This window comes from Cyclopterus lumpus, chromosome 22, assembly GCF_009769545.1.
Source record: "Cyclopterus lumpus isolate fCycLum1 chromosome 22, fCycLum1.pri, whole genome shotgun sequence".
Classification (NCBI taxonomy): domain Eukaryota; kingdom Metazoa; phylum Chordata; class Actinopteri; order Perciformes; family Cyclopteridae; genus Cyclopterus; species Cyclopterus lumpus.
This window is the reverse complement of record NC_046987.1, coordinates 318,209-562,001: the sequence shown is the minus strand read 5'-3', so window position 1 is coordinate 562,001 and position 243,793 is coordinate 318,209. Positions and strand designations below refer to the sequence as shown.

At 40.7% G+C, this 243,793-nt stretch overlaps 6 protein-coding genes and 44 non-coding genes across 55 annotated transcripts; 45 read left to right on the top strand and 5 right to left on the bottom strand.

Annotated features, from left to right (window-relative positions):
- Positions 1 to 13,904: 13,904 nt before the first annotated feature.
- Positions 13,905 to 106,923, bottom strand: adck1 (aarF domain containing kinase 1). Of its 2 annotated transcripts, none has more exons than XM_034562937.1 (11): positions 106,621 to 106,923; positions 104,147 to 104,286; positions 102,809 to 102,892; positions 67,342 to 67,545; positions 46,998 to 47,156; positions 43,224 to 43,382; positions 41,616 to 41,732; positions 38,565 to 38,714; positions 33,647 to 33,844; positions 19,009 to 19,202; positions 13,905 to 14,664 (listed from the first exon to the last, which is right to left on the bottom strand). In XM_034562937.1, exons 2-11 carry the CDS (start codon positions 104,276 to 104,278, stop codon positions 14,496 to 14,498), a joined length of 1,566 nt encoding a protein of 521 aa, XP_034418828.1. In that variant the 5' UTR covers positions 104,279 to 104,286; positions 106,621 to 106,923; the 3' UTR covers positions 13,905 to 14,495. The 2 variants fall into 2 exon arrangements, with proteins under 2 accessions (XP_034418828.1, XP_034418829.1); XM_034562938.1 differs by lacking the exon at positions 106,621 to 106,923 and adding an exon at positions 106,407 to 106,548.
- A 5,351-nt stretch (positions 106,924 to 112,274) lies between these two features.
- On the bottom strand, positions 112,275 to 115,178 carry slirp (SRA stem-loop interacting RNA binding protein). Its single transcript, XM_034563293.1, has 4 exons — positions 115,020 to 115,178; positions 114,500 to 114,558; positions 114,301 to 114,408; positions 112,275 to 112,738 (listed from the first exon to the last, which is right to left on the bottom strand). Exons 1-4 carry the CDS (start codon positions 115,084 to 115,086, stop codon positions 112,670 to 112,672), a joined length of 303 nt encoding a protein of 100 aa, XP_034419184.1. The 5' UTR covers positions 115,087 to 115,178; the 3' UTR covers positions 112,275 to 112,669.
- A 2,013-nt stretch (positions 115,179 to 117,191) lies between these two features.
- On the top strand, positions 117,192 to 123,835 carry alkbh1 (alkB homolog 1, histone H2A dioxygenase). The gene is made up of 6 exons (XM_034563292.1): positions 117,192 to 117,329; positions 117,684 to 117,792; positions 118,156 to 118,318; positions 119,210 to 119,300; positions 120,051 to 120,244; positions 120,447 to 123,835. Exons 1-6 carry the CDS (start codon positions 117,192 to 117,194, stop codon positions 120,889 to 120,891), a joined length of 1,140 nt encoding a protein of 379 aa, XP_034419183.1. The 3' UTR covers positions 120,892 to 123,835.
- Positions 123,836 to 125,000: 1,165 nt separating this feature from the next.
- Positions 125,001 to 136,012, bottom strand: ldah (lipid droplet associated hydrolase). 5 transcript variants are annotated; one of them, XM_034563568.1, is made up of 8 exons: positions 135,857 to 136,012; positions 132,504 to 132,553; positions 132,246 to 132,392; positions 131,692 to 131,826; positions 131,342 to 131,511; positions 130,961 to 131,201; positions 130,146 to 130,228; positions 129,146 to 129,904 (listed from the first exon to the last, which is right to left on the bottom strand). In XM_034563568.1, the coding sequence occupies exons 3-8, from the start codon at positions 132,382 to 132,384 to the stop codon at positions 129,716 to 129,718; spliced, it is 957 nt and encodes a 318-aa protein (XP_034419459.1). In that variant the 5' UTR covers positions 132,385 to 132,392; positions 132,504 to 132,553; positions 135,857 to 136,012; the 3' UTR covers positions 129,146 to 129,715. The 5 variants fall into 5 exon arrangements, with proteins under 5 accessions (XP_034419461.1, XP_034419462.1, XP_034419459.1 ...); XM_034563570.1 differs by lacking the exons at positions 129,146 to 129,904; positions 135,857 to 136,012 and adding an exon at positions 125,001 to 125,475 and having other exon boundaries at positions 132,504 to 133,198; XM_034563571.1 differs by lacking the exons at positions 129,146 to 129,904; positions 135,857 to 136,012 and adding an exon at positions 125,001 to 125,472 and having other exon boundaries at positions 132,504 to 133,198.
- A 9,365-nt stretch (positions 136,013 to 145,377) lies between these two features.
- On the bottom strand, positions 145,378 to 179,870 carry apoba (apolipoprotein Ba). Its single transcript, XM_034563691.1, has 29 exons — positions 179,816 to 179,870; positions 178,825 to 178,866; positions 178,097 to 178,209; positions 177,856 to 178,001; positions 166,710 to 166,857; positions 166,218 to 166,370; positions 164,902 to 165,026; positions 164,750 to 164,826; positions 164,195 to 164,651; positions 163,760 to 163,904; positions 163,510 to 163,656; positions 163,174 to 163,385; positions 162,403 to 162,610; positions 162,134 to 162,304; positions 161,764 to 161,967; positions 161,297 to 161,470; positions 160,978 to 161,183; positions 160,714 to 160,893; positions 158,174 to 158,304; positions 157,554 to 157,764; positions 157,213 to 157,385; positions 156,951 to 157,126; positions 156,232 to 156,353; positions 155,684 to 156,057; positions 148,017 to 155,381; positions 147,824 to 147,935; positions 147,762 to 147,784; positions 146,625 to 146,818; positions 145,378 to 146,535 (listed from the first exon to the last, which is right to left on the bottom strand). Exons 1-29 carry the CDS (start codon positions 179,868 to 179,870, stop codon positions 145,378 to 145,380), a joined length of 13,002 nt encoding a protein of 4,333 aa, XP_034419582.1.
- Positions 179,871 to 214,237: 34,367 nt separating this feature from the next.
- Positions 214,238 to 214,310, top strand: trnav-cac. Its single transcript has one exon. It is a non-coding gene; the product is annotated as a tRNA-Val (tRNA).
- Positions 214,311 to 214,490: 180 nt separating this feature from the next.
- On the bottom strand, positions 214,491 to 214,562 carry trnad-guc. The gene has a single exon. It is a non-coding gene; the product is annotated as a tRNA-Asp (tRNA).
- A 289-nt stretch (positions 214,563 to 214,851) lies between these two features.
- On the top strand, positions 214,852 to 214,924 carry trnav-cac. The gene has a single exon. It is a non-coding gene; the product is annotated as a tRNA-Val (tRNA).
- A 357-nt stretch (positions 214,925 to 215,281) lies between these two features.
- Positions 215,282 to 219,286, top strand: LOC117751511. The gene is made up of 8 exons (XM_034563425.1): positions 215,282 to 215,361; positions 216,317 to 217,012; positions 217,158 to 217,229; positions 217,345 to 217,588; positions 217,958 to 218,011; positions 218,127 to 218,237; positions 218,473 to 218,547; positions 218,665 to 219,286. Exons 2-4 carry the CDS (start codon positions 216,322 to 216,324, stop codon positions 217,416 to 217,418), a joined length of 837 nt encoding a protein of 278 aa, XP_034419316.1. The 5' UTR covers positions 215,282 to 215,361; positions 216,317 to 216,321; the 3' UTR covers positions 217,419 to 217,588; positions 217,958 to 218,011; positions 218,127 to 218,237; positions 218,473 to 218,547; positions 218,665 to 219,286.
- Positions 219,287 to 221,553: 2,267 nt separating this feature from the next.
- Positions 221,554 to 221,636, top strand: trnal-cag. The gene has a single exon. It is a non-coding gene; the product is annotated as a tRNA-Leu (tRNA).
- Positions 221,637 to 222,401: 765 nt separating this feature from the next.
- Positions 222,402 to 222,484, top strand: trnal-cag. Its single transcript has one exon. It is a non-coding gene; the product is annotated as a tRNA-Leu (tRNA).
- Positions 222,485 to 222,624: 140 nt separating this feature from the next.
- trnal-cag lies at positions 222,625 to 222,707 on the top strand. Its single transcript has one exon. It is a non-coding gene; the product is annotated as a tRNA-Leu (tRNA).
- A 140-nt stretch (positions 222,708 to 222,847) lies between these two features.
- Positions 222,848 to 222,930, top strand: trnal-cag. The gene has a single exon. It is a non-coding gene; the product is annotated as a tRNA-Leu (tRNA).
- Positions 222,931 to 224,330: 1,400 nt separating this feature from the next.
- trnal-cag lies at positions 224,331 to 224,413 on the top strand. Its single transcript has one exon. It is a non-coding gene; the product is annotated as a tRNA-Leu (tRNA).
- A 140-nt stretch (positions 224,414 to 224,553) lies between these two features.
- trnal-cag lies at positions 224,554 to 224,636 on the top strand. Its single transcript has one exon. It is a non-coding gene; the product is annotated as a tRNA-Leu (tRNA).
- Positions 224,637 to 224,776: 140 nt separating this feature from the next.
- On the top strand, positions 224,777 to 224,859 carry trnal-cag. Its single transcript has one exon. It is a non-coding gene; the product is annotated as a tRNA-Leu (tRNA).
- Positions 224,860 to 226,259: 1,400 nt separating this feature from the next.
- On the top strand, positions 226,260 to 226,342 carry trnal-cag. Its single transcript has one exon. It is a non-coding gene; the product is annotated as a tRNA-Leu (tRNA).
- Positions 226,343 to 226,482: 140 nt separating this feature from the next.
- trnal-cag lies at positions 226,483 to 226,565 on the top strand. The gene has a single exon. It is a non-coding gene; the product is annotated as a tRNA-Leu (tRNA).
- Positions 226,566 to 227,965: 1,400 nt separating this feature from the next.
- On the top strand, positions 227,966 to 228,048 carry trnal-cag. Its single transcript has one exon. It is a non-coding gene; the product is annotated as a tRNA-Leu (tRNA).
- A 140-nt stretch (positions 228,049 to 228,188) lies between these two features.
- trnal-cag lies at positions 228,189 to 228,271 on the top strand. Its single transcript has one exon. It is a non-coding gene; the product is annotated as a tRNA-Leu (tRNA).
- Positions 228,272 to 228,411: 140 nt separating this feature from the next.
- On the top strand, positions 228,412 to 228,494 carry trnal-cag. The gene has a single exon. It is a non-coding gene; the product is annotated as a tRNA-Leu (tRNA).
- A 1,400-nt stretch (positions 228,495 to 229,894) lies between these two features.
- On the top strand, positions 229,895 to 229,977 carry trnal-cag. The gene has a single exon. It is a non-coding gene; the product is annotated as a tRNA-Leu (tRNA).
- A 140-nt stretch (positions 229,978 to 230,117) lies between these two features.
- Positions 230,118 to 230,200, top strand: trnal-cag. Its single transcript has one exon. It is a non-coding gene; the product is annotated as a tRNA-Leu (tRNA).
- Positions 230,201 to 230,340: 140 nt separating this feature from the next.
- trnal-cag lies at positions 230,341 to 230,423 on the top strand. The gene has a single exon. It is a non-coding gene; the product is annotated as a tRNA-Leu (tRNA).
- Positions 230,424 to 231,798: 1,375 nt separating this feature from the next.
- trnal-cag lies at positions 231,799 to 231,881 on the top strand. Its single transcript has one exon. It is a non-coding gene; the product is annotated as a tRNA-Leu (tRNA).
- A 140-nt stretch (positions 231,882 to 232,021) lies between these two features.
- Positions 232,022 to 232,104, top strand: trnal-cag. Its single transcript has one exon. It is a non-coding gene; the product is annotated as a tRNA-Leu (tRNA).
- A 140-nt stretch (positions 232,105 to 232,244) lies between these two features.
- On the top strand, positions 232,245 to 232,327 carry trnal-cag. Its single transcript has one exon. It is a non-coding gene; the product is annotated as a tRNA-Leu (tRNA).
- A 140-nt stretch (positions 232,328 to 232,467) lies between these two features.
- Positions 232,468 to 232,550, top strand: trnal-cag. Its single transcript has one exon. It is a non-coding gene; the product is annotated as a tRNA-Leu (tRNA).
- A 219-nt stretch (positions 232,551 to 232,769) lies between these two features.
- On the top strand, positions 232,770 to 232,852 carry trnal-cag. The gene has a single exon. It is a non-coding gene; the product is annotated as a tRNA-Leu (tRNA).
- Positions 232,853 to 233,920: 1,068 nt separating this feature from the next.
- On the top strand, positions 233,921 to 234,003 carry trnal-cag. The gene has a single exon. It is a non-coding gene; the product is annotated as a tRNA-Leu (tRNA).
- Positions 234,004 to 234,143: 140 nt separating this feature from the next.
- trnal-cag lies at positions 234,144 to 234,226 on the top strand. Its single transcript has one exon. It is a non-coding gene; the product is annotated as a tRNA-Leu (tRNA).
- Positions 234,227 to 234,366: 140 nt separating this feature from the next.
- On the top strand, positions 234,367 to 234,449 carry trnal-cag. The gene has a single exon. It is a non-coding gene; the product is annotated as a tRNA-Leu (tRNA).
- Positions 234,450 to 235,186: 737 nt separating this feature from the next.
- Positions 235,187 to 235,269, top strand: trnal-cag. Its single transcript has one exon. It is a non-coding gene; the product is annotated as a tRNA-Leu (tRNA).
- A 222-nt stretch (positions 235,270 to 235,491) lies between these two features.
- trnal-cag lies at positions 235,492 to 235,574 on the top strand. The gene has a single exon. It is a non-coding gene; the product is annotated as a tRNA-Leu (tRNA).
- A 1,068-nt stretch (positions 235,575 to 236,642) lies between these two features.
- Positions 236,643 to 236,725, top strand: trnal-cag. Its single transcript has one exon. It is a non-coding gene; the product is annotated as a tRNA-Leu (tRNA).
- Positions 236,726 to 236,865: 140 nt separating this feature from the next.
- On the top strand, positions 236,866 to 236,948 carry trnal-cag. Its single transcript has one exon. It is a non-coding gene; the product is annotated as a tRNA-Leu (tRNA).
- Positions 236,949 to 237,088: 140 nt separating this feature from the next.
- trnal-cag lies at positions 237,089 to 237,171 on the top strand. The gene has a single exon. It is a non-coding gene; the product is annotated as a tRNA-Leu (tRNA).
- A 1,374-nt stretch (positions 237,172 to 238,545) lies between these two features.
- trnal-cag lies at positions 238,546 to 238,628 on the top strand. The gene has a single exon. It is a non-coding gene; the product is annotated as a tRNA-Leu (tRNA).
- A 140-nt stretch (positions 238,629 to 238,768) lies between these two features.
- On the top strand, positions 238,769 to 238,851 carry trnal-cag. Its single transcript has one exon. It is a non-coding gene; the product is annotated as a tRNA-Leu (tRNA).
- Positions 238,852 to 238,991: 140 nt separating this feature from the next.
- On the top strand, positions 238,992 to 239,074 carry trnal-cag. Its single transcript has one exon. It is a non-coding gene; the product is annotated as a tRNA-Leu (tRNA).
- Positions 239,075 to 239,785: 711 nt separating this feature from the next.
- trnal-cag lies at positions 239,786 to 239,868 on the top strand. Its single transcript has one exon. It is a non-coding gene; the product is annotated as a tRNA-Leu (tRNA).
- Positions 239,869 to 240,008: 140 nt separating this feature from the next.
- On the top strand, positions 240,009 to 240,091 carry trnal-cag. Its single transcript has one exon. It is a non-coding gene; the product is annotated as a tRNA-Leu (tRNA).
- A 140-nt stretch (positions 240,092 to 240,231) lies between these two features.
- trnal-cag lies at positions 240,232 to 240,314 on the top strand. The gene has a single exon. It is a non-coding gene; the product is annotated as a tRNA-Leu (tRNA).
- Positions 240,315 to 240,454: 140 nt separating this feature from the next.
- Positions 240,455 to 240,537, top strand: trnal-cag. The gene has a single exon. It is a non-coding gene; the product is annotated as a tRNA-Leu (tRNA).
- A 140-nt stretch (positions 240,538 to 240,677) lies between these two features.
- Positions 240,678 to 240,760, top strand: trnal-cag. The gene has a single exon. It is a non-coding gene; the product is annotated as a tRNA-Leu (tRNA).
- A 140-nt stretch (positions 240,761 to 240,900) lies between these two features.
- trnal-cag lies at positions 240,901 to 240,983 on the top strand. The gene has a single exon. It is a non-coding gene; the product is annotated as a tRNA-Leu (tRNA).
- A 1,016-nt stretch (positions 240,984 to 241,999) lies between these two features.
- trnal-cag lies at positions 242,000 to 242,082 on the top strand. Its single transcript has one exon. It is a non-coding gene; the product is annotated as a tRNA-Leu (tRNA).
- A 140-nt stretch (positions 242,083 to 242,222) lies between these two features.
- Positions 242,223 to 242,305, top strand: trnal-cag. The gene has a single exon. It is a non-coding gene; the product is annotated as a tRNA-Leu (tRNA).
- Positions 242,306 to 242,445: 140 nt separating this feature from the next.
- Positions 242,446 to 242,528, top strand: trnal-cag. The gene has a single exon. It is a non-coding gene; the product is annotated as a tRNA-Leu (tRNA).
- A 750-nt stretch (positions 242,529 to 243,278) lies between these two features.
- trnal-cag lies at positions 243,279 to 243,361 on the top strand. Its single transcript has one exon. It is a non-coding gene; the product is annotated as a tRNA-Leu (tRNA).
- The last annotated feature ends 432 nt before the right edge of the window (positions 243,362 to 243,793 follow it).

Genomic DNA, 243,793 nt, shown 5'->3' with positions numbered 1-243,793 from the left:
CAACTCGGGGTTCAGTGTTTTGCTTCGGCATGCAAACTCTGTGGAGGACAGGTATCAAACCTACCTTGTAGTTACAGGACGACCATTCTACCCCATGAGCAACAAATATGGGGAGTGGTCAAGACTTGCATAGTTGGGTGTTTAATTGACCTCAATGTAGGACTACACATGACAGTGTATTTTTTTTCTCTTCATAAGAGTTTGATATTGTTATAACAGGTAAAATAGCAATACAATGTCAAGAAGTGTCTTTATTCTTGGTCAATAATTTCCTAAATTGAACAAACTATTGTTTTTGTATATAATATGACTATATATAAAACTTTATAAGCTGTGATATCAAATAGCTTTTGCGGGTCCAGACACATTTTATTTGGTGGGAAATAGGTGCAAAATGGTTCTTTGGATAGGAAAGGTTGCCGACCCCTGGTCTAACCACATGCTGCACATATACATATACTGTTAACTCAAGCTGTTCACATAAACTCAGAGCTTTGAGTGGATGTTTTTGGAGGATGGAAACATCTTTATTATTATCGCTGTACCTCAATGATCCATCCCTTGCTGTAAGATGAAAGAAAGAGAAAGAAAGAGAGACAGGGTGGATCCATTAGGATTTTTACTGGCCTCAAACAGATCCTAAAGGCACAGGGGTAGGGAGTGGACACCACCAAAGTGCCATTGATCCCATCAATGTATTATCTTCTCCACTTCAGAGTGTATAAGTCATGCCTGCCTGCAGGAAGTATCCGTGTGTGTCTGCCGGTGTGTGTGTGTGTTATAATGGATAACAGCTGCATGCACATGTGCGTGAAGCACTTATCGACAAAAGCACTTATCGACAAAAGCAGCTTGACATGCCAGTGACCTGTAGTGTGAAGCTATTGAGCTGGTCCAACATGCAGAGTGATTACACAGCAATGTTAATTCACTCCTTCACAAGTTTTGTTTCCCAATTAGCTCACTCAAGTCAAACACCAAACCCTGATAAGAATAAGGACTTCTTTATACATGAGAAAATCAGTGAGTTGAAATAAGCAGTACATCAGATATGTTACAAATCGTTGATCACCATTCTCCATCACAAGAGATCTGTTGGCAATCTGTAGGGCCCTATGATTCCTGTGATGTGGAAAACAGAATATTGTGAATTTGACAAAATATGGACGAAATTCATGATAATCAGGTATTTTGCTAGCAAAATCGAAAAGGATATGCATTTTATGTTTCAGGTTTTTTTTACGGGCATGATGCTTCTCTCTTCTGCTGTCAATGTTGAAATGTTAAGTAATTGTTGTGCTGTACTTGCTGACACACCCATGGCATACCTGTATGCCACACATCAAACTCAAGACCCGCCACGACAAGACATATGATCACCAAAAAGTGGGTCGAGGACCCGTTTTCAGTGGGTTGCTAGAAGCGCCGGAGAGGAGGCGTGGCTTATCGCCATAAAAACAGTTAATTACCGCCGTTCACCATGGAAGCAATAACCACTATTTCTGCTTACATGTTGTGGAAGTCCCACAAATGTTGGAACATCAAACGCCCTGGTGTCTGGGTTCATAACATTAATATTATATAATCCGTAGCCGCACACAGCTTCTCCAGCAACGGCGTCTGGATGACGGCCGCTTCCAGACTATCAACCTATCCTCCATAGTTTCTTTCTGGATCAACAACTGCATGACGTCAGTGATGTCAAGCGGAGCATCTCAACACTGATTGGCTTTAACGACACAGCCTCACTAACATTTTTCGCCCAAGTTAAACAGTTCTGCTTGCGTGAATGAGGCGAATTGTTTGCGTCATTCACGCGCCAGACGGAAATGCGCGTTAATCGCAACCAATACACGTCTGTGTATTGACTTTGTATGCAAAAACATCCACATAAACATTATTAATTCCTCCAGACTCAGGTCTATGTCAGTAAGGTTGTAGTGAGTGCTGCTTAATGTGTTTCACTATTTACCTACTTATAAGGTAATCAGAAGAAAAGTACATTTTGTATTTCTATCTTTTTGAATTGTACTAGTAATGTTGGTTGTCATAGATTCAGTGAGTGAGTATTCTAAACTAAACTTACAGAATGTCTGTCTTTTTTAAACTACTTCTCAATAGTTTGACTTTTTTATTTCATGTTTGTGCATGAAAGTACTGTTGAGTATTTAAAAAAAGGCTGAAGTTACTGAATTGTTATGTATGTTGCATTACCTCTTTCCCCTAAGATTCAGGGGTGATGGTGGGTCCTGCAGCCAGACCCATGTCATCTGGCTTCAATTGTCTGATTGATATACATTTTGTCTGATTGATATACATTTTGTCTGATTGATATACATTTTTTATGATTTATGAGCTGGAGCAGAAGATGAAGTGCTGAATCTTTGAAGATGAAGATGAAAGGAACTAAAAATGTTATCAATGAGGACTTTACGGAGGCTGTCCGCCAGAAGAGGAGGGATCTCATGCCAGCCATGAGGGCAGCGCGTGAGAGAGGAGACATTGCCTGTCTCCGGCATGACAGACTGATAACACATCCTTCTACAAGACAACGACGTAATGAGAATACCACCAATCTTGTGAGTGAGTTGGGTACCTACTCTTGCCATCTAACTTTTTACTACTTGGTGTTATTTTTACTATGGGCTCAAAAACTCTTAATATCCCAGACAAAGGCCTGCTGACAGCTCATGTAAACATTTGTAGCTTAAGAAATAAGATCCATGAATTAAGTTGTATGATGCAACCAAACAACATCCATATACCAGTGGTGGGCCGTGCATTTCGGACCCAGGCCTTCTGTGCCGTCTCGACTAGAGCTGAACACCCTAATCACCTCATTATGACGCCACAGCTACAGGTTATTATTTGTTTTGTGTAAACACCTCATATTTGACAAGTGAAATAAAATATTACATGAAGGGCCACACCTACAAATAACCGCAGAGTGCAGACCCATAAATACGCGCATGGTCACATCAACGTAATTAACACAAGGACAATAACAAATTCTTAAAAGAACCAGTCACATTTATTTATAATAAAACATGACGAAAAAAATCAACAAAACGGGGGGACTAAAACACTGTATACTGAAAATAACGAGGCATTCAAATATTATTAACATCAGAAGTAACGATATTAATTAATTATATAATAAAAACAACACCAAAGACACATTAACGCTACTGCAGATGTAAAAAAATTAATTTAAAAAAGCTGTGAACTCACCAGATGCTCACTTAAAAACAAACTCCATTCTGCTCTCTTTCAGAGTTCCCACGGTACCTGGAAACCATGGAATTTATTTTTGGATTTTCCAGGTTTGAAAAAGTCATGGAAACTGAGCAAAAGTGAACACTTACATGGAAATTGAAACAGTTGTCCTGGAAAATTGTATTGGATGATGTGTAGAATAGTAATAAAATGAAACTATTGAGCACAGAATTAAGATGAGTTTATAAAAACCCTTTACATGTGAACAGCTTTTACTGTAGATAGAAATGGATGTTGTTGTAGAGCATGCTCTTAGCATCCTATCTGGTATTTTGGATGTTGGAATTTGATTCAGGCAACCTGGTGATATGGACTTTAAAAGAATAGTTTCGGATTGGTGGACTTCGGGAATAATAACCGAGAAACGTTACTCGCGATCTCAATTGAAGGGTCAAATACATGTCTTTGCGAAGAAAGAGTTCGATGACGCGGTTGTAAAGTGTCGGTGCGCCGCAGCTCCACCAGCAGGTCCCTCTGGACAGCCGAGCCTCCCCAGTTGCGTTTCTGGAGTCAGTTTTGATGCGTTTTAAGGCTGAGAATATCCGCTCCACAGTGGCTCCAAGACGCTCAGTCACAAATAAAAGGCATTCAATACAGTTTGCAACTCTTCTCTGATGCTGTCATCCAGGAATATCGTTCGTAGTTGGCGAACTGAAAGTGACGCATAAATGTTTTTTCTTGCTGGGTCAAGGCTGTTAGCTGTGGGGTAGGGCGGCCATTTGCTACAATTTCCTGCTTTTCCTCAAACGTCCTCCTTGAGAATGGCGTTGGAAGTAAATCTGCCACCAAGTCCGGTTCTAGTACTCCTCCTTCAGCCATAGATGAAATAACTAAAATACTATAAATTCAATTACTTCTCAAAACAACAGTTTCAATAACATGAACCGTGCTATAGTTTCCTGTTAGACGACGAGTCACGGTAGCTGATTGACCAATCACAGCGCATGTTAATGGCCACGCGGGCCATGAATATGTCATGCTTAGACTCAATTTGTGAAATGTTCGATAGATCTAGTGATGAAAACCGAGAAGTGTTTTTTGTGGGTGATTTAAATATTGATTAATTACTGTATCTACCTGTCCGTTAAAGAAGAAGCTTCTTGCAGTAGCCAGTGCTTGTAACCTAACACAAATTATTACACTACCAACAAGAACTAGTACAAATGGAGCTCTAGCGCAAGTTCAGACAGGAAGACCATACCTCTCAGCCCGCCATCTATTCCTCACATTCCTGCCAATCATTCCTCACGCATGCTCACTCATTGTTTACTTGCTGTCATTGTTCTGCGCCGTCAATCATGACACCAGCTGCGCAGATCAGCTGATCCCCTCTATCCAATAAGCACACGGAAACAATGACACAGTTAGCCAGTCATCTTGGTGCTGTCTCGTTTAAATGTGACGGTCTCTCTACCTTCAGTTCTTTCATGCTGCTGTTACGCACCCCTCCACGGATCCATCAGCTTCATCAACTCATCATTCAATCAGCTCATCAGCCACCATCAAGTCCGGACTCCACGGGGGGATCTATCTCTTTGCTGATCGGTGCAGTCGCCCCTCAATTGCAAATCTCCCCGCAGAGTCCAAGCGCCAAAGACTCTGAGACTTCATCATTTCATATCATCTGTTAACAATAAACATGCATTCTTTCTTTATCTAACTGGTCTCTCCGTGATTGAAATAAGAATGGGCTAAGATCATCTAAATGTATTGATCACTTCACAAATACCCCTGAACACTGCTCTAAAGCAGTGTCAGTAGTTCTTGGTTTCGGCGATCACAATTTAATAGCACTTAAAGGAAAGTCCAGCAAAGCAGCCTGTAGGATTACACACAAAAGGTCAATAGTGTGTCAAAAGGAGGACCCAGATTTTGTACTCAGTATATTCATGAAATTATTTATGGAAATTGCTGATAAACATGCACCATTGTAAAAAACAAATGTAAATGCAAAATATGCCCCATGGGTCAGTAGAGATTAAAAAACACTTATGGTGGAACGGAATGAGACAAAAATATCGGCTGAAACATCTGGCTTAGTGTCTGATAGGAAAATGTACTGTAAATTAAGAAATCATGTAACCAAACTGAATAGAGGGAGAAAGAGAGAGTATTACCACAGTAAAATTAATGACTCAAAGAATGGCGAGAAAAAACTATGGAAAATTATGAATGATATAATGGGTAGGTCCTCACATTAAGCAATGCCTAACATAATTCCACCCATTTGGAAGAATCACGCTTAGTTTAGCAAAATGGTCTTGAAACATATAAGAAGGCCCTCCATAATGCCAGAGCAGCCTATTACTCATCAATTAAGAACAACCCCAGGTTTCTCTTGACCGGAGCAGGTCTGTCCGCCTGGTGGCCGTCCTTCAGCCCGTCCTCCGGAGCCCGTCTGCCCGTCCCCCGGAGCAGGTCTGTCCGCCTGGTGGCCGTCCTTCAGCCCGTCCCCCGGAGCACGTCCGTCCGCCTGGTGGCCGTCCTTCTGCCCGTCCTTCTGCCCGTCCCCCGGAGCAGGTCTTTCCTCCTGGTGGTCGTCCTCCGGCCCGCCCCCCGGACTGCTTCTGCCATGCTTTTGGTCCCGCCTCCGGCTCCCCTCCACCCATTCTGGAGGACGGTGTTGGGACGTCTAGAATCCGCCCCTTGAGGGGGGGGGGGGGGGGGGGGGGGGGGGGGGGGGGGGGGGGGGGGGGGGGGGGGGTTATGTCAGGATCTGTAGTTTGTTTTGTGTTTCCTGTTTTATTGTGAAGTCCTTGTCTCTCGTGTCCTCGTTTTCCCTCCTCTTCCGATCCTTGTGATTGTCTGCCATGTCCCTGATTGTTTCCTCCTGTGTCCAATCACCTGCACCAGCCCTGTGTATTTAATCCGTTTGTGTCTGTCCCCTTTGTCAGTTCGTCCTGTTAGGATCACCATAGATCACGGGGTGAGGTAGTTCTCTGGATTTTTCCTGCAAGCATTAAAGTTGCCTTTGTTTACTATTTGTCGACGTTTGGGTCCTCTTCTTGCCGTTCTCGCGTGACACTCTTGCCCTCAACCAGTGCCGATCTGTCCTCAAGTGGAGTGGCCTTGGAAACTGAACTTGAAAGTTATGGATTCAGCATTACAGCACTCTCTTGGATGGTCAGTCATCTTTCTGAGAGATTGCAAAGAGTCTTTTATAATGGTAGTCTATCAGACTGTAAATATGTTAGTTGCTTAGGCCCCTTACTCTTTTCTATTTTCATAAATGATCTCCCTTTGTCAATTAAGAATGCCAAAATGGTAATATATGCTGATGACATGACACTGTATAGCAATGCTTCCAACAAACAGGAACTTGCAACCATTCTGAATCAGGATCTGGAGAGAGCGTGGGTGACGGTGAACAAACTAGCCCTGAACATTTCTAAAAATAAAAGTAGTGTGTTTGGCCCAAGGAATATGCTCAATGGTGACACACAGCTTCAACTGTCAATGTCTGGTTTCGGCAATAGAACAGGTCAAGAAGACCAAACTACTGGGTGTAGTGTTGGACGAACAGTTGTCGTGGTCTGAGCACATTGGCGGCATTGTCACTCAAAGGGGGAGGAGCATACCCATGACCAGAAAGTGCTCTCCACTTTCCAGTTAATCTAGCCAATTTAACCATTAAAAATGGAAGTAAATGCAACAGAATTTATTTGGGCACAGAGGTGTTATATGAAGTGTCCTGAATAACATACTAAAAGTCCTAAGAAATTACTGTTGCGGAAATAGGTTAAATATGCAAAATTCCAAGATGGCCGCCGTACATCTATAATGTGTCATATCTCCACTTTCAGAAGAGACATTTGAATAATTTGAAATGCTATTATACAGTTTTTGGACATAAGGAATCATTTTGAATAGGTTACAACTTGATCGGATGTAAGTATTTTCAAGTTTATTCACAACATTGAACTTTAGTAACACACTCATCAACATAATTTCCACACATCACATAAAGAGTATAACAGAAAGGTGACACAACATGACATTGTCAATACAGTGATTGATCATTGGATGATACACCGTTGGACTGGGTCCAACTCAACCGTCGTCATCATATGCATTTAACAAGGGAAACTGAGTTGGTACAGCTTACACCGCGGCATTCTCTGCACACATTTGTTCAAGGCAAGCCATATTTTTGGCATGTGCACCTCCGGGTGGTACAGTACTTTTTACAGCTACAACAGATGACATCCAGTAGTTCTGATGGAGCGGCTGGTGGGTCGGTCTGTATTTGCAGATATCTCCCGTTTACAACGTTCCATCCAAAATCCTCTGGTCTCATAATGATGCAGGCATCTTTCCATTCCATAACCTGATAGTATACATGAAAGGCTGTGATACTTAGAGGAGCCAGAGGTTGGTGGTAGACTTTGGGGTTCCACGGCGACGGTGCCTTTTGAAACCTTGTCACAGAACCGCCGGTATCGTAAGCCGTCTAGTCCTTCGTCTTCGGCACCACCATACATTGACACCAATGCCTTCTTTCCTGCTGCAATGATCGCCTTCTTCGCATCAGGTTGACTGAACACTTTGGCCTGATTATAGAACACAGGGTCTTTTCTTGACTGCCACGCCCTGCCCTAAACCAAACAGAGTAGTATCACAGCCTGAAATTGCGTGTACAAAGAGTAGATGATCACAAACCGAGCAACTCCCTGCATTGTTTTATCCATGAACAACTCGTGTGCATCCATTTCGACATGGTGCAGTAAGAGAATCAGCAAGTCTGTGTCAACCCCAATCAGTACTGTCTTTTGTTTGGGCAGAGGCAACTGCTGTTTGAACAATCAATTAAATTCAGTTTATTTTGTATAGCCTAAAATCACAAATTACAAATTTGCCTCAGAGGGCTTTACAATCTGTACACATACGACATCCCTGTCCCAGGACCTCACATCGGATCAGGAAAAACTCCCCAAAAATAACCTTTCACAGAGAAAAAAGGGAAGAAACCTTCAGGAGAGCAACAGAGGAGGATCCCTCTGCCAGGATGGACAGAAGCAATAGATGTCATGTGTACAGATGAACAGCGTTACAGAGTTACATAAACACATAACATGAATATGACAATGTATGAATCCTCCACAATCCATGAAACTGAAGGAGGTAGAGAGGAGGGAGGGCGGGGCAATCGGCAGGGTCCATGGCCATGGCGCATCAGCAGGGCCAAGTCAGGAGGCCGGCTCACCAGGCAAGAGGCATCAGACATAGCCAGGTCCAATGAACCCTATGAGACGTGAAGTCACAAAGACTCCGGGGAGGAAGCAGAGTTAGTAAGGTGCAATGGAGAGATGTAAATTCATTCATCGTGTCAGGCCTCCGTGCGTCTTTACGCTCCTCATTAGCACTTGCTCTATGATGATTCCTCGAAATTTCTGATGGACATCAGGGTGTGTTTCGGGCAGCATGGTCATCGTTTGCATATATATATATATATATATATATATATATATATAAATACATACTTTACATACAATTTGTGTCCAGCTGCTGCAAAGTACGGTAGCATTTCACGTACTGACTGAAGATGCAATTTCCAGTTTCCCGTTCACTCTGCTTTGAGAAACCTTCGCAGGATATCCACCATCTCCATATACTGTAACCATAAGGTTGCTGTGCGCCCAGTCATCTGTCCTTCTTCCCATTCAGTTTACTTTAGAGTCGCCCTAACGCTTCTGATGAACACACCTCTTCCACAGAGAATGTACACGACATTGTCTGTCATACTGTTCCGCAACATCAGTCAAGTCAGTCGTGATTGTGTCTGTGTCTAAATCGTGTGTCTCGTCATCATCATCTGACCGTTCCGGATTTTGTAGAACACCTACAGCTTCGGAGTCATCCGCTTCCTGTCTAGTTGGTACTGGAACGTTGTATGTATCGACCACAAGAATGGTATTGAGTGCAGCATCTACCAGCAGGTGACCACAGACTGCCCGTGACACAGCTTTGCCAGTCAACATGTGGCTAACAGCGTTCCTAGCATATGCAATCTCGAGGAGTTCCTGTAGTCCTGAATCGGCCATCATGTGTCTGATACTGAAGAAGCTTATCTGCATATGGAAGCCACCAAGCCTCAGAACCATACACTTTAGATCACTGTCATCGGGCTGAGACCGGATAATCATCATCGCTTTCCAATATAAGGGCTGATCAAATGTCTGGAGTGACAATATATCGCTTCGCCTGACCTGTTACGAAATGCAGTGTAGAGTAGATACATGATGTATCGCCTGGATCAAGATCAATCATTGGCAAAAACATCACTGAGGCCTTTCCTGGGTGTTGACTATGATGCAACATCTGCATCATACCAGCCCTTGCTGGTCTTGGAGAATGAAGGAGTAGTGAGCTCTTCCATAAGACATCTAGCTGTGCTGTTCGATCTTCTGCCTCCAACAATACAAAGGGTAATACTGTATGTAAAAGATGGTAGTGCTGGAGGGATCTTGAAGTACCGAATGTTGATGCGACCAACAGCAGCAATGTCTCCAGCAGTCACATTTGCTTTAGGAATATGCTTCTTGGCTCGTGTTCCTGGTGTGACTGCAGCAATTTTTTTCCATGACCATTGCATCCAATCAAGTCGTTACCTATTCTAAATGATTTCTTAGGTCCAAAAACTGTAAAATAGTATTTTAAATAATTCAAATATCTCTTGTGATAGTGGAGATATGAGACATTATAGATTTATGGCGGCCATCTTGGATTTCTGCATATTTAACCTATTTCCGCAACAGTCATTTCTTAAGACTTTTAGTATGTTATTCAGGACACTTCATAGAAGACCTCTGTGCCCAAATAAATTCTGTTGCATTTTTTTCCATTTCAAAAGTTAGTTTGCCTGGACTATATTGTTTGTCAGGTGTTACAGTCTTTGATCTTTTGTCACCTGCTATACTGTTCATTCATATGGTCAGCAGCTGCTAAGAAGGACATAAATAAGCTACAACTGGTTTAAAACCGAGCTGCCATTTTTCAATAAGAACTAATACAGCATATATGAACTCTCTCCTGTCCTGGTTCTCAGTGGAAAATAACTTCACTATAGCCTTCTCATGTTTTTCAGAAAGGTAATATTTAATCAGACACCTGAATATTTCTTCAATCAGTTACAATATACATGTAACAGACATAAGCATCACACAAACGAACGCTAGCTTAGTTCACTTGATACCTCCAACCCCAAGAAAAAACCTCCTCATACGTACAGTTATTTTTCATGCAATTACTGCTTGGAATTTAATACCTCCTCATATATCTCATACAGGTAATATTCTGTCATTAAAAAAACAAATAAAGGCGCAGCTCACCCATTAACTACTTGACATTTTCACTTTTGTAGTCATCTGATCCTTCTTTGTATACATTACGGATGCTCTGCACGATATACATCATAGTCCTCAACTGCACTAGATATCTGACTGTACTATTTTTATTATTCTGTCTATACTATTTTTAACTGTTTGTTTCACGTCATGTTTTGCACGTTTTGTATGTATTACATGTTGTCCTTTCTGTGGACCCCAGGAAGATTAGCGTCTGCTAAGGCGTCAACTAATGGGGATCCAGTTAATAAACTAAACTCTTCACCCAGCCCTTACCCACCTGGATACAAAATACTCATATGTGAAAATGCTGTCCATAGACTTTAGTTCAGCATTCAACATCATAATCAACAACTCATCTGCAAACTTGACCAGCTGGGCCTCAGCACCTGGCTGCTGGACTTCCTCAGTGAGAGGCCAAGCAGTACGTGTCAGCAACAACACCTCGAGCAGCATCACACTGAGCACAGGGGCCCCTCAACGCTGTGTGCTCAGTCCACTGCTCTTCACCCTGCTGACTCCTGACTGCACACCAACCTACAGCACCAATCACATGGTCAAATTTGGTTGTGTCATCTCTAGGAAGGTCTCCCGTGGTGCAGAGACAACAACCTCCTTCTGAATACAGACCCGTAAACTCATGAGGGGTGAAAAAGGTGACACTAGCAGGGGGGGTGGGGGGGGGAATAGAATAGTAAGAACAATTAAGTCCTCCACTCCCACTACGTCAGTGCTCGGGCCCTAAAAATAATTTTAACAAATATACATTTGCACTATATACTAGGGTTGATACCAAATTATAACTTCGATATGATACCAGAATTCGATACAATACCACAAATACGATACTGGTATATTTATCTATAATAGTAATAAATAAAACGGTACCTTTTTAGTATGGGTACACCTTGCAACCCTACTACATACACAATAAGGTTATTCATAAACCAACTTTTTTTATTTTTGCCTGTTTGCGCTGCCGACGGTAACTTCAACTTGGAGCAAAGGGATGAAAAAGAGAAACGTAGACGCTGTAGACAACACTGATTGGCCAAGACTCGACACATCAAATATGTTTTATTTGCGAAGATCACTCACGACATCAACTTTTCTCCGTGTCTCACTCCGATCTCAGAAACGCCAAAAACAAAAACTCTTCGGATCTCCACGATGGCATATTTTGATTTCTAAACAGCGAATTTCGCTGAAAGGTGACACGTTTGCAGGTATGTGAATATCAGCAAAACCAAGGACATTGTTGTTGACTTCCAGAAAGGCCACACCCACCACTGACCATCAATGGTGCTAATATGAGTCAGCAGCACCAAATTCCTGGGCGTGCACATCAGTGAGGACCTCTCGTGGACAACCAACACAACATCACTGGCGAAGAAAGCCCAGAGGCAAGAACACCCCACCCATCATGTGCACATTTTACCGAGGCACCATTGAGAGCATCCTGACCAACTGCATCACTGTGTGGGCGGAAGCTGCACTGACTTCAACAGGAAAGCTCTCGAGCGCATAGTGAACACAGCTGGAAGGATCATTGGTGCCCCACTCCCCTCCCTGCAGGAAATATATGACACCCGCCTCACCCGCATAGTGACCATGATTGTGAGCGACTCCAGCCCCCCCTCACACAGTCTCTTCAGCCTCCTCCCCTCCGTGCTCGCACCACCAGACTTTCAAACAGTTTTGTCCACCAGGCTGTTATGAAGCTGCTAAATACAGAATGATAGTTTTTTAATATATATGTTGTCTCAATGTTTTTGTTTTTATTTTTGTATCTATTGCACTTTATTATCTGTACTCACTCTATATGTTGGACTGGAGAGAAACATTTGTTCAACTCTTCTGTATATTATTAGTAGATGTCGAGGAAATGACAATAAAGCTGACTTTGACTTAGTTTGAAATCCTGGAATGGCAACATGGGGAAGTTGGTCATGTACTTGGGTTCAGACTAAAGATATAAACATTATTTTGATGGTCTGCCATGAAATGTATACAAAACACACAGTTGTGTTTTCACATTCATGTTTCCCTCAGGATGAATTAAAATAACATTGGTGTGTCCACTACTTTTTGACCAAATACCTACACAACTGATAATGGTACAAAGAGTTAACACATTTTGAGTGGTTGAAAGACTAGAAAGGTGCTACTGTTTATAATTTAAGCACAGTCATGTACAATACATATGTTTAAATGTGATGCTACTAAGACAATTTAATTTAATTTAATTGTATTTGTACATCCCAAAACCACAGATTCACCTCAAAGGCCTTAACACTCTGTTCAGCATATGACATCCTCTGTCCTTGGACCCTCACATCAGAAGAGGATAACCCCCCAAAAAACCCTTTAACAGAAATAAAGGATGACACTTCAGAGAGATAAAGTGAGGAGGGATCCCTCTCACAGGACTGAAGTGTAATAGATGTCATGTGGACAGACAGTGCACAGTAAGAAGAAAGTATAGCATCAGCCTGTATAATTATCAAAACCAATTATTCAAACCCTGGTTATGGATCTTTCCCAAACAAACAAAAAGAACACACCCCTGAGTCTGTACTATTAACAACAGATCATAAATGTCCATTACCACCAGCCGTCATTCTGTTGTGTTATTGCAGGGTGAACACAGGTGCAATTAATAACATTAATTGTGGCCCTGTTCCATTTAGACCCTGCTATTGTGGCTGCCGGCTCAATGGAATGACTGCAACACTAAAGAGAATGGGACATAATGAATGACTCCTGTCATTCTGCTGTGACATGTCAGAGTGCCTGATGGGAAAAGGGCCTGTACATATGACAACAAGTAGAACTGAATCAAGTAGGAGATTTCTAAGGAGGATCTGGACAGGACACAGAGAAGATTAAAACATCCAGCTGCAGGTGGAATCAGGAAATCAATTTGCCACTCTAACGCTGTCTCTTTATGTGTTTGCTACTTTACTTTCAGAATGTAAATATAATGAAAGATTGTGAATAATTAATGTTTAGGCTCTCTTTTCTGTTCACCTCCATTTGGTTCTATATTCTTTCTGCATCTCTATCAGGTTTATCAACTTTCAATGGCTTATTTTTGTTCCCTTGTACATCACAATTCAACACTACAAACTCAATATATAACGCACAAACAATCTATTCAACTATTCTGTTTTGGCATTTAGTATACAAGAAAGTCTGGTACAAAAAAGGTGTTCTTCCTTGGTGAGAACTTGTGAAAGATGATGAAACACGTTAGCAGAAAAGTAAAGAGAAGTGACACAGGGGTCCAACAAATGACATTCTCCACTTTAATTCAATATATATAATTCAATTCATATTCATCATACATTATTACATTTGTGTTCTCTATGTGCATTCCAACTCACAGGAAGTGGCTGGATTTGACGCCACCTGAAATAAAAAAACAGAAATCTAACATGGTCACCATCGTAACCAAGATTAAAGTAAAATAAATTAGAGCTTTGACACAACAAAACAAGAGTATGTGCTGTAACTATTCCTTATCCACTGGCCTGGAATTTCTCTGCAGCATCTCCAGATACGCTCAGTGAGCACAGGTACTGTACACTGTATTCAAGATAGCGGTTCAAGTAATTTTCAAGCATGATGAGAAATATCATCAGACAATAATCACACTAAAGTATTTATCTTGCGTGAAAGAAATACAGTAAAAAAATTGACATCAGTTTGTGTTGTCCTTGTATTTATCCATAGAGTTACACACTTTATCAGTGAGATAAGTGGAACTCAGGTATGTATGTGTATGTGTGTGTGTGTGTGTGTGTGTGTGTGTGTGTATGAGCACATATTCAAAATATGTTAACACTGTATTATAACCTAACTTTCAGTATGGAGTTAACGTCCAGTGTGCAGAAAAGCCAGCAGAGCAGTGAGCCAGTGTCCAAACGTCGAGCTGCTCACCCACAGAAACAGTTCATACATAGTGAGTCTCCACAGGTTGAGGGACTCTGCCAGTGTGATCTTAAGATACCTCCTCCTCGACTGAGCCTTACTCCTCTTGTGCCTGTCAGCCAGAGAAGGAAACAATTTGAAGCTGTTGTAATCATCACCCCTTTTTACAAATGCTCTTGAGTTCAAAACACATTCACTATGACATTAATGAGAGGGTTCATCCTCTAGCCCAGTCACTCAAACTCTGGGTCGGGTGGGTTGCAGTTAGGGTCTCATTTGCACAATTTATGAAGTATATAACGCTTTTCTAGTCTTCCGACCACTCAAAGCGCTTTAACACTATATGACATCATTCACCCATTCATACACTGATGGGAGGAGCTAAGGTTCCACCTGCACATTCAATTCAATTCAGTTTATTTTGTATAGCCCAAAATCACAAACTCCCCTCGGGAAAAACTCCCAAAAAAACTGAAAAAAACTTTCACAGGGAAAAAAGGGAAGAAACCTTCAGGAGAGCAACAGAGGAGGATCCCTCTCCCCGGATGGACAGAAGCAATAGATGTCATGTGTACAGATGAACAGTGTTACAGAGTTACAACAAATTCAATGAATATGACAGAAATGTATGTGTTACGAAGTGTGATCCCAAGTGGCTTAAATTATAGGAGAAACATGGTCCAGTGTCCAAAAGTGATTGTTTATTTACAGTGCCACCCAAGAAACAAAACAAACAGTGAACCTGGCTTAACTAAATACTCTTGGTTTCACCCAAGCTTCGAGAAACATACCCCAACATCCTGTGCTCACATCTACACAGAGATCCTCTCTTTTCCCCACCAGCCCAAAGCAACTGCTTTTATACCCTCCTCCATTACCCAGAGGAGTGTATAAAGGCTGATTCCCATTAGATTGAATCAGCCTCCCCCTTCCTTGGTCTGGTCCAGTGACATCACTAACGATGTCACTCAGGGTATATAAGGGGGAAGTGGCTGGGTGCCGCCTTCTTTAATCCTGAGCACATGGTGAGTATGGTGAGTATGAGAGTGACGATGGAAATAGGGACAAAGGGTGTGTTCTCACCCACTTTGTCACAGTATGAAAAATACATACACATATAGGCACAGCTACGGGAGCAATTTTAGGGTTAAGTGACTTGCCAAAGGACACAACGTAGCGGAGCCGGGGATCGAACCGCCGATCCTCTGATCGAAGGACAACCCTGCTCTCCACTGTGCCAGTCGCCCCAGATGTTTTCAATAAACACAAAACACATGCATAAAACAAACCTGTGATTCATCAAACATATATCTCTTTAAATGGCTGGTTAACCTGTTCAAGATAATATATATCGTGTGAGAGAAATTGGAGCGGCTTCATACCGCACTTGTTCTTGTTTTGGTGTGAATCCGGAGCTTTAGTCCTGTTGCCTTTATCTTTTTTTAATGTATTTTATCTGTGTTATGTGATTTCTGTTGTGTCTTGTGACTGTTGCAGCAAAAATGGTTTTCTCATGTTTAATATATAGATATATTCTATCCAGATTTATAGAGGCCTGTTGTCCACAGAAACAGTTCACCCAAATCCACCAAAGTTATATATTTGAAATCAAAGACTTTTCTAGAGAGTTGACAGACATTTTTCATTGAATTAAACGGAATATCACCATTAGTACTTTGGGAATACGAGCATTTCCGAACATAAAACATAATACTCCCCTAATGTACAAGCCTGAAATGAGATACAGAAAATCTCATCTTGAAAATAATATACATCAATGTATCCAATTATTCTGGCAAGAATGAGACATTTTCACATTGAAAAACAAAAGGTAAATCCGCTGAAAGGAATCAAAGAAAAAACAACGTGGTCCATGCCTACTAAACAGTCTTTCCTGATCCAATGTGAGGTCCTGGGACAGGGATGTCGTATGTGTACAGATTCTAATTTGTGATTTTGGGGCAATACAAAATAAACAGAATTGAGCACAAGCCACAAAGCTGCCGAATGGGCTTTTTGCAAGAGATTAATATTGATATTTGGTCATTCATTTAGTTGGTGTTTGAGTTGTGTTTGGAGCATGTACAAATGGCTCACATTCTTGTAGCCGAGGCTCTGCTGTTTATTCTGGTAGGGAACAACAATATATTTGTTATGTATTATTGCTTGTTGATAACGGTTTATGAATAAACATATACATTTTTCTCTGGTCATTCATGGAGTGGGGGGCTTTTGGCTTGTAATTAGTTATCTTTCTGAGGCCTCTCCAGACATAAGCAGTCACTTGCAGTTTCTAAGAGTACTGTCGTTTATCGTCTCTCAAAGTCTTGCTAAACCTGTGTTTTGACTATTTAAACATGTCCTTGTCCTGGCTCCTAAAAGCCTGTTACTTTATCAGCCTTAGCTGACAGAGTTTAGCTGTGAACCAGGGATAGTTGTTTTTTTTTCACCCTGGTGCATGATGGTACACAGCTGTCTTCACAGAAGCTTATGTATGATGTCACAGCAAGACTGTTGATAGCATTCCTGAAAACATCCCAGTCTGAAGATCCTCCAGAGCTTTACTGGTCCACTGCTTTGATTTCCTGACAACAGGCTTACAGAGCTTTAATTTCTGCCTGTATGCAGGAATCAGATGGACCACCACGTGGTCAGAGAGTCCCAGTGCAGAATGAGGGATGGTGTGATGGCCCCTCTTATTGTTGTGTAACAAGGATCCAAAGTGTTCTCCTCTCTGGTTTCTGTATTTGGGGAGTTCATGACTGAGTTTTCCTTTGTTAAAGTCCACAAGGACCGGGTTGGTTCGCTCAATACAAAATATCTGGTTGGCGAGTGTGCGCTGTGCCTCCTGCACGTTGCCCTCTCAGTGAAGCACAAAACGGAGGATGAAGAAAAGTCTCTTTTTCTCCCCATCAGTAGCCAAAGTCTTTCCAGTTTGTTGCACAGTGAGCGCACCTTGGTGACCACTGCCCGGCAGTGGTGTGCAAAATCCGTTGCGGAGCAAACAAGCGCACCAGCATTTTTTCTTCGCCGACACCGTTGAACTGCATGACTGAAGGTGAGCACACCTTTGACTAGAATGTCCAGTAGTTCAGCAGTTAAAATAAAAGATGGAAGTAAATCCGCTGGAATCCTGATGTTTAATGACCTCACCCAGATGAAAAAAAAGTATACGAATTTAATCTTAGCATACTTGAAGCACTACTTATCATAAGTATATTTAAAGTGTGTTATTTTGGAACAACTTATATTGTACTTAATATATTTAAATAGTATTGAAGTACTATTCGAAGTATATTTTAATATATTCTTTGTGCCATTTTAGGAATAATGATCTTGCTGTTGCCATTGATATCAACTCCTGGAAGAACATCTGTAATAACATCTTCTCAATGTCCCATAGATCCAAACTGCAATTTGTTCAAAACTAAATATACAGAGTTTACCTCACCTGATATAAACTACACAAAATGGGACTCACAACACCTGCACACAGTGTAGCCTACATTAAATATGACTGATGACATTTCACATATCACCTGGCTTTGCCTTTGCCCCTGTTTTCAATTGTTCCCAATGAGGAGAGAGCGTGTGCAGCATTTTATATGTGGCCGCAAAATCAAAAAAGATTATCATTGGGCGAAAATAACATAGCCTTGGATTTAAAAACAGATTCAAGACAATAAGAGCATGTTGCAATGAGTTAAAGTCCATTGTGGCTCAGTGGAGAGCAGGGTCGTCATTCAATCAGAGGATTGGCTGTTTGATCCCCGGCTCCGCTAGCCCATGTGTCCTTGGGCTAACTTTACCCCAAATGTCTCCCGTAGCTGTGTTTACGATGTATAAATGTGTGTGAATGTTAGTTACTGCTGATGTGCAGGTATAACCTTAGCTCCTCCCATCAGTGTGTGAATGTTAGTTACTGCTGATGTGCAGGTGGAACTTTAGCTCCTCCCATCAGTGTGTGAATGTTAGTTACTGCTGATGTGCAGGTGGAACTTTAGCTCCTCTCATCAGCATATGAATGGGTGAATGATATCATGTAGTGTTAAAGCGCTTTGAGTGGTCGGAAGACTAGAAAAGTGCTATACAAGTACAGGTCCATTTACCATTGTCTCAGAAGAAGGAGCCGAGGAGCATTGCGTGTTTCATCTGGACATGAATGTTATTTATATATTAGAAAATATAGAGGCCCCAAAGGATCAGAAACAACGTTACTAAACTGCATGCAATCTGTTCATAACAAAAACAAACTAGCTACATTACAACCAATACCAGTATTCACCAGCATGTTAATTAACATGTGATGATGGTTATTTATATCCTGTATGAAATACCTTGGTTTGGTCAATCTATACAAACAGAAAGGTTGATGTACTGTATTGTGTCTTACTCTCACTTCTGGTGTGAAAATGTCTCATTTCTTATTTACTATTACGATCGCAATCTTTCTGACCTGGCCACGGCACGTATGCAGCAGCGGGACATGTTGATGAAGGACGAGGAGGAGGCTCTGGTCTGTAAGGTGGTCTCAATGCCCCTCAGCAAATCATTGGTCTTCAGCAGCAGCAGCATCTGCCGGGGTACTCGATTCAACAGCTCGCTGATCTGAGGCAGGTACTGAGCTGCATTGTTCCGAATTTCAACGTCCTGCCAAGGGAGACAGACAGGGAGACCATTATGTACAAGTCAAAGACCCTGTCCACCCACACTGATGTTTTCACAGATTTTGACTAACCTTATCAGGGTGGATGCACAGGCCCACTTTCATTGTCTCTTCTAGATCCGTTAGGGAAGGACAACATACCGTTTGCCTTTATGATTTTTATTAGTATATGGAAGTTTGTCTGTTAATATACTATCAGTGGGGATTTGAGTGCATTCGAGTCATAACAGTAGCTAACGAGGTGGGGAAAAAAGCATAGGAAACTTTTAAATGTAGACATTAGAGGTGTGACTTGCTCGTTGGTTATTTATGTTTGACTGTAAAGCTCTAATTAGGGTGCGAGCGACTGACGAAGTCTGTCCGAGAGGACCCTATTGAAATTTCTAGGATATTTTTGAACATTGGGAGCATTTCTGGGGTACGTAGACATTTTTAAAACTAACCATATTTAGCACGCTAGTCAGGCTTGGTGAAAATAGCCAAGATTAAGGAGTAAAATTTTTGCAATTCATAGTTGCTCTCTAGCACCCCCTAAAATTTGGACCGGCGACGTCCCTCACCCAGAATGTCCGATTGACTTGATTTTTCACACATGTTCACTTACACCTGCTCTACAAAAAAGCCTCTCAGACCCCTAAGGTCCGCCTACTTTGTTTTTCCGCCATTTTAAATTTTGTGAAAAACACCTAATTGACTTTCTTAACTACATGCTTGGTCTAAATCAACAAAACCTGATATCAATCAAATCATTGAAGCCAGATGACGTAGAATCTGTCAACGGTTTATTTATATCTCATTGTGGTAAGGATCTATGGCCCAATGAACATCTTAGGGGTGTGTCTTGTTTTTCAATGCTCATAGCGTCAACACTATTGGGACTAATCACTTTGAAACATTTTTCCTAAGTGCGCATGGCATGCCTTAACTTGCAAAAGAAATCTTGTACAATTTGAACACTAGGGGGCGCTACAATAATTCGCCGAAGTTGCCCGTTTTTGGCACTTTTCGCCGTTATACATTTACCGTTATCTCCCACAAAAATGATCCGATCGACTTCAATCTTCTTTCCAGCATGATCAGAAGGCCATGACCATGATTATTCTGCAAAAGAACGTCGCTTTCACCGACTCTCACTTGTCCTTAAAAATATTCAAATAAAATCCCACTTTCTGTGCTTTGTTATGCTAGAGACTGTTACTTTAACTAAACCAATCTTTCCAAAGATAATTATGCATGATGCCAGTCAAGCCCTGAACACATTTCCAAGAAAAAACATTCTAAATTGTCATTGGAACACCAATTAAAAAAATAAAATGACAAGTTTTAGACCAGAATATGTATTTAATATATATATGTATATATATATATATACATATATACATTTTTTAATCCCTTTTTTTTTTTACCTTTAATTTACATGACGGGGTCTAGACTTCACGTAGAGACACGTGATGCATGTATCTGTTCACATTCTCAAAGCGCCCCTACTGGCCAAAAGAAATAAGCCTAAAAATGCATCAGATTCACATGTAATTTACACAACATGGTCTACACTTCACGTAGAGACACATGGTGCATGTTCACATTCTCAAAGTGCCACCTAGTGGCTCAACTGGACTTGCTCTAATCTGCCCCAAACTTGTTGTGCTTGTTACAAGTCACAGCCTGAGGATATCGACAAGCTTAATTTCACTCATATTTGAAGCACCACCCACTGGCTCAACTGGACTTGCTCTAATCTGCCCCAAACTTGTCATGCTTGTTACATGTCACGGCCTGAGGATATCGACAAGTCTAATTACAGTCGTAGTCAGAGCGCCACCTGCTGGCTCAACTAGATTTGCTCTAATCTGCTGGGCTCAATTAGTGCTGGGCAAAGATGAAAAAAATTAATCGATTAATCGCATGATTTTTCTGTGATTAACTGCGATTAATCGCATTATGCGCAAAATTCAAGAATGAATTAAAAACTAGTGTAATGCACGCTTTTATTTTAAAGTAATGTTATCAGAATATTATAACAGGCACTCTGGGAGCAACAGCAAGTTAACATACAGAATATAAATGTTTAAAAAAAAATTCTGAACAGGTCTAGCTGGAATTTACTGTGCAGGGGACTTTTTAGTCTGTAAAGCCTCTGAAAAAATAAAGCAGTTACACTGACCCCGCCGCCATCTTTGTAGTCTGCTCCATTTCATACAAATCAACAGTGCGTCTTGAGGCTCATACGTCTTGAGGCTCATACGTCTTTCGTTGCGATTCTAATGCTGCGTTCACACCAAACGCGTTCCGAATATTCGCAACATGTTTGGTGTGAACGCAGCATGAGGACGCTCCTCAGACCGACCTCTTCCACTGCAGTACTCAGCCTGCAGTCCACTGCTCTCCACTTGGCCGAGGCATGTGTTCATTGTTCCTGCATTGGTTTATCCACAGTTCTCCTGCACGCCGCAGTAGTCTGCCGAAAGTTTCGCTCCACTGGTTGTTTCAGTGCTGTGTAACGCCTTTAAGTCGTACTTCATGCTCGTAGTACTCCGGTGATAAGATAACTCCAGTTTGAGTGGTTACAAATAACTTTGCTTTTATTAACTACGCCGTCTGGTAGAGATTTAAAATGAAAATGTCCATTTAAAAGTACCTTTCTCCATGTTCTCGGTCAATGTGTACAGCAGCATTAAGCCCCTCCCAATGCAAAAAAAATAATGCTGTTAACACATGATAGAATTATTGTCTGCGTTAATGGATTGCTGCGTTAACGTGCCCAGTCATAATATATATATATTAATGAGTAAACGGTAGTTATGTATGTATAGCATATGGCCGGCATATTTATTTTTGTATATGTGTATGTCCAGATTGAGAAAAGAAATTTCACAAATTGCAGGCAAAGTAATAGAAGAGAAGGATGAGGGGATTAAAACAAGAATACTATTAAGCAGAAATGACAACATAGTGTAAATGACTGAGCATAAGAAATGATGAAAGAAGAAAGGGAGAGACAGGGGGATGGCGTTTGCCTCCATTATAACTACTTGTTCTCTTTGATGTTGAAGATGGCTGCTTGAGTCTCCATGTGAGCGTCAGTGTCCTGCTCTACTCTACTTCAAAGGCCTCTCCCTGCTGCACGTCAACAGGCCTAAATTACACTATTAGTCATGGAACAAAGTGAACTTCAAACTTACAAACACTCATTGAGCAATCTTAAAACAGAAAGTAAAATCAGGACTTTAGTACAGGACTTTACAGAAGTGAACTGAACAACTGTGAAATTACAAGCTAATTGAGAAAAAAGGAGTGGAGAAATACCTTTTTTTATATCAGCCAAAACTCGAAGCACAAACAATATGTAAGTTTATATTTTCCTGTTGATAAAGCTCTGTGCAGTTTGATCTGTTTTTTAACCATTACCAGCTCACCTGCCTTCAGGCCTTCAAGCTGAAGGAGGTAACACAACCTGATGAAAGTATTGCAATATTTATATATTTGCAATAATTCAAATTGGATGTCTGTGGTGACAACCCCGGAAAAAGTTGGTGTTTTCAGATAGGAAAAAATGCTTTGGTGTACTTGACCCCAAATTTTAGCTGGAACACCTAATGACATGCCCTCCTCCCAGTCAAAGCACCTACTGGGAGGAGGGCTATCTTCATGCACCAGGAGTCAGTGGACATCCAGAGACCAATCACGGAGGACATTCACATCTGGCATCAGAACATATTTGAACAGAGACAGAGTTACTATCTCCCTCCATACAGAAGCTGTTATCATCAAATATGATCTAGTTCCATATTTAGGTTACGGGATGACACCATGAAAACGAACAACTCAATCGTTATTAAAGAAAATCCAATAATACATATTTTTACTGAATTTTGTGAAACACAATGCATCCAAACGTTTTCATAGCCCAATATTTGAATTCCTGCATACTGTGGTGTGTGTGTGTGTGTGTGTGTGTGCATGTGAGACAACAGCATTGTTAGAGCTGTCTGTCCAGATAAACAAAGAGTTGACAGGCACAGACAGACAGCTAGTCAACTTCCTGACACAGATAAACTATCTCTGTCCTCTCTGTCTCATACCCACAGGAAGTAATGTGAACAAACAGAACTTGTGCAGCAAACAAACCAATCTAGAATCTCAGAAAGTCAGAGTTAGTGCGATTCCTGAAGCCGGACAGAGCGGCAGGTGTGCCTAATGTCAATCACAACTGCCAATCAATGCCCTTGGCCTTGTTATTTTATTAACGGAGGAATCCTTTCCAAAACGACCACCAGCCATTGCAAAACATTTATTGACTTAGCATTTCTTGCAAGAAGGTTGATGCTTTCTGAACTGGGATTTGGGATTTGTTGGAGCCGGCCATCTAACAACCATGGGTAGTATAGGACATGATAGTATTTCATCCTCCAGCAATGGCTTGGGTCTCACTGTAAGCAGCTTACTTTACTTTACTTAGTTGTACTTTCTCTATAGGCATTGAGCATTGCCCTTAGGAGGCACATTTAGGAAAATTCCAGGAAAAATAAGCAAGTAAGGATGTATGGTATTTTTCCTGGAATATTTGCAAACCCCCTTGGTTACTTCCCACCTCTCCCAAATTATTTACTTAAACAAAACAAAACAAATATGTGAAGACAAACATAATACTCCAGCTCCCCCCAGTCCAAAAGACTGGGGGCGGGTGTTCTGAAGTGCTCTGCTGAGTCCAGCTTGGGGAATAACAATTAGTAGCAATTATAGGAGGTTGGCTAGCAGGCCTCACAGCTGTCAGAAAGACACAGAGAAGGCGACAGTGCTCTCATTTGCATCTGAAAGCTTCAATAAGAACATATTGTATTGTGAGAGTGGTGCGATAATAAGCCACGCAAAAGGCAAAGGGAATGCAGTTGGAGGGGGATGGGGGGATCTGTGCTGTTGATTTTCTTTTCTCCCCAATGTATTAGAGAATCTGCAGGATAATGTCATACAGCAGCCAACAGACATTAGAAAATTGTGGGCAGCAACCACGGGAGAGAGGAAGAATGTCAGAGAAGATCTGCTGTCAATAAGGCCACTTTCACTCTGCAGAGTAGGCAAATGAAACTGTACTCAGGGCTGAAAATAAATTATGCTAAACAAATGGGCATGTTGACTACCATAATCATTTTGGGGGGTTTTACTTCACTTCTCTGAGAAGTGATGTTAGTAAAGTAAATGTGTCCTTGTGCTCAGGCTGAGGGTTGAAGTGTTAAGAATGTGAGGCAGTTTTCTCCAGTAAGAACATTAACTGAAGGTACAGTATGCTCCAAACAAAGTGGTTGTTGGATTGATGAACAGCATCGAAAGCCCCCTGCCAAAGTCACAACAGAAATCATCGAGGCTTTCGAGCTGTCACATTGAACTGTCCATATTGGTTTATTTTGACAGGTCATTGTCCTACCTATATGTCATCTCCAGACATACTGTCACTGACTTTATTTAACACAGCCTGAAGCTATGGTGGGAATACAACAAAAGACTGAGACGCCTTGCAGACAACAGAAACCACATGCAGTCTGATTTCAGATGTCATCAGGGCCTTTTCCTGAGGCCAGCCTTGGAGTGAGACAAGTAGCTGCACAAGTAGCTCACATTTAAAAACAATTTTAGAGGACAGACCAGTATTCATTAAGGAGGCAATATTACTTGTACTATCATTGCTCACATGATTTAGTCTGGATTGGCTGATAGAGATGGGACAAAATCCCAGATTCATAACCATCAAGCGTTCGTACCATCCTAACCATCCTAAGGCAGCTGGTTATGTGAGGGTTACAAAATAGTGTATGTGGTAAAAGTAGCACTATAAATCTTTATTTAATTACCTTAAATGACAGACTTTGGCTGAAATTAAATGTCCATGTTTGTTTTATTTTTCAGGCCCTTCCATATTATTTGGCGACAAGCCACATATATCAGAGCCCTCAGAGAAATCCATGTTTACCAGTGATAATTAAATTGATTTTGTACGGCCCAAAATCAAAAATCACAAATTTGTTTTAGAGGCCTTTACAATCTGATTATGACTTATATGGTGACAGAAATGGTATTTACAAGTTGGAAATTGTTAATTACACGCTGCAGCTTGGAGCTTTACTTCTTTAACAATAACTAATCAATTCTAATTAGAAAAGACTGTTGAATGTGCGTGCAAAAAAGCCCAGCTCTAAAAGCACTCAACATTTGCTTAGTGCATTGGATTACATTAACACTAATGGAATGCATCATCAGGACTTAAAACTGATCCATGCATAAGAGAGTGAAAAGAGGAGATAGAAGATGACAAAGAACAGAAAAGAGGAGATGTCAGCATAGATAACAAAGACAAAGCAAAGCAGATGAGTGGATGTGGCCACAAAGATGTCTCAAAATATCTTCTTAGCTCCAGAGTACTTCACAATCAACAAGTGTATTCAAGTAGAGGGCACTAGAGTGGAGTGTGTGTGTGTGTGTGTGTGTGTGTGTGTGTGTGTGTGTGTGTGTGTGTGTGTGTGTGTGTGTGTGTGTGTGTGTGTGTGTGTGTGTGTGTGTGTGTGTGTGTGTGTGTGTGTGTGTGTGTGTGTGTGTGTGTGTGTGTGTGTGTGTGTGTGTGTGTGTGTGTGTGTGTGTGTGTGTGTGTGTGTGTGTGTGTGGTCTAGATGGGAGAGCTTTCATCTCAGCTGAAGTGGGAGACAGAGGGAGGGAGAAGAGCATGTCTTACTTTCTCATTCTCACATTGGAATGCAACTATTGCATAATAATGTACATAAGCGTAGATTCTTTCCTAATTTTCTTATTATTATTGTGTTAAGGTTAGGCAATCTTCATGGTTATATTTAAAACAGGCTAGGTAATGATTGTGGTGATTGTTAAAAGACTTTCTAGCTATCCCAGTACTTTACCCTCTTTCTCTAATTTATTTTACTCTTTTATCTTGCCTGTGACTTTTTTTCCTTCTCATTTGCTTTTTAAAATTATGACCACAATTGATTACAGATACAAAAAAAAGAATGTAAACTGCACAATATTTTTTCAAAAAAATGGTGTTAATAATCTCAATGAATCACAAAAGACTCAAGTGCCATATTCACACACAGGAGCAACAGGAGAGACCCGATAAATGGAAAAAGTACATGAGTCAGAGAAGTTGTTTCACTTGGCGCTCCAAAAAGAGAAATGTGGAGAACCTTTAACCACAAATGGACAGACTATTATATGTTTATTGCTCCCACAACCAGTTCAAAAGCAGTATGTCTCATATAAGCGATATTAAACACGAGATAAAGCACAAATCCTTGCGCAAACGTACCGACTAACATATTGGCACAGAAAAAGAATCAATATGATCAGAATCCTGACACATGAATTAACTGACCAACAATGATGTTAACAGAGAGCAGAAATGAGCTGAAACAAGTGGTTTAATAACCACATGAAGTCCCTGTACACACATTTCTTTTTTTAGATGACAAGAATACAATATCTTGACTCTTTTGATTGACATTGTTTGAACTGAATCGACAGTTGCAGGACAATTCAGTTAAATATTTTTTTCTAAAATTAAGTAGCTTATTTTACTTTAAATAAAAGATCATGTATTTATTATTAGAGTATGTATTATTTATAATTAATCCAGTTGAATTTGAAATCCGTAATAATAAATATTGTTTGGATGTTATACAATTTTATTTTATTTGACAGTTAGTTGTTGACTACATACATATGTTAATACACTTGTTGGCTACTTCAAAACATATGGAAGATAATCAAAGAGTGCAATATTTGAAATTTTTGTGATGTTCCAGGTCTTTGCATGGGGAAATTCTCTCTAACTGGACCTCCCTGAACTTAGTTGGATACCCCTGCTGTACACTTTTTTTAACAGTGTACACCAGGCTGTCAAATGTTTTTATGATTGCATTTGACAGCCTAGGGGAATCCTGTTTGAAATGTAATTTTGTAGTACAAAGTTTGCTAATTTTAAAACTTCAAGGAACATATTGGCAGTGTTATTCTTCAGAATACACTGATGCTGAGTTTTCTTATTGACTGTCACTTTGGTGGTAATCATGCAGTTTCAAACAAAAACTAAAAAAGTGCATTTATATGTGCTGATCACAGTCTTGCTTTCCAGAGGATGAACCCTTTTGATTAGAATTTCAATGACTCCATGAGCTGTCCAACCAACTTTAGACCCATGATTATTCATGCTCTAAGAATTTCAACATGATCACTGTGTTATTTGTTCAGGCAGAAGGTGTGATACTCTGTACTGTTGGCAAGGTTTAGGTTGAGTTTGAAATGTCGAGTCACTTCCTGTGCAGCTCAGTAAAGTGTCCGCAGGAAGTTAGGAGGTAGGACCTCCTCATAGGGTTGGTTCCAGTGTCGGCAAAACGGATCCTACTCGCCTAATCTGTCTGAACTAACATGTTGTTTTAAAATGTTCTACCTCACTTTATCAAAGACAAACAATGCAGAGAGACTATTAACATATTGTGCTATGATGATTAAGAGCATTCATCTGCGTCATTTTAAAGAGATATTCTACCTAGAAGTTTTGACTGTTTTTAGATCGCGAAAAAGGATAAATTGCCCTGTGATCCGCCACTTTCACCTGCAGATGGAAGATCACGGAATTTCCGGATTCCTGCATCAGCAGGGCCATGGCAGGAGACAGGGCCACGAAGGCGGGAGGCCGGCCCACAAGGCAGGATACATCGCGAAAGAAGCCGGACCAATGAGGCCAGGCCCTTGAGGCAGGGAATGGATAGTTGTCATTCGCTGTTCTCTCCATCGCCAGAGGAGAATAAGCTGGCAGTTGAACCCGGCAATATAGACCAACCAGTCTGTCACCGATCCTAGTATTGTAGAAATTCAATTCAAGTACAAATCCCGGATGGCCTGTTGCAACGAGCCCGGCACCCCATACTCCCAGAGCAGCCCCCCACAAAACCACTGAGGGTCTCAGCCTTCTCCAAGTCCACAAAGCACATGTTAGGCAAACTCCCAGGACCCCTCCAGTAGTCTTGTGAGGGTAAAGAGCTGGTCCACAGTTCCACGACTGGGACAAAATACGCACTGCTCCTCTTGAATCTGAGGTTCGGCAAACGGTCGTAGCCTCCTTTCTCAGCAACCTGGCATAAGCTTTCCCCGGGAGTAGTGTGATAACCCAATAGTTTGAGAACACTCTCGGGTACCCTTCTTGAAAATGGGAACCACCAAACTGGTCTGCCAGTCCATGGGCACTGTTCCCGACCCCTTTGCGACATTGAAAAGGCGTGTCAGCCAAGACAGCTCAACAATGTCCAGCGCCTTCAGCATCTCAAGGCAGATAGCATCCACCACCACCACCTTGCCACCAAGGAGATTTTATTTTAGTGTCCACCAGGGATATGGGTGAGACCTCCCCCCGAAAAAATATTCAGACACTGCCTCCTCTCTAAAAGGACATGTCGGTCGGGTTTAGGAGTTACTCAAAGTGCTCTTTCCACCCTTCCGGGTCCTCAGCTCTCCTTCCGCTCTCTACTTTCCCCTCTCTACTCCCAAGCCTGGGGTAGGCCCTGCTTTCCCTTCCTGAGTCGTCAGATGATTTGCCTACAACTTATGTACTGCCCAATTTGCTTTCTGAACCTCCCTTAAGTTCCATGAAAAGATGGAATAAAGGACTTCCGGTGGAGAGCGGTATGGAGTAGTCGCACGCGTTGCACTCCGCCTCAAATTTTTCAATAAGAACTTGTATTTAACCCAAAACTTTAGTAAACAGCTTCTACAAAGGCAGATACTGTGCTTAAACGGCACCATGGCCACCAGAACTAAACTAAAGAAGGAAGATGCAAAAAAAGATGAGCCGGAACCCCAGGCTAGTCAGATTAGCATGTCCGCTCTGACCGGCCTGCTGGAAGAACACCGCAAGTCCATATCATCGGTCCTGTCTGCCGAACTCAAATCTGATTTTGCATCTCTAGAAACCAAACTAGATGTGATACAAACCACAGTGACGGAAAACAGCGAGCGAATCACGAGTCTGGAGACCAACGCCAATTCAAACATGGGTCGCTTTCAGGACTTCGAAAGCTTGTGCTTGACCCTCCAAGCTAAAAACACTGACCCAGAGGGATGAAGCCGACGAAACAACCTGAGAATCATCGGGTTGCCAGAAGCCATTGAAGGTCCCAGACCCACACACTTTATCTCAGAAGTCCTGGTGGAAATACTCGGCAACGAAGTGCTACACACATCCCCAGAGCTGGACCGGGCCCACCACACATTTGCAGCTAAACCACGACAAGGAGACAGACCCAGACCGGTGATTCTGTGCTTCCATCGACATCTAACCAAGGAGCTGGTGATCCAGGAAGCCTGAAAGCGTAGGAACAACCTCAAATACAAAGACACCCGCATCTACGAAGACTACTGTACGCATCTACGAAGACTACTGCCCCGAGGTTCTGGAGCAGCGTGCAACCTACCATCATGGCTGAACTGTACAACTTGGGCCTGCAATCAGCTCTGCTATACCCGGCAAGACTTCAAATCACGGACAGAGAGGGTAATAAGAGAGGTTTCTCATCTGCCGAAGAAGCCACCAGCTTCACCAGAGTACGACAGGATGGTGCAACCCACCAAGCGAAGCACAGACCTTGGGTAGCCAGAGCAGCTAGTTAGCCGCTAAAAGATACGTTGCTAAACTCAATCAGGCCCAGCTATGTCGGTAAGAGTTTGTTATTGTCACTGTGTTCGTATTTCTCAGGGGTAGTAACTCAGACAGTGTTGTTACAATGACCGTACAGGTCATTGTTTATTTTGGCTCACCGCACAAGCATGCTAGATCGGGGAGAGAAAAGCCCGGCTGACTCCCCAGTCCATTTAGTTTATTTCACGGTTTGCAGTATTAGAGGAAGTTGTCCTCCAAACTTTAGTGCTGATTTAAATCGGCTTTTCTGTGGCTGTTTAATTTTTTGTTATGCTGTTATTATGTTACATTGTTTACTTTAAACAGTTAATCGCTGATGCACTTCAGGACACTTTTCAAACTATTATGCGGTTTACAATCTATGCCTGCACCTGCTAAAGGTAAAACCGTGAACTTGGGGAATAGCGACCAAGGAGACAGGTAGGATTATAAAAACCGGAAGCCTTAGCCTTAGTAATTTATGTTACTTAATGGGAATTATAATTATTATTATTTTTTGTTTGTGCGTTGCTGCCCCCCCCCCTCCCGTCACCGCCACAGTTGTCATGATCCATGTGTAGCGCTATGACATCCACAAGCAAGGGCTGTCGTTTTGTTTCATGGAACACTAGTGGAGTCAATGGAGCTGTCAAAAGAGGCCAGGTGCTGTCACACATACAACAGCTTAAAGGGGACATTATATTTCTTCAAGAAACGCATCTCAAACCCTCTGAAGTCTCATGTATCAGGAGACCGTGGATGAATCTGATACTTCACTCCAAATTTTCTAATCGATCAAGAGGGGCAGCTATTATTATCAGTAAAAATATCACATTTGAACCTTCAACATCCGTTGTGGACCCTAATGTGCACTTTGTGGCAGTATCGGGCAGGCAATACCCCCGTGATATTGGCAAGTATTTATGTCCCTGTCTGGGATGATGTTAGATTCATAAGCCACCTCTTCTCATCTCTCCCTTACATAGACAGCCATTACTTGTTCCTGGGAGGTGACTTCAACCTTATTCAGGATCCTTGACAGATCTTCCACCAGACCATATACCATTCCGCAACAACACTGAGGACGTTTACAGAACAACTTGGCCTAAGTGACCCATGGAGATCAGCTAATCCATCTGCAAGGGCTTTCTCCTTTTTCTCCCACGTTCATCATACATACTCGAGAATTGACTTCTTCCTTATTGATAACAGACTTTTACACTGGACCAACTCCAGTACATACCATAGTATAGTAATTTCAGACCATGCCCCTATTTCAATTGACACATGTTTTCCTAATCATAGCTTTTTATCAAGACAATGGAGGCTATCTCCCACAATACTATCTAACACACAATTTAAAAGACTATTCTCAGAAGAAATGTTGAACTTTTTACAAATCAATGACACCCCCGACATCGCTAGAGGAGTTATTTGGGAAGCATGTAAAGCTTACCTACGTGACGCAGACTCTGCACTTTACGACCAACGCCTCAAACTCCAGGCCGAGTATAATCTCCTGTCGACAACTAAAATCGAGAAACAATTGCTACACTCAAGGCAACATTATTTTGAAATGGGAGATAAGGCAGGTAAACTCCTTGCTCACAAGACCAGGGTTAGGGCATTGTCAAGACTGATCCCTAGGATTAGGTCTCCCTCTGGAAATGTGTTTTATTGACCCTAAATCCGTGAATTCTGTCTTTTTTAGCTATTATTCAGGGCTTTATTCATGAGACTGCCCAACGGAGGTGTGGAATGGGCACAACCCTTTGGAATCTATCCCGTTCCCCAAAGTGAGAACATGCTTAACGATCTTGGAGTTCCAATCTATGGAAGTGCAGGAGGCAATCAAACTGCTACAGAATGGCAAACCTCGAGGCCCAGATGGGTTCATAGAAGAATTTTACAAAACATCCTCCCACCTAGTCTCCCCACTGCTGACAAAAGTATACAATGAATCATTTGCAATAGGACGCCTTCCCCCGACACTATCTGAAGCCACTATCTGTTTCCTACTGAAAAAAGACAAAGATCCCTTATTATGCAACAATTACAGACCCATATCCCTTCTGAATGTTGACCAGAAGATACGAGCCAAGGTTCTAGTTACACGTCTACAGACAGCACTACCATCATTGATCTCTACAGACCAAATAGGCTTCATGGCAGGATGAAGCCCCTCATTTAACACTTGGCGGCTGCTTAACATAATCAGCTCCCCAGGCCATGACACCCCTGAGGCGATACTATCCTTAAATGCTGAGAAGGCTTTCGACAGGGTTGAATGGAAGTATCTATACTACATTCTGGGAAGATTTGGCTTCAGTTTGGACTTTATAGCATGGATCGAGTTGCTATATAACTCGCCGACCATTCTCACTAATGGGGTGAAATCCTGCCCTTTCGTGTTATGCCGTGGCACCAGACAAGGTTGTCCCCTCTCGCCCCTTTTGTTCGCCTTGGCCATTGAACCAGGATGGGAGTCACACACAAACTGTCACTGTATGCGGATGATCTCTTATTATATGTCTCCAATCCTGTAACATCCCTTTCAGTTGTCAAAGATATTCTAATTGAATTTGGGAAATATTCTGGTTATATTATATTATAAGTGGTCCTGTGTGGGCCCAAATGGAATTATCCTCTTCCAAGTTCTCTCTTCAATCCCTCATCATGGCATGACTGCCACTAAAAACTCATGGGATCTCAGAAAATCCAATAGTTACCAACTCCCTCAACATCTGGATACAATTCCGTAAACATTTTGGGCTGGACAAACCTTCGACTTTGGCTCCAGTCCTTCGTTTTGTTTTGTGTTCACTACACAAATGCCTGTCTGGCTAAAATCTACCCAAATATGAACAACAGCTGCAATAGGTGTAAACAGTCACCTGCCAACCATACCCATATGTTTTGGTTGTGCCCAAATTAAAAAAAAATGTTTGATCAAATATTCGATACACTTGGCACAGTACTGGGGGTAAAACTTGATCCCGAACCACTCTCAGCACTATTTGGAAACCAACCACCGGAAATACACAATCTGCCATTGACAGGGCGACGCATCCTGGCCTTTACGACACTGTTAGCTAGATGCCTCATATTATTTAAGTGGAAACACGCTCTCCCGCCCACACATAACAGTTGGTTAAAAGAGATCCTAAATCATATCAAACTTGAACAGATCAGATTTGCACTCAAAGATTCCAGTGAATCCTTTGAAGAGACCTGGAAACCTTTTATTAACTATTTGACCAACAATGCAATTCAACAGGAGAACTAGTGAACTAGGAGCCCCCCCCATCCCTTCTTCCTAATTTTGTATTATATTTTTATTTGGTTTGTATGTAGTTATGAATGCATGTTTCCAAGTCTTAATTCCTACTATATTTAAATGTGCTTTAAATTACTGTTATCGTGGTTGTTTATTCATTGTATTTGCTCTATCTTTGTAATCTTTGTATATATTTGTGTTTGCAAAATCAATAAAAAAGATTTAAACAAAAGATTGAATCAAAAGTTTAGTTTAAAAATGGAAAAGACTGAAGCCCCCCTGATGACAGCCTAACATGTAAACTGAGAATTAAAAAATATATATAAACATTTACTTTTATATACAGTACAAAACATGCATCCCATTGTGTTTCACAACTACCAGTCTTACAATGTACACTGTATTATAATATATATTTAGTATTCATTCAAATGATAACGTTTTCTTACAATGTCAGTGTGTGAGAGCTCATACAGTACCTCAGAGCGTGTGACAGGCACAGAACTGATGCCGGCATTGACGGCAGTCCAAGAGCGAGAGGTGACCACACAGGCAAACAGGGGGTACAGATCTCCAGCTCCTAGTCTGAGGCTGTAACGTTCCACCCCGGACATGTCACCTTTTATCAGAGCCTGCCACAGCCGACAATAGTCCAACCTTAAGTCTGGCTGAAGAACCTGGAAGAGAGGGGATTAGATGTCTTTTGTTAGGATTCAATTAAATTCAATGTATTTTCAATAGCCCAAAATCACAAATTTGCCTTTACAATCTGTACACATACGACATCCTCTGTCCCAGGACCCTCACATCAGAACAGGGAAATCCCCCCCCCCAAAAAAAAAAACCTTTAACGAGGAGCAGGAACGTCGTTAGGCCTATTTTAGGTGGCTTCAGCCCCCCCCCCCCCCCGAAATGTAGGTTATTTTTGGGGAGTTTTTCCTGATCCGATGTGAGGTCCTGGGACAGGGATGTCGTATGTGTACAGATTGTACGTTGTTTTTTTTGGGATGTCATTAAATGAAACTATTGTCACACGTTATTTATAACTCTAGCTACATATGTGCGTGCAGTCTGGTTTGTATGTTTTCTCCCCATCAAATTACAATCCAATAGAGAATTATCATACTTAACAATACAATCCCTATTCTTTGCATTAATATATATTATTATTATGTTTTTTTCCATTGAATGGTATATTTGATACTAACCTAGTTCATCTTTATCTCAGTGATAGTGTCCAAATGAGCATAACATATCACTATGACCCTGAAACTCTGTCTCTTCTGTTATCATATACTGAATGCAAGCAAAACTACAGAGCAAAATCACACTCTTTCTGATTGAACCAATCTATGCACTGTCGGAAACAATGGATATCCGGGGCCCCAAATGTGCTACACGCGCACACATTCACAAATTCACAAATTCACAAAAGTGACACTCCCCTTGGGGCTTAGCCCCCCCTTTCTTTGAATCCTACAAACGCCCCAGACGGGGAGACAAAGGAAAGAAACAGGAGGATCCCTCTATCAGTAGTAGTAAGTACAATAGATGGCATGTGTACAGAATAACCAACATAACAGAGTTATAACACATTCAATTCATATGACAGAAATTATTCATATAAGAGTAGTAGTAGCATGATGAAAAAGTTACGAATACCAAAAATAACAGCAAAAGTGGATATAGTAGAATAATAATTCAATTCAATTCAGTTTATTTTGTATAGCCCAAATTTACAAATTACAAATGTGACTGGCTTTACAATGTGGACACATACAACATCCCTGTCCTAGGATCTCACATCGGATCAGGAAAAATTCCCAAAAAACAGAAAAAAACTTTCACGGGGAAAAAGGGAAGAAACCTTCAGTAGAGCAACAGAGGAGGATCCCTCTCCCCAGATGGACAGAAGCAATACATGTCATGTGTACAGAATGAACACAGTTACAACACATTCAATGAATGAATAAATGAATACTTATGGATGAATTTACATCTCTCCATTGCACATTATTAACTCTTCTTCCTCCATTGGACCTGGCGGTGTCTGATGCCTGGTGAGCCGGCCTCCCGCGTTGGCCCTGCTGATGCGCCCCTTCCCCCCTCCTCTCTACCTCCTTCTGTTTCATGGATTGGAGTTCCATTCATACATTGTCATATTCATGTAATGTGTTTATGTAACTTTGTAATGCTGTTCATTCTGTACACATGACATATATTGCATCTGTCCATCCTCTGTTGCTCTCTTGAAGGTTGCTCTCTTGAAGGTTTCTTCCCTTTTTTCCCTGTGAAAGGTTATTTTTGGGGAGTTTTTTCTGATCCAATGTGAAGTCCTGGGACAGGGATGTCGTATGTGTACAGATTGTAAAGCCCTCTGAGGCAAATTTGTAATTTGTGATATTGGGTTATACAAAATAAACTGAATTGAATATGACAGAAATTCTGAATAATGAGTAGTAGGCATGGACCACGATCCAGACCTCCACAATCCATGAAACCGAAGGAGAACGAGAGGAGGGGCAACAGCAGGGCCATGGCAGGGGGCAAGGCGACGGAGGCAGGAGGCCGGCCAACCAGGCAGGATGCATTGCGAAAGAAGTCGGACCAATGAGGCCAGGCTCTAGAGGCAGGCGGCACAAAGAAGGAGGCAGGGCCATTGGGAAGGAGGCCAGGCCCAGGCCAGGGGCTGGATGCCTAAAGCAGGGGCAAGGAGGCAGGGGGGGCAGAACCCAAGAGCCAGGACCGGCTGCAATGAAGAGACGTAAAACCTTTCCTGAAGAAGCCCACTCTTGATCCAGAGGTGTTGGATAACTACAGACTGATCTCTAACCTTCCCTTCCTCTCAAAGATCCTTGAGAAAGTGGTTGCAGATCAGTTGTGTGACTTTCTACATCATAATAGTTTATTTGAGAAGTTTCAGTCAGGATTTAGAAAACACCACAGCACTGTTGAAAATTACAAATGACCTCCTAATTGCATCAGATAAACGACTCATCTCTGTACTTGTTTTGTTAGACCTTAGTGCTGCGTTCAACACCATTAACCATGACATCCTATTAGAGAGACTGGATCAGAAGTTGGTTTAAATCCTATTTATCAGATCAATGTCAAGTTGTATTTGTAAACGATGAAGCCTCGATGACCACCAATGTTAATCACGGAGTTCCACAAGGTTCTGTGCTTGGACCAATTTTATTTACCTTTTATATGCTTCCTTTGGGCAATATTATTAGGAAACAGTCCATAAACTAGGCCAATATCAAACCTCTCATTTTCAAGTAAAATAAGTGTTTAGTGTTTTTTCAACAGCTGAACAACTTCTTGGCCGAAAGTAACTGTTTTAATGTCTTCCAATGTGGCTTTTGTCAGCACCACAGTACTAAACTGCTCTTGTTAAGGTTTTCAACGACATCCAGACAGTGACTTCAGTCTTACTATTACTGGATCTCAGTGCTGCATTCGACACTGTCGACCCTGACATACTACTAGACAGACTAAATGTCTGGGGAGGACTCTCTGGCACAGCACTTAACTGGTTTGAATCCTACTTGAAGGACCGACAATACTTTGTGTCTGTAGCTAATTACACATCAGAGCTGACTAGGATGACATGTGGTGTTCCTCAAGGTTCAATACTGGGGCCTCTTCTGCCTCAACATCTACATGCTTCCACTGGCACAGATTATGGAAAACAACAAAGTGTGTTATAATGATGCAGACGACACAAACATCTACATAACTATATCACCAAGGGACATAATCCCATACCAGGGCTTGCTGAATGCATTGAAGAAATCAACAACTGGATGTGCCAGAATTTTCTTCAATTAAGAAGGACGAACAATTGAAAGTCAGCGCTCAGCTTCAATCTCTGATGTTAAAAAACACAAACCAAGCCAGAAATCTAGGTGTAGTTATGTATTCAGACCTCAACAGCCATATCAAGACAATTACAAAATCAGCCTACTATCACCTGAAGAACATATCAAGGATTAGAGGATCAGATTTGATAATTTGGAGAAATGTTATCTTTAGTAGAATCGACTACTGTAATGGTGTGTTCACATGTCTCTGTAAAAAGTAAATCAGAAAGAAGTTACTTTAAAATCCTGCTGCTGGTTTATAAAGCACTGAATGGTTTTGGGCCTAAATAACTTTCTGTATTCTGCTGCTACCTTATGAACCATCCCGACCCCGCAGGTCGTCTGGGACTGGTCTACTTCTGTTCCAAGAGTCAAAACTAAATATGGAGAAGCAGCAGTGTGAACTTTGTCCCAGTATGTTGTACATAATGGATTTACACTTGAGACCCCCTGAAAGCCTCAATTGCATACATTTTAGGGCATTTCTAAGATAAATATTTGTCTCAATGGACCTCCTTTGGACAAATTTGATCGAGTGCCTTTCGTAAAAACATAGAGACGGGAACCCCGAGTTTCACAGGGCAATAATGCAGAAATCCGGACGCCATAGATATTTATATAGCTTCTTCAATTCTTACTGTGACGTTATAGAACTGCGGTTATGTCAAAATGGGTTAACTCTGACATCCCTAGCCTACTATATTACCCACTATGCTGAATAATGGTAGAATCTCTATCTTAAACCAAGCGGTGTTCTGTTTCCGGTCATGGAGAAATCAAACAAATTTTGGTCTGTTTCCGTTTTTTCCCCCGTTTCTTTCAGTTTTTCTGGACAAAAACAAATGCAATATATAGTGCTCGACTGGTAATGTGTGTGAGGGAGTATGTTTGTAAAAAAGAGAGTGAAAGAGAGAAAGAGTGTGTGTGTGTGAGAGACAAAGAGAGAGAGAGAAATAAGAGAGAGCACGAGAAAGAGTGTGTGTGATAGAGAAAGAGAGAGCGAGAGAAATAGTCTGTGTCTGAGAGAGAAAGAGGGAGAGAGAGAAATGAGAAACAGAGAGAGCAAAAGAGTGTGTGTGTGAGAGATAAAGAGAGTGTGTGTGTACATGAGGAGGTTATTTTCTTTTCAAAAAAGACAGCTGAAATCAGAAGTCGTTAGGAATAAATTGGTGCCATTGTGGTCCGAGGGAAGTGCGCGCGTGCGTGTGTGTGTTCGTGTTTGTGTGTGTAGAACATGAGACTACATATATGCACCTGTATGATTAAGATTGTGGTGCACCAATCCAAACACAGCATACTGCACTTTACTAAGAACAACATCAAATGAGTTCTTTATCAAAAAGCTTTTATCCTGCTGAAGCTCTAATGAAAGGGTGTGTCACATCCATGTCTTTAATAGCCATGTTGGTTGTGTGTTTGCTGCTTTCCCCATGAATTGACGGTTGAAGGCAGCAGCATGAAAAATGGACGGCAATTTGAGAACAAATGGTATTTTCTTCATGTGCAGACCGACCGCCTGGAGATTTCTCACCTGATAAAGGCCGTGATCAAGCAGGGCAATCTCGGTCTTCTTGCTCTGGGCACACTTTCGGACCAACACATTGCCTGGGTGCGGATCACAGTGAACAAAGCCATGGACAAAGATCATTTCACTGTACATCTTGCCCAGGTTCTCTGATATCTGTTGGGGACATGGCGGAGACAAAGTTAAAGGCGAAAAGTGCATAAATGACACTTAGAAGACAAATAAAATAAAAAAACGGATTAAATCATGACACGTTACGAATGGTTGATCTACTTGCTACGGTTTGATCTTTAATAAGTGTGAAAATAGGGGTTTACTGTTATCATTATTCATGATGTATGCACTGTGGTAGGGCTGTTTTAGAAGGAACAACCTATTTGTGATTTGTCATTGTATTTCTTGCAAATAAATTGTTATAGAGTTATTAAAACCATTTGTTTTCTAACATACAGCTTGTAACCATCATGCATTTGACATGGAATGGCAAGATCTTTAGTGTGTTTTTTGTGTCTAAAACGATAAGGACAGTTGGGACGCAGAGGAGAAAGGGCAAAGTCAGCTGGGACAGTGTTGGCAGGGCATCAAAGCCACTGATGCCATACAATTTTCATAAGAGACTGGAGACTTGCTTAATGTTAACTACTAATTGCTGATCTCAGTTCATCTTCCGTTATATCTGCCGTCATATTTCTATTTTGGTCTTCATTTAAAGTGGGCAACTTTAGAGAATTTAGATAGCTATCAATTTGTGTTACATCTCCCTGGAACTTTAGAGTATAGATTTTTGTAAAATGCTTCAAAAGCTTCCTGAATTTCACTTTTTTTTCTTGGATCCCTAATTCTGTGAATTCTGTTTTCTGCCATCTTCTTTTTCAATTTCCATGCTAGTATTTTCATACTGATCATATATTCCTCCCCCCCCCCCCCCCACATATCAAGAGGCCTTCTGTTTCTGTTGTCATGATATTGGTGATTTTCTGGAAAAAAACCTAGCTCACTTCCTGGGGGTGCATGTATATTAAACAGAGTAACAGGATTCCCATCTATATATATATATATATATATATATATATATATATATATATATATATATATATATATATATATATATATATATATATATATATATTACCAAAACATATCTGCCCTCCTTGTCTCCCATTTGAAATACTTTTTGAAAATTGAGTTTGCTTGAGATAAGAATAGCAACTCATCGCCTATGTCCTGACTTATATGATGAGAAGAACACATTAGTGAAGCCCATTCTCTTTAAATGGGTTTCCTCTAAATATTTCACATGTGCTTGTTCTTTCTTCATTTTAGCTAATATTTTACTGCGCTTAATTGGATTCAAAAGCCCGTTGACATAAAAAATAATAATTTGTACTTTGTCATTAACCATACATGTGTGTCTGTCATTGTATCAGCGAACGTATCATAATGATCTACTCCGTGAACAAGAAAGAACAAATAAACATACAGGAAAGAACAGGAACTAAAGATGTGATTCAAAGGTTGGCGTCTCTAACAGATGACCCTGGGTTCAGCTAGAAAGAGCATCTAGCTGTGGGGGTAAGCATCTCCTCCCTCTGGGTCGAGGGCCCACGACAGCATCCAGTGTCCATTGCACAAATAAAAAAAAATTCCCTTTGTATTCCTCCCATTTATACATTCACATTGAAATGGTAAAACAGAGCTTATGTTAATAAAGATCAAATAAAGTAGTAGAACATGTTCAATATGCATCCCTTAGATTGAGTAGCACCGTCCGTTTTAGATTATATTCAGTTTACCAACATTTTTTAGGTTAGAATTGATGGCTCTTCTGAGGCCCTTAGTCTGTTCCGAAGACTCTTATCTTGCTCTTCTCTTCTCCCCTGCTGTGTCGGCCCTCTCACTGCTTCCCAGGCAGAGCCGGACAGAGGCTATCTCTCGGTGTGATCACGCTGACAGGCAATTCTCTGTCTTTCATATCTGTAGTCGCCTCTTCCGCTGACTGGTATAGCCGTGTCCTGTCTTCTTAAAAACACGTGCAGCCTAGCAGGGTACGTATGGGGTCTGGAAGCGGATCTGGTTTGCATAATTCTTTCCCATTGTTGCCCCACTATTCTCGATAAATGTTATATTTGATTGTTTATCAGGGTGTCGTAGTTATTTTCCCGGAGGAGCTATCGCTTAGGCTACCATTCAGGGTGATGACCGGGAATCAGCTATTTTAATTGTTAAAGAACTGGTTTGAATGTCAAAGTGTCCTTGAAAGTATAAAGTTGTAATAGGTTATTTTGATTTGCACATAAAGGAAGTCTTATGTTTGCAATACAATGCATTAAGAAGGTTAGGATAATTTATAGGGAATATTATGAAGAATATTAAGATGAATGTATTGTAAAGCATAAGAGGAAGACACTGTATGTGATGACAAATGTAACAATTAACTGTAAGAGAATGAATGAGATTGTATTGTTTAGAGATGATAGTTAAAATGGATGCTGGTGGAAACCCGAGACGTTACCTTTATTCTGAAGGCAACATAAGAAAGTTTTATGCTGAAGGCGTGTGGGACTTTTCCAGTCTGGAACCAGGAAACTCGCACCCGCCATCTTGAATTGGCCTTAAGCCAACCAAATTGTTGCATTGTTTAAACCAGCGAATTACTAACTTTTGAGGTGTTAGAGGAGTGACCGATTACTAAATAAAGCAGAATTTGTATTGGGAAAGAGTTCTTTTTTGGTTTTAGCTAGCCACACCGAGAGACTAACACACGGGAGCTGTATTGGACTGTGGCCATTGGTCTCATTCCGGGCCTCACGATTGTGAACGTTAATTGTCTGGTAGACAAATCTTTTCAAGAGAAATAATAAACCCCACGTTGCTCCTCCTAATGCTTAGGAAGTGTTTTTTTCAGTAAAAGCAACACTTACAATTTAAAACTGTAAACATAAAAAAACAGTATTTCTCTACATTCCACACACACTTCCAGTTTCACACAAGCATGCATACACACACACACACTTTTGTGTATTCAAAGGCTTCCAGAGAGCTGGTAGCAGGCAGTACCTCATTAACATTGATGCTGTGTTTCTTCATGTAGTCCCTGTCGTTGATCTGCCCCCCGTCAACAAACTCCATGGTCAGGATCCTCTTTGTGGACAGATCCCAATGGATCATGGGAACCTGTAGAAAGAAGGGGTTGGAGGAGGGGAGGAGGAGACCAAAATGGTGATTTTCTTTTTCACTTTCTTTTTTACTAACTCTGCTTCCTCCCCTGAGTCTTTGTGACTTCACGTCTCATAGGGTCCATTGGACCTGGCTGTGTCTGATGCCTCCTGCCTGGTGAGCCAGCCTCCTGCCATGGCCCTGCTGATCGCCCTGCCCCCCCTCCTCTCTACAACCTTCTGTTTCATGGACTGTGGAGGTCCATTCATACATTGTCATATTCATTGAATGAGTTTATGTAAATCTGTAATGCTGTTCATTCTGTACACATCTGTTGCATCTGAGGGATCCTCCTCTGTTGCTCTCCTGAAGGTTTCTTCCCTTTTTTCCCCATGAAAGGGTTTTTTCTATTATTTGGGAGTTTTTCCTGATCCGATGTGAGGTCCTGGGACAGGGATGTTGTATGTGTACAGATTGTAAAGCCCTCTGAGGCAAATTTGTAATTTGTGATATTGGGCTATATAAAATAAACTGAATTGAATTGAATTGAATAAACTGTCTGGTCCCAAACCCCTGGTTACTGAAGTCGTTTACCACCCCCTAAAACCTAACCCTGCTTTCCCCTCTGATCTGTCTGAATTTAGAATCTTCTATCTGAAGTATAAAGGGCACTTCTTTACTTCTTCGAAAAGGTACTCAATAAATGTATCAGTTAGTCAGTGGATGATCAGAAATTACAAAGAAATTCAAAATCGAAGGTTAAATCCTAAAAAAATGAAAGAGAGCTAATTATTTTGTTATTCACAGAGCAACAATTGTGGCCTTTTGATTTTTTTTAATGATTATGTTAATGTTAGGCCACCAATTGGGCCAAGCTGGATTTTTAATGGATGTATCAATGGGCATTTGCACATAATTCTATTTCATTCTGTCAGGTTTTATTTCTTTATCACATACCAACTCATATAATTGAAAAACGCAGAATTAAAAAAGCATTACAAGACAGAAAAGAAGACAAAACCAAAGACGTTTTTGCTCTGTGGCTTTGAACGTTGAACAAAGAAGTATAGCTGGAAAAGGAGTCTAACTCACATTTACCAGAGCTAATAAAAGTTCTCAAATAGACAAAATGAGGAAAAAGGACACCAGGAAATTAAATGATAATGGACATTCCAGCTCTGTATATAGTGAAGGAAATGTGATTTGCCGCATTCTGCTAACCCTGCTCTGTTAGAATTTAGGAAGAGCCGACGGGCAGCACAAAGAAAGCTGTGTCATACACAGTGTAAAGGTCTGACCTCTATTAACTGTATCGAGTACAATTTGAAATACTAGGACATTAAATGAAACAGACGGTCTCTTATTATTCTAGTGTATTCTTATTACCAGCTGTTTACAAGGATGTGTTGTCAAAAGGCTCACAACCAAAACTAAAAACCATTGTTCCCATTCTTAAGCTTTATGAAACTAAGCCTTGTAGAAATAATTGTACTATAATTGTGTGTATACCTTGAGAAAAGGGAAGTGGGCCAGCATGTTAGCCACCTTCTCAGCATTGTGTCCCTCATTAAGGAAGTCCAGCTCGAGCGGCATGTTCTTCTTGGCCTCTTCTACCAACCACATGAAGGCGAAGTTTGGGAAGAGCCAATGGATTGCCTTCAACATTACCTTCAAATTACAAATCCCAATCAGTCTCACTTTGAAGTAAAATAAAACATGAAGATACATATACAGTGATGTCCTGCCAATGGCAAACATTTCATGGCAGAATATATCAGGACATTATAATGGTCATTAATGGGTGACAAACAATTATATGAAATGGCTCTATGTGCATCACATTAAAACCTTAAATTGTGTTTCTGGCCAATCTGTTATCAGCAACACCAAATCAGACGTGTTCCATCACCTGTGGAATAGGCTGGATCAGTTTTTCATGGTAAATACCACTCAAGATGTGACAACAACTGTAGAATTATGAAGTTTTTCAGGGTTATCTCAGCTTGGGCTGAGAGCAGTCATTTTCCAAGACAATAATGCTAAGTTTGGATGATTCTGTGTCAAATCTTACCAAAATTACATTTCTCACTTACAATATCTGCACATGGCAAACGAAGTATGGTTAGAGGACAAGTTAACAATACCTGTTTTACAAAGACAGTCAGTCCACCTTTTTGCCCCATAGAACGCCATTATATCTTTCCTTCCAAATAGTCTTCTCACAGACAGTCATACCTGATTTCTAAATCGCCGCTAGAGACACATTTCTTACACAACAGTCCCACCATTCACAGTATCTGTTCATCAAGTCATCCTTCCTCTCAAAAGATGTTGGCGAAAGAAATGGACCTACAGTTAACTGACTTTTTGAGATAGTTTGATAGGTGTTCCCTAGCTTTAACTCCATGTTAAGCCTGTGCAACTGTCGTCTTGAAGTTATCACTATGGCAACCTTTGATGTTGGCAGCAAACAGGTGTTCTAATTAGTGCAGTTTGACAGAACCAAAGACACATACACACACACACAGATTCTCATTTATAATACGTAGTGGGGTCATCGCTGCGGAGGAGAGATAGGGAAATGTGGGTGTGTCTCTGTGTCCACTGATACACACACATAAAGGAAGGAAGGAACAAAGGAAGGAAGGAAGGAAGGCAGATGGATTCTAAAGCTAAATTGACCCTGCTCTTAGAGCAACATAGATAATTCAGTTATTTTGTTGTCCCTGACTGATGAAGAGATCCTAATTCAAGCTTTTGTTTCATCCATTGCTACTCATGTCCCGGCCTCATTGCTGGAACAGATCTTCGTCACGCTTGCTTCTAGTGTCTTGGCATGGACCACGCAGAGAGCGTGTTCAGCAGCCACCAGTATGCCTGGCTTGACGTGCTCTGCCCAAGATTTGATGGTGGGATCGCTTCCGACACTCCTTGGCTGCGATGCTTTGCTGCAATGAGAGATGGACAGCACTCGAAATCGAAGCCCATGAAACAGACGGCAGGGATGACACAGTGTCAATGCCGACTCAGCCATATTTAGACACCTTAAGTTCGCAGATGACACACCGGTCATCAGCCTCATCAAAGTTGAACAGGAGGAGATAGATTAACTCTCAGCAGAGATCTGGACCTTCTTACAAAAACAGGCTGTTTTTGTCATTGTCATTCCCGATAAACAGCGGGTGTTTTGCTCTGTATACTTCCTGATTCCCAAGAAGACACAATTCAGACCCATTTTGGATCTCTATATCCTAAAAAGAAGAATTGCCTGCAAAATGTTACATAAGGTAACATCAGGCGGTTGCTAAAATGGGTTTAGCCGGGCGATTGGTTTACAACTGTCGAATTAAAGGATGGATACTTTCATGTCGAGGTGGCTCAGAAACACAGGAATCTTTTTCACCTTATGCTGCGTTCACACCAAAAAAGTTGTGAATGGATTACATGCAAAGTCAATGCAGAGATGCGAATAAAGCAAATTTCCGCCGGTGCTAATAAAGCATATGCAGCAGCGCGAAAAATGTGCCTCATTCGCACAAATTTAAAGTCAACTTTTTGTCAAAAGTGTGCACCGCTTTTGGTATAAACGCAGCATTAGGCTGCCATTCTGCTATTCCTTGGGCCCCTGCACCCTCAGCAGAGGGTGTCTACACGTCTCTGCAGCCACTACGCCACAGTAGCATGAGTGTTTTCTTTTTATCTCAACAACCTTATAGTCATAGCCAAGTCCATAAAATGGGCTTTGTTTTACATATATTACACCTAACCAAGTTGGGGTTTGTAATCAACTGGGTCAAAAGCAAGCACCTACCACACCAGGTCTAAAAATCTTCTTCACCACCTTGTAATGAAGCCTCCACTAGTCTTGTAGGTATCTGCCACTGGACATGAGGTCAGCACCACTGTTTTGAGTTACTGATTATTTTTATATGAGGCGTCCTCCGTTCATTGCTCAATAGCCATACTGTTTACTGTAATCAATCAATCAATCAATCAATCAATCAATCAATCTATAAATCACTGATTTATCAAGGGCACTTCTTTACTTCTTAGAAAACATACTCAATATATTGCTGACTGATCAGTCAGTCGGTGGATGATCAGAAATTATAATGGAATTAGAAAATCTAAGGTCATTAAATCCTAAAACAAAAATGGTTAAAGAAAGCAAATTAGTGAAGTCCTGACATACGGAGAACCTTCAGAGACAACATGGGCTCTGAAGGCTCTACTACTTAGCCACAGTTGCCCACAAGTATGGTTAAGGTGTATGACCATTTAGCCCTGACATGGGGAAGGCACATGATAGTGAGGACTGACGACTGCACCGTGGGGTGGCCTATGTCAACAAGCAAGGCACAGTCCATTCCACGGACCAGTTGACAGCGTAGAACCTATTATCCACATTCCAGGACTAAAGAATAGTGGTGCTGACCTCATATCTAGAGTTTGACCTCTACCAGACGAGTGGAGGCTTGACTCTGAGGTGGAGAAGCAGATTTGTACTCGGTTTGGAAAAGTAGAAGTGCATATGTTCGCCAACCGACGTTGCGCCCACTGCCTGCGATAATTCTCCCTGGCACAGCAAGACAATACACCCCTAGCAGAGGACCCATTTGCACACGAGCTGCTTTACATCACTCCTGCTGGAGTGGGTGAGGCAGTAGCAGTTATCGGTCATTCTTGTAGCCCCAGGTCGCTGCTCGGCACTGTGGTATGCAGAAGTGACTCAGATGAAGGGTCCAGCCCTGGACTTTGGATCATCTTCTCCAGCCTAGACTCTTGAGAGAGACAGTCTGAGGGGGGTGTGTCTGTTTGTACAGGTTGTGCAGACCATCCAGGCAGCTACACCGGGATCCACCATTGACTGTTACAAGGTTCTAGCACTGGTGCGATAAAAGGAGGCTAGATCCCCTGTCCTGTGCAGTTAGGTCTCTCCTTTCTGCAGTGTTTGGTGGACTGTTAAAGTGAATGCAGCAGCCATTTTCTCCAGCCACAAGGGTTTTAGCGACAGACTGGTCTGGAATCTTTTTTGTCTTCAACCCTATTGGGGGGGACAGGAAGGCAACGTTACATCTTCTTTACCCACTTTGTGCCAGTGTCAGCAGCTTTGTTCATAACGTTCTGATACGTGAGGACAAGTTGATTGTCTTGCTTTTTGCCAGTAGCATGTTAGTTTGTTGAGAAAGAAAAACATACAACATATGTGTGCCCAAGTCTGTGTCTCAGACACACAAACACGTCTTTGCTTATTTCAAAGTAGATTAAGAGACACAGACTCACCTCCATCATCACTATGTCCCTGGAGCTCTGTCTCTGGACCTTGGGGTGTTGGACCTTGATGGCCACTGTCCTTCCATCATGCAGCACTGCCTTATGGACCTGGGCTAAAGAGGCTGCACCCTGAGGCTTCTCCTCAAAGGAAACAAATAACTCTGACAGCTGCAGGAGAGAGATAGGGAGGAAAAAGAAAAGAGTGAGAGGGAACAGAGGGTAATCAGAATGATAAAGAAGATGGAAGGGAAAGTGGTATGAGTACGATAGTTGTGAGATCATCATTCTGATCATCTCAATTTACAACACTATTATTAGATACTGTACAACCAAAGGTAAATAAATAAATTACAGACAGAGACTGACCTGAAACCAAACTGACTAAGACCAAAGTGTGGGGGACTGAAACTGAGCTCACATCCAGATAAATATAAATGTTTACTGAAACTTTCAATACTGTATCTTCTTGTATAGTGGTCCCTATTTACTTCGGCTTCAGAGAAAAACAGTATAGATATTATTAGAGGGATGGTCCTTTCACTATTATCAATATCCTCTATCAACATTTAGTGAGAAGCCTCCCCATTTGTTGTTCTCATCTCTTTTAATTTGCTGAAAAAAAAACCTCAACACTACCACTATGTCGTCTTGTATGATGATTTTTGGTATAATGTACACATTCATCAGTACAACAAGTCATGTTATACTCAACCTGCGTATACTTTTTTCGTTTTATTACAATTGCTTCTACAAGGAACAGGAAAACGAATGCCCTTTGAGCTGCCGGGAGGCTTTTGATGTGAAACATGCATGCAGGAAGTGATGACTCTATTGATGGTAGCTTAAGAGTGATTGAAAACCAATCTACTTAATTGTTTTTTTCAAACTACTTTTTAACCGTTCTTTGTTTCATTGTACCAGCTTTTATTTGACAATTTGCAATGTAAATTTAAAATGTGACAGCATATTCAAACTTCAATATTTACACCATATCCTAAACAAAATTTCAACGGACATAGTTTTTTACAAATTTCGAAGAAAGAAATGCAGCTGGGAGGAGAAAATAACACATTAATGAGCACATTAATGCCACCAGAAGGCACTGAATTTTGAGGTACCATTGTAAAAGCATGCAGGAGACATTTGGGTATAGCATAGAGAGAGATGCTCTGTTAAATGGCTAAATGGTTTTTCGTGACTCACATTGGGCCTTTCTTATTTCCCATTTTGCATATATTTGATTCCTTTCGATTATAGATTAGAAAACGTTATTAATCCCCAGTGGGGAAACTAATTTACCACCAAAAATTCACAACAACAATAGACTTATACAGACAACATGTTTTAATCATCCGCAGTAATGCCGCCGCCCCAGCAGAGCACAGCATAGAAGAGGAACCTAGCTAAGATCCCCTGATAAAAAAACAAACATGAAGAAGCTTTCTGCTGATATCAAAATATCTAAGCTTCCTCAAGAAGAAATGTCTTCGCTGAACCTTTTTAATTACAGCATCAGTGTTCTTTTTCCAGTTTAATTTACTGTCCAGATAGACCCCAAGATATTTATATGACTGGACAATTTCTATCTGCTGACCCGGAATTAACTCCTCCTCCTTCTTCCTTCTGAAATAAATAACCAACTATTTAGTCTTTCCAACATTTAGTTTTAAGAAATGTTCATTACACCAGCTGAAAAAATATTCAGTTGATAGGCCAGGTCATTGCCTCGGGTAAGCAGACCAACCAGGGCAGTGTCATCTGAGAACCTTTGGATGTTACAGGACACATGGCGTTGCCATCTGAAAAGTGATTATAAAAAGGGGGATAAAGCTGTTCCCTGTGGTGCTCCAGCTTTAGTTAAAATAGTGTCAAAAAGTTTTTTATCAAGCCTGACAAACTGTGGTCGAGAGAAAAAGTAATCCAAGACCCAAACGATAGTTGTATTGTGCAGTTTAAAAGTCATAATTTCTTTTGCTAAAAGGTGTGGTAGAATTGTATTAAAAGCAGTATAAAAGTCCAAAAACATGATCCTAACAGAGCTGGCAGTTGTTTCAAGATGACTATAAACACTGTGGAGCATAAAAGGTAGTGATCGTCTTCCCCTACACCAGTGGTCACCAACCTTTTTAAGCCCAAGTTCCCTGACCTCTGCCTTGGCAAGATCTACCTATTGAGGCGTTGAGAGAAAAACACTGTCCAGACTGGACTTACAACTTGAGGCTTTTTATTTGGCCTCATTGTAATTGAATTAAATCAAACACTTTGGTCCAGCTTTCAAATTGATGTGACCAAGAATTCCATTGCAACCTGAAAAGGAAATTGTTTGTTAACCGCACACAATATGAACAAGAAAAAACTAATTTGCAATGAGCAGGCTGGATGAACTACCAATATGAATTGTTGTATTTATCAACTGAAGTTACAACACAACACTGACAACATTCTCAGTCAGTTTCTAATGTAAGTTCAGTTCAGCTCTGTGTCCCATCACAATGCCATCAGAAGTTCAGATCAGGAAGCAGAAGCAGAGTTGTAGTCTTCCACCCTTCTCTGCACTTCCATCCGAGCAGTTACCCACCCTTAACCTTAACTCTATAGAGACTGTGTCTGTCCCACGGCCACTTAAATTAATTAAATCAAAAGTAACCAGAAGAGGAGTCATACAAAATAACCTCATACAGGTTAACAACACTACTGCAACAGTGCAACAAAACAGGATAATTAAATGTGGACTCCTAAATATTAGATCTCTGTCATCTAAACCTGTATTAGTAAATGATATAATATCAGACAATCACATTGATTTATTGTGTCTTACTAAAACTTGGCTGAGCCATGAAGAATATGTCAGCCTAAATTAATCAACTCCTCCAAGTCATATTAATACTCACATTCCTCGAGGCACCGGCCGAGGTGGTGGAGTAGCAGCCATCTTTGACTCAAGCCTATTAATAAATCCTAAACCTAAATTAAACTACAACTCATTTGAAAGCCTTGTTCTTAGTCTTTCACATCCAACCTGGAAAACATTACAGCCAATTCTATTTGTTATACTGTACCGGCCACCAGGTCCATATTCAGAATTTATATCTGAATTTTCAGAGTTTTTATCAAGTTTAGTCCTTAAAACTGATAAGGTTATTATTGTAGCAGATTTTAATATTCATGTGGATATTGATAATGATTTCCTTAGTGCTGCATTTATCTCATTGTTGGACTCGATTGGCTTCTGTCAGAGAGTACAGAAACCCACTCACTGCTTTGGCCACACCATCGACCTTGTTCTTGCATATGGCATTGACATTGAACATTTGGAGGTCTTCCCACAGAACCCTCTTCTAACAGACCATTAACTCATAAATATTGAGTTTATACTCCCGGAGTATACACAGTTAGTCAAAAGTTTCTACACCAGATGTCTAACTCATAGTGCTGTAGCTAAATTTAAAGAAGCGATTCCTTCTGCATTTGATTCAATACCATGTCTCAATGTGACAGAGGACTCCTGTGCTAACTTTAGTCCTTCCCAGATTGATCATATTGTCGATAGTGCTACAGGCTCACTGAGAATGACACTAGACTCGATAGCTCCACTGAAGAAAAAGACGGTGAGGCAAAGGAGGTTTGCGCCCTGGTATAACCCTCAGACCCGCGACCTACTGCAAACTTCACGAAAGCTCGAAAGCATATGGCATTCCACCAATCTGGAAGAATCACGCTTAGTTTGGCGAGATAGCCTTAAAACATATAAAAAGGCTCTCCGTAATGCCAGAGCAGCCTATTACTCATCAGTAATAGAGCAAAATAAGAACAACCCCAGGGTACTCTTTAGCACTGTAGCCAGGCTGACAGAGAATCACAGCTCTGTGGAGCCGTGTATTCCTATAGACCTCAGTAGTAATGACTTAATGCAGTGGTCCCCAACCCCCGGGCCGCGGACCGGTACCGGTCCGTGGATCAATTGGTACCGGGCCGCACAAGAAATAATTAATAATTTCCGTTTTATTTATTATCAGAGTATGAACGATCTTTTATTTTGAAAAACCTTTTATTTTGAAAAATGACCGGATTCGCTCGTTTGCATCCCGGTCACTTGTGCGCCCAATTTTAACCCACAAGCTAGCAAAATGAGTAAGAAACAGACGTCTTTGGATATTTTTTTTGCGAAAGGGAAAAGGTCTAGTGAAGAGACAGAAGAAGAGCCTACGAGTTCAAAGAAAAAGAAAACTTTTACCAGACAATACCAGGAGACCTACTTAAAATATGGGTTTATCGCGGCAGGTGATTCCCATATTCCAAGCCCGCTCTGCATAATATGCGGCGACCGGCTTGCTAATGAGGCAATGAAGCCTTCAAAACTGCTTCGCCACTTGGAGACCAGGCACCCTGGATTAAAAGACAAGCCCCTGGAGTATTTTGAAAGAAAAAAACAGGAACACGAAGGACAGAAGAAATTACTGAGGGCCACCACATCAGTAAATGCGAATGCACTTAGAGCGTCATACTTAGTGGCTAACCGTATTGCTAAGGCTAAAAAGCCATTCACTATTGGTGAAGAATTGATCTTGCCCTCCACTAAAGACATTTGCCGTGAACTTCTAGGGGAGGCCGCTGTTAAAAAGATAGCACAGGTGCCTCTGTCGGCTAGTACCGTGACTCGGCGCATTGAGGAAATAGCCGAAGACATTGAGACACAATTGTTGGAGAGGATTAATACATCACCGTGGTACGCCCTCCAGGCTGATGAATCTACAGATGTTGACAACAAGGCAATACTACTTGTTTATGTGCGATATCTTTATCAGGAGGATGTGCATGAGGACATGTTATGTACACTATCGTTGCCAACCAACACCACAGCCGCAGAACTGTTCAAGTCGCTGGATGGTTATATATCAGGAAAACTGAAATGGTCCTTTTGTATCGGCATATGCACAGACGGAGCTGCTGCCATGACCGGACGGCTGTCTGGTTTAACTGCTCGGATTAAGGAGGTTGCACCTGAGTGTGAATCTACGCATTGTATCATTCACAGGAAAATGCTGGCAAGCCGAAAAATGCTACCGGAATTGAACAGCGTATTGACTGACGTCGTTTAAGTTATTAACCATGTCAAAGCACATGCCCTTAACTCGCGCCTGTTTGAGCAGCTTTGTGAGGAGATGGACGCAGAGCACAGATGCCTTCTCTTATACACAGAAATAAGATGGTTATCCAGAGGGAAATCGCTGGCCAGAGTTTTTGAATTAAGAGAGCCGCTGCAAAGATTTCTCTCAGAAAAGAAGTCACCGCTAGCAGCACATTTCAGTGACGAGGAATGGGTCGCAAAACTGGCTTACCTGTGCGATATATTCAACCTGCTCAATGAACTCAATCTGTCACTTCAAGGAAAAATGACAACTGTCTTCAAGTTGGCAGATAAAGTAGCTGCATTTAAAGCCAAATTGGATTTGTGGGGACGGCGAGTGAACAGAGGCATATTGGACATGTTTCAAACATTATCGGGGATTTTGGGTGAGACTGAGCCTGAGCCTTCATTCTCCCAGCTGGTGCACGATCACCTGTCTTTGCTTTTAAAGGAGTTCGAGCGCTACTTCCCAACCACAAAGGACCCACGAACTGGCATGGAATGGATCCGCAACCCATTTGTCAACAAACCAGGTGAATCTAGCATATCTGTGCAAGAAGATGATCAACTGCTGGAGATCGCAAATGACGGCGGCCTTAAAATTATGTTCCAGACAACAACTCTGCCGGTGTTCTGGATTAAAGTCATGGCAGAATACCCTGAGATCGCCACCACCGCACTGAAAACCCTGTTGCCATTTCCGACATCCTATCTGTGTGAAGCGGGGTTTTCTGCAGTGACAGCAACCAAAACAAAACAACGGAGTAGACTGGATATAAGCAACACACTTCGGGTGTCATTGTCTCCCATCACTCCCAGATGGGACCGTCTCTGTGTAGAAAAACAAGCGCAGGGCTCCCATTGATTTGGCATTATGGTGAGTAAAAATTTCCATGCACTTTATATTAGTTTTTATGGTGTATCTGTATGTAAAACGTACGCACGTAACTCTCAAAGGGTCGGTGCACTAACGCGCCGCACCAACACCCCCCCGGGCCGCGGTAAAATTTGCCAAGCGTTGACCGGTCCGCGGTGATAAAAAGGTTGGGGACCACTGACTTAATGAACTTCTTCAATGAAAAGATTTTAACTATTAGAGGAATGATTGATGATCTCTTGCCCTCAACCACTGCCGGTCTGTCATCAAGAGGAGTGGCCTTGGAAACAGCTGTATGCCCTGGTGTATATTTGGATAGCTTTTCTCCCATTAACCTAGACCAATTGTCCTCAACGGTTTCTACTTCTAAACCGTCTACCTGTATCTTAGACCCCATCCCAACGAGGCTGCTTAAAGACGTGTTGCCTTTAATTGGCACCTCTGTGCTGGATATTGTTAATGTGTCTTTGCTAACAGGCCATGTACCACATTCCTTCAAAGTAGCTGTAATTAAACCTCTCCTGAAAAAGCCCAACTCTTAATCCAGAGCTTGTAGTACCATATTGCCTCACTAGAGAGCTGCGCTCACTAAATGCGGGGCTACTTGTGGTTCCTAGAGTCCTAAAAAGTAGGATGGGAGCAAGAGCCTTCAGTTATCAAGCTCCTCTTTTATGGAACCAGCTTCCACTTTCAGTCCGGGAGGCAGACACAGTCACCTCATTCAAGAATAGACTTAAGACTTTCCTGTTTGATAGTGCTTATAGTTAGGGCTGAATCAGGTTTGCCCTGGTCGAGCCCCTTGATATGCTGCTATAGGCTTATAGGCTGCTGGGGGATGTTTTAGGATACACTGAGCACCTATCTCCTCTTCTCTCTCTCCTTATGGATGAATTTACATCTCTCCATTGCACCTTATTAACTCTGCTTCCCCCCCCGGAGTCTTTGTGACTTCACGTCTCATAGGGTCCATTGGACCTGGAGTTGTCTGATGCCTGGTGAGCCGGCCTCCCGCGTTGGCCCTTCTGATGTGCCCCGCCCCCCCTCCTCTCTACCTCCTTCTGTTTCATGGATTGGAGTTCCATTCATACATTGTCATATTCATGTAATGTGTTTATGTAACTTTGTAATGCTGTTCATTCTGTAAACATGACATCTATTGCATCTGTCCATCCGGGGAGAGGGATGTTTTCCCTGTGAAAGGTTATTTTTGGGAAGTTTTTCCTGATCCGATGTGAGGTCCTGGGACGGGGATGTCGTATGTGTACAGATTGTAAAGCCCTCTGAGGCAACATTTGCGACATTGGGCTATACAAAATAAACTGAATTGAATTGAATTAGAAGTCATGTGACTCAAGTCAGTGTGACGGTTTCTCTGTATACGGTCTCCGTTTCCAGCTTCCTGTTACCCAATAGGAATATAGACAACTTGAACAATCATGTGAGAGAACTGCCTGGGCAAATAGTACGGTCAGCAACTTACCACGAGCAGCTCAATGTTCAGATCACAAACGCTCTCTTTCACCGTGACATGACCAGGATGACACTACCAGTCATTCACGTAAAGGCAAACACCTCCACCTTGTTTTTTCCCAGTCTTTGCTGGGTCTCTGTCCATCCTATGTAGTGAAAATCCCTCCATCGTCAAATGGGACTCTGGTATCCTGTCAGACAGCCAGGTCTCCGTAAAACACAGCAGGCTGCTCTGTCGAAATTGGCAAACGTACCTCAAGTGGGCCGACAGCTTAGTCTTATTAGCCAAGGAGCGGACATTCCCCATAATAGTGGAGGGTAGCACAGGTCTGTACCCCTGCCACTCCAGGAAGACAGGCCGCAGAATATAACAATATAAGTAATATCAAGATGAAATGCCATTAAGGAAGTACTTAAGAACCTGTAGCTTTTCATTTGGGCGCTCACGCGAACAGGACAGAGCAGCCACACCGCCTGTGTGAGCAGCATGGCTGCAACCTCTGAACTGCTGGACTTCCGTCCAGGAGTTTGGTGTTCTTTCCCATGCCAAACTAAAAGTAACTGTTGACATTCATCAATTCAGTCGTTATTGTAGTTAAGACACATACGTTGTGAAGTTAAAGACTGAAGTTTAGGTGGCTTCATAGTGTTAGAACAAATGCTGCTGTCTTTTTTGTCACAGGAGGAAACACTGTCTCCCAGTTCATTTCACACTACACATTAATAAGTGGAACTAGCGATCATGGTACTTAACTTTGTAGCCGCACAAAGCAAACCCATGACAGTGACAGAAAGAGGAAACAAATTAGTATACTGGGAACAGTGGGAGTCAGAAAAAGACTCTGGCTCCTGATACCGATCACATGGACCATGTGCTGTGTTTAAAGCTTTAATACATCAGCCTTGGTGCTGTCAGAGCTAATCTGTATTTATTATAACCTTAACATACAGGCTGATATAAAGTTGCTGCCCACCCACAAACTTCCATCACCGCACTGGACACCTCGCATTAAGCCCCCAGTGTTCCCTTTGAGCACAGGTAGTCTCTCATTAGTCTCCTCTCATATCTGTGCACACACAGAACACACACATAACTATGTATGTGGGTTTGAAGGTTAAAGAGGCTTCCCAGAGGATCTGGAGTCATTAGATCAATATAACAGTATGCTTTTGGATGCTTCACAGGCAGCATGCAGCTTCTACTCCCACGCATACTTTAAGTATGTGGAGTTATTCTCAGCACCACTGATGCTGGCTTTCACCAGACAAACCAACAAGAGGATGGGTCTCGCTCATGATTTACCACTAATGTACTACACTTCGGAGAGATACCAGGAGAACAGCTGTGAGAATGTTGTGCCATCACAAAAAAGGGTAACTTGGTTCATGCAACAATTTGGAACATACACTTTTGACCAGTAAAAGGAAATGCATATGAACAGAAGAACAGGGAATAGCCTTGATGAGTGGGTCCACTTCTGTAAACACTGTGTGCACAATTATTAGGCAAGTTGTAGTTGGGGATTCATTTTATTATTGAACTACTACAGTGCTCTCAGTCAAACCAAAATGTTAATAAACCTCAAACCTAAATATTTAAGACAGTAAAAGTGTGGTTTTGGCTTACTTAGGAGAATATCTATGTGTGCATAATTATTGGGTACATATTAGTTTGCAGAATTATTATGTAACTAACTGAAAAACGAAAATGTTCCCATCTCACTCTTTTATTTTCATCGGTTAAAGTGAGAATAATAAACAAACAACTCAGTATTTATAAATAAACATGTCTGACATTTAACAAAATAAATCTAAGACCAATATAGCCACCCTTTGTGTAAATAACAGCAATAAACCTTCCATTAATGGATTCTGTCAGTTTCCTGATCTGTTGACGATCAACTTTTTGCGCAGCAGCAACCACAGCTTCCCAGACACTGTTCAGAGAGGTGGACTGTTCACCGTAAATCTCCAGTTTAAGAAGAGCCCACAAGTTGTCAATCGCGTTTAGGTCAGGTGAGGAAGGGGGCCATGTCATTATTCGTTCATCTTTAAGGCCTTTATTGGCTAGCCACGCAGAGAAGGACTTCCATGCATGCAATGGAGCATTGTCCTGCATAAAAAACATGGTCTTCTTGAAAGATTCAACTTTTTCCTGGACCACTGCAGTATCTAGTTAGAAGTATCTTCTAAAAACACGTTTCTTGCGACTCTGTTGACTATTTGCAACAAAACGTTTGATGGTTCTGTGATCACGCCCCGGTATCTTAGCAATTTTAAGAGTGCTGCATCCCTCTGAAAGACTCTTTACAATGTTTTACTTTTCAGAGTCAGTTAAATCTTTTTGTTGGCCCATTTTGCATGAGGAAAAGAAGCTGCCTAATATTTATTCACACCTTGACATATGGTTTTGATATCCATAGGCCACAATGAGGGCATTACACAAATACACATAACCTGATATGCTTAAGTAGAATAGGCATTCGAGTGTATACAGCTTAGAGTTGGAAAATATGCATACAAATTATGATATGGTCAAAATACTCACTTGCCTAATAATTGTGAACACAGCATATAGACAATCAAAACAGCCTCATGTCAAACTTTCACAAGCAGTTTCCAAGTTGTAGGATGTGTTGAGTTGTAGTGGATTGTAGACATGTAGATAAGAAAGTTTATGTTTTAAATTAATACATAAAGAAAGTTATGATAATTAATTTGGGATATTATGAGGAATATTCTGGAGGAATGTATTATGAAACATAGAGAGGATCACTGTTTTATTCTGTTTGTTAATGACAAATGTAATGATTGACTGTATGCTGCATGAGAATGAATGTTTTATTGTTTAGACAATAGTTAAAATGGATGCCGATTGAAACCTGATATGTTGCTTTTATTCTGAAGGCAGGATAATAGGTTTTATTCTGAAGGGGAACTTCCGGTCCCTGACCGGATGTGTGAACTTTGACCCCGCCAGCTTATTAATTAGCTTAGCAAACAGAACGCCGGCATTCTTTGAACTGACCAATAAAACTAACCCTTAGGTGTGAATTCATTTGCATGATCTTACTAATAGCCAAGCATTTGTACTGGGGGGATGGTTCTACTGGACTGGAAGTCTCGAGACAGCCCCGGGCTGGCGCTCCCTGGGAGCAGCAGTCCGTCTGTGGAGAGTTTTTCCTTTCTGGCCCCACGGCCGTGAACGCTATATGAGTATTATCTTTGCCATTAAATATTGTTAAACTTTAATTCATTGAATCCTGAATTTCCTGCGGCCATGGGACTAGAGTTCTGAACATATCTTACAGATGCCAGGTGGAAGGTAAGTCGTGTATTCAAACAGTAATGAACCTCTTAGTGATATCTTATTGTCCAACACCATCTGTCTTTCCACTGCAATCAAGACTAAGGTCTCTTACTGCATTGGCCTCATTCTTCATTATCTAGCACAGTCCAGTATGTAGCATGCTTAGCTAGCTGTTTGTACCTATTGAAACATAAAAAGGGCTAATTTGAACACGATGTTGGTCCATCAGGTATAGAGGCTGAACATGCGCCCTGTAGAAAATGCCATCAGATGATGAATTAGGCAAGCAGCATGGGATCCTGTGTGGCAACAGCTGAGTTATTCATTATGCAGATATGCTAACTGAAATGAAATTGTCTGAAGCCAGCAGTGTCTACCTATTACGACGAAGAGCATCCAATAGGATCTGACATGCAAAGAGCTTTCATGAGTTAAGGAAATGTGTAATTTCTCAGGTGGGCTTGTCACTTGAAGCAGCAGCATGAAATCAGAGAAATCCCAGTGAAATCTAAACATCAATATTTTTGTATTATTTTGATAACTTTTAGACACAACAAAAAAAGTTGACACCGTCATGTTTGCAGTGTTTGTAGTCCTGGTTGTGTCACCAGTGTCTGGCCTGTAGCCTCTGGTTCATACCACCCAGTCACTGCTTATGCTAATCTCAGCAGTGGAGTTAATAAACATGGTAATGCGTGCGTGTGGGCCTGGCTCCCAGAAGGCAGACCCGCAGTGAAATACGTTCCCTGAAATGAGTTATGGCACAAATAAAATGGCCTCCGAGGCCTCACAGTTGAATGGCAACACATCGGTGTTTGTGTCAGTGTGGCAAGGTGGGCATTTAGGCTGTTGGCAGCTGGCCCCAGCTGGGTGAAGACACATACATCATTACAGCACAGAAGAGAATAAATGAGAGTGATTGCTTTATTGAGGAGAGGAAATCAAAGTCTCCACTCTAACATTCCTGTATAACTGTCTAAATATCAGGCTCAGGTTAAAGGTAGCAGACCGTTACTCCTAATTTCTTCTGTTTTATTTGTTTGTCTGTCTGTCTATCTCTGTCTTTGTGTGTTGGCGTGGTCTGGTCTTCCTTCCTGGATCCTGTTTCTGCTGCCTGCAATCGGCTCATCATCCCTCCCAGTCTACACACCTGCCTCCCTTCAGCTCATTTATCTGTAGCATCTTCTGCTGAGACCTAAGATCATGTATGCCTGTATATTTCAGTGTTGTTTTTATCCTTACCAGCATCTCCCCAGTTATACTGTAGCCAAGACATTTCTGGATAATACTGGATGCTTCTTGAAGGCCAAATATTGTTAATTAGTTAGTTAGTTAGTTAAGTACTTTCAATATATTCATGGTGTGCACTGAACTTTTGTTGTCTGATTATTATGGGGTCAGATCGGTCTCAATAATTGCAAATGCACACAGAGAGACTCACAAATGCAAACACAAAGATTCACAAATGTGCACAGAACAATTTACATATAAATTTGATTTACAAATGCACACAGAAGGATTTACGTTGGGAGCCGGGGATGGAATTATACGTATACCGCATTGAATTTGCTTTAATAATAACATTTGGTGTCCGCAACTGACTGTTTGGTTTCTTTTATGACTGTTTCACATTTGCCATTCTTGGTGGTTTCAATCATATTAAGCAGGGACTCAACACAATATCAGATTGTATTTTTTCCCTTAGGTTTGATTAGAAGGGAGAATTGTTGTGGTATCTTGGGGTCTTGTCCACGAGTGCGGCTGCAGCAGTAAAACAGGCGTTGCACTGGACCGTCTTGGTGAAGAGGGAGCTGAGCTGGAAGGCAAAGCTCTCAATTTACTGGTCCGTCTACGTTCTGACCCTCACCTATGGTCACGAACTCTGGGTAGTGACCGAAAGAACGAGGTTGCGGCTACAAGCTGCCAAAATGAGTTTCCTCTGTAGGGAGGCCGGGCTCAGCCTTAGAGATAGGGTAAGGAGCTTGGACATCAGGAGGGAACTTGGAGTTAAGCCGCTACTCCTTCGTGTCGAAAGTCAGCTGAGATGGTTCGGGATGCCTCCTGGAGGAAGAATAAAGCCGAACAACTTCTCTCGTTCTGGTATATTTTGTTAATGTGTCTTTGCTAACAGGGCATGTACCACATTCCTTCAAAGTAGCTGTAATTAAACCTCTCCTGAAGAAGCCCACTCTTAATCCAGAGCTGTTGGCTAACTACAGACCAATCTCTAACCTTCCCTTCCTCTCTAAGATCCTTGAGAAAGTAGTCGCAAATCAGTTGTGCAACTTTCTACATCAGAATAGTTTATTTGAGGAGTTTCAGTCAGGATTTAGAAAACACCACAGCACAGAGACAGCACTGGTGAAAATTACAAATGACCTCCTAATTGCATCAGATAAAGGACTCATCTCCGTACTGGTATTATTAGACCTTAGTGCTGCGTTCGACACCATTGATCATGACATCCTATTACAGAGACTGGATCAGTCGATTGGCATTTCAGGTACCGCACTAAGTTGGTTTAAATCCTATTTATCAGATCAATCTCAATTTGCATTTGTAAACGATGAAGCCTCAATAACCACCAACGTTAATCACGGAGTTCCACAAGGTTCTGTGCTTGGACCAATTTTATTTACCTCATATATGCTTCCTTTGGGCAATATTATCAGGAAACACTGCATAAACTTTCATTGCTATGCAGACGATACTCAATTATATCTATCGATCAAACCAGAGGAGATCAACCAGCTCGCTAAAATTCAAGAATGTCTTAAAGACATAAAAACATGGATGACCTGCAACTTCATGATGTTAAACTCAGACAGAACTGAAGTTATTTTACTGGGCCCTGAACGCCTCAGAGATCAATTATCTGGTGATGTGGTTTCTGTAGATGGCATTTCCCTGGCATCCAACACCACTGTAAAGAATCTAGGCATTATCTTTGACCGAGACTTGTCCTTAACTCCCACGTTAAGCAAATCTCAAGGATTGCATTTTTTCATCTACGTAACATTTCAAAAATCAGGCACATCTTGTCTCAAAAAGATGCAGAAAAGCTGGTTCACGCGTTTGTTACTTCAAGACTAGATTACTGCAACTCCTTATTATCAGGCTGCTCTAATAAATCTCTTAAATCTCTCCAGTTGATCCAGAATGCTGCAGCTCGTGTACTCACAAAAACTAAGAAAAGAGATCACATTCCTCCTGTATTAGCTGTTCTGCACTGGCTCCCTGTAAAATCAAGAATCATATTTAAAATTCTTCTCCTCACCTACAAAGCCTTGATTGGTGATGCACCATCATATCTTAAGGAGCTTGTAGTACCATATTGCCCCACTAGAGAGCTGCACTCACTAAATGCGGGGCTACTTGTGGTTCCTAGAGTCCTAAAAAGTAGGATGGGAGCAAGAGCCTTCAGTTATCAAGCTCCTCTTTTATGGAACCAGCTTCCACTTTCAGTCCGGGAGGCAGACACAGTCACCTCATTCAAGAATAGACTTAAGACTTTCCTGTTTGATAGTGCTTATAGTTAGGGCTGAATCAGGTTTGCCCTGGTCGAGCCCCTTGATATGCTGCTATAGGCTTATAGGCTGCTGGGGGATGTTTTAGGATACACTGAGCACCTATCTCATCTTCTCTCTCTCCTTATGGATGAATTTACATCTCTCCATTGCACCTTATTAACTCTGCTTCCTCCCCGGAGTCGTTGTGACTTCACGTCTCATAGGGTCCATTGGACCTGGAGGTGTCTGATGCCTGGTGAGCCGGCCTCCCGCGTTGGCCCTGCTGATGCCCCCCCCCCTACCTCCTTCTGTTTCATGGATTGGAGTTCCATTCATACATTGTCATATTCATGTAATGTGTTTATGTAACTTTGTAAATGCTGTTCATTCTGTACACATGACATCTATTGCTTCTGTCCATCCGGGGAGAGGGATCCTCCTCTGTTGCTCTCCTGAAGGTTTCTTCCCTTTTTTCCCTGTCAAAGGTTATTTTTGGGGAGTTTTTCCTGATTCGATGTGAGGTCCTGGGACAGGGATGTCGTATGTGTACAGATTGTAAAGCCCTCTGAGGCAAATTTGTAATTTGTGATATTGGGCTATACAAAATAAACTGAATTTAATTGAAATTTATTTGTCTGGTCATCAGTAAAGCACACACACTGCAATTGCAAGAGCAGGATGATTCTTCCAGCTCGCAGGCTGGGGTTGAAGCACACACAAACCGTAACTTTCAAGTTATAATTCCTCGAATTAGTCATTGTCATCGATTTCTAATTGTCCCTCTCTGCCAAAAGGGAGGAGTTAAACATCATTTTTTGTATACCTACTTTTGTTGAAAGTTGTGGAATATTTCATATTAAATAAATGTCTTCTATTTGTATAGTTGTATAGCTACATACACTGACACTGGCTATGTGAAAGAAAACAGAACAATAAGTTAAGTAAAACTGATGATTTAAGCAGAAGGATCCAGTCTGACCGATGTAGTTACAAAACATAACACCATCAATAAAAAGGTTCAATACCATGTTTCATTTGTTGGCTTATCGTGAGGAATCACACTTATACTGCCACTTCCTGAATCTACATGAACAGATGTACATGTACTCGTGTTTTCTTTTGTAATGCCTCAGCAGCAAATAAGTGCAATATTTGGACTGGAAGATTATTTTTCGGTAAAACGATATATTGCACAAGCTGGCCTTTCAGCAGTTTCACTGAAAAGGAGAAATGACAGCCAGAACTCAGACAAAGCTCCACATCCATGCACAGTGGGAATGCATATGTCATCACAAATGGTGCTGAAAATGCCATGACTCACTACTCGTATATGAGAATATGAGAAGCAGACATGAGAATGCATACACATGTTAAAAAGGCAAACAGAAATGATGCTGAAGCTGCTCCCCTGACTCCAGAGCTGCCTGGCACTGCTCATCAGTGTCACTTCTTCTCTTACCACTCCAGAGGGGAGGAGGGCTAATTAACTCTGCTGCCCTCTTTCTAGACAGACAAGCTATATTACCATCTTTTCAAGGATAATGACATCCTGCACAGATACAGGAAGAAATCATGCTGAATGCACACCTTAATCTAAAAAACACAAAGAAGAGGAGAATATTCTATAGAAGTGTCTTTAAGTTACAAGGGAGCAATTTGAGTTGAATGGGATTGCAGATTAGATTCCTCTTATTAGCACATTCTACCGGTTTCTAATTATTTATATGAGATCTAGGACTCAACTAGGACTGAAGATAAGCTCCCTGTTTTTGTTTATGGTGGCCATTCATAGTAGGGTGGAGGCATGCAGAAGATGCAGACACAAACAGAATTGGACTTGGCGATCGCAGGTTTTATTTCTTCAGAATCACCGGATCCCTTCCCGGCCTTCCCGCCATTTGGCGAGCCTCACTAAGCTGCTCCCTGAGTTCTAAACCACTTTGACAGACATTAATCAAATGTCCTGAGTGTGTTCACTGTACGTTGATGAGAAGAAATGCAGTAAAAGAACTAAGAAAACAAACAAAAAGTGTAGTCACACAATTGTACAATACATGTGAGAACGAATGTAGAGGTCCGACCCCTTCCTGCTTTGATCAGCATCTCCTGTGTATGCCCCTTCCAATTACACACTTAATTCTAGTGCTATCAAAATAAAAATCAACAACAACCGCAGCCACAATGACCAATACTGTAAGGATCTGTAGTATGTGTTGTGTTTCCTGTTTTATGTTGTAGTCCCTGTCTCTCGTGTCCTCTGTTTCCCTGCACTTCCTGTCCCTGTGATTGTCTGCCATGTCCCTGATTGTTTCCTCCTGTGTCAATCACCTGCACCAGCCCTGAGTATTTAAACCCTGTTTGTGTCTTTCCCCTTTGTCAGTTTGTCCTGTTATGATCACGTGTGTGAGGCCGTTGTTTGTGATTCTCCTGCTTGGAATAAAGTTGCTTTTGACGTTGTTGGCGTTTGGGGTCCTGTTCCTGTGGCTACACCCGTGACAAATACACCCAGATAGTACATATTTCACTATCTTGGTGTAAAGTGCAGGAAATTGCAGACTGGGTCTGTATCATGTGGGGAGCAACATGTTCACTGGGGAGTGCCCGGTAGAGGGCACTCCCCAGTGAACATGTTGCTCCCACATGATATGTTGCTCCCACATGATGGGCACCCCAGAGGGTTAAAAGGCCCTTTGGTCTCAGGTGGACTCTCTCTCTCCGTCCTGAGACCCCTGTTTGGCTGTTTGTGTATGGTTTGTCAAAAATCACCGTAATAAAAAAAAAAAAGTATTTAAAGCTTTGTCCTCGTTTAATAAATAAAGTACCCAAAAGCAATACTTGAGTAAAAGTAAAGATACCTTACTGTGAAAATGAATTTTCTTATATTAAATGTACTTAAGTATTGAAAGTAAAAGTACAAGTAAATGCTGTTAATAAAAAAGCAAAGTGCCAGAATTTTGAAGTTTATTCTGTTGAAAATAATTGGGTATGTTCGTTCAACATAATGTATTGTGCATAAGTATACTTTTGCATCTACTATGACCTTATCATAATTCTCCGAAAAGCAATATGACAACGCCGACAATAATCATCACGCATTTTTTTTTTGCATTGGGAGGGGCTTAATGCTCGGAGGGGCTTAATGCTGCTGCGCACATTGACAGAGAACATGGATAAATGCACTTTTAAATGGACATTTTCATTTAAAATCTCTACCAGACGGCTTAGTTAATAAAAGCAAAGCTATTTGTAACCACTGTAAACTGGAGTTATCTTATCATCGGAGTGCTACGAGCATGAAGTACTACGAGCATGAAGTATTACGCACATGAAGTATGTCTTAAAGGCGTTACGCAGCATTGAAACAACCAATGGAGTGAAACTTCGTCAGACTACTGCGGCGTGCGGGAGAACTGTGGATAAACCAACGCAGGAACAATGAACACATGCCTCGGCCAAGTGGAGAGCAGCGGACTGCAGACCGATTCCTGTAGAGGAAGAGGTCGGTCTGAGGAGAGTACTGATGCTGTAATCACATTATTACACAAATTACAGCTGTGTTTGGGTTTTTTTTGTGTTAGACCTGTGCTAGACCTGAGCTAGACTTGATGTTGCTCCCAGAGTGCCTGTTATAATGTTCTGATAACATTAGTTTAAAATAAAAGTGTGCAATATACTAGTTTTTAATTCATTCTTGAATTCTTGGCGGATAATGCGATTAATCACAGAAAAATCATGCGATTAATCGATTAATTATAAGTATGCTCATTCTGACAAGAGGATATAGAGGGCAAATATATAATATTGTGTTCAGCAAAAAATATCAACTTGATGCATCAGGTCAGTGTTTTGAGAAAGGACACCTGCCTTGTAAACTCCTATGGACCTGATTTGAACACAATAGGCAAAGGGTTTGCTCAAGCTGAATCTGCAATTGAGCGACCATCATAACTCGATCTGATCATCCAACTCAAATATCAAAACATGATCAATACTAAAGCAGCACCAAAAGTAGCAAACCAGTCATTACTTGAAACTGACAAATGTCCTGTTCATCTTCAAAATAACTTTTTGGGCTGAAGACTAGTCCTGCAATGCTAAATAGCCTTTCACAGGCCGCTGTGGCAGGTAGAGGTGTGTTCAGCTGTGTGCGCAAAGTTTGCACACAGCCTGTGCACTCCGACGCGGTTCAAATTGTAATGCTGCGCTCTCACGGATCCTGTCAATCCTATGGTGTGGTGGCTAGCTAACGTTAAGCTAGCTAACGTTAGCCAACTAGTGCTGCAATGATAATAGCTAAATCAACAAAATCTCACAACTGTCAACACTTCCTCAGGTCACTAACTCGGTAGCGGTCTGTTTACTACACTAATTGTCTCATTTGATTTACGATAGCTAGCGAATGTTAGCCTAACATACACCATGTATAGCTAAATTAGAAGATCAGACACCTGTCCCCCCCCCGCCAGATAGAGATATACTCCGGTGTTGGTCTTCGTCACAACCGTCGTTTGTTGCGGAAGTAGCAGGTGCTTCCATTTCTGCTTCCATCATGAAATCAGTCATCTAATCATGTAGTCACTTGCTAACTAGCATCCTGGGCACCACTGGGAATCAAAAGCACATGGCTTTGAGAGCACTTGTTTGCAATTGCGCAATAACGTGATTAACAAATGATTTAACTTGCAATCTAGGACCACTGATTCACCAAACCTGCTTGCTTGCAGTCTGTGTTCCACCACAGTCCCTGACAATGGTCTCATGATTAATTTGTTTTCTAAAGATAGATTTGATTTTGTAGCGAGTAACAAAGTTTTCAGGGGAAATGTATCAGTTTTATTTGCAAAATGTAGTGAAGTAAAAGTCAACAGAAATATAAATAGTAAAGCAAAGCACAGACATCCAAGTACAGTAACAAAGTATTTATACTTCATTACTATACACCACTGATTGCAGGCGAATATTTAACTGACTTAAATTCAAGGTTGGCAAACTTGAGAAACAAGCAAGACTAAAAACAATATTATCGTGAACATAAACATGGTTATTGCTACTACGCACAACTGCTAAGCTGGCAGCTTGTGGAAGGCTACAGTGATGAACAATAAGTGAACAGGCAGAGTGTGCAGGTAGACACGCAGGTAGGCAGATGGGCAGGTAGGTAGACAGACAGACAGGCAGGTACCCCGTCCAATCATTACAATCAGGCTGAATGAAACGATTGGATGGCGTATTACTGTCATGTGACAGCCAATACAAACACTGCACTGTTTGAAAATGGAAGTTATTACCGTACATTCATCCCCATTTCAGTCAATCCTAGAGATGCTCACAAGTCCTTTTTTTGCAAGTCCAATGCAATTCTCAAGTCTCTTGTGGTTGCAGTGAACGTTCTATCATGTGCTGCATGCCATCCGGTCTGCTACGAACACTGCTCAGGTATATATAAGGAATCAAACCTTTTATACAATAACTTGAAAAGTATAAATATTGTTATTGTATATATATATACAATTATTTTCAATACCCAGGTGGAAAATATAAAAAAGCAGATATCAAAAGATAAATTTAACAACACCAAGGTAATCTAGTAAAATTAAGAAGTGCTTTGTGAATAGTGATGACATGGCAAATAAGTCGCAACTACATAGCATGGTAAAGGAGACATGGTCCTGTAAAGCTCACGGAAGTACATACAAGTCTCCTTCTTCCAGGATTGGTCTCTGCGCACAATCACAGAAAGGTTCAGTTCAACAAGTGGATCCTCCCACACCAATTAGCTCCCTGACCGCCGAGAGTGTAAAAAGTGTAAAAGTATTTACAGTTCATTATGAAACTGTTGCGGTTCTAGACGATCTAAGTAATCAATGGGAAACACTGAAGACTATAACACGGCTTGCAAACTATTACATTCAACCGGAGTGAACAAGACAAGTAGCAAGAAGACAGAACTTTCTGAGTAAGAAATAAAGATTATGAAGAGTCAGTTTTCTGCTCACATGGTTAATTTCAGAATCCGAGCTGTTACCATTATGTTAGAATCCCAGAGTATTTGAACGTACCTCCTTGCCGAGGTCTTCTCTGATGACTTGCTGGATCTCCTCCATACTGCTTTGAGGAGCTTGGCTGTGTAGCACCTTCAGCGTGGACGTGTACTCCTCAGGCAGCAGGTAGTCCAGAGCACCGAGGTGCTGGCCCACCTTAATAAAAGTACCCCGGTTTGCACAGCACAAGTCTCGAAGACGCTCCGCGGATCGCAGGTGCACCTACAGGTCAAAAAGAGGATACAGAGTCTCAAGGACTGCAGAGAAAATCAAAATGTTTCTTTCTCTTGGAAGCACGGGTGCACTGAGCAAATTCTATGGCATTCTGAGAAGAGATATCTATGCAATTTTGACTTTTTGGACCTCACGCTGTCTATGCAACTATTCATGATCTTAGACTCAATTCGGTTTATTTTGTATAGCCCCAAATCACAAATTTGTACACATACGACATCCCTGTCCCAGGACCTCACATCGGATCAGTAAAAACTCCCAAAAAAATTTAAAAAACCTTTCAGGGAAAACAGGGTAGAAACCTTCAGGAGAGCAACAGAAGAAGATCCTTCCGATTCTTATTACGCTTTTTATTTTAGAACATTGGGCGCATATTGGGGGTACTTGCCAGACCCCAAAACTCACCAAATTTGGCAAGCTTGTCAGGCATGGTGAAAATAGACGTAGACGGGTTTTAAAAAATTGCTCTCTAGCGCCCCCTCAAAGTTTGACCCTCACCTAGAATGTCCGATTGACTTGAAATTGTTCACACATGTCCATCTCCACCTGCTCTACATAAAAGCCTCTCAGACCCCTAAACTCTGCTTACTGTACTGTAATTGGCAACTTGTCCTACACGCTGGGTCCGATTCATACCAAAGTTTCTATCCATCATAATTGAAGCCAGATCATCTACTATATACCAAAATGTTTTTGATATGTCATTGTGGTAAGGATATATGGACCAATGAACCTCTCAAGGGCGTATCTTGTTTTGCAATGCTCATAACCTCAACACTATTGGGACTAATCTTTCAAAACTTTCACATTGTCACAGCGCCACCTACTGGCTCAACTAGACTTGCTCGAATCAGCAGGGCCATGGCAGGAGGCCGGAGGCCGGACCACCAGGCACGAGGCATGGCGAAAAGAGGCCGGACCAGGTCTAATGGAGCCTATGAGACGTGAAATCACAAAGATTCCGGGGAGGAAGTAGAGTTAGTAATGTGCAATGGAGAGATGTAAATTCATCCATTAGGAGAGAGGAGAAAGGAGCTCAGTGCATCCTAAAACGTCCCCCAGCAGCATATAAGCCTATACGAGCATATCTACGGGCTGGACCAGGGCAAACCTGATTCAGCCCTAACTATAAGCGCTATCAGAGAGGAACGTCTTAAGTCTACTCTTAAATGTGGTGATTGTCTGCCTCCCAGACTGAAAGTGGAAGCTGGTTCCATAAAATAGGAGCTTGATAACAGAAGGCTCTGGCTCCCATCCTACTTTTTAGGACACTAGGAACCACAAGTAGCCCCGCATTTAGTGAACGCAGCTCTCGAGTGGTTGTTGATGTTATGTAGGAAGACATGCCCGTTTAGAATACTTGAGAGGGCCTTCTGTATACCTTGACGTTGTGATTGGTCACACGGCCCACGTGACCAATAACATGCGCTGTGATTGGTCAATCGTGCTACCGTGACTCGTCGTCTAACAGAAAACTATAACATTAGCATGGTTAATGTTATTGAAACTGTTGTTTCAAGAGTTCATTTAATGTATAGTATATTTGAGGTGTTTCACCTATGGCTGAAGGAGGAGTACTAGTAGAACCGGACTTAGTGGCAGATTTACTTGCAACGCCATTCTCAAGGAGGACGTTTGTGGAAAAGGAGGACATCGTAGAAAATGGCTGCCCTTTTTTTTTTTACATCTGCAGTAGCGTTGTGTTAAGGTGTCTATGGTGTTTTTATTATATAGTTAATTAATACTTCTGATGTTAATAATATTTGAATGCCTCATTATTTTCAGTGTACAGTGTTTTAGTCTCCCGTTTTTTTTTTTTTTCGTCATGTTTTGTTATAAATAAATGTGACTGGTTCTTTTAAGAATTTGTTCTTGTCCTTGTGTTAATTACGTTGATGTGACTATGCATTGTCCGTCATGCGCGTATTTATGGGTCTGCACTCTGCAGTTAGTGTATTTGTGTTGCGTTTCATGTAATATTTTATTTCACTTGTCAAATATGAGGTGTTTACATGAAACAAATAATAACCTGTAGCTGTGGCGTCATAATGAGGTGATTAGGGTGTTTAGCTATAGTCGAGACAGCACAGAAGGCCTAGGCCCGAAATGCACGGCCCGCCACTGATTTATATATATATATATATATATATACATACATACATACATACATACATACACACACACACACACACACACACACACACATTATATATATATATATATATATATATATATATATATATATATATATATACACGCACATATACATATATACACACATGCACATATACATATATACACATTCATATATATATATATAGTCTCCAGGTTCTCCAGCTTACTCGAGTTCTCCGACTTTATGTATGTAGGGTTTATTTATGTTAAAAAATAAAGGGAATTTAGCATAAAATGTGACCTTTAGAGCAACTTGATATCTGTCGAACACAGTTGCACAGTGAAGATAGGGTACACAGTGAAAAGATGTGGGAGAAGATCAAGGAGGGATGTGGGCACCACAACTTTGAGAGCTTGAGAAGACTCTAGAATCTAGTCTACAAACAGTCAACACTAGTTACTTATTTTTTCCTTATTCTAATAAAGCACAGATATAAAAAAAATCATAACTAGAGAATGTATGCTTTTCTGTAGTCCTCCAACACCCAGTGCGGGGGGACATTATTGGCTGTTGTAACAAAATCAGGAATTGAATCCTATGATGATTTCATGTAACTTGTGTTTCAGGACTGAGGAAGTACAACCAAAATAAGTATATGTAAACTCAATAACAGTGTCTAGCAGACCAGGAGCATTGAGAGGTCTGGCTGATGAATCATGAGGCCTTGTTCGCAGTCTGGAAAGTGAGGAAGGGACCAACACAAAGCACAAGATTGGAAAAACACTATTGTCTAACGTATCTTTGTACATTGGAACATTAACTAAGGAAAAAATAATAACTGAAAATAAACTATACATGTTCTTCTATTAGGCGAATAACTGCTCGAACTATGTCTGTATGTATGAAAGGTACATAATCAAATGACAGAGTATTCGGATTAAGAGCCTTAGATGTATGTGTGTGTGTTTGGTGGCTCTGTCCCGTCTGTCCCATTACAACCAGCTGGAAGCGATAATGCTTCTTGAGAGCTCATCTCCTGAGACCAGTGCAAATAAAAAGCCGTGAAATTAGCTCCCCTTAACCTCTGTAACCCCATCTACACACACCATGAATACCCCCCAGCATATATACACACACACACACACAAACACACACACACTACTCCCACTGGACCATTTGACAGAGTGTCATCTGGGCAATGATGACAAAGAAATGGCAGAAACAAGTCACCAGAGATTACCAGATGAGCCTTTATGCTTGAAGATGCAGTAGGAACCCTTTTTATAAAAAAAACATCAGTGCCACTGATGTCTGACCACACGGAAGCATAACAGTAAGAACTTTAACGCATGATTGATAGAACCATCATCACACAAAAAATAGGTGCAGTCATTTACTCAAATTAGATTTGTAACATACAGCTCTGAAAACAAAAAACTATTGAATGCAAAGTCAAACCTTAATTCTGAAAGATAAGCAATAAAAACATTTTTTATGTGAGGGCTACATGGGGAAAAAGTTACTTTAGATGTAATAGAATAATAATGATAATATAAGCAGTAATGGTATTGGCAAAACTAATAGCAATGCAACTAATAATAATGTTGATAATAGCAGGAAGTGTCAGGCAGGACCAGCATCCAGATATAACCACAATCCATGTAAATAGAAGAAGACAGAGAAAAGTGGGCATCAGCAGGGTCATGGCAGGAGGCAGGACCGGCTCCAGACACAACCACGATCCATAAAAAAGCACACAGACTCCGGGGAAGAAGTAGAATTAGTAATGTGCATTGAAAGGACATGACTTCATACAAAAGGAGAGGTGAGAGGAGCTCAGTGTATCCTAAGATGTCCCACAGCAGTCTAAGCCTATAGCAGCATATCTAGGGGCTGGAGGAGGCATCCTGAATAGATGCCCGAACCATCTCAGCTGACTCCTTTCGACGCAAAGTAGTAGCGCCTCTACTCCAACTTTCTCCTTCCTGATGTCCGAGCTCCTGGCGCTATTTCTAAGGCTAAGCCCGACCACACTACAAACGAAACTTGTAGCCTCAACCTCGTTCTTTCGGTCACGATCCAGATTCGGGACCATAGATGAGGGTCGGAACGTAGACGGACCGGTGAATTGAGAGCTTTGCCTTTTCCTGTCCGTGAAAGTCACAAACAGAATAGGTGACAAAGGGCAGCCTTGGCGGAGGCCAACACCTACTGGGAACGTGTCTGACTTATTGCAGAGATTACAAACACTACTCCAGTCGTCATTCGAGGTTTAAGAGCTGGTCCCCTGTTCAACGACAGGGATGGAATCCGTACTGCTCCTCTTAAATCTGAGGTTCGACAAAAGGTTGTAGCCTCCTTTCCAGTACCCTGGCATATGCTTTCCCCGGGAGGCTGAGTAGTGTGAAAATGGGAACCACTACCCTGGTCTGCCAGTCCATGGGCACTGTTCCCGACCCCCATGCCACATTGAAGAGGTGTTTCAGCCAAGACAGCCCAACAATGTTCAGCGTCTTCAGCGCCTTGCTACCGAGGAGCTTTTTGACTACCTTAGTGGCTCACACTAAAGATATGGGTGCGACCTGGGTATCGGTTCAGATCAGGCAAGCAGTTCCTGACAATCATCCCTCGCTAGGTTTCTCAGTCATTGCCTACATGAGCGTTGAAGTCTCCCAGAAGAACTATGGAGTCAGCAGGAGGCACCCTTTCCAGGGCCCCTCCCACCGATTCCTAGAAGGCCGGATACTTCGAACTGCTGCCTGGTGCACAAGCACAGACACCAGTTAGAGCCTTGCTCCCTTGCAGGCGCATTGGAGGCGACCCTCTCGTTCTCTGGGGAGAACTTCAACACAGTGGCGCTCAGCCAGGGGCTCGAGAGTATTCCCACTCCCGTCTGGCGCGTCTCCCTCTGGGCAACTCCGGAGAAGGACAAAGTCCAACCCTTCCTCAGGTGCTTGGTTACAGAGCCAGTGCTGTGCTTGGAGGTGAGCCCAACTATATCTCAGGGTACTGCTCAACCTCCTGCACCAGCTCTGGCTCTTTCCCCGCTAGCGAGGTGATGTTCCACGTCCCTTGAGCTGATCTATGCTGGACCCCGGACTGGCCCGCCACCCATTCTGCATTGACCCTCATGCTTGTCCCTGTTTGCCTTGGGAGACCCTACCAGGGGCTGATTTGTGGAGTGGCGAATGTATTCTCATCTTCACATTTTGAAGAACAAGACTAAATCATTTAGAACATGTCAACCTTTGATCAGACATGTTAAGTCCAAATTGAAACCATTTGTTTCATATTGTGTGCAAATATGAGTTAAAGTAGATTATTATTTAAACTAACAAAATTAATTCAGCTAGTTGTTTTTGTTGTTTTTCAAGTAATGTATAACAGTACAACACATATTGCTCAATGTCCCAAATAAAAAAAAAACAGTAACTGATCATTCTGAAAATTATACAGTTGTAAAATAAAAATATTGTTTTATACATTTATTTTTTAAATCTTAATAATTATTTTCACTATTTTACAAAGCATTATGGTATTTTCAAAGAAACAAACACTGCACGCACACAATTTCTTTTTTCTGTAATTTTAGATCCTATATATATACTGACACAACTAGAAAGTTCCAAACATTTCATACTAAATTATACTAATTCCTCATTTTTATACATGTTATTCCCCTAATTTTAAACTGCACATTTTTTATTCCTTGTACATAACAGTTCCCCTTAATTAATTTCAAACAACTTCTAAATGCAGTCAGGAAGCAAGTGAGTGTGTGCTACATTCATTATCTGTACAATTAAAATCACAACATTTAAAGGATAAGAGATAATAAATAGTGCTTCATTGTTACATGAGGCCCAATCGCACAGTGAAGACTATTATTATTATTATTATTACTATTAGTATTATACTGTTAACACTGCCATCTGTTTGAAAGACATACCAAACTGAAAAAGCTGTTTACTAAAATGGTGGTGATCTTTAAAAAGGCAATAATTGCTAACTAAATGTTCTCAATGATAAGGCTCTGTCACTCACACATAAATTAAGGGATAGTTTGAGTAGCTAAGCTTTACAAAATAAATCAATGACAACAAGATATTATTGTCAATAAATGGATGGATGGACCTGTACAGTGCTTTTCTAGTCTTCTGACCACTCAAAACGCTTTCACACTACTTGTCATCATTGGCACATTCATACCCATTCATACACTGATGACAGTGGCTTTGGTGCCACCTGTAGGTACACCGTAGCCACAGCTGCGGGAGCAATTTGGGCTTAAGTGTCTTGCTCATGGACACATGGACATGTGCTAGGAGAGCCTCTGATTGAAGGACAACCCTGCTCACCACTGAGCCACAGTTGCCCAAGTCATTAATGATGTCAATCATCTGAGGCTGATCAACAGTTCAAACCAAACAGACAGAACTCCCGAAGTCAGATCAGAGCCATGTGTGTGGATGCTGATCAGAGTCAATTTTGCTATCGGTTTGCCCACGGTAGTCTAATCATCAGATTCGCCATCACTCCCCTCTCCACCCTCTTCCAGTAATCAGTATGCTTTGTCTGATAGAGGCGGGCTCACAGCTTGAGGATGACATCACCATGGCAATGCTGCTCGCTGACAGCCTGAGGGGTACTCTACTCTGTGATAGGCTTACGCTGGCCTCCGCCCACCATCTCCACAAATGCGCTGCCCAATCAAATGGGCTGCTAGCATATTGGACACACAGGTCAATTTGTGGCACAACACAGAGACAGAAGAGCTCACTGCAGAATGCCTCTGGGTATCTCTACTCATCCTCTTCACACAGTTGGCAAGGACAGTAAATAAAACGCTACAGGGGTGTGTATGTGTTTGTGCTCTGAAGGGTGGTGTGATGATGAGAGAGGGTGAAAGAATAATGAAGCTAAGGCTAGAAAGACAGGAGAAAATTCAAACGGTGTGTGTGTGGGGGGGGAAGAAAAAATGGGGGTAAGGAGTGAAGGAAGCAGAAAAGATGGGAAGGAAACAAAGAAAGAAAAAATGGCAGTTTATAGTTCAACTGCAGTTGTGTGTGATGAGGGATATGTACACAGACAACAACAGGCTCAATCAGATGTGCAGGCCCCCATAGGGGTGGGCATCTTGATTTCAATTATTGGTGGCAGAATTAAAATCAAAATCATTTAGAAAAGGGATACTAATTTTGCGGCTCTATTAACATTGGGAAACGTTTTTTTTTAGCATGTCCATCTCCTCTTTTACTGTGTCTGTCGCAAAGGTCCCCTGCACTGTGACAACAATTAGAATTTTCGAGCCACTGCCTTAAGGCTAATGGATGAACTGCAAATAAAGATGAATGACAAATTAATAAAGTCAATGAGCGATTCTATACAATAACAAATCATTGAGAAAAATGATCAGCTGGGTAAAAAGCAGGGACAGTAAATAAAACTCTACAGGGGTGTGTATGTGTTTGTGCTCTGAAGGGTGGTGTGATGATGAGAGAGGGTGAAAGAATAATGAAGCTAAGGCTAGAAAGACAGGAAAAAATTCAAACAGGGAGTGAGTGTGTGTGTTGTTCTTTGTTCTGTTCTGGTTTGCATATCATGTGTCCTTCCTTGTGAGACTAAGAATCCAAGTGAAGAAGTCCAGCAGAATTTAAATTATTGTTCTCCTGTCTCTTTGCCAGTTCTCATTTGTCAAACATTCAAGCGAGTTGTGCCGTTCACAAACACTATAATATCTGACGTTTGGCACACCACTGTGAACAGTGTACTGTCCTGTCCTCCGGTGTGTGAGATGAACTGGTTTATTATTTTTGCGTGAGGAATATGTGCCGCTGAGCCTCTTTGTCACATTCTGTTTAAAGTCTATAAACAGATCAGATCTTCACTACCAGACCGCGAGAATGTGGTGGAGAATCTGAGGACACTTAGCGAGGACACATAGACAGAGTGAATGACAAAGTAGGTGGTAGGTGCCGATGTCTATTCAAAATACTCACGTCAATAAATCCTTTACAACACGCTGTTGTCCGTCATATATTTATATTAAATATCTTTATTAATCTGATGTAAAGTTGACGCCTGTCTATGCATTAATACAAATATACTCAAACCCCGAAGAGATGACGGTCCGCTGTGGGAACTGATCCGCACAGATTAACGTGTGATGAAACACTGTGCTGTTTCACAATGTAATGTTTTATATTAAAGACTATAGACTTTCATCTCATCATAACGATATTCTACACTGTGCAGCACACATTCATCCAGATTAAACATTACTGTCATGTGATTATAAGGACCTACAATGTCTTTTGAAACATTACGATGGAGCGGCTTGCTGAAGCATTCATTTAGGATGTCGACAGCATTATCAAGAAAAGTTATACATCTTCATGACGAAAATATTACAGACCTATCTGTAGCCAATCAGATGTCGCCCTCATTTTCAACCACTCACATGAGTGTAATTCGCTTCATTCGCGAATTAGAGAGGCGTGGCTTATCTCCGTGGCTTTACTCCGTGGAAACAGTTATAACTTCCGTCATTCACCATGGACTACACCATTGTCCACCTGAGTGCGCACCTGCCCGGCGCCCAAGTGGTACCCCAGATACCGTACCTTCCTCCGTCCAACTGCACACTTCCCTGGGTTGGCGGTGAGCCCCGCCTGCCTCACGGACTCGAGCACCGCGCCCACCCGCTGCACATGCTCCGCCCAGGTGGTGCTGTGGATGATCACATCATTCAAGTAGGCAGCAGCATATGCGGACGCAGCACCCGGTCCATGAGGCGTTGAAAAGTGGCTGGGGCCCCGAACAACCCAAAGGGAAGTGTGGTAAATTGGTATAAACCAAGAAGGCCGTTTTTTCCTTGGACTCTGGCGACAGAGGAATCTGCCAGTACCTAGTCGGTCCAGGAGTTCTTCGACCCGGGGCATTGGGTAAGCATCAAACCGTGACACATCATTCACACCGTATAGATCCATCCTTCTTGACAACAAGAACAATGGGGCTAGACCAGGCACTGTGTGACTCTTCTATAGCATAGCTGCTGATTCAGCATAGCAGCTAATTCCCTCTGAACCACTTTTCTTTTGTGCTCAGGTAACCTGTAGGGCCATAACCGCACCGTCATGCCTGACGAGGTTTGTGCGTCCTGGCAGGAGAGAGAACACGTCGGCAAACTGCTCTTGCAACTGGGCAATGTCTGTTCTCTGGGTCCCGGAGAGATGGTCTTCACAAAGGAGCGAGGCCGGATTGGTGGATTTTGGGACCTCAGGCCCCAGCTCCTCTCTCTTAAGATACCGCGGACACCAGAGAAACAGACTCCGCCTCCCTCCACGATTTCAGAAGGTTGAGTTGGTAGAGCTGTGTAACTCTGCCCCTGTCAGAACGCACCACCTCATAGTCAACATCCCCCACTCGTTGTATGACCACGAAGGGCCCTTGCCACTTGGCGAGGAGTTTAGAGCTGGAAGAAGGAAGCAATACAAGTACCTTAACTCCCGGTGCAAATTGTCTCAGCCTGGCCCCTCTGTTGTACAGCCGTTGTTGACGCTCCTGGGCCTAGAGCAAATTATCACGTGACATCCTACTCAGTGTGTGGAGCCGTACTGGATCTCGTTTTTGCTGGTGCTCGGCCCCTCCTCCCAGTTTTCTTTAATGAGGTCGAGCACCCCCTGCTGATCTGAAACAGCGCCTGCGCAACACTCTTTGCAGAAATGTTGCGCAACGGCACTGCCTCCGGATATCATATTGCGTAATCCACGAGGACTAACACAAAGCGATATCCACGTGCACTCCGGTGAAATGGCCCGATGAGGTCCATAGCGATTCGCTCAAACGGAACCTCCATTAATGGCAGAGGACGCAAAGGCGCCCTCAGAATAGCCGGGTGGTTTACCAATTGACACTCCGGGCAGGACGCACACCAACGGCACATGTCCGCCCGGATGCCCAGCCAATAAAATCTTTATTTATCTTTATTTGATGGCAGTTGTTGATATACAACTGTGGGCTACTTTGATAAATTTGGCATTATTGTGATGTACCCCGGGTCTAGACCATCGTCACAGTATTAAGGGTAGGCAATTATTACTCAACAATATTAAATTCCTAATCAATCAGTATATGTCATTATGGTTGATGCTGTTGTTGTTGCACCTGTAACCATGAAGCACTTAAATAAGTAGTACGCGGCAAAAAATGATGTAATCATGGCCGGCACATGGGCCCCACAAGTGGTTGTACACTTTAACCAAATCAAATTTACAGGATATACATTCTTCATTTCTTTATAATGCATGTAATACTTAACTTTTTTTTAGACTTCATTATGTCTGTGTGTAAGTGGGCCTTCCTTCACTGTCTGTATGTCAGTGGGCCTTCCTTCACTGTCTGTATGTCAGTGCGCCTTCCTTCACTGTCTGTATGTCAGTGGGCCTTCCTTCACTGTCTGTATGTCAGTGCGCCTTCCTTCACTGTCTGTATGTCAGTGGGCGGATGAGAGGATGCTGTTGCAGCAGTCAAGTCTGGAGGTTACGAGGGCATGGATGAGAATTTCAGTGGTGGCAGAGGACAGGGAGTGCCAGAGGCGTGCAATGTTCCTGAGGTGAAAGAAGGCAGTTTTGGTGATGTGGTTGGCGTGGGGTAGGAAAGAGAGGGTGGGGTTGAGGATGATACCAAGGTTGCGGACGTGGGTGAAGGGGGTGACAATGGAGCCATCAATGTTGAGTTAGTGGAATTCTATAATACATCCCTGAGCAGTGTTTTTGATCTCCATGCCCCTGTCAAGTCACGTGAGGTCAATTTCTCATGCTCCGCTCATGAGCTGCGGAAAATAAAAACAGCTGGGCGTGTCCTGGAACAATGCTGCAGACACTCACTGTCCATAAACTGGCTTTCTGTGAGCATCAAAGGGCCTACTCCAACTCCATTAAAGATGCTCGCTCACAGTTCTATTCCAGCTTAATCAATAAAAACCCTGGCAACTCTAAACAGCTTTTTTCCACCATAAACCATCTCCTGAAGCCACAACCATCTTCTTCAACTGAGGCTACAGAGCAGCAACGCAACAGCTTCATTGACTTTTTCAGATCCAAGGTCAACAACATTCGCTCTCTTGATGTCCAGCTCTCCATCTCGGCTTCCCTCTGACCCCAACAACTTATCTGCGAGTGTGCCGTCTCCTCTACATCTCGCTGAGGTTCAGGAGAGCCATGTTGAGGAAATCTTCAGAAAAATGTAATCCTGTACCACATTCCCACTGCTCAAGTCACATACCACCACTCTCAGTCCTTTCATCACCGAAGTTGTTAACCTTTCCCTTTAGTCTGGCTGTGTCCAACCTACTTTCAAGGTTGCTGTCATCTGTTCCCTTCTCAAGAAGCACACCATGGACCCGCAGGTTCTAGACAAATTTAGGCTCCAACCTTGCCTTCCTGTCCAAGGTGTTAGAGAAGGTAGTTCTCAACTTCAGGACCATCTCAAACACAACAATTTGTTTGAAAAATTTCAGTCAGGATTTCGTTCAGCCCACAGCACTAAAACAGCTTTACTCAGGGTGACAAATGACCTGCTGATGACAGCCGATGCAGGATCACCCTCAGTCCTTATCCTCCTGGACCTCACTGCTGCATTTGACACAGTGGCGATTTCTTCCTCCCCAGCTGGTATGGTTCTGCAGTGTTCCACCTCGCAGCTCCTCGGGCTCAACGGCTTCTCTGCTCCTCCGTTCGTCTCAGCCATCAAGGCACTCAGACTCCTTCGTCGGCCCGTTGCATCATGTTTGCTCCTGGCCTGGTCGCTCCACGCTTTCCATCCTATTTTAGTTTGTCTGTTCTGCTTTATTTTGTATTTGTAATTTTTTATTCCTCTATTGTGTTCATTGTCTCCTTTGCCTCATGTATTTTCTGAAATGTTTACTTGTATTGATGTTGTGTTTTTACCTTGCTTCTATGTAGAGCACTTTGTAAACCCTGTTTTTAAAGGTGCTATATAAATAAATGTATTATTATTATTATTACTCAAATTCAGAATAACACATAGGAGGGTGAAATTTGTGTCTGGGAATGTGCGGCTGTCTCGTCTTGGAAACAACACACACGAATGTCATCGACTAGTCTCATCGAAATGTTGACTGGCCTTGCATGGCGCAGGCCTGTGAGATGAAATCATCCACCTTCTTGATCGCTCAGCACCAATCAGAAATTAAGATGATGCATAACCTTTGACGAAATCTGTGTATGGAAAGGCTGGGTTTTCCAGTTCTGGGCAGAGTTTTTGTGACTCCCCTGGCATTACAATATCAGCCTTTATGCTTTGCTTGTGATCAGAGAAATAAATCTACCAGAACGAGAGAAGTTGTTGGCTGAATTCTTCCAAAGGCTCTTCCCATACAAACGATTTTGAATGACGCTAACACCACCATTGGACTGTCAGACTCTGCACTCAAGTGGTTTCAGTCCTACATTTTTGGCAGAACTGAATATGTCTCACTGGAAAGATGCAAGTCTAGACTGCTCCCTGTCTCCTGTGGCGTTCCGTTCCGTAAGGGTCGGTCCTCGGCCCCATCCTATTCATTATTTATATGCTTCCCCTCGGTCGTGTCATCAGCAAACATAAGATGTCCTTCCACTGTTAGGCTGACGACAAACAGCTCTACATCAAAACTGCCCCAAGCCTCTCTGCAGCCATGACATGTCTCACCGGCTATCTTGGGGAGAAAAAGGCCTGGATGACCAACAACTTTCTCCAGTTAAACATTAGCAAAACATAAGCCCTCCTTGTTGGCACCCCACACCAAGTTCAGTCATCCTCCATAACTTATCTCACCTTTGACGCCTCTCCTCCAGTCAATAATCTGGGAGTTAGGTTTGACCCTCACGTGACCTTTAATGACCATGTAAAATACCTGTGCAAAACCTCCTTTTATTGTCTCAAAAACATCTCCAAACTCCGCCCCACTTTAACCCTGTCAGATGCAGAGAACTGTACTGTAATTAACTCTTCACTGGGATCACTGGCAAGAACATCAAGAAACTGCAATACATTTGAAACAGCGCTGCCAGGATCCTGATGAGAGTCCGGAAATATGAGCACATAACACCCATTCTCCACTCACCCTGTCTCATTCCGGATTGACTACCAAGTCCTACTACTCACCCATAAATGGACATGCACCTCCTACAATAACTCATTACTGCTTATGGAACAGTCTCCCTGACCACATGAGGTCAACACAGACCCTGGACTCTTTAAGACTGGCCTAAAAACCTTTTTATTCAGGAAGTTGTTTTTGACTTTGTTAAATCACTATAAGCTATTTGTTTTTTAATTATAGTTTGTTTTTAACTATGGACTGGCTCTGTGACACTCTGAGATTATTTTGAATGAAAAGTGCTTTACAAATTAAATGCATTATTATTATTATGAATGAAGTCCTTCCATTTGCTTAGTTGTGGCTTATTTCAGCCACTTTTCTGCCATCGGTTTCAGTGCTTACAATAGTAATTACCGTTACTGGATTATAAAATGCACTGTCAATGAATTGTCTATTTTCGATCTTTTTTCATATATAAAGCGCACCCGACTATAAGGCGCATTAAGCGAAACAAAACAGTCAGTCAGTCAAACTTTATTAAACGTGTTCACAATAACTCTCAACATTGTTCAAACGTTAATGAGCGTATTCACAATAACGCACAGACGCGTTTGGTTGAAATTCGCCGGACGTTGCGATAGACGCGTTTCGCGAGTTGCGAAATTTCGCCAGAGATGAAATATTTCAACTTCCAACGCGAGTTGCAAAAGTTTCGCAACTCGCCAGCCAATCAGCGTTGAGACGCGTTGAGCCTACGGGTGATGTTATGAACCCAAACACGAGGGCGTTAGATGTTCCGACGTTTATGGGATGTCCACAACAAGTGTAGAGCAGAACTAGTGGTTATTTCGACCGTGGTGGATGGAGGAAATTATAACTGTTTTTACCGAGACAAGCCACGGAGATAAGCCACGCCGCCTTTTCGCAACTGGTTGCGAAAGACACAAATGAACACAACTTGACTGGCGAATAAACTGAGTTATAAAGCCGTTTGGTGTGAACGCACCATAATGCTGCAAGCGGTGCGGCTTTGTAGTTTACCAAAGTCGTACTAAAACATTTTGACAGAGCGCCGTGTACCACACAAAATCGCTTCGAGGTCAGTAAGCACAACCAGAATTAATTCATAAAAAAGGCGCTCCGGATTATAAGGCGCACTGTCGTTTTTTTAGAAAATTAAAGGCTTTTAAGTTCGCCTTATAGTGCGGAAAATACGGTATATAAGAAAAAGACTACCAACTGCAGGTCCAGGAAGGAGTTATGTTGGAAAATCGTAATATTACATTGTGTGACTCCAAACTGTAAGTAATGAGGGACAAAACCCAGTCCTTGTTTTGTAAATAAAATGTTCTCATTGACTACAATGATATCTGGTTTGCCGTCTACTGTCTGCCTGATTCCATGTGAACGACACATAAGTGAAATTAGAAAAGTAGAGAGTATGTTCTTGTTGAAGTACAGTGGAGAGACAGTAACAAAACGCAGGACATTGACATTGGAAGATAATTATGTGTTATTGTGTGAATCAACGGTGTATGCAGCTGGACAGCAGAGAGCAGGGTCCTATACTGGGAGCCCAGCTGCAGTAATTGATTTCTGCTGCCACACCAGGGCTAAATGACTGGGATTAGTGGACTATGAACAAGGCCTATTTATTACTGGGATGCTCATGATTAGCTCGTTACTCAGCTCACTGAAGCTCATCTAGCCGCCTGTCACCAGGGAGGGGGGGGCTGTGTGTGCACATTTAAGCCTGTGTAGTCAATAGGACTGGTCGACAAGTATTACCGTAGACTGTTTCAAATATGGACTTCATTGCTGTGACATCACCTATAGGTTTTTAGCCCTAGTGAAGCTCAAAGTGGGCGGCTCCAGACATCACTATCTTGGCAGTGATGACACAGCCTAACTCTAACAATGGACAAAAAGGTGGATCGTAGATGGAGCTAAGGCTGATGCAGCAGAGTACCCATCTGTCACTCAGAGAACACGCCCTCAATTACGCATCACTTTAGCATTCGTTCTTGATAAGTGCACTGTTTATCCCGGTCTAGGCTCAGGTCTTTCCAAGTCCCCTTTATTAATATAATAAAATCTGGTTAGTCATATAAAAGTTCACACTCTATAAAGTTGTCATGAAAACAGTGATATTAGCTATAGAGACCAACAACGTTTTTTGTACCAGACTGTAAACATGTTTATGATGATTGACTTTGAGTCAGCCTCAAGTGGCCATTTGAAGAACAGCACTTAAACAATTTAATTTCACAGCACCGAGGTTATGTCACCAATACAGATTAGATATGATAAACGTTATTAGTATTGTGTATTTGTATTTTTGTTCAGTGCGTGTCTGTGTGCCTGTTCAGTGTGTGTATGTTCACATCAACTACAGTCATTTAGAGAGACCAGGGCTGGACCCAAATGTAGGACTGAGGCACCTAGATGTGGTTTAGGAGATTTTCAGTGCACAATATGATGTGACTCAAAGTGCACATACATCCCAGATAGTACACATCCCCACTTAGTCTGTCTGGCTGTATTTATTGGTAAATTCACTTTTGTTCTATGTGGTCTACGCTGCATTCAGGAAATTGTAGACCAAGAGGTCTACAATTTCGAAAACAATTAGACAGAGAACACGCTGAATGAGCTATATGGACTAATGTGATAATGTAATAGTTGAAGACTGAAAAATAAAAACTGCTTTGTTTTGTTTTTATTACTTATCATTTTGAGTACAACACTCAAATGTCAGGCTCTGAGGCGCTGGGCCAACTCTTTTGCACTGGGTGGCACAATGACAGCGGCAGTGACAAATGGAGGATTGCTGCTGCTGTTAGTGATCTGCTCGTCAGCGATGATCTAACTACAGCAGGCAGCTGGGAAGCAAATATTAAACAAATATCCCTGCTCTCCATGTCCCACCTCAGACCTGTTTGGCTGATAATGTGGCAGGAGCTTGTGTCAAGGTCAGCAGTTATTTAGCTCCACCACAGTATTTACATAGTGGGTCCCTCAGAAGAGCTGGGGCTGGAGGAGTCGTGGGCACAAAGCTGAGTACACTGCAGTGTACTCAGCTTTGTGCGTAACATATAATATGTGGTCACTAGCGGCATCTGCTGGTGGAAAGGTGAAGTGCATCCCAGTGTAAAAGAATCTGGAGAATTGTCGAGTTAATGCATGTTAGAATTCACTTCAGCACATTTCAAACTACTGGTGAGTAATTACATGTGCAAAGTAAGTGCTTTTACTACTACCACTCGTGCCTGTCTATACATTCCTCCAGTTGTCCCGAGGTAGTCAGAGGGGTTTATGGTCCTCCTAGCTGGTGGTGATACGAAGTTATTAGCTGCACCCTTTTGGAGTGGGGATGACGAGGGCCATGTTAAATGTTTGGTTAGGTTTACACACACCTGAGAGAGATAATGGCCGTTTCTCAATCCAAAGTACGCTGAGTACAGACTTGTGTCCAGACTCCAGAGGACGCAGGACGGTCTTTCTGCAATTGGAACGGCAGCGAACTTGATGACGTCACCACGTCAGCAGTTCGTGCTCATGAGTTTACTCCAATTATTCACTGTAAATTAAATATGACAACCCTGCTTTTTTCGTTTTCCTTTAAAATATAATTATTTTATTTTGAATTGTGTTTTTTTATTTTTATATATATATAGTTATATAGTTATATTAACACATGTAATTGCAACCCTTAGTTTAGAGGGTTTAACTAATACTAATAAATAATAATAAACTCTTTGTGCTCTAAACCCTCTCATGTGTAACCGCTACTGAGACATCAGAGCCAGCGGATCATTTGAAAAAGTCCTTACCGACATCAGGCTGTTCTCAGCGGCCACAATTAATGCATTGTGGGACATTGACTGTCCAAAGTACACACAAGTCTCCTCTGATGCATCCTTTGGGAACTGGGCGGATCAAGTCACATCCGGGCATTTTTACCGTGCTTTGCGAGAAGCTGACTTTCTTTTTTTTTTATATATGATTTATTTGTAGAAATTACAAAACAAGACTTAATGTACAATAGACCTCACAAATAAGGAGTGAAAGGATAACATATCAGACAGCCAAATGGTGAGGATACACATTACATCCCCCCTCCCCTCGCCTCCCCAGCCCAAAACAAATATACAACAAGGCAATTTGATATACAAACAGACAAGAAAATTATAAAAGCAACCAAAACCCAACATAAACAAATGGCTATTAAATGCTTGCAGTGGCAGATATAAACATACATCCACTCACTCACACGCATATCCACTTAATTAATTAATTAAACAATGTAAAGACTATAAATAAGGAAACAAAAAATTAAAATTAAAATTAAAAAAATACACCACCTCAGGGGCGTCGGAGGGTGTCGGTTGTTGAGTTGTAGTGGATTTTATATATACTTGCACATGTAGATAAGAAAGTTTATGTTTTAAATTAATACATAAAGAAAGTTAATGACAAGAGTGGGAGGGGGGGTGGGAGTTCTTCCAATGTAGCAAGATAACACGCCTCGCTAAAAGTGACAGAAAGGCCACAAGTTCACGGAAGTAAGATGGTAGTAAATTCCCAGAAGGTAGGACACCAAACAGGGCAACTAATGGTGAGGGACAGATATTGGTAGAAGTGATGGCTGAGAGAGTGTCAAAGACACCCTTCCAGAACGGCGCAAGTACAGGACAATCCCAGAACATGTGGCCAAGACTGGCCGGTCCTAAATGGCACCGGTCACAGCGTGAGTCTGCACCTGGAAATATACAAGCGAGTTTGCTCTTGGACCAATGAACCCTGTGCACTACTTTACATTGTAAGATTCCATGCCGGGCGCAGACAGAGGATGAGTGAACTCATTTCAAAGCGTTCTCCCACACCTCCGGGTCTATCTCTATATTAAGATCAGCCGACCATGCAGTACGCAAGGCATCAGAGGTTGAGGATTGGTGCTCAAGAAGAGTGCAATAAATCCTTGATATGGTACCTTTCCGGTATGGGTTAATTTTGAGGATGGTGTCTAAGTGTGGGAGATGGTATGATGGGAAAATTGGGAAAGCAGTTACGTACAAAATCTCTTATTTGCAAATACCTGAAAAAGTGGGTTGAAGGCAACTGATCAAAAGAAGCAAATTTACCATCAATGTAAAGATGGTTAAAGGATAAAATTCCTTTGTCTCTCCGGATTAAGAAAGCATTATCCATAATGGATGGAGTGAACAGGGGGTTAGAGTAAACAGGAGCCAGACCAGGTGTAGATTGCAATGTAAATTGTTGTTTAAATTGTGTCCACATTTTAAGGCAGTTTTTCACAACAACACTGTCTGAATGCACATATGATGGAATAGTTGTGGGGAGGAGGGACATCAGAGATGATGACCCACATGAGGCCTCCTCAACCTGTAGCCAGGGTGGGGGTTGGTCATTAGTGCAACAGCAGTGTAACAAGGCTCTAATGTTTGTTGCTCAGTAATAGTAAGAAGTTGGGGAGGGCTAGACCACCCAGCTCCTTAGGTTTTTGTAAAGTGCCTTTTTTAATTCTAGGGGGCTTCTTGTTCCATAAAAATTGGGAGATTGTGTGGTCAAGTGAGCGAAAGAAACGTTTAGTAAGGAAAATAGGTATACATTGGAAGAGATATAGAAATTTCGGGAGCACATTCATTTTAACACAATTTATCCGCCCTGCAAGAGAGACCACCGCTGAAGATCCTGAGTCAGCCTCGCCAGAAGAGGGGAGAAATTAAATGTATATAAGTCTGAGTATTTGATGGTTATACAGACACCTAAGTACTTAAAATGTTCAAGAGATGTTTTGAAAGGTAAGTCAAACAATGGATATGCCATGGCTGCAGCATTGATCGGCATTAATTCACTTTTTAAAAAATTTAGTTTGTAGCCTCCAGTAAGTTTAAGACAAGAGGGAAAGCTCTGTCTAAGTCAGAGACAAAGAGTAAGAGGTCATCCGCATACATGGACACTTTATGTTCGACGCCACCCCTTGAAATACCTGGAAACTGACTTGACCACGCTTGAGGGGGAAATAGTCAGAATAATCATTGTTTGTGCGAACACAAGCTTGGGGGGACGTATACAAAAGCCTAATCCAACTGGTGGGAGGCCCCGGGGAAGACCGAGGACACGCTGGAGGGATTATATCTCCCGGCTGGCCTTGGAACGCCTCGGGATCCCCCAGAATGAGCTGGAAAGTGTTGCGGGTGAGAGGGAAGACTGGGTCGGCCTGCTGAACCTGCTGCCACCGCGAGCCGACCCCGGATAAGCGGGTGATAATGGATGGATGGATGGATCACAAAGCTATGCTGAAGGCGATTTAAGACCCCGTTTACACGATGGGAAAACGCATATATTTTCATGCGTTTTGGCCTTTCATTTACACAAAAACTGAGGTTTTATCACGGAAAACGATCATTTCTAAAAACTCCGGCCAAAGAAAACTCAGTTTTTGTGTTTGCGTGTGAACTAGGTCAAACAGAGTTTTAGGTTGTCAAACGTCACAGTATGCGACTAAAAATGCTTCACGTCATGTGAGCGACCTATGTTTACAGTTAATTTACTTAGGCTACTGATCATGGATGGTGTCAAGGTAGTGCTCATTTGTGCGTTAATGCAAACCCTTTTGGCCTGTTTGTATTTACAAACACAACTGATTTTTTACATCGAAGAGCAGAGGCGAAGAACTGCACGGAGGTCAGCAGTCCTTCTTCAGCTTTCTATACTCCCAAGACGTAGGTACATTGCCTGCCAACGAAAAATTGATCGTGTTTTTCATAGTTGTTGTTGGTTTTGAGAATTCTGATTGGTTTGCATGTCTTTATCCTTCTCGTTACACTGCCGACTACAGGTTTGGCATAGTTATGATGGCGCCCGGGGGCGTATTTATGCGGGTTCATATAAACAGAAACTTTTTTGAAAACGACCTTGTGTGTACAACGTTATTTTTGAAAACGGAGGGGCAGAAATATTTGTTTCTGTAAATACCCGGCTATGTGTAAATGTGGCCTAAGTAAAGACAGTGCTTTGCATAATGGTACTGCGCTCTGGTCTCTTCTCACAGATTCATCAACATATGTATACCTGCAGATGCTGCCAGTATTTCATGAAGTTTTTCATACAGTAGCACTGATTTAATGTGAGGCATTTAATGTGATTTAAATATTCAAGATCAATTTCAGAATAACATGCTATAAACTGGTGTGTACGCTCCATTGTTGTGGTTGTTTCCATGGTGCCAAACTGACCAAGAAGTTTTTTGTTTTTTTTAACCTGACGTTTTGCATGATCGTCCTCGCAACATGGGCTATGTAACGGAGTGGTAATTTGTACTTTATTATGCCTGGTAAAGCTATATCATTTTTGCCCCAAAGTACGCAGGTGATGGACCAAACTCAACAGCTAGTTATCTCTTATTTATTTTGGAAAATATTTAAATATGTAATAATGTAAGACACATTTGTGGCATCTCAGTGTGGCCAAAGACAACACATAACAGCAATGTGCCTGGTTTGAATCCGTCCTAGGGCCTTTGTTGCATGATTTGGTCCTAACAAAACCCGTAAAACAGGTCAGACCTGTTCCCTGTCAGATGCCCAAACCATCTCAAATGGCTTCATTTGATTTTCTTACCAAGTTACCTTACCCTATGTTTAAGCCTAGCCACTCTACGGAGGGACTCATTTTGGCCACTTGAATCCGTTATCTTATTAAATGATTCCCATTAATTACTGTGGCAGTCCGCCAGAGTTACATAATGCAGTCTGCCCAGGGATTCAGGAAGGGACGGCCCCCTGCTCCCACTGACTGTAAGCGGGGCAGTCTGCAGTGATGTCGGCAACCCACCCAACCAGTCTTGAAACACAGACCCGGTGGTCTGTGACAGACCATGCTCTGTGGGACTGACTTATTTGCTGTGTCATCACCATCAATATAGATACAATTAATATGTTTATAATTAGGGTCCGTGCGACTGACGAGAGGACCCTATTGAAATTGCTAGGGGTATTTGTGGCAGCGGAGTGGGTGGAGCTGGGGTGTGGTTCAGGGAACGGTGCCGGGACAGGTCTAATCAACCTCAGCTGGGGTGAGGGTTAATTGGCCCCACCTGGGGTTGATCAGTGTGTGTGTGTGTGTGTGTGTCCGTCTTCCCTCAAAAAGAGCAGTAGCGACGGGGAAGAGGAACGCCCTAAACTTGTCATGCTTGATAAAAGTCACGGTCTGATGATAACGACAAGCCTAATTTCAGTCAGTCAAAGCGCCACCTACTGGCTCAACTGGACTTGCTCGAATCTGCCCCAAATTTGTCATTGTTGTTACGAGTTACGGCCTGAGGATATCGACAACCTTATTTTCAGTCAGTCAAAGCGCCACCTACTGGCGTAAGAAAATCATGACAAATGGCAAAACGTCTGCTCGCAGCTTCAATATAGTTTCGTTTTTTAGCCTCTTAATGTCTACTATAAGGGGGATGGAGTACGATAATTTACATGATACTATGCAGATGTGCCGAGTGAATCAGTGTTTTGTTCTCAGTTTTATCTGAGTCATAAAAAGACACCTTCAAAATGGCTGCATTTCCCAATCAGCTGTCATGGAGCTCAAGAAGCAAGGGGATCATTAGACATCAATATCTGTGTTTTCTCGCTGTCACCATGTCATCTCCTCCTCCCCAGTACCATCCCCTTTCCACAGAGTGCACTCATCTCTTCTTAAGGCTGAACCTGAACACAGGTGAGTGCCTCACTGGGCCTAGTGTTTATTGGGAAATAAGCTGCAGTATGAGCACTCAGATTACACACTAGACTGACAACCTCTCTGCCCATTCTTCTTTGAATCCACTGTTCATTTGATTCCACCACAGTGAACTCCCACACAAAAATTGACAACTTTATATAGTCTCAAACTGTAAGTAGTCTCAGAGTCTAAACGCATGTCACATCCTGTACACGTGTGCACGTATGTGACCCGTGTGTAATATACTAATTGAAACATGGTCATGTTGGGATTCATAAAAAAATCCGGACCATTCATTACAGCTCTCCTATTAAAACAACCTCTGGCTGCTAGGGATAGTATTGTTAGGATTTTAGGAAACAAATGTAAATAAAAAAAATATAACACTTCTGAGTGAAGATTAAAAAGAATTAAGAAGAGAGGCCTCCTGGCTGCTTTGTCTCTCAACAGTTAGACTACAGACAGACAGCTTTTGTTTTAGTTTGTTTGGCACAATGTGCTATTAGTTGAGCTAGCGTATTTTTATTAATGTATGTACATTCTGACAAGACTTTGGTTTAAGCTTAGAGTAACTGTGAGACACTTTAACTGGTTATGCAATGTATGTGGTTATGTGAATTTAATACCTGCATAGGTAAACAAGACCATTGCAGAGAAGATTGCCTATTTCCACATAGATATTATTTATAGTTCATCAGAAACTCATCAGCTAAGCCTCCAGGTCATGCTAGCTGACGCCGTCAACCTGCAGTCGGGGGAGAACGCAGCGCTTATCAGCCCTTCAGGTACAAACAGCTTGCTGGCAGGAACATGCAAATATGTTGCGAAAGGGCCAAGTACCAAGAGGACACTACATCATCGATCTCTAAGTGGATAGCACTAGGGAGATTGACAGGCATGCAATGCACTTTGTAGTTTAACACTTTAGTAGCACTTAAATGGCTCTTACTGATGGCACTTTGTAGTTTAACGTTATTGAAGAAATTGTACTTGCTTGATTCTTGTTGTTCTGAGTTTGGACTCATGGTTTAATGCACTTATTGTAAGTCACTTTGGATAAAAGCGTCAGCTAAATGACATGTAATGTAATGTAATGTAGAAAAGATCTACAAATAACCCCTAACATAGATACAAATGTGCAGATGGCATGACCCGAGTTGTACTGTACTGGAAGTCAGTGGTGTACAGGGTGAACAGGAAAGGAGACAGATCAGCTGGGACAGGATGGGTTCTGTCTGAATAAATGGGAGACCGAATTGACATGCTCGTTATTGAATTTAGATAGTTAGATTGATGCATTTTAAATCTCTATATTTGCAGCACACAACCCTCAACCACCCACCTCCTAACCTTGCCAAAAGGCTTCAGTCGGGGCCAACATGCATTATTCATGTGAGCCAAGTAAGCTACATTTAATTTCCCAATCATCTGTTGGCAAGACTTATAATGAGATGTTAATAGTGGAGAAGCCTAAACTCCCTGAAAGGGGGAGAGAAGGGGGGGAGAAAAATGGCAAGATAGATGCGAGGCGTTTAGGATTGCATGATCAATCCTGAGATAAGGACCTACCTCCATCACTCGCTGATTTTTTGCACTTGTTTGGCTTTTATTTATGTGCATATCTTTTCTCTCATTCTTTTGTCTTTTAATCTGCCACATCAGCACTGGACTGCAGAGGACATCTGGAAAGACAAATGGCCCTTTCACACCGGCATACTGTCGCAAAGGAGATCCATGGTTGCGTTGGATTTGCTGGTTGACACAAACAAACACATCAGCATATTGCTGCCCCAGTCTGTTATTTCAGAAATAGGCCGGCATCACCGGGGGAAAAACTAAACAGCGTCTGATGTATAACATACGCATTGGGCAGCAACTTGCATCTGTCCATATAGTCCCTGTTTTATGACGGTTGATCTTGTCCGCTGCTCAAAGTATAAAGAGCTCCCCGACCTTGTCTCCCCAATTCGCTGCCATTCTTGGTTGCTGAAAGTTAGAGTGCTGCGAGAGTTCTTTTTAGTCTCCCGGTGTTTTCTTTTAAACTGTCAAGTAATATTATTGGCCTTAAATATCCCTTATCAGGCTCAATACCACATAAAATTAAACTATTCACAAATCACACTTTTTTTTTTTGTTGCAGATTGTTGTAAATTAATAGAAAAGGAGCAAAGGCGCAAATGCATGCTATATACATGCTATAAACCTAGTAGGTTTCCACTAGGGGCATTGCCGCTGTATTATGGAACACTGCATTGTGCACAAACTAACATTTATGTTAATGAAGGACGCTCCTTCTTGGTGATTTAATGACGGCAGCAGGTGCGAAAGAAAGAGCTACATTAGGCATGGGAACATATAGTTTTTCTACTGTGTGATCGTGTGATAAAGTTTATTATTAAGTTTTAGTTAATGTTTTGCTGCATAAAATAAAGACTAAAGGAAATCTCCTGTCATTCACATACGAAAAGGAAGTCAATGTGTCTGCAGCTCTTTAGCGGCTTAACAACAAACAACGCCGACGGAATGCCGCTACATTCAGTAGAAAAACTTCTCCAAGGAGTTGACAAGTGGATGTCGGTTACCAGCTGAAACCTGAGGAAAGGATCTGAAAGAGTCCTGAGCACTGTGCTGCTTTTGACCAAACAAAGACGTCGGACAAGGTAAAGAAAGGACCGGAGACCCGTTTACGGTGTCGTATCTATGAAGTTTCTTTGACGTTAATGAGGATCGATGTTGTTAATATGATCCAGAATGCTCGCTTTGTTAAGGACTTCTCATGCAGATCAGATTAAAAACCACTGAAGTCTCTGCGTATTTCAGAAGTCTGATGAAAAAGGTGGAATGCTTTTTGAACATTTGCACGCAATTTACACATTGCTTTATTAATATGGTTGCTGAAGATAAGGAAGGAATATGTATAGGGGATGTTCCTCTAATCTTTTGGCAGACTTAAAAGTGCTCCCATGCTTGTTCCAATTGGCTGTGAATGGCCCCTCGGTTCAATCAGGGCAGCCTTTGATAAGCTTGGAAGACTGGCTGCTTAAGTGGCTTTTGAGTGAAGCTCTTCATGAGAGGCTGAATAGCAGCTTGGCTGCTCTGCTGAGAGATGAACGTCTAGCTGTTAAGTGGGCCCTCGAAACCCTGCGCTATTACCTCATTGGGCGTAAATTCACACTGAACATGGACCATGCGCCTTTGGCCGGAACTATGGAAATGCAAGTGCCCTTTCACAAAGAGATGTCCTGTGGGCAGTGGTGTATAGTAAAAAAGTAGAAATACATTGTTACTGTACTTTACCTTTTGAAAATCTACCTATTTTTTAGGTTTCTGCTCGAAATAACATACCCAAACTAAAAAAGGTGTATCTCAGCAACCACAAAGGCTATTTGAATAATGTTGGTGTTATAATAAAGGCAACCCATGTTCTGCTTTTGTTCAGATGTGTCAATATTAGTATATGTGTTACTGATTAAGAGTAAATAAAGATGAAAGACAACAAAAGTTGAATTTTCAGGTTCGGCCTAGAATAGAAAAGCACTTTCAGGATGATTATCTCTTGGAAGGATGCAGAGCAAAGGTAAAAAACCAGAGTTCATAGCACACTATGGGACCAGTCTCTCTGCAAAGTTTGACTTTGAAAAAGTAAAGCAGAACAAAGTTAGAGAGGTTTTAGTACAGATTAATTTGGTCGAAATGGGCATTTGGGCACCATCTGTGCAATTTGAATTTTCTCATGTGCTAAACCATGTATTTCACTACATCAAATATGGCAGTCTTTGTTGAAGAAGAACTTTTTTTTTTTAAAGCAACATAAGCAACATTTGTGACTGTAAAGCGTTAAAGCGATTCATGTTGCTGTGTTCTTTGGCTCATATCTCGGTGATGCTTTGGTGCAGAAAGATTTTCTAAAGATCTTTATAATCTCCGTTAAATCCTCTTGATCTTTGCTATCTGGCTTTTTCTGATAGCACCGAGCTACGAGTTGCTAGTTCCGAAAACGTGCTGAGTGGGCTGACAAAATGCTGATTATGATATTTTAATAATTATTTCAGTTGGTGTTTGAGTTGTGTGGAAATGGCTTACTTATTATTGTAGCTTATTATTAAGTTTTCTTGTTTAATTTGATGTATAACATAAATATATTTGCTCATAAATATTATTATTATTATATTATTAACATTATAGTTTACACAGTCTAACTAACGGTTTTCAAAAGGGATATCTGTACTATTTTACTATTTATATTTCTGTTGACTTTCACTTTTTCTTCTCTACAGTTTGCAAAGCAAACTGATACTTTGACTTACTTACTTTACTAACATTAGCCAACTTAACATTAGCTAGCCACCACACCATAGGATTGACAGGAGCCGCAAGAGTACAGCATTACAATTTGAACCGCGTCAGAGTGCGCAGGCTGTGCAGCTGTCTGCAATTTTGAAAACCAACTTCTTTTGAAGATGAACAGGACATTTTTCAGTTTCAATAAGTGACTGGGTTGTTACTTCCGGTGCTGCTTTAGTATTGACCATGTTTTGATATTTGAGTCATTTTGTGGATCATCAGATCGAGTTATGATGGTCGCCCAATTGCAGATTCAGCTTGAGCAAACCCTTTGCCTATTGTGTTCAAATCAGGCCCATAGGAGTTTACAAGGCAGGTGTCCTTTCTCAAAACACTGACCTGATGCATCAAGTTGCTAATTTTTGCTGAACACAATATTATGCATTTGCCCTCTACATCCTCTAGTCGGAATGAGCATACTTATAAACGCTCTGTTACAACTTCTAGTGTCATATTGCTTTTTGGTCATGGTGGCCACAGCACTTAAAAGAATAAACTTAATAATTCTCAAAATTCTGACCCTTTGCTTTTTTAAATTAAATTAATCTCTCTCTCTCTCTCTCTCTCTCTCTGTCTGAGCGTGAGGTCGGAGGTTGGGAGCGGAGAGCGTCATGTTCGGAGTTGACGGTGTTTTTTTCCCGTGTGTCTCGTAGTGAGTGTAGAGCAGTGTATGTGTCGGTGTCGAGTGGGGTACTGTGTGCACGAGGAGGGTTTGGTGGGTTGAGTGTGGGTGTTTGCGAGCCGCCGGCGCGCGCTAGCAACGTGCTAACGGAGGGCTAGCGGAGGGCTAGCGGGGAGCTAGCGGCGGGGTTAGGACTTAAAAAATGGACTTAAGTTGGCTCACACGCAGGCACGGGATTCGGCTTATGCCGGTGTTCCCGTGCACGGTGGAGGACTGCAGTCTGGCGGTGGGGGAGATGGTGGGCTACAGCAGCGTGAAGTCCGATGCCCGGATGAACAAGGCTGTGGTCTTGTTCCTGGACAGCGTCAGCAAGGTCAACACGGTGGTGGAGACGGCAGGGGACCGGCAGGAGGCGCAGGGAGGACAGGGGGAGACGGGTGGGGCCCAGCAGGGTGAAGAGAGGGTTCAGGAGGGGCAGGGTGGGGCCCAGCAGGGCGAAGAGGGGGTTCAGGAGGTGCTGGGTGGGGTTCAGCAGGGTGAAGGAGAAGGGGCAGAGGTGGCCCAGGAAGTGGAGGAAGAGAGGGCTGGAGTGTCTCAGCAGGTGGAAGAAAATGTGGGCAGGAGGCGGATGTCGAGTGGACGGACGGTGAGGTTGACATGGAGGAGGATGAGGAGAAGAGTCAGGCTCACCGTCTGAAGAGCAGGGAGGAAGGGGAAAGCTCACGGACTAAGAAGGGAGTTTTGGGCAAGGGGGACGGGGAGTCTGAGTCCAGTATGGAGGACTCCTCCTTTTCTGATGATAACGGGGATTTCTCTCTGACGGTGAGGAGCGCCCAGGCTTGTACAGTGTGGAAAGAATAAAGGGGTTTCTAAGTAGGACTAAGAACCAGAGGATCTTGATAGAGGATCACTTCTCTGACTTGCCGAGACTTGTTAGGTCCATTCGGCTCCACATGGCCAATAAGGCCAGGAAAAGTATGAGGCGTATTTGACACGTGAGGACCGAGTTCCAGAGGACCGAGTTCCAGAGGAGCGACCCTGCGGAGACTGAAGGAGGTGGCCGGTCCTGGACTGGAAGGCGTGTCGGCGGGTGCTTCCCTGCTCGGAGGACGAGGACGAGACGGAGATGCTGCAGGAGGAGAAAGACGAGACGGAGATGCTGCAGGAGGTGAAGAAGAGGAAGCTCCCGACTCCACGGAGGCATTAAACTGAATGGGGTCTCAGGACCACCTCTCAGGGACACAGATGGTGTTGAAGATTTATTTGTTGTTCTAGTTAGTTAATGTACAATGTGTCTGTTTGTTCGTATTGTTTTTATGTAAAATAAAGTCTCTCTCTCTCTCTCTCTCCGTTCTTGAGGCACGTGGTGTCTCACCGGAGACAATGTTTCATGATCCTCAACAATAGGTATGAGGACTTGGATGTGTCTTTTAGAGTGAGGGCGGATGAGTTTGACTATATCTTCTATGCAGCTTCGGGTAACTCAAAATGTTTTAGTTGTGGTGAGGTGGGACACCAGAGCAAAGCCTGTCCGCAGAACAAAGCTGAGGGACAGGGCGGAGCCGAGAAGAACCTGAATCAAGGCACTGAGGAGGGCAGGAGCAACCACAGGGGGAGGAAGGTGGGGTGCAAGAGGGGAGCACAGAGGGGACAAGTGGGAGCCAGGAGCAACGACAGGGGGAGGAAGGTGGGGTGCAGGAGTGGAGCACAGAGGGGGCAAGTGGGGGAGCACAAGGGAGTCAAGTAAGGGCCAGGAGCAACAACAGGGGGAGGAAGGTGGGGTGCAGGAGGGGAACAAAGGGGAGACAAGTGAGGCCCAAGAGGGGAGCACAGAGGAGGCAAGTGGGGGCCAGGTGGGGAGCACAGAGGAGGCAAGTGGGGGCCAGGAGGGGACAGGTAGGGTGAAGCAGGTGAGCACAGGGGGCACAAGTGGGATGCAGGAGGTGGTAGAAGTAGGAGGGACAGAATGGTCCAGCAGGTGTCAGGAGAGGGGACAAAGATGGTCCAGGAAGTAGAAGTGAGGGCATGTTTTGTTCAGCAGGTGGAAGAAAGGGGGGCAGGGGCGGCCCTGGGGAGTATGCAGAGCCAGGAGGACAGACAGGCGTGCACTGGAGGACAGGTGAAGACGGGTAGGGGACAGGTATTGGATAAAGAAAAGTGTGAGAGTGGAAAAGTAGTGGAAGAAGTCGTGTTCACGGACTGTGAGGTGGATATGGAGGGGGATGAGGAGGCTTGTAAACTCCGTCGGTTGAAGAGGAAGACAAGGAGTCAGGAGAACTCACAGGCCAAAAAAGTGGCAGTGGGCACAGAAGGCAAAAGAGCAGAGGACGATGAGTCCAGTATGGAGGAGGACTGACAGCGAGGTAGCTGGCGTAAGGCCTGAGAGGCATAAGGGCACCAGAGAATACAGTTTGCGGGAAATTAAGGTTTTTTTAAAGAAAACAAAAGGGGAATGGGGAGTTGAGGTAGGAGAATACTTCTCCAGCATTGTAAAGGACCTTATGTACGGCAGACGCAGAGGAAGCTTTGAAAGAAAGGAAGTCTACAGATTAAGGAAATTACTCTGAAAGATTAACAAAGAAACTGACAATGATAAAGGGGACGTTGATTGTTAAGTTGACTTTTTGTTTGTGGGGTTTAATTTACCTAATGATGAGTCTTTTAAATGCTCACTGAACATGAATGGAACCAGCTGATGACTTTAAAAGGTGCAGACGTGACGTTTCTACAGGAAACACATAGTGACTCAGCCAATGAGGCCGAATGGAAGAGAGAGAGTGGGGGGGCGAGGTGGTGCTGAGTCACAAGAGCACCACCAGTGGGGGGGTGGGCATCCTCTTCTCAGAGAGCTTTACACCAGAGTCTGTAGAGGTGGAGCAGGTGGTCGAGGGCAGGCTGCTGATGGTGAGGGCCAAGTTTTAGCACACCTATGTGGTGTTTCTGAATGTTTATGCTCCTGTTTCAGGACCAGAGCGAGTGGGTTTTTTAAAAGGTATTAAGCAGCGTTTTAAGCAGAGTGAATGGGGAGGATTTTTAATTTTTTGGTGGAGATTTTAACTGCACTGAGAATGATCTGCTAGACAGGAACCACCTGGAGCCTCACCATCCATCCCAGCATGCACTGAGGCAGCTGGTGGAACAACACAAGCTAGCCGATGTGTGGAGGAGACTGAACGGGCAGAAAAGACAGTACACCTGGGCTCACTCTAGAGGGAACATAGTGTCCCTGGCTAGGTTAGACAGGTTTTAAGCATAACTTTAACATGGGGAGAAGGTGCAGCATGTTGCCTGTTGGTTTTACTGATCACGCTCTGGTTGTTTGCGATGTTTTTATCACTAACTTGAAATCTAGGAGCACATACTGGCATTTTAACACAACTCTTTTATGTGATGCACATTTTAAGGACGTGTTCAGGTTTTTTTGGACTGGTTTTAAAGGCGCAAAACGTGATTTGGGGTCTGGTGGGACTGTGGGAAGGTTGAGATAAAGCAGTTCTGTCAACAGCACACTTTCAATGTCACGTGGGATATTACCAGATCTATGAGGGATCTGGAGACAGAAATCCTGGAGCTGCAGAACGTGGCAGAATCCACTGGAGATGGAGATCACATTAAAGATCTCAAGTCTAAAAAGTCTGCTTTGACTGACCTGCTGGGCACTAATATATATATATATATATATATATATATATATATATATATATATATATATATATATATATATATACATACATACATACACACACACACACAAGATTTTTTTTGCAAATAGAGGCCTGCAGATGAGCATAGCTGGGACTTATGAGCTGGAAAACACAATGGGCCCACAGCATGAAGCCTTACGGTCCAAGTAAATATTAGATAACAATACCACAGAAATTAATATTTTACACATGTTTTTTTAAGGGTATGTGGAGGCCAAGAAGGCCAAAAAGGCCATTTGGAGACCCTTAGTATCCATGATGTATATGCCTATATACACCTATGGTAAAAAGGATTATAGTCTTGTAAACTTTAAAGGAGGTACATTGATGAGTGGCCCAGATATTGATATTGTTTGTTTGTTGTTGTCTGATAGTTGAGTGTAGCTGCTGTTGTGATCCTATCTTGAAATGGGTTAAAGCACTCGGAATCACAAGAATCGTAGCTTTCCAGAGACATGTCGCATTAGTACCCAACTATAAATAGTGATTGTTTAAAATTGTAGACTGTACAGTGTACAATTGGTAGAGTCTGCTTTAGTTGGGCGGGTCTTCGTAACGGGAACAAGTTAATCTGATGAGGATCAGCTGTGATAGAGGAAGGGGTGGGACTGAGTCTCTGGGTTTGTTCCTTTGTGTAGAACGGGACATCGTCAGTCTTTGACCTCACGTTCGGCTTATTATGGTTTTGTTCAATTTGATAAAAGTGAGAAAAAAAAATGCATTATTATTATTATGATGATGAGGAAAACCCAAAGCGTGTTGGTCTGATTTGTTCCTGATCATACACCTACGTCGCTTACAATAGTATAACACGTAGCTCTATAATCACAGCATCCATCAAATGTAAAGAACTGGACTCATATCTACCTCTCTCCTTTGTTCAGACAGAGAAATACAGTGCAGGAAAAAGACACGAAACAAGTGTGGAGCTGCCTCACCTCTAGGACTTCATAATAATTAGGAGGAGAGCCTCCTCTCTGGATTAAATCCGCACCATGCATTCATTCTAAATCAGTGTGTGTAGCCAGGCTTGACCAGCAGGGCTCTAGAGCCTGCACCAAGTGGCTGTGCGAGTATGTTGGAGTGTGCGTCACATACACAAGGCCAGCCATGCTGAACCATGCTCTTCAAGGTTCACTGCAGCTCTCTTGCTGGAGAGGAGATCTCTGTGCACATTTAGTGGGCGTAGGTGGTCTCTGACCTTTCAGCAGCAGTCTCCTGAGTGAACCTGACTGAGCTGTGGCCTTTTAACAAACGCCAGCACAAATCACTCAAGTGCACACCAGCTGACATTTATTGTTATTACCTTCATCCTACTAATGGGATTTTCCCTACAAATATGATCCCATTTGGCAGATTTAACTATGAATAATAATACAATTTGATGTTTAAACAATATGTAGTGCTGCTGTCTCATGTCTACTAGAGGTTAATCTCAATCTCTGTTTGGATTTCCTGGACTGAAACCTTACCGTTTCAGTTTATTCTCAGTGCTGTCGTCAACCGGGTTTCCAGGTGCAGCAGGCAGCTCTAAAAGCAGGGCTTTAGAGTGCATATGTCGCACAGTCTATGAAAACATTGGTCTGTGAATAAATGAATAAAATTAGCGCAGTAGCACTCTGCGTTGCTTGAAATGCGTGTTTGTGTGTGTGGTGAATTGATAGCGCATCGCATCTCGCAATTAAGAATCAGTGTTCCGCTGATAACGTTTGGCAGACAACGAATGGGAGTCAGACAACGCCTGGACGTGGGTGAGAGATATGCCCCATGAGCAGATTATCATATACATTTTATATACCAATAGTGTATAACGCAGACCTGCTGATGCAGTCAACCCATTTAGGAACAGTTCATGAGTCGGCTGTCACTCTGTGTCTAAAAAGAGACTTCACGCTGCAGTGTAGTTCATACACATCACTGATAACCCACATAATTGGACAGCAACACCTCAACATTTTTTAGCTTTATTAGCCACATCTATTTTATAATCAAGAGCTAAAACCAAACACATCCTGTTGTACAAATGGGCCACAATATTACATTACATTACATTTTATCCAAAGCGACTTACAATCATGTTACATTAACACACCGTAGACACAGCTACAGGGAGCAATTCAGGGTTAAGTGTCTTGCTCAGGGACACATCGGCTAGGGTGGGGATGGAACCGCCAACCCTCTGATTGAAAGACGGACCTGCTAACCACTGACCCTGTAACAGTTCAGCTCCACACCTTCTTTCTTCTAATAGTTGTTTTCATTTGGTCTGTCTGTTTACTAACTCTGATGTCATTCCAGATCCTGCTTCACACCTGATCATCTCTCATTCCCTTCACCTGGTTCTCACGCCCATCTCACCTGCAGCCCATTCCCTCGTTAGTCACTCACTATTTAGGTCCCCTCACTTGCACTCCGCTAGATTGTCTTGTGTTTTTCAATCAAGTTCTCCAGCGTTTAGTAGTTTGTTTCTCTGTTCCTGTATGTTCTGTTCCTGCTGGAAACTCAGTAAAGGATTATTACTTGTTACCTCTTTTTTATGTGTCGTGCTTGGGTCCCTGGTCTTCGCTCCGTGACAGACCCACAGTTCACAGTGTTGGTAATAGCAGTTACCCTACGTAATCTATAGCTGGCTGGATTAAACTCTCTCCTTGGGTCTCAGTGGGACACTTGGAAAAGCTAGTGATAAGAGTTCTGCATCCATAAACGAAGAAACAAAACAAATCCTCTTTCCCACCATGAAGAATTGTGTCTTCCCAACTAGCCTGTATCCCAGTGAGAAAGGGAGTCTCTTAAATCCCTCCAGTTAATCCAGAATGCTGCAGCTCGTGTACTCACAAAAACTAAGAAAAGAGATCACATTACTCCTGTATTATCTGCACTGCACTGGCTCCCTGTAAAATCAAGAATCACATTTAAAATTATTCTCTTACAAAGCCTTGATCAGTGATGCACCATCATATCTTAAAGAGCTTGTAGTACCATATTTCCCTACTAGAGAGCTGGGCTCACTAAATGCGGAACTACTCGTGGTTCCTAGAGTCTTAGAAATTAGGATGGGAGCCAGAGCCTTCAGTTATCAAGCTCCTGTTTTATGGAACCAGCTTCCACTTTCAGTCCGGGAGGCAGACACAGTCACCACATTTAAGGGTAGACTTAAGACTTTCCTCTTTAATAGTGCTTATAGTTAAGGCTGAATCAGGTTTGCCCTGGTCGAGCCCATAGATATGCTGCTATAGGCTTATAGGCTGCTGGGAGATGTTTTAGGCTACACTGAGCACCTATCTCCTCTTCTCTCTCCTTATGGATGAATTTACATCTCTCCATTGCACCTTATTAACTCTGCTTCCTCCCCGGAGTCTTTGTGACTTCACGTCTCATAGGGTCCATTGGACCTGGCGGTGTCTGATGCCTGGTGAGCCGGCCTCCCGCGTTGGCCCTGCTGATGCGCCCCGCTCCCCCTCCTCTCTACCTCCTGTTTCATGGATTGGAGTTCCATTCATACATTGTCATATTCATGTAATGTGTTTATATAACTCTGTAATGCTGTTCATTCTGTACACATGACATCTATTGTATCTGTCCATCCGGGGAGAGGGATCCTCCTCTGTTGCTCTCCTGAAGGTTTCTTCCCTTTTTCCCTGTGAAAGGTTATTTTTGGGGAGTTTTTCCTGATCCGATGTGAGGTCCTGGCACAGGGATGTCGTATGTGTACAGATTGTAAAGCCCTCTGAGGCAAATTTGTAATTTGTGATATTGGGCTACACAAACTAAACTGAATTGAATTGAATTATACGGATATAGAAACATAGAAAAGTCATGAAAGATTACTTTTTAAACTATTTTAGTATGCCTCCCCATGACCCCAAACTACTCACCTAACTACAGTGGACTTACTTTTATAGTCGTACAATAATTGAGTGGCCTGTATTACAAAGCGTTTAACATCTGTAGCACTAGTGCCATGTGCAAAAGAGTTCTCATACAGCCCTGTCTAAAACATGCACTGTGCACTTGCTGCTCAGACACAGTTGGAGAAAAGATAGTGAAGATAGCATAACATTTCGCAGCTAAAAACACAGATTTTATTTTGAGGAAATGGCGAGATTAAACCAGAGCTAAAATAAAGTAAATTTTGGACTTACATTCATAAAGTGGAAAACACATATTGACAATAATCATAATGTTTCTCTGTGTCAGCTGGATGTCTAATGAAGCAACTGAATGCAAACTAATTCAATCATCAATTTTGAAGTGATGATAAATTAATGTTGTGTTAACAGCTCGATTCTGCTGCAAATGTGTTCCCCAGTTGGGATCAAATTGGGGGTGTCATAAACTATTGGTCTGAGCTTGGTTTTTAAAGCCTGCAGGACAACAAGGGCTGTCAGACAGAGGATGTCTAATGTTGTTTAGCTTGTAAAACCCCTAAGGGAAATTTGAGATATTGGGCTATACAAATAAAATGTTCTTTGCTACTTGATAAACCGGGAAGGGTGGAACAAGAAGAAAAATCCCCAGTGAGCTCTTAGAGCTGGAGTTTGTGCAGTCTCCTTTCACCTTGCTGTGCTGTTGACATATGTCCTCACCTCTATGACAAAGGGTTCTCCTACCTTGGACTTGATTGCCCAGTACTCCTCTGTGTCGTATGCCACATGTTTGAAAGCAGTCAGATAGTCCAAACTGATGACCACCGTCTGCAGACAACGAAGTAGTGACATGTAAATAACTGAGGAGTCAACAGGTACACTTTTCTTTTAACTAACATTGAGGAAATTAGCAAAAGCAAATTTAAGTTTGGAATAATACTGACATCATATATATATATATATATATATATATATATATATATATATATATATTCATTCAGCGTTTCTAGAACCATGTCATCCCATTTATTGAAGTTATTTTTTTTAGAAGTTATTTTTTTAATATATATATATATATATATATATATATATATATATATATATATAAAAAAAATAACTTCGATAAATGGGATGACATGGTTCTAGAAACGCTGAATGACAGGATGGAGGAAACTGAACAACCAAGCTAAAGCAGCGCAACTTAACAGCATGTTGTTTATTGAAATGTCCAGTCAGCTATCTGAAGCAATTTCAAACCTAAGCTGCAGCTGACCTCAGTGGGACTTGGACAAACTTTCAAGAATCATCCATCAGTTTTTACCAATAACATCCATCAATCAATCAATCTGCAACTTTTTTTCAAATGATCTAATTGGTCGATAGTCGGCTGACAGGTTTTGATCTGATCTTCTAAAAGCTTTTCCGCTGTTCACCTTCAAAACAAGAGCTCAACATTGAGCATGAATTGAGAATGGCCGTATCAAGCCTGCAACCCCGTTTTGCCCAGGTTGCACATTATTGTTTTGAAAATGTATGCAGTGTAAAACTGTTTATTGCCAAATATTTGAACTTGTTTTGTTCACAGGTTGCACTTATTGTTATCTTGGAAAGATACCCAGTGCAAAACAGGTTAATTGCAGTCCCGATAAGCTATTTCTTTGCCAATGTGCTTTTTTGCACATATATAACTTTATTTGCATTGTTCTAAAAAAGTGATTGCACATTTGGTTTATTTGAAAGTGATTGCAATTTTTACATTCTATTATATGAAAAAGCACAGATGGAGGAGTCACAAAAAGTTATTTTTGTTATAAGTACCATTTTGTTGGGGCATGAACATTTTTCTTCCTCCAAAGTGGGGTGTGACAGAAAAGGTTTGAGAACCACTGCTGTGTCTACAGTACGCTCCACTGCTGCGTCTCCTTATACAGTGTGCACGGACAAAAATCAGTGGCTTAACCCACTAATCTTGCTTTGTGTTGCTTTGTGTCAACGGACTCATCAAGAGAAAAACATTAAATCAACATTAATATGTCTAACCCCAAATAAAGACCCTTAGGGCAGAGTTGTGCAGTAACTCACCGTGGCTGCGGCTCGTCCAAAGCGGATAACACTCAGGTCATTGAGGTTTAGCTGTCTGTTGTACAGGTAAAACCCAGAGGAGGCAAACACTGCCGAGGCTAGAGAGGAGACTTTGAGGAGGTGACCAGCCATCAGAGCAACTATGGGAAGAAGAATGAACATCATCACACAACTGTTCACAAAGTGACACGATAGGAAAAAGATTAATGTGCAAAAACATGTGAAAGCAGGTGAGAATGTATCAACATTCACTCAGACCTAGCAGCACACTGTATTCTTTTATCCCCAAAAAAAAGTTCACCCAGCCCTCGCTGAGCCGAGGGGCCAACATTAAATGTTGCGTTTACAAACTGCAACTGACAAATCCTACTCATTGTGCTTTTAACTGCTCAATAACATAATTTTCAAAATCTTGCTTAAAAACCCTGTCCAGAAGACATTCCCCACTTTAACTCTGACTGGCTAGTACTTGTTGTCTTTGATGGTTGAATTGGTTAGGTCTAGGCCTGAGGTGATTGGTTATAGTAAGAATATCAAGGTGAGCCAATCAGAGGCTGATTAGGGCAGGTCATGTCTTCATTGTAATTGGAAAGAAAATATTGCAGTCTTGACACTATAAAATACTTAAATTCATATATACATCCCAGACTGTCACACCAGCACCGCCCCCTAATATATGCAAACTGGGTTTGACTTTAACTTCTTCAGCTGTGATGTTTTACTTGCCTTGTAGCAAGTCAAGTAAAGTGTATTTTGGTTAAATAGTATTATTATTTTTTATTACCATCATAACTCCATCTCAAATATACATGTTATATTGCTGTGAAAACATTCCATTGAAATAGCTGGAGTTATTAAAGTTTCTCATCAAAACAACATTTTACAAGATTACACATCATGATAACATTGTAATTTACCTTTGCCCACACCATAATGGAACTGAATGGAACCTTCATGCAATTGGCAGCGTTATTAGCATGACCATGCTATGGAGAGAATAGCTTGTCACTGTGGTTAATCTGAACAGCATGCATGGGGATGCATTACAATATAATAGGCCTACGTGTCTGATTAAGTTAGTATTTACAAATGTTGCTATGCTATTAGCTCTGCTATTTAGCCAAGCAGGCTGTTACCCGCTATGGTTAGCTCTCATCCTGCTGATGTCAACAGATTAGTTGTTCACATCAGAGATTGGCAAATAGAAAGCACAAATGCCAACCTTTTGACTGGATATCATTTATTGAAGATTGGCCCGTATTAAAAAGTTTAATTTTTCACTTGTCTGATCAGACAACAGTATGAGGCTTTCCACTTGACCGAAACCAGAGTTTACATGAACTGGACAAGAGTTAATGTTAAGACCTGCAAATGAACTAGTTTCACAACAAGTACTGCTGCCAATGTATATTTGTTCTGACTTAAAAGAATGCAATACAAAATCAATAACAAAATCCTGAATAATGAATGCCTGTATTTTGAAAGACAAGTGATGCAGTGCTATGCCATCAACCTCAGCAGGGAAATGTCTGGCTGAGTCCTTTCCGTGTCATGAGATGAGTCAAGCCAGAAACTTTGTCCATGGGGGGCTCGAATCGAAAGGGCTGCGCAGAAGCCTCCACAGGCTGCATTATGCATGGACTTGCAAGCCAGAGAGGCGTAATGCCCGGAAACAGCAGCCTAAGAACACCACCATTTAGGGGGAGAGAGCACACAAACGGAACTCTGAGGTACGTCTACATGCGCAGAAACAGTGGGATGAGAAAAGGAAACTGGAGGCAGACACACTGCCCACACTAGGTTTAAAAACAGCACTTACCTTTTGAGTGGCTGGTTTAGTGTTGGCTGTTAATGCTGTGAATGAGAAACAGTTACTGTTTCTCATTCAAAGTAGCTATGGTGAATATGTACTATGCCATGTTGCCTGGTTAATTTTCTGCAACGTGGAGTTTTATATAATGTGTGATCATGTTCTACAATTTTACATGCCAAAAATACTACTATATGGCTCAATATATGTGTTTAAAATCACAGCCTCTTGTCAAGCATCTTTGTGAAAATAATATGGCAAATGTATCATGCCATGTAATTAAAGAGTTAATTTGCACAAAGTTGGATGAGAAAAAAATATCAAAACAAATTCTGACTTCATGTGATACAAAACAACTAGTAACACGGGTGGTGAAGTCGACAAAACTACCAGTCAGAATGTCCCATATACAACAACTTCATGAGAAACAACTCGTAAACGTCCCCTTACCAGTGTAGCACGGGTCTAAACTTCCCTTTCACTTCTGTTTGACCTCAGAGTTTATGACCCGTAGAGCGAAGGGTTCTGGTTAACGCGGTGCCACAAGAGATGAAGGCTGTTACATTCAGATTCGCTCCCGACACTCGCTCGATACTTTGACATATAGAGAGATCGCCTTCATGCTGTCCATACGGCCAGGGTGTATGCAGTGTATAATATTTACCTTAATTGTCGCTGTTATGATATATTAAAACTACACTCCGGTCAACCACGGTCCCAAATGACGTTTTTTAAACGCGTCACACAGTGTACTCTGTGGTCGTGCGTTCTCAGATGAGTTTCACCAGCAGCAGCTGCGGTCGAATAGTCCAGAAATAACCTCCTAACGTCTAACCACTTTTCCTGGACCCCTGTGGAAAACGTCACGGGGTCAAGGAAAGATGGGAAGGAGAATTCATGAGGAGTTAGGAAAAGACAACCGCGGTGTTTAGAGAATGGACTCTACTTTCTTCTTCTTCTTCTTTTTAGACTTTATGGCGGATGGCATCCAACAAAAGGTGCATTACCGCCACCTACTGTATTGGGGTGTGGACCAGAGTTATCTATCCCTTTAACAAATAAAACAAAATAAAAAAACATAACCTATATCCTTCCACTCAACCCTGTTTCTTTCAAATATTGCAGTATCTTTCCTGCCCCCAAGGTTAATGCATCTCTTAATTGTATTTCCTTCACTTCCAGCTTCCTCTTCAGCCTGTCTCTCTCAACTATGAATTTCTGGCAAAGGCAAATGATATGTTCTACAGTTTCCGCTGTATTGCAGTGCTCACATAGTCCTGTTGGGTGTTTATTTATTAGTTGCATTGTTTTTTTCAGCCTTGTGTGTCCAAAACTCAGTCTGGTTAATATATTTTCTTCTGCAGTGCTTCCTCCCTTTGCCAACTTTCTTCTGAATAGCATTCCTGCATCCCAACTGTGCTCCCATTCCTTAATAATGTTTCTTTTGATTATTGATTTAGTTTCTGCTTTGCTAAATAAAATGTCTGTCTTGTTGTGACATTCCAATGCTTGCTTTGTTAATTTGTCTGCCCCTTCATTTCCCTTTACCCCTCTATGTGACGGCACCCACATGCATTGAATCTAACTTAATGAGCTCATCCAGGACTTCCGAAACCTTAACAGGTTGAAGGGAGAAGCTGTTAACGCTGGGTGATAAGGTGTTTGATGGCAGCTGCACCAAAGAAATTAGATGATTTCACGAAATGTTGAAGTGTGTGGCCATGCGTTGTTTATCAGTAGGCTAACAACAATGTCACCAAAAATCTGTGGGTAGATGTGGAGAAGCAAGTTTGTTTTCCATGGATTTGACTGTTTTCCAAAACTTCTTGGCGTCAGAGCCACTGGCTGAGAATTCTTCTTTGAAATGACTTTGGCTTTCCTGATCGCCTGTGTTGTTTTGTTCCTGCATTGTCTGAAGGCCAGCCAGTCGGCAGCAGACTGAGAAGCCATCGCTCTCCGCCATGAGGTGTTTTTAAGGCGGATTAGAGCCGCCAAATCGTGACTAAACCAGGGGCTGTAGCGATTCTTCGTCCAAAATCGTTTCAATGGGGCGTGTTTCTCAATGATTAGGCTAAAGGTGTTTTTGAACTAAGACCAGGCATCTTCCACTAAGGGAATAAGATTGATTCTTTCCCAAGACGCAGCTGCAACATCTTGCAAAAAGGCCTGATTGTCAAAGTTTTTCAGTGAGCGCTTGGTTACAATCACCAGTGGACGTTTGACAGAGAGGCTGGAGCGAATGCATGCAATGGCACAGTGGTCACTCAAGTCTTGACTGAAAACTCCAGATCGGTAGTTTGATGGAGTGTTAGTGAGAATAGTATCTATCAGCGTGGCAGATGACGGTGATTTCAAATTAAGTCTGGTTGGCTCAGCTACAATTTGAAAAAGGTTTAAAGCATCAAATTGCTGTGTAACTAAATCAGGAGGATTGATCATATTCCAGTTTAGGTTACCCAGAAGGACAAACTCAGAGGAAATGTGAGGGGCCAACAGTTCACTGAGAGCTCTTAATGTGCATGCTGGAGGAGAGGGTGGTCTATAGCAAACAGCAACAGACAGAGTGAAATGTGTTGATAGGTTAAGTTTTAACACTAACAGTTCAAATTGCTTGGGGACTGATTTAGACAGCGTAACAGAACATTGAAAATGTTTTTTTACAAATGTAGCCACGCAACCCTTGGTGGATCTATCCTGACGAAAGACGTTGTAACCCTGTATTCGCATTTCTAAATCCGAGACACCTTTCTTAAGCCATCAGGGTTTGCAGCGTGCACCCAAGATTTTAAATAGTCATGTTTTGGCAACAAACTAGATATTGACATGTAGAAAGCCCAATGATTAACGATCACAAAAATCATTAAACAACAGATTAGAGACAGTGGGACCATGAATAGCGGGCCCTGGGTTTGGGTGAACATTTCCAGAGATGGACATGAGAATGACTAACACACGTCTGAGGACAGTACTAAAATGTTGCATATGTTTAGCTTTCATTGAGGGTTTGGACAAAATTAAAGAGGAGTCGTCGTGGAACTGCTGCAATGACATGTAAGAGTACAAAGGAATAAGCTTTGTTACACACCAAGTAGGAAGTCCAAAAGTCTTTGTAAACCAGAAGGATGAAATGTCCCTGGTTGATAAACTAAAGTCCAATGTACCAACACCATTAGAAATTATGTCAGTCTCCTGTGTGTACCTGCTAGAAGAGGTGATGTGATCCAGAAAATAGAAATGATTGTGAGCCAAAAAGGCCAGGAAGGTTTTAGTGGATGAAACATGTCCAAACCAATAACCAATAGGTCGAGCTGTAGCAGGTTGAAGAGGGCCAGGCTATAGCTAGCAGAGGAAGCCAGGCTGTAGAAGGTTAAAGAGGCCCAGGCTACAGCCAGCGGAGGAGGCCAGGCTGTAGCAGGTTGAACAGGCCCAGGCTTCAGCTAGCAGAGGAGGTTAGGCTTTAGCAGGTTGAATTGTCCCAGGCTGTAGCAGGTTGAAGAGGGCCAGGCTACAGCTAGCAGAGGAGGTCAGACCAAGTAGGAAGTCCAAAAGTATTTGTAAACCAGAAGGATGAAATGTCCTTAGGAGAGCTAGCAGAGGAAGCCAGGCTGTAACAGGTTGAAGAGGCCCAGGCTGTAGCAGGTTGAATTGGCCCAGGCTATAGCAAGTTGAATTGGCCCAGGCTATAGCAGGTTGAATTGGCCCAGGCTTCAGCTGGCAGAGGAGGTCAGGCTGTACCAGGTTGAAGAGGCCCAGGCTGTAGCAGGTTGAATTGGCCAAGGCTTCAGCTGGCAGAGGAGGTTAGGCTGTTGCAGATTGAAGAGGCCCAGGCTGTAGCAGGTTGAATTGGCTCAGGCTGTAGCAGGTTGAAGAGGGCCAGGCTACAGCTAGCAGTAGTGATAGCGAGATGAAGCTTCGAAGCTTTCCATTCAATTGGTTCACACATGGGCCGAAGCTTCATGATGCTTAATTTGCTACTGCGCCATCAAGTGGACAATAAATGCAAAACATGCAGAGTGATTATAACAACGCTATGACTTTGGTGTGTGTGAAGCGTTGAATTGAACGAATGATGTTTGTGATCCAAATACATAAATTATGAACTTAATAATATGGTGTCTGTCTTTATAATACAATAGTATAATACAATGGTATGAAAATACCCTTTCACAGGGCACAGATGAAGCTGGGGTAGAGAGAAAAGCAACAGCGAGTCTATACAAATTCGGGCCTCCTCTCGGCATCTGCCGCTTTATTGGGGCTAAAGAAACCTATCTTTTTAAACCTGGGATCGAGCAGTGTCGCCAGTGACATCACTCTCATTGATTGCAGCGTGGACAGCTTCTCCCTTAACTGTCCAGTGTGTGGTGTAGCATAGATAAAAGAGGAATGACTTTTGAGCCGGACACTCTCTTCTCCTGTGACAGCTCAACTGTGGCGTTATTGAAAGGCGACAGCACTTTCAGACATACTGTTCGGATGAGAGTGGCACAATGTCAGTCCGTAGACCTGCCAAAGCTGCTCCCACAGGTTCCCTGAGGTCATGCATACGTTGGAGCATGTGGTAGGTGCTTTTCCAGCGAGTATCCACCTCTTGGACTAGCTTCAGTGTTGGCCGGCCCAATTGCTCTTGCATCTGTGTTAGCCTCTCCTATAAGATTTGCCAACAAAATTGGATTAATTCAAGTGTCTGCAGCAATTTAAACAAAACAGCATCATTTAGAATATTGCAATGAAATAAAGGAATTCACCTTCGCAGTGGTGCTGCTCTTGAAATAGCCCACTATCTTTTCGAGAGTTTGCCCGGATGTTTTGATCAAGAGTCTTTTTGATCAGTAAATTTTTGATCAGTAAATTCAGTCACGTGGCTCGGCCGGCTCGCGGGGCTTCGAACGTCATCACATACGTCATCAATACACGCCTCGATGCGCGCTTCACAAAAAATCTTCCTGGATTTCTCGACACACGCTTCGAGGCCTCGACACGAAAGGACACATCACTAGCAAGCAGAGGACAGGCTGTACCAGGTTGAAGAAGCCGAGGATACATCTAGCAGAGGAAGCTAGACTGTAGCAGATTGGACAGGCCCAGGCTACAGCTAGCAGAGGAGGCGAGGCTGTAATTAATGGATTTGGTAAGAAACCAATAAAATAGGCACTATGCTCTCATTCCAGTACACGCTAAAGACACTTTAAACGTTAGAACAGCCAGATCAGCAGACAAGATAAAACATAAATAAAACATTAATTCCAAGCTCACATGTAGACACAAACACAGGACTGGTCTGGCAGCCATCTTGGATGATGTTCTCAGGACATCCTGCTTGGATAACTTGTCTCAACATTGAGAGTTGCTCATCTTGTGCTGTGGTGGCTTTGATTTCTACCATTTTGCGATCACACATATATATATATATATATATATATATATATATATATATATATATATATACACATACATCCATTTTCAATACCGCTTATCCTCATTAGGGTCGCGGGGCGCTGGAGCCTATCCCAGCTGACATAGGGCGAAGGCAGGGGACACCCTGGACAGGTCGCCAGTCCATCGAGGGCACATGTAGGGACATACAACCATTCACTCTCACACCTATGGGCAATTTAGAGATCAATTAACCTGCAGCATGTCTTTGGACTGTGGGAGGAAGCCGGAGAGCCCGGAGAGAACCCACGCTGCCAACATGCAAACTCCACACAGAAGGACCGCTCCGACCGGGAATTGAACCCGCGGCCCTCTTGCTGTGAGGCGACAGTGCACTACACCACCGTGCAGACGCGCGCACACACACACACACACACACACACACACACACACACACACACACACACACACACACACACACACACACACACACACACACACACACACACACACACACACACACACACACACACACACACACACACACACACACACACACACACACACACACACACACACACACACACACACACACACACACACACACACACACACACACACACACACACACACACACACACACACTGTCTTTGCTAACAGGCCATGTACCACATTCCTTCAAAGAAGCTGCAATTAAACCTCTCCTGAAAAAGCCCACTCTTAATCCAGAGGTGTTGGCTAACTACAGACCGATAGAGATATATACACACACACACACACGGAAAACATTAGTTACTTTGTTTTTTTTCTGGTTAATTATGCTTTGCAATGTGTTTTTGTCTGTTGTGCACTGGGGATTAATTGTTTTCTAATCCAATTTTGAGTAAAACCCCTACATAAAATATTACGGCAAAAGTGTTTCTCTAACAACATAACACACAATAGATCCCAAACATTTTTTATTGGTTTATACTGGAGATGAATGAATGATCAGGGAATGGTAAAGTTGGCATTAACCTTCTATTAACTGTTGATGTGTGGCAGGATGCTTACAGGAAGTACACTACCATCACTGAGAATAATGACTACTAGTACTGCACAGCGCAATAAAACAGTGGCAATCATGGTCAGGCACAAAGCCACTGAAGGTGTACAAAAGGAATAACACACTTAGGTCGTACATCAGAATGGATATATATACACAAACCTGGTATACTGGTCTAAATGTCCCACAAATATCAAACGGCTGAGGAAGCAGGAGCAAACAGTCTCAGTGAACTGGTTCTGGACAATACCAATAGCACGTCAGTCTCCGTCCACACCAGTATCACAGCGCTTCAGTCATGTTCACCATCTCTGTTTGACCTCTGCCCTGCAAATGGACGTCTGTTCATCTGAACCTGCAGCTGAAAACAAACAAGGGAATCCAAAAGGATACATAGAGGATATGATGAATATTTTCAGATCTGCCTCATAAACCTTTTAGTATGATGTCTAAGAATATACTTAATAGCCTCATATGCTTACATTTTCTGATATGTGGCTGCATTTTGACTGGTGATCATTGTAGAAAGTATCAGTGTGGTAGCTGGAGGGGTGCCAGTTCTAGGGCTGCACGATTATGGCCAAAATCATAATCACAATTATTTTGATCAATATTGAGATCACGATTATTCATTAATTTTAGGGACAACCTCTTTTTATTGTGCTTTCACGTTTAAATGACCAAGAACACTGCTTCCACTTCCATTGTTGCGCTACATTCTCGCAAATATACAAATCTTTGCATTAGACTGGTCCTTATTACAGTGCATCTCATAGAAGGAAAATATAAATAAAATAGTATAAAACACTTTTTACCCAAAATTAAAACAGAGCACTGCTTTCACTTCCATGTTGTGCTACATTCCAGCTAATGTACACATCTTTGCATCAAAATAAAACGTATACGGTTCTTATTCACTGAAGCAAAATATAAATAAAATGTTTACCCAAAATAAAGGGCTTGTCTTTGCTATGCTGTCGCGCTATGCAGGGACGGGGTTCTGGCTTTCTGTGTTGACGTTGGACATGGACGGAGGTTCAGTGAGCTAACTTTAGCTTTAGCCTTCATGCATTCGTCGTACTGTGGTTTGTGGTGATGTTTCAGGTGGTTGAACACGTTAGTTGTGTTGCTATGCGGCGCAGACACAACTCTAACGCACTCTGTGCACACTATCACTTGCCCTCAATCCAAAAACTTCCAGACAACGGATGATGATCCTTTGAGTGACTAGCTCCTCGCCTTCTGCTCCTGACATTTGACCTTTTACACGACACCTGCTCTCTGTTCTGTTGTTTATCTCTCCTCTTCTACTAATACCGGAGTAGACTGTAGACACAACTTTTTTTGAGGCTGCTGCTGCAGAGATGGGAGGTGCATGACACCTCCCATCTCGTTCTCTGTTAGTTGAAGAAGCGCTTGATTTGATGTGTAGCAGAGCAGCATTTTAAACATCAATATCGCGGACGATCATGCTCATTTAATTGTGGCAGCCAAAATCGTGATTGCGATTAAAATTCGATAAATTGAGCAGCCCTAACCAGTTCACATTCAGGGCATTGCCGCCGTGCCATTGAGTGAGGCACTGAGTCCCTAACTGCTTGGAACACCGACCCCCTCATTTTGATGTCTTTACAGAGCAAATAACAACAGGGAAATACTATGGAAAGATCCACATCCCTGTTTTCAAGTGAACATAAACTGGCTTAAACATAACTTTGACTATCAACGCAAGACTTAAACACATGAAAAATAGAAATGAATACAAAATAGAAGGCAGCAATGGATACACATTTAACAGAAAGGCCTATAGAAATATCTGTAAATGGTCATGGTGCTATGTAAAACTATCTAGAGAACTCAGCTTTGATTGTGTTGTGTTAACAAGGACTCCGCCAGGCTTGGTGATGGCCATCATTTGTTTACCTTTGCACCCTCCAGCATGTGTGGGTCTTTCTGAAGTGCATTGTTCAGTCCTTCCTCTGTTGTGAAGCCCACCCAGCAGAAGCCTCGGTGGAAGCCTGTGTCTTTATCCTGGTGCAACACACACACACAAGCAATGTATACACCATTGTTCAGCTTTGGCAAAAAGAGTAATTTAGTCATTCTAATGCTGACAACTTACAAATGGAAGAAGACACTTCTTCACGGGTCCAAACTGCCCAAAGTACTCCCTCATCTCTTCTGCAAAACAAACAGGGACACATCATGTTCTCCAGCAAAACCTCGAGTTTCACGCCAACTTCTGACTCAACAAATAATGGTGCTTCAACACAAAGGAGTCTGCAGCAGAATGACCGCGTGTGTAGCCTGAGGTGCATTAGTAGTAGGCCTCCACTGTCCGTCCTCTGCCCTGCCTTACCTCCATGAAGGTTACACGGTGCTGTTCTAAGAGAGCTGCTGCAGTACTTTTACAAGGGGGCCTAATAACCCGGAAACTCTTTATGATGCATTTCGAATTGAAAAGCGCCTCTCAGTGATTCTAGAAAGACTCTGGTCAGTTTAATTGTTGTCATATTATGCGATCTCCATTCCCGTCTCATGCTGAGCTTTTAGCTAGGTGACAAAACCATGGACACAAACTGGCTTGCATATCTCGCTACCACTAAATAGTAATGCTTATTTGAACCATGTCATAGACTTACTGCCGGCAGTAGTCCATGGTATTTTAGAGACGAAGACCTCGAACACTTTCTTGGACGACGCCGCCATGTTTCTCTCTTTTCTTCTTCTTCTTCTTCTTCTTCTTCTTCTTCTTCTTCTTCTTCTTCTTCTTCTTCTTCTTCTTCTTCTTCTTCTTCTTCTTCTTCTTCTCCTTTCACTGCATAGTGGGGCGACAAAGTAACGCTAAAGATGCATGCCGCCACCTACTGTACCGAATGGAAACATTTCTTCTTCTTCTTCTTTTTAGACTTTATGGCGCATGGCTTCCAACAACAAGTCAATTAACGCCACCTACTGTATTGGGATGTGGACCCGAGTTATCTATCCCTTTAAAAAATAAAATCTAAATAAAATAAAAATTAATACATACCTATATCCTTCCACTCAATCCTGTTTCTTTCAAATATTGCAGTATCTTTCCTGCCCCCAAGGTAAATGCATCTCTTAATTGTATTTCCTTCACTTCCAGCTTCCTCTTCAGCCTGTCTCTAATTCAATTTTCAATTCAGTTTCAATTCAGTTTATTTTGTATAGCCCAATATCACAAATTACAAATTTGCCTTAGAGGGCTTTACAATCTGTACACAAACGACATCCCTGTCCCAGGACCTCACATCAGATCAGGAAAAACTCCCCAAAAATAACCTGCGTCTCTAAATAAAATGCGTCTCTCAATTATGAATTTCTGGCAATGGCAAATGAAATGTTCTAGAGTTTCCGCTGTATTGTTGCAGTGCTCACATAGTTCTGTTGGGTGTTTATTTATTAGTTGCATTTTTTTTTCAGCATTGTGTGTCCAAAACTCAATCTGGTTAATATTTTCTTCTGCAGTGCTTCCTCTGGTTATCCTCCCTTTGCCAACTTCTTTCTGAATAGCAGATAATATAAATAATAAAATGTCTTGTTGTGACATTCCAATGCTTGCTTTGTTAATTTGTCTGCCGCTTCATTTCCCTTTACCCCTCTATGTGCCGGCACCCACATGAATGATACCGGAATACGATTTATATATATATATATATATATATATATATATATATATATATATATATATATATATATATATATATATATATATAATCGAGGATCGGCAGTTCGAGCCCTACCTCTGCTAGTCCATGACGATGTGTCCCTGGGAAAGACACTGTTAGAGTTGGTCCTAGGCTGGACCCAAGTGCAGACACGGAGACAGTAAGGTAGTTAAAGGAATGGGTCTATTGTGGTCTGGCGGAACTAACGGTGAACACAGGTAGGAAGGCGTGGTGGCGTGAGCGACGGTGGCGGGGCTGGAGTGCAGGCACGGGAATCCTGGGCACAGGGAACAGAGGTTGGTACAAAGTCAATACGGGATAAATCAATGAAAATACCCTTCTGTCGTTAAAAGGACTAAGAGCTACTACCACTAAAGTGACACAATAATCTGGCCACACACACACACACACACACACACACACATATATATTTTTGTGTGTATATATATGTGTGTGTATATATATATATGTGTATATATATATACGTGTGTATATATATATATATGTGTGTATGTATATGTGTGTGTATGTATATGTGTGTGTAATATATATGTGTGTGTGTACGTATATGTGTATGTATGCGTCAGGATGTGTACATCCCTTTGAGCAAATATCCTCTGTATAATAAAGTTGACTGTCTCTGAAGGAAACAAGCAAAATCATAATTGAAAAAAGAAAGATAGTCATTATAATGAGAAACTTTCTAAAAATACATGACATAGCATCTCATAAGTATGACTTAGTATATCAATTAGGACTTAGTATCTCATAATAATGACTTACTTTCTCAAAATAATGACTTACTATCTCATAGTATCTTATAATTATGACTTACTTTCTCAAAATAATGACTGACTATCTCATAGTATCTTATAATTATGACTTACTTTCTCAGAATAATGACTGACTATATCATAGTACTTCTCTTAGCATCTCATAATTATTATGACTGTCTTCTCCTCCGCTCTGTGTCGGTTTGACAGAAGACGAAGGGGAGGTGGGTGGCTATTTATTATTATTATTAGAATTAGTGACACATGCTATACCAGCTGATGGCGGTAATGCGCCATAGCGTTGTTGACTAACCGTCATACTCCCCAAAAAGAAGAACAAGAATACGTCATGGCCAAGATGGCAGCCTACGTGGTGGAGAGTGGTGAAGATGCGTTTAGAAAAATATTCAAGTTTTACAAAAGAAGAAACCCTCCGCCAGATCTCAGTGATGTCATTGACTTCTCCAGAAGTGCACCGGGTGACCAGGTGAGCGAACGTCGGATCAATGCGCGATAAAAAATCGGATTTTAGATAACTGAAACCTGGAATTATAAACTATTCCAATGTGGCTTTGCCAGTGGTGGAAGAAGCGCGTTAGGAAAACATAGCAGCAAACTTAATAGAGTGCCAGTGAACTTATGTTAACTATGATTGTGTATTTTAACGACACGGTTATAAATAGTAGTGAGAAAAAAACAATTAGATACGCCTTCCAATGTTGTTTAATGCAATGCATCATCACCACAGATGAATCGATAAACATCCCTGACACAGACGGGTTTAGCAGCAGAGCCAATGATTGTTCCTTTTGATGTATGTGTCCTTGTTTGTGATCGATAGGTAATCCCGGCTATACTGGACCCTGGTGGAGTGAGTGACGTGGAGGCTGCTAGGGTCGGATTACAGCCTGTCAGAGACTGGAGAGCCTTTGGCCTGCAGAGCTACCCAGGTAAACGCAGGACAGATGGAGAGACAGGCAGTTATTTACTAAAATCCGACTCAAATACCAACAGTTCAACACACTCTTAGACCAAAGCTAAACACTGTATTTTCTTGGATAAAAATACAGATGCAAAGGAAATGCAACGTGCAGTGTGATTTAGTTTCACCAAGAACCCCCACTTATTTATTCAGCTTTTTCTTTCATGCGTCACCGGACTCTTTCAGAGCATCTTTATTCATTATGGTGTACTACTGCACAGCCCTGTGTCCCACCACAGTGCTTCAGTGAGACAACATGTATGATGATGAGTTTAATCTCGATCCAAAATGTTCACTTTGACCCAGTACTGTACTGCTGTGTGTTGGGCAGGGTTCATGTTCATCTCCAACCCATTCCTACTGGGCTCCAAACCATTCTGGGTCAGACAGTGTCTGAAGACCTATCCTCAGAAGCCCAACGTCTGCAACCTGGACATGCACATGTCTCCCTCTGACACACAGGACATTTGGGACAAGAGTGTTCATGGCCTCAGGTGAGCTATTTCTGACTGAATCTGTCTGACCTGAAGCCTGGGCCAGTTAACTGTTGTTGTGCCAGGCCTTAAAGGATTTCAGGTTGAAGCAGGGAGGAAGTGCTCTCCTAACTCAGGCCTATTTTCTCTCTTTTGATCAAGCTGGACTATCAGTTTCCCTCTGCTTCCCGCTTTTGTGCTAAATTCATATCTTCCGTACTCAGAGATGTATGTAGAAATGAAAGGAGCAGTAGGAAATTTGCTTGGTGTCAAATTCTCCTTGTATGCCTTGGTCCAGCTCTAGTTCCTACAGCTAATCTGCTACTGTTTCATTATCAGTCTGCTGGTCAACATCCAGCCATGATTGTCACAGGTGTATTGGCATCGGCATGTGTCACCCGTAATCTCAGTCAATTGTCTTAACTTTTGTTTTAGTTTCGTGGAGCAACAGACCAATACAAACTTTTTACATTTCACCAGCTCAATGTGAACTGCATTCCTTTAGTAAATAAGGACAAACACTATTTATCTGTTCAGTGCAGAACAAAGAGACACAAATTATTCATGCAGACATGCTAGGCTTTACATAGTAAGAAGCTACTGTCACTGCAGATGAGGTTGTATTAAAAGGGAACTCCACCGCATCAAAGTCTGTAGACAGGTGTATGACTGTATACAAACATAATAGAAGCCTTCTGTGTATTCAAAAGGAGCTGTGTAAAGTCTGATTTTAACAAGGGAAGGGAATGCATGGAATTGGAAAGAAGATATCTTTGGTTTTGTTGCAGCAATAATCTGTCCACCACATGGCAGACAATGTCATCGGAGTGCAATATTAAGTGCAGTTTAAAGGCTTAGTGACAGTGTAGTGGCAGCCTGCTTTTGTAAATGTGCTGTGTTTGATCCCTACAGTTGTCCTCACTCTAGAAAGACACAACCAAAGACTCTGCTTGACAGCCTACGCTGGGTCACTCTAGGATATCATTACAACTGGAATACCAAGGTAATCAACTCGCACTGCTTTGTGAGAGGACCCTGTAGGGAGGATTTGATTAATGTGTATTAAGTGCAGAAATGAATACCAATATTCTGATCACAAACATACAGTTTTTCAGCATATTATTTCAATTTTATTTGTCACAAAATTATAATTAATTTGGTTCTCAAACAGTTGTTTTATTTTTGTATTAGGATGTGAGGGTATGCCATTCTTTTGAGTGAACGATTGAAGGCTATTGCAAGAGATAGTGACCGTTGAGATGTAGCACAGTCAGTGCTCTGTGGACATGAATGAAATTCCCTTCCACATTCCTACATGTTAATACAGTGTTCATGGCTTCTACATCACGGGGACTAGCTGCACTTAACAAAGTGCTTAAGATGGTGACCATGACCTAGGATTTCTGTTGCATTTCTCTCATTTTTCTTTCTTTATCTCATCTCATCTGTAATACTGGCCTTCAGAATAAAAGCAGTCCTCTTTAATTCATAATACATATTGTCAAAAGGTGTATGTGATAAAGGCCATTAGGAGTATCTAGACGCATAAACTGTGGCACATTGTAGGATGTTTTTGTCCCTTACACTTTTTGAGATGATTAAATATGTGGCCAAAAGTCTTGTAGTTGTTGCAAAGAGGGACAAGTTTGTAAAAGATGATGGAAGAAAATGGTCCCAGTCTGTTAAAACATTTCTTGTCATTGTGCTTTTCTTCTGCAACGCTCCAACTGTTTCCTTGTTGTTCCATTCACAGACTTACTCTGCCAACCACTACACTCCTTTCCCAGCTGATCTCCACTCGCTGTCCTTCCAAATAACATCGGCCTGTGGGTTCCCGGGCTTCAACGCAGAGGCTGGAATCCTCAACTACTACCGATCTGACTCATCTCTGGGAATCCATGTTGATGAATCCGAACTAGATCACAGCCGACCGCTACTGTCCTTCAGGTGAGAGAGGAGAATAAACACTGCTGAGAGGAAGAATTTCTCCTACATTGAGGATTTTAGAATGCCAAGAACTGTTTTGTTATGTGTTTTTATTGCAACAGTAGTTCAGGAAGTTGCAATATGGGACAGAAAAGGTCTCCAGTTTAATTACAAAATATACTCCCAACAACTTCACTGGGCATCTTGTTGTCTTTTCTGATAGTTTTGGGAAGTCAGCTATCTTCCTTTTGGGAGGCACCCGCAGACAGGACCCCCCCACTGCTATGTACATGCACAGTGGTGACGTGATGGTGATGTCAGGACAGAGCCGCCTCCTTTACCATGCTGTCCCACGCATCGTTGCAGCACCCCAGGGTCATCCAGCATTAGAGATGGAAGGCTGCAGTTCGGCCTCAACCCTACACGACTGCTCTATGGTGGAGCCGCTGTCAGAGACAGACTGGGCTGTGTGCTCCAGGTACACCCAAAGCGCCAGGGTGAATGTGACTGTCAGACAGGTGCTGGGGCCTGGACAGAGCTTCTCAGAAACACCCACTTCTCACCAAAAGACTGATGCAGACCAGACAGAGGGGCCCCATGACCAACTAGCAGATGGAGAGAGCGGGACGAGGAGGAGTAGCTGTGACTCTGATATTGTGGAGACATGACACTGTTGTGACACTCACTTGGAGACATTTGCATCTGACAGTAGTGATATTTTATTACATGGCACCTTGCTAAGAAGCACTTCAGATGTGCTCTTAAAACTGAGGCTGGTCCATTCAATCTGTTTGCTTACCTACTTACAAAAAGTACAATATTATGAAGTGACTTCAGTTAGGGCTGCACAATTATGGCCAAAATCATAATCACGATTATTTTTTATCAATATTGAGATCACGATTATTCATTAATTTTAGGGACAACTTCTTTTTATTGCGCTTTCACGTTTAAATGAACAAAAACACTGCTTCCACTTCCATTGTTGCACTACATTCTGGCTAATGTACAAATCTTTGCATCAGACTGGTCCTTCACAGGTCCATCACAGTGCACCTCATAGAAGGAAAATATAAATAATAGTATAAAACACTTTTTACCCAAAATTAAAACAGAGCACTGCTTTCACTTCCATGTTGTGCTACGTTCCAGCTAATGTACACATCTTTGCATCAAAATAAAACGTATACGGTTCCTATTCACTGACGCAAAATATAAATAAAATGTTTACCCAAAATAAAGGGCTTGTCTTTGGGAGGCGGATGGATACGCTGTCGCGCTATGCAGGGACTGGGTTCTGGTTTTCTGTGTTGACGTTGGACATGGACGGAGGTTCAGTGAGCTAACTTTAGCTTTAGCCTTCATGCATTCGTCGTACTGTGGTTTGTGGTGATGTTTCAGGTGGTTGAACACGTTAGTTGTGTTGCTATGCGGCGCAGACACAACTCTAACGCACTCTGCACACTATCACTTGCCCTCAATCCAAAAACTTCCAGACAACGGATGATGATCCTTTGAGTGACTAGCTCCTCGCCTTCTGCTCCTGACATTTGATCTTTCACACGACACCCAGTACGTATGTTGTCTGTCTCTCCTCTTCTACTAATACCGGAGTCGACTGCAGACACAACTTTTTTTGAGGCTGCCGCTGCAGGGTGCGCGCGCATGACACCTCCCATCTCGTTCTCTGTTAGTTGAGGAAGCGCTTGATTTGATGTGTAGCAGAGCAGCATTTTAAACGTCAATATCGCGGACGATCATGCTCATTTAATTGTGGCAGCTAAAATCGTGATTGCGATTTAAAATTCGATTAATTGAGCAGCCCTAACTTCAGTCCAACTGATTGTGCTTCACTGCTGAGGACCAGACTACAGAACTGAAGATTGCTGCATTACAGACCTGTCAGTCAGAGCACCAACATGCATATGGTCACAGACTTTACACAGTTATTGTTAACAAAGGATTCCTCATCAAATATGATAATTGGTACAGTAACTAGATTTAGAACTAGTTCATTCACAGTGTGCAGATGTCATTGAGAAAGCTGGGTTCTGCTGGGTTTAAAAAAGATAAAGATTGCTTTCTGTTAAGACATCTTTTTAGAATGTTCTGATTTTCTGTTTAAAGTGTGGGTCTCCATAAAGTTTGGGACTCCTGTATGATTATTCTCCATTACTATCTCAGCTGCTCATGTCTAGACAGCTGACCCTGAATAGGATGAGCGAATATCTCAAGATGACATTCGTAGACACGAATGTTAGATGGGGACGAGTTCAAGACTGGTCACAGACTTCATGTGCATTACTCTATAGGTGTATATCTATAAGCCAGTGCTCACAGACAGTTCTTTGAGCAGACTTGGATGTGATTTCAACCCTGCTCCTTCTTGCAAGAATAAATGTCCTGATTGTGGATTTTACTCGGTGTCGAGTGGCAATTTTTCTAACGCTTTCTGTAGAGGAATGTCTAAATTCATGCATTATCAGTTTGATATATTACGGCTGCTAAAATAAGTTAAATGAGTATAAAGATGGAAAGAAGTAAAGCTTTATTTATAATAGCTCTTTTTACAGCACACAGACAGAATAGCTGAATGAAGTAAACATAGATTGGAATATAAAACCTGACAGTAAGAACCAGACCAAAGTGGAACAGACAATAACATGACAGGGATGAGATGTATAAGGCTTGCCTATAAAGATGGGTTTAGTTTCAGCAACGCTCATAAGAGTATGATAGATGTGACTGGGCAAGATGATTCCAGAGGGTTGGTGCTAAAACAGCAAAGGGCCGATCACCCATCATCTTCACGGGTGGATACAAGGCTGAGATGTGAAGATCTGAGTGGTCATGAGTAAAATGATGGACGAGGAGATCAGAAATGTAACTGGGGGCAAGGTCATGCAAAGCCTTTTGTGTAATCAACAGGATAATGTTCTTATTCTCAATCCTACATGCCAATGGAGAGATGTGGGGCTGACACACCATTATGAATTCCACTGCTTTTTTTGGCAAGTCCCACCCTGTGTAGCTTCCACCGTTAGGATTGGCCAGGCGTCCATGCTGGCTGAGGTACCGGTGACTTGATGTGTTCAGGTTTTATGCCCTGACCAATGAGCTCTCCTGACCCCAACTACTCGAGGTCAATGCCTGACCTTACGTGTTGCTTCCTCATCCAGCTACGCAGAGCAAGTCTTGCCAAGAAATGTGGTGGGATTCATGATTATGTGGGTCAGACGGCTGTAGTTAATAACCCTGGCAGCTGCAATTTGAACCAGTTGTGAGCGATTTAGAGCAGTTTGACTAAGGCACATGTAGAGAGAATGAATCTCTATATCTAAAATAATCTAGACGTAGTAGTAACAGATTGTTTTCTGTTAAGTAAGATTTGAAGTTAAGAGCATGGGTGGAAAAGTTGACATGGGTTAACCTGGACAGTAGGATTTGGTGATCTACAGTGTCGAAAGCTCTCGAGATCTAAAAGATAGCACTGACACATGCATTCCTGTCCAACAGACCCTTGATCTTTTCAATGAGGACACAGAGGGCTGTCTCAGTCGAGTGGTGGGCACGAAAATCAAACTTCATAGGATGCAACAGGGGATGGTCTTTGTTGAGATGCTCTAGAAGAAGTTGGACAACCCATTTCTCTGCTATTTTTGATATTATCGGTAAGATGCAAATTGGTCTGTAATTAGACATGTCTGATTTTTTTTCCAGACTTGAAGATTGGGGTTACCACCACCACCTTCCAGGCTGAGGGGACCACTGCATGTATGAGGGATAGGTTAACCAGATGAGTTACGGGTTGGATCAAGGAGTCCTTATGTTCTTTATAAAAGTTGACGTTAAAGCCAAAGACATCCTTGGCTTTGGAGCTTCTCATACCACTAATGAGCTTGGCTACCTCTGAGTCAGTTATTTCAGTGATCTTAAAGACAGGTTGGATAGAGTTGACCGGGCTCTCACTGCATTCAGGAGAGAAGAGCTTGGCTATCTCATCCATTGACTCCAAAAAAAAGTGGTTTAGACTAGTAGCCAGAGTGATGGGATCCCTCACTAGAGAGTTATTTATAGAGAGCTCTAGTTCCTTGTCCTGTTTGTATTTACGGCCAACCAATTTGTTAATGTTTTGCCAGATAATTTTTCCGTTACCTTGCGATGATTTCCAGGAAAAAGTACCCAAACTAAAAAGGGTGTACCTCTGCAGCCACAAAGGCTATTTGAATAATGTTTGTGTTATAATAAAGGCAAACCATGTGTGATTTTGTTCAGATGTGTAAATATTATTATATGTGTTACTGGTTAAGAGTAACTAAAGATGAAAGACCGCAAAAGTTGAATTTCCAGGTTCGCCTAGAAAAAAACCCACTTTCAGGATGATTATCTATTGGAAGGATGCACAGCAAAGGTCAAAAACCACAGAGATCATAGCACAATATGGGACCAGTCTCTCTGCAAAGTTTGACTTTGAAAAAGTAAAGCAGTACAAAGTTAGAGAGGATTTAGTACAGATAAATTAGGCGAAATGGGCATTTGGGCAATTTGAATTTTCTCATGTACCAAACCATGTATTTCACTTGTATATTACTCATGGTGTTCAATACATCCAAATATAGCAGTCTTTGTTGATTAGAAGAAGAAGAAAAAAAGCCAAAGATAAGCAACATTTGTGACTGTAAGCGCTAAAGCGATTCATGTTGCTGTGTTCTTTGGCTCATATCTCGGTGATGCTTTGGTGCAGATGGCTTTTTCTGATAGCACCTAGCTACGGGTTGCTAGTTCCGGAAATGTGCTGAGTGGGCTGACTCCTGACAAAATGATGATTATGATATTTTCATAATTCTTTCAGTTGGTGTTTGAGTTGTGTGGAAATTCTTTAACATATAGTAGGACCTGCTCGGCTAGCAGACCAGGCGCTGATGGTGTTAGCTGCTTTTGTTGTTGTTGTGGGGCCTGCTGGGGCCTGGGGCTGACCCAGTGGTGGCTGGTATGCTGCTGCTGGGGCCTGGGTGTAGCCTGGTGGCAGCTGGCATGCTACTGCTGTGGTCTGGGCTAGGCCAGGTGTTAGCTGGCATGCTGCTGCTGTGGTCTGGGCTAGGCCTGTGGTAGCTAGCATGCTACTGCTGTGGTCTGGGCTAGGCCTGGTGGTTGCTGGCATGCTGCTGCTGGGGCCTGGGCTAGGCCTGGTGGTTGCTGGCATGCTGCTGCTGGGGCCTGTGTGTAGCCTGGTGGTTGCTGGCATGCCGCTGCTGGGGCAATAAATAATAATAAATTAATAAAAACCTTGGGTTATCCAGGGATATTACCAAAAGGATCCTCTATAATGTCTTCACAAAATGTTAGTTACTGTCCCTCTTCTGTTATCTTCTTTCTAAAGCAGTTTATCCTTTTGGAATGGCAGTTGACAGCTTTAATTTAAATATTACATTACATTACATGTCATTTAGCTGACGCTTTTATCCAAAGCGACTTACAATCATGTTACATTCATACACTGTAGACACAGCTACAGGGAACAATGCAGGGTTAAGTGTCTTGCTCAAGGACACATCGACTAGGGCGGGGATTGAACCACCAACACCCTGATTGAAAGACAGACCTGCTAACCACTGACCTACAGTCGCCACCTTATTTATTAATACGATGGGAAAAACAAAATATCTGTATAATTCTACATAATGAAGTTGACCACATTTGCTTATTTAAACAAAACATTACAGATAAATTGTTTCATGATATGCAATGTCCAAACAAGACATTGACTCAGGATGTTGGATGACATTGGATGACATTGGATGGCTTTATCAAATGGTCAGAGTTTTGTCCTGGAAATGTATGGAAATTAATTAAATGAATAAATATCCAGTGTCAGCATTGAATCCAAGTTGCTCTTCTTTTGAACAGTAAAGTCCTCTGTGTTCTAACAGTCTGGGAGCATAGGAGGTCGGGAGGAACGCTGCTGTTTTGCCTACGCTGGCTTTCGCCGACGGCGTGGTGTTTACGGAACTACCTCTTTTTTAGCTCGAGCCCTTTTACTGTGTTTTATATTAGGTTACCCTGTTTCTTCGTTGTCTTTGGTTTCTTATTTTGTCTTTTGTTTGCTTTTCCTTGTTTGGAAAATCAGAGCCTGGGTTAATTGTGTTTCTTGTGCGTTTGTAGGTGCGGCTAGACCAAGGGCAAACAGGGCCCGCGGCACTGTTGTGCATTTTGATCCGGCCCGCCGAGTATTATGAATGATACATTATAGTAAAGACCGCTGTAACGCTTCGTGCCCTCGGGGATGCGTGTGCGCGCTCCTGCAGCAGAACACGGCACAAATACATGCAATCTTTAACACTGACATCTTGGCTTTTGTGTTTAGCATGGTGGAAACACCTTTTCTGTAGTTTGTTTTAAATTATGTATTTATTAATATTGTGTAAGTCTGCACTTAAATATTCAACATATTCTAACTAGTTTGTATAAATGTTGTATAAATTAACATTTGTTTTAGTAACTTAATGTTTCATTTTAAGTAAATCTTGAAACAAATGTATTTGAAAGTCAGGTTAATCCTGACCACCAGATGGTGATAAGAATAAAACACTAACAAACAAATGCAATGTGTTTATTCTTAATACTCAATATAGATGCACCTAAACCGATACTGACTCGAATAGCTGCATCGTGTTTTAGTGACAACGGGGGATGATCTATTAAATTTAATGTTTAGAAACTACAAACATTACATTCCAGCATTTTAAGTTTTCCAGTAAGTTAAATTATTAATTAAATTTTGACCATTTTGTTGCTGCATTAAAAAGGTTTACATTTGTAATTCCTGTTCATTTTTAACAATGTATTATTAAAATGGTAAATAACAATTCAGTTAATTTATGTCCATGTATTTATTTGCCTTATTGTTTTACAATGTTAGGAAAGCAATGTTTGAGTTAGGCCTTACATTGCAGAATGATCCCTGTATCTTCCACTCAGAGCTATACAGCTGTTTAGTCTATTCAATTCAGTTTATTTTGTATAGCCCAATATCACAAATTAAAAATTTGCCTCAGAGGGCTTTACAATCTGTACACATACGACATCCCTGACCCAGGACCTCACATCGAATCAGGAAAAACTCCCCAAAAATAACCTTTGACAGGGAAAAAAGGGAAGAAACCTTCAGGAGAGCAACAGAAGATCCCTCTCCCCGGATGGACAGAAGCAATAGATGTCATGTGTACAGAATGAACAGCATTACAAAGTTACATAAACACATTACATGAATATGACAATGTATGAATGGAGCTCCAATCCATGAAACCGGAGGTAGAGAGGAGGGGGAGCGGGGCGCATCAGCAGGGCCAACGCGGGAGGCCGGCTCACCAGGCATCAGACACCGCCAGGTCCAAAGGACCCTATGAGACGTGAAGTCACAAAGACTCCGGGGAGGAAGCAGTTAATAAGATAGGTGTTCAGTGTATCCTAAAACATCCCCCAGCAACCTATAAGCCTATAGCAGCATATCAAGGGGCTCGACCAGGGCAAACCTGATTCAGCCCTAAGTAAAAGCACTATCAAACAGGAAAGTCTTAAGTCTATTCTTAAATGCGGTGACTGTGTCTGCCCCCCGGACTGAAAGTGGAAGCTGGTTCCATAAAAGAGGAGCTTGATAACTGAAGGCTCTGGCTCCCATCCTACTTTTTAGGACTCTAGGAACCACAAGTAGCCCCGCATTTAGTGAGCGCAGCTCTCTAGTGGGGCAATATGGTACTACAAACTCCTTAACTCAAGGCTTTGTAGGTGAGGAGAAGAATTTTAAATGTGATTCTTGAATTTACAGGGAGCCAGTGCAGAGCAGCTAATGCAGGAGTAATGTTATCTCTTTTCTTAGTTAACTGGTGTCTGATCAGTACTGGGTATTGGTCGACACCCAACGCCCAGGGGGGTATCGGGACTGAAAAAGAAGGAGCGGTGCATCCCTAATACTCATATCAGTATCAGACACAATTATTTTTAACTGAAGATGACGGGAACATAGTTTCTCAATTGTAAACTAAATACAGTATATTGAAATAACAGTCCCTTCATGCAACAATTGAAAACAGCCCCACTGCGCTCTTTATAGCTCAACAGTTTCCCATCTTAACTTTTCAACTAATTGTTCATAGTAAAACAATCTAGTTTATGAGCATAATCTAAAAATTAAAAACAGAGAAGGCCATTTGTTGATAATAGTCCAAAGGACAGGAGGTGAAACCCCATATACAACAGATAATTGTATATTAAATGTATGTTAGTGTAAAGAGCTAAAGCTTTGAGGACAAACTGCTCACGTCCTTTATTAATCCCAGCCAGTTCTCAATCCCAGTGTCTGCTGTTTGAGTCCCAAAGTGTTGCCAAAGTTATTTCGAAGTTACGTTAGACATGTTTTCTGCCTTTATGTTGCATTCTTACTTAGATTTTGTAGATAATGAAAACCCAACAATGATGGTTGTCCTAAACTTGAAGGTTTTTTTTGTACAAAGGGTTTTGTTGTACAAACCTCAGCAAGAGATTTAGTTTGAATTCACAGCGATAACTACGTGTTGACTGTGACCATAGTGGAGTGTCATAGTTTGAAGTGCTCGGCTACCCAGTATGTTAAAATGTGACCCGAGGGTCCTGACCAAGCACCAGCATGTTGGACTGAGTGTGTTGCAGTGGCACATATTCCAGATTATCCAGAAGTGTTATGCGTGGAACTTTGTGCTTGGAGCCCTTTGTGGCTAAATGGTTCATCGCATACTCAATCAGATTCCATTACAATCTGATGATGTTTCACAGCACAGTAGCATTGACACAAGTAAACCAATGAAAATAGAGTGAATAAGATTATAACACGCTCCTGTCACTATCCCCGGGTTTCCCCCCCAGTACCAAAGAATGAGCACACTTCGGTTTATCGTTTGGCAATATATTTTATTCCCTCTGGCTGTGTCTCTGCTCTCCGGTCCCGTGCCTCCATCTCTATTGCACCTAACATAGGGGAGAGACACACAATCGCTCATCCCCTGCAGCTGAGGCCAATTAGGCCTCTTCCTGGCACCTGTTTCCTGAGCCACTTCCCCACTCCCCTCCGCAGCTGAGCCTAGCCATGCCCCAGCCACCACAAAGATGAATATGAACCTCAGTACATCATTATATACTGTTATTATATATACTGTCATTATATGTACTGTGATTATTGTGCTTCTGTCCATCCTGAGGGATCCTCCTCTGTTGCTCTCCCAAAGGTTTCTTCCCCTTTTTTCGCCGTTAGTTTTTTTGGGGGAGTTTTTCCTGATCTGATGGGAGGTCATATGTGTACAGATTGTAAATAATTTGTGATTTGGGGCAATACAAAATAAATGTTATTTAATTATATCAATGAAAATAAAAAATAAAATAAGATTTTACATTCCTTCAGAACCGAGCTTGCATTCTCAGTTAAATTCCATCATCTGTGCTGATCAGAAAGCGGTCCTGAACTCATGTCCTCAAATCTCCACTGATCCATTCAAATACCATGCTGGCAACTTCTTTTCCTGCATCCAGGACAAAGGCGTGGCGAAACCCATTCTCACACAGTCTGAAATGTCCATGTGGGAAGTCCTGCTTGATGTCATGATAATACTGAACAGGGCACCAGTGGTCTGAAGCTCCATAATAAAATATAAGCTGGAAATAGGAACACAGAAAGTTTACTGCTGATGAGAATGTCACTATATATATATATATATATATATATATATATATATATATATATATATATATATACACATATACACTATTAACTGATCATTGCAGCAGCATGCTGTATTTATGTCTCATGTGGCTTTCATGTTATCAAATATTAATTTAGTACCATGAAGTACAGATAAAGGTTATCATGTGATTATATGTCGAGGCCTTTTCCTACCTTTTCAAGGTTTTTCTTGATAGTGATGTTGTCTCTTTCCAGAACTTTCCTCATTTCTTGACCCCCCATGTACATAGCATTAACTAAAAAAGAGAAACAAATAACACTAGTTTCATCATTTCTTTACATCAGACATTCTAGAAGTATGAAATGACACACAGGCTTGTACCTTTACATCTCTGTTAAATATGATTTACAGAATATCGACTTTGTATCGATAAAGCAGATTCCTATTTGTGACAAAATTGTGTGTGGTGTGTAACATTGATGGGTTGATATAAAACTGTGTTTTAGCCCAACATTTATCTGACTAAATAACAAAAGCTTTTGCAGGGACAAAGAAATCTCCCCATCTGAAGAGCAGATGTAAACATAGCATATATATAATTTATAGTTATAGTGGGAAAATTTCATCAAAAGTATATAAAAGTCTATTAAAACAAACAGAATATATGCACTGCAAGTGCATTCATCAAACTGGACTATTAATTATTGATTTAATTCACATTAAGTTAGCAACTGCACCTTTCTGTTGTTTACTGTCGCTGACTATCTGTTTTTGAAGTCATTTTATGTCTCTCCATGAATGAACAGCTCCTACTGTATTAATAATGACAAGTTAGATTATAATAGTAGGAGGGAACTGCTGTCTACAAATGTTAATGTTTTAGAAACAAAACCACGTTATCATTTTGTTTCTGAACATGGTCAAATCGCTGAAGAAGAAAAGCTGTCCTTTCTTTGCAGAACCTGCCTGGAGGTCCAGCCCTGAACATTATAAGCATCACAAGAGTAAAGAGCAAATAACAGCCAACCTGCACAGTCTCCATTGAGTAGACCTACAGTAGGTTGGACTACAGTGTGGTCCAGAGACCGGATGCTGCCAAACACCAGTTTAATCAGGCTGGCTTTGAGTCCCTCGGGCAGCAGAGAGAGCAGGAAGAGAGGCAGGTATGCCACATAACGCATATGACACAGCACAGGGGTCATGACCTTCCCCTGAGGAGTCTCAGCCATGCGCTCGATAGTGGGAAACAGCATGATGGCTTTGATAATCTGCATAAAAGAAACAGCATCTGACAGAGTGCTCTGTTTAAGACTAGTCACAGGTGTTAACACTAACCTCTGTTTAAGACTAGTCACAGGTGTTAACACTAACCTCTGTTTAAGGAGCCACCATGGCTATTGCAACTAACCTTGAGTTTAGGATTTCTCTTCATGATGTCCAGAATAATGTAGCAGCCAATCGAGTGTCCCACCAGCACCAAGCTGGTTTCACTGGGAACATGTCTCCTGAGGAAGGCCAGCTTGTGTTCAATCTGCCCATTAAGACCAAACACGTCACGCTCTGCTGCCGAGGAGACATCTGTATGAAAAAAGTAAAAACATGTAAACTTGACTATCAGAATCTTTCAAATATCTCTATACTTACTTTGTTGTCCATTTTCAACTCGCCTGAATTTCTTATTAAACCACTTACACATTTGTAAATATATGTGATGAACAACTTAAAATTAAATTAAAATATTCTGAAAATATTCCGAACCTTCAACCATGTCCATGGAGTCTGGTGGTACACAGTGGCCAGCATGGCTTACAGCCCACACTGGGTAGTGGTAGCCAAACATACTGTGAATAGTTTGTATAAAGGTTCTGTAGAAGCCCACTACACCTGGGTTACCTGTATGGAAGAATGCAAACGATCAACATTTGCTAACAATGTCAACATCAGATCAAAGAGTAAAATGTTAAAAACTGAAATTCTGAGTGGAGAAAGCTACAACAATGGCACTATACATGTGTACCTAACTACTTATGATGCTATCTAAATGCAGTCTGCTGACTCCTACAACCAGTCTTTGGCCATTGTGTATGTACCAACCAGTACTGCAGAAATACTACCTAGCCCCAATGTTTCTACACATTAGTTCATTTGCAGCATTTTATTTACAAGTATGAACCATGCAAGCACATATCAACTCAAAATTGAAGGTCTTGAATATAGATGTTGGCACAGGGCTATTGTACAAAACATTAGCTAATAATGCAAGACCTGTCCTTGTCAATATTGTACTTATTGTACTTCCTGAATATAGTCACCTGGAATGATGAGAAAAAGCACCTTGTGTCCAGAGTGTAACTGACAGGAGCCACATTTTAGAACCTCAGTAATGGCTCCACAACAGTAGATGAAGTCTGTCTGTGGTTCGAGCCTCCTGTGCTTCACCACGTTGTCCATCTCATTAGCTTTGAAGAAAGAAGGGGAGCATATGAATACAAATTTCAACTTACCACTTTACTTCATAAGTTCCATTTAGGCATCCTTTGAGCACTTCCAAGCTCATGGCTAATACATACCGTCTGCTGGTACTGCTTGTTTGTCAGAAAGGTCCAAAGGTGACGCGTTTCTTCCACGTCAAAGGTCAAAAAGCGAGTCGTAACGTTACATGTGATGCCTTTATGTCGTCAGATACAATTGTTACTGATTGAAAGGACCTTGATAAATGTAATCATATTTGTATTGATCGGTATATACAGTCCAAGATATGCACCTCGACCCAACAATATGAAGGTGTATTAAATTGACAGCATTTAGCCGGTGGTTTGTTCTGAAATGAGTTCATATGAACGCTACATGGTGACGCTAAGTGACGTTCACGTAGAATCCTAGTGGCTGCTTTTCCAACGCTAGCAGACAAGTGTAACGTTAATGTGTACCAAAATATATTTTAACCGAAAAAGAATAGCATTGCATCCTCCTAGAAATGGGCAAAACGATACCAGAGCTCCGAAGATTGCGACCGGGTGGTCCGTGTACGTTTTGTTCGTTTGTTTTATGGTTCATTCGAAAATACCGTGGTTTCTTCGTTTTCTGTTTGAAACCAAAAACGGGTTAACGGAAAAGCACTTGTTTTCCGTTTTTGTCGTCTGAATCCAAAAACGACAAAACGGATGTGCTTACAACGAATGTCAAAATAAAAGCCAGTGATAGATGTTCTAAATTAGTCTTCTATTAATCAAACGCATAGCAGGGTAACGTTAGAAGAACATTAATTAATAAACAGGAGTAACATACTGTGTCTGATCTCCCGATTCCGTTTGTTAACATGTGAGGTGGAAGTATATATATATATATATATATATATATATATATATATATATATAAACTCTACACACACGTTACTTTGATTAAACTATATTAGGAACTGTGTTGCATTAAAGAATGCAACGATTAAAAGAATGCAGCGATTAATTGAAAAGTTGATTCTTGCTGTGTACATATATGGGAATAAATATTAAACTGCCTGTCGTCACTACTGTAACCGAGCGTCGTGGGTTCGTGTGTGAGGTGCACTTATAATATGTTAACAAACGGAGTCGGGAGAGCAGACAGGTCGTTCAGCCCACGGCTTCACTCTTTATTTATTTGTTTCCCCAAGTCCAGTTACTTTTTCCTCTCTTTTATTTTGACATGTTTTAAGCACTTCACTTTTCCCGTTTTTGGTTTCAGACGACAAAAACGGCAAACAGAAGTGGTTTTCCGTTTTTGATTTCAAACAGAAAACGAAGAAACCACGGTATTTCCGTATTTTCGAATGAACCATAAAACAAACAAACAAAACTTACACGGACCGGGAGGACGCAGGACGGTGTTTCTGCAATTGGAACAGAAGCTGACTTAATGATGTCACCACCTATATATATGTATATATATATATATATATATATATATATATATATATATATATATATATATATTACATTACATGTCATTTACATGTCTGACGCTTTTATCCAAAGCGACTTACAATAAGTATATATATATATATATATATATATATATATATATATATATATATATATATATATATAGTTATATTACACAAACAATTCGGTCAAAAGTAAAAAGACCACTATAGTTCAACGTCAAAGTGTAATTCAAATATTAAGGTATAAATCTTAACCCTCAGTCAAACTAATTCAACGTAACCTGTGAACAAATAATAAACTCTAGAGTGCTCATTAGATCCTCCAAACCCGAATGAGATCTCATGTTGAACTGCTATGGAGAAATCAGAGCCAGCGGATCATTTAAAAAAGTCCTGCCGAGATCAAGCTGTTCTCGGCGGCCACACTGAGCGCTGACCGCCCGGTGCGGTCACGCGACCACAGATTTGATGCTTAAACTAATAACTTCTCGCCTTAAAACATCCTAAAATTACATTCCGTTCAACTTACTGCCTCCTGTTAACATAGGAAATGTGTTCTCAATTATATGATATATTTGTATTATCATATGCAGGCTTTATAGAGTTAATTCAGTTACTGTTTGATGGACAAATAGAACAGCCAATTAGAAGTGCTGAAGTTGACACGTGACAATAAAAGATTTTTGGATTGCAGAGTTCCACTGAAATTAAGTGATGCCCCATGCTGTTTTTATTCCTCCATTATTATACTCGGGTTAACACTGTATACACGCTATACAATACATAATCTGTTAACACCCCCTATACAGCTGGAGTGTAGATGAAGGAAATAAGGTAATGTACGAATTGTGGTATTTGGTATGAATGTACCAGTGAAAAGTGGGATTTACAAAATAATTTTTAAATTTCATCATCTACATTGTGCTGATCCTATCACATCGTCATTTTAGAGCCTAACTAAGAAACCCCATCCAAATTTCTCAGTTGCCAGTATTGCAAATCCCGGTGAAATATGGTCTAAATGTGTCAGTGAATAAACACGAATAGGAAACACTTTTGAACCATTTCTGAACTGTGTATGACTGTTTTTTAAACATTCCCCTTTCTGGTTTGCATATCACTTTGCCATAAACATATTTAAAACATGAAAATGCCCCCTGTAAAAGATACAAACTTAACATCAGATCCCTGACTTCTGCCGTGGTGACAGGCAAGATCTACCTATTGAGGCGTTGAGAGAAAAACACTGTCCAGACTGAACTTACAACTTGAGGCTTATTATTTGGCATAATTGTAATTGAATGAAATCAAACACTTTGGTCCAGCTTTCAAATTAATGTGACCAAGAACACACTAAATTACTTAATTTCAGTGCAACATAAAAAGTAAATTATTTGTTAACCGCACACAATATGAACAAGAAAAAACACATTTGCAATGAGCAGGCTGGATGAACTACCAATATTAATGTTGTATTAATCAACTGAAGTTACAACACAACACTGACAAGATTCTCAGTCAGTGCAACTAATGTAAGTTCAGTTCAGCTTTGTGTCCGATCACAATGCCATCAGAAGTCATGTGACTCTAGTCAGTGTGAAAAGTATCTAACTCCTCCTAACGCTCCTGAGGTTCCTGAACGCATCGCTCTCTCTTCCGGTAAGCGTATTGCATCACTTCCCGTTGCCAGCTTAGCAGCTCGCGTCGCGATGATTTCCTCTCCCCCTCCCGCTCCCTCTTGCTCAGAGTGTCTCATGTATAGCTATTCCGCTGCCTCCCTTAAGGATAACGGTACATGCAACAAGTGTAGTTAATTTGCTAGGTTGGAGGCAGTTCTAAGTGGGTTAGATGCACGGCTCCGCACCATCGAAGCTCAGACAGCTAACGGAATCGTGTCCTGTCTTGGCCAGATTTTAGCTAACATTGGAATAAAATATTGATATAAATGATTGTATAATGTTTTCAGATTTAATGGTGTTAAACTAAGCTTTAACTTCTTACCTTTCGCGCTAAATATCGTTTTAATTATTTGAGTTAGCTTTGCCTTTACTAGAGCCAGTAAAAGGACGCTAATGCCGGTAAATTAGCCGTGTGCTGGGCTTGGCCTGATTCGACCTAACTTCTGGTTAGGCGCTTCTGGTTTTTCAGGGATATTAACTTGTTACAGGGTCACCAAAATGCTGTCAACATATCCGGGATCGTTGTTCTGTCCTTCACAATAAGATATCACGCTTCAACAACTCCAAATTATGCAATAAAAGCTCCGTAGTTTCCATTTTAGTCCATACCACCACCTGCTGGATGTTTTGTTAAACTCTTCTCATGTCAGTCAGTTGAAAAACACCAGCTCGTGCATGACATTTAACAATTATGCACACACACATCTTGTATATAACAATTACTATCAACACAGTGCAGAGTAAGAGTTATATTACAACTAAAAGCACAAGTATTCATGATTGAAAAGCTTCATTGTTAAAGCAAAAGACAAATGACTTGTGCAAATCTTTGAAAAGTTGATACATATTTATTTAAATGAAAGAGACAAAAACTAAATACGAAAGAGACAAAAACTAAATACAAAAGAGACCAAAACTAAATACTAAAGAGACAAAAACTAAATAAATCAGGACACAAATAACATTCAAAATAATCCTCCTCATCCAGCTCCTCGTCCCAGCCCAGTGTGTGGGCTGGGACAGCATCCCTGCACCGGCCACACTCCCAAACTGTCTCCATGTCTTCAGGAGTGTGACCTATTCACAGAATAAAAAATCAACAACTTTTAATTAAAGAAAATTATCAGATTTTTGCATACAAAGAAAGTTAACATTAAGTACACTACCGGTGGATGTCATGGGTCCAGCAGACGAGGAGCTGGATGATGACGGTCTCGTCTCTGCAGGTTGGGACGCTGTATGAATAACAAAAAGCATAACCATGTTTTGTTTAGTCTTCATCATGACTAATGTCCATGTTATAATATTGTTTTTTTCAGGTTACATAAAGCATTTACAGTGAGAGGGAGAGGAAGTTCTTTTGAGGCCACGTCCAGATGCCGATGTTGAAGGCTCTAAAATAATAATCATATTTTATTATAACAATACTAAAATACATACTGCATTCAGATTTATGTGTGAATCCAAATGCAAAATAAGTGTGCGCTGACCAGGAGACCGGGGAAGGTGGCGGTGTCCCTCAGCAGGCAGGCTCGGGAGCGATGATGTGCTGGCAGGCAGCCGGGGACCGTGGGAGGCACAAGAGGGGACAGAGCGGGATGAGGGACCGGCGATGGAAAGTCCGGAGCTGGTGGCTGAGGTAGCCCCGAGGGACACTGGTCTTCTGCGGCTGGGGCGGGAGCCGCCAGACAGGGTAGAGGAAGTGGCTGCCGGGCCGGTGTTTTCGGCCCGCTGCTGCTCTCTGGCCTTTCTGGCCAGAGCTTGAGCCTCCCTCCTCACAGCTCGGTCCTCCGCTTCCTCAATCACATCAGACATCTCCTGGGCTGTCAGTAACCTGGCCTTGGTGACGTTCCTCCTGACCTTACTGGTGTGGCGGTAATTTATTTCGGCCAGGAGGTGGGCCAGGTCAAGTGAAATCCGGCCTGATGTTACCAGGGGATGGGTGGTGTAAGGATTGGGATTGTGCGGTGGAGGGGTAGGAGGATGAGGAGAGGTAGGTGGAGGTTGGTTCTGGGGATGGGGTATAGGGGGTGGGTTCAAAAGATGGGGGAAAGGGGATGTTGGGAGGGAAGGGTGACATCAGGCCCAGCCCAGGAAGATGCTGATGGGGTTGGCGGAGGAGGTGAGGAGGGCACACGTCGCGGCCCGGACGGCATGACCCGTGACCAGTCAATGGCCATTGGGTCCAGAGGGTAGAGGCCACACCTCCTGAACCCAGCCACCACCAGTCTCCGATCCTTCACCCTCTGGTAGGAGTCTCTTAGGACCCTTGAAAACTCCTTCTTAGAAACCAAGAAGGAGTGGCTCACTGCCGACAGATCTCCTGTAACACCAGAGAAATCTGCCTTCAAGGGTCCAAAGAAACTCCCATCCAAAGGCTGAAGGATGTGAGACGTATGTGGTGGCATGCACAAAAGAATGACCCCCTCCCTCTGTGCCGCCCGGACCAGCTCTGGATCCAGGTGGGACTGATGTCCATCCATTAAGAGCAGCAGTGGGCGCTCCTTCATTGCAAACTTCAAGAAGTGCCTGACAAACCACTTCCTAAACAGCTCACTGTCAATATACCCTGCTGGCGACTTCCCGTAGAGGGCATCGGGAACCCCTTCCTTGTTATAGGGGCCCCCTGGATATCCCGCCTTGTAAATGATGAAAGGGGGGACATCCTCCCCAGCCGTGTTGAGGCAGGCCAGGACGGTGATGTGGTCCCTGGTTCACTGGGCCTGCCTGTAAGCATGTTTAGTCCCCGGGGCACGATGACCTTCCTTCTGGAGGAGTCCAGCTGAAACCCCATCTCGTCGCAGTTGTATATTTGACGGGGTTTCTCCCTCAACCCGTGCTCCTCCAGGGTGGTGGTGAGGAGCCTATAATACTCCTCTATTGGCCCCCTCTTGGCACAGGATGCCCTCCCACGGTCAATGATGTCTGGGGTCCGAGTGGTAAGGCGATGGTGGTGCCGCTCCTGGAAGTTAATCCACCACGTCTGGCCAAGTACGGTCCTGGGTGCTGCCTGATGGCACTCATTATAAATGGCCAGAGCGTGGCCCAGGACCTGATGCTTCGTCAGTGGAAACTCATAACTGGCAGAGTACAAGCAGTACTCCACCAGGGAATCCTCATCTTCAGGGGTGAGGAGTGTCCTCTGCACCAGGACACAGTCAGAGGACACCCTTCCACTGACTCGGTCACTCAGGCTGGGCTTCGGGACCCCAAACTGCTGGGCTGCCTGCCGTAGAGTGAGCCTGCCTGCTTTCACCTCCAGTAGGGCCTGCATCATGGCCTCCTGGGACCACTTCCTTGTCTTCCTCTCCCTCTCCCTCTCCTTCTCCCGGATTTGCCGGATGTTTGGCGTCTTCAAAATTTTGGCTGTCAGAAATTAAATTCAAAATTAGTTTTAAATGTCTTAATAAGGTTGATTAATTCTATAAATTGCCAGTTCACCATGTATAGACACATGCATATTTACCACATGCATATACATATGTATATATATTTACCTTAAACTATTGCAGATTTAATAGATTTTTCTATATCCATCTTTTTTTTTCTTGGTCCTCCTGTAAAGGAAAACACTCTCAAACAGACACACGTTACCTACCTTTCTTTTCTCCTTCTTCCTATCTTTCTTTTCTGCTTCTTTCTACTCTTTTCTGCTTTTCTCCTTGTTGCTTTCTCTTCTTCTTGTTGCTTTTCTGCTTCTTCCTATCTTTCTCTTCTGCTTCGTTCTACTTTTTCTGCTTCCTCTTTTCTCTTCCTTCGCTCTGTCTTTTCAGGCAGGAACATGAACCACACAAGAGACATTTACTCAATATTACATTTTATGAACTTTATATATAACCTAGCACTGTATTATATTGGAGGTTTATCTACACAGACAACATTTCTAATCATAAGAGCCACTGCTGACTTTCAACAAATGTACAGACAGTCTCTCTCACTCTCAAACACACACACACACACCAACATTATTTGCATAATTTAATAGTAAGATCATTGTGCATGATTATACTTGATGTAGCCTGGCTTATGAAAAACAAGGAAAAACATGTTATTATGTCTGCCTTTATGTTTTCAGAGCTTTAAACAAACAGCTGCCTCCCTTTTATAGTGCTGCGATTATGTGTTTGTTTTTCGCGCTGACGCAACATATTCTTTTTTTTTTTTTTCATCCGTCAAACATTTCTGCCAGCCCCCTCCCTCCCCTCGACAACAGTCTACGTCACACATGATAGCATATTTTCATTGGCTAGTGTAAAGCTAGCGACAAAATGGATTCATATGCTAGCTCATATTACCAGTACGTTGAAAATACAGAAATACTTTTTAAGAGTAAAGATCGTCGCCTGAGCGTCGCCCGAGTGTTCTTAATGCTTTCTCTTATCAACGTAACTTTCCTGTATTATTTAGACATGTAAACGTCCATATATCTTAATGAAATTTGACACGTAGATTCTTTGATATGTATATAATAATTCCACTTACACTTTAATTGCGATCGCCTAAGAAAAAGGCCGGGAAAAAGACCGGAAACTGCGTCACGTCGGTTTAGGCCGGATCAGGCCAATCACAGCTTTTGCTGTCAGGCCACCGTTACGCTACGTTAGTTAGCTCGCCCCGTCCCATAGCCGGTGTGGAGCTGCGCGCGGTAGCATCTGTTAGCTCTTCCCCGGCATTCCCCGCGTAGCCGAATAACTGGGTAACTTTTCGAAGGGGTTTTAAGTCTAAACAGAAGTCCACTGAGTACCACCAACCTCTTCACGTTTCAAACCAGTATTCCCCACTCAGCGACACACCTGCTGAGAAACCCACTCTGGTTATAGGTAGCTCAGTAGTCAAAAATGTGAAGATAGCGAAGCCAGGGACCAAAGTCATATGCATCCCGGGGGCCAGAGCGGGCTACATTGAATCTTGTTTAAAACTGCTGGCTAAATATGAGCGTAGTTACAGTGAGATTATAATACACGACGGCGGTAATGACTCCCGACTGCGGCGGTCACTAAAATTAATGTGGAATCGGTGTTTACTTATGCCAAGACCGTAGTTTTCTCTGGCCCTCTCCCCAATCTGATCAATGATGACTGGCAGACTTTCTGGGAAAAGCCTGACCTGATGAGTCGAGACGGCATTCATCCCACTTTGGATGGAGCGCGTCTCATTTCTGCAAACATGGCCAAGTTGATTAACAGACTTAATGCATGACCCAGAGTTCAGATCAGAACGCAGAAGCATAGTTGTAGTCTTCCACCCTTCTCTGCACTTCCATCCGAGCAGTTACCCACCCTTAACCTTAACTCTATAGAGACTGTCTGTCCCACGGCCACTTAAATTATTAAATCAAAAGTAACCAGAAGAGGAGTCATACAAAATAACCTCATACAGGTTAACAACACTACTGCAACAGTGCAACTAAACAGGATAATTAAATGTGGACTCCTAAATATTAGATCTGTCATCTAAAGCTGTATTAGTAAATTATTTAATATCAGACAATCACATTGATTTATTGTGTCTTACTGAAACCTGGCTGAGCCATGAAGAATATGTCAGCCTAAATTAATCAACTCCTCCAAGTCATATTAATACTCACATTCCTTGAGGCACCGGCCGAGGAGGTGGAGTAGCAGCCATCTTTGACTCAAGCCTATTAATGAATCCTAAACCTAAACTAAACTACAACTCATTTGAAAGCCTTGTTCTTAGTCTTTCACATCCAACCTGGAAAACATTACAGCCAATTATATTTTGTTATACTGTACCGGCCACCAGGTCCATATTCTGAATTTTTAGCTGAATTTTCAGAGTTTCTATCAAGGTTAGTCCTTAAAACTGATAAGGTTATTATTGTAGGAGATTTTAATATTCATGTGGATGTTGATAATGATTGCCTTAGTGCTGCATTTATCTCATTGTTGGACTCGATTGGCTTCTGTCAGAGAGTACAGAAACCCACTCACTGCTTTGGCCACACCCTCGACCTTGTTCTTGCATATGGCATTGACATTGAGCATTTGGAGGTCTTCCCACAGAACCCTCTTCTGTCAGACCATTACCTCATGACTTTTGAGTTTATACTCCCGGAGTGTACACCGTTAGTCAAAAGTTTCTACACCAGATGTCTAACTGACAGTGCTGTAGCTAAATTTAAAGAAGCGATTCCTTCTGCATTTGATTCAATACCACGTCTCAATGTGACGGAGGACTCCTGCGCTAACTTTAGTCCATCCCAGATTGATCATCTTGTCGATAGTGCTACAGGCTCACTGAGAATGACACTAGACTCGATAGCCCCACTGAAGAAAAAGACAGTGAGGCAAAGGAGGTTTTCTCCCTGGTATAACCCTCAGACCCGCAAACTTCACGAAAGCTCAAAAGCATATGGCGTTCCACCAATCTGGAAGAATCACGCTTAGTTTGGCGAGGTAGTCTTAAAACATATAAAAAGACTCTCCGTAATGCTATTACTCATCAGTAATAGAGAAAAATAAGAACAACCCCAGGTTTCTCTTTAGCACTGTAGCCAGGCTGACAGAGAGTCACAGCTCTGTGGAGCTGTGTATTCCTATAGACCTCAGTAGTAATGACTTCATGAACTTCTTTAATGAAAAGATTTTAACTATTAGAGGCAAGATTGATGATCTCTTGCCCTCATCCAGTGCCGATCTGTCATCAAGAGGAGTGGCCTTGGAAACGGCTGTATGCCCTGGTTAATATTTGGATGGCTTTTCTCCCATTAACCTAGACCAATTGTCCTCAATGGTTTCTACTTCTAAACCGCCTACCTGTCTCCTGGACCCCATCCCAAAGAGGCTGCTTAAAGACATGTTGCCTTTAATTGGAACCTCTCTGTTGGATATTGTTAATGTGTCTTTGCTAACAGGGCATGTACCACATTCCTTCAAAGTAGCTGTAATTAAATCTCTCCTGAAAAAGCCCACTCTTAAAGACATAAAAACATGGATGACCTGCAACTTCCTGATGTTAAACTTAGACAAAACTGAAGTTATTTTACTCGGCCCTGAACACCTCAGATCAATTATCTGGTGATGTGGTTTCTGTAGATGGCATTGCCCTGGCATCCAACACCACTGTAAAGAATCTCAGCGTTATCTTTCATCCTTTAACTCCCATGTGAAGCAAATCTCAAGGACTGCATTTTTTCATTTACGTAACATTTAAAAAATCAGGCACATCTTGTCTCAAAAAGATGCAGAAGAGCTGGTTCACGCGTTTGTTACTTCCAGACTGGATTACTGGAACTCCTTATTATCAGGCTGCTCTAATAAGTCTCTTAAATTCCTCAAGTTAATCCAGAATGCTGCAGCTCGTGTACTCACAAAAACTAAGAAAAGAGATAATATTACTCCTGTATTAGCTGCTCTGCACTGGCTCCCTGTAAAATCAAGAATCACATTCAAGTTATTTCCTCACCTACAAAGCCTTGATTGGTGATGCACCATCATATCTTAAGGAGCTTGTAGTACCATATTGCCCCACTAGAGAGCTGCGCTCACTAAATGCGGGGCTACTCGTGGTAAAACACTGGATCACTGGTACAGCAACATAAAAAACATGAAAAGGGCTCACTCTCAAAAACCTGAGAGCTACTACCTCAACCACAACACATGCAGTATGTGAAAGGGAATCAAGTCTGTCACAAACTACAGGAGAACCACAACAACCACAGACCCCCGAGATGCCACCCTTCCAGACAGCCTCAACACCTTCTATGCCATGTTCGACAGGCTGAATACAGACAAACCCTCAAAAGCCCCCTCTGACCCCACGGACACTGCCTTTCAGGTGACACACACACAGGTCCTGAAGGCTTTGAAGAAGGTGAACCCCCAACAAGGCTGAGGGACCTGATGGAGTTCCTCCCACAGTTCTTAAGGCCTGTGGGGAACAACTAGCTGGTGTGTATGCTGACATCTTCAACCGGTCACTATCACAGGCTGTAGTCCCCTGTATTTTCAAATCTTCCATCATCATACCAGTACCCAAAAGACCAGACACACCCATTCTAAATGACTTCAGGCCAGTGGCACTCACACCAGTCGCCATGAAGTGCCTAGAGAAACTCGTGCTCACACACATCAACCACACGGTCCCAGACACTGTCGACCCCCTCCAATTTGCCTACCGCTAGAACCGATCAGTGGACGACGCGGTAGCAATAGCTCTACACCACACTCTGCAACACCTGGAGAGCAGCAGAACGTATGCAAGGATGCTTTTCCTGGACTACAGTTCTGCCTTCAATACAATCCGCCCGGGCAAACTGATCGAGAGGCTGCAACTGGATCCTGGACTTCCTGACAGAAAGGCTAGGTGACCAGGTGGTGAGAATGGGAGGACATGTGTCTGCTGAGCTCACAGTCAGCACAGGATCCCCACAGGGCTGCTGCCTCAGCCCCAAACTCTTCACCCTGTACACCCATGACTGTGTCTCCACCCAGGACAAAATTAAATTAAATATGCGGATGACGCCACCATCCTGGGGCTCATCAAGGGGGGCGGGGGGACGAGTCAGGGTACAGGACCATCGTAAACAACATTCTTGTCTATGGTGAGGGGAACGACCACATCCTCAACACACACAAGACCAAAGAAAACTCATGAATAAAATGGATTTCAGGAAGAATCCTCCCCCTCTACAGCCTCTTATCATTAAAGGGACTGGAGAGGGCCAACAGCTACAGATTCCTGGGACTGCAGGTTACATCTGACCTGAGCTGGACTCTCAACACCACAGCCACAGTGAAAAAAGCCCAGCAAAGGCTTTATTTCATCTGGCTGCTCAGGAAAGCTGGTCTGAACAGTCGCCCTCTCACCCAGGACTACAGAGGACTGGTAGAGAGCATCCTCACCGTAGGCATCACTGTCTGGTATGGGAACACCACACAGGCAAAGAGCAAAGAGTCATAAAGACTGTGGAGAGGATCATAGAAATGTGTGTGCAGCGCTGTCAGAAAAGAGCAGAAGGAATAATCAGAGACTCACTCCACCCAGCTCACTCTCTGCTCAGACACAAACAGTGCTCATACAACCTGAGACACAGCGGAGCGGACAGCATCATCACCCATAGAACACGTTTCTTCAACAGCTTCTTCCCTGCCATAGTCAGACTGATGGCAACACAAAACCATTGAAATATGTTTAATAACCCAACACTACCTCACTACACTGTTGTGCAAATGTCATGACATATTATTACTTAAAACTATATAATTTAAAACTGTACCCCAAACTGTACACTTATGTATAGTGTTCTCTTTTATATTTTTCTTTTCTTTCTTATGTTATTTCTGAAACGTTGACTCGGAGAGCCCTGCATAAGAGTTCCAATGTGTCTGGACTGTTGGTCCAGGCACAATCTTGAATCTTGCAAGTACCTCTTGCTGATGGTCTAATTTACTTATGTAGGTCATATAGTGGCATTAGTATTTAGTTGTTAGTATAGGTTACTGATACTACTTAAAGCAAAATCTCCCTTTGCTATGAATAATTCTGTCATAGACATCAAAGCTGCTCTTTACAAGAACATGTTGGGAATATTATGACAAACACAAACATCTGTATTCAGTATCGGTTAATAGAACACCATTATCAAACATTTACTTGTGTGCAAACGACTTGAAGGTCATAATTGCCTAAATTGTCAAATTTAAAGAAATATCACAGAAGAAGAACTTGGATTATTTTAATGTGATTATTTTAACACCTCTAAACACATTTTTATTGGCATCAAACAAAGTACATTTTTCACAAACACATAAATTCAGTTAATCATAACGAAACTACTATTAAGAGAGCCATGGCTCACTGACTGTATTGTAGAGGAAATTAGCTGAAAGACTTCCAAAGAAAGGGTAAAGGAATTTCAATGTCCATCTTTTTATTGCTCAATCTAATGTATGGGACTGTGCTCTCGGATGTCCTTCTCATTAGATGTATGCTTCCATTAAGTCCTCCATGGGGATATGACTGCAAAATACTGATAAACTCCTGGGTATTGTTATTTACCTGCTCAATACTTAAAGCATTATGAGCCTCTTGAATCATCAGTTTGACATGGTCTTTATACTCAGCCACATATCTCTTTGCCTCCTCAGTATGCTGGTTTGAAGACTGCAGCACCTCTGCATAGAAGGCATCAACTTGATAAGCAATTTCAATGTTTTTATCTTTTAAGTAGGTGATCAGATTCTCTGCTTTTTCAACAATTACCTGTAAAAGATCATTAACTGTTTTGTGAAACAAATCAAACCCCCTTAGCGCTGAATGTCTTAGCTGATCATATACAGATCTCATAGAAGACATCAGTTTATCCATTATCTCATTTCCATTTACAACATCAGTTCCAGGTATGGTGAACCATATTCCTTTGATGTATCTAGAAATATTCTCCACGATGCTGGAAAATCTTTGGATTGCTCTGTCGGTGGCTCTTGATACAGACCGACGAGTTCGTTGGACCATCTCCATGCTCGAGAGGTTCTCTTCAGATCCAGGCAATGTCAACTTTATGTCACTCAAGAACTGTGTGACTGCATTTAGCAAGACATAAATCTTGTCTTCACTGTGTTTCAAGACTTGTCTAATCACATGAGCCAACCTGTCAACAACATCCTGCAAACTCATGGACATCATTATGTCAGAAGCCTTCCTGTACATGTCTTTTCCTTGATCACTGAAGTATTTGATTGAATTCTGCAGTGTGTTAAAAGACAAAGGTGAAAAGACATAGGCTTTCTCTATAACATTGGAAACTGTGTTTTTCAGCTTAATGCCACCCCGGTTGAGATCAAAGCCAAAGTGAGCGGTGTGGTACTTGTTAATGAACTTAAGCACAGCATCAGTCATAGGTGGAATCCTGTCCTTGGTACCCTCAATCACATCATGAAGGAAATCTGAATTCCATGACGTCTGTAAGATTAACTTCTGAGAGTTTCTCAACATGGCTTTGGCAGTGAAAACATCAGTATCCTTTTCAGGAGTAGACTGAAGTTGAGGGAAGAAATTAAGAATAGTAATAGTTAAAACGGTGTCAATTGCTCTACGTATAACATGAATCCATATATAGATCTTACCTGGTAGCGACTAAACAGTTTTCCATACAACTGTGACGGAGACTTCCGCTGAAACTGCAATCCAAGGAAACCAGATGATGGACAAGACATAGATGCAGTGATGCCATCTTTGCGTGAAGCAAAGCGGAAGCTTGCATCCACAAATGTTCGGCTAGTGATGTCAACATTGAGAGTATGACGAGAATCCCTTTTAAAACAGAGAAACAATTGTTTGTAAGGGGTATTTGAGTGCATTTTTGGTCAACCTGTGAATGGACTGTACTTGTATAGCCTTTTTTTTGTGTTGGGACCACTCAAAGCTATTTAACACTACATGTCATCATTTACCCATTCATACACTGATGGCAGGAGCTAGCATGCAAGGTGCCACCTGCCTATCAGGACTATCTAAACATCCATTGCCCAAGGATACATTGACATGGACTAGCGGGTCTGAGGCGATCAAACTGTCGATCATGCTCTACCACTGAGCTACAATCCCCCCATTGAATGAGAATATTTTTATGAACTGTTCATATATGCAGAACAAATCTGCCATGGGTAAAAACTATTTACATCTAATCAGTGTTTGGTGCTTCACCCTAAGAAAAAACAGATGTATATTACAGATACATCTGAATAGATTCATCTGATTTTAATCCGCATTGAATGCATTTTGTATGGGAGAGCTATACAATCTGGTCAAGACACATGTAACTAATACCCTCTTTACACCTTGCATTACAATATGTTTTAGGTGATCAGATTGCAATTGGATAATGAACATGTGAAATTGCACCCACAACGCATTGAGGACGGATTTAGATTTTTTTTCTTCTGTCTTTTGGGGAGTTTTTCCTGATCCGATGTGAGGTCCTGGGACAGGGATGTCGTATGTGTGCAGATTGTAAAATTTGTAACTTGGGCATTACAAAATAAACTGAATTGATCGGATTGGCCAAACCACTGGGCATTGTGACCACATTGAAATTAACTTTTGTTTTCAATTCACAAGCCACAACTACTTGGACAGTATTGATTCCATGGTTTACCCACAACGTTTCGGTAAGCTTATTAGAAAATATGACATAGTAAGTGGCAAAGCAGTACCTCAAGTAAGTTATTAGTCCAGAAAAATAAACAATAGTCCACCTTCCACCTCATCTTCCTCTCTTTTCTCTCTTAATGACACACACACACACACACACACATACACTTACCTCAGGTTTTGTGCCAAAAGATGTTGCCAGTCCACATTTACATCACTGTGAATCAAGTTGCACTTCCCATTTAGATTGATTGCTCCATTATAAAATCCAAGGGTTGCACTGGCTGAAGGGACATCACATATTATATATATTTCAATGTCTTAGATTTAGTAATTAAATTGAGTAGATTGTGTCTATGTCTTACCATTGAGATCATATTCCAAGAAGATCATGACAGAAGAACAGATGGAATTCAGTGAAGTTACAAGGCTAGAGTCCCTTTTCTCAAGGTTGGCAGTTGTTGACACATTATAAATAGGGGAGGACACTTTTAGAGTGGCACTGATTGCGCCAAAAGCTGGAATAAACACACTTAAAGGCAGATGTAAGGCAATGTCAGGGATTTCAATTGTTTGCTCTGCGATGACGATGGTTGGAAGTTCAAAGTTTGTAGTAATGGTGATCACCTTTGGGATTTTAAGGTTCTTAGGATCAATTGTTAAGGGCTCTACATGCAAGTTGGTAAATGGCACATCAAAGGCTGGAACCAAGATTGCAGGGGGAAGAGTGAGATGATCAGGGACATCCAGGTTTTCAAATCGCATGTCTATGTTTCTTATGGAGTGTGGTATTTCTTTTACCCAAGAAGGCACTGCAATGCTAATCTCAGGGATGCTAAAAGTGATGCCGTTTTCAAATAGTTTAAATGGTATTGTATACTCCTGGCCATCCATGGTCTTTGTGTACACAATGCTGGAAGAGATGTTAAGGAATTGTAACTCGTCCATATTTGTGACCTGGTCATACTCCAGAACATCCCAGAAGGTCTTCTGATATACAGGAATCCTAACTTCGTTCAAGAAAGCTAGGTGGCCTTCCACTGATCCTGTCATGTCCATGCGTACTTCAGATTCATCATTAAACACAAGCAAATCCCAAGCATGGATGAGAGATGCCAGTTGTTCCTTAACACTCCAAGTGAAAGACTGCTTCTCTGAGCTGATGGCAAGGTTGATACTCTGAATGAGTCCAGCTTCACCGAAACTATTTGTCTGACTTGCCGCAATGTTCAGTTTAGTCTTGAATGTTGTTAAAGGAACACATTCTAGTTCTCCTTTAACACTGTGCTTTCCATTAGTTTTGAAAGATGCAGATTCAACATTATTATTGCTGGTGTATTCAGCTGTTGCAAAGATTCTCCTCAAAGAGACCTCAAGAGCCAAGTTGTTAGTCACGTCAGAATGGAGGATGTTGTTGTTTAAGCTTCGTTTGTGTTTCCCCTGTTGGTCAATGTTTAGATTGAAGGAAGTCCTGGAAGTTGAACGCAGGCTATTGGAATTAAGGTAGAACCTGGCCTCATTTTCTAGATCTCCATTAAAGTTACAACTATCTATTATCGTTATGTCTGATTTCCATCGGGTAGAGGTCTCAAGTGACACATGGGCAGAAAGTGCTTCCAGTGCCCAGTTCATATCAAGATTTCCTTTGCCTATAGTCTCAATCAAAGGAATGTTAAACATGTATTTTAATTTTTTCTTGGAAGCAACATGTGGCGTGGTCTTGGTATTTCCTGTGAGTTCTTGATTCAATTCAAGATTGAGGAAGGGTAGATTCATTGTTGCAGTGTTGGCTACAGATGCTTCCATACTCCTTTTGGTGAGACTAATAGCACATTCATGGTTTGCTTCCACATTGTTATGCACTATCAACACAGTGGTGGCCAGCTTTAGTCCTCTCTTTCTTGACAGACTGGTGGTGCCATACATTTTTCCATTCAAAATGTCAAACATAGATGTTGAGAAAGTGCTAAACCGAGCAACAATGTCAGACTGGTTGTAAAGACCAGCATTAGCACTTAAGGTAATCACAGTGGATTTTAAGGAGAAGTCACAAGTTATGTTACCAAGGGCTGGGATCAAAATGTTGTTCTGAATGGCTGGTAGTGTGAAAGTGGGCAGCTTTATTTCACTTAATGTTTCTGGAACATGGATGACAGGTAATTCCATAGATGGTAGTATGATGGTATAGGATGGCACAGAGAAACCCAGTACTGGAACTTTGAAGCGTGGTGTACTGACCTCCTTGGGAACAAAGTAGCTAAAGGCCGGCATCTCAGCCCTGAAAGCCGAAACCTCAATTTTTAAAAATGGTATTTTGTATCCAGGGACAGTGAAAATTCTAGGAGGCAGACTAGAGGTGTCCATTTTGTGTTTGATATAATGGGCCTTTGCTTGGTTGTAGGAATCTTTTAGAAGCGTAACTACTTTGTCCCTAGAGTGTTCAAATTGAGCCTGGATGATGTTGGTGTTGTCAATAATTGTATTATAAATTGGTTCAAGGTGTAATTCAAAGCTGTGTGTATCAGGGTTCTTGTAGTAATGAAGCTTCAGGTTTATATTGAATGACTGTTGAGGATTTGTGAGCAAGGTTTCGAATCCAGCATTTTCCCACAGAGACAGGTCTCTGACCTCGGGGGTTTTAATCTCAAGATAAGGTACAGTTATTGCTGGGATAGATAAAGGAACAGTCAAAAAGTCCAGATTTGCCTCTCCATTAGCTGATGATTGAAAGAAGGTGTTAACTTCATTGTTTTCTGCTGTAAAGTTGTGATTGTAGTTGTAATGGTTGAATCTTGCCAAAGTAAACCAACAAGCACGCTGATTCTCAGAGTTTAGTATGACACTATAATCATGCTGCAGATCGACCTTGCCAGTAAGTTTCAATGGGAACAACATCTTTGAGTTTACTCTATTCTTAACATCAAGCACAATTTCAAATGGATGGGCCAAGAATTCCAGCGAGTTGGCCATGAATCCAGTCAGATCTCCAGTGAATTCAACATCATGAGAGGCTGCCACTGCAACTTTCAAGTTCCCAATATGAGCCTCTCCATTTAAAATCATAACACTCTTCTTGACAGATAGAAATTCATTTTCACATCTAGCTTCAACAGTAATACGGCTTAAGATCACAGATTCAGCAGTCAATGTTTGCTTCGATTTCATAGCCTTACAGTCTGTTTCTCCTGCTAAAGTTAACTTTGCAGTGCCACCATTTATGCTGAATTCTACATTGCTTGTGTGTGTACCTTCATCAGAGTAGTCTTGAATGGACCACTTTCCATTACCAGTAGTTTCACCGGTCACAGTTACTCTGCCTGATTCCATGGTGGCTGCTATATTCTGTTTCACTGATGCCTGACTTGAAGTTTCAATTGATGGGACATCCAAATTGTGGTTGTAGGCTGTGTCTATGGCTGCAGATAGTCCTTTCTTTAATGTAAGTGCCATATTGTTGACCAAATATGCCATGTAGATTTGACTTGTGGCCTTGGTAGTGGTCTTAGCTGAAGCCTCAGCAGAAATGCTAGTTAATGTCAAGGATCCCTCATGATCAATGGAGAAGGCCATATGTGTAGCTTTAACGGTTTCTGTGAATAGCAACTTCTTCATTCTGGGAGCTTCCAACTGAGCAGTGGCTTCAAAGGTGTATTCAAGGGGTTCGATAGATGATTTGACATGAGAAGTAAGAGTGGCTGTAAACTGTGGTTTTTTTGGTGTGGACGTTGAGTTCTCAATCTTGCCTATTGTTTCCAGAGTGTACTTTGGGGAGCTGACTCTAAATTCACAATGGAGTTTGCCAAAAACTGGCATGCAAATGTCACTGGGAACCTCAGGTAATTTAATCTCTGGAATTGGAAGCATTATAATTTTAAAGTCCTTCAGATATAACTTGGGGATTTTGATGACTGGAAATTTGACTTCTGAAAGAGTTATTTCTGGGAAGGTGAGATCTGATAGTTTAAAAAGGTAAAGAACTTTTAGGTCACCAAAAATGTCCTCAGGGTCAGGCATTTTGATCTCAAATCTTCTGATATCGTCTATGAGTGCTACTATATGTGCTTTGATCTCATCAAAGTCTATGGTAAAGGCAGGAATTATGTAGTAATTGAGGATGTTGACTTCAGGGAAATAAATTTGAGCTGGAATGCTAATCTCCTGCAGTTTGTTCAGGTTTATTATAAATGATGAAATGATAAGGTCAGTGAACGGTACAGTAAAAGTTGGAACTTCAATCTCAGCTCTTTTCAGTGCACCCATTACTCCATCTGCAGTTTGCTTCATCTGTGTGATAATCTCGTTGTCATTGGTCACTTTTCTGATCTTCTCTATCAGTTGGTTAAACTGTGCAGAAATGTAGGTAACCACATTGCTGTAAGATTCACTTGCTCTTTGGAGATAAATGTACATTTCCTTTCTGATATCCATGTCAAGGATTCTTTGACGCATGTCTTCAAGTATATCCTGCACTTTCAACTGGATGTCATTGTAAATTGTAGTGTCAATCACATTTTTCAGTTTCTTTAGAGTGTCAGTCACCTTTGTGTTTTTGAGTTTGTCCAAATATGTGAAGATGGAACTTTGGATCTCTCTGAAAAAATTCCGTATTGCCTCAAATTTCTGTACAATCTCATATGTTTTAATCTGCTCATTGATATAGTTTGTTGATTCAACAATTTTCTTGTTGGTCTCATGAACAAATGCACTGTAGTCAAATTCCTTTAATGAGGTAACCATTGAAGAAATGTGTTCATTAAGGCCATCAATGCTTTTCCTAAAGTAAGTTGCTTTGACTTGCCTTGTTACACTGTACAGAAGTTGCATAATTTTATCATGAACAAATTCAAAGTGGATTGAATTCAGAGCATCGACCATCAATTGCACAGTCTCTTCAATTTTGAATTCCTTGATGAGAATCACTAACTGATCCATTAATTCTTTAACTGTATCATCAACATTGTATTTTAAAAGTGTATCCCTAATGTATGAATACACAGAATTGATTTTGTTAGGGACTTCATATTCGTCAATCCAGTTGACAATAACATCATTCATAGATTCCAACACTTTTGCAATCTCTGAAGAGGGGATTTTATATGACAGCTGTTCAACATAAATGTCTAAATCAATTGAGAGAAGGTAATCCTTTACATCTTGGAAAAACACATTGATGTCAAAGTTCTCAATGGCCTGTTTAATTTCAGACAGTTTGTCTTTTATTTTCTCCAAGATTCTATATTTAGAATCAAGTCCACGCAGCCATGCAGTACTGCTTTCTGTGAGCTTCTGTAAATCTATCTGGCTGATGATGTCCTCGATGTTATCTAGAGCTTTGACGATTAACTTTTTGATTTCATACTTCTCATTAATGACCCGAAGCTGATTTACAATTTGTAAAAGCAGGTCTATCTTTTTGGCAAAGTGGCCGGCCTTGACATAGTCTCTGATTGCTAGGATGATGTCACTAATTTGGTTGACAATGTCCATTATCGTATTTTCCATGCTCTCTCTCAAGTTGTTTATCGCAACCTCCAAGTCATCCATTTTTACAGTAAACTCATTGATCAAATAATCAAGTTTTGCTTTTACTTGATTCACTTTGTTCTCCAAGTCTATTTTGTGTATGAAGTCACTTAATTGTATAGGTAGATGATCTAACTTGTCTCTAAAGTCAGTGATTAGCTGATTGATATCTAAATTGTTGATGAACTGTTGAATCGATTCTAAGGCTTGTACAAGTGTGTTCTTGAGCTGCTCAAAAGCAACAGGAAAGCTTTCAATTAATGGGATTTCAACAATATGACATTCACTGTTCTTGTCATACTTGAGGAAACCAGCAATACTAAATTCTTGTATTTCTGATCTCTTGTCTTTGCTCAATTTGCTGAAAATATCTGTTAATATCACTCCCAAAAACTCAAATCCAACCTTCTCAGGATTATGGAAAGCACCAATGTCCTGGTTAAAAGTATTGTTGTTTATCTTATATCTTACTTTCCAGGTCAGATAATGGTCCCTTGGTGTTAGGAGGCCATCAAATGTGTTGTCTAAATTAGTGGAAGACTTCCCACTTGGAAACATATGTGTGGTTGATACCTGGCTGTCATGTGAGTATGCAAGAGCTAGGGGCTCGGCTTTAACTAACAACTTGCTATACAGCTGACCAGTGTGCTTCCCATATAGATTAATTTGTCCATCACCGTTGACAAGAGCATCAACAGTGAGGCTGAAAGGCAGTGCCATGGTGCGAATGGTGCTGTCAAAACGTAGAGACTCAGAATTTATTTGTGACTCACAGTTTGACTTAGAGGAAAATCCAGCAAACTCCAGTTCACAGTTGTGACTTAGCTGGGCGTCCATTACATTTCCAGATGTGTTGTATTTCATTGTTCCAGCCATATCATCATAATTGAGTTGATAGGTATGCTTAATGTTGTGTTCTTCTCCATAAGCTCCCTTCATACTTCCACTCAGATCCATCTTAATTGGCTCAATCTTCAAGTGCCCTCCATTGTTCCATGTAACATCATAAAACTTGAGGTCATTTGTCATATCAAGTGACGTAACAAATGGCTTCATATGAACCTTGGTGTCTTGCTTGTAGTAAATATCTTTACAGATGACATTGTGAGTCTTGGAGTGGAGTGCTAGGGTCCACATAGTGAGGGTCAGTGTGTGGCTATTTTCTGTATTCATCTGCTTCAATGTTCCCATGGTATTGCTCGTAAAGGTCAGAGCCCTACGGTTCAGTACAATATCCATGATGTTTCTTGTGGTTGCATCGTATGCATGGCCTTTGAGGACACCATTCAAAGAGGCTTCCACAGCTGTTATTTTACCCTCAACATTCAGCTCTCCTCTGCTTTCCTCAGCCATCGCTTTCGTCCTGGTGGACAGGGATGCTCCATTGTTGTTTATGGCACCACTGAATATATTCTCCACCATGACAGGACTGCACTGAATGCTGTTAGTTCCACTTGAGGTCAGACCATTTCTGCCAACAATAACCGAAGCTTTGTGCAATCCACGACCTGTGTGAAAGATGATGGAACCTTCAGAGTTTACCTGAAGCACATTTGAATCCAGGGATGCTTCTATAAGTGAGTATGCCCTATTTGTGTCATCATCTGCCTGTGACTCAATTCTGAGGATGGCCATCTGGCTGGACACACCAAGCTCAACTTTGTTATTGAGTAATTGACCCATGGCAGTGGCAACGGTGTTACACTTTAGGGTCAGTTGAGCGTCTTTATACTTGAGCTCTGCTCCATGCTTGAGGACGTCCTTCTGGGCATTGGTTTTGGACACCATATTCAACTCAGAGTTTGCGTAGACTCCATGGATCATGTTGTGAACATCAAAGAATGGCGAGTTAAAGTGCAGGGTGGACTCTCCTCTTACTTCTCCATCTATTGGACGTAGGTTGTAGCTGTGGGTGTAGGAGGTATTGGTATAGAATGAGCCTATTTGAAGTGATCCATCCATGGTGCCATCTCCTGAGACTTGATCTGAATCTAGAGTTGAAGTTGACTGAGCAGAATAGTAGAGGAAGGCCTGCAGGCCCACTGGACTAGAGGCTTTGATTTTATAGTTGGCTCTTGCATTCAATTTGTTGGTTACCCTTAATGTTTCTAACACACTGAAGCTTGTGTCAATGAGGCTATGGCTGAAGGAACTATTCAGAAGATACTTGACATTATCATCAGCATTTCCTGACATCATACCGGCTCCTTGAAACAGACAGACAGAAAAGATAGTATTATCAGTATCTGTAACAGCACAAGCAAAGATGTAGAATAAGTTCCATTGAATACATTGCTCTATGCTGGATGCAATGTAAGTTGCTGCACCTATTAAAAGCTCTATAACTTTATTTGTAAACATAGAAGAACCTCAGTTTCACAAAAACAACATTAAAACAAATTAAATTAAAAATCATATCCTTCATGCCACTTTCTCACAGTGAATATGACAAAAGCCCACACCATCATTAATTGACTATTAAGAATGAGCATTTGAAGAAGGTGTTTACCTTCAAGCTTGTATGACAGTAGGTTGAATGGTGATTGGGCCATAGCCTTGTACTGTGCAATGTAGCTTGGGACATCAACAGTATTGTTACCACCAGAAATGGAGCCTTCCCAGCTGTAGAAGTTGCTGGTGATCTTAGTGGATGCTTCAGCCAAACCGAGAAGAGGAACAGTAAAATCCAAAGAAAGTGGTATAGTAAATGATGGCAGTGGATAGTTTTTGGCAGGGATATATAGGCCTATCTCTGGTAAATCTATAAGGGGAATAAACAGAGTGGTTGGGATATTCAGTTCATGTGACTTTTTGCCTCCATGTGGAAGAGGAAGCGAGATAGCCATATTATCCTTGTTGAACTGGTATCTGAACAAGCTGTCACTGTTGAGGTAAAAGAAAATGAAAAATCAATATTGTTCCAATTTTGGACAAACTGTACATTGATAGGGCACCATAAGACAAAACAACTAGTACAGCTGAACTGTTGAGTTAGGGTTTATGCCAAGTAATACCTGAAAGCTAGTAATATTCTTACACTCGATAGTAAACACTTACGACTGCAGGAACAGCTTCTCAGGCAGGGCTGCCAGTGTAAGATCTGAGATGCTCCTCTTATTTCGCAGGTTTGCAAGATAGGGCATGCGTGCTGTCAATTTATCTAACCATATATCACCTGCCTTCAGGGTGACATGAAGATAAATAATAATAATAAATTTCACTTACTATACAAACTGTATAGTGTGAAAGCAATCAAGAAAAAAAAAAAACATGTCATAAGAAGATGAAATCTTTGGTTCTGCAATACTAAATAGGAGTACCCTTTTGAATTTGATGCATAACGTGAAGTTTCATAACATCGTAGCACTATCCACACCAAATACTAGTCAATATGTCATACGTCCATGGGTACATGGAATGTAGTTGTATCGCACTCTTCTGACCACTCAAAGCAATTTAACCTTTGTTGCACTGGGTGTGAATGGGTGCAATGTGCAACCTGCCCATCAGGACTATCTAACATTCTTACAACATTCCCACACCGTAGGCACAGATACAGGAGAAAATTGGGGTTAAGAGTCTTTTGCGGAAGGACACATTGACATGGACTAGCGGAGCCAGGATCGAACCGCCGATCCTCGGATTGAAGGACGACCCTACCACTGAGTCAGTTACCAGATGAGCTAGCTTTTCATCCCCATAATAGACTATCAGAATTACCAAATGGGATTGAATAAGGTAATACATATATATAGTGTCAAATGTCAAAGCATTACCTCAATTCCTTTAGTGACGATGTGACGCAGTTTCATATCAGTCTTTGCTACTCTTTGGTCCAGAATATGATCAATGAGCTGTTGCAGCCACCTGTGATGATCTTCGCCATTTAGGATCAGTTTCTGAATCTCAGAATTTAGATCTGATTTTAGTTCCACTTCAAACTTGTCAACATCTGTAAAGAGAAAATGTAGCCACACATGTATGAATGTTCTACATCTGTCTTCTGTGCTAAAGCTGTGAGTTATGGTAGACAGTAACTGTATTTGAGGGAAGCTTTCTGTTGATAGGATGTCTCAGGGAGGTTGATGACTGTCTCTAAGTCCATGACCACATTCTCATCTCTTTTCAGGGTTGCAGTGACAGCGACATCCGTTTTCAGAGAGGGGATAACCATCTGGAGTTGCAGCATGGAATCCTTCATCATGTCAAGTCTACATTTAAAACAAAGGGCATATAGGTTGGTAAGACTGCAATTCCTGGGTTCGTCATCCACTGACAACCTGCTAAAAAATAGTCTCAAAACAAAAGACAGCACAGCTGAAATGTCCACATTATATATCATCAGGAAGGATTGAAGGATTGTTTATAGAACTATGTACCTTGTGTGTCCAACGAGAGTCAACTGTGGGATGTTCTTGTTGGTGACATCAACGGTGATACCTCTCATCCTGGGTCCTTTGGTATCACTGTCAGTTACAGCCAGCTTGATGCCTGCTTCCACATTATAATCGGGAATGACAACCTCAGTGGTGAGAGTGTTCTTGTTGCGGTTGTATTTCAGAGATGCAGTGACCTCTGATGAATCGTCCCCTAGTAGCAGAAGAAATTCAACTCAATCAACTTCTCTCTCTCTTGGAACAGTGGCAAATGGGGGCTTCACACTATAGTACAACATTGCCCATATTCATGTTATAAGTGGTAGTTACATATATAAGAAGGACGTTATTAATAAGGGCCTAATCTTATGGCACACATTCATTCAATCTGGACCATTATAGTTCAATAACAAACGCTCATAAAATTTGGCATATGTGAAATTAAATATACTATTATATGATTACGGTTAGACAACTATAACCCTTGACGTTATTTGCAGCTGTGTCGCATGAAAGTAAGACAACTACTAAACTACTCTTTTAATTGGCACTCAATGTTAGCAATGTAAGTTGTGATGTGTGGAATACTCAGACACATATCCATACAATATTTTTAACAGTACCTTCTGCTCTTAGGGTTAGCTTCAATGAGTCCACTTTATGACGACCCTTTTTACCCTCTCTGAGCATTCCATTAGTGATGGTGGCAGTGTACTCTGAAACTTCCCCTGTCGGCTGGATTTCAAATGCAAACCTGAGAAAACACAGCTTTCATGAAACTCTCTGGTTAAGTATTTTAACTAGCTGGTTAGTTAAATTCATAGAGTACTGCATTCAATTACCAGCCAATTAGAGTAACTATCTACATATTAGCTACACAAATAGAAGATACAGTCTAGGCCAGGGGTCGGCAACCCGCAGCTCCGGAGCCGCATGTGGTTCTTTAGCCCCTCTCTTGCGGCTCCCTGAGGCTATAAATATATATATATATATATATATATATATATATATATATATATATATATATATATATATATATATATATATATATATATATATATATAGGTGTTCTATATACATATATACATTAACTAAAATATGTCACATCGTATTATGTCGCTGTCAAGCACCTTTTCCTGCAAGTGGCTAATCATGATTTGCAAAGCCTGGCCCTTGGTAAACTGGCAATGGATACATAAATAAAAAAGAAGAAAAATAGAGAGTTTGGTTCTGCGTGGACGTATTAATTTGCTTTCACTGCCAACATTGCTGGTTGACCTTTATGCTTAATATGTGGTGAGAAATTAGCAAACAACACCAAATTTAATGTTCAAAGACACTTCAAGAACAGGTACACAGTATTTGCTGAAAAGTATCAAGCTGTCGACAAGCGAAAAGTGATTTCTCAACTGCTGCAGCAAACTGAGCAAAGTAAAGTACTGAGCAAAGTAACTCAACTACTGCTGCTAGTTCTGTGGCAGCTGGTGAGATATTAAGGTGTCCGTTAGTAAAAACGTATCCTTCCTCAGGAGCGTTTCCAAACTTCTCTGTTTTCAGTGCTCTAGTCTAAAACTCCGGCATAGTGTGGACGCTCAGAGTTATTTTATTTAAGTTATTGCATTCAAACCATCCTTAGCATTCTAGGAGCAATGGGCTGCTGTCCAGCAACTGGGGGTTCAGTGTCTTGCTAAAGGACCTTCGGCATGCAAACTGTGTGGAGGACAGGTATCGGACCTGCTACCTTGTACGACCACTCTACCCCATGAGCCACAAATATGGGGCTGTTTCCCTTCAAAACAAAATACAGATCTAGCTCAACATTGAGCATGAATTGAGAGTGGCTGTATCAAGTCTGCAATCACGTTTTAAAAAGATTTGTAGTGGAAAGTCTGCAATCACGTTTTAAAAAGATTTGTAGTGGAAAGCAGGCTCATTTTGTTTTGTTTCGCACAGGTTGCATGTTATTGTTGTTTAGAAAAGATAAAACTCTTTATTACCAAATATTGGAACTTGTTTTGTTTAATTTTTCACAGGTTGCACTTTATTGTTATTATATTTAAAATATATTCAATGCAAAACAGGTTAATTGCAGCCACAATAAGCTATTTGTTTTCAAAATATTTGTCTTTTTTTGGACAGAGAGATCTTTTTTTGCATTGTTCTGACAAAGTGATTGCACATTTTATTTGTTTTTGTCTGATGGAGCAATCTGGTTTACTTGAAAGTGATTGCAATGTTCTTTATTCTATTATTTATAAAAGCAAATAAAATGTTGTTATTTGAATAAAGATTCAGCATGTACCATTTTGTTACAATTTTGTTGGGGCGGTGGGGCATGAACATTTTTCTTCCTTCAATGTGGGGCGTGACAGAAAAAGTTTGAGAACTACTGATGTAGGCCAACACATGACAGTGTATTTTGTTCTCCTCTTCACAAGAGTTTCATATTGTTATAACGGGTCAAATAGCAAAACTAAAATTTCATAAATACAACAAACTATAGTTTTTTGTATATATAATATGACTGTATACCAAACTTTATAAGCTATGATATCAAATAGCTTTTCCGACTCCAGACATAGGGCAAAATGGCTGCTGCCCTTTTCTATATCTCCTTCTGTTTACATTGATCGTGATTATAACTGAACCCTGGTCTTGCCCGATACCTCCTACTATTATCATTATTATTAATAGTTTTATTGCTATTAGTATGAGTATTACCAATATGGCTTTTATTATCATTATTATTCTATTACATCCACTGTTGCTGCTATTTTTGGTAGTAACCTTTTCATCATGCATACTACTCTTATTACATTATATGAATAATCTCTATTATATTCATTGAATGTGTTGTAACTCTGTTATGTTGTTCATTCTGTACACATGGCATCTATTGCACTTCTGTCCATCCTGATAGAGGGATCCTCCTCTCTTGCGCTCCCAAAGGTTTCTCCCCTTTTTCTCTTCTCGAAAGGTTTTTTTTGGGTGGTTTTCCTGAACTGATATGAGATCCCGGGACAGAGGATGTCGTATGTGTACAGATTGTAAAGCCCTCTGAGGCAAATTTGTAATTTGTGATTGTGGGCTGTACAAAATAAATTGAATTGAACACTTAAATAAATACAAAAATCGCCAATTTGCTAAAGTGGTTTACGCTTACCTGCTTTCTCCAGTCAGGGAGTAATATGAGGCCTGGTGTATTGAAGTAGCATTGGAGAAACTCACTATTGAGCACAATCTCAGACCACTGAAAAGGGGCTGGCAGTCAGTTGAGTCAGTCATCTCCAACAGGGATGGCACTATTTTTGTTTGACTGGAGGACACTGACAGCAACTTGTTGCTGTATTTTAAAAAGATAGAGAAGTAATGACAGAGAACAACATGACATTAGTAACCAATGAATGTTGTTTCATGTGCCACTGACCTAATGGTGAACAAATGTGTGTTTGACTTGGGAGCAGGTATAGACAGTCTCATCTGGTTTCTGCTCATGGTGACCTTAGCATTGAGGGAACTCTCGTGGTACATATCAGTGTGCATCTCAAGCCCAGCCTCCACATAGTCTGAAATGTGCACACCCATTTGGGTGATGAATTCTAGCCCAACTGAAGGCATGAAGGATAAGTCACTCTGTAAGGTGAAGGATACAACAGAGTAGCTGTAAACAGAAATTCACAGGGGTCACAGGCAACAATATAATTGTAATTTAACATATAAACTACAAAGAAGATAAGCTAACTAACCATTGTGCTAGCAGGTGAGTGAGTCAGGCCTCCCTTGGCACCAGGTGCAAACACACCAGCCAAAGAGAACTTCAGAGGAAAGCCAGCAGCAGTGGGTAAAGAGAAGGCATTCTCCATGAAGATGTAGTGGGCAAAGACTTCATTTTCAGTGCTAGATGTCAATGAAAGAATGGCCTTTTGGAAAGTAAACAAACAGGCGACATATGAACTGTAGCTTCTGAGTAGGTTACCCAAAGCTAACACAGATATATGTAGGATTTATCGAGAAGTTATGCATAATTTGGATAAAAATAAATCCCAAACAGAAGTACAAGGATTTTTTAAAGACCTGCCACTCTGAGGAAGATTGGTGTGTGGCCAGTACATTTCCTGTTTTGTGGTCATACAAATGCGTAGGTTTTTCAGTTTGTTTCTTTTTTTTGTGCGAAATTCATGTTAGGGAACAACATATAAACAACATATCTGACCTTGGCAGGTAGCACCCTCATGAAAACATGGTAGTACATGAACAGAGTTTCAGCCATCTTTCTCATGTCACTGGTCTTGATGTATCCTATCTCAGCTCCGAGAAGCCGAAGATAGGCAATAGCTTCAGGGGCTGGAGAGAAACGCATGTCATTCATGAGCTTCTGGACACCTTTTGTGATATCTTTCAGGAGATCCTGTGGGACCTGGAGAGATATCACAAGTATATGTATAAGTTTCTGGCCATGCATGCTAAATGCATGGCCAAACCAAGTAAAATACAGCTGGAAAGGCAAGGTTGTATTCAAGTAGTAGTGCAGTAGTAGTGCAGACAAGCAACAATATGCATGATGTGTCCCAAAATCATTTTACCTGTCTCTTCGTTTTATCTCTTTCTGGAGTAATTCTATCCAAAACCTCCCTTAGCATCTTGGCTTTGTCATCTGCCCAGTACATGGCTTTGGAAATGGAGTCAGGGAAGAAACCCTGTTCCCCGAAGAGAGCATCAATTGTTGGTTCAAATCCTGTTCCATCAATGCCAACCTTGAATGTGGGAGAATTTGAACGTATTTTAAAATCTCTACAAAGCTAGTTTGTGTGTTCTTACCACATATATAACAAATATGCTATTGAAAACATACCTCAAAGATGTCATAGTTGAAGTTAAAAACCTTTAAAGTGGTCTCCAGCATCAACTCCTTAGGCAAGGTGTCAGTGGTATCGAAGATGATGTTACTCTGCACTGAGCCCAAGGGAGAGTCTATTTTGCAGTTTCTTGACATGCCATCAAATACTTTGTTTGTGGGTGGTAACTGGTCTCTCAAGGCCAACTCAATGTGCCCCTTAAGTCTTAAGGAGAAAAGAAGGTTGCAGTAAGATGACCATGCCAAGACAAAAAAAATTATATTTTGTCTTTCAGATCAAGAAGCTGTTGACAAAAGGTTTCTGTCCCCAACATTGTCCATGCCCTATCATGTTTGGAACACCATTGTCTTAATCCACCATTGAATTTCTCCACTAGTAGTGTTGTCTGTGGTTTGCTGCTAAGTAAGTAGCATAGTGATATTGTGTATAAGATTTATAATACGATTTCTATTATTCTATCACATTTGCATGTGCTAAGAAGCTATGGTAAATGGACTGTACTTGTATAACCCTTTTTTGTCTTCCGAGCACTCAAAGCGCTTTAAAACTACATGTAATCATTGCCCACGTGGACTATTAAAACATTCATAGCAATTTTAGGATTAATGGTTTTGCCGAAAGGAAAATCAACATGGACTAGCAGAGCCGGGGATCGAACCGCCTATCCTCTGATTGAAGGACGACACTGCTCTTCCACTAAGACACAGTCGCTATAAATATGAATGCATAGTTTCTTATCTAGCTACTATTGCTGGCCAAATACTCACTGATACATTTGTGTCTCGCCGGAGTTGCAGATGTTTTTCAGATGAGAGACGACAAAGCTCTTGAGCTGCTCGTCCCTTACATTCTCCACATTTTTCAGAATGTCTCTAACCAGGGCTTGGTCTGGGGTCTTCATCAGAATCAGGTAGGTTGCTACACGTTTTTCAACAGGGCTATGAGCATCCTGGAACACCTCCATGAAAATGTTTCTAACCTGTGGTTGACCAAATGTAAAATTACAACATATAAACTGTACAAAACAGCACACCATATTATATGGTCATCATCACCCTACAATGACAATGTGTAATGCATGTGTTAGTATGAACTAGTTGCACCTCATTATTAATATCCATCAACCGGAAGGCCTGTATAGCTGCCTTTTGGTTCGATAATGGAATGTCTGTTTTCTTAGCACACCGCAAAATGGAAGAAATCAGACTGGGGCTCACAGCTTGCATGGCTTGACCCATGACACCAACCACCTGGAGATGAGTACAAATATCTTAATTTGAGGGCAATCCTAAATTGGACAAGAGCTGACTCAATCCAGAAATACAATCAGTTACATTCTTGAATTATTAATACCTTAAGTACAAGGAAGGCAATCTCTTTGGGATCAGCAGGAAAGTCAGAATCGTCATCAAGGGTTTCTCCCAAGCAGTCATTTAACAGTGTTTCCATGAATTCTGACACATCTGTGACCACTGGAGTAACATCTGCTTTATGGAACCTGTGGACCAGAGACAGGAATGATGATGTATGCTAAGCAAATGCTCAGCTTTGGGTGAAAATGTTGTTAAAGGTTCCATTAGAGAGTGTTTCCCTCTCGTGGTAAACTGTAGCATTTTAAAAGTTTGCCAACATAGGACAAAAAAACAAGTTCATGTCCTGCTTGGCTTTATTCAAATTTAACAGGTTTTCTACACTTAAATATTTGAACTTAAATATAGTAATATTGAAAACAGGATTGTGTGCAGCAACTGTTAGTTTTATGAAAGCTAGAAACAATATTTGACTTACCTTTTGACTGTGTTGGCTAGAGCATACATGATCACCCTGCTCTGTTTATACTGAGCCATGCTGAGCATATCTCGGACACGTGTGGCATCAGGGTTAGCCTGTAGACTCAATCCATAGACTAGAGCATCCACTTCTGGTGTCAACCCATCAATGGTCCTGATAGCCTGGAAAATGGCGCTGGTGCACTCTGTGGTTCCACACTGGAACAGAGCCTGCCAGGTGAGCCAGCCTGACATATCCAACATCTCAGTGACCGTCTGGCTCAGGGTCTCGTTCCTCAGGACGCGCAGATTGGACACCAGTTTATGGAAAAGGCTGGTCCTCTTCTGACCCTGGTCTGTGCCTGCCAAAGCAACAAGGTCCTGTAGGGTGCTCAGAGCAGTGTCCTTCGTCTGGACTGGAGCTTTATAGTCAGGGTCTTCAAAGTGGAGTGGCTTGCTCTGGCTGGGGTTCACATCTATGTACACACATATTATACATACATTTCCCAAAAAGATATGTGAACTAAAATTAAGCATATCAGGCACAGCCGACATACCTGAAATTATCACTCACCAAATACTTTGTTGTTGATCTTTTTGGAGCTTTGAAAGATGAGATTCTGGGTCACCTCAGTAAATATTCCGTTGTCCCTGAAAGGCAGATTAGAAGGTGATGCAAAATGCATAGCAGTGCACACATATATCTGCACTCAGATGATGACTTACACATTTGAAAATGGCAGGTAGATGTGGTTTTCTTTACACATGGCTGCCATGATGTGCTTTCCCTTGTTATCAAACTGGTAGTTGCAGTTTTGAGTGCTTGTAATCAGTTTTGACAAGGGGAGATGCTGGAAACAAAATTCCACAATGTTTGTGTATTAATGTTCATATATACTTTCAAAGAACATTTTGCATTGAGAAGACTTTATTTAATTATTGGCAATAATTTTAAATGATTTTATAAACCTCTTTATGTACAATGATTGGCAGGGATGCAACAAGTTATTTTTCATTTTACAATAATGCCAAATTCCATAGTGGTGTATTCATCTTAAAGGAATACTTCACCCACAAAATTACTATTCATTTACCAATTACCCAGTGTTAGCTTGTATTCTGGAAGAAAACTTGTATGATATGTAATTTGCGGTGACTAAATACTGCACAATTATTGCACAACTATATACACACTTTAATACTTCTCCTAAAGTACTCTTATGTTTTTTTATCATATTATATTGTAAGTTTATATATTTTATATTTGAAATTGTGCACCAATCATTAAGCCAAATTCCTTATTTGTGTGACATACTTGGCAATAAACCGTTACTGATTCTGATTCAGCATGAGTTGTGTGAGAGTTTATAAACAGATGTTTTGGTAGTTTGTTAGATGCAGCCCCCACTCAGAAAAATAATTAAATGTAACATGGGGGAGTGATTGACGAGATTGTAATTGTGGAGGTAAAGTATTCCTTTAATATATCAACAATGTAATAGTTGAGTTGACTTCACTTAATAGCTATTATAACAGATGTTAGGAACTTTTCTTAATGAACTCATAGACATGGAACAAAAGGAAAACATTCAACACAGCATACAAATATCTAAATCAAACACCAGAGATACACATTTCAAGAGCCAAATGACCTAAACATGTTTAAATTTACTAAATGAGGTTCTGCAAAAAATTATGGTCTCTGATGAGCCAGTTTAAGATTGTATAACATTGTCTTCCAATTTAAGTTTAGCAAAAGATTTAAGTTCCAAGAAAGTTAAACTCATTCATATGTTATTATAATTTTCATCATCTATTGGAGTCTCAGGAATTTTGACCTCTAGGAGAAAGCAAAAAATAATGACCCTTTCACATGAGTTCTACAAAGACATGATATCCAATTGGCCTAACAAATTCATGTCTTTGCAGAACTCTTTCCAAGCCACCTTTTTTATAATCAGGCATGATATTCATTACACAATACAGTGGTATGAAAGACATTAACCAGTCAGTGGCTATAAAGACAAGTACTAACATCTCACCAGTTTTTGCAGCAGTGCCAGGGGGCTGCTGACAAGTTCCCTTCTGTAGAACTTGTCACACTGGGACAGATCTCTGGACAGTGTCACGTCTGTGGCGATATCCCTTCTGGCATGCACTAAGTAGTCTGTAAAGCAATGCCCGTGCACTGTGCTCTGAAAAAGAAAGAAAGAAACAGCAGATGAAAGATTAAGCTCATGAATATTAGCTCTCAAATAAAGGAAACAAAGATACATTTTTACACAACAGAATGTGATCTTTTTTTTCCTGCCATTTCATTTTCATATGCATTGACTTCTCCTTTCACCTCTCATATTAGCTTTCATGTTTCATGTACTGTTTGCTCATTTGCTGATGCAACAACCCATAAGGGATTATGCTATTTACATCTAATATAATGTGTTTTCATCCACAGACCCAAATGCAATAGCCTTGTTCTGCCCTTTCTGGTAATTTTTTAGAGAAGCCAATTTAGGTTGTGAGAAGATACCAACCATGAGGCTATGGTGTTCATCCTCCATGACAGGCACCATGAGAGCTGAAATGATTCCTCTTTTAATGTTGAGGATGTGGACTGGCTCTTCTGTCTCAGGGTAAAGGTGGACACTGGTAACTTTCTCCACAGTGAACTTCAGACGGTTCCTGGGTCAAGAAAAGACATGAACTCAGTATATACTCACACTATGTTCATACCACAAGGATTTATGTTCAGTTCAAATATTGCCAGTCAGAGACCTTGACCCGACTGGTTGTACATGTGTCAAAGCATTCATTAAATTCAATTTATTTTGTATAGCCCACAATCTCAAATTACAAATTTGCTTCAGAGGGCTTTACAATCTGTACACATACGACTCCTCTATCCCAAGACTCTCACATCGTAACAGAACCCCCCCCCTCCCCTGCAAAAAAAGAAGAAAGTTCACAGGGAGAAACCTTAGGGAGAGCAACAGAGGAAGATCCCTCTCTCAGGATGGACAGAAATGCAATATTTGTTAGGTCTACATCCGATTTTGAGGTTTTCTTAATTTGTTCAAAACTATGACATGCAAACAAGTGAGGTTATTCAGATCACTTTCTACATTCTGAATGTATCCTTTGTCGGACATTACATTGCATGGGGTTACACAGGCAACTGTGCCTCAGTAGTAAAGTAGGGTCGTCTTTCGACCAAAGGATTTACGGTTCGCTAGTCCTTGTTGATGTGTCCTTGGGCAAGACATTTAACCCCGATTTGCCCCCATAGGCTGTTCCTGGGATGTATAAATGGTTAGCCAGTCCTGATGGACCTTGCATGGTAGCGGTGTGTGAATGGTGACAAGTAGTGTGAAAGCGCTTGAGTGGTCGGAAGACTAGAAAAGGGCGATACAAGTACAGTCCATTTACCATGTTTTTTTACAATAAACAGTTGCATTCTGATATAAATGTCACGGTCTGGGTTTTTGTTTCTTGTTTCCTGTTTTATTTTGAAGTCCTGAGCCCAGTTCCTCCGAGCACGGTTCCCCAGAGCCCTGTTCCCCGGAGCACGTCCGTCCGCCCGCCCCCGGACTGCTTCTGCCGTGCCCTAGGTCCCTCCTCCGGCTCTCCTCTACCCACCCTAGGGGATTATGTTCTGATGGGACGTCTGGAATCCCTCCCTTGAGGGGGTGGGGTTCTGTCACAGTCTGGGTTTTTGTGTCTTTTTTCCTGTTTTATTTTGAAGTCCTTGTCTCTTGTGTCCTCTCTTTCCCTGCACTTCCTGTCCCTGTGATTGTGTGCCCTTTCCCTGATTGTTCATTCCCCTCACCTGCCCCCAGCCACTCCTCTGCCTCCTGTATGATTGCAAGCCTTGCCCTCATTGTTTCGACATGTGTCTCGTTCCCCTGTGTATTTAGCATCTCCCTTCCTCATTGATGAAGGAGTGATATTAATTAGATTAACGTTTTATAGGGAGAGAGTTCTTATCGCGTCATGATGACTTCCTGTACGAGAGCTATCGATTCTGCCAACAAGGAATCATTTATTTACAGACCTTCTCGAGCCATACATTGCGAACACCACATGCCGCAGCCGGGCATTGACTCTCTCACAGACAGTATGCATAGCCTTGCGCTTTTTTGCAAGTGGTACATTTTTGTACAGTGTCGGCGATGCGGAGAACATTGGGAAAGCCGCTGTATGCCGTGCTGTTCGTAAAGTTTCTTCAGCGCTTAAGAAACTTATAGATGTGTTCATTACGTTCCCTAGCCATGTCCGAGTAAATGCAATAAAAGAGGGCTTTTATGGAATTGCAGGTTATTCAACATTTAATGAAAATGCATTCCTATCACTATTCACTACGGAGCTTATCATTATGCACGCAGATCGCCATCAAATCGACCTCTGGCCCAAACAAGGCAGATTTTGTCAATCGAAAAGGCTTTCACAGCATTAATGTGCAGGTACTTATGACATAATCTCCCTCAAATTACATTGCTATACAATACTCATGACCTAACCGTAATTCATCTTAGATGATCTGTGACTCCACCTGCCTCATAACAAATGTTGAGGCCAAATGGCCGGGCTCCGGCAACGACTTAAGAATATTGTAGAAAATTATTAAGGTGGACTCATGAGAAGAATAGAGAGAATCACACGCAATTTATTTTCACCGCTTCAATTGATTGAATTTCTTATTATGAATAATACATACTGATCCGCCCATAAACAGATTCGCACACACATATTCAAACTCCTAGTTCTATATAAGTGTCGCGTTCGCTTAATAATGAGCGTGAGACAGACTGTGTACTAAAGCTAACATGTTTATTCCCCAACTCACTCCGTATCAGCCCTCACGCCCCACACGTTCACTCCCTCATCTTATTAGTTAAACATACGTCAATCAACTGTTATGCGTAACATTGAACAGTACCACATTTTCCCTTTTAAGATAACAAAGAATAAACAGTTTTTTCCATCAGACCATTCGAACCCTGTAAGGAGAACAATGTTAGGCACTTTGGTGAGCATTGGAACTTGTATGAAACAAGTGCATTAATTAAACAACTGCAGTTCCCTGAATTCTCACATTGTAACATAAAGTGTTTTAACTAACCTTATTAGCTTTAACTAAGCTTTCACATAACCATGACACCGTAACACAACAATAACTCAACATATATTTCAGAGATTTCTTTCATTTCATTTCAGTTCACAAGTTAAGCCTAGCGGGCTGAATGATGGCTCTCCCAGACCTAGTTCAGAGATTGGGAGACTCTGCAGGTAACCCTGGAGGTGTCACAGCAGGTGACCTGGGAGCCTGCTCTGAAATGTGCTGCTGTGGTGATGTCCTCTCTTGGGTAGGCTCCTGTAGAGGTATCAGATGCAGGCGGTTGCGTCTCACCACCCCCTGAGGTAAATCCACCAAATACGATCTTGGAGTAGAGTGGTTCTGGATCACAGTTCCAGACATCTTAGCGTTCGTGACCCATACATGATCTCCTGGTGACAAAACGCTGTGCATTTTTGCACGGTGACGCCTGTTGTAGTGTGCAGCATCTGTGATCCTCTTCTTCTTTTCCTTCAGATCCAGAGCGCAGCTGTCGGGCAGTGCAGGGTCCAGATGAGAGGGAACAGTTGTCACCGTGGTGCGTAAACGTCGGCCCATGAGAAGCTGAGCAGGGCTGTATCCATTCTGAAGAGGAGTGGCTCTATAAGCGAGTAGAGCCAGGTAGGGGTCCTCTGCCTTCTTTAGAAGGTTTTTTACCATCTGGACCGCCCGTTCTGCTTTGCCGTTACTTTGGGGGAACCTCGGGCTGCTGGTGACATGTCTGAATCCGTATGCAGCTGCAAACAAGGCGAAGGCCTGTCCAGAAAACGCTTTACATTTCACGACACCTTGGTGTCCTTCATGCAGCTTGGCTAGCACATCGTTCCGCAGTGTTGCAGGTATTACCAGCCGTGAGACTTTTAGGAGCAAACCGTCTTCCACTGTGAGTGTGGCTCGCTCTAGCCAGTAGTTTTTCAGCACTGATTCCTGTTTGACATGCGCTTTGTCTTTTTCAGCCAGCTGAGGAATGAATTTTCCCAGCTGGTTGACCATGCCGAGAAAACTCCTCATCTCACTCACATTTGTGGGCTCTTTCATCTCCGTGATAGCCTTCGTCTTCTTCGGATCGGGCCGGATGCCCGTGACTGAGATGATGTGGCCCAAAAAGGCCATCTCACTCTTGGAGAGGTCACACTTTTCCACAGTCAGGGTGATGCCTGCTTTCTCCACTCTTTGTAGCACAGCATGGAGTCGAGTGTCATGCTCGTCTTGGTCCCGCCCCCACACTAGTAACTCATCGATGTGGCAGACCACACCCTCCAACCCCTCTATGACTTCCGCCATCATGCACTGAAAGTGTTCGGGTGCTGAGTTGATGCCGAAGGGAAGGCGGTTAAAGTGGAACCGCCCGAAGGGTGTTATGAATGTGGTGTACATGACTGACTCTTCAGCTAAGGGGATCTGCCAGAACCCCATGTTAGCATCCAATTTACTGAACACTTTTGCTCCGGCAAGCATTCCAAGGGACTGATCCACAGACGGCAGAATGTACTTTTCACGGCACACATACTCATTCAAGCCAGTATAATCCACACACAGTCTCAGGCGTGTACTGTTTTTCTTTGTTACGACCACCATACCGGCACACCAGTCTGTTGGCTCCTCCACACGGCTGATGACGCCCAGCTTTTCCATTCGCTGGAGCTCTTCCTTGACTTTCCCCACCAGCGGCAGGGGAATTCTCCTAGGGGTTTTCAGTGAGAAAGGCACAGCATTTGGTTTAAGTTTTATATGATATGCCCGTTTCACCTCACCTAGCCCAGTGCACAGTCTAGGGTACGTCGACTTGAGAGTGTCCAAATCTATGCTGCCAGCATGTTTGAGCAGGCCAAGGGCTGTAATGGCTGGAAATCCAAGCTAGGGCGTACCCAGATTTGTGACCACATAAACCTTCTGCATGGTCTGTTTGACTCCACTCCTCAGCTGCAGTCTGGCGAACCCTGACACATCCAGCGGCATCCGTCTCTCTGCTTTCTGGAAAGGTCTCTCTGCTTTCTGGAGAACAGGCTGCTGCGTACCGGAAAATATGCGGTTCATATCAGTCTGCGACACAGCAGTGACATCCGCTCTGGTGTCGAGTTTGAACCTGATTGTGGTGTTCATTATTCCTATGTTAGCGGTCCATGCAGCTTTGTCGGACGTCACAGAACCCAGGAAGAAACTTTCATCCTCCTCCTCCGTTTCAATACTGTCCACATTTTCGCCTGCACGACAGACACGCTGAAAGTGACCTTTTTTTCCACATGAATGACACTTTGCATCGTTGGCAGGGCACTCATGTCTAGGGTGAGGTGAGCCACCACATTTGTGGCACTGGGAACTATGTGGATGTTTACTGTGGCTTTGCTCCATCACTTTTGTATTTATTAAACTTGGGCTTCTCTTTTTGCTTCCTGTCTTCGGACACTCCGTCCACAGTGGCTGCATCCATCTGCACTACACTACTGGCATCACTCCTCAGTGTGTTTTGTTGCTTTTTTATCTCCTCTGATTGTCTTGCCATGTTAATGGCTTTTTCCAGGTTTAAATCCTTCTCCATCTGCATGCGTTTGGAGAGCATTGCATCAGCCAGTCCCACTACAATCCTATCTCTGATTTGCTCGTCATGCAATGTCCCATAATTGCAGTGCTCTGCTAATGCATGTAAGGCAGTTACAAAAAACGTCAACTGTTTCATTTGCCTCCTGTTTGCGCATGTTAAAACGCGCGCGCTCATATACGATGTTCTTTCTAACAATGAAGAAAGACTCCAATCCGTCTCTCACTTTTGTGTATACATGCTGGTCTGTAGCGCTTAGTTTTAAGCCTCTCAAGACGTCATCTGCGTCGTCTCCCATGCAGTATATCAAGGTATTCACCTGGTTGACTTCGGAGCTTGCCTGACGGAATCTCTCAAATCTCCAAATTCATTTTTTCCCTTTGGAAAAATCAAAGGGCTCCGGCGGCTGGATTTTAAACGTAGCGCTGGGAGTGTTAGCCGCCATGCTAACGTTAGCTGCTTCCCCGTCCTGCTCGTTATCACTCATCTAACTTCACCGAACACTTCTTCCAAACTTTTAACTACGTCACTACAGTAGTACAACTTTTACATATCCTGCTTTAGCTACACAGCACTTCTGACACCATGTCGCGTTTGCTTAATAATGCGTGTGAGACAGACTGTGTACTAAAGCTAACATGTTTATTCCCCAACTCACTCCGTATCAGCCCTCACGCCCCACACGTTCACTCCCTCATCTTATTGATTAAACATACGTCAATCAACTGTTATGCGTAACATTGAACAGTACCACAATAAAGTCATACATGTATTGTAGTGTCACGGGCTGTCGCTAGGACAGGCTAGCCTGGGGCGGTGCAAAGAGAGAGATGAACACAGGCACGTCAGAGGGTATTTAACAAAAAGTCCAGGTTTATTTCCCATCCCACCAGCAAGGTAACATCCAAAAACAATAAAGTATAAAAAAAAAAGGTCCAGTTAGATAACACAAAACATCCCGGAGGAGAAAGTGGTTAATTAACCAAACAAAAACTCAATCCTGGTGAATCCAGGCTACGAGGTCCTCTCCCTTGTTGTCCTCTTCCAGGTGCTCGTGGGTTCACCTTCCGCTCTCCTTTCTCCTTCCCAGGTGCTCTCCCTTAAGTCTCCCAGCCCTGCCTCAATCAGGTGCCTTAAGCAGCTGCAGCTGGGTGAGCGGTGAGGCAGGCTGGGAGATGTAGTTTTTGCACTGGTGGCCACTCTGTAGCGCCCCTCCACTACCTGTCCCCTTGTGATGCCACAGTATATACACATATATATGATCTACTTGTTTTGAAAGAGTTGAGATAGTTATTTTAGATCTCATTGGATGATGCATGTCATTAAAGAAATATAATCAAATTGATTGGGGTAATAAGGGACTTAAAATTAGCCGATACATTTTCCCAACACCTATGCTGCGTTCACACCAAAAGCGTTGCGAGTACATTCCATGAAAGTTAATGCACAGACGAATGGATGCGAGATTTTCATCCTGTTGTTCATACGTAGTTGGTGAAAGTTACCGAGCTGTTTAAGCCTGCGGGTGATGTTATATATATATATATATATATATATATATATATATATATATATATATATATATATATATATATATATATATAACATCACCCGCAGGCTCAAACAGCTGGCTTTACACCCAAGAGATCAACGATCGACCGCATTCTAGTGCTTCGGGTCCTCACTGAGCGCCTGCGTGAGTTTCGGCGGGGCCTGCTTGCAGCCTACGTTGATCTCCGTAAGGCGGTTGACTCGGTGAACGGGGTCGCTTTGTGGCGGATCCTTGAGCTGCACGGAGTTCCCCCAAAGCTGCTAACCCTGATATCCAATCTGTACTCCGGGGCTGTGAGCGTGGTGAGGTATGGAGACACTATCTCTGACTTCTTCCCAGTAAATACTGGGGTGCGTCAGGGATGCGTCCTAGCATCCACACTGTTCAACGCGTGCATGGACTGGATACTTGGGAGGATGTCGGTGGCAAGTGGCTGCGGGGTTTCGTTTGGTAACAGATTTTCAGATCTGGACTTTGCCGACGATGCAGTCATCTTCGCGGAGTTATTGGATGTTCTCACTGGGGCCCTTGTGTCGCTGGGTGAGGAGTCGGAATCGCTGGGACTGCGTATCTCCTGGATGAAGACCAAGGTTCAGGCATTCAATGATGTCTTGGATGCGGCTGTTGAGTCTGTTCCTGTGTGTGGCGAGAATGTTGTGGTCACGGAGACATTCACTTACCTAGGCAGTATTGTTCATCTCTCTACCGGATGCGGTCAGGAAGTCAATCAACGTCTGGTCCGCACCTGGGAAGTGATGGACTCACTGGATGAGGGTGTGTTGCATTCTCGGCATTTGTGCAAGAGGACAAAGGTCTGAATCTTACTCTATGAGTGTGAGACTTGGACGCTAACCAGTGATCTGAGGCGAAGACTGAACTTCTTTGGTACCATGTCTCTCTGAAGGATCCACGGGTATCGCTGGTCGGATTTTGTACCTAATGAGCGGTTACTCCGGGAGAATCAGATGAAGTATGTTACCTGCATTATACGGGAGAGCCAGCTGCGGCACTACGGGCATGTGGCACGATTCCCTGAGGCTGACCCGGCCCACAGGATTCTCTCTTTGAGAGACCCTGTTGGGTGGAGGAGACCTAGGGGTCGCCCATGTGCCTCGTGGCTTCGTCAGGTTGATCGTTACTTCGGTGGGATGGGGCTGGGACGAGTGTCCACCTGGAGGATGGCCATACGGAGACCCCGGGAGTACCGTCGGAAGGTGGATGCAGCAACGCACTGCCTTGGCACATGCCCCCATACCTGACCTGACCTGAGTATTACAACTACACATAAAATAAGGATTTTCTACAACATGGTGTTAGTTGTCAAATCTAAGAGACAATCAGCTCATCATGCACTGGGCCACGCAGTTGGTGGAGAGCTTACTGCGGCGCCTGGCTCTAAAATCTGTGGCCGACTCGCTCTCGTGAGATTATCGTTTACCACGTTTGCATGACGTCAGAGCAAGTCGGGATCAAATCGCACACAATTCTAATCAGCATGCATTGTGTACCGATCGCCGGTGATCGATTCTGCATGGGACTGGCTTGCCTCGAACTGACCTAGAGATACGTGAAGCTGCTGTTAAAACTAAAGCTGTGAAATTAAGTAGTGTTTAATTTAATGTTCCTGTAAAATTCATGAAAAACACCTATCCAGGCATACGCAAGAGTCTGCCCTCCCCACGCCCCCCAACAGTCAGAATCACTTTCAGTTCTGTTGATATTGAGTAATAGTTGGAACACACATTTGGAACACACATAAGTAGAAGTTTTTCTATTTCCGCCCCGCATGAATATTGTTGTGAAATAGATGCCTGCAGATGATTATAGCTGGAACTTATGGGCTGGAAACCACAATGGGAGCATAGCATAAAGCCTTACCTAGTCCAAGTAAAAAGTAGATTATAATTTCACAGAAAATGAAGATTTTACACATGTTTTACTCAGGGTATGTCTAGGCGTTTTCCAATAAAGGCCATTTGGAGACTCCATTTTAGGCCCTAATGAAAGGTGACACAGAGGTATCCTATACAGATTCACTATTGCTGACACAAAGTAACTGAAGCATAAACACATTATAGTGTTTTTTCCCCTAATTGAAACTAAATTGTGTGCACAATGAACCAACTTCCACAGGTTATCATTACGCAGTGAAATTACAAGTTTTTGCCCAGACCTGGCAACCCAACTGGCATATCATTGTTTTCAGCTTTTCATTGGCTATTCGAATCCAGCGTCATTTGACAAATCGGGCTCAGTGGGCGCGCACAATATATGAAAGAAGAGGGTCGGCACTCTCCTTCTACGCTGACTCTGGTTGGCTAATGTAAGCTGTGAAGAGGACATGTTGCTCCTATTGGCTCAAGTTTCAAGTGTCATTCAAAAGGTTAGAGTTCGACGGACAGTCTGATATCCGTTTTTGATCACGAGAACGGCTTTTACAGGGAATATTCTGAAATATTTTGTCATATCTGCCGGCTGATTTGAAATGATGCACACCAGTTTGTGGATATTTATGGATTTAATCATGTATTTTGGACAACATCTTTTACTGAATTGGATTGTCTGGACCTTTTTACGACATAACAAGACCATTTTTATTGGATTGTGATGATCTGTGGCTCACTATGAGGCTTCATCGTGAGTTGCCTTGATTTTAAAATCGTTTGTTTGTTTTTTGTTGTCTGACAAAAATGTGGACTGTAGCTGCTGTGGTGGTCCGATCTTGAAATGGAGTGGATAGTTAGAATCACGAGAATCGTAGGGTTCCAGAAGATCCAGTGCTAGTACCTAACCCACCCGCGGGCCAGCGGAACACCAAGAGCATATTTTTTCATTGGTAGTTTGCTGGAAAAGATATGGGTATTTGCTCAATTCTTTATTCTTGGTTGTTTTGGTACTTTTGTTGGTGTTATACTGTGTATGTTTACAATGTGTGTTATACACTGCCATATGAAGTACGTTTAAGAGAACTACTGACTGTCTGCATTGAGATTATCTTAAAACATGAATGTGAAGTAGGTACAATTATTATTGTGTTCATGATTCAAAAGTGAAACACATAATGACAGGCTTTATTTATTTATTTATTTCTCATCACCTGAGTGCACCAGTGTGGTAGGATTAAGAAAGCAATTGTCAAGTCAAACATTGATTTTGATTTTATAGAAAAAGATTAAAAAAATAAGAAAAAAAGATAAATAAAAATAATTGTTGATTAATAAAACAATTAGGGACATGGAGGAACAATCGCAAATTAACTAATAAACAAAGTAATTGTTAATAAACTTAGTACAAACTATCCAACATGGGAAACGGGGCAGAGCTACAAAGACCGGAAGTAACAGCGGGGCACTTGTAAAAATCAGGGAGAGCATCAGATCGAAATGCAAAAGAGACGTCTACAAGAGCGGCTCTACGTCACCATTGGTTAGCGTGAGCGCTAGATGCGTCACGGGGCTCCGCAGCCTGCTCACGTGTGACGACAGGGAATTAATTGTTTGACATGTCGTTGGTTTGGGGGTATCTGGTTTGTTTATGGTTGATTGTGTGGTGTCTTTTTATGTTATTTGCTGGTCGCATGTTGGTGGAGGCACAGCTGGGATGGCTGTATGTGGTGAAATGTATAGTGTGGGTGCACTGGTGCGTTATCACAGTTTGAGATGGGTGCTTTTGCTTTGTGCAGTTGCATTGAAATGTGTTTTTTCTGTTTACGGTTTTTCACCTTTCAACTAATGGAGCTTTGCTTCATTTGTATGGAGAACTAAAATAACTGCGAATCTGTTTATGGGTGGATCAGTATGTATGTATTATTCATAATAAGAACTGAACCTACCAAAATAAAAGGAGGAAAAAAGTGCAAGTTGTGTCGTGAGTGGAATCCAGTTTTAAATCTGTCGTAGACGCCTCAATCCCTATCAAGTGGGGAAACTGCAATGGTCCAAAAAGCGGAAAATTGACAGCAATACATTTTACTATTGACTCATTCTTTTGATTTTGGAACTAAAACTGACTTCACTATTTTAACGGACTCTGAAAGGAAATAAGGAAGGAACTTGAACTTTAAAAGAACAAACTGAAGGAACACCGAACCAACTCAGAGGTACTTTTACCATTTCAATAGAAACGTGTTGGATAATATGTCAATAAGAGCATTGTTAATGTTGTGCAAGATGTCACTTGAAAGTATGTTATTTTTTCTATTTTCACAAAGTTCAATATAATCTTTTTAATCAAACCATTCAGTGTTTCTATGCTTCTTTTCTAACCTCTCCCTATGAAACAAGCACCGATACCATAACGGCACAAACTGATACATTAAAGTAATAGGGGCCATTTTCTAAAGTGTGTGCGTGCTTTAGTGAAACAGGTGTGTGACTTACTTTTTCATGCATTCTAAAAGAAAATTGTCCATGTTACCTCCCAGACTCTGTAGTATTGCATGTGTAACAGATCCCATGAAGAATGTTTTGCACTAACCTTTCCATGGCAGCCTGGAAGGCATCAGAGTGAGGATTCTGCCTGTAGACCGGTTGGCCCTGGGAATCCATGAAGTGGACCTCACTGAGAGCACAGTCTCTGGTGTCCATGACGAATCTGCACGTCTGGGGGACTTCGATCTCTACCTAAAGAATTGTGACAGCAGACACAGGGTCAATGGAGAGCCGAGAGGGAGCTCAGATAAGAACATTTTGTTATTAAGTGTCAAAGGGACATGTACCTGACAGGAGACTTGAAGGCCGTTTTTCAGGTTGGCAGTGTCCACGGCACCATTTCTGCTCTCTGTGGTGTACTGGTACACATATTTCTTATAGGTCTTAAATCTGGATGCCACTGCAAGATAATGGTATCACAATAAAGGACAATTGACTAAGATATATGTGCTGATCAAATAATTTCAAGCAATCATTCTTATTTTACACCTATAGGACCATTCTGTTCAGAGTCAAGGTTCCACATTGTAACAAACTTATGGACCCAGTAGCAGCTAAATGATGTTTCCAACAGTGAACAACTGCTACTGCAGTGAATCATAAACAGCACAGGAGCAAGAGTCCAGAGCTCCTGCTTCTATCTCCAGAAAACAGATCATGTGTTTATTAGTTTAGCACAGCGACCATCGATCTGCTACCAGGTCAATGTTTCTGTTTGCAACAACATAGCACTTAACCCCCTTTATCTACCCTATGCACGTACACACGTATCCGGGTACACACACACTGTAAGTGCAGAGTGTTAAAATTACATATATTTGGGGCCTTACTACCTTTCATATAACACGTTAGCTTATTCCATCACTTATTTTTCTGATGGAGCCCTATACTCCAGGATAGTTATTACAGTTATTCTCTGCAGAAAATTATTTTTGAAGGTTTTGTTGATTGAGTAATGGAAATTTAATGTGATAACTGATAGTAAATAAGATAAGTAGTGTAGATAAAAACTTACATAGACACGTTGAGGTTAGTTCACTACTGCCATTGCCTTCCTCTGGAAACAAAAAGAGTGAAAGGCCATACAAAAGTATTATCAGCATAAGTTAAGGACATTATTTATTCTAATCAGAAATGGCTATTCCGAGTATGAAGTGAACACCATGTTTAATTTCCTTTTAAAGACAAGGAAATTAAATATATATATATATATATATATATATATATATATATATATATATATATATATATGTATATATGTGTTGTTGTCAAGTCCCTTTAAATCATCAGCAGTGCCAGGAAATCAAATTGAGCAAAATTAGATGTTTATTACAAACTTTAGCACGAATAATGACTGATGGGTAATGTATACATTGTAAAAGATATACCGGATAATTTGTGGGTATGGGGGAGTGGGATTATCTATGCTCCTTGTTACCTTTTTTCTTTTCCCCTATTTTTCATTGCTATTTGTTATTGTAAACTGTTTTGTTTGAACACATATGTACATTGTCACATAGTGTCTGCTTTTTTTGCTTAATTTATGTATGTACGTTTATAGTGTGATGTAATAGTAAACAAAATGAAATTCAAAGATTGAGTACAAAATATTTAATTGTAATGTCTTGACTGTTACACTAATAATGGTTTGTTTCCATTTACTTGGCACAGTAAACCAGGGCATGCTAAATTGTAGGACCCTTGAACTATTACCCCTATATAGACCTGGTACACTTAAAACATTTCCAATCTGAAAAGCACAGGTGTAGATAATAAACAATGGCTTAATTAGTTTCAGGGTCCTGGTTATTGCTTGATTGCTGGTTCACTGTTCGGATTTACTTGAACAGAACAGAGTCATCATTAGTAACGCTTGTGCTATGTTGACAGGTAATGTCTGCTGAACTACAAAGTAATAGTTCCTAAATGTCAAGTTATACCCACAATGCTAGAATATTTTGTACAAATTGTATCGTTATTTTGAATAAAAATGGATTACTACTTACGAGCCAACGTGTAGTTGATCAGCAGCAGTAACAGACACAGCTTGCTGTAACCCATCATGGGCTAAATAAAAGGGTTTCGTCTGTGTTTTTCAGCCCTCCAAGTCTTGACTAATAAGGCAACACCTCTATCCAGATCTTTTATATGGTGCCTTTTCCCTGTCCCTCCTTAAACCAACCCTGTTGATTTACCAGAGGTCACCAGGCACAGAAAAACCTGGGTGGTCGTTTCAAAGTTCAATCTCTGTTTAGCACAGAAGGTTATTGTTAGGTTAGGTAATAGCCATTTGTATGTCTTCAGAATTGGACAGGACACAGGAGTGCATAATGAAATGCAGTTGTAATCAATCATCCAGACTGGTGCTTTAACAACCACTGATCCATAACTCCAGGAATGTTACACATCTGATACAAATTATTGACTGCTTTTGTTTACTATATGAAGGTATATTTTCTTTATTTGATTAATAATTTATAGATTTTTTTGGTTTGGTAAATTCTTGAACTTTCAACATCGTATTTAAAAGAACAGAGATCAAATGGAGGGATCTATAATACTAACTTCCTGAGAAGAGTGTCTACTTCACGTAGAGAAACATGATGCATGTGATATGTTCACATTGTCATTGACTCCATCTACTGGCAAAAGAAATGACACGTTTTATACTAGGATGTATTACTCATACAGCATCGCCATAGAGACCTCACAGGAAGGATGGGCCTAAGGAGAGCCAAGATGAGGAGTCTCCAACCTCATCAGGGATTGATTGAGCCCCCGCCCATTTTTATTTCCCTTACCAGCACCTGCTTCCACTCAATGTGTGTTGTCCCCATCTTTATATAACATTCATTCAAATATTATGACACAATTTCGTTCAATCAACCAAAGAAGCCTGAAAGACATAATACAACATCTGAAAAAATCTTCTTTCTGCTTGGATATTCTATCAACACACCTTTTCAAAAATATTTCACACTGCATGACCACTGACAGCCCTAAAAACTGTAGTTATTAAACAACTCCTAAAGAAGGCTAGTTTAGACCCCGAAATAATGAAAAACTATAGGCCAATATCAAACCTCTCTTTTTCAAGTAAAATCATTTTAAAAGTTTTATTTCAACAGCTGAACAACTTCTTGACTTCTTCCAGTCCGACTTTCATCACCACCACAATAACTGAAACAGCTCTTGTTAAGGTTTTCAATGACATCCAATTAAACACAGACAGTGGTAGAACCTAGTATTACTGGATCTCAGTGTGTATATTTGTGTATATATGTCTTAGTATTACTGGATCTCAGTGCTGCATTCGACACGGTCGACCATGACAGGCCTTCAGAGCCGGGGATGAAACTGGCCTGAGAAGAGCGAGAGCCAACCTGTCCCACGGCCTCAGGAAAGCAAAACAGGACTATTCAAATAAGATAACCTCTCATTTCAAAGACAGCAGAGATACACGGAGCCTATTGCAGGGCATTCAGACCATTACGGACTACAAACCCAAGCCACAGACCTGCGACAACAACATATCTCTGCTAAACGACCTCAACAGCTTCTTTGCACGGTTTGAAGCACAAAACAGCACACGTGACACAAGACTCCACCGCCTTCCCCACGATCAGGTCCTGTCTGCAGCCAGCGTGAAGAGGACACTCTCAACACCCGCAAGGCAACAGGTCCAGACAACATCCCTGGTCGTGTGTTGAAGGACTGCACAGAGGAGCTTACGGATGTCTTCACAGATGTCTTTAATACTTCTCTGAGACAAGCTGTCGTTCCATCGTGTTTCAAAGCCACCACGATCACACCTGTGCCAAAGAAACCCACTCCGGCCTGCTTTAATGACTATCGTCCAGTGGCACTTACCCCCATAATAATTAAGTGCTTTGAACGGTGATGTCACACATGAAATCCATTCTCCTCTCGCACCCTGGACCCTTTCCAATTTGCATACCGTGCCAAACGGTCCACGGAGGATGCAATCTGCTCTGCTCTCCATCCAAAAAGATTCATATGTGAGAATGCTGTTCATAGACTTTAGTTTAGCATTCAACACCATAATCCCACAACAACCCATCTGCAAACTTCGCTGTGTAACTGGCTGCTGGACTTCCTCAGTGAGAGGCCACAAGCAGTACGTGTCGGCAATAACACCTCGAGCAGCATCACACTGAGCACAGGGGTCCCTCAGGGCTGTGTGCTCAGTCCACTGCTCTTCACCTTGCTGACTCATGACTGCAAAACCATCTACAGCACCAATCACATGGTCAAGTTTGCAGACGACACAACTCTGGTCGGTCTCATCACCAAGGATGATGAGACCTACTATAGGAAGGAGGTCAGCCTTCTGACCATGTGGTGCGGAGACAACAACCTCCTTCTGAACAACAGCAAGACCAAGGAGATTGTTGTTGACTTCCGGAGAGGCCACACTGAACACCCTTTACTGACCATCAATGGTGCTGACATAGAGAGAGTGAGCAGCACCAAATTCCTGGGGGTGGACATCAGTGAGGACATCTCGTGGACAGTCAACACAAAATCCCTGGCAAAGAAAGCACAGAGGCGCCTCTACTTTCTCTGTAAACTGATGAAGGCAAGAACCTCCCCACCCAACATGTGCACCTTTTACCATGGCACCATTGAAAGCATCCTGACCAACTGCATCACTGTGTGGGGCGGAAGCTGCTCAGTCTATAAAAAAAGCCCTGCAGCACATAGTAAATGCAGCTGGACGCATCATCAGTGCCTCACTCCCCCCTGTCCCCTCCCTGCAGGAGATATATAACACCCACCTCACCCGCAAAGTGACCATTATTGTGAGTGACTCCTGCCACCCCTCACACGGTCGCTCCTGCCCTCTGGGAGGAGATACCGAAGCCTCCGGGCTCGCACCACCAGACTCTCAAACAGCTTCGTCCACAAGGCTGTCAGGAAGCTGAACTCTCTCCCCACTCTCCCACTACTCTTTTAGACACATATGTTGAACTGCTGCTAAAATTACATGTCTGACTGCTGCTATAATACAGATGTAAAGTTTTTCATAGTCTTTTATAGTTCTTAACTTATATGTTGTTTACATGTTCTTTGTTGTTGTTGTTGTTATCTGTTTTGCACTTTATTACTTTACTTTATTATTATTATTATTACTACAATCACTTTATGTTGGACGAGAGAGAAACATACTTTCAGATCTTCTGCATGTTTGCACAAATGGAAGAAGTGACAATATAGCTGACTTTGACTTACTAGACAGACTAAAAGTCTGGGTAGGACTCTCTGCTCCAGCACTTAACTGGTTTGAATCCCACTTGAAGGACCAACACTACTTTGTGTCTGTAGCTAATTACACATCAGACCTGACTAGGATGACATGTGGTGTTCCCCAAGGTTCAATACTGGGGCCTCTTCTATTCAACATCTACATGCTTCCACTGGCTCAGATTATGAAAATCAACAAAGCGTGTTATATATCACCAGGGGCTGGCTAAAAGCATTGAAAAAATCAACAACTGGATGTGCCAGAATTCTCTTCAATTAAATAAAGATAAAACAGAAGTAATTGTTTTTGGTCCCAAGGACAAACTGTCACGCGGCGGGAACTGTGGAGGAGGACTCGGACACAGAGTGGAGATTTAACTAACCGTATATTTATTCCATAACAAAAAATCACAGGGAAAAAACCTGGAAATGACTAACACTAGGTTCCTGGACATGACCATGACTAGGCGTGTGTGCAGGACGAGGGATCAGACACACTGGCACAGGACAAGGGGAGACACAGACTATAAGTACACATGAGGGAAGTGGGGAAACAGGTGGACACAATCAGGAATCAGGGAAGACAATCAGACTGGTGACACAAGAGGAAGGGCACGGAACCTGAAACGAAAGGAGAGTTAATTTCCAAAATAAAACAGGAAGTCACAAAACAAACATGGAGACAGGACAAAAACCCAACCTGACATACAGGTGTGACACAAACAATTGAAAGTCAGCTCTCGGCTTCAATCGCTGATGTTAAAAACCACAAACCAAGCCAGAAATATATGTGTAAATAAGGATTCAGACCTCAACCTGAACAGCCATATCAAGACAATTACAAAATCAGCCTATTATCACCTGAAGAATATATCAAGGTGTGTATATATATACATATATGTATACACAAATATATAAATATTTATGGATGACAGACACATATTTCACCTTTTTAGCAGAAATGTTGACCTCTGAAAAAGCAACTTTGATTTCAGACAGTGTGGGGAAGTGTGCAACATTGAAGTTGTGTAGTTGCAATATCATTATATTTGGGGGAGGGTGCCAGTGATTTCAATGTGGCTATCTGTAATTGTTAATGATTGTTACCTACTTAAATGTAGGTTTACTTGAGGCAAATTAAAAGGAATATTGTAGTGGTTTTTTTCTCCATAGAATGTTATATTTGACACTGAACTAGTTGATCTTTATCTCAGTGATAGAGTCCAAATGAAATATCACTGGTATGTAAAGGCTACACGGACAACAAAATAGATGTACCAGCACTGAAACAGTCTCTGGCCGTTGATGTCTGCCGAATCTGGACCGAATCTGGAATTATAGAAACAGGCCTGTTCTGGCAGGGACATGGCAGCCGGGTTTATCGGCAACCAGCACTGAACCAGGTTCTGGCCCGTTGATGGCTGCCGAATCTGGGCCGAATCTGGCATTAAAGAAACGGGCCTATTCAGGCTGGGACATGGCAGCCGGGTTCATCGGCAACCAGCACTGAAGCAGGCTCTGGCCCGTTGACGGCTGCCGATTCTGGGCCGAATCTGGCATTAAAGAAACAGGCCTATTCTGGCTGGGACATGGAAGCCGGGTTTATCGGCAACCAGGACTGAAGCAGGCTCTGGCCCGTTGATGGCTGCCCATTGAAGAAACGGTCATATTCAGGCTGGGACATGGCAGCCGGGTTCATCGGCAACCAGGACTGAAGCAGGCTCTGGCTCGTTGATGGCTGCCCAATCTGGGACAAATCTAGCATTAAAGAAATGGGCCTATTCTGGCTGGGACATGGCAGCCGGGTTTATCGCAACAAGCACTTAAACCGGCAGTGGCCCGTTAATGGCTGCTGATTCTGGGCCAAATAGGCATTATGGAACCGCCCTATTCAGGCTGGGACTTGGCAGCCGGGTTCATCGGCAACCATCACTGAAGCAGGCTCTGGCCGGTTGATGGCTGCCGAATCTGGGCCGAATCTGGTATTATAGAAACGGGCCTATTCTGGCTGGGACATGGCAGCCGGGTTTATCGCAACCAGCACTAAAACCGTCTGTGGCCCGTTGATGGCTGACCAATCTGGGGCTAATCTGGCATTAAAGAAACAGGCCTATTCTGGCTGGGACATGGCAATCGGGTTTATCGGTAACCAGCACTGAAACAGGCTCTGGCCCGTTGATGGCTGCCCAATCTGTGCCGAATCTGGCATTTAAGAAATGGGCCTATTCTGGCTGGGACATGGCAGTCGGGTTTATCGGCAACCAGCACTGAAACAGGCTCTGGCCCGTTGATGGCTGGCCAATCTGGGCCGAATCTGGCATTAAAGAAACGGGCCTATTCAGGCTGGGACTTGGCAGCCGGGTTCATCGGCAACCAGCACTGAAACAGGCTCTGGACCGTTGATGGCTGCCGAATCTCGGCCGAATCTGGCATTAAGGAAACAGTCATTTTCTGGCTGGGACATGGCAGACGGGTTTATCGCAACCAGCACTGAAACAGGCTCTGGCCCGTTGATGGGTGCCCAATCTGGGCTGAATCTGGAATTAAAGAAATAGGCCTGTTCTGGCTGGGACATGGTAGCCGGGTTTATCGGCAACCAGCACTGAAACGGGCTATGGCCCGTTAATGGCTGCTGATTCTGGGCCAAATAGGCATTATGGAACCGCCCTATTCAGGCTGGGACTTGGCAGCCGGGTTCATCGGCAACCATCACTGAAGCAGGCTCTGGCCGGTTGATGGCTGCCGAATCTGGGCCGAATCTGGTATTATAGAAATGGGCCTATTCTGGCTGGGACATGGCAGCCGGGTTTATCGGCAACCAGCACTGAAACAGGTTCTGGCCCGTTGATTGCTGCCGAATCTGGGGCGAATCTGGCATTAAAGAAACGGGCCTATTCAGGCTGGGACTTGGCAGCCAGGTTTATCGCAACAAGCACTTAAACCGGCAGTGGCCCGTTGATGGCTGCCCAATCTGGCATTATAGAAACGGCTATAGAATCTGGCTGAGAAATGGCAGCCGGTTTTATCGGCAACCAGCATTTGCTACTGAGGGACATCAAGCTGGAGCAGACGGTGTTGGAGCCCCTCACCAACCATCCACAGTATGTGTGGAGACGGGTGTGAGTCAGACCTGGTGTCCTGCAGCACAGGGGCCCCACAAGGAACTGTTCTGGCACCATTCCTCTTCAACATATAAACCTGCTAGCAGAGTTGTGTCCTATGAAGTCCCAGGTTTATATGTTGAAGAGCCACATACAAAAGTTCTCTGACGACTCTGCAATCATCTGCCTCATTTCCGCCGATGACGACAGGGAATACACACAACTGAACCAGGACTTCATAGGAACCACCTCCAGATCAACTCTGGTAAAACCAAAGAGCAGTTGATGGATTTCCGCCGGGGTAAACGCTCTCCTCCGGAACCAGTGAACATTCAGGGAATGGACATTGAGATTGTGAGATGTCTCACCTGTGTTCACTTTACCAATAAACTGGACTGGACCGATCACACTCATGCACTTTACAAAAAGGGACAGAGCAGACTGTGTCTGCTGAGGAGACATGGTCTCCAGGAGTGCGCCCTGCAAAAAATAGCACTTCTTCGGCACAGTTGTGGTCTGTCGGATTGCTTAAGGACAAGCTCTGTTTCGCAGAACATAGATGATTTTTGAATTTGTTATATCCTTCAAATCATTTTTGTTATTAAAGTTGATCTTAAACTTTTATTCGAATTCGGCTATTTTGTCATCGGTCTTTCTTCAAAGGGACAAGAATCCTTTGACGGATTTGAGACGCAATAGACATCATCAGCGCAGATCAGCTGTGCAGGATAGTGGAGCATGTCTTCAACTTTAGCTTGAGGCTGCGGGAAGTACCACAGCTATGGAAGACATCTTGCGTGGTACCAGACCTCGCAGCCCAAGGACTTCAACAGCTTCAGGCCGGACTTTAACATCCCACCTAATAAAGTCTGTGTAGAGGTTGGTCCTTGCCCCCTGGTGAGCTCATCTCTGGACCCATTGCGTTGATCACCTGGAAAAGGCTGGAAGCACTGTGAGAGTCATGTTTGTAGACTTTTCCAGTTCCTTCAACACCATCCAGCCTTTGCTACTGAGGGACGTCAAGCTGGAGCAGACAGGGGTGGACCCCCTCACCAATCGTATACAGTATGTGTGAAGACGGGGGTGAGTCAGACCTGGTGTGTGTGTGTGTGTGTGTGTGTGTGTGTGTGTGTGTGTGTGTGTGTGTGTGTGTGTGTGTGTGTGTGTGTGTCCGGTATTGGGTGGAGCAATAAAGTTGCTTTTTCCATCGTTGACGGTGTTTGGGTCCAGTGTTCCTGTAGCTGCGCACATAACAAACGAAGGGTAAGCTAACACATAACGTGTTGTGCCTTTGTACACAGCTCTTAAGTTGATTTTCGGAACTATTAATAAAAACTAAAATTACAGCCAAATGCAAGACCATCTGTTGGAGGGGTATGATACACGGTGACTACCTTCAATTCCAGGTCTTCTTTGGTTTGAATTATTTATTTATTTTCACAATGACTGAGTGGTATGGTGACATTAAATCCTCTAATCTGTGTAGAAAGTCAGGATCCACTATCATTAACTGTCTGGAAACACTCAGTAACGTTTTTTGTTTTAAAACAAAGGGAACGTGTAGTCACCCATGTTAGATAAACACTAAATTCATATAGAACTTCTTGTTATTCATTATATTCCTTACACAAGTTCCTTTGTTCAACAGAACCACAAAAATACAGTGAAAGTGACATGGAGCAGCCCGAAAACTCTAAAGGAAAGAAAAGACGCCCAACCGCACTGCCCGCTGCCCCAAACATCCTTCCCCTGTCCGCACCTTCAAGTCCTATGGGAGAGACTCCAACCAACAGGTCAGTCTGCTTTCATTCGTAAGTATTAAAGATGAACAAATTGATGGAAACTATATACACACACACAGATTCTGACGATTCTAAATACCCCCAAAACTATATTGTATTCGTAATGGTTTACAATGTGAGGTGAAAAATCACAACAACAAAAAAAGGCAAACTTTGTTTACAACTAAAGTTTAAGTAGGAAAATATTTATTTTCAGTTCAAGTGTGTTATCTGGGTGCCTAAAAAGCAACCAATCACAACCACTCTCATTGAGCTTTTTTTCTGGTAGTTAACATATAGGTGTATTTCAACTTACAATTCAATACAATTCTGCTTATGTGCATTATTTATTATTTTAACTTCCCAGTACAACACTTACCACAATCGTTCTCTCTGAGCATTATCTCTGCCTTCTGACCTAATACCAGAAGACAGAGTGTGCCACAGTCCCTGTCGACCCAAAGTCTGATGACATCTTGCCAGCCTTCATGTGAATGTAATGTTATCATCATTTAGCTACACCACAAACTTATTTGACATAAAGTAAATAAAAGCTAAAACTAATTACTCTGTCCTACACGTTGGTTTCTATAATGCTTGAATTGACGAACACTATTTGGCTAGCGTGAGGACCCAAAGATGTCGAATTAAAGATGACTCGCTTTACATGGTTTTCTTGACTAATCATTTTCTTTACATTTGAAAGAAGTTATATTAAAATCAAATCACTACATCCTTTGACTGCAACCCAAAAAGACCAGTAGATGGTGCTGAACTCAATTAAACAACACAGAAACACAATAGAGTTGGCGGTAATGGGTTTGGGAAAAGTATTCGCAGTCTGTTCTGTTGTTGTTTTTATTAAGTATATGTTATATAATGTATATGCCATATCTTAAAATAATTGAGCCATATTGGTTTGTGTTTAGATCTATTTTTAGCAATCCTTTGTGAAATCCTGACAGTTAGAAATCATCAAGGAGCAGCAGAGTCCTACTTCTCCAGCTACAGAACTCGAGCAGAACTATCCAATGTGTCAGGATTTCCACTGTGTACTCTGGAAGAACTTCGTCAGGTAGAGACAAACATATCTGTGGATACAGATTTACTACACTAACGACTGACTTGACTAACAACTTGCACGGTGTACCGTTTTGCATATTTTTAGTATCGATACTTTATTAAAATAGCATGCGATCAGAGCACACTCACTGCTCCGCTCCTTTAATGCTGCCCAGCGCTTTGGCTGCAAGGGGGTGGGGCTGCACAGCGCTCACACACTAACAGGCAGCACTCCGCTGGGGAGACAACATGGCGTCAAGTGCCGGAGCTTTTGCGATTTTTTTTGTTACGTCTTCTGCCCCGGTTTGATCTTATTAATATATAATTATATATTATTATTATGTATCATTTATTATCTTATTTGGCATTTATTGGACCGTTTTTGTTTGCAAAAACGTCCAAAATGAAAAATATTAATTTTAATAACTGTTGCAAATAATTAAAATGCATTTGAATATGAGGTGTACCTTTCTTTATTTGGCTAATGGTTTTCACTTTTCTTGAAATACATCCATCACATTACAATCCTTATTACCAAACAATGTGAGCTTGATGATTAATTGAGTCAGTAAAATAAGTATTTTGTGTCATGATGAGGAATATATTCAACCCGATTCTGGAGCGCCATTAATCCAGCCTCAGCCGAGTCGCAAACCGACCCGGATCAACGCGTTTCTTCTTGTGTGCCGGCTTTGGGCCAATAATGGCCCAGTTTATTTTTGATCATGGCCCAGTGACGGCAGTGTCGGACACCGGAATCGGTGTATTCGGCACGATTCTGGGTCGTCATTCATGCAGTCGCAAACCGGACCCGGACCAAATGCGTTTCTAACGGCACGCCGGGTATGTGCCGATGCTGGCCCAGGTTATATTTGATTGCAGCCCAGTGACGGCAGTGCCGGACGCCGGAATCGAGCCTGATTCTGGGGCGTTATTCATGCCGAGTCTCAGCAGTCGCAAACCGGACCCGGGCCAACGCGTTTCTTCGGGCGCGCGGGGCTTGTGCCGGATCTGGGCCAGGTCATTTTGGCTACCTGGGTAAAGTCATAAAACCATCAGGTATTCATGAAAATGGCATGCAACTTGTAAGTCTTGTGTTCTTAGACACTTTCTTGAATAAGATCAAGGAACGTTGTATTCTCTTGGAAAATTCATTTTTGGCCTGTTCCAACGCTGAAACGTCTTTTAATGAATACCTGAACGTTTTATGATTGTACTGCCTCAAAGCTGCATCTTCATATTTTTATGGTCTTAAAAGACGTTTCAGCCTTGGAACAGGCCAAAACTGATTTTTCCTAAAGAATACAAAGTTTCTTGATTTCCTTTAAGAAAGTGTCTCAGAACACAATACTTACAAGTTTCATGACATTTTCATTATTACCTGATTTCATGACTTTACTGCCTCTAGCTGCATCTCCATATTTTTATGGTCCTAAAAGTCTTTTCAGCCTTGGAACAGGCCAAAACTGATTTTTCCTAAAGAATACAAAGTTTCTTGATTTTCTTCAAGAAAGTGATTTAGAACACAAGCCTTATAAGTTTCATGACATTTTCATGCATACCTGATGGTTTCATGACTTTACTGCCTCAAAGCTGCATCTCAATATTTTTATGGTCTTAAAAGACGTTTCAGCCTTGGAACAGGCCAAAACTGATTTTTCCTAAAAAACATAAAGTTCCTTGATTTTCTTCAAGAAAGTGTCTCAGAACACAATACTTACAAGTTTCATGACATTTTCATGAATACCTGATGGTTTTATGACTTTGCCTCTAGCTGCATCTCCATATTTTTATGGTCTTAAAAGACGTTTCAGCCTTGGAACAGGCCAAAACTGTTTTTTCCTAAAGAATACAAAGTTTCTTGATTTCCTTTAAGAAAGTGTCTCAGAACACAATACTTACAAGTTTCATGACATTTTCATTATTACCTGATTTCATGACTTTACTGCCTCTAGCTGCATCTCCATATTTTTATGGTCTTAAAAGACTTTTCAGCCTTGGAACAGGCCCAAACTGATTTTTCCTAAAGAATACAAAGTTTCTCGATTTCCTTCAAGAACGTGTCTCAGAACACAAAACTTACATGTTTCATGACATTTTCATTATTACCTGATGGTTTTATGACTTTATTGCCTCAAAGCTGCATCTCAATATTTTTATGGTCTTAAAAGACGTTTCAGCCTTGGAACAGGCCAAAACTGATTTTTCCTAAAGAATACAAAGTTTCTTGATTTTCTTCAAGAAAGTGATTTAGAACACAAGCCTTATAAGTTTCATGACATTTTCATGCATACCTGATGGTTTCATGACTTTACTGCCTCAAAGCTGCATCTCAATATTTTTATAGTCTTAAAAGACGTTTCAGCCTTGGAACAGGCCAAAACTGATTTTTCCTAAAAAACATAAAGTTCCTTGATTTTCTTCAAGAAAGTGTCTCAGAACACAATACTTACAAGTTTCATGACATTTTCATGAATACCTGATGGTTTTATGACTTTGCCTCTAGCTGCATCTCCATATTTTTATGGTCTTAAAAGACGTTTCAGCCTTGGAACAGGCCAAAACTGTTTTTTCCTAAAGAATACAAAGTTTCTTGATTTCCTTTAAGAAAGTGTCTCAGAACACAATACTTACAAGTTTCATGACATTTTCATTATTACCTGATTTCATGACTTTACTGCCTCTAGCTGCATCTCCATATTTTTATGGTCTTAAAAGACTTTTCAGCCTTGGAACAGGCCCAAACTGATTTTTCCTAAAGAATACAAAGTTTCTCGATTTCCTTCAAGAACGTGTCTCAGAACACAAAACTTACATGTTTCATGACATTTTTATTATTACCTGATGATTTTATGACTTTATTGCCTCAAAGCTGCATCTCAATATTTTTATGGTCTTAAAAGACGTTTCAGCCTTGGAACAGGCCAAAACTGATTTTTCCTAAAGAATACAAAGTTTCTTGATTTCCTTCAAGAAAGTGTCTCAGAACACAAGACTTATAAGTTTCATGACATTTTCATGAATACCTGATGGTTTCATGATTTTACTGCCTCAAAGCTGCATCTTCATATTTTTATTGTCTTAAAAGACGTTTCAGCCTTGGAACAGTCCAAAACTGATTTTTCCTAAAAAAACATCAAGTTTCTTGATTTCCTTCAAGGAAGTGTCTCAGAACACAAGACTTAAAAGTTTCATGACATTTTCATGAATACCCGATGGTTTCATGACTTTACTGCCTCAAAGCTGCATCTTCATATTTTTATGGTCTTAAAAGACGTTTCAGCCTTGGACAGGCCAAAACTCATTTTTCCTAAAGAATACAAAGTTTCTTGATTTCCTTCAAGAAAGTGTCTCAGAACACAATACTTACAAGTTTCATGACAATTTCATTATTACCTGATGATTTTATGACTTTATTGCCTTAAAGCTGCAGCTCAATATTTTTATGGTCTTAAAAGACGTTTCAGCCTTGGAACAGGCCAAAACTCATTTTTCCTAAAGAATACAAAGTTTCTTGATTTCCTTCAAGAAAGTGTCTCAGAACACAATACTTACAAGTTTCATGACAATTTCATGAATACCTGATGGTTTCATGACTTTACTGCCTCAAAGCTGCATCTTCATATTTTTATGGTCTTAAAAGACGTTTCAGCCTTGGAACAGGCCAAAACTCATTTTTCCTTAAGAATACAAAGTTTCTTAATTTCCTTCAAGAAAGTGTCTCAGAACACAAGACTTATAAGTTTCATGACATTTTCATGAATACCTGATGGTTTTATGACTTTATTGCCTCAAAGCTGCATCACAATATTTTTATGGTCTTAAAAGACATTTCAGCCTTGGAACAGTCCAAAACTGATTTTTCCTAAAGAATACAAAGTTTCTTGATTTCCTTCAAGAAATTGTCTCAGAACACAATACTTAGAAGTTTCATGACATTTTCATGAATACCTGATTGTTTTATGACTTTATTGCCTCAAAGCTGCATTTCAATATTTTTATGGTCTTAAAAGACGTTTCAGCCTTCGAACAGTCCAAAACTGATTTTTCCTAAAGAATACAAAGTTTCTTGATTTCCTTCAAGAAAGTGTCTCAGAACACAATACTTAGAAGTTTCATGACAATTTCATTATTACCTGATGGTTTCATGACTTTACTGCCTCAAAGCTGCATCTTCATATTTTTATGGTCTTAAAAGACGTTTCAGCCTTGGAACAGGCCAAAACTCATTTTTCCTAAAGAATACAAAGTTTCTTAATTTCCTTTAAGAAATGTCTTAGAACACAATACTTACAAGTTTCATGACATTTTCATTATTACCTGATGATTTCATGACTTTACTGCCTCTAGCCTGCATCTCCATATTTTTATGGTCTTAAAAGACGTTTCAGCCTTGGAACAGGCCAAAACTGATTTTTCCTAAAAATCATAAAGTTCCTTGATTTTCTTCAAGAAAGTGTCTCAGAACACAAGACTTACAAGTTTCATGACATTTTTATTATTACCTGATGATTTCATGACTTTACTGTCTCTAGCCTGCATCTTCATATTTTTATGGTCTTAAAAGATGTTTCAGCCTTGGAACAGGCCAAAACTGATTTTTCCTAAAGAATACAAAGTTTCTTGATTTCCTTCAAGAAAGTGTCTCAGAACACAAGACTTCTAAGTTTCATGACATTTTCATGAATACATGATGATTTCATGATTTTACTGCCTCAAAGCTGCATCTTCATATTTGTATGGTCTTTAAAAGACGTTTCAGCCTTGGAACAGTCCAAAACTGATTTTTCCTAAAAAAACATCAAGTTTCTTGATTTCCTTCAAGAAAGTGTCTCAGAACACAATACTTACATGTTTCATGACAATTTCATTATTACCTGATGGTTTTATGACTTTATTGCCTCAAAGCTGCATCTCCATATTTTTATGGTCTTAAAAGACGTTTCAGCCTTGGAACAGTCCAAAACTGATTTTTCCTAAAGAATACAAAGTTTCTTGATTTCCTTCAAGAAATTGTCTCAGAACACAATACTTAGAAGTTTCATGACATTTTCATGAATACCTGATTGTTTTATGACTTTATTGCCTCAAAGCTGCATTTCAATATTTTTATGGTCTTAAAAGACGTTTCAGCCTTCGAACAGTCCAAAACTGATTTTTCCTAAAGAATACAAAGTTTCTTGATTTCCTTCAAGAAAGTGTCTCAGAACACAATACTTAGAAGTTTCATGACAATTTCATTATTACCTGATGGTTTCATGACTTTACTGCCTCAAAACTGCATCTTCATATTTTTATGGTCTTAAAAGACGTTTCAGCCTTGGAACAGGCCAAAACTGATTTTTCCTAAAGAATACAAAGTTTCTTGATATCCTTCAAGAAAGTGTCTCAGAACACAATACTTACAAGTTTCATGACAATTTCATGAATACCTGATGGTTTCATGACTTTACTGCCTCAAAGCTGCATCTTCATATTTTTATGGTCTTAAGAGACGTTTCAGCCTTGGAACAGGCCAAAACTCATTTTTCCTTAAGAATACAAAGTTTCTTAATTTCCTTCAAGAAAGTGTCTCAGAACACAAGACTTATAAGTTTCATGACATTTTCATGAATACCTGATGGTTTTATGACTTTATTGCCTCAAAGCTGCATCACAATATTTTTATGGTCTTAAAAGACGTTTCAGCCTTGGAACAGTCCAAAACTGATTTTTCCTAAAGAATACAAAGTTTCTTGATTTCCTTCAAGAAATTGTCTCAGAACACAATACTTAGAAGTTTCATGACATTTTCATGAATACCTGATTGTTTTATGACTTTATTGCCTCAAAGCTGCATTTCAATATTTTTATGGTCTTAAAAGACGTTTCAGCCTTCGAACAGTCCAAAACTGATTTTTCCTAAAGAATACAAAGTTTCTTGATTTCCTTCAAGAAAGTGTCTCAGAACACAATACTTAGAAGTTTCATGACAATTTCATTATTACCTGATGGTTTCATGACTTTACTGCCTCAAAACTGCATCTCCATATTTTTATGGTCTTAAAAGACGTTTCAGCCTTGGAACAGGCCAAAACTGATTTTTCCTAAAGAATACAAAGTTTCTTGATGTCCTTCAAGAAAGTGTCTCAGAACACAATACTTACAAGTTTCATGACATTTTCATGAATACCTGATGGTTTCATGACTTTACTGCCTCAAAGCTGCATCTTCATATTTTTATGGTCTTAAAAGACGTTTCAGCCTTGGAACAGTCCAAAACTGATTTTTCCTAAAAAAACATCAAGTTTCTTGATTTCCTTCAAGAAAGTGTCTCAGAACACAATACTTACAAGTTTCATGACAATTTCATGAATACCTGATGGTTTCATGACTTTACTGCCTCAAAGCTGCATCTTCATATTTTTATGGTCTTAAGAGACGTTTCAGCCTTGGAACAGGCCAAAACTCATTTTTCCTTAAGAATACAAAGTTTCTTAATTTCCTTCAAGAAAGTGTCTCAGAACACAAGACTTATAAGTTTCATGACATTTTCATGAATACCTGATGGTTTTATGACTTTATTGCCTCAAAGCTGCATCACAATATTTTTATGGTCTTAAAAGACGTTTCAGCCTTGGAACAGTCCAAAACTGATTTTTCCTAAAGAATACAAAGTTTCTTGATTTCCTTCAAGAAATTGTCTCAGAACACAATACTTAGAAGTTTCATGACATTTTCATGAATACCTGATTGTTTTATGACTTTATTGCCTCAAAGCTGCATTTCAATATTTTTATGGTCTTAAAAGACGTTTCAGCCTTCGAACAGTCCAAAACTGATTTTTCCTAAAGAATACAAAGTTTCTTGATTTCCTTCAAGAAAGTGTCTCAGAACACAATACTTAGAAGTTTCATGACAATTTCATTATTACCTGATGGTTTCATGACTTTACTGCCTCAAAACTGCATCTTCATATTTTTATGGTCTTAAAAGACGTTTCAGCCTTGGAACAGGCCAAAAATTAGTTTTCCTAAACAATACAAAGTTCCTTGATATTCTTCAAGAAAGTCTCTCAGAACACAAGCCTTACAAGTTTCATGACTTTTTTATGAATACCTGTTGGTTTCCTGTCTTTACTGCCTCCAAGCTGCATCTTCATATTTTTATGGTCTTAAAAGACGTTTCAGCCTTGGAACAGGCCAAAAATTAGTTTTCCTAAACAAACATCAAGTTTCTTGATTTCCTTCAAGAAAGTGTCTCAGAACACAATACTTACAAGTTTCATGACAATTTCATGAATACCTGATGGTTTCATGACTTTACTGCCTCAAAGCTGCATCTTCATATTTTTATGGTCTTAAGAGACGTTTCAGCCTTGGAACAGGCCAAAACTCATTTTTCCTTAAGAATACAAAGTTTCTTAATTTCCTTCAAGAAAGTGTCTCAGAACACAAGACTTATAAGTTTCATGACATTTTCATGAATACCTGATGGTTTTATGACTTTATTGCCTCAAAGCTGCATCACAATATTTTTATGGTCTTAAAAGACGTTTCAGCCTTGGAACAGTCCAAAACTGATTTTTCCTAAAGAATACAAAGTTTCTTGATTTCCTTCAAGAAATTGTCTCAGAACACAATACTTAGAAGTTTCATGACATTTTCATGAATACCTGATTGTTTTATGACTTTATTGCCTCAAAGCTGCATTTCAATATTTTTATGGTCTTAAAAGACGTTTCAGCCTTCGAACAGTCCAAAACTGATTTTTCCTAAAGAATACAAAGTTTCTTGATTTCCTTCAAGAAAGTGTCTCAGAACACAATACTTAGAAGTTTCATGACAATTTCATTATTACCTGATGGTTTCATGACTTTACTGCCTCAAAACTGCATCTTCATATTTTTATGGTCTTAAAAGACGTTTCAGCCTTGGAACAGGCCAAAAATGAATTTTCCTAAAGAATACAAAGTTCCTTGATGTCCTTCAAGAAAGTGTCTCAGAACACAATACTTACAGGTTTAATGTTATTGTTATGTATACCTGATGGTTTCCTTACTTTACTGCCTCAAAGCTGCATCTCCATATTTGTATGGTCTTAAAAGACGTTTCAGCCTTGGAACAGGCCAACAATGAATTTTCCTAAAGAAACATCAAGTTTCTTGATTTCCTTCAAGAAAGTGTCTCAGAACACAATACTTACAAGTTTCATGACAATTTCATGAATACCTGATGGTTTCATGACTTTACTGCCTCAAAGCTGCATCTTCATATTTTTATGGTCTTAAGAGACGTTTCAGCCTTGGAACAGGCCAAAACTCATTTTTCCTTAAGAATACAAAGTTTCTTAATTTCCTTCAAGAAAGTGTCTCAGAACACAAGACTTATAAGTTTCATGACATTTTCATGAATACCTGATGGTTTTATGACTTTATTGCCTCAAAGCTGCATCACAATATTTTTATGGTCTTAAAAGACATTTCAGCCTTGGAACAGTCCAAAACTGATTTTTCCTAAAGAATACAAAGTTTCTTGATTTCCTTCAAGAAATTGTCTCAGAACACAATACTTAGAAGTTTCATGACATTTTCATGAATACCTGATTGTTTTATGACTTTATTGCCTCAAAGCTGCATTTCAATATTTTTATGGTCTTAAAAGACGTTTCAGCCTTCGAACAGTCCAAAACTGATTTTTCCTAAAGAATACAAAGTTTCTTGATTTCCTTCAAGAAAGTGTCTCAGAACACAATACTTAGAAGTTTCATGACAATTTCATTATTACCTGATGGTTTCATGACTTTACTGCCTCAAAACTGCATCTTCATATTTTTATGGTCTTAAAAGACGTTTCAGCCTTGGAACAGGCCAAAACTGATTTTTCCTAAAGAATACAAAGTTCCTTGATATCCTTCAAGAAAGTGTCTCAGAACACAATACTTACAAGTTTCATGACAATTTCATGAATACCTGATGGTTTCATGACTTTACTGCCTCAAAGCTGCATCTTCATATTTTTATGGTCTTAAAAGACGTTTCAGCCTTGGAACAGTCCAAAACTGATTTTTCCTAAAAAAACATCAAGTTTCTTGATTTCCTTCAAGAAAGTGTCTCAGAACACAATACTTACAAGTTTCATGACAATTTCATGAATACCTGATGGTTTCATGACTTTACTGCCTCAAAGCTGCATCTTCATATTTTTATGGTCTTAAGAGACGTTTCAGCCTTGGAACAGGCCAAAACTCATTTTTCCTTAAGAATACAAAGTTTCTTAATTTCCTTCAAGAAAGTGTCTCAGAACACAAGACTTATAAGTTTCATGACATTTTCATGAATACCTGATGGTTTTATGACTTTATTGCCTCAAAGCTGCATCACAATATTTTTATGGTCTTAAAAGACGTTTCAGCCTTCGAACAGTCCAAAACTGATTTTTCCTAAAGAATACAAAGTTTCTTGATTTCCTTCAAGAAATTGTCTCAGAACACAATACTTAGAAGTTTCATGACATTTTCATGAATACCTGATTGTTTTATGACTTTATTGCCTCAAAGCTGCATTTCAATATTTTTATGGTCTTAAAAGACGTTTCAGCCTTCGAACAGTCCAAAACTGATTTTTCCTAAAGAATACAAAGTTTCTTGATTTCCTTCAAGAAAGTGTCTCAGAACACAATACTTAGAAGTTTCATGACAATTTCATTATTACCTGATGGTTTCATGACTTTACTGCCTCAAAACTGCATCTTCATATTTTTATGGTCTTAAAAGACGTTTCAGCCTTGGAACAGGCCAAAACTGATTTTTCCTAAAGAATACAAAGTTTCTTGATATCCTTCAAGAAAGTGTCTCAGAACACAATACTTACAAGTTTCATGACAATTTCATGAATACCTGATGGTTTCATGACTTTACTGCCTCAAAGCTGCATCTTCATATTTTTATGGTCTTAAAAGACGTTTCAGCCTTGGAACAGTCCAAAACTGATTTTTCCTAAAAAAACATCAAGTTTCTTGATTTCCTTCAAGAAAGTGTCTCAGAACACAATACTTACAAGTTTCATGACAATTTCATGAATACCTGATGGTTTCATGACTTTACTGCCTCAAAGCTGCATCTTCATATTTTTATGGTCTTAAGAGACGTTTCAGCCTTGGAACAGGCCAAAACTCATTTTTCCTTAAGAATACAAAGTTTCTTAATTTCCTTCAAGAAAGTGTCTCAGAACACAAGACTTATAAGTTTCATGACATTTTCATGAATACCTGATGGTTTTATGACTTTATTGCCTCAAAGCTGCATCACAATATTTTTATGGTCTTAAAAGACGTTTCAGCCTTGGAACAGTCCAAAACTGATTTTTCCTAAAGAATACAAAGTTTCTTGATTTCCTTCAAGAAATTGTCTCAGAACACAATACTTAGAAGTTTCATGACATTTTCATGAATACCTGATTGTTTTATGACTTTATTGCCTCAAAGCTGCATCTCAATATTTTTATGGTCTTAAAAGACGTTTCAGCCTTCGAACAGTCCAAAACTGATTTTTCCTAAAGAATACAAAGTTTCTTGATTTCCTTCAAGAAAGTGTCTCAGAACACAATACTTAGAAGTTTCATGACAATTTCATTATTACCTGATGGTTTCATGACTTTACTGCCTCAAAGCTGCATCTTCATATTTTTATGGTCTTAAAAGACGTTTCAGCCTTGGAACAGGCCAAAACTCATTTTTCCTAAAGAATACAAAGTTTCTTAATTTCCTTTAAGAAATGTCTTAGAACACAATACTTACAAGTTTCATGACATTTTCATTATTACCTGATGATTTCATGACTTTACTGCCTCTAGCCTGCATCTCCATATTTTTATGGTCTTAAAAGACGTTTCAGCCTTGGAACAGGCCAAAACTGATTTTTCCTAAAAATCATAAAGTTCCTTGATTTTCTTCAAGAAAGTGTCTCAGAACACAAGACTTACAAGTTTCATGACATTTTTATTATTACCTGATGATTTCATGACTTTACTGTCTCTAGCCTGCATCTTCATATTTTTATGGTCTTAAAAGATGTTTCAGCCTTGGAACAGGCCAAAACTGATTTTTCCTAAAGAATACAAAGTTTCTTGATTTCCTTCAAGAAAGTGTCTCAGAACACAAGACTTCTAAGTTTCATGACATTTTCATGAATACATGATGATTTCATGATTTTACTGCCTCAAAGCTGCATCTTCATATTTGTATGGTCTTTAAAAGACGTTTCAGCCTTGTAAACAGTCCAAAACTGATTTTTACTAAAAAAAAAATCAAGTTTCTTGATTTCCTTCAAGAAAGTGTCTCAGAACACTAGACTTACAAGTTTCATGACATTTTCATTATTACCTGATGGTTTTGTGAATTTATTGCCTCAAAGCTAGATCTCCATATTTTTATGGTCTTAAAAGACGTTTCAGCCTTGGAACAGGCCAAAACTCATTTTTCCTAAAGAATACAAAGTTTCTTGATTGCCTTCAAGAAAGTGTCTCAGAACACAATACTTACAAGTTTCATGACAATTTCATTATTACCTGATGATTTCATGACTTTACTGCCTCTAGTTGCATCTCCATATTTTTATGGTCTTAAAAGACGTTTTAGCCTTGGAACAGGCCAAAACTGATTTTTCCTAAAGAATATAAAGTTTCTTGATTTCCTTCAAGAAAGTGTCTCAGAACACAAGACTTAAAAGTTTCATGACAATTTCATAAATACCCGATGGTTTCATGACTTTACTGCCTCAAAGCTGCATCTTCATATTTTTATGGTCTTAAAAGACGTTTCAGCCTTGGAACAGGCCAAAACTCATTTTTTCTAAAGAATACAAAGTTTCTTAATTTCCTTTAAGAAATGTCTCAGAACACAATACTTACAAGTTTCATGACATTTTCATTATTACCTGATGATTTCATGACTTTACTGCCTCTAGCCTGCATCTCCATATTTTTATGGTCTTAAAAGACGTTTCAGCCTTGGAACAGGCCAAAACTCATTTTTCCTAAAGAATACAAAGTTTCTTGATTTCCTTCAAGAAAGTTATTTAGAATACAAGACTTATAAGTTTCACGACATTTTCATTATTACCTGATGGTTTTATGACTTTATTGCCTCAAAGCTGCATCTCCATATTTTTATGGTCTTAAAAGACTTTTCAGCCTTGGAACAGGCCCAAACTGATTTTTCCTAAAGAATACAAAGTTTCTCGATTTCCTTCAAGAACGTGTCTCAGAACACAAAACTTACATGTTTCATGACATTTTCATTATTACCTGATGGTTTCATGACTTTACTGCCTCAAAGCTGCATCTTCATATTTTTATGGTCTTAAAAGACGTTTCAGCCTTGGAACAGGCCAAAACTCATTTTTCCTTAAGAATACAAAGTTTCTTAATTTCCTTCAAGAAAGTGTCTCAGAACACAAGACTTATAAGTTTCATGACATTTTCATGAATACCTGATGGTTTTATGACTTTATTGCCTCAAAGCTGCATCACAATATTTTTATGGTCTTAAAAGACGTTTCAGCCTTGGAACAGTCCAAAACTGATTTTTCCTAAAGAATACAAAGTTTCTTGATTTCCTTCAAGAAATTGTCTCAGAACACAATACTTAGAAGTTTCATGACATTTTCATGAATACCTGATTGTTTTATGACTTTATTGCCTCAAAGCTGCATTTCAATATTTTTATGGTCTTAAAAGACGTTTCAGCCTTCGAACAGTCCAAAACTGATTTTTCCTAAAGAATACAAAGTTTCTTGATTTCCTTCAAGAAAGTGTCTCAGAACACAATACTTAGAAGTTTCATGACAATTTCATTATTACCTGATGGTTTCATGACTTTACTGCCTCAAAGCTGCATCTTCATATTTTTATGGTCTTAAAAGACGTTTCAGCCTTGGAACAGGCCAAAACTGATTTTTCCTAAAGAATACAAAGTTTCTTGATATCCTTCAAGAAAGTGTCTCAGAACACAATACTTACAAGTTTCATGACAATTTCATTATTACCTGATGGTTTCATGACTTTACTGCCTCAAAGCTGCATCTTCATATTTTTATGGTCTTAAAAGACGTTTCAGCCTTGGAACAGGCCAAAACTCATTTTTCCTAAAGAATACAAAGTTTCTTAATTTCCTTTAAGAAATGTCTTAGAACACAATACTTACAAGTTTCATGACATTTTCATTATTACCTGATGATTTCATGACTTTACTGCCTCTAGCCTGCATCTCCATATTTTTATGGTCTTAAAAGACGTTTCAGCCTTGGAACAGGCCAAAACTGATTTTTCCTAAAAATCATAAAGTTCCTTGATTTTCTTCAAGAAAGTGTCTCAGAACACAAGACTTACAAGTTTCATGACATTTTTATTATTACCTGATGATTTCATGACTTTACTGTCTCTAGCCTGCATCTTCATATTTTTATGGTCTTAAAAGATGTTTCAGCCTTGGAACAGGCCAAAACTGATTTTTCCTAAAGAATACAAAGTTTCTTGATTTCCTTCAAGAAAGTGTCTCAGAACACAAGACTTCTAAGTTTCATGACATTTTCATGAATACATGATGATTTCATGATTTTACTGCCTCAAAGCTGCATCTTCATATTTGTATGGTCTTTAAAAGACGTTTCAGCCTTGGAACAGTCCAAAACTGATTTTTCCTAAAAAAACATCAAGTTTCTTGATTTCCTTCAAGAAAGTGTCTCAGAACACAATACTTACAAGTTTCATGACAATTTCATGAATACCTGATGGTTTCATGATTTTACTGCCTCAAAGCTGCATCTTCATATTTTTATGGTCTTAAAAGACGTTTCAGCCTTGGAACAGTCCAAAACTGATTTTTCCTAAAAAAACATCAAGTTTCTTGATTTCCTTCAAGAAAGTGTCTCAGAACACAATACTTACAAGTTTCATGACAATTTCATGAATACCTGATGGTTTCATGACTTTACTGCCTCAAAGCTGCATCTTCATATTTTTATGGTCTTAAGAGACGTTTCAGCCTTGGAACAGGCCAAAACTCATTTTTCCTTAAGAATACAAAGTTTCTTAATTTCCTTCAAGAAAGTGTCTCAGAACACAAGACTTATAAGTTTCATGACATTTTCATGAATACCTGATGGTTTTATGACTTTATTGCCTCAAAGCTGCATCACAATATTTTTATGGTCTTAAAAGACGTTTCAGCCTTCGAACAGTCCAAAACTGATTTTTCCTAAAGAATACAAAGTTTCTTGATTTCCTTCAAGAAATTGTCTCAGAACACAATACTTAGAAGTTTCATGACATTTTCATGAATACCTGATTGTTTTATGACTTTATTGCCTCAAAGCTGCATCTCAATATTTTTATGGTCTTAAAAGACGTTTCAGCCTTCGAACAGTCCAAAACTGATTTTTCCTAAAGAATACAAAGTTTCTTGATTTCCTTCAAGAAAGTGTCTCAGAACACAATACTTAGAAGTTTCATGACAATTTCATTATTACCTGATGGTTTCATGACTTTACTGCCTCAAAGCTGCATCTTCATATTTTTATGGTCTTAAAAGACGTTTCAGCCTTGGAACAGGCCAAAACTCATTTTTCCTAAAGAATACAAAGTTTCTTAATTTCCTTTAAGAAATGTCTTAGAACACAATACTTACAAGTTTCATGACATTTTCATTATTACCTGATGATTTCATGACTTTACTGCCTCTAGCCTGCATCTCCATATTTTTATGGTCTTAAAAGACGTTTCAGCCTTGGAACAGGCCAAAACTGATTTTTCCTAAAAATCATAAAGTTCCTTGATTTTCTTCAAGAAAGTGTCTCAGAACACAAGACTTACAAGTTTCATGACATTTTTATTATTACCTGATGATTTCATGACTTTACTGTCTCTAGCCTGCATCTTCATATTTTTATGGTCTTAAAAGATGTTTCAGCCTTGGAACAGGCCAAAACTGATTTTTCCTAAAGAATACAAAGTTTCTTGATTTCCTTCAAGAAAGTGTCTCAGAACACAAGACTTCTAAGTTTCATGACATTTTCATGAATACATGATGATTTCATGATTTTACTGCCTCAAAGCTGCATCTTCATATTTGTATGGTCTTTAAAAGACGTTTCAGCCTTGGAACAGTCCAAAACTGATTTTTCCTAAAAAAACATCAAGTTTCTTGATTTCCTTCAAGAAAGTGTCTCAGAACACTAGACTTACAAGTTTCATGACATTTTCATTATTACCTGATGGTTTTGTGAATTTATTGCCTCAAAGCTAGATCTCCATATTTTTATGGTCTTAAAAGACGTTTCAGCCTTGGAACAGGCCAAAACTCATTTTTCCTAAAGAATACAAAGTTTCTTGATTGCCTTCAAGAAAGTGTCTCAGAACACAATACTTACAAGTTTCATGACAATTTCATTATTACCTGATGATTTCATGACTTTACTGCCTCTAGTTGCATCTCCATATTTTTATGGTCTTAAAAGACGTTTTAGCCTTGGAACAGGCCAAAACTGATTTTTCCTAAAGAATATAAAGTTTCTTGATTTCCTTCAAGAAAGTGTCTCAGAACACAAGACTTAAAAGTTTCATGACAATTTCATAAATACCCGATGGTTTCATGACTTTACTGCCTCAAAGCTGCATCTTCATATTTTTATGGTCTTAAAAGACGTTTCAGCCTTGGAACAGGCCAAAACTCATTTTTCCTAAAGAATACAAAGTTTCTTAATTTCCTTTAAGAAAGTGTCTCAGAACACAATACTTACAAGTTTCATGACATTTTCATTATTACCTGATGATTTCATGACTTTACTGCCTCTAGCCTGCATCTCCATATTTTTATGGTCTTAAAAGACGTTTCAGCCTTGGAACAGGCCAAAACTCATTTTTCCTAAAGAATACAAAGTTTCTTGATTTCCTTCAAGAAAGTGTATTAGAATACAAGACTTATAAGTTTCACGACATTTTCATTATTACCTGATGGTTTCATGACTTTACTTGCCTCAAAGCTGCATCTTCATATTTTTATGGTCTTAAAAGACGTTTCAGCCTTGGAACAGGCCCAAAACTGATTTTTCCTAAAGAATACAAAGTTTCTCTGATTTCCTTCAAGAAAGTGTCTCAGAACACAAAACTTACAATGTTTCATGACATTTTCATTATTACCTGATGGTTTTATGACTTTACTTCCTCAAAGCTGCCTCTTCATATTTTTATGGTCTTAAAAGACGTTTCAGCCTTGGAACAGGCCAAAACTCATTTTTCCTAAAAAACATCAAGTTTCTTGATTTCCTTCAAGAAAGTGTCTCAGAACTCAATACTTACAAGTTTCATGACAATTTCATTATTACCTGATGATTTCATGACTTTACTGCCTCTAGTTGCATCTCCATATTTTTATGGTCTTAAAAGACGTTTCAGCCTTGGAACAGTCCAAAACTGATTTTTCCTAAAAAAACATCAAGTTTCTTGATTTCCTTCAAGAAAGTGTCTCAGAACACAAGACTTACAAGTTTCATGACATTTTCATGAATACCTGATGGTTTCATGACTTTACTGCCTCAAAGCTGCATTTTCATATTTTTATGGTCTAAAAAGAGGTTTCAGCCTTGGAACAGTCCAAAACTGATTTTTCCTAAAGAATACAAAGTTTCTTGATATCCTTCAAGAAAGTGTCTCAGAACACAATACTTAGAAGTTTCATGACAATTTCATTATTACCTGATGGTTTCATGACTTTACTGCCTCAAAGCTGCATCTTCATATTTTTATGGTCTTAAAAGACGTTTCAGCCTTGGAACAGGCCCAAACTGATTTTTCCTAAAGAATATAAAGTTTCTTGACTTCCTTCAAGAAAGTGTCTCAGAACACAAGACTTATAAGTTTCATGACATTTTCATGAATACCTGATGGTTTCATGATTTTACTGCCTCAAAGCTGCATCTTCATATTTTTATGGTCTTAAAAGACGTTTCAGCCTTGGAACAGTCCAAAACTGATTTTTCCTAAAAAACATCAAGTTTCTTGATTTCCTTCAAGAAAGTGTCTCAGAACACAATACTTACAAGTTTCATGACAATTTCATGAATACCTGATGGTTTCATGACTTTACTGCCTCAAAGCTGCATCTTCATATTTTTATGGTCTTAAAAGATGTTTCAGCCTTGGAACAGGCCAAAACTGATTTTTCCTAAAGAATACAAAGTTTCTTGATTTCCTTTAAGAAAGTGTCTCAGAACACAATACTTACAAGTTTCATGACATTTTCATGAATACCTTATAATTTCATGACTTTATTGCCTCAAAGCTGCATCTCGATATTTTTATGGTCTTAAAAGACGTTTCAGCCTTGGAACAGGCCAAAACTCATTTTTCCTAAAGAATACAAAGTTTCTTAATATTTTTCAAGAAAGTGTCTCAGAACACAATACAGGTTTCATGACATTTTCATTATTACCTGATGATTTCATGACTTTACTGCCTCTAGCCTGCATCTCCATATTTTTATGGTCTTAAAAGACGTTTCAGCCTTGGAACAGGCCAAAACTGATTTTTCCTAAAGAATACAAAGTTTCTTGATTTCCTTCAAGAAAATTATTTAGAATACAAGACTTCTAAGTTTCACGACATTTTCATTATTACCTGATGGTTTTATGACTTTATTGCCTCAAAGCTGCATCTCCATATTTTTATGGTCTTAAAAGACTTTTCAGCCTTGGAACTGGCCCAAACTGATTTTTCCTAAAGAATACAAAGTTTCTCGATTTCCTTCAAGAACGTGTCTCAGAACACAAAACTTACATGTTTCATGACATTTTCATTATTACCTGATGGTTTTATGACTTTATTGCCTCAAAGCTGCATCTCAATATTTTTATGGTCTTAAAAGACGTTTCAGCCTTGGAACAGGCCAAAACTGATTTTTCCTAAAGAATACAAAGTTTCTTGATTTCCTTCAAGAAAGTGTCTCAGAACACAAGACTTACAAGTTTCATGACAATTTCATTATTACCTGATGATTTTATGACTTTATTGCCTCAAAGCTGCAGCTCAATATTTTTATGGTCTTAAAAGACGTTTCAGCCTTGGAACAGGCCAAAACTCATTTTTCCTAATTACAAAGTTTCTTGATTTCCTTCAAGAAAGTGTCTCAGAACACAATACTTACAAGTTTCATGACAATTTCATTATTACCTGATGATTTCATGACTTTACTGCCTCTAGTTGCATCTCCATATTTTTATGGTCTTAAAAGACGTTTTAGCCTTGGAACAGGCCAAAACTGATTTTTCCTAAAGAATATAAAGTTTCTTGATTTCCTTCAAGAAAGTGTCTCAGAACACAAGACTTAAAAGTTTCATGACAATTTCATAAATACCCGATGGTTTCATGACTTTACTGCCTCTAGCCTGCATCTCCATATTTTTATGGTCTTAAAAGACGTTTCAGCCTTGGAACAGGCCAAAACTCATTTTTCCTAAAGAATACAAAGTTTCTTGATTTCCTTCAAGAAAGTTATTTAGAATACAAGACTTATAAGTTTCACGACATTTTCATTATTACCTGATGGTTTTATGACTTTATTGCCTCAAAGCTGCATCTCCATATTTTTATGGTCTTAAAAGACTTTTCAGCCTTGGAACAGGCCCAAACTGATTTTTCCTAAAGAATACAAAGTTTCTCGATTTCCTTCAAGAACGTGTCTCAGAACACAAAACTTACATGTTTCATGACATTTTCATTATTACCTGATGGTTTTATGACTTTATTGCCTCAAAGCTGCATCTCAATATTTTTATGGTCTTAAAAGACGTTTCAGCCTTGGAACAGGCCAAAACTGATTTTTCCTAAAAAAACATCAAGTTTCTTGATTTCCTTCAAGGAAGTGTCTCAGAACACAAGACTTAAAAGTTTCATGACATTTTCATGAATACCCGATGGTTTCATGACTTTATTGCCTCAAAGCTGCAGCTCAATATTTTTATGGTCTTAAAAGACGTTTCAGCCTTGGAACAGGCCAAAACTCATTTTTCCTAAAGAATACAAAGTTTCTTGATTGCCTTCAAGAAAGTGTCTCAGAACACAATACTTACAAGTTTCATGACAATTTCATTATTACCTGATGATTTCATGACTTTACTGCCTCTAGTTGCATCTCCATATTTTTATGGTCTTAAAAGACGTTTTAGCCTTGGAACAGGCCAAAACTGATTTTTCCTAAAGAATACAAAGTTTCTTGATTTCCTTCAAGAAAGTGTCTCAGAACACAAGACTTATAAGTTTCATGACATTTTCATGAATACCTGATGGTTTCATGATTTTACTGCCTCAAAGCTGCATCTTCATATTTTTATGGTCTTAAAAGATGTTTCAGCCTTGGAACAGTCCAAAACTGATTTTTCCTAAAAAAACATCAAGTTTCTTGATTTCCTTCAAGAAAGTGTCTCAGAACACAAGACTTACAAGTTTCATGACATTTTCATGAATACCTGATGGTTTCATGACTTTACTGCCTCAAAGCTGCATCTTCATATTTTTATGGTCTTAAAAGACGTTTCAGCCTTGGAACAGGCCAAAACTCATTTTTCCTAAAGCATACAAAGTTTCTTAATTTCCTTTAAGAAATGTTTCAGAACACAATACTTACAAGTTTTATGACATTTTCATTATTAACTGATGATTTCATGACTTTACTGCCTCTAGCCTGCATCTCCATATTTTTATGGTCTTAAAAGACGTTTCAGTCTTGGAACAGACCAAAACACATTTTTCCTAAAGAATACAAAGTTTCTTGATTTCCTTCAAGAAAGTTATTTAGAATACAAGACATAAAAGTTTCATGACATTTTCATGAATACCCGATGGTTTCATGACTTTACTGCCTCAAAGCTGCCTCTTCATATTTTTATGGTCTTAAAAGACGTTTCAGCCTTGGAACAGGCCAAAACTGATTTTTCCTAAAGAATACAAAGTTTCTTGATATCCTTCAAGAAAGTGTCTCAGAACACAATACTTAGAAGTTTCATGACAATTTCATTATTACCTGATGGTTTCATGACTTTACTGCCTCAAAGCTGCATCTTCATATTTTTATGGTCTTAAAAGACGTTTCAGCCTTGGAACAGGCCCAAACTGATTTTTCCTAAAGAATACAAAGTTTCTTGATTTCCTTTAAGAAAGTGTCTCAGAACACAATACTTACAAGTTTCATGACATTTTCATGAATACCTTATAATTTCATGACTTTATTGCTTCAAAGCTGCATCTCGATATTTTTATGGTCTTAAAAGACGTTTCAGCCTTGGAACAGGCCAAAACTCATTTTTCCTAAAGAATACAAAGTTTCTTGATTTCCTTCAAGAAAGTTATTTAGAATACAAGACATAAAAGTTTCATGACATTTTCATGAATACCCGATGGTTTCATGACTTTACTGCCTCAAAGCTGCCTCTTCATATTTTTATGGTCTTAAAAGACGTTTCAGCCTTGGAACAGGCCAAAACTCATTTTTCCTAAAAAACATCAAGTTTCTTGATTTCCTTCAAGAAAGTGTCTCAGAACACAATACAGGTTTCATGACATTTTCATTATTACCTGATGATTTCATGACTTTACTGCCTTTAGCCTGCATCTCCATATTTTTATGGTCTTAAAAGACGTTTCAGCCTTGGAACATGCCAAAACTGATTTTTCCTAAAGAATACAAAGTTTCTTGATTTCCTTCAAGAAAGTGTCTCAGAACACAATACTTACAAGTTTCATGACAATTTCATTATTACCTGATGATTTCATGACTTTACTGCCTCTAGTTGCATCTCCATATTTTTATGGTCTTAAAAGACGTTTTAGCCTTGGAACAGGCCAAAACTGATTTTTCCTAAAGAATATAAAGTTTCTTGATTTCCTTCAAGAAAGTGTCTCAGAACACAAGACTTAAAAGTTTCATGACAATTTCATAAATACCCGATGGTTTCATGACTTTACTGCCTCTAGCCTGCATCTCCATATTTTTATGGTCTTAAAAGACGTTTCAGCCTTGGAACAGGCCAAAACTCATTTTTCCTAAAGAATACAAAGTTTCTTGATTTCCTTCAAGAAAGTTATTTAGAATACAAGACTTATAAGTTTCACGACATTTTCATTATTACCTGATGGTTTTATGACTTTATTGCCTCAAAGCTGCATCTCCATATTTTTATGGTCTTAAAAGACTTTTCAGCCTTGGAACAGGCCCAAACTGATTTTTCCTAAAGAATACAAAGTTTCTCGATTTCCTTCAAGAACGTGTCTCAGAACACAAAACTTACATGTTTCATGACATTTTCATTATTACCTGATGGTTTTATGACTTTATTGCCTCAAAGCTGCATCTCAATATTTTTATGGTCTTAAAAGACGTTTCAGCCTTGGAACAGGCCAAAACTGATTTTTCCTAAAGAATACAAAGTTTCTTGATTTCCTTCAAGAAAGTGTCTCAGAACACAAGACTTACAAGTTTCATGACAATTTCATTATTACCTGATGATTTTATGACTTTATTGCCTCAAAGCTGCAGCTCAATATTTTTATGGTCTTAAAAGACGTTTCAGCCTTGGAACAGGCCAAAACTCATTTTTCCTAAAGAATACAAAGTTTCTTGATTGCCTTCAAGAAAGTGTCTCAGAACACAATACTTACAAGTTTCATGACAATTTCATTATTACCTGATGATTTCATGACTTTACTGCCTCTAGTTGCATCTCCATATTTTTATGGTCTTAAAAGACGTTTTAGCCTTGGAACAGGCCAAAACTGATTTTTCCTAAAGAATACAAAGTTTCTTGATTTCCTTCAAGAAAGTGTCTCAGAACACAAGACTTATAAGTTTCATGACATTTTCATGAATACCTGATGGTTTCATGATTTTACTGCCTCAAAGCTGCATCTTCATATTTTTATGGTCTTAAAAGATGTTTCAGCCTTGGAACAGTCCAAAACTGATTTTTCCTAAAAAAACATCAAGTTTCTTGATTTCCTTCAAGAAAGTGTCTCAGAACACAATACTTACAAGTTTCATGACAATTTCATGAATACCTGATGGTTTCATGACTTTACTGCCTCAAAGCTGCATCTTCATATTTTTATGGTTTTTTTTTATGGTTTTTTTTATGGTTTTAAGACGTTTTAGCCTTGGAACAGGCCAAAACTGATTTTTCCTAAAGAATACAAAGTTTCTTGATTTCCTTCAAGAAAGTGTCTCAGAACACAAGACTTACAAGTTTCATGACATTTTCATGAATACCTGATGGTTTCATGATTTTACTGCCTCAAAGCTGCATTTTCATATTTTTATGGTCTTAAAAGACGTTTCAGCCTTCGAACAGTCCAAAACTGATTTTTCCTAAAGAATACAAAGTTTCTTGATTTCCTTCAAGAAAGTGTCTCAGAACACAATACTTAGAAGTTTCATGACAATTTCATTATTACCTGATGATTTTATGACTTTATTGCCTCAAAGCTGCATCTCAATATTTTTATGGTCTTAAAAGACGTTTCAGCCTTGGAACAGGCCAAAACTGATTTTTCCTAAAGAATACAAAGTTTCTTGATTTCCTTCAAGAAAGTGTCTCAGAACACAAGACTTATAAGTTTCATGACATTTTCATGAATACATGATGATTTCATGATTTTACTGCCTCAAAGCTGCATCTTCATATTTGTATGGTCTTAAAAGACGTTTCAGCCTTGGAACAGTCCAAAACTGATTTTTCCTAAAAAAACATCAAGTTTCTTGATTTCCTTCAAGAAAGTGTCTCAGAACACTAGACTTACAAGTTTCATGACATTTTCATTATTACCTGATGGTTTTGTGACTTTATTGCCTCAAAGCTAGATCTCCATATTTTTATGGTCTTAAAAGACGTTTCAGCCTTGGAACAGGCCAAAACTCATTTTTCCTAAAGAATACAAAGTTTCTTGATTTCCTTCAAGAAAGTGTCTCAGAACACAAGACTTATACGTTTCATGACATTTTCATGAATACCTGATGGTTTCATGACTTTACTGCCTCAAAGCTGCATCTTCATATTGTTATGGTCTTAAAAGACGTTTCAGCCTTGGAACAGGCCAAAACTGATTTTTCCTAAAAAAACATAAAGTTTCTTGCTTTCCTTATCGTCATCTGATTCCATTCAGAATGGGGTATGTGTTGTCCCCATCTTTAAATAACATCCATTCAAATATCATACACAATTTAATTCAATCAACCAAAGAAGCCTAGAAGACATAGTACAACATCTGACAACATCCTCCTGCTGCTTGGATATTCTACCAAAACACTTCTTCAAAAATATTTCACACTGCATGACCACTGATCTTTTACAAATTGTAAACACATACCTTCTCTCAGGTGTTTTCCCACAAACCCTAAAAACTGCTGTTATTAAACTTAAAATAGGCTAGTTTAGACCTTGAAATAATTACTTAATTATAGGCCAATATCAAACCTCCCATTTTTAAGTAATATAATGGAAATATTGTTTTTTCAACAGCTGAACAACTTCGTGGCCGAACATAAATGTTTTGATGTCTTCCAGTCCGGCTTTCGTCAGCACCACAGTACTGAAACTGCTCTCGTTAAGGTTTTCAATGACATCCACTGAAACAGTGACAGTGGCAGAACATCAGTCTTAGTATTACTAGATCTCAGTGCCACGGTCGACCATGACATACTACTAGACAGACTAAAAGTCTGGGTAGAACTCTCTGGCTCAGCACTTAACTGGTTTGAGTCCTACTTGAAGGACAGACAATACTTTGTATCTGTAGCTAATTACACATCAGAGCTGACTAGGATGACATGGTGTTCCCCAAGGTTCAATACGGGGGCCTCTTCGGTTCAACATCTACATGCTTCCACTGGCTCAGATAATGAAAAACAACAATGTGTGTTATCATAATCATGCAGTGAACACACAAATCAACATAACTATATCACCGGGGGACTATAATCCCACATAAGGGCTGGCTAAATGCATTGAAGAAATCAACAACTGGATGTGCCAGAATTTCCTTCAATTAAATAAAGATAAAACGGAAGTAATTGGTTTTGGTCCCAAGGACGAACGATCAAAAGTCAGGGCTCAGCTTCAATTGCTGATGTTAAACACCACAAACCAAGCTAGAAATCTAGGTGTAGTTATGGATTCAGACCTTAACCTGAACAATCATATCAAGACAATTACAAAATCAGCCTACTATCACCTGAAGAATATGTCAAGGATTAGAGGACTTATGTATCAACAGAATTTGGAGAAACTTGTCCATGCATTTATCTTCAGTAGACTTGACTACTGTAACGGTGCGTTCACAGGTCTCTGTAAAAAGTCAATCGGAACGCTGCAGCTCGAGTCCTCACTAAGACCAGGAAAATGGATCACATCACTCCAGTTCTGAGGTCTTTGCACTGGCTTCCTGTCCAACAAAGAATTGACTTTAAAGTCCTGCTGCTAGTTTATATAGCACTGAATGGTTTAGGGCCTAAATACATGTGTGATCTGCTGCTACCTTATGAACCATCTCAACCCCTCTGGTCTACTTTCTGTTCCAAGAGTCAGGACTAAACATGGAGAAGCAGCGTTCAGTTTTAATTGCCTTGTTGTTGAAATGTGCTATACAAATAAACTTGCCTTACCAATATCCCAGAATGCATTTCGCACCAGCCACAGGTAAACTGTAAGTTTAAATTGTCTAAATACTACTGTTGTTGAGTCACGGAATGTAATTGTAGGACCTTTTTATACAAGGTGTTAGTTGTTTAAGCATCAAATCTGTGGTCGGTTTGTCGAGATTCAGCCGACTTAAAAATATGCTCCGATGATTTCAGACTGGTAGGCCTCGTCAGCACCGGGCTGTCAGCGTTCATGTTGCCACGCCTTGAACAGCCTGAGCTCTGATGGCTCCGTAGCTTGAGATATAATTTGGTTTGCAGGATCTAACAAGCACGGTGGTGTAGTGGCTAGCACTGTCGCCTCACAGCAAGAGGGCCAATTCCCGGTCGGAGCGGTCCTTCTGTGTGGAGTTTGCATGTTCTCCCCGTGGCAGCGTGGGTTCTCTCCGGGCTTTCCGGCTTCCTCCCACAGTCCAAAGACATCACGTTATTTGGCATCAGAAATGTTTGCATTTGTGTAAATGTTGCATTAAGCCAGGCAAATGCATGCGTCATCTTCTGTAGTTTCCGTAGTGTAGTGGTTATCACGTTCGTCTCACACGCGAAAGGTCCCCAGTTCGAAACTGGGCGGAAACACTGTTTGTTCTTGCTTACCCCACACAATAAAATTCTCGTAGATGGACATTTTGGTAAACTTGATAATAAGGATAACTGCTGAAAACTATTGATTAATAATATTGTCAGTCATTTCATTCTGCTGTTTAGTGACATCACTCGGGATTTGTACTCTTATTCCCTCAAGATGCTAGTACAAAACTCCCCGTCAGGGAATCGAACCCTGGTCTTCCGCGTGACAAGCGGAGATACTGTCCACTATACTAACGAGGAATGCTCTATTGATATTTTTTGTTAGTTTTTCGGCTCTTTTTTTCACTAGTGTTTTGGCTAGTTTTTTGGCTAGTTTTTTGGCTAGTTTTTTGGCTAGTTTTTCGGCGTTCGCAGGGAATTCGCAAAGTTATTCAAGAGAGCTTTTACGTTTATTACACATTTAATGTCACTCAATGACAAAGCCGCTTTGACTGAATCCAGTTTGAAATCACGTTATTTGGCATCAGAAATGTTTGTATTTGTGTAAATGTTGCATTAAGCCAGGCAAATGCATGCGTCATCTTCTGTAGTTTCCGTAGTGTAGTGGTTATCACGTTCGCCTCACACGCGAAAGGTCCCCAGTTCGAAACTGGGCGGAAACACTGTTTGTTCTTGCTTACCCCACACAATAAAATTCTCGTAGATGGAATTTTGGTAAACTTGATAATAAGGATAACTGCTGAAAATGATTGACTAATAATATTGTCAGTCATTTCATCCTGCTGTTTAGTGACATCACTCGGGATTTGTACTCTTATTCCCTCAAGATGCTAGTACAAAACTCCCCGTCAGGGAATCGAACCCTGGTCTCCCGCGCGGCAGCCGGGGATTCTTTAGCTAAAATCCCTAAACCGGCCTCCAATGCATTCTCTATGGCCGTGCCTAAACTCGCCGATGTAATATATCTTTGGCCGCTCGCAGCGCCGTGGAGCCGCTTTTCGTTTGGGAGACTTCCTCCCCGGGTCTCTCCGCCAGTCGCAGCCGGAGAAGAGTATCGACAGCACGCATTTCCTGGAGCTCTCCGTTGTTACGTGAAACAGTAAGTCATTCAAATTAATCACAATGAACTCAAATGTAATGATAATTAGTCTCTGGTTCACTTAACAGCTGTAAAGTTCGTCGTGTTTCTTCAGTTTTGTTTATCCATGTGTGACTTTGTCGGGTTTTCGTGTCTGGAAGTTAACGTGACTGCATTCAAATATATAATAAAGCGTTGTCTTCTGTACGTCAGTAAACATAATCATATCAATACTGTACTATATATATTACGACAAATACACGCAGTGAAAGAACGGTGTTTCTTTTTTTTCACGTCACGTAAACGTGCACCGCTCCGCTGAATAACGTTACTAAGATGCAGTTTGTAGTCACGTATATTAACTGCTCCACATTTATTTGAAAGAATGAGTCACTAGTTACGTAGCAGATTAAGGTTATAATACAACATATACTCAACTAATAAAACTGGTATTATAGATTAAATTACCAGCAGCATATTAAAACATAGTAGTGGGTAATTATACTTGAGGTACTTCACTTTTACTTGAGTCATTTATTTAAATGCAGGACCACCATGTGGTGGCATTAATATATTATTTTTACTAAAATTGAAGATCTGTGTACTTCTTCCACCACTGTTACAACAGAGAACACCAGAATGTGATAAAGTTGTTTATATAAAAGTATACTCATAGTCTGATGCATGTCTTTTTGGGATGTTCAAAAGGTGAATTGAAATTCTTGATAAGACACTTCACACTTCAGTGTTATTTGAGTCACATGACTGTGGGGGGGAGGTTGTGAATTCACCTTCAAGTTATTTTCCATTAGTTCAAAGGGTTTAACCCACAGGAGATGGGGGGGTAGTAGTCTTCCATTGAAATGTAAATAGTGTGCCTCAACAAAAGACAGGCACTTAAGGTACACTAATTCCATGGTATGAAAACAATGCCTGTCTATAACGTATTAATATACTCTACTCTTTGTCATAACAGGAAAAATGCGCAAACATTTGTTTTATCCTGGGAGAATGGCCGTTTCATTCCGTAAGGGACCACGGGGATTTCTCCGTCAGGATCCGACTGACGCAGCCAAAGTCCTGAAAGACAACCCGTCTCTGCAGGACAAGTCTGCACCTGTCAAGGAGGAGCTGGTCAGGCAAAATGCGCTGACTGTGGTCCGCCAGAGAGGAGGAGACCCTTCAGATAAAACTGAAGTGTCTGGAGATTACATCCTGCAGTTTGGGAAGTACAAGGGGAAGTCCTTCCGCTGGCTTCTGGAGAATGACATTGGGTATACCATCTACCTGATCAGGAACCAGCAAAAGGAGGAGGCTGCAGGATTGTTCATGGCAGCGGGGCACAACAAGGACAGCCTACTGTCATTTGTGACCTATTCCCTCATCTTTCCAGAAATCCAATCTCTTCTCAGCTATGAGGAACAAAAGCCAGTTGTGGCAGCAGCAGCATCGGAGGACGACCAGCTGGTTGGTTTTGGCTCTCGTGCCAACAACACCTGGCGAGAGATTTGGGACAGCAGGGAGGATGGCTATTCATCCTTCATTGTGAAGACAAAGTGTGCTGCGGGGACAACGATGCACAAGCTCCAACTCTACCTCCAGAAGAAGCTGCATCCACCCACCGTGTCCTCTCTGATGACACACGCCTCACATGCTCCTGCTGAAGCCATTGGTGGGTCTGGTGTCCTATTTGCTTTGTCATACACACAGAAGAGAATACACCTCCATCATACTAATTGTGATTAAAGTCATACAAGCCCAAATACAAGAAGATATTTCTTTAATGACTTTCTAACTCTTGTCTGTTTGCATCACAGTGATGGATGAAGATGAAGAGCTGGAGAGAGCGATGCTGGGTATCTCTCCTTCCAAGCAACACGTGCAGAGCTGTGAGGAAACATGTCTTTTATTTCTTTGTCCCTACTAGCTGAAGATTCACAATCGTTTACAGTTAATGCGAATGCTTTTCAGCATTTATGATATTGTTTTGTTTGTGTTTAACAGCTGTTTTTGCATCATCCTCATCGTCATCATCTGCCAGAGAACGACAGCCTTTGAGAAGAGAAAGAGGTCTTTAACCCAAAGCGTCCTGCCGTCGACCGACACAACTGGGACCATGAATTCTTATCCCACATGAAGCATGACTATTCTCATCCCGTCTCATGTTGACCACGTTCTGGTCATGTTTGTCTTTTGGTGTTCTACCTATTGTCCTAGTGACTATGAATTGATTCCAGTCATGATGAGGGTACGTATCAGACTTTGTTTTCTTATATGGATGAAAAGAAAAAAATGTACATGTGAAACTGATGTGTTACTAACACCTGATTGCATGTGTTTGATGTGTTTGAAGTGTGTCCTGTTGCTTCCCCTGCCTAGGTTAAATCACAATGACTGGCTACTGAATATTAACCCATTCCAACATAAACACATGTATGAATGAAGTATATTCTTTATATAATAATGTTAGAAACAGTCAGTTTGATTGGATTTGGCAGAAAAAAGCAGGTGAAGTAAAGATATTTGTTGCCTTTACTAACAGTAGTTTTTTGTGTATTGTCAAAATATCAATAACAAACAAGGGTATAAATAACAAACAAGGGTTTTTCCGTTCCAGTACCATCTGCTACACTGGCTGCACCAGCCAAGGCTAAGGGTTCACAAGTAGATGGTAAATGTATCAACATTATGTCATTCATTGAAACATTATCTGTCATATTGACTGTGCTTATATTAGTTATAAACCATGAATTGATTCTTGTTTTGTGATCCTTCTCTCCTTGCAGCCCCTGCATTACCATCCGTAAAGAGACCTGTGCCCGTTCCCCAGGAGCTCATGTGTCTGATGCCCGAAGGAGCAGCTCATCTGTCAACAGAGGCGACTGCCACAGTTCCTGGTACCTAGTATTTTACCTGTATTTGCATCCTACAAATATCCTTATGTAGTGTACATCAAAACGGTTGTTTATTCTTTAAAATCTTCATGGTTGTAAATTAGATACTGGTGCACTGTTTTCGGACCAAAAGTAGGCAGCACTCCAGTGTACAGCTCGCCGAGTTTCACAAATGTCATGTTACATTCTTGCTTAATCTTATTGTCAATAATAATAACATGTTCAATGTTCTCTATAGGATCAGAGGAGCTCCTGATTTCTCCTGAGACGTCTGCAGAGCCCGGTCAACTGCCAACTCCACACAGAGATCAAAGTCAGTATTTGAATGTTTTTTTTAAATTTGGTTGTGCACATTTTAAAAATATGAAATAGTCACACCCAAAATCGTACTAATTTGTCTTTTACTATGTCTTTATTCTCGTCTGACCAGGTGAGCCTTTACCCAGGCCAATAGCTGTCCCCACCTGTCCTCCTCCACAGCTTCCTGGCTACGACCACGATGTCAGCCAGTGGAACTGTTCACAGCAGCAGAGGATCTGGATGAAGACGGAGCTGGAATCTATGGGTCTCTGGCCAGGTTCCATTCCTGTGCGGAACCCCATGAAGATGGTGTCATTGTGGCGTTTGCCTCCCCAGCCTGAATTGATTGACAGCATCTCCGATCTTCCTTCCCCAAAGTACTTTCAGCTCCATCCATTTTTTATATGGAAGCCAGAGAACAATAACCTCATGGGGAGGATGAGGAACAACGACACTCTGCCGTGTATGGGAGGTTGTGCACGGCCTCAAGTTGCCTCTGCAGGTGTTGGTAGACCTCGTGTCGTTGTTGGCATCACTGGACAGTACTACCTGTTGTCATCCAGGCTGTGCTGCAAAGTGTGCAAAAAAAAGTGGTACGCTGACAACCCACTGTGGCTTGACAAACTCCCAAAGAGGTACACAAACCTCTTGCCAGCCATCCTGACGTACAATTTCAATTCAATTCAATTCAGTTTATTTTGTATAGCCCAATATCACAAATTACAAATTTGCCTCAGAGGGCTTTACAATCTGTACACATACGACATCCCTGTCCCAGGACCTCACATCGAATCAGGAAAAACTCCCCAAAAATAACCTTTCACAGGGAAAAAAGGGAAGAAACCTTCAGGAGAGCAACAGAGGAGGATCCCTCTCCCCGGATGGACAGAAGCAATAGATGTCATGTGTACAGAATGAACAGCATTTACAAAGTTACATAAACACATTACATGAATATGACAATGTATGAATGGAACTCCAATCCATGAAACAGAAGGAGGTAGAGAGGAGGGGGCGGGGCATCAGCAGGGCCAAGGTGGGAGGCCGGCTCACCAGGCATCAGACATCTCCAGGTCCAATGGACCCTATGAGACGTGAAGTCACAACGACTCCGGGGAGGAAGCAGAGTTAATAAGGTGCAATGGAGAGATGTAAATGTATCCATAAGGAGAGAGAGAAGAGGAGAGAGGTGCTCAGTGTATCCTAAAACATCCCCCAGCAGCCTATAAGCCTATAGCAGCATATCAAGGGGCTGGACCAGGGCAAACCTGATTCAGCCCTAACTATAAGCACTATCAAACAGGAAAGTCTTAAGTCTATTCTTGAATGAGGTGACTGTGTCTGCCTCTCGGACTGAAAGTGGAAGCTGGTTCCATAAAAGAGGAGCTTGATAACTGAAGGCTCTTGCTCCCATCCTACTTTTTAGGACTCTAGGAACCACAAGTAGCCCCGCATTTAGTGAGCGCAGCTCTCTAGTGGGGCAATATGGTACTACAAGCTCCTTAAGATATGATGGTGCATCACCAATCAAGGCTTTGTAGGTGAGGAGAAGAATTTTAAATGTGATTCTTGATTTTACAGGGAGCCAGTGCAGCGCAGCTAATACAGGAGTAATGTGATCTCTTTTCTTAGTTTTTGTAAGTACACGAGCTGCAGCATTCTGGATCAACTGGAGGGATTTAAGAGACTTATTAGGGCAGCCTGATAATAAGGAGTTGCAGTAATCTAGTCTGGAAGTAACAAACGCGTGAACCAGCTTTTCTGCATCTTTTTGAGACAAGATGTGCCTGATTTTTGAAATGTTACGTAGATGAAAAAATGCAATCCTTGAGATTTGCTTAACGTGGGAGTTAAAGGACAAGTCTCGGTCAAAGATAACGCCTAGATTCTTTACAGTGGTGTTGGATGCGAGGGAAATGCCATCTACAGAAACCACATCACCAGATAATTGATCTCTGAGGTGTTCAGGGCTGAGTAAAATAACTTCAGTTTTGTCTGAGTTTAACATCAGGAAGTTGCAGGTCATCCATGTTTTTATGTCTTTAAGACATTCTTGAATTTTAGCGAGCTGGTTGGTCTCCTCTGGTTTGATCGATAGATATAATTGAGTATCGTCTGCATAGCAATGAAAGTTTATGCAGTGTTTCCTGATAATATTGCCCAAAGGAAGCATATATAAGGTAAATAAAATTGGTCCAAGCACAGAACCTTGTGGAACTCCTTGATTACAAGAAGGCAATATGTAAATCCGTCATGGACGAGCTCAGGCGGACAGGTAACTCCCCCAGCGACATGACAAAGCAGGTAATGGAGGTGATGCACTTGAAGTTTGAACGGGCTCACCTGGCCCACCTCCTCAGCTGCCAAAATGTCATGGATGGGGAGGCAGGACAGTATGACCAAAGAACCATCACTCAGTTCTTGCGACAGGAAACAAAGCCGGCTCCCTTCGGCGAGTACAGTGATTCAGATGGCTGGAACGGGATCATTGTGTCTTCTCACTACCTGGCTGACTGCTTGCTGCACGAGTACCAACACCAGGAGAGTGCCATCAACACACTTTTACAGGGGACCTTTGGACAGGCTTTCCGCTCGGACCACACCCGCAAAATTGCGAGGAAGGTCACCTTTTCATCCGGCACCATGTCCTCGTATGCGGTCATGAATGAGAACTGGATGATCCTTTCATGGGTGATGGTGCAGTCTGAGACGGAGAAGTCCCTGAAGCCCATGCACGAGGGACTAGCACGGCGCTACAGCACAGCAGGCATAGAGAAGGCACAATACCACTGGGTAGACAGGTACATTTGAATCCATATTTTTTTTCCAAATGGCTCATAAGTGTTTATTACATAATAATGTATTAATATAATATAACAACAACAACAATTGTTGGAATTATATTATTTTGTCGTTGTTATATTATATTATTATATTAAGAATTTACGATCTTGTGTTGTAATTATTGCACCACCTTATGATATCTATGATGATTTCCACAGTATTTAGGCTTTTGTAAGTCAGGATGGCCGAGCGGTCTAAGGCGCTGCGTTCAGGTCGCAGTCTCCACTGGAGGCGTGGGTTCGAATCCCACTTCTGACAGAAGGTGTTTATTACCGGTTGAAAGCCGGTATGATGATAATAATATGATGTTGGGAAATATATAATAAAACAACAACAACAATTGAACTTATATTATTTTGTCGTTATATTATATTATTATATTAAGAATTTACGATCTTGTGTCGTAATTATTGCACCACCTTATGATATCTATGATGATTTCCACAGAATTTAGGCTTTTGTAAGTCAGGATGGCCGAGCGGTCTAAGGCGCTGCGTTCAGGTCGCAGTCTACACTGGAGGCGTGGGTTCGAATCCCACTTCTGTCAGAAAGTGTTTATTACATAATAATGTATTAATATAATATAACAACAACAACAATTGTTGGAATTATATTATTTTGTCGTTGTTATATTATATTATTATATTAAGAATTTACGATCTTGTGTTGTAATTATTGCACCACCTTATGATATCTACGATGATTTCCACAGAATTTAGGCTTTTGTATGTCTGGATGGCTGAGCGGTCTAAGGCGCTGCGTTCAGGTCGCAGTCTCCACTGGAGGCGTGGGTTTGAATCCCACTTCTGACTGAAAGTGTTTATTACCGGTTGAAAGCCGGTATAATGATAATAATATGATGTTGGGAAATATATAATAAAACAACAACAACAATTGAACTTATATTATTTTGTCGTTATATTATATTATATTATTATATTAAGAATTTACGATCTTGTGTTGTAATTATTGCACCATCTTATGATATCTACGATGATTTCCACAGTATTTAGGCTTTTGTAAGTCAGGATGGCCGAGCGGTCTAAGGCGCTGCGTTCAGGTCGCAGTCTCCACTGGAGGCGTGGGTTCGAATCCCACTTCTGACAGAAAGTGTTTATTACATAATAATTTATTATTATAATAAAACAACAACAACAATTGTTGGAATTATATTATTTTGTCGTTGTAATTATTGCACCACCATATGATATCTACGATGATTTCCACAGAATTTAGGCTCTTGGAAGTCAGGATGGCCGAGCGGTCTAAGGTGCTGCGTTCAGGTCGCAGTCTCCACTGGAGGCGTGGGTTCGAATCCCACTTCTGACAGAAAGTGTTTATTACATAATAATTTATTATTATAATAAAACAACAACAACAATTGTTGGAATTATATTATTTTGTCGTTGTAATTATTGCACCACCATATGATATCTACGATGATTTCCACAGAATTTAGGCTCTTGGAAGTCAGGATGGCCGAGCGGTCTAAGGCGCTGCGTTCAGGTCGCAGTCTCCACTGGAGGCGTGGGTTCGAATCCCACTTCTGACAGAAAGTGTTTATTACCGGTTGAAAGCCGGTATGATGATAGTAATATGATGTTGGGAAAAAAATAATATAATATAACAACAACAACAATTGTTGGAATTATATTATTTTGTCGTTGTTATATTATATTATATTATTATATTAATAATTTACGATCTTGTGTTGTAATTATTGCACCACCATATGATATCTACGATGATTTCCACAGAATTTAGGCTTTTGTAAGTCAGGATGGCCGAGCAGTCTAAGGTTCAGGTCGCAGTCTCCACTGGAGGCGTGGGTTCGAATCCCACTTCTGACAGAAAGTGTTTATTACCGGTTGAAAGCCGGTATGATGATAGTAATATGATGTTGGGAAAAAAATAATAAAATATAATAACAATTGTAGTAATTATATTATTTTGTCGTTGTTATATTATATTATATTATTATATTAAGAATTTACGATCTTGTGTTGTAATTATTGCACCACCTTATGATATCTACGATGATTTCCACAGTATTAAGGCTTTTGTAAGTTAGGATGGCCGAGCGGTCTAAGGCGCTGCGTTCAGGTCGCAGTCTCCACTGGAGGCGTGGGTTCGAATCCCACTTCTGACAGAAAGTGTTTATTACCGGTTGAAAGCCGGTATGATGATAATAATATGATGTTGGGAAAAAAATAATATAATATAACAACAATTGTAGGAATTATATTATTTTGTCGTTATATTATATTATATTATTATATTAAGAATTTACGATCTTGTGTTGTAATTATTGCACCACCATATGATATCCACGATGATTTCCACAGAATTTAGGCTTTTGTAAGTCAGGATGGCCGAGCAGTCTAAGGTTCAGGTCGCAGTCTCCACTGGAGGCGTGGGTTTGAATCCCACTTCTGACTGAAAGTGTTTATTACCGGTTGAAAGCCGGTATAATGATAATAATATGATGTTGGGAAATATATAATAAAACAACATCAACAATTGAACTTATATTATTTTGTCGTTATATTATATTATATTATTATATTAAGAATTTACGATCTTGTGTTGTAATTATTGCACCATCTTATGATATCTACGATGATTTCCACAGTATTTAGGCTTTTGTAAGTCAGGATGGCCGAGCGGTCTAAGGCGCTGCGTTCAGGTCGCAGTCTCCACTGGAGGCGTGGGTTCGAATCCCACTTCTGACTGAAAATGTTTATTACCGGTTGAAAGCCGGTATGATGATAGTAATACGATGTTGGGAAAAAAATAATATAATATAACAACAACAATTGATGGAATTATATTATTTTATTCGTTGTCATATTATATTATATTATTATATTAAGAATTTACGATCTTGTGTTGTAATTATTGCACCACCTTATTATATCTACGATGATTTCCACAGTATTTAGGCTTTTGTAAGTCAGGATGGCCGAGCGGTCTAAGGCGCTGCGTTCAGGTCGCAGTCTCCACTGGAGGCGTGGGTTCGAATCCCACTTCTGACAGAAAGTGTTTATTACATAATAATTTATTATTATAATAAAACAACAACAACAATTGTTGGAATTATATTATTTTGTCGTTGTAATTATTGCACCACCATATGATATCTACGATGATTTCCACAGAATTTAGGCTCTTGGAAGTCAGGATGGCCGAGCGGTCTAAGGTGCTGCGTTCAGGTCGCAGTCTCCACTGGAGGCGTGGGTTCGAATCCCACTTCTGACAGAAAGTGTTTATTACATAATAATTTATTATTATAATAAAACAACAACAACAATTGTTGGAATTATATTATTTTGTCGTTGTAATTATTGCACCACCATATGATATCTACGATGATTTCCACAGAATTTAGGCTCTTGGAAGTCAGGATGGCCGAGCGGTCTAAGGCGCTGCGTTCAGGTCGCAGTCTCCACTGGAGGCGTGGGTTCGAATCCCACTTCTGACAGAAAGTGTTTATTACCGGTTGAAAGCCGGTATGATGATAGTAATATGATGTTGGGAAAAAAATAATATAATATAACAACAACAACAATTGTTGGAATTATATTATTTTGTCGTTGTTATATTATATTATATTATTATATTAATAATTTACGATCTTGTGTTGTAATTATTGCACCACCATATGATATCTACGATGATTTCCACAGAATTTAGGCTTTTGTAAGTCAGGATGGCCGAGCAGTCTAAGGTTCAGGTCGCAGTCTCCACTGGAGGCGTGGGTTCGAATCCCACTTCTGACAGAAAGTGTTTATTACCGGTTGAAAGCCGGTATGATGATAGTAATATGATGTTGGGAAAAAAATAATAAAATATAATAACAATTGTAGTAATTATATTATTTTGTCGTTGTTATATTATATTATATTATTATATTAAGAATTTACGATCTTGTGTTGTAATTATTGCACCACCTTATGATATCTACGATGATTTCCACAGTATTAAGGCTTTTGTAAGTTAGGATGGCCGAGCGGTCTAAGGCGCTGCGTTCAGGTCGCAGTCTCCACTGGAGGCGTGGGTTCGAATCCCACTTCTGACAGAAAGTGTTTATTACCGGTTGAAAGCCGGTATGATGATAATAATATGATGTTGGGAAAAAAATAATATAATATAACAACAATTGTAGGAATTATATTATTTTGTCGTTATATTATATTATATTATTATATTAAGAATTTACGATCTTGTGTTGTAATTATTGCACCACCATATGATATCCACGATGATTTCCACAGAATTTAGGCTTTTGTAAGTCAGGATGGCCGAGCAGTCTAAGGTTCAGGTCGCAGTCTCCACTGGAGGCGTGGGTTTGAATCCCACTTCTGACTGAAAGTGTTTATTACCGGTTGAAAGCCGGTATAATGATAATAATATGATGTTGGGAAATATATAATAAAACAACAACAACAATTGAACTTATATTATTTTGTCGTTATATTATATTATATTATTATATTAAGAATTTACGATCTTGTGTTGTAATTATTGCACCATCTTATGATATCTACGATGATTTCCACAGTATTTAGGCTTTTGTAAGTCAGGATGGCCGAGCGGTCTAAGGCGCTGCGTTCAGGTCGCAGTCTCCACTGGAGGCGTGGGTTCGAATCCCACTTCTGACTGAAAATGTTTATTACCGGTTGAAAGCCGGTATGATGATAGTAATACGATGTTGGGAAAAAAATAATATAATATAACAACAACAATTGATGGAATTATATTATTTTATTCGTTGTCATATTATATTATATTATTATATTAAGAATTTACGATCTTGTGTTGTAATTATTGCACCACCTTATTATATCTACGATGATTTCCACAGTATTTAGGCTTTTGTAAGTCAGGATGGCCGAGCGGTCTAAGGCGCTGCGTTCAGGTCGCAGTCTCCACTGGAGGCGTGGGTTCGAATCCCACTTCTGACAGAAAGTGTTTATTACATAATAATTTATTATTATAATAAAACAACAACAACAATTGTTGGAATTATATTATTTTGTCGTTGTAATTATTGCACCACCATATGATATCTACGATGATTTCCACAGAATTTAGGCTCTTGGAAGTCAGGATGGCCGAGCGGTCTAAGGTGCTGCGTTCAGGTCGCAGTCTCCACTGGAGGCGTGGGTTCGAATCCCACTTCTGACAGAAAGTGTTTATTACCGGTTGAAAGCCGGTATGATGATAGTAATATGATGTTGGGAAAAAAATAATATAATATAACAACAACAACAATTGTTGGAATTATATTATTTTGTCGTTGTTATATTATATTATATTATTATATTAATAATTTACGATCTTGTGTTGTAATTATTGCACCACCATATGATATCTACGATGATTTCCACAGAATTTAGGCTTTTGTAAGTCAGGATGGCCGAGCAGTCTAAGGTTCAGGTCGCAGTCTCCACTGGAGGCGTGGGTTCGAATCCCACTTCTGACAGAAAGTGTTTATTACCGGTTGAAAGCCGGTATGATGATAGTAATATGATGTTGGGAAAAAAATAATAAAATATAATAACAATTGTAGTAATTATATTATTTTGTCGTTGTTATATTATATTATATTATTATATTAAGAATTTACGATCTTGTGTTGTAATTATTGCACCACCTTATGATATCTACGATGATTTCCACAGTATTAAGGCTTTTGTAAGTTAGGATGGCCGAGCGGTCTAAGGCGCTGCGTTCAGGTCGCAGTCTCCACTGGAGGCGTGGGTTCGAATCCCACTTCTGACAGAAAGTGTTTATTACCGGTTGAAAGCCGGTATGATGATAATAATATGATGTTGGGAAAAAAATAATATAATATAACAACAATTGTAGGAATTATATTATTTTGTCGTTATATTATATTATATTATTATATTAAGAATTTACGATCTTGTGTTGTAATTATTGCACCACCATATGATATCCACGATGATTTCCACAGAATTTAGGCTTTTGTAAGTCAGGATGGCCGAGCAGTCTAAGGTTCAGGTCGCAGTCTCCACTGGAGGCGTGGGTTTGAATCCCACTTCTGACTGAAAGTGTTTATTACCGGTTGAAAGCCGGTATAATGATAATAATATGATGTTGGGAAATATATAATAAAACAACAACAACAATTGAACTTATATTATTTTGTCGTTATATTATATTATATTATTATATTAAGAATTTACGATCTTGTGTTGTAATTATTGCACCATCTTATGATATCTACGATGATTTCCACAGTATTTAGGCTTTTGTAAGTCAGGATGGCCGAGCGGTCTAAGGCGCTGCGTTCAGGTCGCAGTCTCCACTGGAGGCGTGGGTTCGAATCCCACTTCTGACTGAAAATGTTTATTACCGGTTGAAAGCCGGTATGATGATAGTAATACGATGTTGGGAAAAAAATAATATAATATAACAACAACAATTGATGGAATTATATTATTTTATTCGTTGTCATATTATATTATATTATTATATTAAGAATTTACGATCTTGTGTTGTAATTATTGCACCACCTTATTATATCTACGATGATTTCCACAGTATTTAGGCTTTTGTAAGTCAGGATGGCCGAGCGGTCTAAGGCGCTGCGTTCAGGTCGCAGTCTCCACTGGAGGCGTGGGTTCGAATCCCACTTCTGACAGAAAGTGTTTATTACATAATAATTTATTATTATAATAAAACAACAACAACAATTGTTGGAATTATATTATTTTGTCGTTGTAATTATTGCACCACCATATGATATCTACGATGATTTCCACAGAATTTAGGCTCTTGGAAGTCAGGATGGCCGAGCGGTCTAAGGTGCTGCGTTCAGGTCGCAGTCTCCACTGGAGGCGTGGGTTCGAATCCCACTTCTGACAGAAAGTGTTTATTACATAATAATTTATTATTATAATAAAACAACAACAACAATTGTTGGAATTATATTATTTTGTCGTTGTAATTATTGCACCACCATATGATATCTACGATGATTTCCACAGAATTTAGGCTCTTGGAAGTCAGGATGGCCGAGCGGTCTAAGGCGCTGCGTTCAGGTCGCAGTCTCCACTGGAGGCGTGGGTTCGAATCCCACTTCTGACAGAAAGTGTTTATTACCGGTTGAAAGCCGGTATGATGATAGTAATATGATGTTGGGAAAAAAATAATATAATATAACAACAACAACAATTGTTGGAATTATATTATTTTGTCGTTGTTATATTATATTATATTATTATATTAATAATTTACGATCTTGTGTTGTAATTATTGCACCACCATATGATATCTACGATGATTTCCACAGAATTTAGGCTTTTGTAAGTCAGGATGGCCGAGCAGTCTAAGGTTCAGGTCGCAGTCTCCACTGGAGGCGTGGGTTCGAATCCCACTTCTGACAGAAAGTGTTTATTACCGGTTGAAAGCCGGTATGATGATAGTAATATGATGTTGGGAAAAAAATAATAAAATATAATAACAATTGTAGTAATTATATTATTTTGTCGTTGTTATATTATATTATATTATTATATTAAGAATTTACGATCTTGTGTTGTAATTATTGCACCACCTTATGATATCTACGATGATTTCCACAGTATTAAGGCTTTTGTAAGTTAGGATGGCCGAGCGGTCTAAGGCGCTGCGTTCAGGTCGCAGTCTCCACTGGAGGCGTGGGTTCGAATCCCACTTCTGACAGAAAGTGTTTATTACCGGTTGAAAGCCGGTATGATGATAATAATATGATGTTGGGAAAAAAATAATATAATATAACAACAATTGTAGGAATTATATTATTTTGTCGTTATATTATATTATATTATTATATTAAGAATTTACGATCTTGTGTTGTAATTATTGCACCACCATATGATATCCACGATGATTTCCACAGAATTTAGGCTTTTGTAAGTCAGGATGGCCGAGCAGTCTAAGGTTCAGGTCGCAGTCTCCACTGGAGGCGTGGGTTTGAATCCCACTTCTGACTGAAAGTGTTTATTACCGGTTGAAAGCCGGTATAATGATAATAATATGATGTTGGGAAATATATAATAAAACAACAACAACAATTGAACTTATATTATTTTGTCGTTATATTATATTATATTATTATATTAAGAATTTACGATCTTGTGTTGTAATTATTGCACCATCTTATGATATCTACGATGATTTCCACAGTATTTAGGCTTTTGTAAGTCAGGATGGCCGAGCGGTCTAAGGCGCTGCGTTCAGGTCGCAGTCTCCACTGGAGGCGTGGGTTCGAATCCCACTTCTGACTGAAAATGTTTATTACCGGTTGAAAGCCGGTATGATGATAGTAATACGATGTTGGGAAAAAAATAATATAATATAACAACAACAATTGATGGAATTATATTATTTTATTCGTTGTCATATTATATTATATTATTATATTAAGAATTTACGATCTTGTGTTGTAATTATTGCACCACCTTATTATATCTACGATGATTTCCACAGTATTTAGGCTTTTGTAAGTCAGGATGGCCGAGCGGTCTAAGGCGCTGCGTTCAGGTCGCAGTCTCCACTGGAGGCGTGGGTTCGAATCCCACTTCTGACAGAAAGTGTTTATTACATAATAATTTATTATTATAATAAAACAACAACAACAATTGTTGGAATTATATTATTTTGTCGTTGTAATTATTGCACCACCATATGATATCTACGATGATTTCCACAGAATTTAGGCTCTTGGAAGTCAGGATGGCCGAGCGGTCTAAGGTGCTGCGTTCAGGTCGCAGTCTCCACTGGAGGCGTGGGTTCGAATCCCACTTCTGACAGAAAGTGTTTATTACATAATAATTTATTATTATAATAAAACAACAACAACAATTGTTGGAATTATATTATTTTGTCGTTGTAATTATTGCACCACCATATGATATCTACGATGATTTCCACAGAATTTAGGCTCTTGGAAGTCAGGATGGCCGAGCGGTCTAAGGCGCTGCGTTCAGGTCGCAGTCTCCACTGGAGGCGTGGGTTCGAATCCCACTTCTGACAGAAAGTGTTTATTACCGGTTGAAAGCCGGTATGATGATAGTAATATGATGTTGGGAAAAAAAATAATATAATATAACAACAACAACAATTGTTGGAATTATATTATTTTGTCGTTGTTATATTATATTATATTATTATATTAATAATTTACGATCTTGTGTTGTAATTATTGCACCACCATATGATATCTACGATGATTTCCACAGAATTTAGGCTTTTGTAAGTCAGGATGGCCGAGCAGTCTAAGGTTCAGGTCGCAGTCTCCACTGGAGGCGTGGGTTCGAATCCCACTTCTGACAGAAAGTGTTTATTACCGGTTGAAAGCCGGTATGATGATAGTAATATGATGTTGGGAAAAAAATAATAAAATATAATAACAATTGTAGTAATTATATTATTTTGTCGTTGTTATATTATATTATATTATTATATTAAGAATTTACGATCTTGTGTTGTAATTATTGCACCACCTTATGATATCTACGATGATTTCCACAGTATTAAGGCTTTTGTAAGTTAGGATGGCCGAGCGGTCTAAGGCGCTGCGTTCAGGTCGCAGTCTCCACTGGAGGCGTGGGTTCGAATCCCACTTCTGACAGAAAGTGTTTATTACCGGTTGAAAGCCGGTATGATGATAATAATATGATGTTGGGAAAAAAATAATATAATATAACAACAATTGTAGGAATTATATTATTTTGTCGTTATATTATATTATATTATTATATTAAGAATTTACGATCTTGTGTTGTAATTATTGCACCACCATATGATATCCACGATGATTTCCACAGAATTTAGGCTTTTGTAAGTCAGGATGGCCGAGCAGTCTAAGGTTCAGGTCGCAGTCTCCACTGGAGGCGTGGGTTCGAATCCCACTTCTGACAGAAAGTGTTTATTACCGGTTGAAAGCCGGTATGATGATAGTAATATGATGTTGGGAAAAAAATAATATAATACAACAACAATTGTTGGAATTATATTATTTTGTCGTTGTCATATTATATTATATTATTAAGAATTAACGATCTTGTGTTGTTATTATTGCACCACTACGATGATTTTCCACAGTATTTCAGGTCGCAGTCTCCACTGGAGGCGTGGGTTCGAATCCCACTTCTGACAGAAAGTGGTTATTACCCTTTGAAAGCCGGTATGATGATAATAATATCCATCCATCCATCCATTATCACCCGCTTATCCGGGGGAAAAAAATAATATAATATAACAACAACAACAATTGTTGGAATTATATTATTTTGTCGTTGTTATATTATATTATATTATTATATTAATAATTTACGATCTTGTGTTGTTATTATTGCACCACTGTATGATATCTACGATGATTTCCACAGAATTTAGGCTCTTGGAAGTCAGGATGGCCGAGCGGTCTAAGGCGCTGCGTTCAGGTCGCAGTCTCCACTGGAGGCGTGGGTTCGAATCCCACTTCTGACAGAAAGTGTTTATTACATAATAATTTATTATTATAATAAAACAACAACAACAATTGTTGGAATTATATTATTTTGTCGTTGTAATTATTGCACCAGCATATGATATCTACGATGATTTCCACAGAATTTAGGCTCTTGGAAGTCAGGATGGCCGAGCGGTCTAAGGCGCTGCGTTCAGGTCGCAGTCTCCACTGGAGGCGTGGGTTCGAATCCCACTTCTGACAGAAAGTGTTTATTACATAATAATTTATTATTATAATAAAACAACAACAACAATTGTTGGAATTATATTATTTTGTCGTTGTAATTATTGCACCACCATATGATATCTACGATGATTTCCACAGAATTTAGGCTCTTGGAAGTCAGGATGGCCGAGCGGTCTAAGGCGCTGCGTTCAGGTCGCAGTCTCCACTGGAGGCGTGGGTTCGAATCCCACTTCTGACAGAAAGTGTTTATTACATTATAATTTATTATTATAATAAAACAACAACAACAATTGTTGGAATTATATTATTTTGTCGTTGTAATTATTGCACCACCATATGATATCTACGATGATTTCCACAGAATTTAGGCTCTTGGAAGTCAGGATGGCCGAGCGGTCTAAGGCGCTGCGTTCAGGTCGCAGTCTCCACTGGAGGCGTGGGTTCGAATCCCACTTCTGACAGAAAGTGTTTATTACCGGTTGAAAGCCGGTATGATGATAATAATATGATGTTGGGAAAAAAATAATATAATATAACAACAACAATTGTTGGAATTATATTATTTTGTCGTTGTTATATTATATTATATTATTATATTAAGAATTTACGATCTTGTGTTGTAATTATTGCACCACCTTATGATATCTACGATGATTTCCACAGTATTTAGGCTTTTGTAAGTCAGGATGGCCGAGCGGTCTAAGGCGCTGCGTTCAGGTCGCAGTCTCCACTGGAGGCGTGGGTTCGAATCCCACTTCTGACAGAAAGAATTTATTACCGGTTGAAAGCCGGTATGATGATAATAATATGATGTTGGGAAATATATAATAAAACAACAACAACAATTGAACTTATATTATTTTGTCGTTATATTATATTATTATATTAAGAATTTACGATCTTGTGTCGTAATTATTGCACCACCTTATGATATCTATGATGATTTCCACAGAATTTAGGCTTTTGTAAGTCAGGATGGCCGAGCGGTCTAAGGCGCTGCGTTCAGGTCGCAGTCTACACTGGAGGCGTGGGTTCGAATCCCACTTCTGTCAGAAAGTGTTTATTACATAATAATGTATTAATATAATATAACAACAACAACAATTGTTGGAATTATATTATTTTGTCGTTGTTATATTATATTATTATATTAAGAATTTACGATCTTGTGTTGTAATTATTGCACCACCTTATGATATCTACGATGATTTCCACAGAATTTAGGCTTTTGTATGTCTGGATGGCCGAGCGGTCTAAGGCGCTGCGTTCAGGTCGCAGTCTCCACTGGAGGCGTGGGTTTGAATCCCACTTCTGACTGAAAGTGTTTATTACCGGTTGAAAGCCGGTATAATGATAATAATATGATGTTGGGAAATATATAATAAAACAACAACAACAATTGAACTTATATTATTTTGTCGTTATATTATATTATATTATTATATTAAGAATTTACGATCTTGTGTTGTAATTATTGCACCATCTTATGATATCTACGATGATTTCCACAGTATTTAGGCTTTTGTATGTCTGGATGGCCGAGCGGTCTAAGGCGCTGCGTTCAGGTCGCAGTCTCCACTGGAGGCGTGGGTTCGAATCCCACTTCTGACTGAAAATGTTTATTACCGGTTGAAAGCCGGTATGATGATAGTAATACGATGTTGGGAAAAAAATAATATAATATAACAACAACAATTGATGGAATTATATTATTTTATTCGTTGTCATATTATATTATATTATTATATTAAGAATTTACGATCTTGTGTTGTAATTATTGCACCACCTTATTATATCTACGATGATTTCCACAGTATTTAGGCTTTTGTAAGTCAGGATGGCCGAGCGGTCTAAGGCGCTGCGTTCAGGTCGCAGTCTCCACTGGAGGCGTGGGTTCGAATCCCACTTCTGACAGAAAGTGTTTATTACATAATAATTTATTATTATAATAAAACAACAACAACAATTCTTGGAATTATATTATTTTGTCGTTGTAATTATTGCACCACCATATGATATCTACGATGATTTCCACAGAATTTAGGCTCTTGGAAGTCAGGATGGCCGAGCGGTCTAAGGCGCTGCGTTCAGGTCGCAGTCTCCACTGGAGGCGTGGGTTCGAATCCCACTTCTGACAGAAAGTGTTTATTACATAATAATTTATTATTATAATAAAACAACAACAACAATTGTTGGAATTATATTATTTTGTCGTTGTAATTATTGCACCACCATATGATATCTACGATGATTTCCACAGAATTTAGGCTCTTGGAAGTCAGGATGGCCGAGCGGTCTAAGGCGCTGCGTTCAGGTCGCAGTCTCCACTGGAGGCGTGGGTTCGAATCCCACTTCTGACAGAAAGTGTTTATTACCGGTTGAAAGCCGGTATGATGATAGTAATATGATGTTGGGAAAAAAATAATATAATATAACAACAACAACAATTGTTGGAATTATATTATTTTGTCGTTGTTATATTATATTATATTATTATATTAATAATTTACGATCTTGTGTTGTAATTATTGCACCACCATATGATATCTACGATGATTTCCACAGAATTTAGGCTTTTGTAAGTCAGGATGGCCGAGCAGTCTAAGGTTCAGGTCGCAGTCTCCACTGGAGGCGTGGGTTCGAATCCCACTTCTGACAGAAAGTGTTTATTACCGGTTGAAAGCCGGTATGATGATAGTAATATGATGTTGGGAAAAAAATAATAAAATATAATAACAATTGTAGTAATTATATTATTTTGTCGTTGTTATATTATATTATATTATTATATTAAGAATTTACGATCTTGTGTTGTAATTATTGCACCACCTTATGATATCTACGATGATTTCCACAGTATTAAGGCTTTTGTAAGTTAGGATGGCCGAGCGGTCTAAGGCGCTGCGTTCAGGTCGCAGTCTCCACTGGAGGCGTGGGTTCGAATCCCACTTCTGACAGAAAGTGTTTATTACATAATAATTTATTATTATAATAAAACAACAACAACAATTGTTGGAATTATATTATTTTGTCGTTGTAATTATTGCACCACCATATGATATCTACGATGATTTCCACAGAATTTAGGCTCTTGGAAGTCAGGATGGCCGAGCGGTCTAAGGCGCTGCGTTCAGGTCGCAGTCTCCACTGGAGGCGTGGGTTCGAATCCCACTTCTGACAGAAAGTGTTTATTACCGGTTGAAAGCCGGTATGATGATAGTAATATGATGTTGGGAAAAAAATAATATAATATAACAACAACAACAATTGTTGGAATTATATTATTTTGTCGTTGTTATATTATATTATATTATTATATTAAGAATTTACGATCTTGTGTTGTAATTATTGCACCACCTTATGATATCTATGATGATTTCCACAGTATTTAGGCTTTTGTAAGTCAGGATGGCCGAGCGGTCTAAGGCGCTGCGTTCAGGTCGCAGTCTCCACTGGAGGCGTGGGTTCGAATCCCACTTCTGACAGAAAGAGTTTATTACCGGTTGAAAGCCGGTATGATGATAATAATATGATGTTGGGAAATATATAATAAAACAACAACAACAATTGAACTTATATTATTTTGTCGTTATATTATATTATTATATTAAGAATTTACGATCTTGTGTCGTAATTATTGCACCACCTTATGATATCTATGATGATTTCCACAGAATTTAGGCTTTTGTAAGTCAGGATGGCCGAGCGGTCTAAGGCGCTGCGTTCAGGTCGCAGTCTACACTGGAGGCGTGGGTTCGAATCCCACTTCTGTCAGAAAGTGTTTATTACATAATAATGTATTAATATAATATAACAACAACAACAATTGTTGGAATTATATTATTTTGTCGTTGTTATATTATATTATTATATTAAGAATTTACGATCTTGTGTTGTAATTATTGCACCACCTTATGATATCTACGATGATTTCCACAGAATTTAGGCTTTTGTATGTCTGGATGGCCGAGCGGTCTAAGGCGCTGCGTTCAGGTCGCAGTCTCCACTGGAGGCGTGGGTTTGAATCCCACTTCTGACTGAAAGTGTTTATTACCGGTTGAAAGCCGGTATAATGATAATAATATGATGTTGGGAAATATATAATAAAACAACAACAACAATTGAACTTATATTATTTTGTCGTTATATTATATTATATTATTATATTAAGAATTTACGATCTTGTGTTGTAATTATTGCACCATCTTATGATATCTACGATGATTTCCACAGTATTTAGGCTTTTGTAAGTCAGGATGGCCGAGCGGTCTAAGGCGCTGCGTTCAGGTCGCAGTCTCCACTGGAGGCGTGGGTTCGAATCCCACTTCTGACTGAAAATGTTTATTACCGGTTGAAAGCCGGTATGATGATAGTAATACGATGTTGGGAAAAAAATAATATAATATAACAACAACAATTGATGGAATTATATTATTTTATTCGTTGTCATATTATATTATATTATTATATTAAGAATTTACGATCTTGTGTTGTAATTATTGCACCACCTTATTATATCTACGATGATTTCCACAGTATTTAGGCTTTTGTAAGTCAGGATGGCCGAGCGGTCTAAGGCGCTGCGTTCAGGTCGCAGTCTCCACTGGAGGCGTGGGTTCGAATCCCACTTCTGACAGAAAGTGTTTATTACATAATAATTTATTATTATAATAAAACAACAACAACAATTCTTGGAATTATATTATTTTGTCGTTGTAATTATTGCACCACCATATGATATCTACGATGATTTCCACAGAATTTAGGCTCTTGGAAGTCAGGATGGCCGAGCGGTCTAAGGCGCTGCGTTCAGGTCGCAGTCTCCACTGGAGGCGTGGGTTCGAATCCCACTTCTGACAGAAAGTGTTTATTACATAATAATTTATTATTATAATAAAACAACAACAACATTTGTTGGAATTATATTATTTTGTCGTTGTAATTATTGCACCACCATATGATATCTACGATGATTTCCACAGAATTTAGGCTCTTGGAAGTCAGGATGGCCGAGCGGTCTAAGGCGCTGCGTTCAGGTCGCAGTCTCCACTGGAGGCGTGGGTTCGAATCCCACTTCTGACAGAAAGTGTTTATTACCGGTTGAAAGCCGGTATGATGATAGTAATATGATGTTGGGAAAAAAATAATATAATATAACAACAACAACAATTGTTGGAATTATATTATTTTGTCGTTGTTATATTATATTATATTATTATATTAAGAATTTACGATCTTGTGTTGTAATTATTGCACCACCATATGATATCTACGATGATTTCCACAGAATTTAGGCTTTTGTAAGTCAGGATGGCCGAGCAGTCTAAGGTTCAGGTCGCAGTCTCCACTGGAGGCGTGGGTTCGAATCCCACTTCTGACAGAAAGTGTTTATTACCGGTTGAAAGCCGGTATGATGATAGTAATATGATGTTGGGAAAAAAATAATAAAATATAATAACAATTGTAGTAATTATATTATTTTGTCGTTGTTATATTATATTATATTATTATATTAAGAATTTACGATCTTGTGTTGTAATTATTGCACCACCTTATGATATCTACGATGATTTCCACAGTATTAAGGCTTTTGTAAGTTAGGATGGCCGAGCGGTCTAAGGCGCTGCGTTCAGGTCGCAGTCTCCACTGGAGGCGTGGGTTCGAATCCCACTTCTGACAGAAAGTGTTTATTACCGGTTGAAAGCCGGTATGATGATAATAATATGATGTTGGGAAAAAAATAATATAATATAACAACAATTGTAGGAATTATATTATTTTGTCGTTATATTATATTATATTATTATATTAAGAATTTACGATCTTGTGTTGTAATTATTGCACCACCATATGATATCCACGATGATTTCCACAGAATTTAGGCTTTTGTAAGTCAGGATGGCCGAGCAGTCTAAGGTTCAGGTCGCAGTCTCCACTGGAGGCGTGGGTTCGAATCCCACTTCTGACAGAAAGTGTTTATTACCGGTTGAAAGCCGGTATGATGATAGTAATATGATGTTGGGAAAAAAATAATATAATACAACAACAATTGTTGGAATTATATTATTTTGTCGTTGTCATATTATATTATATTATTAAGAATTAACGATCTTGTGTTGTTATTATTGCACCACTACGATGATTTTCCACAGTATTTCAGGTCGCAGTCTCCACTGGAGGCGTGGGTTCGAATCCCACTTCTGACAGAAAGTGGTTATTACCCTTTGAAAGCCGGTATGATGATAATAATATCCATCCATCCATCCATTATCACCCGCTTATCCGGGGGAAAAAAATAATATAATATAACAACAACAACAATTGTTGGAATTATATTATTTTGTCGTTGTTATATTATATTATATTATTATATTAATAATTTACGATCTTGTGTTGTTATTATTGCACCACTGTATGATATCTACGATGATTTCCACAGAATTTAGGCTCTTGGAAGTCAGGATGGCCGAGCGGTCTAAGGTGCTGCGTTCAGGTCGCAGTCTCCACTGGAGGCGTGGGTTCGAATCCCACTTCTGACAGAAAGTGTTTATTACATAATAATTTATTATTATAATAAAACAACAACAACAATTGTTGGAATTATATTATTTTGTCGTTGTAATTATTGCACCAGCATATGATATCTACGATGATTTCCACAGAATTTAGGCTCTTGGAAGTCAGGATGGCCGAGCGGTCTAAGGCGCTGCGTTCAGGTCGCAGTCTCCACTGGAGGCGTGGGTTCGAATCCCACTTCTGACAGAAAGTGTTTATTACATAATAATTTATTATTATAATAAAACAACAACAACAATTGTTGGAATTATATTATTTTGTCGTTGTAATTATTGCACCACCATATGATATCTACGATGATTTCCACAGAATTTAGGCTCTTGGAAGTCAGGATGGCCGAGCGGTCTAAGGCGCTGCGTTCAGGTCGCAGTCTCCACTGGAGGCGTGGGTTCGAATCCCACTTCTGACAGAAAGTGTTTATTACATAATAATTTATTATTATAATAAAACAACAACAACAATTGTTGGAATTATATTATTTTGTCGTTGTAATTATTGCACCACCATATGATATCTACGATGATTTCCACAGAATTTAGGCTCTTGGAAGTCAGGATGGCCGAGCGGTCTAAGGCGCTGCGTTCAGGTAGCAGTCTCCACTGGAGGCGTGGGTTCGAATCCCACTTCTGACAGAAAGTGTTTATTACCGGTTGAAAGCCGGTATGATGATAGTAATATGATGTTGGGAAAAAAATAATATAATACAACAACAATTGTTGGAATTATATTATTTTGTCGTTGTCATATTATATTATATTATTAAGAATTAACGATCTTGTGTTGTTATTATTGCACCACTACGATGATTTTCCACAGTATTTCAGGTCGCAGTCTCCACTGGAGGCGTGGGTTCGAATCCCACTTCTGACAGAAAGTGGTTATTACCCTTTGAAAGCCGGTATGATGATAATAATATCCATCCATCCATCCATTATCACCCGCTTATCCGGGGGAAAAAAATAATATAATATAACAACAACAACAATTGTTGGAATTATATTATTTTGTCGTTGTTATATTATATTATATTATTATATTAATAATTTACGATCTTGTGTTGTTATTATTGCACCACTGTATGATATCTACGATGATTTCCACAGAATTTAGGCTCTTGGAAGTCAGGATGGCCGAGCGGTCTAAGGCGCTGCGTTCAGGTCGCAGTCTCCACTGGAGGCGTGGGTTCGAATCCCACTTCTGACAGAAAGTGTTTATTACATTATAATTTATTATTATAATAAAACAACAACAACAATTGTTGGAATTATATTATTTTGTCGTTGTAATTATTGCACCAGCATATGATATCTACGATGATTTCCACAGAATTTAGGCTCTTGGAAGTCAGGATGGCCGAGCGGTCTAAGGCGCTGCGTTCAGGTCGCAGTCTCCACTGGAGGCGTGGGTTCGAATCCCACTTCTGACAGAAAGTGTTTATTACATAATAATTTATTATTATAATAAAACAACAACAACAATTGTTGGAATTATATTATTTTGTCGTTGCAATTATTGCACCACCATATGATATCTACGATGATTTCCACAGAATTTAGGCTCTTGGAAGTCAGGATGGCCGAGCGGTCTAAGGCGCTGCGTTCAGGTCGCAGTCTCCACTGGAGGCGTGGGTTCGAATCCCACTTCTGACAGAAAGTGTTTATTACATTATAATTTATTATTATAATAAAACAACAACAACAATTGTTGGAATTATATTATTTTGTCGTTGTAATTATTGCACCAGCATATGATATCTACGATGATTTCCACAGAATTTAGGCTCTTGGAAGTCAGGATGGCCGAGCGGTCTAAGGCGCTGCGTTCAGGTCGCAGTCTCCACTGGAGGCGTGGGTTCGAATCCCACTTCTGACAGAAAGTGTTTATTACATAATAATTTATTATTATAATAAAACAACAACAACAATTGTTGGAATTATATTATTTTGTCGTTGTAATTATTGCACCACCATATGATATCTACGATGATTTCCACAGAATTTAGGCTCTTGGAAGTCAGGATGGCCGAGCGGTCTAAGGCGCTGCGTTCAGGTCGCAGTCTCCACTGGAGGCGTGGGTTCGAATCCCACTTCTGACAGAAAGTGTTTATTACATAATAATTTATTATTATAATAAAACAACAACAACAATTGTTGGAATTATATTATTTTGTCGTTGTAATTATTGCACCACCATATGATATCTACGATGATTTCCACAGAATTTAGGCTCTTGGAAGTCAGGATGGCCGAGCGGTCTAAGGCGCTGCGTTCAGGTCGCAGTCTCCACTGGAGGCGTGGGTTCGAATCCCACTTCTGACAGAAAGTGTTTATTACATAATAATTTATTATTATAATAAAACAACAACAACAATTGTTGGAATTATATTATTTTGTCGTTGTAATTATTGCACCACTGTATGATATCTACGATGATTTCCACAGTATTTAGGCTTTTGAAAGTCAGGATGGCCGAGCAGTCTAAGGCGCTGCATTCAGGTCGCAGTCTCCACTGGAGGCGTGGGTTCGAATCCCACTTCTGACAGAAGGTGTTTATTACCGGTTGAAAGCCGCTATGATGATAGTAATATGATGTTGGAAAAAAAATAATATAATATAACAACAACAACAATTGTTGGAATTATATTATTTTGTCGTTGTTATATTATATTATATTATTATATTAATAATTTACGATCTTGTGTTGTTATTATTGCACCACTGTATGATATCTACGATGATTTCCACAGAATTTAGGCTCTTGGAAGTCAGGATGGCCGAGCGGTCTAAGGCGCTGCGTTCAGGTAGCAGTCTCCACTGGAGGCGTGGGTTCGAATCCCACTTCTGACAGAAAGTGTTTATTACCGGTTGAAAGCCGGTATGATGATAGTAATATGATGTTGGGAAAAAAATAATATAATACAACAACAATTGTTGGAATTATATTATTTTGTCGTTGTCATATTATATTATATTATTAAGAATTAACGATCTTGTGTTGTTATTATTGCACCACTACGATGATTTTCCACAGTATTTCAGGTCGCAGTCTCCACTGGAGGCGTGGGTTCGAATCCCACTTCTGACAGAAAGTGGTTATTACCCTTTGAAAGCCGGTATGATGATAATAATATCCATCCATCCATCCATTATCACCCGCTTATCCGGGGGAAAAAAATAATATAATATAACAACAACAACAATTGTTGGAATTATATTATTTTGTCGTTGTTATATTATATTATATTATTATATTAATAATTTACGATCTTGTGTTGTTATTATTGCACCACTGTATGATATCTACGATGATTTCCACAGAATTTAGGCTCTTGGAAGTCAGGATGGCCGAGCGGTCTAAGGCGCTGCGTTCAGGTCGCAGTCTCCACTGGAGGCGTGGGTTCGAATCCCACTTCTGACAGAAAGTGTTTATTACATTATAATTTATTATTATAATAAAACAACAACAACAATTGTTGGAATTATATTATTTTGTCGTTGTAATTATTGCACCAGCATATGATATCTACGATGATTTCCACAGAATTTAGGCTCTTGGAAGTCAGGATGGCCGAGCGGTCTAAGGCGCTGCGTTCAGGTCGCAGTCTCCACTGGAGGCGTGGGTTCGAATCCCACTTCTGACAGAAAGTGTTTATTACATAATAATTTATTATTATAATAAAACAACAACAACAATTGTTGGAATTATATTATTTTGTCGTTGCAATTATTGCACCACCATATGATATCTACGATGATTTCCACAGAATTTAGGCTCTTGGAAGTCAGGATGGCCGAGCGGTCTAAGGCGCTGCGTTCAGGTCGCAGTCTCCACTGGAGGCGTGGGTTCGAATCCCACTTCTGACAGAAAGTGTTTATTACATAATAATTTATTATTATAATAAAACAACAACAACAATTGTTGGAATTATATTATTTTGTCGTTGTAATTATTGCACCACTGTATGATATCTACGATGATTTCCACAGTATTTAGGCTTTTGAAAGTCAGGATGGCCGAGCAGTCTAAGGCGCTGCATTCAGGTCGCAGTCTCCACTGGAGGCGTGGGTTCGAATCCCACTTCTGACAGAAGGTGTTTATTACCGGTTGAAAGCCGGTATGATGATAGTAATATGATGTTGGAAAAAAAATAATATAATATAACAACAACAACAATTGTTGGAATTATATTATTTTGTCGTTGTTATATTATATTATATTATTATATTAATAATTTACGATCTTGTGTTGTTATTATTGCACCACTGTATGATATCTACGATGATTTCCACAGAATTTAGGCTCTTGGAAGTCAGGATGGCCGAGCGGTCTAAGGCGCTGTGTTCAGGTCGCAGTCTCCACTGGAGGCGTGGGTTCGAATCCCACTTCTGACAGAAGGTGTTTATTACCGGTTGAAAGCCGGTATGATGATAGTAATATGATGTTGGGAAAAAAATAATATAATATAACAACAACAACAATTGTTGGAATTATATTATTTTGTCGTTGTTATATTATATTATATTATTATATTAATAATTTACGATCTTGTGTTGTTATTATTGCACCACTGTATGATATCTACGATGATTTCCACAGAATTTAGGCTCTTGGAAGTCAGGATGGCCGAGCGGTCTAAGGCGCTGCGTTCAGGTCGCAGTCTCCACTGGAGGCGTGGGTTCGAATCCCACTTCTGACAGAAAGTGTTTATTACATAATAATTTATTATTATAATAAAACAACAACAACAATTGTTGGAATTATATTATTTTGTCGTTGTAATTATTGCACCACCATATGATATCTACGATGATTTCCACAGAATTTAGGCTCTTGGAAGTCAGGATGGCAGAGCGGTCTAAGGCGCTGCGTTCAGGTCGCAGTCTCCACTGGAGGCGTGGGTTCGAATCCCACTTCTGACAGAAAGTGTTTATTACCGGTTGAAAGCCGGTATGATGATAGTAATATGATGTTGGGAAAAAAATAATATAATATAACAACAACAACAATTGTTGGAATTATATTATTTTGTCGTTGTTATATTATATTATATTATTATATTAATAATTTACGATCTTGTGTTGTAATTATTGCACCACCATATGATATCTACGATGATTTCCACAGAATT

Excerpts from the sequence above, each read along its gene's own strand:
- adck1 (XM_034562937.1), bottom strand. The coding sequence starts at position 104,278 with ATGGCTGGTCACCTCCTCAAAGTCTCCTCTCTAGCCTCGGCAGTGTTT. Across the intron at positions 43,383-46,997 it reads GGGACATAGTGATGATGGAG|GTAATGTTGAAGGCAATCCA; the intron begins GTGAGTCTGTGT and ends TGTAATTTGAAG. Across the intron at positions 19,203-33,646 it reads TGCCTGTCACACGCTCTGAG|GACGTTGAAATTCGGAACAA; the intron begins GTACTGTATGAG and ends CTCCCTTGGCAG.
- slirp (XM_034563293.1), bottom strand. The coding sequence starts at position 115,086 with ATGGCGGCGTCGTCCAAGAAAGTGTTCGAGGTCTTCGTCTCTAAAATA. Across the intron at positions 114,559-115,019 it reads ACCATGGACTACTGCCGGCA|AAGAGATGAGGGAGTACTTT; the intron begins GTAAGTCTATGA and ends TTTGTTTTGCAG. Across the intron at positions 112,739-114,300 it reads ACATGCTGGAGGGTGCAAAG|CTGCAGGTTCAGATGAACAG; the intron begins GTAAACAAATGA and ends GTTTGTTTTCAG.
- alkbh1 (XM_034563292.1), top strand. The coding sequence starts at position 117,192 with ATGGCCAAGATGGCAGCCTACGTGGTGGAGAGTGGTGAAGATGCGTTT. Across the intron at positions 117,793-118,155 it reads TGGCCTGCAGAGCTACCCAG|GGTTCATGTTCATCTCCAAC; the intron begins GTAAACGCAGGA and ends TGTGTTGGGCAG. Across the intron at positions 120,245-120,446 it reads CGACCGCTACTGTCCTTCAG|TTTTGGGAAGTCAGCTATCT; the intron begins GTGAGAGAGGAG and ends CTTTTCTGATAG.
- ldah (XM_034563568.1), bottom strand. The coding sequence starts at position 132,384 with ATGGACAACGTGGTGAAGCACAGGAGGCTCGAACCACAGACAGACTTC. Across the intron at positions 131,512-131,691 it reads CTCCATGGACATGGTTGAAG|ATGTCTCCTCGGCAGCAGAG; the intron begins GTTCGGAATATT and ends TTTTTCATACAG. Across the intron at positions 131,202-131,341 it reads AGAGAAATCCTAAACTCAAG|ATTATCAAAGCCATCATGCT; the intron begins GTTAGTTGCAAT and ends TCTTTTATGCAG.
- apoba (XM_034563691.1), bottom strand. The coding sequence starts at position 179,870 with ATGGGTTACAGCAAGCTGTGTCTGTTACTGCTGCTGATCAACTACACG. Across the intron at positions 157,386-157,553 it reads ACTCTCGTTGGACACACAAG|ACTTGACATGATGAAGGATT; the intron begins GTACATAGTTCT and ends TTTTAAATGTAG. Across the intron at positions 157,127-157,212 it reads GAAAGCTTCCCTCAAATACA|ATGTTGACAAGTTTGAAGTG; the intron begins GTTACTGTCTAC and ends TTCTCTTTACAG.
- LOC117751511 (XM_034563425.1), top strand. The coding sequence starts at position 216,322 with ATGCGCAAACATTTGTTTTATCCTGGGAGAATGGCCGTTTCATTCCGT. Across the intron at positions 217,013-217,157 it reads TGCTCCTGCTGAAGCCATTG|TGATGGATGAAGATGAAGAG; the intron begins GTGGGTCTGGTG and ends TTTGCATCACAG. Across the intron at positions 217,230-217,344 it reads CAAGCAACACGTGCAGAGCT|CTGTTTTTGCATCATCCTCA; the intron begins GTGAGGAAACAT and ends TGTGTTTAACAG.